This window comes from Trichosurus vulpecula, chromosome 2, assembly GCF_011100635.1.
Source record: "Trichosurus vulpecula isolate mTriVul1 chromosome 2, mTriVul1.pri, whole genome shotgun sequence".
Lineage (NCBI taxonomy): Eukaryota > Metazoa > Chordata > Mammalia > Diprotodontia > Phalangeridae > Trichosurus > Trichosurus vulpecula.
The window spans coordinates 23,564,806-23,847,840 of NC_050574.1; the positions used below are offsets into that span (position 1 = coordinate 23,564,806).

A 283,035-nucleotide genomic window follows, 5' to 3' on the forward strand; every position below is an offset into this window, starting at 1 on the left:
TTCCAGATTTTTCTTCCTTTCTGCCTCTCCTTCCCCCCTCCCCAAGACAACAAGCAATCTGATGTTGGTTATACATGTACAATCATGTCAAACATATTTCCATGTGAGTCATATTGTAAAAGAAGAAACAGAACAAAAGGGGAGAACCATAGAAAAAAGTGAAAAGAGTATGCTTTGATATGCATTCAGACTTCATATTTTCAATGTTCTGCATATTTTCAATCATAAGTCTTTTGGAATTGTCTTGAATCATTGTATTACAAAACATACTTTTAAAAAACTTTATTTTTCTTGTTTTATGTTTTTGTCTGTTTTCTTTTGCAACATGGCTAATATGGAAACATATTTTGCATGACTTTGCATAAATTTGTATAAATGATATCAAATTGCTGGCCTTCTTAAGGAGGGGAGAGGGGCAGGATGGAGGGAAAAAATTTGGAACTCAAAATTTTAAAAAATGATTATTAAAATTTTTTACATATAATTGGGAAATATGTAATGAAATAAACTATATTTTAAAATACTTGCTCACTGTTGCGTGGCACCCAACCTGTTCTTGAAGTTATCTCAAGGAGTCCATATACCCATATGTTCCACAAACATTGTCCTTTTGACTTTTATTTAACTCCATCAAAGTATGTATCCTTACTGAGATAATAATCAAACATATCTTTGGTAAATGGAATAAATGTCTTGAATACATATTTATTGCTATTTCAAAAGTACATAGACACTATGATTAATAAAATGCAAATTAATCAATTAAGTGGCCCTGAATTAATAATACTTTTTTGTCAGTATATATTTTGCCAATTAATGGCTAATAGCACAACTATTGTCATGGGGCATGTCCATAACAGTTTTATGTCCCCATATATAAATAAGGGGAACTGTGGCTATTATTTACCTAGATTTTAGCAAAGTTTTTGATAAATAGCTTTCATTGAATTAAACTTCATAGTATTCTTATGGAGAGTAATTGATAAGATGATAATATAATCAGATACATTCAGAAGAGGTCAGATGGTGCATTGGTAACTAAGGTGGGACTATTTTACTGTTTTAGAATGATAGATTAAGTGTCTTAGAGCCTTACTAGGTGCAAAGCCCCAGGCCCAAACCTCTATCTACTAGATGCTAAGCCTATGTGGGCATGAAGCCCTCAGGGTCCTAAGGGGAGTTGCTAAGACCAGAGCCAATAGTAGGAGCCTGAGTTTTGGTCACTCAGATGACGTTTGATGAAGGCTAGCTCCAGCTGGCCTCTCCTGGTTTCTGCCCGAATGTTGATGTCGATGTAGGTGATTCTCCACCTTTTTGCTCACCTCACCAAAGTCAGCTCCGAGGCAGCTTTCCAAAGTTTCCATGCAAGCAGTCCTCCTCTCTGTCTGGGTTAATATGTTGGCAGCCACGGTCAGCTTTTTCTCTGTCAGCTGTGGGTTCCTAGAATTTCCATACAATAGCCCAGAGGTGGGAAACCTGTGGCCTCAAGACCATGTGTTGCCTTCTAAGTCCTTTGGGTGCAGCCTTTTGACTGAGTCCAAGTTTTACAGAATAAATCCTTTTATTAAAGGAATTTGTTCTGTGAGATTTGAATTCAGTCGAAAGTCTGCACTTGAGGACCTAGAGGGCCACATGTGGCCTCAAGGCAGCAGGTTCCCCACCCCTGCATAGTCTTTCTCTTCCTATGCTGACATCCTACGCAGAGCTTCACCTCTTTGGGGCAAAGGTTATCCTGATTTCTTGCCAGAAGAACTAAAGTTCTGACTTGTGTTGGGAAGTTATTGAATGTAGTCCCAGCAACGGATTGTTGTTGGGGACCCAGCTACACTAGGTTTGGGGAGGCTTATTGTCACAAAGGTGGATATCAGGTGGCAAATCGCTTTTTGCTTGTTATCCACAGCAACTCACGACACAAATCTACTAGGGATTTGAGGGATTGTCATCTGCATTCATGGAGGCAATACCTTTGCTAGGGATGAGGAACCCGTGGCCTTGAGGCCACAGCCCCTGACCTTTCCCAATCCCAGATCTTTGAAATATTCATGGAAGTCCTTCTCTTAGCAAACTATTTGAACTCTCAATCTTGTGGAGCTTCCCATTACAAACTCAAGCTTACACCAGAATGGAACTTTTAAATTTTATTTTAAATGATTTTTTTTGTATTTATAACATTAATTTCTGAATATATCTCCTACCAATCCTTCCCCAGCAAGTCATCTTTCATAACAAGAATTTTAAAAGGAGACCAAAGTAGTTTAGCAAAACTAACATGTTAGTTGGTTCTTCCCCCCCCCCCCAAATATGCAATGTTCTGCATACTTAGTACTCCTCTGCAATGAAGGGAGAGAAGTGTCTTTTATCAACTCTTCTCCATGGGCAAGCTTAGCAATTACAATTATACAATGTTTCATTTTGATTTTTTTTTCTTCTTATCTTCTTGGAGTCATTGTGAAACGTCGTTTTCCTTGTTCTGCTTTACTTCATTTTGCATCAGTTCATATAAATCTCCCTGTGTTTCTCTCTGAATTCTTCATATTTCCTGTTTCTTAGGGGACAATAATATTACATTAATTTGTTTAGCTATTTTACTATTGGTGGGCACTTACTTTATTTCCAGTTCTTTGCTGCCACTACAAAAAAAAGATGCTATTAATATTTTGATGTATATAAGACCTTTCGTTTTATCATTGAATTTTTGGGGCTAAATGCCTATCAGTAGGATCTCTTGTTTAAAAGACATAGACATTTTATTCACTTTTTTAAAAAAAGTATAATTCCAAATAGTTTTCCAGAATATTTGGACCAATTCATAGTGTCAATAAGCCTGTTTTTCCTCAACCCCTCCAACATTGATGATTCCTATTTTTGTTGTTTTTGACAACTGTCTAAGCATAAGGTGAAACCTGAGTAGATCCAAGTTGCCTTTGCTTTATTTATTACTGGTTTGGAGCAAGATTTCATATGGTTACTAATGGTTTGCATCTTTTTTTGTTTTATTTTATTTTTTTAAAACATTTTTTGAGTTCCAAATTCTCTCCCTCCCTCCACCCCTACCTGTTGAAAAGGCAAGCAATATGGTACCATTATACATATGAAGTCATACAAAACATGGTTCCATATTAGTCACGTAAGCAGTTTGTTCATATGCTGACCACTTACCCATTGCAGAATGGGCAGCGGTATGCTGGGAAATGTTTTAGCAACCCTCCTACAGGAAAAGAAGTAAGCTTGAAACACTTTAAAATTTAATCTGCATGGTTAACATTTCCTCTACCACTTTCTTAAGTCTAGACAATCAACGATGGAATAAATTAAGCCCTGATTTACAGCATTTCCCAATTTCTAATGTGTCAATGCTTATTTCACAATTGTCTCCCACTAGTCAGTAGAAGCTGGCTCTAACACACCATTGGAAATGGATCTTGGTCTTATAAATTTGTCAGTCAACAAGCATTTTTGCTTGTTGATTCATAAATTAAAGTAAGGTGGATATAGTCAAACAGGAGATAACATCTTGGGTATCAGTGAACCTAAATGGATGGGAATGAGTGAATTTAATTCAGGTGATCATTATACATACTACGATGGGCAAGAATCCTTTAGAAAAAATGGAGTAGTCCTCATGCTCAATAAAAGGGTGAGAAAAGCAATACCGAGATATAATCTCAAAAATGACAGTGGAAGGAGAAAAGTCAAGGTGACTGTTGATGGCTCAGAATGCAGTGGATGACCTTGGCATCTTCAGTGCCTAACCAGTCTCTCTAATTGCTCCACAGTGCCTCCTTCAGCCACCTTCATGGCCATTGGAACAAATTGTTCTCATTCGTCCATTCCACTAGAGGAAGTCTTCACCTGCTTGGGGTAGACATCCCACCCCAATTCACCAGTGGGTTTGAGACCTGTTGGTTACCCTTAACCTGGTTTAGCTGGTCTGCCAAGATGGTTTCACTGGGGTGTGGCTGCTGCACATGGTACAGCTTCTTGGAGTCACAGGTGAGAGCTGGGGGAAAGGTGAACTCACCAAAGGTGTATGAGTAGCTCTGAAAAAGGCTTGGCAAGCCCTTACTCCCAGTTAGTCCTCCTTGAACACTCCATACACCCCAAGTTTACGCTTCCCTGAATACCCCATACACCTGAGTAAAGGGTAGAGGTAATTACAAGATAAAAACTTGGCCATTAGGCAAGTCTCTCCAGAATATAGGTGAAAGGTGAAGTTACAAGGGTAAGGAGTTTAGACTCATGGGGTGTGGGGGAGTATTAAACCTATTCTAGCTTGACTATGTCTTAAAAGTAGAAGCAAAATCATGCCCAAAGGGTAATCAAACTGTGCACACCCTTTGCTCTAGCAATACCACTACCAGGTCTGTATCCCAAAAAGATTATAAAAATTGGGAAGAGGACCTACATGTACAAAAATATTTATAGCAGCTCTTTTTGTGGCAGCAAAGATTTGGAAATTGAGAGAATGCCCATCAATTGGCTGAACAAGTTGTGGTATGGAGATGTAATGGAGTACTATGAGAAATGATGAGCAGGCATATTTCAGAAAAAACTTGGAAAGACTTACATGAACTGATGCTGAGTGAACTGAGAAGAATCAGGAGAACAGCATACATAGTAATAGCAACATTGTACAATGATCAACTATGATAGACTTATTAGCTCTTCTCAGCAATACAATGATCCAAAACAACTCCAAAAGACTCATGATGGAAAATGCTATCCACATCCAGAGAAAGAACGAATCATACAGTCTTCACTTTTTTCTTTCTCATGGCTTTTTTCTCTTTTGTTCTGATTCTTCTTTCACAACATGACTAATGTGGAAATGTTTAACATGATTGCACATGTATAACTTAAATTGGATTGCTTGCTATCTTGGGGAGGGGGAAGGGAGGGAGGGAGAAAAACTTGGAACTCAAAATCTTATAAAAATGAATGTCAAAAACTATTTTGCTATGTAATCGGAAAAATAAAATATTATTTACAAAAAATGGAAGTAAAATCAACTTTCAGTTTTACAGATTGTTGGTAACTGGACAGATCCGTTTTACTTTGATGATGAGTTGGAAGTCAGACTGTAGAGAGTTAAGAAGAGAGTGAAAGGAAAGGAGGTGGAAACATTTGTTGTAGACAGCCTTCTCAAGGAGTTTCACCACAAAAGGGAAGAGAGATGTGGGATGATAGCTAGCGATGATGAATGGATCAAGGGAGGTTTTTTTTTGAGGATGGGTAAGATGTATGCATGTTTGTAGGCAGTAGAGAAGCAGCCAGTAGGTAAGGAGATATTGAAGACAAGTGAGAGAGTGGGAATGATAGAATGGTTAATGCTTTTTTTTGTGCAGAGAGGTTGGCCTTGGCAAGGAGAAGGGCCACTTATGTGAAACAGGTAAAGGAGAACTTAGTGGCAGAAGGCATCTGGATTATGTGAGATGAGGACAAGGGGTGAATGACCTCAATTTTTTCAGTCAAATATGAAGCATGGTTCTCATCAAATAGGTTGGGGGAAGGAGAGCCTTGGGAGGATTGAGGAGGAATAAAAAGGTTTACAAGAGCTTCTGTGGTGAGGGGGGATAGTGAGTTAATCGAGGAGGTGCAAAAGGATTGTCTTATAGCAGTGAGTGCCCAGTTGAGGTTATGTTAACAAATTTATAGTGGACGTGGTCAGCATAGTTTCACAATTTTCTTCTGTCTCACTCAGCAACATGTTGGTAGGAAAGAAGGCAGCACAGGGTGAGAAATATCCAAGGCTGAGGCTTTGCAGGGTAGGATCCTTGATATGATGAGGGGGTAAGAGACTCACGAGAAGAAGCTAGTATAGGGTTGAACTGAATCACCAAGGGGTCAAGATGGGAAAGGGAGGAAAATATAGCTAGTGCAGGGGTGATGGCCTGGGAGAGAACTAAGAGGTCAAGGGATTAGAAATCACTGTGTGGTGGAAGAATAGGGTTTGGTAAGGGAAAGCAGAGGCAGAGGTGGAATGATAACAGGTGTTGATCATATAAAGGAATTTCGGAGTTCATGTATGTGGAAATTTGTTAGTGATTAAAAGACGAAGCATACGACAACCTTTGTGGGTACCTGAGGGGGCGTGGAGAAGTAGATTATGTGAACTCATCAAATTGAGGAACTGGGAGGTCAGGATGTTTGAGAGGGTATCAGTATGTATGTTGAAGTCCTCTAGTATGACAGCAAGAGTTGAGGGGCAAAGAAGGACTGTGAGTCAGGAACTTAACTCACTGGGGAAAAAGGGGAGTGGTCTGGGGGTCAGTGGAAATAGCTACTAGGGTTGGATTGTATGGTAGATATGGACTGAGTGAACTTCAAAGAAGAAGAGCTTACTAAGTGATGGTGATAGGGAGAGAATTTGGACATGGAGAAGGGGAACAAGAGTATTCTAATTCCTCTACCTCAACTAATGAGGGCTGTGGGGCTGGGATGGGTGGAATAAGTGAAAGTACAGTTGGTGTTGGAAAGGGAGGCCGGCGAGACTGTCATCATGAGGGAGCCAGGTCTCAGTAAGAGACAAATGATGGAAGGAGTGGGACAGAAAGAGATTTAAGATGAAATGAAGTTTGCTGCCTATGGCGCAGGCATTCCAGAGAGCATGGTGGAGTGGTGGTTAACTTTAGATTGGGGTGTTGAGGGGAATGGGAATAAGGCATCAGTAGGAGATGAACAAGGTTAGAATGATGACATTCAGAGTTTCAAAGTCACTGGCATGGGAAGAGCATGATGGAGGAGTTTGTTAATCACTGGGAAGTGAGTTCAGGTAGGTTGTCATCATCCATAGGGATTTGGCCTCAGGGTAGAATCCTTTCAGGGCCCTAGGCCATTCAGGTGAGGGGACAAGTGCTGGGAGCTGAAGGAATTACTCCTCTTTCCCCAAGACAGGAGACCATGCTGGAGACTTGACAGGAATAGCTTTTCTTCTCTTCCTTGGAAGGGAAGAGTTTGGTATTTGGTGGAATGGTGTTTCTCCTCTTCTCAAGGCAGGAGACTTGACACAATGGAATATATTCCTCCCCACCCTCACCCCTCTTATCTCAACCTACTTTTTGTCAAACTATTTCCCCGGTTTCCTAGAGTTCTTGTTCAAGGTAGACTTCTTCCCCAAATGTCATTCAGTTATTTCAGTTGTGTCTGACTCTTTGTGGTGCTATTTGGGGTTTTCTTGGCAAAGATACTAGATGGTTTGCCATTTTCTTCTCCAGCTCATTTTTAGAGATGAGGAAACTGAGGCAAACAGGATGAAGTGTCTTGTCCAGGGTCACACAGCTGGTAAGTGTCTGAGGCCGGATTTGAACTCATGAAGATGAGTCTTCCTGACTCCAGGCTTGGCACTCTATCCACTGTGCCACCTAGCTGCCCCTCATCTCCAAGTAATTGAATTGTTTTTGGTTGATTGAGCCTTCTACTTCCTGGAACTATTGTAGCTTCCCTTAAAAGTCTCCCTTTGTTTCAAACTACTTTGGTATATAATCACATGATGACTTGTACCTTTATCTGCTTCATGCATATATGTTTTGTGTCCCAATAAGATGGAGTACTTTAAGGGTAGAGATCCTATCTTCTTCTGTTTCTATATTTCACCGCAGTGGTCTCCAAAGTCAGGTGGTTGCAGTCCAGGGGGTGCACAAGGTGATACAGGAAAAAATGAGAACTTCTATTTACTTTATCTTAACAAATGTAGTTCTACTAATGTATAGTATACACATTGACATGCATCATATTTGGTTCATGTCAGAGGGTCATATGTCATATGTATCTCTAGGTATCCTGAGAGAAGAGTGGGAGTTCATGATGCAGAAGGCTTGACAGTGGCTCCCTCACTTGTTCATTCAGTTTCAGCATATTGTGATGTATTGCAATATGTGTGCCTGGTTAAGTGGATTTTTGGATTATATTAGTTTTAACTAAACTAAAATGGACAAGCGGTTTAAAGAGATTCCTGCAAAGAAACTTCAGATCGTAGTGTAAGGATGTGTGCCCTGTTTAGATTTCAGCAAAGTTGAAGGGAATGAGAGGCCAAGACAGAGACCAGAAAATGTAAGGGTGATCCCTTTAGATACATGTGGAGCTTTCTATACCTTATATGGGACTTTCAGAAATGAGTAACTCAGTTGCAAATGAGGCTGCCTCTTTTCCTTTTCTGCCTCCTACCCATTTACATAGACTAACAGGAATTGGGGAAATATGCTAAGCAAGGATGCTAGGATGAGGTCCCTCACAAAGAAATCTGGCTCCAAACTTGGAAGAATATCAAATAGGAGAAGCAACCTCTTCCCCATTTTTCTGGCAGTGAAAAGCATCAGAACTGAGCACTTTTGTTGCTGTTTAGTCATTTCAGTTGTGTCCACCTTTTCATGAACCCATTGAGATTTCCTTGGCCAAGACACAGAAGTGGATTGCCATTTCTTTCTCCAGCTCATTCTACCGATGAGGAAACTAAAGCAAATAGAATTAATTGACTTGCCCAGGGGCACATAGCTAGTAAGTGTCTGAGGCCAGATTTGAACTCAGAAAGGTGAGTCGACCTGACTCCAGTCCTGGCGTTCTATGTGCTGTACCCCCCAGCTGCTCCCTGAGCTCCTAAGAAAGCGTATCTAGAGAAACCTCTGCCAACACTGGCTAAGGATCTCTGCTTTTTCAGGTAGGAGCTAAAGGAAAATGCTAGCACTTTGGTTAAAAGAGCACAGTAGTAACTAGCTGAGTCTGAAGCTGGAGGTAGTGGAGACTCAGCTGTAAATCAAACAGCATACTCAGAGAATCTGGAAGATTGTCTCAATCAGTAAAGAACCCTGTGAGGAGTCAGCCCCAACTCAGCCACTCCTCCAAGTAAAACACTGTATGCTCTGTGGGGAGCTGTTTCAGCCTTCAAGTGGGGCGACCTACACCTGTCACTGATACCACACCTGACAGTGAACTCTAGGAGGACTTTCTGAAGAAAGAAAAGACAAGGAAGCCCTGAAGTTCTTGAGCTGTCAATTGCCTTGGCCACATGTGTCCTCTACACGTGTCTCACTGCCATTGAATTTTACATTTGTGCACACTTCCCCCTCACCCCATATGCTCTATGTGTATTTGTGGGAGAGTACACCTCAGGTTCTGGGGAATGTTGCTTTGTAACCATCGCTTTTTCTATGCCATTTGACTAAATATCTATTATGAAGGCTAATTCAGTCTCCCAGACGATTGTTACTGGGAAGTACACTAGTGGGGGCTCACAAGTTATACTATTGGGAGCAATCATGCACAGGTAGCTGAAAACTCTCTGTGGACCCAACCTCTCAATGTGACTTAGAGTTGGAGGAGTAACTTAGAGGATCTCCGTAGAAGATACTAATCATTTGAGTATGAATTGGTGACAAGAAAATCGCTGATGTGATACTTCTACTCTTAGCATGAGTTCTTTATCACTCAGATTATAAGGTAAAAATAATGAAAATTTGATTAGATTTGATAAGAAGTTGGTAAAAAAGTTGGAAATTAACAAGATTGTTTGAAATACAGGAGTGAAGTCAAGGTGGAGGAGTAGCGGGAAGAAGTACAGGGATCTCCTACCATAGAAAGCCTCTAAGCAGATCTAGAAAACACACCAGGTTGAATCCTGATGGGAAAATCTAAGAAGTTACAGAGAGTAATTTTTTCAGTCCAGGTCACAGGGTCTGTGAGACACTGGAGATAGGGTCTGCCAAGGAGTGTACCTGGAGTATTCTCATGCTCCAAGACTCACATCATGGCACCATAGCCTTGTGCAGGTTATGAGAACAGGTGCCTAATCACAGCTTTGCCACCCACTGGCACCCAGGTGCCAGTTTTAGGTCACAGACCCAGGGAAGATTGAGAAAGATATTCTGGGATAAGGAACAGTCACAGGCTTTGGGCTGTGTACTGAGAGAGGAGCAAGTTCAGCAGTGTGGCTCAGAACTATTCCCCACCCTCCCACCCCAGCAGAACAGGATCTCAGTTCCAGCTTCTAGACCAGTCTGAAGTCTGCAGAGGAATAACAAGGGCAGGAATTCTAGACCAAAAGGAAGCTCACAGTTCTTTCACTAAACCAGTAGAAACTTTAAAGCAGTAGAACTGATAGCATCATTCTACTATTGCTTAGACCCAAGTCTAGGTTAAGAACTTGCAGAGCTCAGATCAGGGGGACAGTAATCAGACTTTGCCCTGGATCACACCTTTTTTTTGGAGCACTAAAAGCCTTAGGTCCCCAGTCTGAGCTGCCCCAAGATTGTGGAATAACATAACACTCTATACCCCAAGAAAGCAGTAATAGGACCAGCCCAGACCTTTCCTTCAGTAGCAAACAGAGCCCAGACCTAACATTAAGCCTGAAGTCAGAAAGTAGGTTGGATAAATGAGCAAACAAAAAAGAACCCCATCACAAACAGCTATTAGGTGGTTCAAGACATAGATGAAGAAAAGAATGACTCCAAAACATCTACAAGCAAAGCATCAATGAAAAACACAGCTTGGGTACAAAATCAACTAGCATTCTTGGAGGAGATGAAGCAAGAATTAAAAAAAAAAAGAGGAAAAATGTTATAAATGAAATGAGAGTTTTAGATTTAAAAATGGAGAAGAAATCAGAGCTATGGAAGAAAGAATTGGAAAGGGAATCAACACCTCGGCATAAGAGGCACAAAACTTTGCCCAAGCAACAAACTCCTTAAAAATTAGTGTAACCCCTGTTCCAATGTCCATTGGTATGAGATTCTCTCCTCACTGGTAGAAATGGAGGCTGTGCCCTGTGTGACAAAGAGGAGTGGGGCAAGAGAACTCCAGCATCCACCAGTCCCTTTTGGGACTCTCTAAGTTTTAGTCCCCTTTGGGACTCTTCAAGGGGCCAGGGGGCCACTTGGGAATTCCTCAAGCTTCAAGTCTGCTTTGGGCTTGGAGTCATTTTCGCCACTTCTTTCTAGCTTCTAGAAGGAAGATGGAAGAAGCCAATTCCACTTCAGGGTGCTGAAGAAAAAGACTCTGGGAAGATATGAGAGGATCCAGGAGTCTCCATAATGTCCCTGTTCCCAGTTTGCTTCACTGGAGTCAACAGAGAGTTTCCCCTTAGGTGAGATCTAGAACCCTCTTGGTTGAGTTGAGTTGTCTAGCTCCCAATGGAAGTACTCCTTCACTCTGTATTGTTGGGTATATATTCTTCTATGTGTACCTTCTATGACTTCCATTTTGCTATGATTTGGATAAATGGGTCTCTTTGCTATTTGTTATGTGTGTTCATTGTAAAACTGGTATTTGGTGGGAAAAGGGTCAAGCATTGGATATGGGTCCTCCTTGCCCATAAAAATGACAAAACAATCAGAAGTTAGAGTGAACCTGATCCTATCCCCTAGATCAGGGCTGTCCAACCTTAGGTTTTTGTTGAAACAATAGACAATATATTTTGATTTGCCGTTTTAGTGAGAGCTCTGCGATAACTCAGCTTTGTTTACTAAAGCATTTATATAAATTTCTATGCTTGTAGGCTGGCACATAAATTGCACTGCGGGTTGCATGAGGCCTGGCCGGCAGGCCATATTTCGGACAGCCCTGCCCTAGATCTAATTCTAGCCCACTACCCTTCTCTCTGAGGAGAGCAGAATGGCCTCTGGCCCCATCCTCCTGCTTTCCTTCTTGGCAGGCATGAAAGTCTCCCTTGGAGAAGGATTAGGGGAGAAGAGGCTAGAAATAACTATTTTGCAGCCACAAAAGGACAGCCCTTGCATACATGCCTATGTGTGGGACCTTATTTCTCACTACATCAGAGTGGACTAAATAGAAGCCAATGACTTCATGACAGGACAAAAAATAATAAAACAAAATCAGAAGACTGACAAATAGAACAAACTGTAAGGTAACTCAAAGCAAAAGTAACTGATCTAGAAAACAGAATGAAGAGAAAAAAATTAAGAATCTTTGGACTACCTAAGAGCCAGGTCCTAAAAAGAGACTAAACATCCTATTTCAAGAAATCTTAAAAGAAAACTGCCCTGGTCTCTTAGAACTAGAGGTCAAAGTGAAGTAGAAATAACCCACTGGTCACCTCCTGAAACAAACCCCAAAATGAAAACCCCCAGGAACATCATATCCCAAATCAAAAGCTTCCAGGTAAAAAAAAATATTATGAACACCTCGAAAGAAATCTTGATGTGTTCTGTTGCTAAAAATGATGCATATATCATATATAAAAAAACCCCACACTTAAAAAATTGGAAACAGAATTTTCTTACCTATTAAAATTCTTCTGAAAAGAGTGTTACTGGGTTTTGAATCCATGTTTAAAATTTAAAAGTAACTTCTGATTAGTTTGTAAAAATGACAGTTGGCATCAGAGAAGATGGAATTTATCAGTTGAATGTGACCAAAAACCTTTGCATAAATGATGGATAGGATTGATAAAAGAGTCTCACGATTTAGGAAGTATAACCATCAATGCAATTCTTTCATTTGGATGGATATACCTTTCTGAAACATCTTTTCCCACCCTTGCAACTATTCAAACCACTCATCAAAATAAAAATGAACTTAGAACCAGACCTTTGGAGTTCTCTAACGAAATATGTTAAAACAAGATTTTCAAAAATAATGAAACATATTCAGTCACTTAAAAATATTCTCATTTTAGAGAGCAAAGAGGGGTTTTTGCACCATTGATAAATAATACACAATCATTTAAATATAAATTTCATCCATCTCATTCTTTTTAAATTTCTATTTTTTTGTGAATGCTTCACAACGTACATAACATGTTTGACCAAAGAACAGGTACTGAGATCAGGTTAGGGACTGGAACACAGAACTCTCAGATGAGGAAATTTCCTTTACTAATACAGGTTGACATCTTCTTTGTAATTTATGGTCTTAGAGAGTTGTCTAAAGCACTGAGAGTTTAAGTCATTTGCCTATGGTCTCAAAGATTCAGGTAAACATACATTGAGGTCCATTCACAAAAGTTTTTTTTTTTTTTAACGATGGGGTACACAATTTTCAAAAGTTTAGAGCTCCATATTACCTACAGAGTATGCACTCAATAAATGCAGGGTGTCCCAAAAAACTTAGTGTAGTTTTAAGCTAAAGACTTTTGGGCCACCCCATACTTGTTGAATTTTATTTCTTTGAAAAAGCTATTTGCATCTCCTAGGTCACAGGCCCCACTGGTTCTTTGAAGAGAAGTTGAGGGTAATGATTGGGTGTCATATTAAGTGAGATGTGTTGGCTGGCAATAAGTGAAACTGAATATGCTTGCTTGGTGATTGCTTGAAGAGTTGTAGTCTTTTAAAAATTATATCTCTCTAGAAAAAAAAAGCTTTAATGGAAGAATTTTACAACTATGGAGAACCTCAGAGAGTTTGGTGCAGTTGACTTTGTGTTCAGATATTACAGATGACGACGTAATTCTTAAAGTTTGGTAGATATATACTATTCAAAGTCAGAAAGGAATTCAGAGGCCATCTAATTCAATTTGAGCAGAAACCCTTCCAAAAATGCCATGATAAGTAGTCAAGTTCCATTTGAAGAACTCCAATGATAGGAAATCCTGCAATCCAAATCCAACGACCTGATAAATATTTAAGTTACAGCTCAACAGCGAACTATTTTCACGGCCTTGAGTAAATCACCTAATCTCTTTAAGCTCTAGCTTCCTCATATGTGAAATAAGAGACTTGAATTAAGTCATCTCTAAAGTTCTTCCTGGCTATGATATTCTGTGAGTTTATGTTGCTTTATGATGGGGCCTGACAAAGGAGAGCCCAGTCTGACGAAATTCCTACTTGGAATTCAGAGCGTATTCCAGGACTGTTTCCACTTTGCTTACTGCATTGATTGGCTAGTTATTCCCAACCTTTTGAAGTTCATAAGGTCTGTTCCATCTCCAGAACTACTTCACCTAAGACAGCACAGAATAGATACAAGACAGACAAAGCAAAACATGGCCTTGTTGTTCATGGTTCCACGTCACCCTGGGTGGGAAGAGTAGGTAGGTGACCTTCATTCTCTTCCCACGGGGAGGCTTACAGCTATTGCTGCCTCCTCACTCTAAAGCAGTCAGTTAGGAAAGAGACTGAGTTACCCCAAGGGAGCTCTTAGGATGCTTACTCAATTCGGGCTCAGCAGCCAATCAAAAAAGGTCCAGCTAATATGGAAATATGTTTTGCATGATTGCACAAGTATAACCTATATCATATTGCTTGCTGTCTCAGGGAGGGCAGGGAGGGAGAGAATTTGGAATTCAAAATTTTTTTTAAAAGTGAACGTTAAAATAGTTTTTATGTGTAATTGGAAAAAATGTTATTCAAAGTTTTAAAAAAGGTAAGCACACCTGAAACGTTCATAATCTGTGCATAATTTGAAGTCTATGTGGGAACTCTATAAAGCTGAGCATGCTATTCAAGCTCGGAAGGACTAGGCTTTCATTGGCTAGTCACCCTTTGCACTATACCTTCATGACCTATATTACTTTTCTGGGCCTCAGTTTATTAAGCTGTAAAACGAAGAGGTTACAAGAGATTCTTTACCTGGGATCCATGGATCCCTTAGAATTCCCAGGGTCCGGGGAACTCAACTGGGAAAAAAAAAATCACATCTTTATTTTCCCTAACTTTTGGTTTCCTTGATAATCTTACATACTAATATACATGAGTTTTCAAAATTTTAAAAAATGAATGTTAAAAATTGTTTTTATACGAATTGAAAAAATAAAATATTATTCAAAACAACAAGATGCTATGTTTTTGTTCCAGGCAAATAAATAAAGATATGTAATGATTGTGAAAAAAAAAAACCAACCAAGAGTTTTATGAGTTTAAAAACATTATCTTGAGAAGGGGTTCCACCAGACCAGTCAAGAGGTCCAGAACACAAAGTTCTTCGAACCCCCTGGATTAGAGGATCTCTAGGTTGTCTTCCAGGTCTAAACACCAGCTCTCTTTGGCCTTAAGGAGATGTGATTATGGAGTCAGGACACTAATTTCCTCTGCAGCTTATGGTAAACAAACATATGACTGCATTTCATTACTATGCCCCTAGTTTTTCCATTAATAGATATGTTGTTTTGAATTGCTTCCCTTCGATTCTTAATCTGCAAAATGAGGGGCTTTTAGCTTGTTGGGAGTTTATTGGAAAGGGTCTGTGAATCCATATTCAGATCTATACATAGGCCAACTTTCTAAAAGTTGAAATGCATCACATATACATATATGTATGCATATATATGTTTATGGTTATTTTTCAATTCAATTTAAAACATTTATTGAATACCTAAACTGTACTAGGTACTGGCGTATAAAGCCAAAAAGAAAACTATCCCTTCCTTCAAGGAATTTCCCTTTTACTGGAGAGATACAACATCCACCCAGACTTAGAGATATGAAGTAATTTGAGGAGAAATAGAGCCTAAACAACCTAGTATTTGATATATCCAAAGATCCCAATGAGCAAGAATTAATTTTTCAACACAAAACCTGTTGAGAAAACTGGAAAACAGTCTAGCAGAAACTAGATATAGACCAACATTTCACACAGTTTGCCAAGAAAAGCTCCAAATGGGTACACAGTTTACATATAAAGGGAGATATAACCAAATTAGAGAAGCATGGAAGAAATCACACCTCAGATCTATGGATAGGGGAAGAGTTCATGATCAATGAAAATTTAGAGAGATTCATAGAAGGTAAAATGGATATTTTTGATTACATAAAAATGGAAAGTTTTTGCAGAAACATAACCAATGTAGCTAAAATTAGAGGAAAAGCGAGAAGTTGGGAAGAAAATCTTTGCAGCAAGTTTCCCTGATGAAAGTCTCATCTCCCAAATATATAGAGAATTTACAAGAATAAGAGTCATTCTTCAATTGATAAATGCTCAAACAGGTAGTTTTCAGAGGAAGAAATCCAAGCTATTAATAGCCATATGAAAAAGGGTCTAAATCATTAATAAGAAGAGAAATGCAAATTAACACCACTGAGATACCATCTCATACCCGTCCGATTGGCTAAGCTATAAAAAAGGAAAAGGACAAATGCTGGAGAAGCTTTGGAAAAAACAGGTACATAAAGGCGCTGTTGGTGGAGCTGTGAAACAATCTAGCCGTTCTGGAAAGCAATTTGGTAACATGCTCCCAAAAGTATTAATCTTAATATACCTTTAGACAGAGATATCACCACCTGGTCTATACTGCAAAGAGATCAAAGAAGGACCCACATGTACAAAAATATTTCTAATAGCTCTTTTTTGTGGTGGCAAAGAATTGGAAACCAAGGAAATGCCCATCAATGGGGGAATGGCTGAACAAGTTATATGAATGTGACGTAATACAATTGAACTGTGAGAAATAATGAAGGGGACACTTTCAGAAAAACTTGGGAAGGTGTATATGAACTGATGTAAAGTGATCAGAACCATGAGAACAATTTATACAGTAACACCAATATTGTAAAGATAATCGCCTTTAAAAGACTTAATGATTGATTAACCCAATGACCAGCCACAATTCCAAAGGGCTAATGATGAACGTGCTATTCATCTCCAGATAGAGAACTGATAGATTTGGAGTGCAGACTGAAGCATATTCTCTCTCTCTCTTTCTCTCTCTCTCTCTCTCTCTCTTTCTCTCCGTGATTCATGTGGAAATTTGTTTTGCATGACTATACAATGACTATCCATATTTGTGGAGGCAGCTAGAAGGCTGAGGGAATAGAGTACTGGGCCTAGAGTCAGGAAGACCTGAGTTCAAATGTGGCCTCAGACACTTACTAGCTATGTGACCCTGGGCAAGTCACTTAACTTCTGTTTGTCTTCATCCACTGGAGAAGGAAATGGCAAATCACTCCAGAATCTTTGCCAAGAAAATCTCATGGACAGCCTTGACATTCTATGGTTCACAAGGTCACAAAGAGTTGGACATCACTTAAGGACTGAACAACAACAAACACACAAGATAGTAATGGGTTCTCTTTTTCTTGCCTTCTCAATGGTATGGGCAGAGGGATAGGATTTGGAACAGAAACTAAAATAAAATTGAAATTTCTTTTTAAAGAAAAGAGTTCCTGATTAGGAAAACTGGGTTTCAAATCCTGACTTTGTTACTTACTGGCTGTGAGGCAATGGGCGAGTCGGGTAACTTGTCTGAACCTCAGTGACCTCTTCCATAAGATGGGTGAGTTGGACTTTCTGACCTCTGAGTCCCCTTGCAGCTCTAATCAATGGCCCTGTGACGGGACCTATGTTAGTTGGAGTAAACCACTTGCCAGCTTTAGTTTCCTTATCTCTAAAATGTGGGAATTGAACTAGATGGATTTTAAAATCCAAACTAAAATCCCTTCTGGGGCAGCTCGGTGGAGCAGTGAATATAATACTAAGTCTGGACCTGGGTTAAAATGTATGACCCTGGGAAAAAAATCACTTAACCCCATCTGCCTCAGTTTCCTCATCTGAAACCATTTCAGTATCTCTGCCAAGGAAACTTCGAATAGGGTCACAAAGAATTGGGCATGACTGAACGATAACAACAAAATCCCTTCTAGTTCTAAATCTATGTATGAGCCCATAATTCTAATTCTTCTGAAATCTGGCATTTTTTTCTGGGTGGGGCAGGGCTTGCAAATTATATTTATGTAGTTATAAACCTTTCCAACCCCTTTTAAAAATTATTACAATCCCTTCCTGTTCCTGTTGCAGCTCTGGACCCAGTGTCTGCTTTTGAAAAGGGGGAGGACATGTCATTGTTTGAGCAGAAGTGCACCAACATGGGGAAGGGCATTGACAGGTATAGACCTGAGAACTTGGCCACCCCCAAGCACTATGTGGAGACCCAGGCCAAGGAGAACATCTATGACCTGGAAGCCAATTTGGCTTTGCTCAAGCTATACCAGTTCAACCCAGCCTTCTTCCAGACCGCAGTGACAGCCCAGATTCTGCTAAATGCCCTCACCAGTCTCCCCAACTTGGACTTCACCTTGTGCAAATGCATGATTGACCAGGCTTCTCAAGAAGAGCAGACCATTAGACAGATTCTGTACTTGGGATACTTGCTGGAGACCTGTCATTTCCAGGCTTTCTGGAATGCCCTAGATAAGAACATGGATCTCCTTCTCCTTAATGGCATCACAGGCTCTGAAGATTTTTCTGCCATGTTGTGGGCATCACATATCAGCATATTGATCTCTGGCTGCTGGCCGAGATGCTGGGAGATCTGTCAGACAACCAGCTGAAAGCATGGATGAACAAATGTGGCTGGAGCTCCAACGAGGTAGGACAGGTTTTCATTTGCAGCCAAGAAGAGAGTATCAAGCCCAAGAACATACATGGTGGAAAAGATGAACTTTGAGAGTTTCCAGTATCATGGCCTCCTCCCAGTAACTCCTTCCGCAGAATGTTGCGCTTTTTCTCAGTTTTGGTTCCCCTCATGTATAGCCAGCTTCTTAAATAAAAGCACTTTACTTCCTGAAAAAAAAAATCATTGCAATCACTTCTCTATGTGTTTTCTGTCAATGAAATCTCACATCTCATTTCCCTATCCTAATCCCTACTAACAGGAGTTCTTCATCTGGGGTCTGTGCATTTAGTTTTGTATTTAGATAACTGAATTTTGATAGAACTGGGGTTTCGTTGGTCATCTTCAGTATTTTATTTAAGAACATGCTTCTGAGTAAGGGCCCATAGATTTCTCCAGATTGCCAGGGAGGGTCAAGGACCCCCTAAAAAGGAGAAGACTCCCTGCCTTCTACCCACAAGTCCAATGAAAACCACCCCAATTAAGCAAAGTAGGTTCCCTTCGACGCCATCCTGTATATTTTCCTGCAGGGATGGCATTTTCCTTGCTGAGGTTTGGAAACTAGGTGAAGAAAAAACAGAAAGTTCCGGATGCAAATATTTATTGCAATGTCCTGGATCTTATATAAACAATCTCTTTCTTTAAAAAAAAAAATGGGCTGAGGTAAAATAAACAAGAACCTGAGATCTTTGCCAGTGCCAGATGATGTGGATGTTCTGGGGGCATTTCTTTATTTCCTGTTGTTAACCATTACTTGGGTTCATTCTAAGAAAGACAGAATTAGGCTGCATGTGCATGTTTATTTCTAGATATGCATGGGAGCTCACTGTGAACCTTAAAATGAGCCCAAGGACAGATGAACAAAGGGGATTTTATACCTTCAGAGTAATTCCCTCTCACCCCTCTCTCCCTTCCTTGATTGGGAGGCCGGTGTCAGCCAAAATTATAGTCTCCATATATGTTAACCATCATATGACAATGAAGTCCTGTTATTCAGGATGGTGTCTTGGTCGGGGCAGAAGGCTGCTCCTGGTCAGTTTCATCTGACTTTGTAGTTGCTGACCCAGGAAAGGGGCATTTTGGGTTCAAGCAAAGCAATGCTTTTGTCTGTTATGCCAAGCCATGCAAAGCATTGTGGTAGGTGAAGCTCAGAGTGGACCAAAATGTCTCTCCTGATTGGCCAAACCAGCTTTTAGGCTTTTCTCCAGTCTTGGGAGTTCAGAATGGTTTCAGCAACAGTTCCGTGGTTTATCCTGTATACAGCTTGTGTATATGTATTTGCTGGCAGTTGTCTCGCCAGTTAGAATGCAAACTCCTTGAGGGCAGGCATGATCTTTTGCCTTTCTTTGTATGCACAGCCTTGAGCACAAATCCCTGGTACTAAGTAAGTGACTCGTTTGGAGTTTTCTTAATGAGGAAACTGAGCCCAACAGGGTTAGGTGACTTGGCCAAGGTCACACAGCTAGGAAGTGTCCGAGGCCTGATAAATGTTTAAGATTGACCAACATTTCTGGCTCACGCGAGGCTCGGAAAGCCCCGCAGCCCGGGCTGGGAGGGAGCCGCCCAGGCTGCAAAGCTCCATTCCGAGCAGCCCGGGCGGGGCCTAAGTGGGCTCGCTTTCGGGTGTGGGGGGACTTGAAACGGGAGCTAACGGCCGCGGAACGCTCTAGAAGCGGCGGTTTCCGCCCAACTGCCCCAGGGCGCTCGCGAGCAGCCCCCCTCGAGCCCCGTCCTCCCCGCAGGCAGGCGGTGGGGAGCCGTAGGCAGGAGCAAGGGCAGCGAGGACAGCGCCGGCCGCCCGCGCCTCGGCCCCTCCCCTTCCTCCGCCCCCGGAGGGCGGTGCCTGCTCAGTGCCGGGCGGAGGCGCCGCGGCTAGGCAGGGCTCGGCGGAGTGAGGGGCGGCCTAGAGCTGGAGGCGGGGCTTGGCCTCGGAAGCAGCGTTTCATTGGTCTCTCCGCGCGGTCGCCCCGCCCCATCCCTCCCTTCTCCCTCCTTCTTCCCTCCCCTTCCATGGCGCCGCCCGGCCTCATTCATTCCTCCCTGGGCCACTCGGAAACCGGCGAGTCCCCGCAGCGCGTAGGAAGCGGCGACACCATGTCGGGCGAAGAAACCGCGTCCCCGTCCGCCATCCAGATCAGCAGGTAACAGCGGGTCCCGAGGCGGCGCGGGCCCGGGCCGCTCACGGAGCAGGTACCGGCCGCGGCCCGGCTTGGAGCATCCGGATGCTCGGCGCCGCCTGAGTCACCACCCGGAGCCGGGCTGGGCCGGGCTGGGCCGAGCAGGGCCGAGCTGGGCCGAGCGGAGCCGAGACGGGCCGAGCCCTGTCCCATCGGCCCCCCCCCCACCGCCTCCACTCCGGAGGAGGCCCCTCCATCCTCCCTCCCGCTGCTTCTCACCCCCCAACACCGCCCCTCCCCCGCCGAGCCTCCTTGAGCATCCTCTCCGGCCCCCTCCCCCCTCGGTTCGAACCCCCACCGCCCGGTTGCCCTCCTGCTCCCTGGGATTCCGACACCCCAGGATGAGCCTTCTCTCCCTATGAATCCCAGCCCCCCACACCGCCCCTTCCCCGCCGAGCCTCATTCGCCCATCCTCCCGCTCCCCTCCCCTCAGCAGCCCAGGATGAACCCCATCCCCTCATCAGCACCCCCTGATTGTTCCCCAGCCGCCCCCAGACCCTTTCCCTATTCCTCGCTTCACCCCCTCAGCTGGTGGTCCTCCCTCACTGACTCTATTCACTCATCCCCCCAGTGATGCTCACCTCCCAAACACCCCCCAGGACAACCCCAAAGTCTTATCCCCCACAGTGACCCTCACCCTCTGACCTCACTCCTCCGTGCTATCCCCTTCCTCTCCTCTCTCGCTCCTTATTCCCCTCTCTGCCTCCCAAACTGAGCCCCATCCTTTCGCACTTTCTTAACCTCCAACCTCACCAAAATGCCTCCCCCCCAACCTGGTGTAGGCCTAGTCTCCATTCTCACCCTCTTATCTCCTACCCCATAACACCCCCCCACACACGGTTTGAGGCCCATCCTTTTATTTCCTCTACCTTCTTACTTCATCTCCCAAATACCTACCCCAGGCCCTATTCTGATGCTTCCACCGCCCCCCCCCCCACTCCATGCTCAATGATACCCATCTCCCCCCTACCCCAATACCTTCTCTCTGGGGCTCATTCTCATTCTTTTATTTGCCCCCAAATAGCTTTTCCCCTGGGACTCTACCCCAAACCCTTCCTCTTCCTGGGTCCACACCTCATCCTCTTCCTCTTACACTGTCACTTTGGGTAAGACCAACCAAAAAGCCAACCCCCTCTGGAACTGATCTCCACACTCTCATCTCTCACATTCTCTCCCTCTCCTCCCCACCCCCAAAGTGAAAAATTAAAAACAACCAAACAAAACAAGCAGCTTCCATTCCTTAGCCCACATATCTTCCCTTACTCACATGCGACCTGAGTGAGCTTTTATTTATTTATTTATTTTTTGCCTTCACCTTGTCTTAAATCTATTCACCTTGTACAGATCTCCTTAAAACATCCCCTTCTCCGAACACATCAGCTCCTTGTCCCTTTGTCCTCTGTACCATTAGTGGACAATTCCCACTTGAGGATCCCCCATTCTTGTATCCCATCTCTACCTACTTATCCAACCCTAATGATCTGCCATCCTCCTCCCTTCCCACCTTCTAATGGCTTCAGCCTGGTAGAATTTAGACCTGGTATCCTGTTCATTGGTTTGGTCCCCCCCACCCCCACCCCAAACTGGTATAGCCAGAAGGGCCTGGGAGATACATTGTCAGCTGGCAAGAGGGAAGGAAGATCTGTTACCTTTTTTCCTCCTTACACTTAGAGCCCTGGGCTTGCTGCTTTCTAATCGTCTCTGTGATCTTCTCCTGACCTTATTCATATGTAAATTAGGAAGGTTTTAGTTTAGAAATAATCCAGTCCAATTCTCTCATTTTATATCTGAGGAATCTGAGACCCAGAAAGGTAAAGTGATGCTTTGCCTTTGATGCTTGTTACTTGCTCCCTCTGTGACCCTAGGCAAGTCACTTAACTTTCTTGGGCCTCAGTTTCCTCATGGGTAAAATGGATGGTTTGGTTTTGACAGTCTCTGAAGTCCCCTTGAGCTGGAGAACTTTGATGGGACCGCATTGATGCCCAAGGTCACAGAGGCAGGAAGTGGCAAGGCCTGGTTATTGTTCACCTTGGCTGAACTCTCCCCACTTTGCGGTAGGGTCCATTGAGTACATTTTCTTGCCTATTGCAACTACAGTTGTTTACAAATCAAAAGACCAAAAAACACTGTTGACCTAGCTGCATTTATATCATACTTGCCATGTGCCAGGCATTGTACTAATTGTCTCATTCAATCCTCCTTATCGGGAGCCTGTGCTTTTGTGACACTCCCTAAAATGACATCTCTGGGTATTGCAGACCAGCTGCTTTCCCCCAGATCCTTTGTCTCCATTGATTTGCATCTATTTCTGTTGCCTTTGAGAAATATACCTCCTCTCTGTGTGGCCCTGTTTCTCCTTGCCACATCCAGCACTAGGAAGTAGTGGTGCAGGACTTCAGTTTGGAATGGCAGAGAACCAGTTCAATTGGCATTTACTTTCTCTACTTTGTAGTGGAGTGGGGCACTCCATGCTGCCCTATCGTCTGGAGCCATCCTGGTTTCTAATTTTTGTCATGTAACCTGAGCCAGCTCTGGTTGACAGAATTTGGGACCTTTTGCTGGGCTATGTGACTGCCCCAAATCTCCTTCACAGTCTCTTTTCTTTGGTAGCTTCCAAAGTCTTAGTTGGAAATAGAGAAAAGACTTTTTTTTTTTTCAGTAAGTAAAGAGTGAAACTACTACGTTAAGGGGTGCCTTTGTAACCCATCAGGTTATGCTTATGGAGCTTTTGAAGGAGCAGAAATAGGTCCTTCCCTTCAAACAGCTTAGATGTCTAGGAGACAGACAGACTGATGGATGGATGGATGGACATTCTGTTGCTGGGATAAATCAGGAAGATTTTTCTCTCAGGATCACTGAATCTTTGAAGACTTGAAGAGGAGGTGCAACTGGAAACTTGAAAAGGAATGACTTTGGAGTGGGAGGAGAGGGGCTATTGCAGGGAGACTGTGTCATCATTTATGGGAAGGCCAGACACTGTCAACAAGCTAACTTCCACAGATGGGGTCTTAAGCAAGCCCCACTCCTTCCCGAATGCCTGTCTTCTTAAAAACATAGTCAGATTGGGCATTTGATTGGCTTCCTGAAGTGCCTTTAGTAATGATCTTGGATTCTGATTTCCAGGACACGATTATGCAATTATAAATGCTTAGACTCTTTTTTTGGTTCTGGGCCTGTGAATATGAATGCTAGGAAACCACCAGGAGGTGATTTTGATGGTGGTCGTCTAGATAATGCTTTTTTCAACTTTATCTTGGTAGAGTAATTTATGATTTCTTGGGACCCCACTTGTAAAAGGCACAAATCAGTTCCTGGTGCATGGTAGGCACTATATAAATGTTAGCGGTGATGATGAGGAGGAGGAGGAAGAGGAGGAGGAGATTTGGCTCCAAAGAAGAGAAATGGGAATGTACCTTCCCTTCCTTCCCACCCCCACCCCCATTTCTTTGCAAAGGCAGGGAAAAAAGAAAGAACTCAATTCGAATGGAAACATTGCCAAGTAACTGGGGAGGAGTAATTTTAGTTTCTAGTTTTGCTTAGAAAGTCCATTTAGGGTCATAGTCCAATAAGCCATTCTCTTCCCACTCCCCAGGTTGGTTGGTTTTTACTGATGTAGAGAGAATGAAGTAGCTTGAGTGTGTGCACCTGGGCCTTCCATAAGGGAAGTAGCCTTGAATGGCACTGTACACAATAGTGTTAAATAAATAAACTTGAACTTGGAAGCAGCAGTAGAGAGTCATCTCACCTGATAGTGGCTTGGCAGAGATAAGAGTTTACACATTGCCATTGGAGTTGCTAAATAAAGAGCAATCTCACTGAGGTGAAGCTTAATGACTTAAAATGGTTTTTCTTTAAACATTTTTACCAATAAAATATCTTTTGTCAGTTATTCAATAAACCTGCTTGACAGGGCAGCTAGATAGCCCAGTGGATAGAGCGATGGACCTAGAGTCAGGAAGACCTGAGTTCAAATGTGGCCTCAGATATTGACTAGCTGTGTGACCTTGGCCAAATCACTCAACCTCTGTTTGCCTTAATCTACTGGAGAAGAAAATGGCAACTCCCTCCAGTATCTTTGCCAAGAAAACCTCATGGGCAGTATTGGTGTGGTATGGTCCGCAGGGTTATGAGTAGCTGGATATGACTGAGCAACAGCAATGGCTGTCAGACACTTGTGCCAACTTCGTTTCTCATGGCCGCAATCACAAGTCCAGGCCCTCGGTTTTTATTTTCCAAAACACTCCCTTCCCTTTCCATTCCTTGTAAGAAAGAATAAAAAAGAGAGAGAAAAAAAGTGGTTAAGCAAAACAATCAACACATCAACCCAGTTTGACAGTATTTACAGTTTTCCGAGCCTGACCAAGGGTTCCTTTCCTTTTCTGTGCCTTTGCAAAGAAAAGGGGAGGAGATGTACAGCCTCATCTTTTCTTTGGGGCTAAATCTAGTCATCATCATCATCATGCTAACATTCATACAGTGCCTACTGTGGGCCAGGTACTTCACAGTTATTTGCAATTATCTCATTTGATGCTCACTACAACCTTGGGAAGTAGGGACTATTATTATCCCATTTTACAAATGAGGAAACTGAGGCAGGCAGATTAACTGACTTGTCTATGGTCAAATAGCTAGTAAGTGTCTGAGGCTTTTACTTGACTTGACTCCAGAAAGGGGTCAGTCAGCACCCTGTTCACTGTGCCACTGAGCTGCCTCATAATTTTATAGCATTCAGATTTTTGTTGTTGTTGGTCTTCCTGTTTCCACTTCTATCAGGGGAATTGCACATGCTCCGAGCACTTTTGATGCTGCTACACTGTGTGGAAGAGGCTGGGGGGGGGCGGTCCTGCTTCGATGTATAATAGAGACCTTGGAGAGCGCGTTCACGCTTTAGAACACGTTCTGGTCTGCTCATGTGGCAAATACCAAAATCATCAGGGAGTGTTGTTTTCTGGTACTGCTTACTACACTTTGTATCAGTTCATGCTTCTCTGAATTCTTCACATTTGTCATTTCTTATGATGCATCAGTGTGCGTTTATGTACCATAACTGCTTAGCCATTCCCCAATCCACAGGCATCTCCTTTGTTCTTAGTGCTCTGCTATCACAAAAAGGGCTGCTTTGAATATTTTGGTGTATGTGGGACCTCCTTATACTCTCTATCTTGCTGTGGGGTTTCCGGCTGGTCATTTTTCCTTGACCTAATTCCCAGTCACTTTCTGGGGCAGCTGGACCCTTTCGAAGTCCCACCAACAGTGCATTGATATACTCGTCTCTTCAGAAGGCCTTCAGCATTGTCTCTTCCCTGCATTTGTCCTCTTTGCCAGTTAGCTGGGTTCAAGCTTCTAGGTAACCTAGTACAGTGGAGAGAGCCCTGATGCTGCAGGCGGAAGGCTTAGGTTCAGACCCTACTTCTGGCAATTACTACCAGGGGCAAATCATTCCCCTCCCTCAGTCTAAAATGATTGGTTTGGCCTCAGTGGCCTTTGAGATCCCTTTTAGTGCTACATCTCTGATCTTTGGATTTTGGAGTGGTCTTTCCGATGGTCTATAATAGTTTGTTATTCTTCTTTTAAGAATGTTGGTTCATTTCCTTTGACCACTTCTCCAGCGGGAATTGGCTTTTAGACTTAAATAATGATCGATTCCCTATATGTCTTGGCCCTCAGACCCATATCCAGGGATATTAGATGCAAATATTTCCCTGCCCCCAGATCCAGCTTTTCTTCTCCTCCTCCGTATATTGAATAGCTGGTTTAGCTTTGATGTGCTATGGGTTAACCTAAGAAACTCCAGTAGACTTGATACATTTTTGTAATAACTCTTTCAGTGGTATCTGCTTCGTTATACTGAAAGAGAAGCTGGCTAAGGACACAGAATTTATAAAGAATATGAATTACATGGATACACTTTTTTCTTTTTTAATAATTAATTTATTTTTAGTTTTCAACATTCACTTCCATAAGATTTTGAGTTTTAAATGTTCTCCCCCTCTCCCCTCCCCTCTCCCCAAGATGGCATGCAGTCTGATACATGGCTCTACATATACATTCATATTAAACATATTTTCACATCAGTCATGTTGTAAAGAAGAATTAGAATCAATGGGAGAAACCATGAGAAAGAAGAAACAAAATGAAAGAACAAAAAAAAGAGCAAATAGTCAGCTTCGATCTGCATTCAGACTCCAAAGTTCTCTCTCTAGATGTGGATACTATTTTCCATCGTGTGTCTTTTGGAGTTGTTTTGGATCCTTGTATAGCTGAGAAGAGCTAGGTCTATCAAAATCAGTTATTGCACGATGTGGCTGTTGCTGTGTACATACATTGATAAACTTTTTAAAGAGCTGTCATAAAATGCAACTTTAGATAATTCGGCTCAGATAGAAGGGTTTTAAAAGGCAACAATTTAGCTTGGGCAGATTGGCTTGAAAGTGCCAAGCAACACACAGGCCGCTTCATTTCTTCCTAAGGAACTAGACCAGGAGTCTAGGAATTCAGTCAAAGGGCCGAACTTGAGGACCTAGAGGGCCATATGTGGCCTCGAGGCCACAGGTTCCCTACCCCTGAATGAGACTGGTGCATTTTAAGTTTTACTAAGCAATTGGCCTTTAACATATTTTGGACTGTATTGTAACTGTAAAACATTTTAACAATCCTAATGATGATAATTTGTATCTATTTAGCACTTTGCCATCTAAAATCTTACTTGATTTTCTTAACCTTGTCAGAGGCAGGCTGGGTATAGTGGATAGGGAAGAATACCGGGGTTCAAGTCTTGCTTTGACACACACTGGCTGCGAGACTCTGGGCAATGCTTAGCTTCTCAGTGGTCTCTAAGACCATGAGCTGCAAAGAAGGCGTGGGCCTGCATAGGAGGAAGGTGTGTTCTCATGAGGAGTTCTCATAGTTCTGGTACAAAGGAAAATATTACGGTTCAAGAGAAATCAAAGAAAAGGAGAGGGAAACCAGACTTTGTCGTGTCCCCACAGGGACCTTGGAGAGCTAAAGGTTCCCAAATTGTAATTCAGTAAATGCTTATTAAACACCCTCTTTGTCCAGGGGAGAGACTGCCCATAACAGTGGATAGTGGGCCAGACTGAGAGTCCAGGAGATATGCGTTCAAATCCTGTCTCTGACTTGTTTGTCCCAGCTTTGCAACTATGGGCAAATCACTTAACCTCCTAGTGGGGCAGCTAGGTGGCTAAAGTGCTAGGCCTGGAGGCAGAAAGACCGGAGTTCAAATCTGTCCTCAGATACTTACTGGCTGTGTGAGCTTGGGCAAATCAAGTCAAAAGCTCTGTTTGCCTCAGTCTTCTCAACTGTAAAATGGGGACAGTAATAGTACCCACCTTCCTGGGTTGTTGTGAGAATCAGATGAAATAAGAATTGTAAGGCGCTTCACACGGTGCCTGGCACATAGCGAGCCTTATGTCAATGTTAGCCATTGTAGTATCCCAGGCAACTCTCTTAAGACTATTAGTTACAGGTGAGGTGCAGGGGCTAGCGTTGTCTCCTTGTTGCAGAAGAAAACTGAGGCTCAAGTGTTGGCAGATTTGTCCAAAGTTAACACAGCTGGTAAGCTGCAGAATGTATGCTCCGTATTTCCTATATAACCAAGACTTTCCAGACTCTTCCCTTGCCACTACCCAAATAACGTGTCCAGTAGTCATGGCTTTCATGGAGTCATGAATGTTTCCTGGTCTAGACCCTTTCCCTAATTGTTAAGAGCTTGGTGTTTGTGAGATAGGGACCTGAGGTATGATCCCTGCTTAGCAGTGGCCTTAGCTTGTCCCCAGCCACATCCCTGGCTCATCGCCTAAATGCGCACTGCTCCAGTGAGAGTGGCTCCCTCAGTCTTCCCTTGGGTCAGCTTTTTCCTTGGGCTCTTTGGCCTGGCCTGGCCCTTGACCCTGATGCCCTGAGATGGCAGTATTTCCTCCAGCTCATTTGTAAAAATAAGACGGAGTGATGGTTTTACCTCTTCTGGGTTTTTGTACTGCACACCAAGCAGTATTTCTTGGATGCAGTCTCAACGTCCGTCCATTGGGCCCATGACATGGCACAGTGGAAAGAGTGCTGCATAATGAATTAGGAGAGTCCTGGGTTCAGATCAGCCTGTAAAAAAAGGCTGCCTCTATCCCATGGGCGAAGCACAGGAGAAAGCAAAGTGCTTTGTGAACCTTGAAGCCTATAGCTATGCCCCTTATCACCAAGGTGGCACCTGAGGAGCTTCTCATTTATGGATCTTCCTTGAGGTGCCAAGGCCAAGGTGGGATGTAAGAGTGTCTTTATTTGCTTTGGTTCAGGCTGCACTTAGTGATTTCCAATGAGGTTCCAAAGGTCCTCCTGAAGGTGCTGGGAAGCTTTTATTCCCACCTGGAGGGGAGCATGATGGACACCTGCTGGCTGAATTGGTGATTCATTTTCTGGGAGGAAGCAGTGGTGTTAGGGGAGGGGGGATCCAGAGTAAAATCAGGGACTGTTGGGATTGTGGGCAGGCTTATTGAGGAATGGGCGGGCTCTTAGCTGAGCTGGGCCTTGGAAAAGAGCCACTGCATTGGCTGCTATTTGGGGAAGCAGGTCACAGGAGGTGAATGGCGATTAGCTCCTGGCTAACCTACTCTGAGGGAACTGAATTCTTTCCTTGGGCAACGTGCTTCACTGAATTGACCCAATGAACAAAGCGTCAGGCCCAGCCCTGGGCTTTTTGGCTTTGGTGAACCAGAGGCGTTCTCTCAGGCCCCTTGCTGCCTATACTGCAAGAAAAAGGTAAGCCACAGAATCCAAGGCTGGTCTTACCTCTGGCCTAGAATTACATGAAAAATGTGACTGTCAGGTACTTTAAGTTCAGGGCAATTCATGGCCTGGTGAGGTTGGTTTTTTTTTTTTTAAACAAAATCATTAGGCTAAGGCAGGGCTTTCCTAGGCTGATTCTGTACTCTGCTCAGAGGTCTGGATGGGTTTGGTATATTTCATTTTGTGTCACAATGGACTCAACTGATTTTTGCCTTCCATTTTCATTTGGGATTGGATTAGCATTTTCCCAAGGGATCTCCTTTTAGTTCCAGGCTTTTGAAGTGATACTCAGTCATGGCTTGCTTTCTGGGGTAGCCCTGTTCCCAGGCCATTATGAAGTTTTTTTTTTAAATTTATATTTTTAATCATGTTGCCATATCGTTGTGAGAGGAGTAGCTGGGTCTAGTGGCTAGAGAGTCAGTGAGTTAGGTCTTGCCTCTGACACATTGGTGGGCATGTCCCTTACCTCCTTGGCGCCCGGGTTCCACTCATTTGTTGGTGTGCTGAGGGGATAGACTCCCTATACCTAGGACATCACTAGTCTGGAAGAAAACACTCCAAATCCTGTCAAGTGGGCCAAGGGCAGGCCTCACAGCCTCCAATTCTCACTTCTTCTGGCCCAGGATGCCTCTCTTGGTGGGATGGGGCTAAGAGCTGAGGAGGCCTAACTTGTCTTCACTAATTAATTAGCTTCTCAAAGATCTTTCCCCTAGACTTAATTTTTTTAGACTCCACTCTTTACTCCTCCCTCTTTGTAAACAGTCTGTTGCTTCTGCGCAAGGGACAAAAATGAAAACCCCATCTGTCTTGTACAATCTATCTGCCTGTGGAGGTAAAATTGACCCAGTGCTTGTGACAAGTACTGCTGGGATTGTTTTGGTATTGTCTTTGGGACTTCAGCACTTAGCATGGTGTCCTGTCTATAGTAAGCATTTAATGTTTGTAGAGAATTGAACCCAGGTTCCCCCACCCAGCAGAGGGAAACCCTCTCCTCTTTTCCCTCGTTAGTTCCACTGCTATCTGGAGAGCAGGCACAGCTGTCTGTTGGGCCTCCAGCTGGTGGCAGGCACTTACTGTTTGTCTCCAAGCCTGGAAGAGCATCTTTGGGAATCTTCACTCTGCTTCACACCATCCATCACACAGACACCCTCTGCTTTTGCTGCTTCAAGAGCCTCTGGAATGAGAACATGATAGGATTGTTGTAGGAAGGCAGACTTTGTTCTTTTACTCATTTTCCATTCTAAGCACATCAATGATTAACTTCTTTATTGTGTGGTTAGTAAGATGACCATTCTCACCTCATCCCCTCAATCTGAGAAGGCTTGAAGAGGGTGGAGGCACAGGTAATGAATATGGAGCGTACGTCTAGGTATGTATGTGTGCTACGGATGTGTTATATGTGTGTATGCACATGTATGTGTGTATGTGGGGGGTGTGGTAAGTCCTGGACATGATTGGCTTGGCAGCGGAAGGCAGGTCTGCACAGGAAGCCGTTGGAGGTTGGCAGCTTGTTCTGCTGCATTTTGTTTGGGAACCGAGCAGCAGCACTCATGGCTCATAGTCTCCTGGGCCACAGCCTCCTACAAACCTGGAATCATCGGAAGAAGGGTCTTGTGCTGCTGGTGGCAGGTGTTTCATTTTCTGGAAACTCTTATTATTTTCAGGCCCGTCCTTTGGTATCCAAGCAGCTGACCGCTCGGTGAGTAGAGCGCTGGGCTTGGGGTCAGGAAGGTCCGAGTTCAAATTGGCTTCAGGCTCTGACTAGTTGGGTGGCCCTGAGCAAGTCACTCCTCTTCTCACAAATGGGCATAATAAGAGCAGCTAGGTGAGGGTCAAATGAGGCGATATTCGTAAAGCACTTTAGCACAGTGTCTGGCACAGGGGAGGTGCTTAAAAAATACTGTTCCTTTCCCACCCATTCTCTATTTGGACAAGGCTGAATGAAGCAGAAAACTGTCAGCTTTATAAGGCAATAAAGGGAAGACTGCAGCTTTGCCTTGTCTTCTTGCTCCACTCTTTCCTCCACCCTCACCCTTATCACACTCAGGATTATCTGATGGCTGCCAGGAAATGACATCATGTTTTTGATTGCCTGGGGGAAAAGCTAAATGGTGAAGTATTTTTGGTAGCTCAGAACCAGCGCTATTGTGCCTCTGACTGGCAGGGGGTGCTATGCCAATGCTATAAAGAGATTCCCAGTTCTCTGAGGAGGACTCCCACTGCAGGCCTCTCTTGAGCCAGGAGAATAGTCTGGTACCTCGTGGGCAGCCATGGGCCATTCTAAGCTCTGTTGCTCTTGCAACATAACTATATCAAATGGGAACTTTACAAATGAGGGAGGGATGGCCACCATTTTGTGACAATGCCAGAACTGGCTTTTTTTCTATTTTACTAAAATTTTACTAATATCACCTTCATCTCCTCCTAGGACCCTCCTCCCTTTGAGAGGGAAACAAAAGTCCATTCAGCTAAATTAGCTGAGGGATCAACTGCATCTGGCAGTGTGCTTGGTGGTCCACAGTCACAGACCCCTACCTTCGCAGAGACCCATTTATCTCCCCTTGCAGCCCAGATTGTCCACGATCTGTGCTAGTAGTGTTTATTCCTTCTGTTTACACTGTTGTCATCATCTATATAATACATTAATATTTATATGTGTGTATCCATCTGTCTGTCTACACACTGACAGTTCTTGCCTTTGATGCAAATTGGCCCCGCCCACCATCTCCTGCAGGCCACAGGCTGGGCCAGGGCCAACGAAAGCAGCAGCAGCAGCAGTGATGCAGCCCCAAGCCAGGAGGCCTCCGTGTGGGGTCCTGAAGCTGCTCCAGGGGTCTAGGGGCTGAAGCCACTTGGGCTGTGGGGGTATAGAGTCTCAGAGAGGGCAGGCCTCAAAATGCCTGCTCAGATAAGTGAGAACTGCGTGTGTGTGCGTGTATATACACACATATACATACACACACACATATATATATATATATATATATATATACACACACACGTACACACAGACACATATCTGTCAAGAGCAGACTTTGTTCTTTCAGTTTCTGTTCCAAGAAGAACATCAATGATTAGCTTTTCATTTGTTAGGGTGAGTATTCTAACGCCCCCTCCCCCAGACTTGAAGAAGATTGCCGTGCATGGAGTGTGTGTGCGTGTATGTATGCACACATACTTAGACATTTGTACTGGCCTGTTCTGCCAACCCTACTCTGCTTTAGCTTGTCTGTCTTCTCAAGCTTTTCGATATCCTTTGCCTTTACCATTCCACAGTGCACGAGAAATTCCATGACATTCCTGTACCACCATGTGGTTAGCCTGATCCATCGGCATTCAGTTAGATTCCAATTCTTGGCTACCATGGAAGTGGCTGCTTTGAGTATTTGGGTGTATGTGGGCCCTTTCTTTCTTTGCCTCTTGAACATTCTTAGAGTCTATGTCTGGTAGTGATGTCTTGGGTGAGATTGATCGTAGTCACTTCCCAGAATTGCCCTTAGCTCTTGACTGTTCGGCCTGAGGATAGGAATCCTTGGCCTTCCACAGGCTCTCTGCCTGTTTGTTGCTTGGGGACTTCGGGCAAGCCATGGAAGGTCTTTGGGCCTCAGTTTTCTTCTCTGTAAGATGAGGGGGCTGGCCTGGATGGAGCCAGAGTGGCCCCTGAAAGCCGTGGATAGAATGCTGGTGTACCTGGAGCTAGGAAGGCCTGCGCTTGAGGCACTGCCGAGCCTTTGACCCTGGGAAAGTCTCTTCTGTCTACCTCAATTTCTTCCTCTGTAAAATGGGATAATAATAGCCCCTACTTCTCAGGGTTATGAATTTAAAATGTGATATATGTAGGAAATTTTAGAAAACTTAAAGTGCTGTGTTTTAGTAATGATGATCAGCAAATCTACGAACCCATGATGAGCAGAGTTGTTGACAGTGGCTAGCTGCTGCCTGACTCAGTGCTTCCCTCAGCCTGCTTGACCATTCAGAATGTTTAACTTGGAGTCTCTCGGCTGGGAAGGCCTTTAGGAATTGCTTAGTTAGTCAACCCCCTTCCCCCTCCTTTCCCCCCCTTTCTCTCTAAATAGTTTACCGTGAACTTTAAACATCAGTGAGGCCATTTAAACATTTACAGTTGATGTGGAAAAAAATGTCAGCATACAGATAACTAAAGATTTATTCCCTGGCTCTCTTGCCAATTTTGCTTGTCCATTTATCTTTGTGTTTGTATCTACATGTTAGAAAGATCTTGTCAGTTTAAATAGTCTAGTTGTTTCTTGGCTTTGTGTGGTGTTACATCTGTCCTTTCACATTTCTTCATATTCTTTTGTTGTCATTCTTAAGCGCATTAGAATGTTCGGTTATGTTAGCATGCTGAGGTTGGCTCAGTTGTTCTTGCTTCATTGAACAGGGTCTTGGAAGCAACCAAGGTCAACCTGCATTTGAGCATGCCCCCCCCTTTAAAATATTGCAGCACATGGTCTTCTGGTCTCTGCCTTTGAAGACCTCAGGTAAGGCGTGTGTGTGTGTGTGTGTGTGTGTGTGTGTGTGTGTACATATGTATGTATGTGACTGTATATGTGTGTATCTGTGAGTGTATACGTGTTTGTGTGCATGTATGTGCAAGTGTGTATATGTATGAGTATATATGTGTATGCATGTGTGTGAGGATGTGTGTGAGTATATTTATGCATGTGTATTTGTGAGTGTATGTATGTATGCATGTGTATGAGGGTGCATATATGTGCGCATGTGTATATTGTATGCATGTGCATGTGAGTATATTTATACGTGTGTGTGTGTGTGTGTGTGTGTGTGTGTATGTAACTCTTATTTCTAGAGCTGGCCTGTTCCCTTGGGATGGTGCTCATTGTCAGGCACCTTTCCTTATGTGCGCAGAGCCTCGGTCGGCCTCTTTGCTCAGTTCAGCCCTAGGACCAAACAGAGTAACTCAGTACATCTGAACATGCCAGTTAGCTGCCCAAAGAGTTTCTGCCCTTTGCCTTGTGACCTGCACGTGAAAGTGTGCTGAATATCCTCCATTTATCTCTGTAAGCTTTTTTTTTTAGCCAGTTTTGACCTGCTGCCCCTCTTGGTGCCCTCTGTCTCTGCTCAGCCCACCAGGCCTTGCCAGTTCTTCCTCCACATTGCTCGTATCTTTATTGCCACTCATGTGGCCACTATTTTAGTTCAGGCCCTCTTCAGTTGTCACCTTGACTGTTGCCGTGGTCTTCTAATTTGGCCACGAGCCTCAAGGCTTTTCTGCTCAGGCCACCCTCCACACGGCTGCTGTTTCACAGGTCTGACCGTCTTACTCCTGTGCCATAGATTTCGGTGACCCCTTATTGCCTCTAGAACCAAATATACATTCCTCAGTTTGGCTTTTAAAGCCCTTCAGACATGACCTCGGTCCACCTTCTCAGCCTTACTGTCTTCTCTGGCCTTCTTGCTCTCCCTTCTCCAGGGCCTTTCCTTGTGCCTTCCCTCTGGCTGCCCCCGTGCTTGGGATTCTCCCTCCCTACTCTTGCTTCACAAGAGGGAGTCCATACAAGTTTTTTAAGTAGGAGCTCGGCCTAGATCTGTGCCTTAGGAAGATTATTCTACAAGTTGGTATGGGGAATGAATTAGAGAAGAAGAGGAACTGAATTGGAGGGAGACCAGTTAGATTTTGTTATAGTAATCTGGGTGAGACGTTCAATGGCCCCGAAGTGGGCCTCCAGGGCTCATTCAGCTGGCTCGGGCGATCAGAAACATGATGTTGCTCATGGCTGATATGGAAATGTTCTGCATCGCACATGTATAATCTATGTATATCAAGTTGCTTTCCTTCTCAAGGAGGGAGGAGGAGAGGGAGAGAATTTGGAACTCAAAATTTAAAAAAAAAAAGAATGTTAAAAAAGTTTTTGTTTACATGTCATTGAGAAAAAAAGAAAAAAACAATTAAAAAGAGATGGTGTTGTCCTAGAGGTAGTGGTGAGTTGGGTTTTTTTTTGGGGGGAGGGACAACCAGGATAATTAGTTTAATTTGAGATGCTGAGGGGTATCCAGGTAGAACTATGTCTAAGGCCCTTGGTCATGTTGTACTGGAGTTCAGGATGATGGGCTCACAGATTTGGAGTTGGAAGGGGCCTTACAGCTTTTAGAGTCCCACTCCCTTTTTTTACAGATGAGGAAGCTAAAGCCCAGTGAGCTTTCTAGTTATTTGGCCAGGGTCACACACAGTTAAGTATCTGAGGCAGAATTTGACCTCAGGGTTTCCTGACATCCAAGCCAGCTGGCTGTCCACTTACGGATGCTGGGGGAGGAGGGGGACTCACCACCTCTTGCCTTCTCCTTGGCTTCCTGATACCTCAACTGCCCAAACACCCGCAGGTGGCCATGTCCACAGGTTGGGCATTTGAGGGCTATACTGACACCTGACCTCAGAGGATCTCATTCATACTGATTGACCTGTCCCTCGGTCGTTAGCATACACCTACTCCTCTTACTCTCCCCATCCCCAGTGATACTGAACCTCAAGACTGACAAAACTAATCCTTACCTATCTTATCCCCTCATTCCCATCCACCTCAACCCCCTTTGCCCCCTTCTCCTCAGTGTCTCACTCCACATCCATGACCCATAATCCATAATGAACAAACTTCCCTTTATCTTCCATCATTTTCCCTGCTGCTCTTTCCATCTTCCTGGTACTTCCTGGTACCCACTGAGATCTAGTTCCCCATGATGGCAACTCATTGCTGAATCTTCTTTCCAATATTGGCTGTGTTTTCATTTAAACCCCTCACCCCTCAAACCCAATATTGAGTCAGAATACTTCTTGCACTCCATTGCCACGTCCAGACTTTCCCTCAACCTGGGAAGTTCATGCAGTGCAAATTTGCCTTCCAGATTCTGAGAGCCTTCATTTACCCACCCTGCCAGAATCTTCTTCCTCCTTTCTCAGTGAGGCCAGTGCCTGGCACACAGCCTTTCCTCTCCTCCCCAACTCCAGTCCTCTGACTGGTGGACTTCAACAGACACTTTGATGTTCCCTCAAATCCCCTGATTTCCCAGTTCCTAATCTAATTAGCTCCCATATCTTCCTTCTCTATCTACCTTAGCCATGCTCGAGAATTCTGAAGTTCCTTTATCTGATCATACTTTATCTTGCCATCCCTCCTGTGCCTGCCTTACTCCTTCTACATCTACTCTTTGTCCTTACTACTGTGACTCCTTATCCTTACATTTCCCAGTTCTGTCCCAGGCCATCAACCTTATTTTGGTGGTACTTTCTTCCCAGTCTTGACTCTTTGATAAACCAGTTCAACCCCTTGTTATGCTCTACTTTTGAATGTCTTGTCTTCTTGCTGATAATGCCTTGCCAAAACCAGTCCCATGATTACTCCTTCACTCCTGCCCATGTGCTGCTGGATAGAATTGGGGGAAATCATGAAACCATGCTGTCTGGGTTCACTACAAATTTATGCTCTCATTTCAGATGAGGCCCTCACCTCAGCATGGCTGTCTTTTCCTTTTACTCCTCCCTAATGGATTTTCCAATCTGACTCACAGCAGAAGCTGTTCCACATCTTTTTTTCCTTTCCCCAAGCTGCCTATATTTCCCTTCCCCGCTTCAGATAAGGACCTTGATTCACACTTTAGCAAATTAAAACTGAGACTCTTCCCTCTTCCCTCATTTTTGTTATCTCTCATCCATCTGATGTTATCTCCTCCTCTCTTTTCTCCAACTCCAGTTTCTCATGAAGAGGTGGCCCTTCTTCATATCAAGGCCAACCCTTCTACATGTACCCCTCTCCCTCCTATCTCCTGTAGCTGATTGTCCCCGCCATCATCCCCACTCTCTCACTGATCTCTATTCTCTTGTTACTGGCTCCTTCTCTGCTGTCCACCATCCTTTACTTGATCTGACTGTCCTTGGTAGCTTTTGTCCTATATTTCTCCACTAAACCAGCTATACCAGGTGCATCCACTTCACCTCCACTCCTTTGTCTCTACACCCTCTGCAGCCTGGTTTCCAGTCCCATTGGTCAACTACAACCACCCTCTTCAAACTTACCAGTTGCCAAATCTAGTGGCCTTTTTCAGCCATTATCTTTCCTGACCTCTCTTTACCTTTGACCCTGTTGATTACCTTCTGCTCCTAGATCCTCTTCCCTTTCTAGGATTTGGTGTCTGTTTTCTGCTCTTCTGTCTATCCGACTACATCTTTTCAGTCTCTCTTTTGTGCATCTTTATCCATGCCCTTACCATTAACTGTCAGAGTCCTCTTGTCCTGGGCCCTCTTACATTTACTTCCTGCATTCTACTTTCTGATCTCATCTGCTTGCATGGGTTAAGTGATCATCTCTATGCAGATGATTCCCAGGGCTGGTCTCCATCCTGCTTTCTGTTCCTGCATGGCCTAGTAGACATTTTAAAATGCCTGTCCTGTAGGCATAACATGTCCAAAACAAAACTCATCATCTTCCATTCTCACCTCATACCTACCGGCCACTCTCGCATGCCTCCGAACTTCCTTGTTGCTGTAGAGGGCAGCAGCGTCTTTCCAGTCAGCTAGGTTTGCAGTCTCAGTGCCAACCTTGACCCCTTAACTGTTGCTCACCCAACAAAATGGCTACTATTTGCAAAGTGCTTTTCATTTGTTGCCTAATTTGATCCTTACAACACACCTGTGAGGTAGATGCTATTATTATCCCTATTTTACAGGTGAGAAAACTGAGGCAGGCAGAAGTCAGGTGACTTGTCTGTGGTCACACAGCTAGTAAGTGTCTGAAGCAGGATATGAACTCGAGTCCTGCTGACTCCAAGTCCAGCACACTATCCACTGAGCAGCCTAGCTGCCCACATTTCCAATCTACTGCCACATCTTACTTCTGTTGCTATAACATCCCTTCCATAGGCTACTCCACACAGTCCCAGACTAGCTCAGGCCTGTCTCACCTTGTGCTTTGTGCTATTGCAGTAAAAATTGGGTGCTGCAATCAAGTCTCTTCTGACCCTCTTCCAAATAGCTGCCGAAGTCCTTTCCCTAAGCACAGATCCCACCGTAGCACTCCGCTATTTGATAAACTGGCTCCCTGTTACCTCTGGGATCAGATATCAACCTTGGCATTTTATGCTTCACACTCTGGCCCCTTTCATTTTACACATTACCCCCTCTGCAGTCTGGTCCAGGTCCATTTGTGATGTTCTGTTTTCTGTCTGTCTCTCCCTTTCTTCTGGCTGTTTCTCATGTCTGGAATGCTTTCTGGCATCACTCCATCTCTTAGGATTCCTGGCTTCCTTTAAGACTTAGCTCAGGTGTACTTCCTGCAGGATATCTTTCTTTGTCTCCTCCAAGCTGCTCCCTGGATGGTAGCCTTGCATGCATTGATTTATGTGCATATTGTCTCTCCCATTAGAATGTTAGCTTCTTCTGGGCAGGGATTGGGTTTTTGTTTTTTGTATTCCTAGCACTTAGTACAGTGCCTAGGACATGGTAAATGTTTAAAAATACTTGTCAATTGAGTAAAAGTTTTGAGAGTTCTCTGTTTAGAGATCAACAAACCCATGAGAAAAATGGAGTTCACCCAGGGAAACAGCATATCTACAGAGAGTGAATATAGAAGACTGAGCCTTGGCACAGATCTGCACTTAGGGCCAAAAGGTAACAGATGGCTTGGTAGTAGAGACTGAGAAAGAATAGTCAGAAAGGAAGAAAACCAGGAGAGAGCAGTGAGTGTGGCTGAAGCCAAGGGAGGGACAGTTTGTAGGTGGAGGTTTGGGTTGATATCATTAGCAACAGCAGAAAGGTTGAGGAAGATGAGGACTGAGAAGAGACCATTAGAATTAGCATTTAAGAGCTAATTTTGAAGACTAAGTTTCAAAGAGGATCCAGTTGTAACCCAGCAGTGTTAACTTCCTGGCTATTGGTCTTTCTACTACACTGTGCATGCTGTCTTTCATAGGGAATCCGCTGTCATAAAGTAATGACCCCTTCCCAAAGGTCTCCCCTGCTGTCTCATTTTGGCGTGGAGGTGAGCTGGGGTCCTTTGGAGCCCTACCACGACCTACTGGGTCCTACCAAGCCATGAAAGCCTTTGGCCATAGGCCCCTGAAATAGTACAACTGCTCTCTGAGGAACAGCTTGGGTTTGGAGAAGCTTATCAGTCGCCAGTTTGACTGAAGGCCAACAGATTTTTCAGTCACATTATTTCCAATTAACAAATGTGACATTTCAGTCACATTTTCAGATTTTTCAGTCACATTAACTCTGAGAAACCATCTATGAAGCCATGGATGAATTTGCAGATACCTAAAGGAATCCCATGAGCAATGTTCCCCAGGAAACTCAAGAGCCTACCATTCCCTCAAGTTCTCATCTTGTCTCCTTTTCTCAGCCTTAGAAAGGACGCCACCTCCTCTCCCTTCACTTACTAAATCTCAGCCATTTGCAGTCTGACCTCCAATATCACTCAACTCAAACTGCTCTTTCCAAAGCTACCTGTGATTCTCAGCAGAAGGTTATAAGCCATGTCCTCATCAGACTAGTCTGTAGAACTCAAACTCATGCTTTACAGTGTATACTTTAAAAAAAAAATCCGAGTCCCATATTTTGGTTGACCATGTTTTTCTTTATGAGCTCTCTATTTGCCACAGATGCTATGCCTGCCCTCCTCATGTACTGTGATTGGCATTGGGAACCAAATGAAAAATAAACAACAGTGCCTGGGCAATTTGGGAATGCTGGCCTGGCCAGCTGCTGCAGTGTCCATACACATGCTCCCAGAGGCTCTGGTTTGGATTGCAGCTCCTTGAGTTTGTTGTCTACGGGCCTTGGGCCACCATGTCCTGGCCCTGGCAAAGCCTCAAGGGAATAAAGACTCGTAAGAAAGCAATAGAGAACCCTGGCTTAGCACAGGGACAGCTGCTGCTGTGGACTTTGTGACTTTTCTTTGTCTGAATGCTTGCGTGTGTAACCTAGGCTGGCTGGCTTCCTTCCTCTGATTCCCATCTTGGTCACCCTTTTTCTCTTTTCCATCTTTTGCTTTCTAGTCAGTCTTCCTCTCCCACTGAACTTGCTGAGGCCTTAAGACCTCACTTTCTTGGCGGGTATGTTGATAGCATGTTATAGTCCTCCAACAAGTCTTGCTTGTTAATTCAGGTAATAAAAACCTAGTAGGTTTGTCTTGCCCTGTTTATAGTCAGATGAGATGCTTTCTTCCTCTCTGTTTGTGGGCCTGGATGCTAGGTGGGTGTAGACCTCTTTTGAAAAAAAATGCTTTAAAGGGTTTTAAAAATTATTTTTTAGTTTTTAAAAAAGAAATACGTTAACTTGAACAAGGTAGTAACAGTTTTGCTGCAATTGTAACCCCTTTCACACTTTTTCCCTCTGTCTTTAAAAAATGTTTTGTTGATTCTTTCTTCCCCCCTCAGTCATCACAAATGACAGCCCCTACCCGCTCCCTGCAGGAGCCCTCCCTTGTAACAAGCACAGTCACCACATCTGGTTCTGTCTCTCTGGTCCATTGCCTGCCTCTGTGTCAAGGGGTGGAAGCCCTGACTGGTCCCAGCTTTAGTCAGAGTTCTAAAGCATAGCCATCCACGCAAGTCTTTCTCTATTTCTCAGAAGTCAGCCTTTTCGTCCCTTCCTGCGGCAGCCCGTTTCCATCACTTTGGCAAGCTGCAGTTGGTTCAGCCGCTCCCCAATTGCTATTCTGCTTTTGGCAGAACAGTATTCCATTGCATTCATATATCATATTATGTGTGTCCATTCCCAAACAGATGTGGGTATAGTTTCTCACTGCTCACTAATGGCCTTTCACCAAATGCTTTCCTGGAAAGGTCTAGTTAAAAGGGGAAGCTATATGGTGCGATAGATAGGAAGCTGAGCCTAGTGTCAGGAATCCAGCACTTTTTAGCCGTGTGACCCAGGCAAAGAACTCCTTTGGTCTTCTTTTGGTTTTCTTTATCTGGATTAGTGGGCCAGAAGAGCTACAGAAGGAGTCTGAATGCTCCTGAAATACTCCAAGTGAAGATTTGCCAATTTGGGAGCCCTTTCACTCATTGCTTAGAGTCAGAAAGTTTGGGGGTGGTGTGGGATTGAATGGGGGGGTAAAAAAGTTCTTTCCCTCCAGGACCTTATTTTGTACTAGGCATTCAGTCTATACATAAATAAATCTATACAAAGTATTTTCGATTGTTTTTGTTAAATTGTTTTTCAGTCATGTCCTATTCTTTATGATGACCCTTTCTGGGGCTTTTTTGGCAGAGATACTGGAGTGGTTTGTCATTTTCATTCTCCAGCTCATGTTATAGGTGAGGAAACTGAGGCAGATGGGGTTAAGTGACTTGTCCAGGGTCACACAGCCACTACATGTCTGAGGCTTGATTCCAGGCCTGGTACTCTATCCTCTCTGTCCACTGCAGCACATAGCTGAACTCAGGAAGATGAGTTCAAATTTGGCCTCAGACACTTACTAGCTGTGTGACCCTGGGCAAGTCACTTAATCTCAGTTTGCTTTCACCCACTGGAGAAGGGGAAATGGCAAACTGCTCCAGTGTCTTTGCCAAGAAAACCCCATGGACAGTATAATATGGGCTACAGGTCACAAAGAGCTGAACACGACTGAACAACAACGTAGTATATGATCTCGTGATCTATTACTGTGATCTCCTTGTTAGTATTTTATTTAAAATTTTTACGTCAGTATTCATTAGGGAAATTGGTCTATAGTTATCTTTTCCATATTTGTGTCATAGAAAAAATTTGGTAGGACCCGTTTTCTTTTTTCAAACAGTTTATATAGTATTAGAATTAATTGTTCTTTAAATGTTTGATAGAATTGACTTGTAAATCCATCTGGTCCTGGTTTTTTGTTTTTATCCCTTTAGGGAGTTCACTTACAGTTTGTTCAATTTCTTTTAATAAGATAATATTGTTTAAATATCTCATTTGCTTTTCCGTTAATCCAGGCAATTCATATTTTTGTAAGTATTCATCTGTTTCTTTTTTAGAATTTATTTAATTTTAGTTTTCAACATTCACTTCCACAAGATTTTGAGTTCCAAATTTTCTCCCCATCTCTCTCCTCCCCAGGATGGTATGCATTCTGATTACCCCTTCCCCCAGTCTGCCCTCCCTTCTATCTCCCCCACCCCCTTCTAATATTCATCTGTTTCATTTAGATTGACAATTTTATTGGCACATAGTTGAGCAAAATAGCTCCTAATAATTACTTTTGTTTAATCTTCATTATTTATTAATTTACTTTTTTCATTTTTATTACTGGTAATTTGGTTTTCTTCATTTAAAAAAAACCGTTAAATTAGCTAATGGCTTAACTAGTTTATTGTTCCCCTCCCCCCAAAAAAGGCTCCTAGTTTTATTTATTAGTTCAACAAATTTTTTTTTTAATTTTCAATTTTTTCAATCTTTCCTTTGATATTAAGGATTTCTAGTTTGGTGTCTTGGCAGCTAGGTGGCATCTGGATAAAGTGCCCTATCTGCAGTCAGGAAGACCTGAGTTCAAATTTAGCCTCAGACACTTACTAGCTGTGTGACCCTTGACAAGTCACTTAACCCTGTTTGCCTCAGTTTCCTCATTAGTAAAATGAGCTGGAGAAGGAAATGGCAAACCACTCCAGTATCTTTGCCAAAAAAACCCCATATGGTGGCGCAAAGAGTTGGACATGACTGAACAACTCAACAGATTTTGGTGTTTAATTGGGAGTGTTAAATTGATAGGTTTTCTATTTATTTTAGTTGCATGCCCAATTTGTTGATCTGTTCTTTCTCTCTTATATTGATGTAAGTGTGTAGTGATATAAACTTCCCCCTGTTATTTAGTTTCCAATTTATTTTTAATCTCTTCTTCAAGGACCCATTATTGAATGCAATTTTTGTTCTATTATGGCCAGTATGATGTAAATTTAATAGTTCTGCTTTCCCACATTTGTGAAGTTTTTAATGTCAATTTTTGTGACAATGCTATATACAGCTTAGAAATAGTTATATTCCTTTCTATTTCCATTCATTATTCTCCAGAGAGCTATAATATTAAGCTTTTAAAAAATTTCTTAGTTTCTTTCTTGTTTTATATTTGGCACTTTCTAGGCTTTAGAGGAGTAAATTGAGCTTCCCCACTATTATGCTTTTACTGTCTATTTTCTCTTATATCTCATTTAACTTTTTTCTTTAAGAATTTAGGTACTGTGCCATTTAGTGCATATATATTTGGTATTGATTACTTCATTGTCTATTGTATCTTTTTAGCAAAATATAGTTTCCCTGTTTAACCCTATTTAACCGTTATTTTTTTTTTTTTTGCTTTGTGATCATGATTACTATTCCTACCTTTTTAACTTAAGTTGAAACATAATAGATTCTGCTCCAGCCCCTTATTTTAACTTTCTTTGTTACCTTGACTACTCCTGCTCCCCAGCACTTTTTCTCCCAAATAGCGAGTTTCCCCCCCAGTAACTGGGGTCTTTGGGTTTCTCAAATACTATGCTGTTGTGTTTGCTTCTGTATGTTGTATACATCATCTTTCCCACTGGTCAACACCCATACTAAGTCATTTTAATGATACTTCTTTGTAGTGTAGTTTGAGATCTGGCATTGAAAGACCTCCCTTCTTTCCCAATTCAAAAAATTATTACCCTTGAGATTCTTGACCTTTTATTTCTCTGTATGAATTTTATCATTTTTCCTAGAATATAAAGCATCCTTTTGGGAGTCTGATACAGCAAACAAGCAACTTAATTTGGTAGTATCATCATTTTTTATTATATTAGCTTGACCTACCCAAGAGAAATGTTTCACCAATTATATAGGTCTGTCTTTATTTCTGCAAAGAATGTTTTATAGTTGGATTCATAGTCTCTGAGTGAATCTCAGTAGATATATTCCCAAATATTTTATAGTTTCTGTGGTTATTTCAAATAGAATTTCTCCTTCTAGCTTTTCCTATTAGGTTTTATTGGTTATGTAAAGGAATGCTGATGATTAAAATGGATTTGCTTTATATTATTTTATAAATAACTGCTGAAGTTGTTAATTATTTCAATTATTCTTATTTTGTTCTCTTGGGTTCTCTAAGAATACCGTTATATCATCTGGAAAACATGTTAATTTTGTTTCCTCTTTGCTTATGATTATTCCATTAATTTCTTGCTTTATTGCTATAGCTAACATTTCTAGTACTATGTTAAATAGGAGTTGTAATTATAGGCACCCCTACTTTACCCTGATCTTATTAGAAATGCTTCTAATGTTTCTTCTTGATTTTGGACGAATATTTTCTATATTAAAGAAAGTCTGTTTATTGTTATTGATTTTAATAGAAATTACTTTTGCATTTTGTCAAAAGCTTTGTTAGCATCTATTGATATAAATTATTTTATTTGTTCCTAGGTTTATTATATTTATATTCTTCCTTAGGTTGAACCAACTCTGCATTACTGGTATAAACCCACTCTAGTCATTGTGCATAGTCTTTCTAATATGTTGTTTTAGCCTATTTGCTAACATTTTATTTAAATTTTTTACATCAGTGTTTATTAGGGATAGTGGTCTAAAGTTTTCTTTCTCTGTTTGGTCTCTCCCTGGTTTAGGCGTCAAGACCATATTTGTATCATAGAAAAAGAGTAGAAGAGTACTTTCCTTTCTTATTATTATAAACAGTTTTAGATTTGGAATTAATTATTCTTTGAATATTTGTGGTAGGATTCACTTGTGAATCCATCTGTCAATTGAATTTTTTTTTCATTTGGGAATTCATTTATGGCTTGTTCACTTTTTTTTCCCCTCTGAAATTAGGTTGAGTAGTTTCTTTTATTAATGTGGATTTTTCTTTTAGTTTTATAAGTATTCCTCTATTTCTTCTAAGTCATCAGTTTTGTTATCATATGATTAGGCAAAATAGTTTTCTGATCTTTTATTTCCTTTTTAATCGGTATAGGTTTTCATTTTTTGATACTGTCAAGATATTAGGAGACACCTTGTTTTCTAGAGCTAAGGCCCATCAAGCAAGCTGTGCCCTGAACTTGGCATAACAACAGTTCTTTGCACTCACCCTCTGGGTTGATTTCACCCTCTGGCAAAATGACATAATTACTGTATTGCTTTGACTAGCACCAGGTGTTCTCTGAGCCTGGACAAGCACCTTCTGTATCTGTGTTCTGGTCATGAAGTTCTACTGTGAATCAAACTTGTCACATTGTTGCTGTCCCCATTGTAAGGGCTACAGCTCACTATGCAACAATTGGTATAAGTATTGAGATTTGGCCACACTAAAGTGCCCACCAGGGGCGGGACTCTGGCTCGTGTGTCTCTGGATCCCCTTCTTTCCTGCAAGCCATTTCCTTCACTTTGAAATTACACTTCTGTTTGATTCCTGACTCTCCTGTCTCTAGCCTGCTCTGTTTAGCTCTGGCCACCCACAGGTTAGAGGCTGATTCCGTCTGGTTGACAATGCAATTTGGTTTTCTTCTCTTTTTAAAAATCAGGGTAGTTGTTTACCTACTTTATTAATTTTTTAAAAGCTCCTAGTTTTATTTATTAATTCTACCCCTCATTTATCTTTTGACTTAATTTTATTAATCTGTTACGTACTTGAAAAGAAAAATAAATGATAAACAATAGACTTGTATTTTCATGTACGGTTCTTTTTCTGTTCTGCTCTGTGTATGAAAATGCATGTTTATTTGGTATTAAATTTGGAATTAAAAAAGCAAGGAAAAAATTATGCTGTCTTTGTTCTTTCTTCTTTGCCCCTGGTTGGGAATGGGTATGGAGAAACCAAATGATATTTTAGAATTCTGTACCTCTAATGGAGATATAAGTCTTAGGTGTTCATAGTCTTTCAGAGATAGTGTCTTCTTGCTGTGGGTCAAAGTGAAATCGTTTCCTCTTCCTCTTTTCTCTAAGTAAGGGTCATTTCATTGGTTTATTATTGAAGCTCTTCTTTTAAATTAAAATGCACACTGGGAAGGTAAAGCTATTCACATTTTTTGTGTGAATAATATCAATCTGATTGCCAGAAGTGGTTAGATGGCCAGTGGATAGAGCTAGGAAAACCTTAAAGCCTTTGGCACAGTGATAGGCACATGGGAAACTCTACTTAAGTGCTTATTCTCTCCTCCCACTCCCAAATTCTTCTGACAGGGATGGAATGAGTTTGGATGGGTGAAGGGGTAGAGAGGAAGGTAACTTTGGAGCATGGAACATCACCTAGGGAGTGTAGGCCTAGGTAGCGGGGCTTTGGGTAGTAGGAGGGCTATAGGAGTGTACAGGGCCCCTCCATGATAGGGAAAATGCCCCAAAGACAAATGACTTGTTTTACAGTTTTACATAGGGCTCTGGTGCCAGGCAGCTACACAGATTGTTTTGTAGTTGTCTTTGGCCCAAGTCTGAGATGAGGTTGTGGAGGTTGGTTGCTGAGGGCCTGTTATTATCAGTCATTTTCCTTATAGGCTTAAATACTCATTGGCAAGACTTAGTTAATTGGAGCTTTTCTGTAGCTTTATTCCATCATTTCACACGTGGGCCTCTCTGTAACATTGCCCCTATACTTAATGCAGTTTTATTAAAAGTACTGCATTAAGGACCCTAGTAAACCTGTGTGAGAACCTAGATTTGTGCATAGATCACTCTCTGCCTTTTGCCTTTTGGAGCTTAGTGCTATATGGATTCATAAATGCAAGTCTGTAGGTTAGTTGACCTAATCGTAATAGTATAATGTAGTGCATATTTATTAGTTAACAAACACTAAGTAAGTGTTCAGACTGTGACTTCTTAATTTCATGTTGCTTCATGAAGTATTTTAATGTTGTAATTACTTATAAGATGAGGTTTCTATGGTAACTTGCTCTCGGCAAGCTCTTTTGATTGGCTGTAGCCAATTCTCTTTCTAGTCAGATTGGGCAGTACAGGAAGTCAGCATGCTTCCCACCAAACTCAGCAGGGCTAGGAGCCTGATAGGTCTTTCATCAGGAAAGACCTCATGGGTTGAGTAATTGTAAATGATGACCTACTGGCTCATTTGGGCGGAGTTGTCCCTGCTACATGCCTTTGCTCTGCTTCCCATTTGGTCTGATAACTTGCACGATGAGGATGGCCTCTCAGCTTTGCAGGTACGATATACTTCTTGGTCGGGGGAGGGGGTGGGGTGAGGTGGAGTGGGTTCTGTCTGGGGGTGGTAGGCCTGCTGGGCCACTTTCAGGAAGTGATGGGTAAGACAAGTAGAGAATGGAAAGTACAGCCCTATACCCTGCCATCAGCGCTCTGCTGGGAACCATGGCAGTTGTGCTCAGGAGCTGGAGGGCCACAGATGCTGACTTCCTGGAACTGGTCCCTATCGACTAAACGCCTTAGACTTGAAGGAAACTGTGGCAGGAAGTGCAACCACACATTGTCTCCTAAGGGCTTGTGAAAGAGAAGCCTGGCACGTTTTCTTATACTTGGAACACAGCGGGCCTGGCACGCTAGACGTGCAGTTTATCATTTTCCCAGCATTGAGATTTCCATGATGCCAGCATGTCTAGTAACTGGGCTTAACATTTAAATAATTGATTACAAATTCAAATATAAGCATAAGACAAAACCATTGAACATACATTGCAATTGTGTACTTGAAAAAAGTGAATTTTAATATCCCAAATGGGAAAATAATAATAATTTAGCTATTACTCTCTGTTTCCTGCAGCTTCCTTTGCCCATTTAACCTCAACTTGTATATATGTTTTCCTTTTATGTAGTCATCAGTCTTTGTACTATTCTTCGAGTTTTACTTAATTTACTTTGTTGTAGTGGCTTGGCAGCCTTGGAACCAGGAAGACTAGATTTCAAGTTAAGTCTCTCACACACTGGCTTTATGACTCTGGGCAAGTCACTTAATTTTCCAGTGCCTCAGGCTTTTTTTTGAAAATAAAAGTTGCAGAGAAGGGTACAACCTGTACTGTTAGAAGCAGTTTCTTCATCTCAAATCCCTTTTATTGATACAATCACAAAGCATCCATTTAGGCCCTGTTCCCTTCCAGATTTCTCTATGTTCTCATAGTTGCTGTTCCTTTTCTAAAAAAAAATTATTTAGTATTTTATTTTTCCCCAGTTACATGTAAAAACAATTTTTAACATTTGTTTTTAAATCTCTGAGTTCCAGATTCTCTCCCTTCTTCCCCCCCCCCGCCCCATTGAGAAGGCAAGAAATTCAACATAGGTTACATGTATAGTCATGTAAAACATTTCCATATTAGTCATGTTGTAAAAGAAAACATAGACCTTCCCCCCAAAAAACCCAACCCTCAAGAAAAATAAAGTAAAAAAAATGTGCTTTGAGCTATACTTGGATACCATCCATTCTTTCCCTGGGGATGGATAGCATTTTTCGTCATAAGTCCTTCAGAGTTGTCTTGGATCATTGTATTGCTGAGAATAGCTAAGTCATTCACAACTGATCATCTTACAACATTGCTGTTACTTTGTACACAGTACATTTCACTTTGTATCAGTTTATGTAAGTCTTTCCAGGTTTTTCTGAGAGCATTCTGCTCATCATTTCTTATAGCACAATAGTATTCCATTATAATCACTTGCCATAATTTGCTCAGCCATTCCTCAATTGATGGACATCCACTGAATTTCCAATTCTTTGCCACCAGAAAAAAGCTGCCATAAATATTTTTCTGCATATACATCCTTTTTTTTTTGTCTCTTTTGGGATACATACCTAGTATTGCTAGGTCAAAGGGTATACAAGGTTTTATAGCTCTTTGGGCGTAGTTCCAAAGTGCTCTATATAATGGTCGATTAGTTCACAATTCCACCAACAGTGCATTAATGTCTCATTTTTCCCACATCCTTTCCAACATTTGACATTTTTGTTTTCTGTCCTATTAGCCAATCTAACAGATGTGAGGTAGTACCTCAGAATTGTTTTTTCTCCAATTGATAGTGAGAGCATTTTTTTCATATGGCTATAGATAGCTTTGATTATTTCATCTGAAAACTCTTCATATCTATTGATCATTTATCAGTTGGAAAATGGCTCTTTTATAAATTTGACCTTCATCACAGAAACTTGCTTCAAAACTTTTCTCACAGTTGTGATTTTTTCAAATAAATTAAGTTTTAGTTTTCAACATTTACTTCCATAAGATTTTGAATTCTAAATTTTCTCCCCCACCCCTCCCCACTAAGATGGAGTGCAATCTGATATAGGCTATACATATACATTCATGTTAAACATTTTCACATTAGTCATGTTATAAAGAAGAATTAGAACCAATGGGAGAAACCACAAGAAAGAAGAAACAAAAAAAAGAGCAAATAGTATGCTTCAATCTGCATTCAGACTCCATAGTTTTTTTTCTGGATGTGGATAGCATTTTCCATCATGAGTCTTTTAGAGTTGACTTAGATCCTTGCATTGCTAAGAAGAGATAAGTCTATCAAAATCAGTCATTGCACAGTGTTGCCGTTACGGTGTACAATGTTCTCCTGGTTCTGCTCACTTCACTCAGCATCGATTCATGTAAGTCTTTCCAGCTTCTTCTGAAGTCTGCCTTTTTCTTTTGGAACAATAATATTCCATTACATTCATATACCACAACTTGTTCAGCCATTCTCCAATTGATGGGCATCTCTTCATTTTCCAATTCTTGGCCACCACAAAAAGAGCTGCTATAAATATTGATGTACATCTGGGTCCTTTTCCCATTTTTATGATCTCTTTGGGATACAGACCTAGAAGTGGTATTGCTGGGTCAAAGGGTTTGCACAGTTTTATAGTCCCTTGGGCATAGTTCCAAATTGTTCTACAGAAAGGTGGGATCACAACCATTCACAAGTTCACAAGTCCACCAACAATACATTAGTGTGCCAATTTTCCCCCATCTTCTCCAACATTTATAATTTTCCTGTTTTGTCATGTTAGCCAATCTGACAGGTGTGAGGTAGTACCTCAGAGTTGTTTTGATTTACATTTCTCTAATCAGTAGTGATTTAGAGCATTTTTTCATATGACTATAGTTATCTTTAATGTCTCCATTTGAAAACTGCCTGTTCATATCCTTTGACCCACAGTTATGATTGCCAAATGTATTTTCCTCCATCCTATTCCCCCCATTTATTCTATTCTCTCTCCTCTTGCCCTGTCCCTCCTCAAAAGTGTTTTATTTCTTACTACTCCCTTGCCCAGACTGCCCTTCCCTTCTATCAATGCCCCCCCCCCCCACCTTCTCTTATCCCCTTCCCCTTCTGCTTTCCTGCAGGGTAAGATAGATTTTTATACCCAATTGAATAAGTATGTTATTCCCTCTTTGAGCCAATTTTGATGAGAATAAAGTTCGTTTACTCCCCCTCACTGCCCCCTTCTTCCCCTCCACTATAAAAGCTTTTTCTTGCCTCTTACATGTGAGATAATTTAGCCCATTCTACCTCTCCCTTCTCTTTTTCAATACATTACTCTCTCATCCCTTAATTTTATTTTTTTTAAGATAATCCCTTCATATTCAACTCACACCTGTTGCCTTCAGTCTATGTATACTTCTTCTAACTGCCCTAATAATGAGAAAGGTCTTATGAGTTACAAGTATCATCTTCCCATGTAAGAATGTAAACAGTTTGGCCTCATTAAGTCCCTTATGACTTCCCTTTCCTGTTTCCCTTTTTATGCTTCTCTTGAGTCTTGTATTTGAAAGTCAGATTTTCTATTCAGCTTTGTCTTTTCATCAAGAATGCTTGAAGGGGGGTGGAGCCAAGATGGCGGCTGGAAAGCAGGGACTTGCATGAGCTCCCCACCACATCCCTCCAAAAACCTATAAAAAATGGCTCTGAACAAATTCTAGAACTGCAGAACCCACAAAATAGCAGAGGGAAGTAGAGATCCAGCCCAGGACAGCCTGGATGGTCGCTGGATGAGGTCTATCACGCATGGAGTGGAGGGGAGCAGAGCTCAGCGTAGGAGGCAGCAGGACCAGCCAGACCAGGAGCCGGGCAGAACAGGCCCTAGCACCCTGAATCAGTGAACTGCGGCAGTTACCAGACTTCTCAACCCACAGACACCAAAGACAACAGAAGGTTAGTGGGAAAAGCTGCGGGGGACAGAGTTAGCAGTTTGGCCACCGCCCCAGGGGCAGCAGGGGAGGTGCAGCTACAGAACTACAGCTGCAGTTACTTCCGGCCCCAGGCCCACGTGGTGGGAGGAATTAAGTGGCAGATCAGAGCAGGGGTGAAGAGCCTGCTGAAGATTTGCGTCAGGTCCGGGATGGTGGTTCTTGAGGAAGGAGGAGTGCTGGGGTGGCAGAGCCGGCTATATAGAAAAAGCTCTGAAATCAACGGCGCATCCCCTCAAGCTTGGAACAAAGTACTCTTTGCTCTACAAGCAGTCATACCCTGTCGAAAAACTCAAGGGTTAGGTAAGTTGGCTGGGAACATGGCCAGGCAGCGAAAACACACTCAGATTCAGTCTCAGACTTTGGAATCTTTCTTTGGTGACAAAGAAGGCCAAAACACACGGCCTGAAGAAGTCAACAAAGTGCAAGAGCCTACACCAAAAGCCTCCAAGAAAAACGTGAACTGGTCTCAGGCCATGGAAGAGCTCAAAAAGGAGTTGGAAAAGCAATTTAGAGAAGTAGAGGAAAAATTGGGATGAGAAATGAGAATGATGCAAGAAAACCATGAAAAACAAGTCAATGACTTGCTAAAGGAGACCCCAAAAAATACTGAAAAAAATATAGAAGAAAACAACACTTTAAAAAATAGACTAATTCAAATGGCAAAAGAGCTCCAAAAAGCCAATGAGGAGAAGGATGGTCCAATGAGGAGGTCCAAAAGACCACTGAAGAAAATACTACCTTAAAAATGAGATTGGAGCAAGTGGAAGCTAGTGACTTGATGAGAAATCAAGATATTATAAAACAGATCCAAAGGAATGAAAAAATGGAAGACAATGTGAAATATCTCATTGGAAAAACCACTGACCTAGAAAATAGATCCAGGAGAGATAATTTAAAAATTATTGGACTACCTGAAAGCCATGATCAAAAAAAGAGCCTAGATATCATCTTTCAAGAAATTATCAAGGAGAATTGCCCTGATATTCTAGAGCCAGAGGGTAAAATAGAAATTGAAAGAATCCACAGATCGCCTCCTCAAATAGATCCCAAAAAGAAAACTCCTAGGAACATTGTTGCCAAATTCCAGAGCTCCCAGGTCAAGGAGAAAATACTGCAAGCAGCCAGAAAGAAACAATTTGGATATTGTGGAAAAATAATCAGGATAACACAGGATCTGGCAGCTTCCAAGGGACCGAAGGGCTTAGAATACGATATTCCGGAGGTCAATGGAGCTAGAATTAAAACCAAGAATCACCTACCCAGCAAAACTGAGTATCATGCTCCAAGGTAAAATATGGACTTTCAATAAAATAGAGGACTTTCAAGCTTTCTCAGTGAAAAGACCAGAGCTGAATAGAAAATTTGATTTTCAAACACAAGAATCAAGAGAAGCATGAAAAGGTAAACAAGAAAGAGAAATCATAAGGGACTTACTAAAGTTGAACTGCTTTGTTTACACTCCTACATAGAAAGATGATGTGTATGATTCATGAGACCTCAATATCATAGTAGCTGAAAGGAATATGCATATATATATATATGTGTGTGTGTATATACATATATATATATACATATGTGTGTGTCTATGTAGGTATATATATATATACACACACAAAGGGCACAGGGTGAGTTGAATATGAAGGGATGATATCTAATAAAATAAAATCAATTTAAGGGATAAGAGAGGAATATATTGAGAGAGGGAGAAAGGGAGAGATAGAATGGGGTAAATTATCTCACATAAAAGTGGCAAGAAAAAGTGGTTCTGTAGGAAGGGAAGAGGGGGCAGGTGAGGGGGAATGAGTAATCTCATCGAATTTGACCTGAGGAGGGAATACCATACACACTGAACTGGGTATCTTACCCCACAGGAAAGAAGGAGGAAGAAGATAAAAAAGGGGGGATCATAGGGAGGGCAGACGGGGGAGGAGGTAATCAAAAATAAACACTTTTGAAAAGGGACAGGGTCAAGGGAGAAAATTCAATAAAGGGGGATAGGTTAGGAAGGAGCAAAACATAGTTAATCTTTCACAAAATGAGTATTGTGGAAGGGTTTTACATGATGATATGCATGTGGGCTATGTTGAATTGCTTGCCTTCTTAGGGAGGGTGGGTGGGGAGGGAAGAGGGGAGAGAATTTGGAACTCAAAGTTTTAAAAACACGTTCAAAAACAACAACAACAAAAAAAAGTTTTTGCATGCAACTAGAAAATAAGATACACAGGCAGTGGGGCATAGAAATTTATCTTGCCCTACAAGAGAAGAAGGGAAAGGGGGATGGGAGGGGAGTGGGGTGACAGATGAGAGGGCTGACTGGGGAACAGGGCAACCAGAATATACACCATCTTGGAGTGGGGGAGGGTAGAAATGGGGAAAAAATTTGTAATTCAAACTTTTGTGAAAATCAATGCTGAAAACTAAATATATTAAATAAATTTTTTAAAAAAAGAATGCTTGAAAGTCCTCGATTTCATTGAATCTTTATCCCCCCCCCCCCCCCCCCCCGCCAAGGATTGTGTACTTAGTTTTGCTGAGTAGGCGTAATGGTAGTTCCTTTGCCTTCAGAGTATCATATTCCGTCCAAGCCCTCTGATCCTTTAATGTTCTACACCTTGTGTTCTAAATGTTCTAATGTTCTAAATCTTATGTTATCTTGACTGTGGCTCCATGCTCTTTATCAAGTTATCTTTTATTTTCATGTTCCATAGATTATTCAACTATTTTCCCAATTGCTGAACATGTATGTTCTTCTGACTTTAACACCATGCTAGCAGTCATCAAATATTTGAAGGGCTGACATGGGGAAGACAAATTAGTCGTGCTCTCCTTGACTTCCACTAGTGGGTGAAAGTTCAGAGTTAGATTTGAAAGTGATAGAATTAAAAATCTTAAAAATGAGAGCTGCGGAAATGTGGTTTAGGGTACGGCTGGAGGATGGGGATTCCCCCTCGTCAGAAGGCATTTTTGTCTCACTCTGGCTTGGATTGGCGGCTTCTGAGATCCCTTCTCACATGAACATGCTGTAAAATAGTGCTCCTCCAGCATTCCCTCTGAACTTTCTCTCCCAGCCACCTTTTGTATGTACTGTCTGGGTGATAGATAAGATAGGCAGTTGATTACTTTTCCCCCTCAGCCTTCTGTCATCTCAAAGTATGAGGCTGGGCTTCTTTTCACAGTTTCCTTCAAGTTTAATGTGCTCAGTTAGAACCCTGAGGGTTGAGGTTTCTAATACAAACTCCCATCCTGTATGCTTCTCCCCCTCTACCAGTATAAATCAAACAGTGGACATCAGTTAGCTTTTCTGAAGGGATATTTACCCAGGAATCTAGCAAGGACACAATATTAACAAATTTCCTCTAAAATGGAGTGCTAAGACTACCTTTCTTCTCTCCTAGAGTCCCCACTAAATTTGCTTTTTGGTGTAGTGTTAGTGATTGATGCAGAGTTCCCTTGTTCCTAGTCCCTAGTTCCTTGGCTGATGGGTCTGCCTTTGCCAGGCTGAATCATGTGGGCTCATCTTTGGGGCTGACTCCTACCAGACTTGGCTATTGCTGCTACTGGCTCTGGTTTGCTCAGGGGGCTTCTGATGGCCATTCTGGCCTTTTGAAGCTCGCAAGGCCGTAACCTGTTTTATTCTGTCTTTGGATACTTATTTACCCAAGATCAGGAAAGAATAAACACAAAAGCAGGTATCATGTGCTCAGGGCCACATGCTATGATTTCTTAGGGTCCAGGTGCCTTTGATTCTCTTTAACTTGTATCATTCAATAGTGGGCCCATGTTTTCTGCTAGATTTAGATTTGGAACAAAAGGTGCCCCTGCAGTTGTTTAGTTACGAAAGTACCTTCTCCAGCTCTCACAAAGATCAGCAGGTGGTTGAGGTGCAGAGCCAGCAGGTGTTTTGTGGTACACTAGGCCAGAAGGAACAAACACTTCACTTTGCCAGGGGCCCCCAACATTCCCAAGTACAGCCTGAACCACATTAAAATGTAATTGGAAAATATTTAACCAAAAAATACAGTAAAATGTAAGTAGTGTTAATAATGGCCACTGTTTCTATTTGAGTTTAATATGGTCACTCTAGGGAATTGAATTCATTATACTCAGCCAGGGATTTAAGGGATTATGGTTAGGCTTCAGTTTATGTTCTGTGTAGCTATTCCTGCCGGAAAACTGGCATTTAATATTTGCCTTACCTCATTGAATACTTTTGACAGTCATGCTCCCTCCTACTTTTTCCAGCCTGCTCCCCAGATAAATGGGTATTGGAGTCAGAGGACCTAGATTTGAATCCTGGCTCTGCTCTCTGAGCCTCTGTAAAATTACTCTAGATGGTTCCCGAAGTCAGTGATCTATGAACTCTCTTTTCTAGTGAAACTGGCCTTTGTATTACCCTCTGAACACTTCTTGAACATTCCTCTGTCAGAGTCTTGGTTAATAGTATTTCCTTTCCAAGAATGAGATCTCCCTTTCTCTTCAGTCCTGTTCCTAATTTTTCCAGGCCAGCTCATGTCACTTTTTTCAAAACTCTCCCCCGGCCCAGCCCAAGATAGCCCATCCCTCCATCATAAGGCTCTTAGTATAATCTTAGAATTGTAAAATGGCTAGAGATCCCCACCTCTCCCTCCCTCTCCCTCCCTCTCTCCCCCTCTCTCCCCCTCTCTCCCCCTCTCTCCCCCTCTCTCCCTCTCTCTCCTCCTCTCTCCTCCCCCACCCCCTTTCTCCAGCCTCTGGAAAGTACAATGACTTAAGGTGACCCAGGAAGTTAGGAACAGAGTCAGGCTCCAAATCTCTTTGACTCCCAGGCCCATATTCTTAGTCCTGTGCTCTGCAGCTTCTCTTATTGGCTTATCTTATCTGTATGGCACTTCTGGATAGAGTTCTGGACTTCCTTGCATTGTTAGCCATCTTTTCTGTGCATTGTTAGCACCTGGAGGGGAGGAATGGTATTTGAATGAGGAACTGAACATCCAGTTTCTTTCTTGAATTATCTGCCCGCAGTTCATTGAACCCTAATTTGGCTTTCTGGCTGTGATATTCATTGGCTAATGGAATGTAAAGCCTTCCTGGAACTGTTCATTTTCCATATAGCTTTGTGGGTGGGCATTTTTCTGGTTGACTGCTCTGTTGGGGCCATTGCGCAGGCCTAGAGTCCTTATGAGAAGTATAGCAAGACCTTCCTGCCTCTAAGAAATGGGGAGCCCTGAAAAGATTCTCTATAAAAGAGGTAATTTTTAGCTAGCATGTAAGACCTCTCTAAATTTGTACCTATACCTTCCTCTTCTAACAGTTATTTTAGCTGCGGCTGTTGTAAAGAGGAAACAAAACAAAACAAAAAGCCCCAACCTACTCCTGGTTACCATGGATTTCACCCAGCAATGTTTTAATTTTAGTGCTGGCATTTTCATGTCAGAGTCAGAAATATTGGCTGCGATCCTAGTCAGCTCCCTGTTCATGTTCTTGCCTATGGGGGCAGGACTACAGGGTCCCGCCTCTCCTAGCTCTCGTTGCTGGTGGTAAAGTCTCATCTGATGATTTTCAGCTTAAAGCTTCCTCTACATCTTGTAGGCACTAGGCCTAAGTTGAAGTCACCCAGTGCTTTGGACATGGAATGGGTCTTGGACCCATGCTTTCATTGGTATAAGGGGCTTCTGGGAGGGAAACTCCCTTGACCAGTGCAGGTCTGAACTTCCTTCGCAATTCAGCCCCAGAAGAGGCCCTGGAAAGTTGAGTGACCTGCCCAGAGGTGGGAACTGTATCTCCCGGCTTTTCTGACTCCTGAAGCTGGTTTCCAATTCTTTGTCTCTAGCCGCCTAGCATGTAATAAGTGCTCTAAAATGTTTGTTTGTTGAATTGGTGTGGGGAAACTTCACTGGACTTGGAGTTAGGAGATCTGGATTCAAATTACATTTCCTAGCTGCGCCACTTTGGGCAAACTACAGAATCTTTAACTTATCCATAAGAAGGGCTACCGGATAATAATACTTGCTCTTGCGATTATGAAGAAAGTGCTTTGTAAGCCTTAAAACTCTGTAGAAATATTGAGTGAAACAGTTGGAAAAAGTGTTCATTGTATGGTCTAGATGGTAAGAGACATGAAGATTCAGAGAGGAGAAGGATGAGAATGGGTTGGAATCATCAGAGAGTGTTTCATGGGCTCGCTTGCTTTAGGAAAGCTCATTTTAGTTGGAATCCATCCGTTCTTAGTCTAATAAATGTGCCTGGGTTGAGCACTTATTAAACTTTTCGAGAGAAGGGAGAAGAACAAGGGAGTAGCACATATGTAAAGTCAAATGTGGGGTGTGTTTATTGGAGCAAATGCCACATATTGGGAACGAAAAGGAATTTAAATAGTCACCCGGGCTACCTTCTTGATTTAATTTTATTTTAAAAATTAATTTTGTCAATGTCCTTTGTCCTCACCTTAGTCATCTATTTCACACCCCTCCCCTCCCACTCTTCCTTGTATGTCACAAGGAAAAACATTTGAGCCCCGTGACTTGGTGCAGCGGCCCCGTCTGGCAGCAGACGCAGGCTTCTCGCTAGTCTCCCACCTTGGTGCCCAGAGGAGGGAGGCATCTTTTCCTTGTCTGTTCTTGTGGCCTGGTATTGGTTTTTCAGTTATTCAGAGTTCCTTTTAGTGAGCCTCTTTTTACATTGTTGTCGTCATTTTATATGTTGTAAATTTTGGTCCTGCTTGGTTTATACATCAATTCATGTAAGTCTGCAGCTTGCACTATATGCCAATGTGACATGTAATGTTGCTCTGAATTTTTTAAGCATTCCGTTTCATTCTTGTGCCATAGCTACTCCAGCTATGTTTCTAGTTCTTGGCTATCACAAAATGTGCTGCTATTCATATTCTGGTATATACTAGATTTTTGTTTCTTTTTTTTAAACCTTTTTTATTTTGGGGGGCAATTGGGGTTAACTGACTTGCCCAGGGTCCCACAGCTAGTAAATGTCTGAGGCTGGATTTGAACTCAGGTCCTCCTGACTCCAGGGCACGTACTGTATCTACTGTGCCACTCAGCTGACCCAGAGCTTTGTCTCTGACTTTGACCTCCTTGGGGCATATGTCAGTAGTGTACTCAAGATTTTTGGACCCAGTTTTATAAGTAGGGTTATGTTAACTTGTCTAGGGTCAGGTAAATAAGCAGAAGTAGGATTTGAATTCAGCATTTCTTACCTTATTTTTTTTTTGAGGGGGGAAGGCAGGGTAATTGGGGTTAAGTGACTTGCCCAAGGTCACACAGCTAGTAAGTGTGTCAAGTGTCTGAGGCTGGATTTGAACTCAGGTCCTCCTGACTCCGCTCTATTCACTGCTCCACCTAGCTGCCCCAAGCATTCTTTATCACATTCTACGAGCAGGCCCGTATAGCCTAAGCAGCAAAGCTAACCTAGCATCCAAGGCTTACTTGTAGCCCAAAGAATTGGGCCCCCAGAATGTCGGGTGACAGCTGTTGGCTCATATATGGGGGGATTGGGGAGGAGGAGAAGCTGTAAGTTTTGGGGGTGATGGTGGCAGTGCCGAGTAGGATCAGGATGAGGTGGGGGGTCATGCCTGGGTTAGATGTAGTGGAAGTCTGAATTAGAGCAACCCAAGTGACCCTTTGGAGAAGTGGGCAGATATGATTATTCTAGCCTCATTATTGAGAAGGAGGCTAATCAAATGAAACACTTAGCAGGAAATTGCCAGGCATTGATGATTTTGCCCAAGGTATAGTAACCAGTGATTTCCAAATGGGAATTTTGGACTTCTAGGGATTGGATTGGGCTTCCACACTGCTGACCATTTAGTGGTTTTGCCTAGATGGTAGGACCAGAGCGTTGGAGCTGGCAGGGACCTCAGGGATGATCTAGTCTTACTGATGGGGAAACAGGCCTGGGAAGGCAAAGTGACTTGTGCCCAAGGTTACACAGGGAGTAAACATTCAAGTCAGGATTTGAACACAGGTCCTTTGACTCCAGAGCCAGGGCCTCTTTTGTTCTTTTCTCCCCATCTTTGTAGTAGGGGTTAGTGAGGGATCTTCGTTTCCCCAACCTTTGGGGCTTGTCAGCTTTAAAATCTTCCATCAGGAAGTGACTTAGCTCTCCCTTCTTTGAAAGGAAAGCTGCTTCAAGGGGCCTGGGGTTAAGGAAGAGAGCCAAGAACTTTGGTCAGCCATCCCCACTGGCTTTATCCTGTTTGTGGTGAAGTCTGAGAGGGGATGAACTCTCACTGACTTGCTTCCAGTTTGGAAAGTCAGGGCTGCCTGAGCTTGGGATTGCTGATCGCTAAGGGGATGAAGCCATTGCTTTAGGTTATTTCAGGACTAACTGAATTGTACTTTGTCATACTTGAGGTAGAATGTTGGCATGCCCTTGCAGCCTCAGATCTATGACCCCAGACTGCTTCTCTCTGACTTTGAAATATGCCTTTGCCATCAAGGATACATTGCAGTACCCCTGAAAGGCTGAGGATCCAAGGCTGTCCCAGGCTTACAGGAGACTGTCCCTTTTCTGTTGCACTGCTCCCTCCTGCGGGAAGAGAAGGAATAGCAGTGATTGGTCTGAGGCCTGCCAGTCTATCTTTTTTTTTTTTTTTAACCAGCTTTGTTAAGCTGGGGAGGCACTCACCTGTTCTTAATATTTCCTTTTCCTCCTTCTAGGAGTGGAGTTAAGGCTGTTTTTCTTTTTCGCTTGTGGCAGCTGGACATTCTGCGTGCCTGGAGCTTATTTCTAATATCTAAACCCTATCAGAGATTTCACCTCTGCTATGTTCTGCCCACAGGATAATGCGCCCAGATGACGCCAACATTGCAGGCAATGTCCATGGAGGGACGATTTTGAAAATGATTGAAGAGGCTGGGGCTATCATCAGTACACGACACTGTAACAGCCAGAAAGGAGTAAGTATTTGGTGGGTCATCTGTCCCCTGGGCCCTTGCGCATATTACTGTCATCCCCAATCAGGAAACAAATTTCAATGTAGTGTCTCTGACACTGTAATTGAGTGGCTTTTTCCTTCCTTTTTTCCTAGCCTCTTGGGGTCTTCTGCAAGCCCTGTTCACTGTTAAGAGGCCTTTGGCAGCGTCCTCCTCAGCAGGAGGCACTTGGCCTCAGTGGAACTGTGGTGGGGAAGAAGCTCTGTTCTTAGAAGAAAATGGAGGAGAAAGCAAAAGAAGAATGAAGTTTATTATCTATTGTTTTAGAGCAGGGGATTCTTATCCTGGGGTGTCTGAACTTGTCTTTAAAAAAAAAACCCACAGTATTGCAATATAATTGGTTTCCTTTTCATTCTTCTATATTTGATTTTATGTATGTAAAAACAAGTATTCTGAGAAGGGGCCATAAGCTATCAAAGGGGCTCATGACATAGCAACATTGAAAAAGTTCTGAACCCCTCTTTTTGAATACCTGGAGCCATGTTTGCCATTACTATTAGTCAAGAGAACTATGTGACTCTTAGATGCTCTGGGAATTCTAGTCTATATATGTGTGTGTATGTGTATATACACATATTATACATAAAATATATACATATAAAATATATATGTATACAGACAGTTCTCACTTTACTTAAATTCTCATCAACAAATTCACATAAAGAATCCTGAAAGAAATCTGCATTCCAAAAAAAAATTACAAGAATTGCTTATGCAAAGCAGACGCTGTGTGAGAAGATGAGTAAATGATGGGGGGAAGCTGAGAAGCATCTCTAAGTCACTTCCTGTGTGTCTGCAGACAGTAAGTGATCCTGTATCTCTCCCTGTAGTGATCCTCATATTTTCACCATGCCTGGCAGCAAATGTGTTCTTGAGGGGAAAAGTGAACTATGTTATAAGCATAAGTGAATAGACTTGGAAATGGAAATAAAGAGAATTAGAAAATATGGAAGAGGCTAAACTTGTCATTGATAACACATAAACTTAGTCTTCTGACTGTCAACCCCATAGTGAAGGATGCTACCCAGATAAGGGAGCACGGAAAAGGCAGTGCTGGCGTGAAGTTGACTTACCTGTTGAAACAAAGAGAAGGTGCTATTCTACAGATGAGACACTATTAGCTAATAGTGGATAGAAGCCCAAACTTGGAAGAATACTCCTTTAAACTTGATGACAATTCAGGCCAAGGTTCATGGCTTCTTTGAAGATTTCAAGGTGAAGTACCCTGAAGGAATACAGGTATTTATAGCAGGCTGTTTTTGGTTTGCACAATTTCAGAGTCATGCAGGATTTCATAATGTGCAAGTGTTAGGAGAGGCTGCTTAATGCAGATGTTGAAGCAGCAAAGAAATTCCCAGAGTTCCTGCAAAAAATAATAGATGAAGGGCCTACTTGCTGGAACAAATCTTTAATGTGGATGAAATCAGTCTATTTTTATCAAAGAATGCCATCTCAAACCTACATCTTGGTGAAGGAACAAACTATGCCTGAGCTTAAAGTTTCGGAAAAAAGGCTTCTTTTTCTGCATGGAGGGAATGCATCTAGCACTTGCAAATTAAAACCTGTTCTCATGCACGACTCAGAAAATCCCAGAGCACTGAAAGGAATCAGCAAGGCACCGCTACCTGGGCATTATTTCACTAACCCTAAGGCATGGCCAAACCCTTCACATGTTTGAACAATGGTTTAGGTGCTGCTTCGTTCCAAAAGCTGAGAAGTTTAGCAATGATAATGGCATTTCTTTCAAGATTCTACTTATTTTGGAAAGTATCCCAGATCACCCTCCACATATGGAATATTTTAATGAAAATGTAAAAGTGGTCACCCTAAGACTACTTCATTATTACAACCTATAGATCAGGGAGTGATGGCGGATTTCGAGGTATTATTTATGCACTACATTTACCTAGGCAATTTCAGTTTTGGATTCAGATAAGGACTTGACCTTTAGAGATTTCTGGAAGTCCTATAATATTTACCATGCAATCTGAAATATTGTTAAGGCATGGGAAAACATAACAGAAACATGTATGAAGACAGTTTGGAAAAAAGTGTGCTTGTAGATTTAACAAAGATGAAACAGTCGAAGAACTGGGTAACAAGATTGTAAAATTAGCATAGGAATTGGAAGTAGAAGTGGATGAGAATGATGTGTAGTTGATCAGGTCTAATGGAGAAGAACTGTGGAATGAGGATCTGATTGAGCTGCTAGCTGCAAAGATGCCAAAGAAGAAAGGGAAGCTTTACAGCCCGAGTTCAAACCAAAAACGTTCACAATGAAATATTTGGCAGAAGCATTTTATCATTTGAGTAAATTTTTTCTTGTATTGAAAAACTGGATCCAAATACTTGAAGATTTTTAAGTTCAAAGACCAGTTGAAGGTAATCATATATAGGCAGCTAGTTGGCACAGTGGATAGTGCTGGGTCTGGAGTCAGGAAGACTCAGCTTCCTGAGTTCAAGTCTAGCCTCAGAGACTTGCTAGCAAGTCACCTAACCTTGTTTGCCTTAGTTTCCTCATTTGTAAAATGAGCTGGAGAAGGAAATGGCAAACCACTCAAGTGGAGTCATGAAGAGTTGGACACGACTGAAATGTCTGAAAACATCATCACGTATATGAGGCCAAAAAAAAAGAGCCACTCTTGATAGCTTCATAAAAACGTTGTGTAGTCAGCCAATAAAGATGAGGTGCAGTGGGTGGGGAAGGGGCTATGTGCTACACACCTATGTTAACTTTATTGTATGGTACTGTGCATACTTTATCACTAACTTTACTTTTCGTTTCCTAATTCTTTTTATTATCATGGTACAGTGTTTGATATGTCTGCATTTTAGTACATTTTATGACTTGCATAAAGGTATTATTTGTGTATGCCTTTGTTATATAGGCTACGTGAAGTGGATGGCTAAGAGCAAATTTGCATTATGTAAAAATTGTTTTATGTAGAGCTCTGCAGAAGTGTCCCCTTAGGTAAAGCGAGAACTGTCTGTATACAAAAAGCCAGAATTTGAGCTCTTAAGCAGCTACAGACTGCCTGTGAGAGAGCCACCTGAAGGCTGTGGACATCAGCCAGAAAAACTCCTCCTGAGGCTAAATAGGTGTCATGGAGTGAGGTGTGGCCTTTGAGCCGTAGGACTGCAAGGTTTACCGCCACAATCAGAGAGAGTGTAGATTGCCTCCTTTCCTGGTTCACCTGCAGCTGTTCTCTTGGACTTAGTGCATGGGAACCTAGTAGTTATGTGTTGGGAAAACTTCAGCCCTACTGCCTTGGTGTTGAAAGTATTGTCTTCTGGGGAGAGCAGAAAGTGCCACTTAAGGCAGCCATGACCAGAAGTTTGCCAGTCAGTCCATCTCAACAAACATGTATTAAGTGCCTGCTGTGTATGAGGCACTAGGGTTAGTGCTTGGGATACAGAAGTAATTAAAGCAGTCCTCGAGGAATTTGTATTCTCAATACATAGATAAGAATTTCACAGTGTGTTGATAGACAAGAACCTACAAGGTCTATGCCAAGTGATATTAAAGAATTTCAAGAGGCATGGGGGCACTGATGCCCAGCAGGAATCAGGACAGGCCTTGTGGAGGGAGATTTGCCAGAGGTGTGTTTTGAAGGAAGCTTGGGATTCAGAGTCAGAAGCGAGAAGGGCCGCATCCCAGCTGTGGAGGCCCTGTATGGAGACACAGGAGAGCAGCCCTCATGGATGGGGGTCAGCCAGGAGGCTAGTTTGATGGGAACAGAGAGTAGGTGGAGGACTTTAGTAGGAAATAAGACTGGAGAGGTCAGGACAGCCAGATTGTAGGGGGTTTTAAATGCCAGCCTGGAGGATTTGCTGTTTGAGGCTGGAGGTGATAGGGAGCCCCTGAACGTGTTTAAGTAGGGAGCACAGTCAGCTCTGTGTTGTGGGAATGTCCTTTTGGCAGTGCTGTAGAGGATGGATTGGAGAGAGGCCGGGAATGGGAGCAGGAAAAGGGAGCTGGGTCAGAAGACAAAAGAGGGGGCACAAGAAGTTAGGGAAGTGGCATGGCCAAGACTTGGAAGCCAGTCTGCTGGAGTGGATGAGGAAGAGGGAAGAGTCAAGGGTGAGCCCAAAGTTGTGCCGGTGACTTGGGAGGATGGGAGTACCTAATGAGTGGGGGAAATTAGAGAGAAGTGAGGTTGTTTCTGACAGGCCACACACAACAACCCTTTTCATGATGACATGTTTAGAGCTTAAGCTCCTGAAAGCTGTGGCCTGGGCATTGTATGCCTTGTGTAGGCCATGCAGTGGACTAAGCCCAGCCTGTGGCCTGCCGGTGAGTGGCCCCCTTCCTTCTGACAGCCACCAAACCCCACTGCTTGTTAGCTGGGTGTCTTCTGCTTTGGCATGGCTCCTCTTCTAGGAGCTTGAGGAGAGTGTCTGTACAACGCCCCCCTCTCCTGCCCCTGTGGCTCTGCTCTAGAAACAACTTTGTCGAGCCTTTCTTTGGGCTTTAGACATCTCCGTCCAAGTGTCTCATCCTGATTCCATCACTGGCCAGAGCTCTAGTGACCTCATTCTCTGCTTTCTTGAATTAGTGTTGTCTCAGAGCCATGTGATTTCTTCCTCTGAAGTTTAGCTGAGGGGAAATGAGAACTCTTAAACAATTCTTTACTATAATAATTAAATTAGGCGACTTATATGTAAAAAAATCTAATGAGTACTAATCCATCTACTCACTCCAAATTCTGACTTTTGGATCTAGAAGGGACCCTACAGATAGACTCCACCTCTTTCATTTTCAAAAAAGTTTTAATTTATTTTATTTTTTCAACTGAGATGCATTTATTTTCTTTCCCTGTATTCTCCCTCTTCCGCATGGGAAGAAAAGAAAACCTAGACCCTTGTAACAAATATGCATAATCAGGGAAAACAAATTCTCAATTAGACACGTCCAAAAAAGTCCTAGTGTGCACCTTTAGTCCATCACGTTTTTATCAAGAGGTTGATATTATGCTTCCTCATCTGTCCTCTGGATGTATGCTTGCTCTTCATGTGGATCAGAGTTTTTAAGTCTTTCAAAGTTGTTTGTCTTAACAGCTAATTTCTTACCTAACTGCTGTTAGCAGATAGTTAGATGACAAGCATTTATGAAGCACCCACTATTTGCTAGGCATTGTACAAATATCTGACATCAACCCTGAGAGGTAGTGCTATTATGATCTTCATTTTACAGATGGGGAAACTGAGGCAGACAGAGGTTAAACGACTTGCCCAGAGTCACACAGCTAGAAAGTGTCCAAGGCCAGATTTGAACTGAGGCCTTCCTGATTCCAAATCCAGCTCACTTTTCACTGTGCCATATAGTTGACTGCACATATGTATGTAAATGTGTTTTTACGTGACAGTAAATGTTTATTGAATTTTAAAATTTTTCTTTGATTGTTAAACTGTACATTGTTGCATATAATTTATTATTTCCTTGTGTGTAAATAGTCCTTTTCAACTTAAAATTGAGTAGAGCTTCAGTATTGACTCTGTTTTCATATATTTTATTTAGATAGTAAATTTTGAAACCTTTTTTTCTGATTTCCTTTCCAACTATAAATCTATGATCCATTTATGTTTGTTTCATGTTTTCCCAATTCTGCTTCTTTCCATTTCAAATTTTAAAATTACGTATTTGAATCCATATACTTTTGTCTCTGATAATCTGTTTCCTAGAGGGGCTAAAGATACTTTTCCATTTTCTTGTAGTTTCTTATTAGTATTTTAGACTGATCCAACCCTTTGAATGTATCTGGAATCGATTGCACTCTGATGAGTCATGAGTCCAGTTTAACCCTTTCCACAAGAGTATCCATTCTTTCAGAGCCTCTTCATTTAAAAAAATACATACAACATGTAAAGACACAAAATTATAAATGCACTAAATCCAAATAAGTCAATCTCTACAAAAGGTAGTTAGTCTGGGAGGTGTTGAATTTCTTTCTAGTTTCAGGCTTATGTTATGGAAGGCAGTGAGGTGTGTGTGTGTGTACGTATTTTGTTGGGGGTCCTCTTCTCTTCTCCCTCTCTACTACTTCAGTTGGTGATCTCATCAGCTCCTGTGAATTCAATTACCACCTCTATGCTGATGATTCTGAAATCTTAACTATTCTGCCCTGACCTTTCTCCTAGCCTCCAGTTTCGAATCTCCTACCACCTATTGGACATCTTGAACTGGATGTCCCACGGACATCTTAAACTCAACATGTCCAAAACCGACCCCAAACCTTCCTGCCTTCCAAATCTGTATTACCGTTGAAGGCACCACCATCATCCCAGACCCCAAGGCTCTCAGCCTAGGCATCATCCTGGACTCTTCATTCTCTTTCATGCCTCACACCTGTACTCCCCCTTTTCTTCTCTGATGCTGCCACCAGTCTGCTACAGGCCCCCGTCACCTCATTCCTAGACCATTGCAATAGCTGCTGGTAGCTGCCTGCTGCTCTTCAGTCACTAAAGTGATTTTACCAAAGCATAGATCCCACTGTATCACCCTCTGCTCAGTAAGTTCCTGTTGCTCCCTGTCACCTCCAGCAGTAAATAAAATCCTCCATTTGGTGTTCCAAGGACTTTATAACCTAGTTCTCCTCTACATTTCCAGGCTTATACCTTACTCTTTGGTACATACCTTTAGATCCAGTGACACTGACTTCCTGGTTGTTCCACGAATAAGACACTCTATCTCTTAGCTCTAGGCATTTTCTCTGGCCATCTCCCGTACCAGGAACACTCTCCTTCCTCTACTCTGGTTACTGACCTCCCTGGTTTCCTTTAAGCCCCAGCTACAGTCCCATCTTCTTTCTTTCTTAATTGCTTCCTGTTTATCCTGCACACTTGCTCTGTATGTATGTGTTTGCCTGTCGTCTCCTGCAGTAGGTTGTAAGCTCCTTGAGGGAAGGAAGGGTCTTTTGTTTTTCTTTGTATCCTCAGCGCTTAGCCCAGTGCCTGACACTTAGTAGCCATTTAATAAACTCGACTGATTTTGGCTGGCTTGCTGTGCCCTGTTTCCACTGCCAACTGCCAGCAGGTGGTGCTATGGTCTTATCTCTTTGTGGAAGAAAACGGTCTCAGAATCAGAATATGAGTAGGATGAGACATTGATGGCCATCCAGTCCAGCTCATCATTCCTGCACAAGAACCCCTTCTAGACATACATGACAAGCAGTCATCTTGTCTTTGTTTGAGGACCTCCAGGGAGCAGAGTCCACCCTTTGAGGCAATCCATTGCGCCTCTGCAGAGCTGTTATGGTTAGAAAGTTTTCCTTAGATCCAGCTTAAGTCAGCCTCATGGCAACTTCCCCTTGTTCCTCCTTATGCCTTTTGGCCTAGGAGAACAAGTCTAATGCCTTTTCTATGTGACAGTCCTTCAGATACTTGAAAATACTCTCATGTTTCCCATAAATCTTTTCTTCTCAAGGCTTAAAATCCTCTATTCCTTTAAATAATCCTCTATGGCAGGAATTCAAGGCTGTCCCCATCCCAGGGGCCATCTTTTCTTGATACTCTCTAGCTTATCAGTATCTTTCATAAAATGTGGTGCATAGAACTTAATGTAATACTCTAGATATGGTCTAAACATGACAAAGTACAGAGAGAGGGTCACCTTTAGTCCTGGATGTTGGAACTCGGTGGGCCCAAGACTGCATTTCATGTTCACCATAGTATACTCTTTACTTGTATTAAGTTTTTCTTTTCATATTTTTCAGGTGAATGGCTGTCTGGCCATGCCTGCTTCATCTTATATTTTGGGAAGTGAATTTTTTTGGATCTCTGTTAAATTTTGACATATTTGATTTGGTTCAGCATTCTAGTCTGCCAAGATATATGTATCTTTTACAATCTTGTCTCTCTCACTTAGTTTGATAGCTGTCCTTCAGCTTTGAATTCTCTGCAAATTTGATAAGTATGTCTTCTCTGCTTTTGCTAAGCTGTCTTCTATGCCTTGTCCAAGTTATTGATAGGTATTAAACCAGATGAGACCAAGCACAGATCCCTAGATACTCTCCTGAAGATCTTACAAGCTAGGAAAGAATGATGAATGACCTTCCCTTGGGATCTTGTCATTCAACCGGGTCAGAATATACCTCACTGTATCATTGTCTGCTGCAAATATTTGCCACCGGACTAGGCTGAGAGACTTGGAGCAAATGCTTTCCCAAATCTGGATAAATGATATTGGCAGAGTCTCCTGATCTATAAATAAGGTTGTCTGATAAGATATGTTCTTGGGGGAGTCATGCTGATTCTTGGGGACCCAGTGATTGCTTTGCTCGATGCCCACTGAGAGTCAGGGGAATAACAACTGATTCCTGGTCAAATTCGAAAATGTTCTCATTGTCCTCTTCCTGCAGATTCTCTTCTCTTCTCTTCTCTTTTTGAACCCTCCTGCAGGACACTTGCTCATCACAGCTCTTCATGTTCTTTCAGTGCCTGAGGCATCCACTTGAGCCTGGGGACTTAAATTCACCCCAAGTAGCAGGGGCTCTCTTATTTTCTCCTTAATGACCTTGGCTGTCACCCCCCCAAGGAGCCATTTTAGTTCTGTCCTTTCCAGGCCAAAGATCATTCTTCTCAAGGGACAGAACAAGGCAGGGTGACAGCTGGCAGTAGCCCTGCCTTCCTTCTCTCTTTCCCACTTAGCCGCATAAGCAGTCCTGCCTTTCTTTGATTCCTCCTCCCCGAGTGTTGTCTTTGTCTTTCTTGCTACCCTGAGCTTATTCTGAATTTTAACATCCTCCCAGTTTTACAGGCTCTTACCATGCTTTGTATCCTTCATTTGCTTCATTATCTGCTCATAGCTTTTAAAATTAACCACTTGCACTTACTGCTTGCTTCCTGAGTATCCAGAACAGTATCATCAGGTAGCACTCCTTATTCTTCTTCAGCGGCTGGGTGGTGCAGTAGTTAAGAGGCTGAGCCTGGAGTCAGGCAGACATGAGTTCAGATAATGGCCTTAGATACTTACCAGCTGTGCGATCCTAAGCAAGTCATTTAACTTCTGTTTGGCCGAGTTTCCAAAGCTGTAAAATGGGGGTACTAGCACTTGGCTCCCAGGGTTGTTGTGAGGAACAAGTTGAGATAATAGCTGCAAAGTGCCCGGCGCAGCCCCTGGCACATAAGTAGGTGCTCTATAGGTGCTGGCTATCATTATCATTGTTAATGTTTTTGTTAGAATTTTTCTTTTTGTCTTCAGAATTTGATTCCTGAGAGCTTCTCATCCCTGCTGGGCTGACACCCCCCACAGGCTTTTAGACCGAATAAGAACCTAGTTATCCTTTATCGAAATACTTTGAAATTTGCTCTTCCAAAGTTGAGGTTCTATGGCAGAATATTCTTAGATTTCTTCTCTTCTTTCACACATTTTAAGATGAGATGGTACCTTTTCCCCCAAATCCTCATCGTTTACAAGTCTTTTAGTAAGAATCAGACCCAGAATAGAATTTCCTCTTGGCTCCTAGACTTTTCCAAGAAGAATATATTTTTTTTAATTAAACCAAGACAAGAAACCATTAGCCTCTCTTCCTTTGGCAGAGAGCTCTTGCAGATGTCTGGGTAATTGAAGGCCACTGTCACTACTATACCAGGCACATTGTGATCTGTTTTGTGGAATCCTTATGCCTTTCTCTCTCTGTTCATGTGGTTTGTGTGTGATTTATTGCTGAAAATATCATTTTGGAGTCTGCTCCATTGATCTTCATTTGAATGTTTTTCCCTTTTCTCTCAGTGGTCTATCTGCTTCTTTTTAAAAAAAAATTAATTAATTTTTAGTTTTCAATATTCATTTACATAAGTTTTAAATTTTCTCCCCCTCCCTCCTCCTTCCCTCCCCAAGACAGCGTACAATCTGATATGGGCTCTACATATACATTCCTATTAAACACATTTTCACATTAGTCATGTTGCATAGAAGAATTATAACAAATGGGAAAAACCATGAGAAAGAAAACAAAACAAAAAAGAAAATAGTTAGCTTCGCTCTGCATTCTGACCCCATAGTTCTTTCTCTGGATATGGATGGCATTTTCTATCATGAGTCTTTTGGAGTTGTTTTAGGTCCTTGCATTGCTGAGAAGAGCTAAGTCTATCAAAGTCAGTCATCACACAATGTGGCTGTTACTGTGTACAATGTTCTCCTGGTTCTGCTCCCCTCACTCGGCATCAGTTCATGTAAGTCTTTCCAGGTTTTCCTGAAGTCTTCCTGCTCCTCATTTCTTATAGCATGATAGTATTCCATTACATTCAAACACCACAACTTGTCCAGCCATTCCCCAGTTGATGGGCGTCGCCTCAATTTCTAGTTCTTGGCCACCACAAAAAGAGCTGCTACAAATGTTTTTGTACAGGTGGGCAGTGGTCTATCTTCTGTAATAGATCCCGGCTCTCTTCTCCCCTTTCCTTCTTCTGTTCTTTTGAATGCCCCTCCAGGACAATATTCTTGAGACCAGAGCACATAGTCCCATTCTACCAATTCTCAGTGATAACTAGGAAGTCACGTTTCCCTACCTGCCTCAGGATCCCAGAGCCTCTGAGCAGACCTCTAATGCTGTAGCTTTTCTTCATTATCTTTCTTTTTAATGTAACATTTTAATTTTACTCCCCACCCCCCCACATTAACCCTTAAGCATTTATTTTCTCTCTCTCCACCCACCACTACCTCTTACTAAAAAAAGAAAAAGAACATACTTTTTAACACATACGCTTAGCCAAGCAAAACAGATCCTCACATTATTAGATAAAGGATTTTATCACTGCCTCTTTTCTTGAATTTTGTCTCTTGGACTTTTGAGTGTCTCTGCTCTTATAAGTTCTGGATGTGTGTTCCTAGGTATGGGGGGCCTCTAGGTGGCGCCATAGTGCATAGAGTGCTGGGCCTGGAGTTAAGAAGAATCATCTTCCTGAGTTCAAATTTGACTTCAGACAGTAACTGCGTAACTGTGGCCAAGTCACTTCACCCCGTTTGCCTCAGTTTCCTCATCTGTAAAATGAGTTGAGAAAGAAATGGCAAACCACTCCAATATCTTTGCCAAGAAGACTCCAAATGGGGTCACAGAGAGTCGGGTATGACTGAAGAACACCCAAACAACAACAAAACAACAAATAAAAATTCCCAGTCACATAGTAGGTGCTTAAGTGATTGCTGATTGATTCCCACAGTATACTGAAGCTACCTAGCTTGCCTGGGTATCTATATCTAGGCAGTTTTCTCCCTCCTCTTTCTGTTGAAAGCCCTCTTGATTAGATTGTAAGAACTCAGGCAGATAGATTCTTATGAGGCTTTGTTAGGTAGATTTTAGACCTGGCCAGAAGCTTGCCATTCTTCTGTTCCCTTAATCCACAAATCCAAATCCCATTTTGGCATTCCATCTTTTTTTAAATTAAATTTTATTTTTTATTGTGAGCTTAACAAATAAACATTTCGGTATACAAAGAACAGAAAAGGCTTGTGAACTTCTGTTGTGTACACTTTGGTTTTTAAGTATATATTAAATTGCCAACATTCACTGTATTATGGAGAAAAAGCAGAGGGGTTCCAGACAAACATCTACTTCTGCTTTGTTGACTACACTAAAGCCTTTGACTGTGTGGATCATGAGAAAATGTGGCAAGTCCTTAACGAGATGGGAGTATCAGACCGTCCTACTTGCAAGCCAAGAAGTAACAGTTAGAACCAAACATGGAACAACCAATTGGTTTAGGTTTGGAAAAGGAGTAGGACAAGGTCATATATTGTTACCTTGTTTGTTAAACTCATATGCAGAGTACACATCATGGGAAATGAGAAATGGCTGGACAGATCCAAACTCAGAATTCAGGTTGCTAGGAGAAATACTGTCAGTCCCAGATATGCAGGTGATACCGCTCTGATGGCAAAAAGGGAAGAGGAATTAAGAAGCCTCTTGATGAGAGTGAAAGAGGAGAGTGTAAAAGCTGGCTTGAAGCTTAACATCCAAAAAACTAAGATTTTGGCAACTGGTCCTATCACTTCCTCAAAAATAGAGGGAGGAGAGATGGAAGCAGTGTCAGATTTTATGTTCTTGGGTTCAAATATCTCTGCAGATGGCGACTGCAGTCGTGAAATTGAAAGATGCTCCTTGAAAGAAAAACTATGGCAATTATGGACATCATACTAAAAAGCAGAGACATCCCCTTGCTGTCAGGTCTATGTAGTCTGAGAGTTGGACTATAATGGAAGCTGAGTGCCAGAGAATCAACGCTTTTGAATTGTGGTGCTGGAGAAGACTTTGGCCGGTAAGGAGATCAATTCAGTCAGTACTTAAGGAAATTAATTCTGACTGTGCATGGGAGGATCAAATACTGAAACTGAAGCTGAAATATTTTGGGCACATAATGAGAAAGGAAGACTCATTGGAACAGACCCTGATGCTGGGAAAGACTGATGGCAGAAGAAGGAGGGGACAGCAGAGGATGAGATGGATTAATAGTGTCATGGAAACAACGAACATGAACTTGGGCAGACTCTGAGAGATAGTAGAGGCTTGAAGGGCCTGGCACGATCTGGTCCATGGGATCACAGAGAGTTGGACATGACTGAATAACAACAAAGCAAGCCCGCTTCCAACCTTATCATTCCACTGAAACTGCTCTCTCCAAAGTTACTAAAGATCTCGGATCTGCCAAATTCAGTGGCTTTTTCTCAGTCCCCACTCTCTTTGTCCTCTGCTGCCTTTTACTCTGTGGATCACTCTCTCCTCCTTGAGGCTCTGTTCTCTCTGCGTTTTCAGGACACGATTCTCTCAGAATCTTTTACTTTTCTGACTGCTCCTTGTGTCTCCTTTGCTGTATCCTCCTCTGGATCATGCCTTTTAACCACAGGTGTCCCTCAGGCTTCTGTCTTGGGCCCTCTTCTCTTTTCACTCTATTGTTTCACTTGATGATCTCATCAGCTCACAAGTCTTTAATTACTATCTCTGTGCTTATGAGTCTCAAATCTACCTTTCCTGCCCCAACCTCTCTGCTCATCTCCAGTCTTTCATCTCCAACTGCCCTTCAGACATCTCTCACTGAATGTCCAGCAGACACTTAAGTTCAATATGTCCAAAATGGAAGCCATTGTCTTTTCCCCGACTCGTACTGCAGAGGTCACCACTGTCCTCTCAGTTCCTCAAGCTCTCAACCTAGGAATCATTTTGGACTCTTCAGTATCTGTCACTATCCTAGACTTCGTACTTCTTCTAACCTTCCCCCCCCATCCAGTCTGTTGCCAAATCTTATCTCTTTCTTCTTTGTACCATCTTGCCAATATTCCCCCTTCCTCCCCTGACACGGCCACAACCTCAGGCAGATCCTATCACCTCACACCTGGATTATTGCAATAGCTGCTGGGGGGTGGTCTGCCGTCCTCAAGACCGTCCTCACTTTACCCCATCCTCTATTCAGCCACTCAAGTGATTTTCCTAAAGTACAGGGTCAATTAGTTCACCTCCACCCCACTAAATTCCAGTGGCCCCCTAGTGCCCCCAGGAGCAAATGCAAAATGCACTGTTTGGCATTCAAAGCCCTTCTTAACCTAACCACCTCTCACCTTTCCAGTCTTCTTACACTTTACTTCCCAACATATACTCTTCAGTACACTGACACTGACTTCCTGGCTGTTGCAAGACACTCCATCTCTTGACCTTGGGTATTTTCTCTGGCCCCCCCCCCCCCCCCCCCCCCCCCCGCCCTCGACTCCATGCCTGGAATGCTTTCCCTTTTCCCCTATGACTATAGACCTCCTTGGTTTTCTTTAAGTTTCAATGAAAATCCCATTACAAGAAGCTTTTTCCAACCCCTCTTAATTCTGGTCCTTCCCTCTGGTTAGTTCCTATTTATACTGTTTCTAGCTTGCCTTGTCTGTATTTGTTTGTATGTTGTGTCCCTTATTAGATTATAAGTTCCTTGTGGGCAGGGACTGACTTTTGCATCTTTTTGTATCCCCAGAGCTTAGCCCAGTGCCAGGAATATAGTAGGCACTTAATAAATGTTTGCTGATTGAGCGACTGCAAAATCTTTCTAAATCCTATGACTTCTCTATGACCTTTGATTTTTTTTCCCCCAAGACTTGAGTCAAGGCTCCGTTTTTCTTTTTGCTTTGGCCTCTCTGACCCAGTGATCTTATCTGTGTAGTAGCTATAAATATTTTGGTGTCCATAAACCCTTCTTTTTGCTTTGACCTCTTTGGGGAAATGCCTAGCAGCCCCATCCCCAATTTCAGTCAGTATTTATTAAATGCTTACTGTGTGCTTAGCATGATGCTGTATACTATGAAGAGGTAGCTAGGTGGCACAATGGATGCAGTGCCAGTCTGGAGTCAGGAAGGCTTATTTTCCCGAGTTCAAATCTGCCCTCAGACACTTCCTATCTGTGTGACCCTGGGCAAGTCACTTCACCCAGTTTGCCTCAGTTTTCTCATCTGTAAAATGAGCTGAAAGAGGAAATGACAAACCACTTCAGTATCTTTGCCAAGAAAATCCTAAATGGGGGTCACAAGAGATGGACATGACTGAAATGATTGAACAACAATGTTATATATCAGATATTGTTTAAACATTTTAATATATTTTTTATCTTTAACATTAGTTTTAAATTTTGCATTCCAAATTCTGCCCCCCCACCCACTGAGAAGGCAAGCAATATATCAAGTATATATGTAAAATCTATGTCATATATTCTTTTCCCCACATTTTAAAATTTTAGACAAATACAAAAACTTAAATACTTGTTAAAAAAGAAAAAGAAATATAAATTTAAAAAAGAAAAAAATGTCATGTGCACAGCAGAGTACGGGGGAGGATTTAGAATATATAGCAATAACTTATCATTTCAAGAAATCCTCTGTATTAAATACTGTGCATTATGTTGAAGGCTGTCCATCTTTTCTTTGTTTCCTGGTAGGTTTATTACACTTTTTACTTTGTTCTCTTTTCCTCTTCCTCCCCCCTGCCCACCACCCCAAGGCTACAACTGAACATGGGCGTATTTATGTATAGGTATTGATATATACACACATGTATACATATGTACACATACACACATATGTACACACAGTATGTCATATATTCTTAATAAAAGTTGATGCCTTTGAGAAGACTGATTTTTTTGGCATCTTTTTTTGGTAGGGGGCAGTGTAAATTGTATTTCTCTGTATTAGGTTTGGTGAGTATGGGAGGGGCCAGGAGAATGATTGTCACACATGCAGGATGATTATCTGCATTATTATCTGCTTTGCGGCTGAACCTTTCCACATGTCGTCCCCCTCATTGGAGCGGGAGTTCCTTAAGAGCAGAGACAGTCTTATTTTTCCATTTGTGCTCTCGGTGCTTAGCAAAGTACCATGTCCATAGTAAGCACTCAATAAATGCTTTTTCATTCATTCAAGAGAAAAGAAAAATGATTGCTACATTGACAACTATTCTTCAAAATCGATTTATTTTTAGTTTACAACATTCAGTTCCACAAGCTTTTGAGTTCCAAATTTTCTCCTCCTCCCACCTCCCTGAGATGGCATGCAGTCTGATATAGGCTGTACATATACATTCACAGTAAACATATTTTCACATTAGTCATGTTGTAAAGATTAGAATCAATGGGAGAAACCGTGAGAAAGAAGAAACAAAACAAAAAAGAGAAAGAGCAAATAGTCTGCTTCCATCTGCTTTCAGACTCCAAAGTTCTTTCTCTGGATGTGGAGGGTGTTTTCCATCATCCACCTTTTGGAGCTGTCTTTGGGCTTTGCATTGCTGAGAAGAGTTAAGTCAGTCATCGCACAATGAGGCTGTAACTGTGACACCCATTCTTAATCTCAGACTCTGCAAGGTGGCAAGCTATCCATTGTGCCATGAAGATGATAGCTAGCATCTAGTGCTCTAAGATTTGCAGAGCACTTTATGTTATCTCATTTAATCCTCACAACAACCTTGGCGGGGGTAGATGCTATTATCACCCCCATTTTAAAGATGGGAAAACTGAGGTGAGAGATGCTGTGTGTGAGGTTAGATACAGCCCATCATCTCTCCTGTGTCCTTGTTAGCCCAGGGATCAAGACTCTCAAAGCATCCTTTATAAAACAAAATAGCCTTAGTTTCTAAAATCCCCAAAAGCTACTGAGAATGTACTTTGAAAAGCATGTCAGCTTCTCCGAATAATATTTAATATGATACCACTACAGATAGGAGTTCAATATGCTCTAATGGCAGTCTGGTAGATAAACACTTTACTCTCGTGAAAAGATTTTTATTGAATCAACAATGGACACAGACGTGTGAGCCTATCTGCTCTACAGAATTTCTTTAAATTGTTTCCATATCAGACAAGCAGTGTTGTCTGCCTGGATGTGGAAGTATTTTCATTATGTAGAATTGTGTATTATAACGGTATTCATTAAAATGAGCTTCCCCGTTTAATAATATGAATAGCTTTGCGCTTGGCCAATTAGGCCTGCACTGTTATAGGTGTAGGTCAAAGCCATCTTAACTGTAAAGCTGTGAGCCCTTCTATTTTTATAACATCTTATTATTTATTAAGCACTTTTCACCTGCCTTCTCACTTGAGCCTTAGCGCAGACTGTGAGGAAGGTAGATGGGAAGAAACCAACAGAGTTTCACTGCTCCCAAATTAGCTCCTTAGAGAGGCCGTAACCAGCGTAGGGGATCGGGGACCAGAAAGTGATCGAGGTGGGCCTGGAGTTTAAGCCTCCAAATCAGATTCCAGCATCCCTTCCATCATAGCACAATGCTTTCACAATAGTTAGGAAGAGCCTGGCACATCCCAGATGTTTTAGTCAAGACATAAAGGGGATGTGTCACCATGTTGTCTGAAAACATCCTCATAGGTCACTTCTAGGCCCTCTTGTCCTAGGATCTTGGTCTGTGGCAAAGAAATAATAGCTACTTTCCCCATGGAGTTTAGTGAATAAGAAGACTGGCACATAGGATTCACACACACACACACACACGCATTGTTGGAGTTGTTTTTCAGTTGCGTCTGACTCTTCATGACCCTGTTTGAGGTTTACTTGGCAAAGATCCTGGAGTAATTCACCATTTCCTTCTCTAGTTCATTTTACAGATGAGGCAAACAGGATTAAGTGACTTTCCCAGGGTCGTACAGCTAATAAGTATCTGAGGTCAAATTTGAATTCAAGTCTTCCTGACTCCAGGGCAGTGCTCTGTCCACTGTGCCACCTAGTTGTTCCACATGCATGCATGCATACATACATATATACATATGTGTGTGTGTGTATTTTCTCCCCTTCTTCGTTTGGGAGTATGATAGTCATTTTACTTGTATGTCTTCAATCCAGAGCCTTATGGCTTGATCTCACCAATGGTCAGGACTTTGAAGATGGTCTTGGAGCAGGCTTGTATTCAGAGGCAAGATAATATGAGAAGAAAGGAAATGTTCTTGACCTCACCTGCTTTGTGTAAGAGAGCAATCTTTCTCTCCTTGCCTTTTCCTAGATCACTTTATTTTGATCCTTTTCCCCCTTTATCTTGTTTGATTCGTGTTTGGGTATATATCAGTTGCCTCAGTTGGGCTGTAAGCTCCTTAAGGGCAAGGACTGTGGTTTTTCATCTCTGCATCCTTTGCATCCAGCATAGCACCTTACCCAGAGTAGGCCCTTCAGTGTATTGAACTAAATAGTTTAAGAAAAAAACATCCTCTAGAGCAGGGCTGTCCAACCTTAGGTTTTTATTGAAACAATAGACAATATATTTTGATTTGCTGTTTTAGTGAGAGCTCTGCAGTAGCTCAGCTTCCTTTACTAAAGCATTTATGTAAATTTCTGTGCTTGTAGGTGGGTGGCATAAGGGCCCCAGGTTGGCTGCATTTTGGATAGCCCTGCTCTAGAGGGTTGTGGAAAGACAGAAACATTAACTCACTACTGGTGGGACTATGAATTGGACCAACCATTCTGGAAAGCAATGTGGAATTATACAATAGAAGTCAGTAAAATGCCCATATTCTTTGACTCAGAGGTCCCACTGCTACTTAAATACCACAGGGAGGTCAGTGAGGGGGAAAAAAAGGCACTCCACATATATAAAAATATTTATAGCAGCTCTTTTTGTAGGAACCAAGAGTAGGAAATAAAGTCAGTGCCCATCGATTGGGGAATGGCTAAATAGCTAGGTGGCACAGTGTATGGACCTGGAGTCAGGAAGACTCATCTTCCTGAGTTCAAATCTGGTCTTAGATACTACCTGTGTGACCCTGGGTAAATCCCTTCACCCTGTTTGCCTCAGTTTCCTCATCTGTAAAATGAGCTGGAGAAGGAAATGGCAAATGACTCCAGCATCTTTGCCAAGAATGACCCAAATGGGGTCACGGAGTGTTGGGCACAACTGAAATGACTGAATAACAAGAAGAAGTGATGACGATGAATACGGAGAAGCATGGGAAGACTTAGGGACTGATGCAGAGTGAAGTCAGCAGCACCATGAAATAGTAAACAGAGTGACATCAATTGTAAAGAACCCCAAAACATGAAATGGTCTGCTTTGAAGCAATAATAACGTTGCCTGGCTGAAAAAAGAGATATGAAAAGACAACCTCTCTCTCTGCTTTGTAGAGGTGGGTACTGAGTGTGCCAAACCATACACTTAAGGTTAGACTTGGTGGATATTGGCTTTGCTGAACTAGTTCTTTTTTTATTACTATAAATGATAGTTCCTTGGGAAGAGGCTAGAAAGAAGGCTATAGTGAGAAATGTAGGAAATATAATAATGAGACATTGATACTTAAAAAAAAAAGTATCCTCCCTGACCATAATGGCTAGTATGGTTTTTTGGGGTGCTACGCCGGGCTCAAAAGGTCAACTCAAAAGTCAGAGCTGGGAGTGACTGTTGTTAGGAAGCCCCCCACCTGTTGCCAGAGAAGCCTTTACTGCTTTCCATTAGGTCTGCCTATCTAGATGACTCCCCTTTCTCTGTGCTGCAGTATCTTAGAGGGCTTGGAGCTTGGGGCAGGGAGGCTGGGTGAGGAGGCCTGCGGTGCTCTTGCCCTCCTTTATGGGGTCTGCGTTGGCCTGACCAGATGTCTTTGGTGACCCCCAGGAGACCTGTGTGGCTGCCTTGGCCAGGGTGGAACGCACGGATTTCCTGTCCCCCATGTGCATTGGAGAAGTGGCTCACGTCAGTGCTGAGATTACTTACACCTCGAAGCACTCAGTGGAAGTCCAGGTCACCGTGATGTCAGAAAACATCCTCACAGGTAAGTTCCAGGGCCTCTTGTTCCTAGCAGCCACTTTCTCCATGGGATTGGTGGGAAAGGCCTACTTAGGAGTGCTATGGGATGGGGAAAGGGGGAAGTGCTTTTCTCTCTCATCATTGTCAGTTTCTGATCTCAGGTGATATTTCTCTGCACTCTAGGGGTGTTAGGTTTGTGTGAAGAATTGTGAAACCCAGAACTGTTCTCTCCCGTGGAGGTGGCCTATTCTAGGTCCTTCTGGTTACTATTCTGGGTACCAGTAAATCAGACCTGGATTTGAGTTCACTGGGACGAACCTTTGACTCTGGCTTGATCTGAATACTCTCTTCCTTGGCAGTGGTAACCATGGTAACACAGCTTCATCTTCCCACATGGCAGCTGCAGAAGGATGTGCTGATGGTTCTTACACATACAGACATTTCTTTTTATAGCTGGGTTTTCAGTGATAAAAGTCTATCTCCTCCTTTGTCCACTGTCTCTCCCTGCAGGTACTTTTCTTCCTCCTCATCCCTAGACAAAGTAATGATAGAAGTTCTCATCTGGCTTAAAGCACTCACTGATCATCTCGTTATCACCACGATATTTACTAAATGCCTTTACCAAATGTTGCTGGGCTAGTCACTGTATGAACAAGTTTCAGTTTCTCCCCTCCCAAATAAGTGTTAGGAAGAACATTCATGAAGCCAAATGTTGGCTCAGTTGTTCAGTACATTTCTGGGTATCTGGGTGGCAGGAAGCATTTTGTTGGTTTCAGCATAGCAGGCGATCAGAACAGCATCTAGTTAATGGAGCTAGATTACAATGAATAATTTAGATCAGCAAGGGCTGTGGGCAGTCTGTGGGCCTGAGAAGACAGATAAGCTGACTCAGAGGGTGTGTGAGTTCTTGGTCTTCAGCAGAATAAGAACATTTGAACAGAGGAGGAAGGCTTGCAGTTGTGACCAGAGTGGCTCCTTCTGGCCTCTACTCTTGTGAGGTCATTTGGCAAGAGGTCCAGGGAATGACTGACCATGTGGAGTTTGCCCTGTCCTCTCCAGTGGACCGTGGCTCTCTATTATGTGTCTGTTAGGCTATGCTGTCTCTCTAGATCTGAAGTTTTGCGATTTAATTCTTCCTAGCTGAAGTTGCTTCTGTCTGAATAATTCTTTGTTTAGGTAATTGAGGGATATTTGGGGGAAGATAGCAAGGATACTTAGCTCTAGCCAAATAAGTGCCTTTCTCTAAATGCAAATTTATTTTTAGAGTGCATATTAAGAGTACAAAGAGAATGGCTTTAGATATATTTAATTTTCTAAGATGGAAAGAGGTAGAATATACTGAAACCCAACTTTAATGAATGACTAGCTATATTCCTAGATTAGTGTAGTAGCAGCTCGTATTTTAAGGAAGAAAAACAGTCACTATTTGTATAGCCCTTTAGACAACATCTCTTTTGAGCCGTAAGGTGGATGCTTTCATGATCTCCGTTTGATAGATGAGTAGAGGGGTGCTCCGAAAGCTTAAGTGACTCACTGTCCTGTTGCCTTGTCCTCCATGCAGGCTCAGGGCTCCTTCTGCTCTCTACCTTACCAATTAGCATTGTCATGGCAACTCTACATCATTCAAGTTGCTGGGATAGAAGGATGCTGAAGTAACAAGAATGTATGTTTCAGGAGGTGTGGGAGCCATAGGCTTTAAGGGGAGCTCATTATCTTGGATTGGGAAACTACCCTGTCATTTTCAGAGTCACACTTTCGTGTGGTCTCTACTCTGGGAACAGAGCATTTAAGAAGTCATTCAACTCCTTGTGCTGTGTGGATGATTGTTGGGCAGCAGGATGAGCTGGGCTTCACGTTGATCCTCCCTCAACCAACTCAAACCTGCTCTGAGTCAGAGGCATTTGTATCTTGGCTTTCCACGCCTGCCTTCCCCCATTTGTCTTTAGGAACACAATCTGGAGCCCCCTTCCATTGCTTAAGTTGTCTCTGAGTATCTGCTTTGATTTTCTGAAGCTGTATCTCAATCCCTCCAGCAGCTAAGGGAAAGTTTCTCCCTTTTCTGTTATTTGATGGATTAAGACTTAGCAATCAATAGGTCTTCCATTATTCTGTAGATCAGGGGTGAGGAACCTGTGGCTTGACGCCACATGTGACCCTCTGGGTCCTCAAGTGTGGCCCTTTGACATTCAGCCCCACCCCTGCTTTAGATCCTGGGGGGTGGGGATGGCTCCAGTTCCATCACCACTTCCCCAATGCTCTCTTTTTCTTGTGTGACTAAGTTGAACTGAGCTTGGCAGTGGAATGAAGAAAATGGTATTCTACCACCTTAGAAGCTTTTTGTTATTGTTCAGTTGTTTCAGTCATGTCTGACACTTTGTGACCCATTTGTGGTTTTCTTGGCAAAGATACTGGAGTGGGTTGCCATTTCCTTCTTCAGCCCATTTTACAGATAAGGAAAATGAGGCAAACAGGCGTAAGCGACTGATTTCTGAGGCCAGTTGTGAACTCAGGAAGATGAATCTTCCTGACTCCAGGCTTGGGACTTCTGTGCCACTTAGCAGCCTTAGATTTCAAGAACTGTTTTTGTTTTTGAAGGCAGTCAGGGTTATGTGACTTGTCCAGGGTCACACAGCTAGTAAGTGTCAAGTATCTGAGGCCGCATTTGAACTCAGGTCTTCTTGGCTCCAGGGCTAGTGCTCTGTCCACTTCGCCACCTAGCTTCCCAGTTTCACATGTAACCCTCCTCATTTGATTCCTGTTTCCCTGCTCCAGGGCTGCTGAGTGTCACTTGTAAAATATCATCAGGTTAAGCTGATTTCTCCTACCACAAATGTATGGCACAGAATCTCATTTGGGCCCTTTCTACTGCTCTTATCAACTCTCTGTTTCATTCCCCATAAACCTTTTTCTTCTCCCCACACCCAGTGGTATATAGTGAATGGCATCATGGACTTGGAACAGTCAAGCCTTGGTTTCCAGAGTATTTGACGTGATTCACAGGGTGGCCACAGACAGTCCTTTAGCTTCCCTGGGCCTCAGTTTCCTCTTCTGTAAAGTTGGAATGATACTGCCTGAAGTGCCTACTTCACGGAGTTGTTGGGATCAAATGAAATAATGTGTATCCTGAAAGCCTTGGGCAGATGTCAGCTGTTTGTGTTGGGCTTACACTCATAGCACATGCCCTAGCTTCCCACTGTACAGAAGAGGTAGGGGCCTCCAGCATGAGCCTCCTCCTTCCTTGGTTCCTCCGACTTCTCAGGCTCCTCTTCGACTTTCTCCTCCTTTCCTCTGGTCCTGGCAGAAGAGATCTTTCTGTACCTTCCTAAGGCTACTCTCCTAACGTGGGCCCTTGATTCCATGCCCCCCACCTTCTCTAGGTATCCTCTTCTACTAGTCATCCCTCTCTCGAGGACACCTTCAAAATCTCCTCTGCTGTCGTCTGCCAATGTGCTTGGATCACCCCAATTCTAAAAAAGCCTTCTTTCTCCCATCATGCCCCACCCACTTACTGACTTCTCATTTCACTTTCTGTCACTGGTTAACTTCTCAAAAAAGTTTCCCACACCTGCTGCTTCTACTCTTTCTCTTCCCCCTCTTTGCTTAAAGCTCCTGCCTCCCTGCCCTGCCACTTGGGAAAGCCTTTTCTCTCCTTCCCCCTCCCCCTCCCCACCTCTCACTTTCCCCCCTCCCTTTCTCCTTCTCTCCCCATCCTTACAAAATCCAGATTCTCCTTGACCTCTCTGCCACCTTGGCCATTGATGACCCTCGACTGGATACTCTTTCCTACCTTTGCTTTAGTGACACTGCTGTCATTAAACATTTAACTGCACCTTCCTTACTGTCTTCTTACCTCCTTAAAGTGACTGTTCCTCAAGTCTCTACTTGGCCCTTTTCTCTTCCTCCTTTGGCTATCTCACTTATTCCCACGACTGTTTGTTACCCTTATACCTGTATCTTTTATTTCATGCCTCTTTTTCTGAGCTCTCGGCATCTCCAGCTGCCCATAGGACATAGCCAATTGGTTGTCCCATTGCCCCTCCAAATGACCTAGATTGAGCTCATTATCTTTCCCCTAAGTCTGCTCCTATTTCTGACTTCATTATTTCTATCTTTAGCACCACCATTAATTTGGTTTATCATGTTTGTAATCACTGACTCTTCCCTCCTTTTTAAAGGAAATGTTTTATTGATGTTCCTTTTTTTAGTATCACTGTCACTCCCCAGAGAAGCCTCCCTTGTAACAGAGCGCAGTTAAACAAAATAGATCGATACATTGGGCGTTTTGGACATGTGTGCTTCATTCTGCAGCTCTGGCCTGTCCATTGCCTCTCTGCCGAGAGGTGGGCAGCATCACTTCTCCCAGGTCCCTGTTGGCATTTCTTTGATCAGAATTCTGATGTTTTCCAGTAAGGTTTTCCTGTACGTTTTTGTGGTCATTTTGACTCTTGTTTTCCTGGTTCTAACTCTACTCTGAATCACTTCATAGAGTCTTTCATATTCATTGCTTCTAATGGCGTGAGAATATTCTGTTCCTTTTGTATACAATAGTTTGTCCAGCTATTCCCTGAGTAACAGGCACCCTTTGTTTCCAGCCCTTTGCTACCACAACATGTCACCCCACTTAACTAATCCAGTGCCATATCTTGTCATTTCTTTCTCCACAATGTCCCTTCCAAATGATCCCTTCTTTCTCTTCATGTGGCTGACCCCCTCATTGATCCCCTCATCATCTCTCACCTGGACAATTGTCCTGGCCTTTTGGTTGGTCTCCTTACCTCCAGTCTCTGCTCTCTCTAATCCCATCTTCATCCAGCTGGCACAGTGATTTTTCCTAAAGTTTAGGTCTGACCAGATCACCTCTCCACCTCTCTACCCCACCAGCACACTGTCCTAGGATCAGTAGAAACCCCTTGGCTGGGCATTCAAAGCTCTTCCTAGTTTTCGTGCACATTACTCTCCTCCGTGCCCTCCAAATCCCAGTCAACTTTGCCTCTTTGCTGCTTCTCACTCATTAAGCTCCATCTTCTATCTGCTTACCTTGGCAGTGGCTATCTCCCCTGCTCTCCCTCTTCACCTGGGCCTCTTCAAATCCCAGCATCCTTTAGGAATCCGCTCAAGTGCTGCCTTTTCTGGTCCCTCTAGCTACTTTTGCTTTCCTCTCCAAGGTGACCTTCTGTGTACTCTGTATTTATGTTGTGTATACCGATTGGTAGATGTGTTTCCTCTCCCAGTCTAGTGAGAACTTCTTGAGGGGAAGAACTGTTCTTGCTTCTTCCTTGCATCCCCCAAACTTAGCATAGTGAGGGCTTCTTCACTGATCCCTGGGGCAGAGTATATGAATCGCTTATTGCCTTTTCTAATATAATTCTGAATTGCTTTCCAGACTTGTTGGACAAGTTCATAACTCCATCAAGAGGGCATTAGAGGCTCTCTTCTCCCCAGCCTGTCCAACAATTGTAGTTTTCTTTTGTCGTGTTTACTAATATGATGAGTGTGACATAGAACCTCAAAGTTGTATATCTTATTAATATGATTTGAAGTCATCTTTCATATGAGGGTGGAGAGTTTACATTTCTTTTGAAGACTGCCAGTTCATATCTGAAGTACAGGTCTTTTGGGGGCTTTACCTTCTTATATCAAATTAGTTATCAGCCCCTGTGTATTCCACTCGCATATGTTCTTTGTATCTTTTCCAGGGCTGAGCGAGCCAAGGGCTTTGCAGGCCAGCTCCCATCAGGGTACATTTATTAAGTGCCTCCTGTGTGCCAGGCCCTGGGGATGATAAGAAATGTTTGTTGAAACGCTAAGGTACCACCTTACACCTGTCAGATTTGCTAACATGACAGAAAAGGAAAATGGTAAATGTTGGAGGGGATGTGAAACAATTGGGACACTAAAACACTCTTGGAGTTGTGAACTGATCCAACCATTCTGGAGAGCACTTAGGAAGTATGCCCAAAGGGCGATTAAACTGTGCATGCCCTTTGGCCTAGCAATACCACTTCTAGGTCTGTTTCCCAAAGAGATAAAAAAAATGGGGGAGAGGACCTATATGTCCAAAAATATTCAGAACAGCTCTTTTTGTGTTGACAAAGAAATGGAAATAGAGGCGATGCCCATCAATTGGGGAATAGCTCAAAAGTCGTGGTATATGATTATAATGGAATATTTTTTGGTTTGTGGTGTTTTTTTTCTTCCCACAACATGACTAATATGGAAATATGTTTTGTGTGATTGCACATAAATGATCTATATAAAATTGTTTTCTGTCTCAGGAATTGGGGCACCAAGAGAAAGAGGGAGAGAATTTGGAACTCAATTTAAGAGAAAGAATGTTAAAAATTATTTTTATATGCAGAAAACAAAATACTATTTTTAAAAGAAATGTTTATTAAATAAATGAACGACTCTGCAGGCAGAAACTTCCTGATGCCCATATTCAGAATTTTTGTTTGAATTGTGGACAATGGTCTTTTCATTTATGTTAAACACAGCCAAGAGCCCTACTAAATTTTTGATGGAGTCTTTTTCTCTTAAAATTTATTTTATTTTTAATTTATGGAATAAAACAAGCATTTCTATAATATAGTATAACAAAAAAGATGATTACACACGAAACTGGAAATGCGCAGCTTGCTGTTCTTTTAAAATATATAATAAAGTTATCATGTAAATTTCTTTTTTTTTCCTTCCTTTCCCTCCCCTCTCTCCTGCCTAGAGATGGCTACCATTAGACACAAATAATTATAAATATGTAAAATTATTCCACACATACTTCTATTTATCAGTTCTTTTACTGGATACATATAGCATCTTTTAATTTGTGTATTTATAATAGTCAAAATGACTTACTTGCTCAAAGTCATTCTTAAAACAATATTGCTCTTACCATGTAAAATGTTCTCTTGGTCCTGCTCCTTTCATTCACTGTTCATTATTTCATGCAAGGCTTTCCATGTTTTATTTTTTAAGATCGTCGAGTTCATTATTTCTTCTTTTTTCTTTTTTTTTTTTTTTGCAGGGGGCCAGGCAGGGCAATTGGGGTTAAGTGACTTGCCCAGGGTCACACAGCTAGCGAATGTGTCAAATGTCTGAGGCCATATTTGAACTCAGGTCCTCCTGACTTCAGGGCCGGTGCTCCAGTCACTGTGCCACCTAGCTGCCCTGAGCTCATTACTTCTTATAGCATAGTGGTATTAAATCACTTTTGACCAAAGTTATTTTCTAAGAGTATGACTTTATTTGTAGTCATCAACTAATGCAGGAGTTTTTAATCTTAGAAATGTGGAAGACTTGTAGGATGGGTCTTCTCAGGACCCCTAAAGTATTTGCAAGCTATCCCATTGGTTAAATTACCATAGGCTCGGATGTGCTCTAGGTGTCCATTTGCTTGGTCCAAGTTCTGAGTTAATAATTTCACTTAATTTTGTGGGGACTGAAGAGTGTCCTCTTACTTTGAAATTTGATAGAATTTAAATTGAATTGGAGATTTCTGAAAGGCTGACTGTACCATGTCCTGAGGCACAACATGGAGCCTTTTGAATGGCTGGGCCAGGGAATGAATGACTTTTCACCCCTGGACCTCAGGATACATAGAAAGGAAGGTAGGTCTACCTGCTTGCCAGCAGGCAGGAAACCCAAGCCAAGTCCTTTGGGGTAAGAAAAGAGTGTAGAAATATGTTAATCACTCTCCATGGAATTAGGAATCTCCCAGGACTGCTTTAGAAGCCAATCCTTGGGGGAACAAGCTGTCTGTCTGTTTGCAAGAAGCTACTCATCAGGGCATCCACAGAAGAAAGAGCATTTATCCCTAAGGCCTTGTTGCTGTTCTGATTTGTACTGGTCTGCTGGGGTCAGCATAGGACAGCAGAGCTGTGAACAAGAGCTGGACGGTCACTCCTGAGTAGCCAGTCAGTGCTGCTGTGGACCTCAGAAAGGAGCTGTTCCATTCCATGGAAAAGATGAAGCATGTCACTGTTTTTCAGGCATAGTATCACAGAAATTCGAAATTATCATGACCACTAATAGTAACGGCATTTTCAATCGTGTTTGTAATTACTGTTCATAGTCTTGATGGGAGGGGCGAGGAACCAGATGTATAATTTCATTGGCATAATGAATTCCTGATAAGGAAACTGTTCTCTACCAATGTAGAGCATCTCTGCTCTACAACTGAGTGTTGGAGAGACTTGCCCAGGGCCACACAGCCAGGCCAGCTCTCTCTCCCTCACACCGCTTTTCCTTTGCCTCCCTCATGCCTTTACTCTCCCAAGAATCCTCCTTGCCTGCAGCATTGCCGCTCCCCCAGTCCCCTTTCTCATTCCCATTTTTTGTTGTTGTTGTCTTTCTCCACTAGAATGTAAGCACTGGTGATACTGGATCCCCAGTGCTTCATTTGACACATAGTAAACATTTAAAATATCTATGAAAAGTTATTTTTCATTTTCTTGAACTTAACAAACAACAAATATGTTTTTTTCTTTTAAAAAAAAGCACAAGTTCTACACAATAGACATTTGTGATTTCATGTACAATCCTCTCCTGTTCTACCATCTGCACTGTATCCATCCTACCTTCCTCCCCTCCCACCCCCCCAGTGAAAAAGGAAAACAAAACCCCTGTTACAAACATGTATAGTCTAAGAAAATTCCTGCATTGGTCACATTCCAAACAAAAGTCTCAGTCTCCACTCTGAGTCTATCACCTCTCTGCCAGGAGGGAGGTTCTTAACATAATTTGTTCAGCTATTCCCCAAATGATGGTCACCCACTTAGTTACCATAATAAAAAGAACATAAATATAATATATAATATTAATAATAATAATATAATACAAATATTTTTGCATGTATGTACATATGGATATAATGTGTGCATATATGTATGTTATATGTTTTCCTCTATTTAAAAAAATCTCTTTAGGGAATGGATCTAGTCTGGGTGTCAGTAGGTCAAAGATTACTCACAACTGAGTGCTCTGGGAGGGGATACAGTTCCAAATTGCTCCACCAACCATGCATCATGATGTCAGTTTTCCTGCAGACCCTCCAGAAGTTGTCATCTTCCTTTTCCATCTTCTTTGCCAATTGGATGGTTGTGAAATGGAACTTCAGAGTTGCATTACTGTGCATTTAAAAAATATTAATGATTTGGAGAATTTTTTTATGTCTATGGAATTTTTCCTCTATAAACTTCTTGTTTATATTCTTTGGCCATTATTTATTGGGGAATGGCTCTTACACTTAAATATTTGAATCAGTTCACTATATATCTTGGATATAGGACTGCTATCATAAAAACTTATTGCACAGATTTTTCCCCAGTTAAATATTTCCTTTCTAGTTTTAGTTGCATTGATTTTGTTTGTGCAAAAACTTGTCAACTATGTAATTAAACTTGTTCATTTTATTTTCTTTGATATGCAGATCATACCTCATACCTACATTGCATACCCATCACTTAGTGCTGTGATATGTACATAGTCCAAGATGTACTAGACTTGGAGCCTGTCTCAGCTCTTACATTTACCAGCTGAGTGACCATGGACAACCTCTATACATTTCAATATCTTCATCTTTAAAATGGGTAAAAACAACCTACCTCATAGGGATGTTGTAAGGCTCAAACAAGAGGCTTTATAGAAAGCATTTTTTCAGCTGTAGAAAGCGTGGCAGTGGTGGTTGTGATTGTGATCACAGAAGGGCTGTGGCCTTCATCTAGCTTCACTTGCTTCTTTGCAGATGAGGAGGAATGAAGGCCCAGGGAGGAAAAGTCACTTATCTAGGATTTCAGATCTTCTAATTCAAGATCTAGCCCTCTTTCCACTTAAGGATGCTAATGATTGGTAGTAAAAATAGTTAAGAAGGTGATGACCTCTCTTTCTCCTATGTGTCCTTCAAGGCCCAGGGGGCTCAGCTCACCTTGCCCTACAGGGCTTTGTCTGCCATTCCAGCTAACAGTGATTTGTTCCAGGAGGCCTGTTGATCTTTGCTAGCATTTATTGCCTAAGCCATACAGTTTGCCACATGATTATAAATTGTCCTGTATTGTTCTTGTATTGTTTCTCGTGTAGATATTATGATTAAAAATGAATTCTTTGAGGGCAAACATTGCATCTTATTCTTTTAAAAATATTTGAAGCAGTGATTTTTGCAGGGGGGAAGATATAGTATCCTAACATGTACACTGCTATAGGTGGTAGAGCCAAGATGGTGGATGGAAAGCAGGGACTCGCTTAAGCTCTCCCCCAGATCCCTCCAAACACCTGTAAAAAATGGCTCTGAACAAATTCTAGAGGTGTGGAAACCATGAAATAGCAGAGGGAAACAGGTCTCCAGCCCAGGACACCCTGAATGGTCACTGGGAAGGGTCTGTTGCACTGTGCTGGGAGCAGAGTGCAGGACCAACCAGACTGGGAGTAGGGCGGAGCAGGCCTTGGGGCCATGAATGACTGAGCTGTGGCAGTTACCAGACTTCTCAACCCACAAATGCCAAAGGCCATGGAGCAAGTTAGTGGGAAAACTGCTGAATCTGGGTGAGAGCAGTCCGGCTCCAGCCCAGGGGGCAGTGGAGGTGGTGCTGAGGTGGCAGCAGCAGCAGGGAACTCCTGCAGCTTCTTCCAGAGCTCCAGCTGCAGTTGCTTCCGGCCCCAGGCTCACATGGTGGTAGGAATCAAATGGCAGATCAGAGCGGGAGTGCAGGGAGCACTTTGCTGGCACAGAGGCTGGTTCTCTTGCTGTGCCGTGCTTAGATATGTATTGTGGTCCTGGTTGGCAGTTCATGGGGGAGGAGGAGTGCTGCTGTGGCAAAGCTTGCAGTGACTGGAGTAGAAGTAGCTCCGAAAACAGCAGTGCAGCCTGTAAAGTTTGGGACAAAGTACTCTCCACAAGTAGTCATACCCTGACAAAAAGCTCAAGGGTCAAGTAGTTGGCTGGGAACATGAACAGGCAGCGCAAAAGGACTCAGACTCTAGAATTTTTTTTTGGTGACAAAGAAGATCAAAACATACAGCCAGAAGAAGTCAACAAAGTCAAAGAGCCCACATCAAAAGCCTCCATGAAAAATATGAATTGGTCTCAGGCCATGGAAGAGCTCCAAAAGGATTTGGAAAAGCAAGTAAGAGAAGTAGAGGAAAAATTGGGAAGAGAAATGAGAGTGATGCAACAAAAGCATGAAAAACAAGTCAACGACTTACTAAAGGAGACCCCCCAAAATATTGAAGAAAATAACACCTTAAAAAATAGACTAACCCAAATGGCAAAAGAGCTCCAAAAAGCCAATGAGGAGAAGAATGCCTTAAAAGGCAGAATTAGCCAAATGGAAAAGGAAGTCCAAAAGACCACTGAAGAAAACACCACCTTAAAAATGAGATTGGAGCAAGTGGAAGCTAGTGACTTTATGAGAAATCAAGAAATTATTAAACAGAAACAAAGGAATGAAAAAATGGAAGACAATGTGAAATATCTCATTGGAAAAAACACTGACCTGGAGAATAGATCCAGGAGAGATAATTTAAAAATTATTGGACTACCTGAAAGCCATGATCAAAAAAAGAGCCTAGACATCTTTCAAGAAATTATCAAGGAAAACTGCCCTGATACTCTAGAGCCAGATGGTAAAATAGAAATTGAAAGAATCCACTGATCGGCTCCTGAAAAAGATCCCAAAAAGAAAACTCCTAGGAATATTGTCACCAAATTCCAGAGCTCGCAGATCAAGGAGAAAATACTGCAAGCAGCCAGAAAGGAACAATTCAAGTATTGTGGAAACACAATCAGGATAACACAAGGTGTAGCAGCTTCTACATTAAGGGATCAAAGGACTTGGAATATGATATTCCAGAGGACAAAGGAGCTAGGATTAAAACCAAGAATCACCTACCCAGCAAAACTGAGTATAATGCTCCAAGGCAAAATATGGATTTTCAATAAAATAGAGGACTTTCAAGCTTTCTCGATGAAAAGACCAGAGCTGAATAGAAAATCTGACTTTCAAATACAAGAATCAAGAGAAGTATGAAAAGGTAAACAGGAAAGAGAAATCATAAGGGACTTACTAAAGTTGAACTGTTTTGTTTACATTCCTACGTGGAAAGATGGTGTGACATGAGACCTTTCTCAGTATTAGGGTAGTTGAAGGGAATATACATATACATATACATATACATATACATATACATATACATATACATATACATATACATATACATATACATATATATATATGTATATAAACAGAGGGCACAGCGTGAGTTGAATATGAAGGGATGATATTTAAAAAATAAAATAAAATTAAAGGATGAGAGAGGAATACATTGAGAGAGGGAGAAAGGGAGAGATAGAATGGGGTAAATTATCTCACATAAAAGTGGTAAGAAAAAGCAGTTCTGTTGGAAGGGAAGAGGGGGCAGGCGAGGGGGAATGAGTGAATCTTGCTCTCATCAGATTTGACTTGAGGATACTCAATTGAGTATCTTACCCTACAGGAAAGTAGGGGGGAAGGGGATAAGAGAGGGGGGTTGATAGAAGGGAAGGCAGATCAGAGGAAGAGGTAATCAAAAGCAAACACTTTTGAAAAGGGACAGGGTCAAGGGAGAAAACTGAATAAAGGGGGACAGGATAGGATGGAGGGAAAGGGAAATATAGTTAGTCTTTCACAACATGGTTATTGTGGAAGTATTTTGCGAAATGATACATGGGTGACCTATGTTGAATTGCTTGCCTCCTTAGGGAGGGTGGGTAGGAAGGGAAGAAGGGAGAGAATTTGGAACTCAGAGTTTTAAAAGCAGATGCTCAAAAAAAAGTTGTTTTTGCATGCAACTAGGAAATAAGACATACAGGCATTGGGGCATAGAAATCTATCTTGCCCTACAAGAAAATAAGGGGAAAGGGAACGGGGGGGAGCAGGGTGACAGAAGGGAGGGCTAACTGGGCAACAAGGCAATCAGAATATAAGCCATCTTGGAGTGTGGGGGAGGGTAGAAATGGGGAGAAAATTTGTAACTCAAAATCTTATGGAAATCAATGTTGAAAACTAAAAATATTAAATAATAAAATATGGAAATAAAAAAAATGTTTAAAAAATGAAAAAAAAGACCTGATAATAAATCTTGAGGTCTGGTCTTAGCTAAGAGAAATAAATAAACAAAGAAACAAACATGTATACTGCTATAATTTTTACATAAAGCAGTGAAACATTATCCTTTATGTATCTGTATTTTCCATGTGACTCGGGGACCCCCTGGCTACGTCCCAGTTCTGTTCTGAGTCATTGTCTGTTCACATTCACAGCCCTGAGCCCCCACTAATGACTGCATGAACATACCAGGTGGTTCATGAAATCAGAGCAAAAGACATTTAATTAAAACAAAATGAAGGTAAATAACACAGTACTTCCCAAACAATATCTCTGTCAGGAAAGGGGTCACATTACTCTAGGTATGGTGTTAGAAGTTAGTGTCTGTAGCAATGTTTGCTAAGTCACTTCCCTTTCAATCTCTGTGGCATCTTACACTTTTGTATCCCTTCCATAGTACGTATCATAGGGCTGGGTCCAAATGGAAAAAGTACTCACAATATTCTTATTAACTAATTTTCTTTTGACTGGAATGGCTTTTTAAAAAATTAAAGCTCTGGTTTAATTAAAGAAGCTGAAAACATGTTTTTGCATATTTTCTTTGAAATGGTTTCCTTTTTTTTTTTTTCCAATGAAGGAACATGTTCTGTGTATAAAGTTTATGAAAATAATGTAAAAGGAAGACCCTTGTCCAATGTGCCTCTGGTTAGTGGAGTCCTGGCTTCATAAGCCATACCTTCCTCCCAGTTGGAATTCTTTCTGACAAAACCATTGAGCATATTCACCCTGAGGCTGCTAAGGAGATCTTGACTGTTGGGAATGTTCCTTTGTCTATTAAGAGTGTCAGAATATTAAACTAATGTGGAAGTGATCAAGAGACAATAGCTCTGATGCCTGTAAGATTTTTAAAAGAATCTTTTCAGAATTACAGTTCTCTTTTCATGTTTTCATTGAGTGACTGAAGAAGTTTAATTACTGTGCTTTTCATCATTTTGTGCATGTGGCTCACTTTGGCCCAGAAGAGGTCAATTCCCAGTTGCTACGGAAGCTGGTTTGTCAGGAAAGTGTTAGCTGAGTCAAATAGTAAAGCTTTATTCCCCAAAGCAGGTTGTCAGATTCACTCTCAAGTCAAAATGCAGTGAAAATATTTTTCCTTTTTATTCACCTATCCAGTAGTCCTCGAACAGTGAGGGCACTTTCGTAAAGTCACACAGTTGGGTTCAAGGCGAGTGGCCAATGAGCTGGCACGTCCCAGGGGAGCTCTGGTTGCCTGCTTTCCTTGTGGGCCTCTTTTTAATTGTGCAGCTGAGATTACGCTTGATGCCTGGGGCTGTGTTTAGTTCAAGAAATAGATGTGAAAGGGCCTGTGATCAGTTTGGTGGAACAGGCTCAAGGTGGTCATGGAGGCCTTGGCGCAGAGAGCCTGGGATTCTGCTCCATCTTCTTGTTTATTATGGACACCTTTCCTGGTCTGCTGCACTCTGGACCTATTGATTTCCAGTTAGCAGCTATCTAATGCAGCCTTGCAGACATTTCTCCCAGATTGCCAGCCCCCTCAGATTCTGCCATTATGGGCCTTGGCCTAATTGTGACTCTCCCTGGGCTAGCGGGCACATGGCTGCTTGCAACGATATCCTGAAGTCACGCAGAGACATCTGTCCTTCAACACCATCTGTCCCCTCCCCTTTGGCATGTTGTACCCTGTGGGAGTTTTGCGTATTGTGACGCATCACTCGAGGTCACAGTTAACTGCCATCTTCCCATGTCTTCAAGACGTCTGACAATCGAATTGGGACCTGCAGGACCCTGCCTGCAAATCCAGGTTTCCAGCATGGCATTTCCTACTTTGAGGAAGTTCCTGGGGTGGAGGGAATGGAACTTTCATGCTACTTGTACTGCACATCTATAATTTTGTGTGGGATTGGGTTGGTGCACCAATGATTTTTTTGCTTGCTTTGTAAAATGGTAATATTCCTCAGAGTCTGTCCTGGCCAGGGGGAGAAGCTGGTCTGAGCATCCCAAGCCAGCTTTTCCAGCTCTCAGGTAGGACTGTCAGTCTGTGTGTCTTTGTGCAGAGGTGGCTCACACACAGTTGCATTAGTCATTCATCAGAACTTAACCACCTGGCTTATTCCTCTGTTTACAAGTGTTTGGGCTGGGGTCAAAGGTGGGGAGAGGGGGACTGGATCTATGATGTCAGCAGTGTCAGCCCTCCCAGTGAGAAACTTCCTTCCATGATGCAGATAGATATCTTCTTTACAACTTCAAATATTCATTCTCAGTCAAGGTGTGCTTCAGATAGTTTCACATGTGTTGTCTATGATTCCAAAATGGTGAGGACAGATAACACAATTGTATTTGAGTTGAGTGAATACCAGCTGCCAGTTACATTCTCAGTAATCTTAGAGGCTCCCTTGGAGCACAGAGAGGTCATAGAATTGGCCAGGATCATACATGTGGCTGGCCTGTGTCAGAGGTGGAACCTGAACCCATGGCTTCCCAACTCTGAGCCCAGCTGCCCTTCAGCTACTAGGCAGCACTTCCTCTATTCTACATGCATCTGTTTATTTAATAGTATGTCTGCGTAATATGTAAATCGGTCTCTTCTATCTTTGAGTCTGATGGGTGATTGATGGTTTCCCTTTTGGCAGTGTTTAGACTAGGGGAGGCAGGGGTGGGGGAAGAGGGGAGAAGAAATCTGTCAAAAGGCATCCCCTGTTTCAACCTCATTATATAAAGTTCTTCAGCTAGGTATCTTGAGTAAGGAATGAAATGTCAGCTGTACTCTGTTTGTGGAGACATGGGCCTAGTGTGGTGATGCCCCTGGAAGAAGGACTGATCCAGTGACTGCCTCTTTTTTGCCCCCACTCTTCTCCGTAAGGTCTTTCCTGAGGCTTCTTAAACTTTTCCAACTTTTCCTTTTCCTCCCAAGAAATTTCTACTCGACCCTGGGTCGAGTAAAATGGGTATACAAATCAAACATCTACTGATAATAAATCATAAAGAAATTTATTTTAAAACAGTTCTTTGGTATACATATAGTTTTACCATTTATTAAAGATGAAAGCAAATTTGAGATGGATGTGCTTGTTTGTTTTTACATAAAGTATTAAATCTTGGCAGAATATTCGATACTGTTACTTTGGTCATTGTGCATTCAGAAGAAACCTTTTACTGTTGCCACATTTTCCACGACCCCTGCATTCAGTTACTTGACCCCATGTGGGGTCTCGACCCACAGTTTAAGAAGCACTGAGAGAATACGGCTTCCAGAGACCTTTGTTCTGCCGCTTCCCACCAAGCACGAATGCATTGAGCTGCAATGTGTTGGGAAATTCTCAGCAGAGACTTTGGAAATGTTTTAATAATTGAATTGCATTCCTGCAAAAATAGAAGTTGAGAACAATGCCTTCCTCTTCTCCCAAGGGATTGCCCAGAAATGAATGTGTAGTGGGAGAGCATACAAGCCATATGTTTCTCCTATGAGAAAGTGAACAAACTTGAGCTCTGGAGCTACAGGACTTTGGAAACCTGACCCATTTGATCTGAAATGTTTCCAGAAAGTATTTTTTAAAAATTATCTTATTTTTATGGGTGTTTTGTTTTTAACGTTCATTTCTGAACATATGTAATATACACAGATGCATATACGTTCACACGTGCCCCTTTTCTACCCAATGTGCCCATCTTTGGAGGTAGCCAGGTAGAGTAATAAATAGAGCATTGGACTTGGAGTCAGGAAGCCTTAGTAGACGCTTCTTAGCTGTGTGACCCTGGGCAAGTCATTTAACCTCTGTTTGCCTTGATTTTAATCAACTTTAAAAGGGGGGATAATAGTAGTACCTACCTCCCAGGGTCATGGGAATCATGAGATCATATTTGTAAATTGCTTAGTACAGTGCCTGACACATAGTAGGCACTTAATAAATGCTCATTTCCTGAATTAACTGCCTGATCCTCATGTCCCTATCCACAGAGCCTCACTAATTCATCTTCCTTTTCCTAAGGTGCTAGAAGAGTGACCAATAAGGCAGCACTCTGGTATGTGCCCCTCTCACTGAAGAACGTGGATAAAGTGCTCGAGGTTCCTCCTTTGGTGGTAAGATGCCCTTTGATTTCCTTCCCTCTTACAAGACAGGGTAGTTAAGTTCCCTGAGCCCAGACCAATTGGGGGGCATTCACTGAACTGAGCAGCATGTCGAATGGGAGCACTTGTAAGCCCCTGTATCAGGAGCTTTAGCTGGTGGTAAGCAGGACCTCCAACAATTGTAGGGGTATGTGGCCTTTTGATGCAGACGGCCTTCGCTCACAAGCTTCCCCAGACCCTTGCCAGGATCAATGCCTCTGCCTGGCCTGCTTCAATGGGACACTTGGAAGACATTATGGGAATTGGTTGTTCTTTATTTTAGTGATTGTTAATGTCACCAATGTGGGCACCTCCCCTGCCAGATTACAGCCATTCAGTGGCTTGGTGGGTATATGTGGCTAAAAAATTCATCCCTCAGAGGCCAAACTTCTTGGCGTAGGTAGACACTCTGTTTCTTGCACATGGGCACTGGAAGCCCATCTCGCTGTGGGGGGCAATGGGGTTGCTGCTTGCCAGAGCTGCCAGAGGGCTCTGATAACCTAGCCCTCAGAGTCAGGGGCCACCTCCACTCTAGGATGAGACCCAGTGGGCAGTAGAGTAGGCAGCTAGGTGGCACAGTGCACCATCTAACCCTGGATTTGGAGTCAGGAAGACCTGAGTTCCAGTCCTGCTTTAGACCCTGGGCAAGTCACTCCACCTCCATTTGCCTCGATTTCCTTGTCTATTAAATGGGGATAATAGTAGTACCTATCCCTCGGGGTTGTTTAGAGGCACAAACAAGGTAACGTGTGTAAGGTGCTATGTGAAAGCTGGTTATTATAGATGATCATAATTCACATGTAGAAGAAATGTTGTAGATGCTGTTACTATAAATATTATTAGAACTATTTTAAAAACTATTTTACTATTAATACTAAAATGTGATTAAAGTTCAGCGACAGAAGCTCTGGCTTCTGGAATCAGAGGACAAGGGTTCAGATCCTGCCTGTGTGATCTTGGGCATGTACCTTTTCCTCCCTAGGCCTTGGGCTCCTCATCTTAGAGCCCTTTTGGTTCTCAATCTGTCATACTAAACCAGTCTGTGGACTGCTCCCAAGCCCCTGGCTGCTGCTCATTTTTTGAATGTAGATGAGTGTTTTTCTTCTCTCTTGCCTCACATCATTCTGCTAAGATGATGCATGCACTGAGCAGAGCCATGGTTCTGTGCCCTTGAGTCACCTGGCGAGGCATGGGCCAAGTGGCATTCTCCAGGAGACACCAGCCCAGCTGCTGAGGCCCCCTCTGGGCCTCGAGAAGAGCCAGTGGTGCATCCCTCTTTATTAAAAAGCCAGCCTGACTGCCAGTCAGCTCTGTGACCTACCTTTCAGCATTGTCAAATGAGTTGGGAGCAGTGATCCGAGCCTTGTCTCTGTGAGCTGAATTCGGGGTCCTAAATGTGAAGAATGAGACTTGAGAGGGTGGCGGTGCTGTATGCTGGAAACTGCATTGGCCTAGGGTTCGGGAGACCTGCAAGGCTCCTCCAATTCCTTATTGTGTGCCTTTGGGCAGGTCGCTAAGCCCCTCTCCCCGCTCCAGGCATCCATCCCTCTTGCTTAACTCACAGGGATGTGGAAGGCATTGTGGGGAGGAGGAGTTTACTGGCACTCCTGCCTGGGGCCTCTTCTGAGAGTCCTAGCAGGGCTTCACATGCAGATACAGCTCCCTGGGAGCTGTTTCCAGAATGTGAACAGTCGTTCACCACGGATTTTGGTTAAGCTGTTCTTTCTTACTTTTTTTGATTCATTGTTACAGGGGTGAAGGAAGGGTCTATATTTAAAAATGAAGGTGATATTAGAACAAAAGGTGTCAATGAGAGTTTTAAAAAATGAACAATTACGCCATGGAAGTAGGGCAGATGAACAAAGATGATTCTACCTTTTACCTTGAAATAGGCAGCATGAAAGAGTATTTTTCTGTGCTTGGTATAAGGAGAACATTCCGGGTTCAAGTGTTTTCTTCGATAACTATTGGATGACTTAACCTTTTGGTGGTCCAGGAAACTAGTATGAAAAGTTATGAGTAAGTGGTTACTCTGCTTTGGCAGGGAGTTTCTGTACTAGGAGTTCCCTAGCATGATGGACTCCAGGTCTGGATCAAAGACCAATGTGAAACAACTTGAATATCTTTTTCTGGCTTCTTTCCTGTCCCTTATATTAAATCAATCATACAGCCTGTGATTCATGTACTGCCAGTTATTTTTTAAGGCTTAAAAATATAGAAATCCCTTCTATCCTCTACCACAGCCTTCATGATTTCATGTTTAAAGCTGAAGGGGACCTTCACAAGATCTAGTCTAGCCCCTTCATTTTACATTCCAAGGAATCTGAGGCCCAGAGTTGTCGAATACCTTACCCAAGGTCCCATAGTTAGTCACTAGTGGTAGAGGTGGGATTCCAACTCGATGATGGGGCATCTCCCAAAGGAGCTCCTTGGGCAGAATGTGCTCACCTTTTGAGGAGATTCCTCAGAACTCCTTTCACAACATCAGGGAGGATGGGGAAACAGAAGAGGTGGGGATGTGGGTGGGCCCTTGGATTGGGCCCATTTTCTGCTCAGGGTGGCACAGAGCCAGTGCTTTTGGAGGATGTGGCAGGCCACGCTTCCATCCTCCCCCTCCCTCCGTTCTTCCAGTAATTAGCATTCTTCCTCCTACTGTACTGAGGAGCAAAGAGGAGGTTTTTTTACTCGTATTGTTTAGTGGCGCTTGATAAGACATAAATATCAACTTTGCCCTTTTTAGAGGAGTGTATTTTAAACCATCCCTCCGATTGTTAAGTGGAGAAAGCTCCAGATGGAAAAGAAGATTAGATCTGGAAACTTATTCTTTTGTTACTATTTATTGAACTCCCCCACACCTGCGAAGTCTTGGGTAGAACCTACAGGTGCATTTGAAACATGCCATTTTAAAACAGGCAAATACCTGAATAGGCCAGTATCCTGAGGTGGCCATGACAGAAATTGTTCCTTTAGCTCTAGTTATGATCAGTACTCTTCCCGCACATTTGCATACAGGACTGCTGGCATCCTAAATTAAAGCAGCCAGATATGTCTCTTGTTTGTTTAGAAATGTATTTTTCCTCCTGCTTTGGGACTTCTCTCTCCTTGAAGATTGACAAAGGCTTGTCCTGTATGCTGTCATTCATTGTTGTGGATCATAGAATGTCAGTTAGCAATCATCCAAGCCCTCGTTTTATAGTGAGGAGAATAAAACCTGAGGAGAGTGAGTCACCAGCTGAAGCGAGGAAGTGATAGAAATCCAGGCCTTCTGCTCCCAAATCCAATGCTCTTTTCCCACACCAGCACCTCTCCCTTGATGCTTTGAGAATTTTTCTTTCCCCCTTGGCTAAGGAACAGCCCCCACTTAAGGGGATGTTGCTATAGTTGGCTGGGAGGAGGTAATGTAAATCATAGGGAGACTGGTTGGATCAAGCAGTCAATAAACATTTATCAAATACCCACTGTGGGATATATGGGGTGTTTCAGGAAGCTTAGCACCTCTGGTGTAAAGGCTACTCAACCACCTTTGAGGTCCATCTTCACCCCGTCTTACCTGTGGCTCCAAGAAGCTGTGTAGCATGCACAGCAGCCACACCCCAGTAAGCCATCTCAGCAACTGGGCTAAACCAGGTTGAAGGTAACTGACAGGCCTCCAGCCTGTCAGTGAGTTAGGGGGATGGCAACTCCAATCATGTGAAGATTCCCCCAGTGGAATGGGCAGGTAAAAAAAATTGTCCCAACAGCCATAAAGGTGGTATGAAGTGCTTTGACTTTGGTCAGGCATCTAAGATGCCAAGGTCATGTACTGCTTCCAGCACCATCACCGGTTGTCCTGACTCTGGAAGAGACTGAGGCTGACACTTTGGGTGACTGCCTCACTTAAATCCCATTCATGCACAAGTCCAGACATCACCCTGTAATGTCATTTGTCCTCTTTGAAAGTGAAGGACAAACAACAAACATTTATTAAATAACCAGTGTATACCAGGCACTGTGCTAAGTGTTGGGGATACTAAGAAAGGCTCTGCCCTCAGGGAGCTCACAGTCTCATTAGGCGAAGACAACACGTAAACAGCTTGTGTACAACTAAACTATATACAAGACAAAATGGAAATAATCAACAGAGGGCAGGACTAGAATCAAGGGGGATTGGCAATGGCTTCCTGTAGAAGGTGGGATGTGAGCTGAGACTTGAAGGAAGTCGAGGAATCCAGGAGGCAGAGGTGAAGAAGGAGAACATTCCAGGCATGAGGGAGAGCCAGTGAAAAATTCCTGGAGCTGGGAGATGCAGGAATCATAGGGAGGCCAGTTTCACTGGGTCACAGAATATGTGGGTGGGGTATAAGGTATAGGAAAAATGGAAAGGTAGGGGAGTTCTGGTTATGGAGGACTTTGAATGTCAAACAGAGGATTTCATATTTGGTCATTTAGGATAAAAGTATTTTTTAATTAAAAATTTGTTTAAAACATTTATTTATTTAGTATTTTATTTTTCCCCAGTTACATGTATAAACAATTTTTAACATTCGTTTTTAAAACTTTAGAGTTTCAAATTCTCTCCCTTCCTCCTTCCCCCCCCCCCCCCGCCCACCATTGAGAAAGCAAGCAATTTGATAGAGGTTATACATATGCATACTTTGGTTTTTTAAAAAAAATGCCCTGAAAATAAATTCGAGGTGAGGGTTATTGCCATTTCAAATGAACTCACTGAACTGTTTTCTACCCCAAATCCCCTTAGTTTGACCCTAAGTAGAATTAATGGGGCTTGGCAGCTTAATAGTTAAAATATTTGTTCTTTTGATTTGACCTATAATTTTCAAAACACCTTAGAGTACTTTATATGCCCTGGGCATTCTTTGTACTGGGGTATAAAAATCAGTTAAAGGAATGGGGCATGTTTAACCTGGAAAAGACTTAAGAGTCCTGACCTTGGGTCGATGTGGTGTCGGGCACATGCCAGCTCTTGTGGGGAAAAGGAAGTAAACTTGTTCTTGGCCCCAGAGATAGAACCAGGACTGATGAGGTAGAAGTGACAAAGAGATAAATTTAGAATTGATGCTAGGAGTGGAATAGTGTGCATTAGGAGGTGGCTGGCTCCTGTTCTTTGGTCTTTAAATGGAGAGTGGAGACCCATTTGTCAGGGCTGGTGTATAGTAAGGCTTCATTTCTAGTGTGGGCTGGCCTAGATGGCCGCTATGGTTCTTTCCTCAAAGTCTGTGATTTTGTATGATGATTCCAGTGAAACAGCTTTCCAGAAGCAGTGTGGCCTACTGGAGAGAGGATTGGACTCATTTGGAGTCAGGAAGACTTTGCCTCAAATCCTGCTTTTGGTACTTAGCCATCTCTGAGCTTCAGCTTTTGTATCTGTAAAATGGAGATAATTCTGGAGCCTGCCTCAAAGCCTTGTTGGGAAGATCAGTTGATAATGAAGTGTTTTGTGAACCTTAAAGCACTGTGTGCTGTTGTAATTCTTTACTGTGGAAAGGAGAAGTTTCTGAGGATGCTCATAAAACAGATTTTTTTTTTGTCATCCCTTCTTAAGGAATGTTGGCTTTTTTTTCTTCTCCTAAACAAATATTTCTAGGGAATTTTGGTTTAGTCATCAGTTTTCCTAGGTGGACACGGCACAAATTCCGCTCTCACAGCAGTAACCTCTTGACTGTGGAACATTATTGAAACAATTGGTTTATTTGATTGATGGAGGAAAAAGTTTCCTTGTCCATTGTAACTTAAAATCCCCTTGTGGCTTTTTCCCTTTCGAGCCCCTCAGCTTCCCTTACTCTTCTTTAGAGACTATTCTCAAACCCAGGATAATGGATAATTAACCACAAAATTGGTGCTCAGTCACTGTAAAAACAAAAAACAAAACCAGAAACAAAAGGCCTTATAAGAACCCGCCATCAGCAGGAAAATGGAGATTGCAGGCTTTTCAGTTGAAGTCTAAAAAGCCCCCTGGAATGCATTCACCATCGCAGGAAGACTCTGATTGGGGCAGGTTGGGTCTGTAGAACTAAGGCAGGCATCTCAGTCTTCAGAGTAATCCTGGTTTATGGTGGGGTTATGTGGTACAGCTGCAACACTGGCAGAATAATGTGGGAAAGAAAGTGGAAGGTTAAGAGGGACCGAGAGCTGGGTGAGCTTTTGGGAGCGAGTGTGGAAATGAAGGCTAGCAAATTGTTCTTGGACCTGAGAGTCTACAATTGAAATGGGGTCTCCTGCTCCTCTGCTCTGACATAGCATTTGACTAGATGACAGAATGGGCAGCCCATTTAGGGCAATGCTGGAAACGTACTCACAGACTTCAGAGATGGGGTATCTTCCTCTCCTGCATTCCTTTGCTCCCAGCCTTTTTTGTAATGACTTTTGATACAACTATGCCATTTTTCTATAATGCTGATGGTTTCTTCCCCTTGCAAGTGTTTGCCTACATCTCATAAACTGGGAAGAGTAACAGTTCTGGAAGCTTCATTTGTGACAGAAATCAAAACATTTAAAAGGGGAAAAAATAAGCCAAGAAAATGAAGCCTCTTGTGTAGGCCCTGTAAGAAATGGGAGGAGGAGTTTTGTTCCCACAGAACTAAAGGTGTGCTTCCCTGCCCTCCCCCACCCCAGCTTTAGCAGAGGCTGGGCCTCGAGGTCGGTCAGGTGAGAGGTCAGAGGCTTGCACGCATGTGCATACTTTTTGAGAAGGCAGTCTAGGGAAATAGAGAGGCCAAACCCACTTGAACCTGTTCAAGCTTATCTAGGGTCTGGTCTTGGTCAAGAATCCAGGCCTACTGATTTGCATAATTTGCATATGTTAAAGAGGGAAAGTAGGGGAAGTAAAAGAATATAGTTTAATCCTAAACTAAGACTAGGAAAATCTAATTAACTTCACTTTTGCTTCTGTATCCTTATTATCCTATTTATATAAACTGTATAACCTAGGAAAACTATGTAAAAAACAAAGATTGTAAACTAACCATGACTCTAGCAGGAGTGGAGGGAATGGTTACCCCTGCTCCTGCAGCTGTATCAGTGTGAGTGGTCCTGTGAGCATTGCACCTGCTCTCTCAAGGAGCATAATGAAATGCCTTCCTCTGCGCACTCTGGTCTTGAGTTCTTTGGGTGAGAATGGGCAAATCACATGGATTTTCCTAAGGTCAAGTGAAGTAATAGGCAGTGGAAGCTTGCCAGGCTTACTCCTGGATCTTGTCTTGGGGTATCCTGTGATTCCCCACTGTGGTGTTAAGAGGGCTACCACTCTGGATTCCCTTGGGGAACCCTGTGGTCTGCATGGCCTTCTTAAGGGGACATCACTTGGGACCTCCGGCTCTGTCTCGGGATCCTTGTGATCTTACTGCCGTCCTAAGGGGCCATCGCTTGGGTCCTCCTTAGGGTCTGACCCCTAGGAGGCCCTGTGATCCCCACAGGTTAAGGGGTGGCTACCACTTGGTCTTCCTCAGGGAGTCCTGTGGTCTGTACAGCCTTCCCTAGGGATTATCACAGGGTTCTTCTTCAGGACTTTGGCCCTGCCTAGGAAGTCCAATGATCCCCAGAGCCGCATGTTCTCACAATTTGGGGAAGTCCAGTGATCCCCAAAACGTTTCTCACAGCCCCAAGAGAGATTTGGGGTCAAAATGATAAATGTAGTCAGGTGTCTGTGACTCAGGGATGATGGGAGCTTCTTGCAGGGGGTGGAATTGGGATGCCAAGGAGAGAGAAGGGCATGGCTTCTCAGTGTGGTCAACAAAAAGATTAGTAGAGATGTGTTTGGGAGTGCATTGTAAACAAGAGAGGATTGGGTATGTGCTATCTTTCAGGGAAAGGAAGCAAAGCATCAGTAGCTGAACTAAATTACTTTCTGGCCTCAATTTTAATGAGAAAATGTTATTCACTGGAGACTTTAACTTTCTTAGTTCAGAAACTCCTGGGTGACCCATTAGGCTAGCCTTAGAAAGGCCACCTCAGCTGCTGCCTTCCTCTTCCTCCCCATGTGGAAAGTTTACCTGGTGAGTCTGACCAAGGACTCTGAGCAGCTGAGAGGCTTTGTGGCCTTTTCCAGGAATGGGCCCCAAAGGCAGTTGCAGAATGTGACCTGTGCGTCTTGTGGTTTTCCTCAGTACACCCGCAAGGAACAAGAAGAAGAAGGCAGGAAGAGATACGAAGCCCAAAAGCTGGAACGAATGGAAACCAAGTGGAAGAACGGGGAGATGATGCAGCCTTCTATTAATCCAGGTAACAGCCAGCAGCTTGTTGCAGTAATTACTTTAGATGTGGCTAATCTAGTTATTTATAGAAATAGTCATTTATTAAGTTAATTGGCCTGGGTTAGGCCATTTTATCGCTTCACTGCCTTCACAGAAAAGGGCCAAGCTGCCTGCTCCATGGACTGAGAAGGAGCCCTCCATGCCATCTGCACCCTGTTAAACCTCTAACAGTGTTGAATGAAGATCTGGAACCCCCCAAGCACTCCCCTCCCCCAGCATCTCAAGAAAGAGTATAAACTAACCAAGCTGTCACAGGAAGGATTCAATGAGAGACTGCAGGGCTGGGCCATGGACGAGTTGGTCAGCAGCTATCCAGTGCTTACAGGAGCACAACATTGGATTATGGGAGATTATGCTAGATGACCAAGCACAGCTATGGTCCCAGCTTTCTGGGAGTTTACAGTTAAATAAGAGAAATAAACCTAGAAAGAAGAAAGTTTGTAAGGATCTGATTGTAAGAAAATTGTTGCATATTCCCTTTTGTTAAGTCAGAGTTTGGTTTCTTTTACCTTATTGCCCTCCTTCCCAATTTTTGTTTACTTAATATCCATTTTGGCCAGGCCCAAATTTACAAACAAAGAACCGGTAGCAGGACTTTTGCGTTTCCTCTGGAAATCCCTTCTGTTTTGTACACAGTAACTGCTTATGTTCCATAAATGGTTCCATGTCACCTGTTACGCATATTTCTTCCTAGTATTTCATTCTTTGTGTACAGGTGTGACCTTAGAAAGCAAACCGAGTGTACCCTGATCCAGGTGTAAAGAGTAGATTAATTAGGAGGGGTTATTCATATCACGGAAGGCCTCTGCATTTTATGAAAGGATACTTATCTCAGGTTTCTTTCAAATGGGGAGACTTCCTGATAGTGATTGTTCACACAATCATTGGCTTTTGAGGAATAGTCTATTTTTAAAAACAAGATTAGCTAAGTAGAATTGGAGCTCATCTGTGTCTTTGCCCAGATTTTTACTTGCGTGGATTTCCTTGACATGACTATTACTTGTTTTGCATTTTACCTCATTTTGGGGTAAGATAAGCATTCCCCAGATTTCTTGGTCTGAAGCTAACGTTGTTGGTATACAAACCTTTGCTCACGCATCACCAAGCCCTGCTACCATTTTCAAGTTCAGAAAACAGCCTATGGGCCAATGGTAATTGAAAGAGGCTGTTGATGCCAGTGAAGTATGACCTGGGTGGGTTTTTTTCCCCGTTAGATCTGTGTAGATATACCATTCATTAGAGAAAGAGTGATGTAGGCCATAGAGAGGAGTAGGCTCACAGGCCCGGGCTTGGCTCACCTTGTTCTATGTACTGTGTGGACCATGGGCAAGGCACTTGGCCTCTCAAGTGGCCTTTCTCTAAGACTGAGTTTCTGAGGAGGCACAATTTACACTGGAGAAGGGGCTCCTCACAGGGAGTTCTCTGTACCAATTAAGACACAGATCTGGTCCTTAGCATTCCTAAGTGGATTATTAATTTCTATCAGAAACAAAACTGTAGACCTTGTCACATGATGAATGATGTTGTAGGGCATGAGGCTGGCTATGACTGCGTATCAGTTATTCTGGGGAGCCAAATATGCCCATAGTATCAATCTGTTTGCATTCTTTCATATTTTATTATACTTTTCCATACTCTTAAGAAAAATATTTATAGTAATCTAAACTTTACTATTTTCTCAGTGGTGCCTGATTTTAAATGGGATACATGAAATTTTATTCTTTTTAAAAAAATTAGCAAGCACTTTTTTTCTTTTCCTCCCTCCTCCCTCATTTAAAAACAAACAAACCCTTGTAACAAATATGCATAGCTAAGCAAAACAACTTCTCACATCAACTATGAACAAAAATATGTGCATGAGATTTCTTAACAGATTCTCTTGTTGTACTGTACTTTGTCATTCAGAGGTGGCATTTTGTTTGAGATATTTAGATGTATTTCCTGTTATAATTCTTACCTTTCTGCAATCTGGTAGGAATCTATCTATCTTTCACATTTTTACTTTCAGATATTTTTCTTAAAGAAATCACATTTTCCCTTTGTTTTTGTCTTTTTCATTTGCTACCATTTACTATCGGGGTTTCTGATTTTCTTTCCCAAGAAGGATGAGGTTGGAGAGGAACCAACATGTATCCAAGCTGGGTAATATTCACCTGTAATTGGGTCTCTAGAGACATAGCCTTAAGGGCCACCATCTGACTGGCATAAGCCAGAAACCTTTGTTTCTTGGCATAGGTTGGGTGAGTTGAATGTGTCTTTATTGATGTGGAACTGTGGCTTGGCCTGGGTGGGAGAGATTTGGAAAGTAAGGAGAATGTATGTGCTGTGAGTATCTTTAAAAGACTATATTTATATTTAAATATTTAGTGATCTTTAAGGTAAAATTTTTAAAATTTTTGGAGCCAGTGATGATATCTGACAGTCTTAATAAAAATGATTCTATTTTGGAGGGTGGTAAAGATATACAAAGCACTAAATGCCTTTTCAGTGTTATGCAGCACATTTGATTGAGCATATTCATGCAAGGCACCAAAAAGGCTATAATACCACCTTTATTCTCAAAGGTCTGCCAGTCTAGAAGGGATTGATAGGACATTTTTATGCTTAAAGCCACTACAGCTTCATCACCATGTATACTTCCTCCATTGATGCAGATTGCAATCCATTTATAACTTAACATAAAGACTCTGAAAGCCTTCTGAAAAAAGCCGTTGGTAGCAAGCATCTCCCAAGTTAGTTAAGATGGTCCTTGGACCCCTGATCAGTCCATCTCCAGGTCTGTCCTCCAAGCCTTTGTAGCCTGGTGTGGCTAAGACCTATTAGAGCTGACACTGCCCATGGGGCTTAGCTGGAGAGAAACCTTGGATCACCTCTAAGCTACAGAGATACTCTAGAACACGGCAGGTCTTTACTTTTTATCAGACATGTTTAGGAGCATAGCTTCTGCCCCTAGAATATGAAAGTGTATTAAGAGAATGCGCTACTAGTTCAAAATGACAAAATATTTAATATCTTTTTTTTAATTATCTTTCTAATGCACTTTCTTCTCTACCCTGTCCCTAAAACCCTTCCTAAATTTGTAAGTCCCTTCAAATTTGGAGGACAGAGCATAATCTCACATATTTGTAGCACAGTTACCTAGCAGCATATCACAAGGGACAAGCTAGTCTTTGAGGCCTCTTTACAGACAGCCTGAGAGGTCTTTCAGAAATGATTGACCTTATTCCTTCTCCATTCTGCTTTAGTCACAAGGGGAAAAATACAATTACCTTGAGAGTTTGGGGGAATTTCGTACTTCTTGGCTACAAATGTGAGCTCTATTAAACCTATGTGATGGTCTGATTAAATATTTATTTTGAGCATTTTGGAGTTCACAAAGTCTGTTCTCTCTGTGGGCAATAGGATGAAAAATAAATTGGTTTTTATCGTAGTGACTTTTTATGTTAAAATTTATATGATAAAATGTTAGTGCATTGATTGCGCCCTCCAGAGTTCAGACTTGCCCCAGCCGCTACTGTGCTGCTCATGGGAAGTCATTACCAGCTAGTGTGTGCTGGAGAGAAGATTTCAGGGGGTCCTTTAATCCATCAGCACCCCACTGAACCAAGTAGGCTTGTTCTACTAGTACCTGGCCTATTTTCTAACTAGCTTGGAGGAAAAGCTTGGATTAACCTGCCTGCCCCATTGTTAGGGCTTACTCTGGAAGGCTGTAGTTCTTTCTGAAATCCTTCCTAATCTAATTCCAGCGCTTTTCTTTGGCTTTGACTTTTTGTCGGTGTAATTGCCTTTCATGTGCTGGAGAACTGTTCTAAATTAGCCTTTGCATTTCTAGCCTGCCATCCATTGGCTCCTTTACTTGTTCTCCTCCAACGTAATTCTCCTTCTCCTAGATTGGTTTCACATTCTCTGTGCTTCTTTAGGAGTGATGACTCCAAAGATTAGACGCTACTTGGGAAAAGGCAGGGTCATGTAGTCAGGCAGCGGTGGAATGAGGACAGAGGACCTGGGTTCAAATTTGGCCTCTGGTACTTATCACCTGTGTGACAAGTCGGGAACCCCTCTCAGATGGCGGATATCCCTTTCAGCTCTACTTCTATCACCATGAGACTTAGTTTAATTCTCTTGGTTTCCTTCAGAAACAGAAAATACTGAACATGTTTCTTCTCTGCCCCTTTTCCAGTTTTCACATGGTAGGTCAAGTCAATGCCTGGTGGCTATGGAAGGGGGTCAGCTTCGCTCCTCTGGGAGAGCCCATCGTCTGTGGCCCCACATTTCTTTAAAATTTGGGAGTCTCTGAATAGAACACGTGACTAATGATGAGAAGAAACTGAAATGGCCAGGGTTTGACTTAAAACCCTTTTAAAGAGAGGAGTGGTGACACACCTCATTGGCTAAGGAATAGCATTTCAGACTACTTCCCTTTTGATTAAGTGGGTCCTGGTGAAACAAGGTTTTACAGTTTGAAAACCTCAGCCAAGTGGTTTTTAAAAAAATCCTTTTTCAAATGAAACAGGTTCGTAAGATTTTTTTTTTTGTCAAGATGTTGCTCTCTTGGTTGATCAAACACTTGTTAGAATGAGCCAGAGCAGTAGATTTGGAGAACATGGCACTGCAGAGTGAGCGTTCTTTGAGGGTTGTTTGAACAGAGCACTAAGCAGATGGTACAGGTTGTTGGTTTCAATGCCTTTTCTGTTTTCTACCCGCCTGCTTCGCAGACAGGCAGACTAAAGGTAAGCGTCCTCTTGGAGAGGTGTCGATGTTGTGGTGTGCAGGAATGCTGTGTGGATGGTGTCTGTCTGTCTATCTGTCTGTCTGTGTCAGAGAGAGAGCCCCTCAGGCTGCCTTTCTTTGCTCGTGCCTTCCCCAGTGTCCCCAGGCTAGGTGGCTGGCTCTCTTTAGGCTTCAGTGACAGGTGATAGCATGGCACTCTGGCGTACAGACTTTAAGTTGCTGTTAAATGTTCTGGGAAAGTGTTTGGGGGGAAACAAGAATGTTTAAGTTGTCAGATGGTAAAGCTGAGTCATGAAGTTACAGGAAGGAGAGAGGAGAGGAGATTAAAGTCAGCCACACCTACGGACTCCTGGGAGCCTTTGACGGCTGTTGGAGAAGTTTCCTGTAGGCCCTTCTCTTGGTGTCTCTGCGGCAGCGGGCTTTGAGAATCTTTGTTGCTTATTGATGACTCCCACCTAGGAGATCCCGACCCTAAGCTCCTGAGGTTCAGAGCTCAGTAGCCAGCACTCTGAGAGCTCTGAAGGCCACAGGGTGGTCTTGTTTGTTCAGAGGCAATGCTTCTCTCCCCCTGAGCTTTAGCATCATGCTGTAGCAGCAGCAGTACGCTCACCTAAGGGTCCCAATTGGTGCCAAAACATTGTCCTACAAGGCCTTGCTCCCAGAGCATTCTGATCCCTTAAAATTCTGGTCAAAACTCAAATAAGGAAAATGCTAAGTAAATGATGGCTGCAAAGAAGGGATGGAGCTGAGGTTAGGTGGTAGAAACGAAGCCTCAGGCCACTCTCAGGCTTCTGTGACAAAATGGTTCTTTGAAAGCCGTGAGACCCGGTTACCAACTGCAGCATGGACCGGAGCCCCACGAGGGCTGGGAAGGTGTAGTATTGCCTCATGTTTCTCAGGGCGTGTGGAAAGCAGATGCTCTTTCCGGCGGTGCTTTCAACTTCTGCTTAGATTTTACTCCTGAGGTCCTTTAAAGTTCTGAAGTTTGAAAATAAATGTGATTCCCTGAAGTCCTAGAATAAACAGATAAGGTCCCCTTTCCCCCATGGTCCACAAGGTGCATTTATTCTGCTCACAGTTTTGAAATTACCCCGAGGGCCACATAACACAAAGCCTTGCTGGTTATACCAGATTACTTAGATGGTGTCCACCTTATCTACTGGATGAATCAGAACATGACCTTCTTGATGCAGGACCCCGTTTCAACATAATTGCAGCCCTGCTTTCTTGAATCTAACTACTGTCAGACAAGTTTCAGCTTGCATTTTTCAAAAGTTGCATGGTTGGCAGTTGTCACATCCTGCGAGCCATGCAGTTATCTCTGTAGACTGGTGGTGGTGAGCTCCACAGTACTGAGCACATCCCCAACCAGAGGGTACCATTCATTTCCATTTGAGTCAGCTTTCTGATAGCCAAACTGATTTTATCTGAATGGTTTCTGTCCCTTGCAGGCATCTCCTTAGCACCATTTAGAGCCTCAAGACTTTTGCCCTGCTTCTGGAGAGTTAAATATCCTTGAGCAGCTTGTTAGGAACAGAAATGGCCTGGAAGGAGATACTCTGTGGGAACCATGGAGCCCACACCAGCCCAGCCAGGAAGACAAGGCCCAGGAGCATGACCACATCTCTTATCAGTGCGTGCCCATTATCCTAGGGAAGCCAAGGCCCTGGTGCTTGGATTTCAGCAAAGCCCAATGTTGGTCTTACTGTTAATTACCAATGGATTTCCTCCCTCCCTCATTTTCTGTGTTTCACTGCCAGGAGCCTCATCCATTCTTCAAAAACCCCAGAGCCTGTTTTGAGACCATACTTTTCCCTACAGAAATATATGGAGTAACTTCAGCTTGCTCTCTTCAATGACACCCAGAGGTTCAAGCTCAGTATTGTCAGGATGTTGGAGGCTTCTGTTCATTTGGTTTAAGCAGTTCAGTGGAGGGAGCCATGGAAGCAGATATGCCATGAACTAATCTTGATCTTTTTTCATTCCAGAGCCATATACTGTCAGCTACAGCCAGTCCACCTTGATACATTTAGTGGGACCATCGGATTGTACTCTACATGGCTTTGTGCATGGAGGTATGGAAATGGCTGCTGCTGCTGTTTTTCCATTCTGTTGTTTCTTGGTAATATCCCTCAGGAAACTGTGCTGCAGTGTGACCCAATTTAGGCTCTTGTGTTTAATGAAGTATAAATTTAAACTTTAAGAGGTTGCATAATAAATGACTGAAATGCTGTTGGTTCCTGGCTTTACAAATTGGAAATTAAAGTCAGATGGATGAATGCATCACAATGTACCTTTAAATGCCCTTTATTGATTTGCTTGCATATAGTTTCTTGTTTGCTGTTGGTCAGGGCCAAGGTTTCAAAGGCTCATGCTAAGAGTAACATTTAAAAAGCTGAAAAGTGGGACGGCTCATGGAAATAGATTAAGCACTCTCAACTTGCTTGCCAGGACTGAGCAGAAGGCAGAGCAGCCGAGACAGTGAAAATTAACCTCTTAGAAGAAGGGTCTAGAATCGGGTGTGCCCAGCACTGGCCGTGCGGTGCCGTATGATGAACTGCTTGACTTTTGGGGTTTCGCCATCCCATCTCTCCATTGGAATCCTGAAGAACCTTAGCCTTGCACCAGTGCGGTCCTCCTTGATGGTCGTAGGGCCCTGTTCCCCAGCTGCCACTACTGCTGTCTTTGTGTGCTACAGCAAGCAGGGACATTCGTGTTTGATCCTCTACAGGATGAGAGAGAGGGTGCGCAGCCACCTGACGCTGATTTGCCCTGGAAATGGGCTCTTGAGTCTTTTGGAATGCAGGTCCCTGATGAGGCACATCCCTTCACTGTGGCAGTGTTTCTGTATTTAAATGGAAACTTCCATGCTAGAGTAAGTCTGTTATTGCACCTAGCATTTGGAAGTCTTCACCTCAATATAGCCTTTCTTTCATTGTCTTTGATCCAAAGGCCTTTCTGGCAATGGAGACGTGGCCAGGGCATTCAGGGACTAAGAGGATTAAAAGCCTTTTAAAGTTTCCACCAGGTATAGAACTGTTTCAGAGTTTTCTATAGAAATCTACGAGCATGATCTGTGATGCATACACTGAGTTTCAATGGCCACAAGCACATTTTGCTCATGTTTGTTTAGGAAATAGTCACACAGCAGCTTTATAATGCATCATTTGCCTCTATTATCACGGAGGTTTTGTGCCTGCAATTTCTGAAAATGTGCCCAATAATTTTTACCAAACCCACTCATCTACTCTGGTATCTGGGCTCTCACCAGGAGCTAGTGAATGAAATGAATACCATATTGAGAATAATTGAAAGCTGTAATTTTCTTGTATTTTCCTATAAAGAGCTGTCAACAAATACAGGATCTGAAATAATTTGTATCAAGACTTTTACAGAACTGTAATTCACTAGATGCCGTTTCCAGAAAAAAAAATCAAGTGAAATGGATCTCAGTTCAGTCTTTATTCATAAATTCTGTGCTATTTACCTTTGCTTCAGAAACTCCTGCCCATAATCTGTGAATCTGACAGATTTCTTGTTCCTGATCCTGAGAGCCTTGTTTTTGTCTAACCTGGAGCATGGCTGACAAAGCCTGCAGAGATGTAGTGCCCAGGGATGAGTCTGTGGGCTTGGAAATCGGATATTAAGAAGTCCAGTGTCTCCAGTGAGCCTAAACAAGGAGGGCTTTAGGAGCCCTTTCTTGAGGCCCTGAATCCAGTCTAACCCCATTCAGGGTCAGAGGTACAAAAGATAGACTCACATGAGGGCCCACAGAGGACCCCCAGGATAATGATTTCAAAAATGTCTCTAAGGAAGCTTTGGGTGGATGGAGGGGAAACTTGTGTCCCCTTGAGTGCTCTGTGCACTCCTTTCCATACGCCACTATGTGGCTCTGTGAGAGCAGAAGGAAAAGAGAGCTCCAGGGTCTCTCTATTCTGAAGATACCCAGGCCAGACTTCTATGCCCTGACTTTGATTTAGTCTTCAGTGCCTGCTGCCTGTGCTGCCCCATTGTGCTGGTCCCGGAGCTGTCTGAGATTCCTGGCAAAGAAGGCAGCTTTTCCTTCTCTCTTGCATCCCTCTGGGTTGAGTCTGAGGGTTAGCCGTCGGGGAACGTCTCCAAATGATCAGCTCCTTGTGGCAGCCATTCAGACTAGAATGCTTACCTTTGATCTGCACTTGTGCCTCAGTACTCCCAGGATCTGTGACTGTATCAGTGTGGACACTGTAGAGATTGGTGACAGACTGCACCTCTGGGAGCCTCGGTAGCTGCTGGGGCCCCTGACTTAGCTAGGCTGCTTCTTAGATGAGGAAGATGAAATCAGGCTCCAGCCGCATCTTTGTAACCTTTCTGTATGTCACTGGTAAGATGGAGAGAATGCTACCATGTGCTTCCCCCCACTCTCCCATGGGCACTCTGGAAATATGGAAAGCTCTTATTGGTATGGGCTTTGAGATCTCAGGGCCCCCTTCCGTACCAGGAACCATCAGAGGAGGATTCTGATGCCTTTTATTTAAGATTTTTTATATTTGCAAAAAAGATGCCAAGTGTTTCTATAATATTTTTTCACACTATACAGAAGTTAATGGATTTTTCTATGTGTATGATGGAGACATTTCAATCTAAAGTAGTGAATGGGCCTATACTTGATCCACTCCCTGAAGTGTTTCCCCTCCCTCCTCTTGCTGCTAAGAAGCTTTAAGATGCCCTGTCTCTGCTGAGATTAATTTCCATTTGGCAACAAAGAGCTCCTCTGCCCATTTTAGCGAGCACGTGTTCCTTTGTGTGCTGGGTTCATGCTGGTATCCCAGCACAAGGGGTGAGCAGTTCTGGAAAGGCAATCTGAGTCACTCACTATGCTCTGTTGGTGGCAAGAGCACTTGCCAAAACGTTAAATTGGAACCACACGTTTGCTTGCTCACTGAGCCACATAGATACCAACAAGAGTGAGATGTGGGATGGGCACCCAGGGCATCACATGGGCTCTTCCCTTTTAAACCTCTTGGTGCCTATACATCCTGCTCTACTGACGGTGGAAACATCTGGTATAGGAAAAACTTTCAGTGGGAACCAGAAGTGCTAGTGCCCTAGGAGAAAATGTTTTTCCCCCCTTTCTTAAAGTACTGCATGTTTCTCAGTGGTAGTTTCCCTGTTATCTTCCAGGAGGAGAGAGCTTCAGTAAGCAATCTTCTGAGCCCTTTGTGCTGCTAGGGGTCGTGGGTGGGGTTGAGAATTTGGTTGCTATAGTTATCCTTTATTATCTAGCTGCTATCCCCTTTTAATTACACCATAAAAGACCCTCTGGGAAAGGAGTATTAAAAACAAAACAAAAAAAAACCTTTAGGTATGAATTTAAATGACAATAGCAGCTTTGATCTAGAAAAAAAGGAATGGTCTGGGTCCCTGATCTCCATGCCTGTGACCAGTCTAGGGTTACATTATCCTCCCAGCATTCTACTCTGGTCTAGATGCTTTTTTCCAGGTCTCTGGCTCTCTCTATGCCTTTCCTGGCTTCCCTTCTCTTTTTCCTTTACATTTACTGACTTGGAGTATAATTCCATTTAAGCTTAGTGGTCAGGGAGGCCTGTACTGTCCACCCCTGCAAGGAGAATGTTTAGAATTTTCTGATTCTTCCTTCTCCAAGCATGACATACCCACAGCGCCAGGAGATTGAAAATGGGGCTGGGGGCACATATAAGGGGATTAGAAAGGGAACCATGACCCGTATGTACAAAAATATTTATAGCAGCTCTTTTTGTGGTGGCAAAGAATTGAAAATCAAGGGGGTGCCCATCAATTGGGGAACAGCTAAGCAAGTTGTGACATATGAATGTAATGGAATACTATTGTGTTATAAGAAATGAGGAGCAGATGGACTTCATAAGAACCTGGAGAGTTTTATATGATCTGACGATGAGGGAAGCGAGCAGAGCCAGGAGAACTTTGTACATAACCACAGACACATTGCTTCTGTGATGACTAATTTTGATAGACTTGACTCTTCTCAACAATGCAAGGTTCTAAGATAGTTCCAAAAGACTCATGATGGAAGAGGCTATCCACATCCAGAGAAAGAATTACGGAATCTGAATGCAGATTGAAGTAAACTATTTACACTCTCTTTTTTCTTTTCTTTTCTTTTTGGTTTTGTTACATCTTTCTCATGGTTTATTTCATTGGTTAAAATTCTTCTTTACAACTTGATTATTGGGAAAATAAGTTTAATCTGAAGGTATATGTAGAATCTACATCAGACTATGTGCCATCTTTGGGGGGGAGGGGGGAGTGGAGGGGAAGAAAATTTGGAACCCAAAAACCTGTGGAACTGAGTGTTGTAAACTTAAAAAAAATAAATTAAACAAAAAAAAAAGAAATGGGACTATAGGGCACTAGAGAGAACACAAATTTCCCCTCCATCTTCCCAAAGTTTCCTTGGAGAAACTTTCTGAAATCATTATCCTGGGAGTCCTGTGTGGGCTCTCATGTGAATCTATATTTTGTACCTCTGACCCTGATTTGGGCTAGATTGGATTCAGGTCCTCCAGAAAGTACTCCTAAAGCCCTCTTTGTTTAGCTCATGGGACTTAATCTCTGATTTCCAAGCCCACAAACTTATCCTTGAGCACCACATCTCTGTAGGCTTTGTCAGCCACCTTCTAGTTTAGGCATAAATGAATCTCTCAGGATCAGGGACAAGCTACTGTGCCAGGCCTTTAGCAGGAATGGGAATAAGGGACACTTTATTTTGCTTATTGCTTGATAGCCTTCTGGAACTGACTTTCCTGAAAAGTAATTCCATTTCTAAAAAAAAAAAATTCAGCAAGATAACATTTCAGGGATATATCTTGAATATATCCTCTTCCTACTCAGGATAGATGATTGGGAAGAGAAATTGAGGTCCCCAGACCCACTTTAGTGATGATTCTTGTTTATTTTGAATGGGTCTGTAACAACAATGTTACTTGCGGCTCCTGTGGAGGTATAATGCCAGCACACAGGAGGGCTACTTTTCTAAAGGAAAACAACTTTAAGGGGTTAACAATCTTACTTAAATTAAATATGCATATATCATTCACTTAGTTCAGGGGAAAAAGTCAGCACCCTGAACTTCAGAGCAAATACAAATAGAAATTACAGACACAGAAAATAAATCAACAGACAGGCTTCTAACTGTCTGACCATAGCAATACATACATAGTTACCAGAGAAGCACTAACATCTGGGTTTTCAAAGCCAGGGGGCTCCTTAACAGCTACCCAGAGTCTCATCTGGCCAAACCACATGAACACTCTTCCAATGAATGAGCCCCAAAGCAAAATGCAAACCTCAGTGTATATATACTGTTTCCAATCAAGGACTCTTGATTCAATCAGAGACTCTTGATTCAAAAAAGGCAAAACTTAATCAAAGGCACTTGATTGCCTTAGTGCTGAGAAGCACTCCGAAAGAAAAAAAAACAGCAAAAAATCCCACTTTGCTTGCCATTACAGGGTCCTGGAGAATCTCCCAGCAAGTGGGATGTGTGTGACAATGCAGTCTGGGAGATGTTTATGGTGAAGCACTCTGGGATAGGCTTTTGGCAGGCATTTAGCTGGGTGGCTTTGTGCTACTGATAGGTTGGTTATGACCTAAACTGTTGGCAGCTTTTCACAACTTGAATTTTAAGAAATCTGGTAGGTTGTTTGAACAGATGCTTTCCCAGTACTTACAGTGGGATAACGAGATGTGCATAACATCCAGTTACATCTGTAGGGAATGGTGAGTGTGAATTGGGTCTGTTTAACAGAGTAGTCTTTGCTTGGGGCTCTAGAGGAATCCCCATTAGCCTCCTAGAAAGAGGATCTTTCTTGGGTGGGACCAGGACTATGTTTCTTGGGATCTAGAGCTCTGTGTGTGTGTGTGTGTGTGTGTGTGTGAGAGAGAGACAGAGAGAGACACAGAGAAATTGTCTACAACTGAAGAATTGCATCAGCCGTAGGCAGGAGCTCTAGTGAGTCTTCCTCTTAAATGACATGATGAGAGTGATTGTTGACTATCCCTGGAGGCAAGTTTCTATATTTCAGAAAATGAGTTGCCAGGATTCAGTTGTTTTCTACCTTTTGCGATCTTCTGTCTACGAACATGTCTATCAGAGAAGACCTTCCTTCCCTCCCACCTTTCCTGTGAAGCTCCTCTGCCTTAAGAGAGGGTTGGTTGTGTTCTGGGTCAGTGGAATCCCAGAGTGTTGATGATCCAACAGAACCCAATTATGTGGGTTAATTTTCTTCTGGAAAGGAATAATGGGTTAGTGATAGTAATAAAGCCTCTTATAAGTCAGTTTAATGGGCCATTGTTTGTCTCTATTGACATTAGGTTGAAATGGTAGCAGTAGTGTAGAGTATACAAGTCCTGTTGGGAGCAGTGATAAGGAATTTGTTTTTCTTGCACCAGCTAATAAAATTTGGCCACGAGCTGGATAATAAAGTTGGTACCTGTCGGCTTCTATAGCAACTTCCCCACTGATCTGTGATGGAATACAGTAGCCTAGTCATTTACCATTGCAGTTATATTTGGAAACACCAGCATGCTCCCAGCTTCCAGCAGGGAGTGCCCAAGAAGTAGGAAGGGAGCACACCCTATACTGCATGTACTTGGTCCTGTGTAATGTAGGCCGTTTGGCCCCAGAATGCCAGGCATGGCACTGAACTCTCCTGTTTCTGTTGTGCTTTTAGCTGGCTATGGAAAGGGGCTTTTTTTTTTTAATCATCTCCAAAAGAGGGGAAAAAAAGAACTTAAGAAACCACAGTTTGAGACCAGGATTCCTAAGAACACAAAATCTCTTCAAACCCTCATGTCAAATTGTAGGCCTTGCAAGTCTAAGCAAAAAAGCACTAAAAGAGATCGAGAAGGGACAAGACTGCCTGGGTTTATTGTCTAAGCTTGATACCATAGAGAAGAGTAACAGTCAAGGAATGACAGCTATTAATAGAGACAGAAGTTCATGGGAGAAACACTTAGAAAACCCATGGCCTCCACCGTGTACACACAAATAGACAACAAGAAAGAAGAATCAGAGGCTCCAACAGAAAGGAGGCAAATTTGACTTTATAGTTATCCCTGAGACTGACCCAGGTGAAATCTGGGACTGGGCAATGGTTCCACATTGGTCTTCCATATACAAAAGAAATTGGCTAGGGAAAAGGAATGTGGGGTTGGAGCACTGCTCAGTAAGGTATATTCAGAGGCAGAGGAGAGAAGCTTGGCAGTACATTTGGTTGCAGGTCAGTGGGGAGAAAAATCATTTTGACACTGGAGTACTCTACAGTCTACCTGAACAGAAAAAGGAAATGCCTGTGGTGTATGGGAAAAGATCACAACCCTGGCAGAAAGCATCTTACAAATAGTGATGGGGGATTTAAGTTATCTAGACAGCTGCTGGAACTCCAAGCCAAAAGCAGAGGAGCTGAGAACTTCTTTACTTGCCTTACTGATCATTTCATCCTTTCAAAGGGAGAAGGTTCCAATGAGGGGGAATTTATTCTGGGTCTAATTCAAATCTGCTGTTTCAACAAGGGGGTGAAAAACCAACAACAACCAGCTTACAGAATGCTGCAAGCCAGGTTCTTTTGATCTGCTTTACTAAGGAAAGCAACGTTAAGGGGTTAACAATCTTAATTTAATCCAGCATACAAATATCATTCACCTAGTTCAGGGGAAAAAGCCAGCACCCTGAACTTCAGAGCAAATACAAACAAATTACAAACATTGACAGACAGACCAAATACAATTCATAGTTACCAACATCTGAGTTCAGCCGGGAGCTTGACAAGGGCTGGCCCAGAGTCATGCAATACTCCTGCTGTGGGTCAGAGCTCTGAAAAAGAGAAAGCCAACCTCTGGTTTTATGTCTTTTTCAGGGTCAAGGGTGAGTCACACATGTGACTCACCCACATGACCTAAAATCGCCACAAAAATGTGACTTAAATCCACGTGATCTAAAAACCTCTGATGTCACAAACATGTCACTCAAACCCATGTAAACTAGGCTTTCCCTTGAAGCAAGGAGGTCATCAAGGAGTCCTAATTTAATCAAGAAAATAAAGTCCAAACTGTTCATGGGCATGTAGTGGTTAAATTAAGTGCTAAGAGTCTATTTTGATTGCCAATACACCTGCACGACTTAGCAGTAGGCAGGGGCCAAAATTAAATAGGCTAAACTTCTTCAATCTGCAGATGGGTTAGACTAGAGACAGACCGAAGACTGTTTGTGGCCGCAGGTGGTGTGACAAACAGGAGAGTGGGTAGTGGCCTCAGACACTTGACACATGTACTAGCTGTGTGACCTTGGGCAAGTCACTTAACCCCAATTGCCCTGCCCCCCCCCAAAAATTTATACCCAAGATAATTAAGAAGCTAGTAAGAGAGCACTGAGATGAATTTGAGTCACCTGACCCAGGTGGAATGATATCCTTTGATACTACAAGAACCGACAGATGCGACATCTGAGACACTGGCAGTGATATTTGAAAGATGGAAGATGAGAGAGGTGCCATAAGACTGATGAAGGGCAGATGCTATCCCAATATTTAAGAGGAGGAGGAGGAAAGAAGAAGAAGAAGGAGAAGAAGACGACGACAGAGTATAAACTATAGGCCAATGTTTTTCACTTCAATTCCTGAGAAAATCCTAGAATATCTCTTAAAGAGATGCCTGGCAAACCTCTAGAAAGGAAGCAGTGACGGCTTCAGCTCATCTTATTCTGATAGCATTACTAAGCTAGGAGATGAAGGGAGCACCATTGACATCATCTCCCTAGGTTTTGGACAAAGCTTTTGCTCTAATGTCTCATACTTTTCTGTGAAGAAGATGGAGCTATGGACTAGACCATATATAATTAGATGGATTCAGATCTGATTGAGTGCCTGGATTCAAAGAGATTCAATCAATGTGGCAGGAGGTCTCCAGTGGAGTACCCCAGGGATCTGTGCTTTTACCATTTTTATCAATGACTTGGGTAATGTTCGTCGTATCTGCAGCAGATTCAATGCTAGGAGGGGTAGCTAACACACTAGAGAATAGTAAGACTGAAAGAGCTCCTGAAAGGCTAGTAGTTGGGTCCACAAACTATGGCTGAAGTTAGTTGTTTGTTCTGTTCATCAAATCTGCAGGTGACACAGCACTGGGAAATAATAGCAAACACACTGAATTATGGCCAGTAACCAAAGAAGTTGCGATAGGGTAGAGCATTGGGCTGAATGTAAAAATGAAATTTAATAGGGAGAAATGTGAAATCTTATACTTGGGTACCAATAAGCCACGGCTTAACAGCAATTCTGAAAGAGCTCTGTGGGGTTTAGTGGTCTGTGAGGTCAGAATGAACCAGCAGTGGGACGTGTGGACCAAAAAACCTATTATGTGAATTTGGGATGCATTAAGGGAAATCTTGGATCCAGCAGAAGGGAGATGATCGTCCTACTGGTCTTTGCCCTTGTCAGGAGCTATCCTTCCATGGAGCTTGTGTTCAGTTCTGGCTATCACAGTTCATAAGCTGAGAGTGTCTAAAAGTGGGCAGCTAGGATGGTGATGGGCAATGAGTCTGGGTCATATGGGAATTAGTTGGACAGCTGGGAATGTTTAGCAGAAGACTCAGGAGGATAGCCGTGTTCAAGTGCATGAAGGACTGTCACATGGAGGAAAGATGAGACCTCTTCTCTTTGTCCCCAGATGGCTGAACCAGGAGCAGTGGGTAGAAGGACGTTTGTTTAGGCTCGACGTCAGGAGAAACTTCCTAACAATCAGAGCTGTCCAAAAGTGGAATGTACTGCATCAGGAGGCAATGGTTTCCCTTTCTTTAGAGAGCCTCAAGCAGAGGCTTGTTGGGCATGTTATAGTGACGATGTTTCTTGTGTAGGAATTGGACTAGATGGCCTTTCCAGCTCAAATTGTGTGATTCTTACTATTCTTGAGGCCTATTTATAAGGTTGCTTCTAGCTTTGATTTTATTTGTTAGTTTGTTTTGCTTCAGTTTCCTCTATTAGACTCCTAGAGAATTTTTCCTGCCTGTCCTTGAGGAGGAAGATTGACTAACACTATACTTGGGTGATGATTTCTTATGATTATAAAACACCTGGATACCTAGAACGAGCTCTAGCATCCAGCTCACATTGTGATTGTCCACATATGTTTGATTTGGTGTTCATTTGGGCCTAACTACAATGCCTGTTTCTCTTCAGCCACCCTTGGGTGGTCTTCCATGGCTCGCTCTCCTCTCAGCTGATAAGCCAATGTGTTTCCATTGCTGTGGGACAATCTTCCCTTCTTGAGTTCTAGTTCATGCAGTCAGTTTAGAAAGCCTTCCACCGGAGATGCTTAGCCAGACCTTGAAAACTTGTTTCTGGCGTGTGTATCTAGGATCTCTTCTGTATCTTTCATTAGTGTTTCCCTCCCAATTGGCCAAATTCATTAGTGACATGAGCATTAGATACCTTCTAATATTCTCATTTACCATGATGAATGAAGGAATGAATAGAATGTGCGTAATAATATTGATCCCTGTCCCACCCTCCACCTTAGCCATCAAAAGATTGGCTTACCTACTTGGAAAATGTACCATTTGTTATCTTGTTTTAGCTAGAGGCGGCAATCCATGAACAGCACGTTTTTCACAACTTAAAAAATGCTTTTCTTAAACATGGAAAAACAAAATTAGCTGAGTCTTATTTCAGACTACAGGATAATCCAGGCAAGTCTGAAACAAGTGAGGCATTTTAGCCAAAACATCAGTATATGAAATTGTCTTTTGAAAAACTCTTACGTGGCCAAGATCACAGAATACCAGACTTTGTGAAGGGACCTTCTGAATACCCCTAGACGGTGATTGCTTCCCCAACAGCTCTGACCTATGGTTGTGCAGCCTCTGTTCAAAAAGGTCTCCACTGAGTGAGTCCCCCCTGCCTCTCCAGACGGCTCCTTCTACTTGGGGACAGCTCTCATTGTTAGCCAGGTCATCCTCTCTTCCTCACAGCAAGCCCCCCCACCCCTCAGGCAGGATGCTGTTTCCATCCATTGGTCCTCATAGTGCTGCACCCTTGGGCCAGAGAGAACAAGCCTAACCTGTCTTCCTTCTCTAGGGATCAATGTAGGAAAGCAGTCCTGCCCCCTACTCCTAAGTCATCATTGTCTTGGGGCTAACCAACTCCAGTTCTTCCATATTCTCTGTCATGTGCAGTAAGGACTTAGAAATGTGTCTAATTGATGCCTTTTGTATTTACATCATAGTCCTTTCCCATGTCCCCCCTCCATTGAACTTTATGGTGTGATGGAGAAAAATAATATAAGTAAAAACATCTAATTTGATTGGCAACATAGACAACATCCTGTGCTAGCAGCCCCCTTACATCTCTGCTGCCACAAGGGATATGATACAGTTTGTTACTTCTTTTCTAGACTCTTTAACGGTTTTTCCATTATTTAGAATTCAGACATCCTTTTAGTGACTTCTTCCTTTACACCATTGCAGTCGTGTATATTGGTCTCTGGGTTCTGCTTGTTTCTCTGTGCATCAGTTCATACACATCTTTTTACATGTCTCTGAATTCCTCATATCTCATTTTCACCTGCACGGGAATATTTCTACAATTCAATGATAGTTAATGCTTACTGTGTGAAAGAAGACCTCATCCACATGAAGCCTCTCCTGATTCCCTCCTCCCAACTCTAGTGCTCTCATTAACTGCCTCATAATTTAACTACCTTGGATTGGCTGGTGTCTTATTCTCTCTAAGTCCTGTCCCCTGGTGGAATGTAAACTCTTTCAAGCAAGGAGTGTTCCCTTTTTTTGTGCACTGTGTCCCCAGTGCCTAGTACAGTGCCTGGTTCATAGGAGGTATGCCATGGATGCCTGTTGGTTGATTGACCCTCCATAATATGGCCCACATTTGACAGACCCATCACCCCAGTTACTCTGGTTAATATTCATCTATGCTTGGTTCAGATTCAGAGGAACAGAAGCAGGTAAATTCTTAACACACAGGGAAGAAGCCAGTGCCATTTTGGGAGTCTGTTGCTAAATCTGGTTTTATAATAATCCCTTGTTTGTTATACAAAGGGTGGTTTGTTTAAAATAAAATGAAGTGCCTCTGATTTTCTTAATATAGTAATCAGAGACCCTCATTCTGTCAGTTAAGATTAAATATAGAAATGGAACAACTAAAATTTCTACTTTCTGGGCAGTCAGCTCTGGTTCCATAAATGGTGCTTCCATTAACTGCATCTTTGGGGTAGTCAAGAAACATGACCTAGTCCACCAGCCACTGCCTTTGAAAAAATAACATTCAGCATCTATTTTTAAACCAGTCAACATGCTGTCAACACTTCTTAAAGATCTGTTAAGGCAGTTAAATGTTACATTCAAAAATATCTTTGGTACCAGATGTTTATCTACATGTTAGCAGCCAAGCAAGACTACGTTTTCCTTCCCATATTTCCTCAAACGACTGAAATATCCAAGGATGGTGAATCCTACAATTTTGTTGTCATCAGTTCAGTTTCAAATCTCAGATTGTAAGTACAGGACCCGAAAGACTGCAATTTGCAAAATTTATTTTCTCATAGTTGGGATGCCGATTGTTGTCTCTAAGTGAGTTGAAACTTACAAGATGTTCCTCGAAAAGGGGCCCTTTTAAGAACAAACACCCAAGTATTTTCAAAACATTTAAAAATGAAAGTCGTAGGATGGCCACTTGGACAGTTGATGGCATATATTTAAAAAGGGACATATGGTTTTCAAAGGCAATGTTAGGTAGTGGAAGTAGTAGCTGTAGATTTGCAGTAAAGTGCCTTGTGTTTTAAGTCCTGCTTCAAAGCGTATTTATTGGTTGTGTGACCATAGATAATTCCCTTACAGTTCCTTATCTCGAAGATTGCAGGTGATAATGCTTTGTGTACCTCCTTCACAATGTCATTGTGAGTGAAGCACTTTGTAAGACAGAAACTCCTGTCTTATTATGGTTAACTATTTTGGTTTTTGATTTTGGGTTTTTTTTTTTTTTGGTCCTCTTGGAAATATTAAGAAGACCAAACAAAAAGGGAAATTTATTAAGACACACAATTTAGTATCAGGTAGAATCAGTTCCAAAATGAATGAAAAACCCGAGAGACAGTTTCTGGGTAATTAATAATCAATTCATTAACTAAACTAGCCAATAGTCAATACATTGATGGTCAGTAATCTTTCTCAGTAACCAAAGACAAAGCCATGCAGATCACTGAATGTTTAAATTCCTTTGGAAAAGGGGGTGCCCCTGATAGGTGAAAATCAACCCTGATTGGTGAACAGTTAATGAGGGGATAGACTTTCACATGAGAGGTGAGCTAAAAGTCTTCAGCGCCTCCTGCTGAGAATGTGGCTTGATCATGAGACTTGGCTGTTTCCAGCAGTCTGGATGAAGGAATACATCTCTAGCCAGACCACTCTGGTTGGTTTTCTCCGTCATAAACTGGGTAACCCTAAACTCCAATGGAGGGGAGCAATGAGATGGGCTTATTTCCCTAAGGGCAAGAATTAACCTGGATTGTTTATACTTTAAACAAAAATAAGCTCTTCTGGTTGAGTGGGGTCCTGCCCAAGACTGAGGAGCATGTTCCCAGAGGATTTGGGCAGTCTCATCTATCCTGGCTTACAGGAGCTAGTCCCTGAATGAAGAAATAGAGAGAAAAAACTTTAACCCTAATTTAGTAATTGGTTATTGATATAATGAAAAATAATAATTTCTCAGTTCTTTTAATACAAACAACATGTGTAATTATCATGATTAGACTAGGCCTTGGAAAAATAGTTGAGAAAATGCATATCCCTCTTGTCATTGGAGAGGGATGTGTGTTGTGGGGTAGGGGGAAGCATACTTTGCACAATGTTGCATACACTCTCAGATGTGGCTGAGGTTGGTTGGTTTTGCTCAATTCCTTTTTTTCTCTTTTAATTTTGAGTGGATGAATGGGTAAGGGGTGGAGATATTCAGAAACAAATGTGATGTAAAAATAAGACGGCAGTAAAAATAAGGTAAATTTTGAAAAAAATAATCTTGGCAAATTTTAGTTTCATAAATAAGCATTTCTGATAGAGTTGGGTAATATTCTAGGTAGCTATGGGAAAGAAAAAAGTTAGAAGAAGAATCTCTGGGCTTTCTCAATTGCTAGACCTTTAGTAGCCAAGAGATCTATCTATTTAAACTTGAATCAGAATAAATTCTTTGCACTGGAAAATGTATCAATTCTATATAGGCCATTTGACTCCCTCTTCAATGACCCAAACCAAGCAGATACAGATCTTGTAAAGCAAACCCAAGTAGGCCTGAACTTGGTGGGATTGCTGCCACACCAGCATTATGAAGGAGAGATTGTAATAATAACTTATTGTATTTCTGAACCTAGAATATCAGGTTTTTTTCCTTTATAAATGAGTTTTCTTAGCCTGTGGTTCATGGACTTTTTTTTTGATCACTGTATTTCAGCATTACTGGTTTCCTTTGTAATCCTGTGAATTTTATTTATGCATTTAAAGACATAATTCTGAGCATAAACTTCACTGCTAGAGGGGCCATGACACATAAAGGTTCAGAACCCAGGCTCTGGATAGCCATAGAACAGACTTGTGCAAGTTCCCATCTGAAGGTTGCCTTTGGGGATGCATCCATCCCACCTTGCGCTTTGTCCTCCTGATTTATTGGGCATGCATCCCTTTGTTTCTCCCAAGCCTTTCTAGCCTTCGCTTCTCTTTTTCCTTCACAATTTCCCTCCTCTCCTGTAGCAGCAGACTCTTAATGTTGAGACATCCTTCCTCTCTCAGCCCCGTAGAGACTTGTACTTCATAAAGTGTCCTCGGCGATATGCATTAGGTTGTTAGGTGTTTTTTCTATCTCTCCTTTTCTGTTTCTTTGATCAGGAGCCCCTGGAGTGGGAATTGTTTCTCGGCTCACCGTGTGCTTAAGCACAGTGTAAGGGTGACTAGATTGCGCCCTTCCTTGCTGTGTTATGTCACTGGAAGAACTTCTTATGTCTATAGTCCGAACACCCCTGATCCGTGCTAACAAAAGAAACGGAAAGGAGGTCTTAGGGATGGTTATTATTGTATTCTGAACTTAGTAACTCAACAAAAAGCAAACTAGCACTCAAATGCACAAATGAGAATCATGAGCATCTGTGAAACTGTAAACTCGTGTTATTTGCAGTTGAAAATGTTAGCTTTAATTAGGAAGCAAATTTAAAAGTAGAAAAAAATAAATTTGTTTTCTTCTTATGTTTATGATTTTTTCTGCAGTGCTTAGCGGAGCACCTAGCACATGGTAGATGCTTAGTAAATGTTTACTGATTGATGGTTATTTTTTTAGGTGACCGTGATTGGTTTCTCCTCATTGTATTACCTTTGCTTTGTGTCACTTCATAAAGCATTCCCTATATTTCTTTGTGGTCTTTATAATTATCATTTCTTATGGTGCAATTACACTCCATTCAGCCATCAACAAACATTTTTATAGTGCCTACTCCATGCTGGTATTTACCCTGAGGGACTTCCCCTCCCGTTTGAATTTTTTTTTTTTTTGAGTTTTGATCAAAGGGGCCATCCCTTGATTAACTTCTTAAAGAGGCCTATTCACTGAATGGGCATTACCTCACTCTAAGTGAGAACCTGAAAAGACCTTAGACTGAAAGGGCCAGGGTCTGCCAGTGCATCCTGGGCCATCTCCAGTAGTCCTGGTGAATATCAGGCCACTGGACCCAGATGGCTCTGGAGGAGAAACTGAGGCTGGTGACCTTACACATCCCTCCCTCACTCAAATCAAAGTCAACTGCAAGTTGTGCCCTGATGTCATGGTCCTCTTCAAGAACGAAGGACAAACACAACAACAACAACAACTCCATGCTGGATACTGGACATACAAAGACAAAACTGAAACTGGTCTTTTTTTGGAAGAACTTAGATTCTATTGCAATACACCAGATATACATCCATTAAATACATCCAGAATGTCCACATGTCCCTGCAGTTTCCTCAATTCAGAAGAGGTTTCCAGTGATGCAGACAGAACTCTAATCAGTGTCCTCCCAGAAGTCTTCCCCATCAGGACTTCCCCCAGATTTGCCTGTCTCTGGACATGTCCAGGGCACCTCCTGTCCTGTCTCCTTACTTGGGGACCATCCCATCATTCCCGGGCTTCATATCTGCCTCTCTAGATACCTGTTGTTCCCCCTCTAGAAAGGAAACTCCTTGAGGGCAGGCTTTCTTGGTATAGTGTGGTGTCCAAGTGATGGATTCTTCTTTGGAATTCCTCCGTTGTTAAATGTTGCAGCCTGTTCACGGCCACTAATTGCTCTCTGTGTGGAATTAAATTTTAATTCTTCAAAGACCATTGTATTCCATGCTCTGCTGCCACATAGCAGTAGAATGTTGGCATTAGAAAGATAGGCATTTGCTTTGGTGTCACCTTTGAGATCTTCAGAAGAGCTTTGCATCCATCCTGTTCTTCTGTTCAAGTATGGGCCCAACTCCCACAGAATCTAAGGGAGATTTAGGGGAGGCACACCAAGAAGGGTTTTAACTGACAGGTAGCCCCTGAACAGAATTCTGAGGGAAAGTAGGGGTTCTGAGGAGCAGGAGTGAGGAGACAGGGCCTTCCAGGTATGGGGAACAGCCTGAACTAAGTATGCCACCAGTAGATGGAGGGTATGAAGAACAGGAAGAAAGCCAGTTTGTTACCAGAGTACAGGAAGAAGAATAGTGCAGGGCAAGGCTAGAAAGGAAAGGTAAGAGAAGGCCAGGTTGGGAAGGGCAGGCTTTAAATGCCAAACAGAGGAGTGGCCATTTGTATACCTTGAAGGTAACAGGTAGGTGAGTGACATGGTTGGACTTGTCCTTAGAAAGATATGCTTTAGGCAGCAGGTTAGAGAATGGATTGGAAACTAATTTGGATGGTTTTGCGATAGTCCAGGTGAGAAGTGATGAGAGCCTGAGAGAAAGGGTCAGATGGGGGAGATTTTGTGCAGGTAGACCTGGCAAATGATTGGCTAGATGAAGTGAGAGTGAGGAGTTGAGAATGACTCTAAGGTTGAGAACCTAGGTGACTGCGATGCCCTCATCACAGGAGTGAGTTTGGGGGAAATGAATTCTGTCTTGGACATGATGAGTTGAGGAAGCCTGTGGAACATCCAGATGGAAATATCCAGTAAACAGTTGGTGATGTGGCACTGGAAGTCAGGAGAGAAATTAAGGCTGGAACAATGTAGATTTGAGAGTTGTCTGCAGAGAGATGACACTTAAGTCCTTGGGAGTTGATGAGGTCACAAAGAGTGTAAAGAGAGGAGAAAGGGGGGCCGCGAACAGAACCTTGGGCTGCATCATCCACAGAGACTATAATATCGGTGATCTGTTACATTAAACACAATGTGTTCAGAAATTCCCCAGTCACCAGAACCCATGAGTTGTCACTTTTCTTGCTATTACAAATAATGCTTCTAGGAATATTATTGGATTTAGACAAAGAAATGTCTAGTACTCTAAGTTAATGGATTTAAATTACTTTCCAGAGGAGGAATTCCTATAAAGTGACACTCTAACAGTGATATACCCGAGACTTTCATGAAAGAAAGCTGCTCATTGTCTCAAGGCAGCCCTCCTAGATATCTGCCCTACCCAGCCAGCTTTTTGTCTCAGAGAATTGGAGGATTAAAATCTGTTTGTTGTGATTATTTTCCAGCACTAAGCGTGTTCTGTCCTTGTTACCTTTGTGGTGATTTCTGGGAGTTTAGGGTCTTTGTACAACATGGAGGGAGTGCTTTGGGACTGGTTTGGAAGCTTCTCCTTATGGTGCACCATTTGGATCAGAAAGGGTTGTCTTCTGCTCAGCCCTCTTCCTCTCTTGTGACACATCCTTTGATCAGTTTGTAAGTTCATAGAAATGAAATAGCAGGACCTTCTAGGCTCTTCTGTGAGGGGAGAATTCACTTCTTTCTCTGTGGAGTTCCTGCCACCTGCCTGTGTATTAATTTAACATAGGTACTGTTTTACTAGAATATTCTTCTTGTGGATTATTAAAGAGCATTTGTACCACAGCTGTAATTTGTAGAAGAATTTATAACCACTTTTTAAAAAATTCATTCTCCATTCCCTAAAGCTTATGGCACATCAGCCTGTCTAGCTCATTTATATAAATGAGGAAACAAAGGCACCGAATGGAGAAATGGAGCATCTATTTTCCTAAAGTAGGCCGTAAGTGCTTTAAAACCACTAGGGCTAGTTCCTGCTCTCCCTCCACCCTTTCAGGTGCACTTGGCCTCTTCTTCCTTTTGCAGCCAAATTCCTTGAAAATGCTGTCTACACTTGCTGCTTCTACTTCCTTTCCTTTTCTTCCTTAACCCCTTGCGACCTGGCTTTTGACCTCAGTACTCAACTAAGCTGCTCTCTCCAAGCTTGTCATTGGTATCTTAATTGCCAAATCTGATTATCTTTTCTCAGTCATCATCCTTTTTGACTCAGTCGCTACATTTGACTCTATCTATTCGCTCTATCTTCCTGGATACTTGGGGTTTGTTGTCATTATATGTGTGTGACCTTATTCTCTCCAGGGTCTCCTACTTCCTGCTGAGTGCTCCTTCTCAGTCTCCTTTGCTGGCTCACCATCTATATCATACTCCCTAACTGGGAGTGTTCCTAGGCCTTTTTCTCTTCTCCTTCTGTACCCTTTCTCCTTTAATCTCCCAAGCTTCAATGGATTGAAGTATTATCTCTATGCAGATGACTTCCAGACCAACATATCCAGCTCCACTCTCCCCCCTGAACTTTCTTCCCACATCACCAATCGCCAATTAGACATTCCAGATTAGATTTCCCATAGACGTCTCAGACTCAACATACATAAAATAACTCACTGTCTTCTCCCAAAACCCTCACCTCTTCCAGATTCCTCTCTCTCAGGGGCAGGATTATCCTTCCAATGAGCCTGGTTCATAACCTCGGCTTTACCCTCGATTCTTCATTCTCCCTCACCCCACATATCCAGTCAGTTGCCAAATGTTGCTTTTTCTGCCTTCACAACATCTCTGACATCTGACCCCTCTCTCTGCTCACACAGCTACATTGTTAGTTCAGGCCTTCACTGCCTCTTGTCTCAGTTATTGCAGCTGGCTCCTTGCTGGTCTTCCTGCTTCAGCTCTCTCCCTGATCCAAGGCATCTTACACACTACTACAAAAGTCGTTTCCTTTAAACAGTGATCTGCCCATGACTTCCTACTCAATCCATGCTGGTGCTTTCCTCTTGCCTCCAGGACAAAATCTGAACACCTTTATTTAGCTTTGAGAGCCCTTCATCGCCTAGGCCCGAGCTCTCTTTCCAGCCTCCCTGGATGTCCTTCCTCCTCCTACACTTCAAGATTCAGCCAAACTAGCCCTTTCTCTGTTCGTCACATCTGGCCCTCCGTTCCCTTGCCTTTCCTCACATCTGGAATCCTCTCCCTCATCACTTCTGACTCGCTGGTCCCTCTCTTGCTCTAAAACACAGCTCAGGCGCCACTTTCTGCATGATCTCTCCCCTCCCCGCTGCCAACTACCTTGTATTTAACTATTTTGTAATTATTCACTTTACATTTATGCCGTACATATTTTTGCAAGTCCTTGTTTCCCTCATTCCAATGTAAGCTCATTGCAAGTAGGAATTTTTTTACCCTTTGTAGTCAAGTCAAGGCAACCAGCATTTATTAAGTTATTCCTCCTACATGTCAGGTGCTATGCTAAGCATACCCCCTTTTATCTGCTACCATACCTGGCACATGCAGTAGGTGCTCGATAAATGCTGTGTGATCACTCACCCATGTTGCAGCTGCGTATGGATAGGTGGCTCCTTTGCTGGCTGAAGTTTCCTTTGACATCCAACTGCAGTGTCATATGTTGGCTGAAGACAAGCTCTGGATGCCAGGTTGAAAAGACTCCCAGGATGGTCCTGGGGCATGTTGTTTGTGCATGCTGAGCACCAGCCTAACTAAAGAGAGGCTCATCCCGTGTGCCATGTGAATGAGTCATCAGAAGACCACACTGATAGGTGCTCTCAGTCATCATCAAGACCATGACCCATTCTCCTTTCTATCTGGCCCCCTTCTCTATGATTTTACGGGCTTTGTCCCTTCACAAAAGGGATGCCTTCTAATTTCTAGGTGTTGCTCTAAGTAATATTTCACATTTTTGCATCTCTTCCTCTGAGATTTTGGGAAATAACCCACATCCTTGTAGAAGAAAAGAGATCTCTCCAAACTTAATGCTGATAAAGTAGAATCAGAGGATTGAAAGTGGGAAGGAACCTTAGGAATCATATATCCAACCCTCGAGCTTTGTAGATGATAAACTGGGGCCAGGGAGGCCCCCAAAACGAGGGAAGTGAACTGTCTTGCCCACAGTTGCACCCCAGAATCTGAACCAGCTCTTCTCACTCCAAATTTTTTCCACTACATCAGAAGACATGGTTTGGTTTTGTAAATACTAGGGACGGATAGAAGGATACAAGTGAAGTAAATCTTATTTCTGATCTGAGAGAGAGCCAAGGTGTCACAAGGAGAGAGCAATGGGCTGAGCCAATCATCATTGAGTTCAGATCCAGCCACAGGTACTTACTAATGGTGTGACCATGGCAAGCCACTTCACCTCTGTTTGCCTCGATTTCCTCATCTGTAAAATAGGGATAATAATAGTTTTCTCCCTCTCAGGGTTGTTGTGAGGATCAAATGAGCTGGTATTTGTAAAGCACTTAGCACGGGGCCTGGCATGTGGCAGGTACTCCATAAATGCTCATTCCCTTCCCTTGCCTTTCCTGTTGAATGCTGAGGAGAGAAGGCAAGGGAAGGGAAGAGAAGGGAAGGATTCAGAAGCAAACTTGCTCCTGATGTTGCCAGATTGAGGCAGAGTAAAGCTTCGCCATGTCCTCTTTAAGATTTAAAGACTCGGAGTCCTTTGGTGTTCTTCAGCAGAGCCTGATTCTATGACTGAACCTCCTTAGCGTGGTTAGAGATTTGTGGAGGAGATGTCCATATCCTCTACAGAGCCATCGTGGAATGAGCACTGAGGAATGCAGTGCTTGGCTTTGATAGCTTAAGGAACTACAGTTTAATTCATACACTACAAGATGCCAAATTGAAACATTTTCCCTACAATCTCACCTGGTCCTTTCATATTCTCCTGCTACAGACCTCGCTGTTAAATTAGTGGGAGGTAATTGGGGTTTTATGAATTGCTTCCAGGGTATACATTATACAGGTACATATACTTACATGCATTCTCTTTGGCTGTTGTATGACTTACTATGGGAATCTTTTCCTCTGTGCAGGTGTTACCATGAAGCTAATGGATGAAGTAGCTGGGATTGTGGCTGCCCGCCATTGCAAGACCAACATTGTCACGGCTTCGGTAGATGCCATTAACTTTCATGACAAGATCCGGAAAGGTAATGGGACCGTATAGGCAGGAAAGAAGGGGGCAGGGTGGGGCCAGCCTTTCCCCTTCAGCTCTGCCTTCTTTTGATTTGATTTCCAAGCAATGGGGTGCCATTCTCCCATTTACCGTAACAAGCAAGAGACCCAAGGCCAGACACTGGGAGTGTCCTCTGAGTCAGGAACCCATCTGTGAGATTGGCTGCTGTCAATTTTATTTTGAACCCCATTGGTCTTTAGCTCACTGGTGGCAATGTCCTTTATCCTGCTGAAGACCCAGAACCAGCGTAAACTGATTTGCTTCAATGCTCTCTGTATTGCCCTGGTAAGATATGTCATGGTTAGAGAGAGCGCTGGCTTTGGAGTCAGGGAGGCCCTGAGGTCAGATCCTTCCTCTGACATGATCTGTATGATCTGGGTGAGTTTGTTACCCTCTTGGTGGCTACAGACTCTCTGGGACCTTCAATTATAGACACTGCTCTTCAGTGGGCCTCATTTCACCTGCCTGGGCCTATGATTTCATTGGTATAGAAAAGTGCTAGATGAAGAGGTTCCCTCTGCCAGTACAGTTTGGCACCATCTGGGCAGCTTAGGGTCTTAGGGAGTTGCCTTCAGCACTGATGTGTTAAGTGACTTTCCCAGGGTCACACAGCCAGGGCTTCCTTGCCCGGAGGTCACCTTTTTATCCACTGTCTCTAAGAGTTCTGTGCACTGATCAAATCACGGGTCTAAACGACAACCAAAACAATTACCTTGCCACAGATACTGCTCCCTACTCCTTACCTTCTTTTTGCTGTCACTGTACTCGGACCATTTCCAATGACAAACTAATAGGGATATTCATCCAGCTAAAGAAAAGATAATCTGTAATTTAAGTGATGATTGAATTCAGTACACATGACCCAAGGCAAGCCATGCTCTTTAGGTGCCCTGGAGATAATGCTGGGCCAGCTTCTCTGCCTTTGGTTGTTTTCCCCCTGATGAAAATGCAAACTGAGCATTGACAAGTCGACCATGCACTGAGAAATCATGCTTGGATACAGATGCCGGAATCTCGAGTTTGGCCCTCTGCAGTTTATTTCATGCATAATTCACCTCCAGCTTGTCATCCATTATTGCTGAGCTGACGATCTCAGGCAATTTTCTCCTCTTGACATGTGGTGATTTATCCTTGTGCTGCCTATGCTGAGCTCAGTCCCTCCTTCCCTAAAAGGAGCACTTCATTGCCACTGCAGGACAGAAGTATTGAGTGAGTTTGATATGGATACTGGAGATGGCGAGATTAAAGTCTAGACCATCCTGAGGTGCTTTCATATTGGACAAGTCCTTGCTGTGGGAAGTGATAAATGGAAAGAAGTGGGAGCCTGTCTTACACTGCTCCACTTTCCTGCCAGGGCCCAGATAAATGGAGTGCTACACTGAGCTTCAGAAAGCATCGGTGAGATCAATATGGGGCTGCAACCTGCAGAGCCATTATCTGGACTTTCCAGGTCATGGGTCTGCCCTGGACACACTCTTTTTTTCTGGCCATTTAGGATTCAGATAGAAGCATTGACACAGCCCTCCTGCCCACTGATCCATTGTTCTCATTGGCAGTAATTGAGTCCCCCAGTGAGTGCCCGTTTTTCATCCCCTATACAAGACATCATGAATTCCAAAATGTAGGATTGTGTTTCTCCCCGCACCCCAAACACACAGGGTGGTTTGTTGTGTATGTTGTCTCCTTGAAAACAGGATGGTGTCCAGTCTCTTTGTTGCCAGCTTTTAGTCACTTCCTGGTACATAGCAAGTTTTTACAAATGCTTATCCATTAAGTGATTGCTAGGAATGGTTCTGGAGACGTCTGGACTTACCTTTGAAACTCTGAAGGAATCCTACTCTAGATGAGGGTGTTCCTTTCATGATGGAAGTTACAGCCCCTTTTGAGTTGCTTACAGGCAAAATCGTTCACCTTTGCTTGCCAAACTTTTCAAAAAGGACTCCCCACCTAGGCCAGGCTGGTTCTTAGGTGGCGAATACATTCATAGTATGGCGCTCTGCTCCGTTCTGGAAGGCTCTCCGGCTTGTTGGCCTTGGCTGACCCAGGGGGGCCTTCTTGCCACCAGAAGGTATCAGGGGAGGATGGTGATTGCATTTCAATGGGTATTTTGGACTGTGGAGTTAAAGAGTAGTTTGAGGCCTTTGTCTGCTGCATTCCCCATTTAATCACTGACTCTCCAGATAGTGCCTCAGAATAGCAGCCTTGTCATACTGCATCTTATTAAGGCAGCTGGTTTTTAACTAGCTGACACTCAGTCAAGTCCCATGTCTCTTTCACTGCCCTATTTGGAATCATCCTCAAGATTATTCATCCTCCAGCTGCTGTGGTCTAGTGGAGAGAGCCCTGCCTTGGTAGGCCCAAGACCCTACATGCATGATCTTGTGAAGATCTTCCCCCATTAGAAGAAGGAAGGTGGCACAGAAAGTAGTGACACTACTAACACTTCTAATAGATGGATGTGTCTGGGCCTACCGGGCATGATTGCCCAATTAGGCAAAGTAGGTTCTCATCCACAGACACAGAGTCCCATTCCTGTCCCCAGCCTCCAGCGTCTGTGGAAGCAGCTCCTTCTACTTCAAATTTGTTATCTAATCTCAACTGGGCTTTCACTGCTGCGAGGCAATTCCTTTATACTCCCCAATCAGTTTGCTGTCTCAAATCCAATCTTTTTCGTCTCTCCTCAAATTTCCCACTGTACTCCACTGCACCCCTTCCCACCATCTCAACTATACACTTCTGTCCCATGCTTCACTGACAAAAAATGAGGCCAGTTGCTGAGAATTTCTTCTTTTCCCTTCCTCATATTGTATCACTCATCTATTTCCCTGAGCTCTCCTCTAGTCCTGTGTCTGATGAAAAGGAAAGTTAGCCCTTCTTGACAAGACAGACTCCTCTACATGTACCCTTGATCCTGTTCTCTCGTGTCTCCAGCAGATTGCTTCTGCTGTGATCTTCACTCTGTGATCTTCAGTCTCTTCCTCTCTACTGGCTCCTTCCCTGCTGCCTAAAAATACAGCCTATCTCTTAAAAAAAACCCAAAAAACTTCATTTGATTTGACCATCCCTGCTGGCTGTCTCCCGTATTTCCCTTCCCTTGGCTAAAAGTTTTGAGGAAGCCAAATACAGCAGGTCCTTCCACTTTCTTTCCTCTTACTCAATTGTAAACCCCCTGTAATTATTCTTTTTATTTATTTTTAGCCCCTCTGTAATCGTTCAATTGAAACTGCCTGCTACAAAATTACCAGTGATTGGCCTTCCTGCTTCTTCCACTTAGATGCCAAAGTGATTTTTCTAAAGGATAGCTCTGACCATGTCCCCTCCCCATCTCCCGCTGCCCCACCACCACCACCACTACATACACACAGACTCTCAAAAACTCCAGTGACTCCATTTACCTCCAAAATACAAAGTTCTCTGTTAGTCATTGAAAGCCGTTTGCATTCTGGCCCTTTCCTGCCTTTTTAATCTTGTTATGTTCTACTTTGCTCCCTTCCGCATTCTCTTATGATCCAGACACTCCGTCTCCTGACTCCTTGTCTTCCGTGCTTGGGATGTTTTTCATCCTCACCTCTGCCTCTTGGCTTCCCTGTGTTTCCCCGCCAGACTCAACTCAAATCTCACCTTCTGCAGGAGGCCTTGTCCAGTCCTCCCAGCTTCAAGGTCTTTCCTTCCCAAAGCCACTCCGTTTATAGTGTGGGTGTATCTGGTTTTTACTTCTGGTCTCCTCTGTTAGAATGTATACGCCTTGAGGGCAGAGCCTGTTTTTGCCTTCCTTGTGTTCCCAGTTCTTAGCGCAGCCTTAATAATCACTTAATCTGTGCTTGTTGAGGGACTGACAAGTTGTTGCATTAGAAGCCAATTCTGAAACCAATCTTGTACTTTTACAGAGAAACTTAAAGGAAGGGTGACCAGATGTGGGGATTCTTTCAGTGTTCTTTTTTCTTTTTCTTTTGTAAGGAACTTTCTAGTGCAATTTGGTTAAGCTCCCACAACATCACAAACAGCACATTTAGTCCACAAGGAGAAAAAGTGTGAATTGCGCTTGTCTCCTTAGCTTATTTCTCTTGTGATCATTCAGAAGTGCCTTGGAGTCCTGGGGAGCAGGGCAGTGTATTCATGTATTATCCTCATCTGCTTGTTGGAGCGAATCTGGAGCATGTTCACATTCAAGCATTTACCTCCCCTCAAGGGAAGCAAAAGAGTTGAAGTCTCAGAAAATGGTGAAAGAACATTAGATCCAAAGTCAGAGGGCCAGAGTTCGAATCCTAGCCCTGTCTGTTAATGCCTGGGGAGCACTTAACCTCTCTGGATCTCAGTTTCCTCACTGTAGAATGAGAGGTCTGGACTCTGAAGTCTCTTCCAGATATAGATCTAGGATTTTGTGCAGTAAGAGAACTTTATCCCCCAAAGTTTGGATGTTACTGACTCGAGCTCATTTTACCTAAGGCTGGGCCTTCAGAAAATGGCACAATGGTCACATTTGTCTGTTGGGGGCCCCCAGGGCCTTTTTCTCCTTTCTTTCTCCTTTCTTCTCATGGGTCTGTCTCCATTCCTTTCAACCCTTTCTTACAAAAGGATTTTGCAAATTCATTCGTATACAACATATAATAAAAATCCATTCACATACATAACATACAAATATGGAATATAAATTAATTCACATATAATAAAAATTGAAGAAACATTGGCTCATCACAAGGCATTGTGCCAGACGCTTGGCATATAAAGACAAAAATGACTGAGGTCCTGCCTTCCAGGAACTTGTATCCTGCTGCAGGAGAATGTATTCCTTAGAGAAGTGGAATGCAGGGTCAGCCAGCCAGTCAGCAGGCATTTATTGAGTACTTACTATGTGCCAGGCACTGTGTTAGGTGCTGGGTATGCAAAGAGAGGCAAAAACAGTCCCTTGAGTTCACATTCTAATAGGAGAGACAATGTGCCAATGACTCTGCACCAACATGATCTGTAGAGGGTGAATTGGAAAGGATCTCAGAGTTGAGGCTCTAGCCTTAAGGGGAATTGGGAAGGGCTTCCTATGGGTGGGGGTGGGGGGACATTTTTCAAAGACTCCAAGGAAGCCAGGAGGCAGTGGTGAGGAGGGAGAGCATTCTAGGTTCTTAGGTCAGGTGGAGAGAACACAGGTTAGGGAATGGAGTGTCCTAATGCAAAGAACAGCTAGGAGGTCAGTGCCACTGAATTGTAGAGATGTGGAAGACAGCTGGAAAGGTTGGAGTAGGGGGTAGAGCTTTAAAAGCCAAACAGAGGATTTTGTATTTGATCCTGGTAGCAGTACTTACTGGAGCTTGTTAAATGGGTGCGTGTGTGTGTCTGTGTGTGTGTGTGTGTAATGGTCAGGCTTGTGCTTTAGGAAGATCACTTTGTCAACTAAATGAAAATGACCTGGAATGGAGAGACCAACCAGCAGACTCTTGCAATAGTCCAAGCATGAGATGATGAGGGCTGGAACCAGGGTGGTGGCAGTGCCACAGGAAAGAAGGGAGTGTATGTGAGATCTAGTATGAAGGTAGAATGAATTGCTAGGACTTGGCAACAGATTCCATGTGGAGGAGAAAAGTAACGGTCAAGGATGACAAGCCTGGGTGACTGGGGGTAGGGGAGGCTGGATAATGGCACCCTCAGTAATAGAGAAGTTGGAGGGGGGAGAGGAAAGATGATGAGTTTGGTTTTTGACATGTTGAATTTAAAATATTTTTGGGAATCTAGTTGTTCACTAGGCAGTTGGAGATTTGATACTGGCGGTCAGAGAAGTTCGTTAAATAGTTCTGAGAATTGTCTACATAGACATGATAGTTGAATCCATGGGAACTGACGAGATCACCAAGCAAGGTAGAATAGAAGAGAAAAAGCCTGGGCAGAGCCTTGGGGCATACCCGTGGTTATCAGGTATGACTGGGATGAAGATCCATTAAATGAGACTGAGGAGCGGTCAGATAGGTAGGATATCAAGAAGAAGAGGGTGATTAACAGTATTAAAGGCTTCTGAGAAGTCAAGAAGGATTAGGATTGAGAAAAGACCATTAAATTTGGCAAGTAAGAGATCATTGGCATGTTGCATGATGAGATCAGAAGCCAGACTGCAGAGTTAAGAGAGTGAGGAGATGGGAGGGGGAGGCATCTATTGTATAGATGGCCTTGTCAAGGAGTTTGACTACCAATGAGAGGAGAAATAAAGGGCAATAGCTACTAAGGATGGGAGAGGCATGAGCATGTCTGTATACAGAATGGAAGCCACCTAGTAAATTGGGGGAGATTGAAATCGAGTGTGAATAGGGATGATAGAGGGGGCAAGTCTGCTGGAGAAGACGGGATGGAATGAGATCAAAGGTACGTGTGGAGAGATTAGCCTTGGCAAGAAGGGACACCTCTTCATATGAGTTGGGTGAAGGAGGAGGAAATAGGTAAGACATCTGAGTGATGTGAGAAGAGGAGGGAAGGAAATGAGAGTCTTGGCAGAATGGCCTCCATTTTTCCAGTGAAATATTAAGCAAGATTTTCAGCAGGGAGGATAGAAGTGAGAGAGGAGAGAAAAGGGTTGTCTGGGCCAAGGGGGCCTTCTTGATCCCTCTCAAATCCCACTGGGGATGTGCCCAACTATGCCATCTGCACTACAAGGTGAATTCTATGCTGCTTACACTGCAGTGGAGACAGTTTATATATGACTTATTGGCTGAGGAAGGGTTAGAGGAGAAGGTACTAATTCCTTATGTTAAGAAATACCACCACCACCCCAGATCCATCAGAATTCCAGTAGACAATGTATTGGGCCCAGAGTTGAACAGAAAAAGGAGAGAGAGATGGCTGGTCAGTTTTTTGGAAACTGTAAAGCTCCTTCACTGACCCCAAACTTCCGAGCAGAACAGAAGTCTATCTTTTCTAATACTGGCCTCCTGCCAGGGATACTCTCTGGAATATAGCTGCCTCTGAATAAGTAAAAATAAGGATCTCGTAGTGGACAATGGAGAGTCGCATTTCTGAGCATGAGCAGGCTGCAGTCTAGAACCAAGGAAGAACCCTGAAGGAGAGCAGGAGGACAAGATACCATCGAGGGACCATAGAATCAGCAGGGCCCAGCAGACACAGGGACCTAGGAAAGGCTAGCGGACTGACTGGTTAATGTGCAGCGTGGAAGCCCCAGACCATGAGGATCTTTGAGAATCAGGCAGTTCTGTGTGAGTCCTGAGTGGCTGCTAGTATAGCACAGACTGAGTTTAGGTTGTGGGGTTCATTGTTTGCTTAGGTAAAGTTCCCCCCAATGGCTCATGGTCAGGGATGGTCACTTTTTTTTATTCTGTTTTGATTTTTATCATTCCCTTGACATTTTGCTAAAATCCCAGCCACTGTTCCCACAGGAGACATATCCCTTTGCTTGGTGGAGTGAATCTGGACCAGGTGGAGATTTAAGCCCTTCCCATCTTTCATCTGTTGCCACCCTGTGCTCCCAAGTGATTTTTAAAAACCCACTGCAATTCACAGCTTCATTCGGTGGGAAACTGTATCTGGCTCTTGCAGAGCAAGGCCCTTACCATTTGTGTTAGGCCTGTGTACGGCTCTAATCCAATGTAGGGCATTCTGCTTTTTGGACTTTGTACATCACCCCTATTTATCAAATACACCCTGTGGTTCAGGCGCCATGCAGGGTGCAGCGTTGAAAGAAGGTATGTCCCCTGCCCTCATTGTGATGACTCTAAAGGACTCTAAATTGAAGTCTTTGCTCACAACGCCCCGTGGAGTAGAGAGTGGCCTACTATTCCAATTTTACAGATGAGGAAACTGAGACTCAGAGAGGTAAAGTCATGCTGAGGACCCTGCCCTCATACCAGGCTGTCTTCATGGAGCTTACAGTCCAGCCTAGTCAGTCAGGTAGCATTTATTAAGTGCCTCCTGTGTTCCAGGCATTGTGCTAGGCACTTGAAATACAGAGAAAAGCAAAAAGCAGTTCCTGCGTTCTAGGAGGTTGAAGTCTAATGGGGAAGACAACATGCAAACATGTATACAAACTAGTTAGAGACAGGATTCATTGGGAGTACTCTCAGAGGGAAGGCCCTAAGATTGATTAGGGTTGGGAAAGGCTTCTTGTAAGGGGGGACTTTAGCTGAGATGTGAAGGAAGCTAAGAGGTAGCATTGAGGAAGGAGAGAGTTGTAGCCATGGAGAATAAAGATAGAGTGTCATGTGAGGGTCAGGGTGTTAGGTGTAGGAATCCTGGAAAAGCAGGAGGATCCATGTCATGAAGGGCTTTGAAAGCCAGAGGATTTTATATTTGATCCTGGAGGTAATGGGGAGCCACTGGAGTTTATTGAGTAGGGGGATGGTATGATCAGACCTATGTAAGAAGGTCAGATTGACAGCTTAGGGGAAGAGGGACTAGAGACTTGAGTCAGGCCAGTCCACAGACAGTTGCAGTAGCCCAGGAATCAGTTGATGAGGGCCTGCTCCAGGACCGGGGCTGTGTCAAAGGAAAGAACAGGGGGCATAGAGGAGAGTTGTTGTAAAAGTAGAAACCCTGGGTGACTCAGAGGGTGGTGATATCTTCCCTCTACAGCTGATGGGAAGTTAGGAAGAGGAGAGGACTTTGGAGGAAAGATAATGAGTTTAGTTTGCCTGTGGGACATCAAATCAGAGATGATCGAAGGGCAGTTAGAGAGGCGAGACTGGAAGTGAAGAGAGGTTAGGGCTGGACAAGATCTGAGAGAGCTGTGATGCACAGCATTTCATAGCACATGCATTAGAGAATTTTGAAACAAAACGTAATGAGAGAAAAGGGCATTGTCAAGCAGACAAATCATGGAAGGCTTTGTGAAGAAGCTAGAGTTCAAGGTGGGCCTGGAATGATGGGCAAGAGTCTGCTGCTATCACCTGAGATTCCTGTGGTTATGATAGCTTTCTTGGAAATCATTGATGATTAAAAATATTGCAGAGCACTCAGTGATACTGTATACAAGCCCTAAATAATAGCTTCTATTTATGGAGCTCCTTAAGATTTGCAAAGTGATACATATTCACACACACACACCCATACACACATTCTACTGTTTTTTTTATCTTTTTTTTTTGTATCACAATAGTTCCCCCAATATCTTTCTGTCTCTCCCAGAAAGCCATCCTATATAACAAATAGTACTTTAAAAAAAGAAAAAGATGAGAAAAAAATCAACATATCAAAAAAGTCTGAAAATATTTGCTTTGTATAATACTTATGGACCTTCTACTTCTGCAGATGGTTGGGGTGGAAGTGTCTTTTCACATCTTTTCTTTTCAACTATGCTTGCTCTTTATAATTGTACAATATTCATTTAAAAAAATTTTTAGTGTTTCTTTTCATTTATGTTGCTCTAATCATTTTATATATTGTTTTCTGGACTTTCTGCTTACCATGTCAAACTTTCCGTGCTTCTCTGTAGTCATCATATTCTTAATTTCTTACAGTACAATCATATTCCATTGCATCCATGTACCACAATTTTGTTTAGCCATTCCCCAACCGATGGACATGAACTTTGCTTCCAATTTTTTGCTATCACAAAAAGTGCTACTATGAATATTTTGGTGTCTTTAGGGACTTTCTTCTTATCAATGGGCTACTTGATATATCAGCCTAGTAATGGAATCTGGTTCAAAAAGTATGGACATTTTAGTTACTTTATTTGCATAATTGCAAATTGCTTTCCAAAATGGCTGTACTGACAGCTCCACCAACATTACTCTAGCATGCCTATCTTCCCACAACCCCTCCAACATTGACTTTTACTTTCTTTGGTCATCTTCACTAATTTTCAGGGTATGAGGTGAAACCTCAATATTGTTTTGATTTGTGGTTCTCTTGTTATTAGTGATTTGGAGTATTCTTTCATATGAGTATTAGTAGTTTGCTGTTCTTCTGAGAACTATTCATATCCTTTGATCATTTATCTTTTGAGGAATGGCTTTTGGTTTTTCCTATATATGTATATGTGTGTGTGTGTGTGTGTGTGTGTGTGTGTGTGTGTGCGTGTGTATATATGTATATATGTATATGATATATGTAATGATATATCTTAGATACCAAACCCTTAGAGAAATTTGATAATTTTTTTTCCCATTCAACTACTTCCCTTCTTATGCTAGGTGCTTTAATTTTGTTTGTGCAAAAGCTTTTCAGTTTCATGCAATCAATCATTTGTCTGTTTTAGCTTTTGTAATTACCTCTGTCCCATGTTTGGTTAAGAACACATCTCCTACACATGATAAGTATATGATCTATTTCTCTTGTAATTTTTTATAGTATAATCTTTAATATTACAGTTATGTTTCCATTACAATATATTTTGTAATATGATAAAAGGGGGTTGATCTGAACCTAATTTCTGCCATATTCCTTTCCATTATTCCCAGAAGTTTTCATCAAATAGGGAATTCTTTCCTAAGTAATTTATGTTTTGTAGTTTACCTAACGTTGAGTTCTTAAATTCCATTATTTCTGATTCTCAGTTGTCTAGTGTGTTCCAGTGATTTGCTTGCTTTATTACCTACCTGTCCCCTTCTTTGATCCTCACAGCTGCCCCATGAGGAGGAGGAAACTGAGACTGACAGAGGTTAATCAGGTTTGTCCAGCCCTTAGGTATCTAAGGCAGGTTTTGAACTCGGGTCTTCATGACTCCAAGTTCGGTGCTGTCTCCATTGTGCCACTTAGCCCCTTATAATGAAACGGCAATCATGGATCTTCTGCTGAGTTCCTAGCACAACTTTTATCAAGTTTTCACTTTTAAAACTGAGTGTTAGGTAATTTTGCCTTGTCAGTGTGGCACAGTCTCCTCAGCCCCTGGACCAGGTACATTGGAGCCTTCTTGATCTAGGCTCAGGTTCCTTGAGGTCAGGGACTATTTTCACATTTGCCTTTGCATCCCCAGCCTGGGCCTGGCATATAGTAGGTGCTTAATAATTGAATTGTCCTGGTGTATCCAGGAAATTGATGTATGTTAGGACTAAATGTTAGAAAGTGGCCTATGAGACAATTTACTATATGCCTCTGTGTGTTTGGGTCCCCTTGTAGTTATGGAATCTTAATTTGAGCATTGGAATAGTCCTCACTGTCCCTTAAATCCAACTGGTACACAAAAAGAGACCTTACTATAACATACATGACACTTGCTCATCTAGCTTCATGTTGGAAGCCCCTAAGGAGGGTGAATCCCTTTCTTCCAGAGACAGCCCCTTTGCTTTTTGGCAGCTCTGATTCCTCAGGTGTCCTCTTTATGATTTCCCCCTCTTGCTGCTGGTTCTGACCTCTGGTGCCAGACAGAACACAGCTAGTCTTTCCTCAGCCTGACAGCCCTTCTTCAAATCCTTGGAGACAAACATTGTGTTTTCTTCTCCAGGCCAAGCCTGTCCAGGTCCTTCATCTAGTGGTCCCCTTGACTTTCCAGCCAGCTCACTTCCCACCATCATGGTTGGGATACCATGGGCTAGAATGATCCAGATTTGGCCAGACAGCTTATTCTGTCCTCAAGAGGTGGAGCTTTCCCAACCAAGACAGCCAAATGTGGTTGAAACCCTAGCCATCCTGGTTGAATGCTAGACATTCCACTCTCTCATTGTTCTTAGGCAGAGGGCACACTCTGGGTAAGTGTTGGCTACCGGCCTATGCCTTTGGCATTGTTCACAACGAGGCAGATTGCTGAGTAGACTATTCTGGACAAGAGGTGCTTGTGGGTCCAGCTTATGCGCCCCGAGTGCTTTTCTAGAATCAGTGAGGATAGCTTTTGCTCTATGCAGATTGCCCAACTATAGCGTTTTACAGCTTGATCTGCCTCATGATGGCTGACCAGAATCCAGTCTGGAAGAAAGATGCCCCTGCTTTGGGGTCAGATGTTTGGGTTTTTATTTTTATTTATTTTTTTTGCATCCACAGAGAAAGTCACAGCAGCTCTTGACATTCCAGCACTATGGTAGATCAAAGGAAATGGTTTACACATACTATCTCTTTATTGTCTTTCCCTTCAGGAAATCCACCTGGTCCTTCTCTATTATGTATTAGGGGCACCAGGCCCTTGGCAAGGGTTACCATCCCCATTTGTTCATTTATGAAAAAGGTTTGTAACTAGAATAGTCGAACAGCTTCCAGGCCTTTCTCATTTGAAGAGTATTCTTGCACTAAATATACACATTTGAGTCAGGTAGGGAGTAGTGGGGGAAGAAGCTTTAAAAATTTTTTCTGAAATATGCTTTGAAAGTTTTCCTGTGCCTCAGTCTTAAAGGGCAGTATTCATAAAGCTATTTCCTGCTAGACTTTTGTGATCATTGAGATTTATTCATCTCCCTTTGAGTCTTAGGGAGAGCTCAAGTCAACTCAACATTTATGAAGAACCTTTTATGGGCTTGGCACTGGGGACACCAAACCAAAAACAAGTCCCTGGCCTCCAGGACTGTCTATGCACACGAATATGTGTGGTACAATGAAAATTGAACAGAGGGAGAGTCTTGACGACTGTCAGAGCTGGGACCCTTTAACCCAACACCCTTCCAATGGGCCGTTTTCACCCAAGTCAGTCAGTTCATATTAAAAGCAGAGGCTGCTGAACCTCCTGGCACATTAACCAGCTCTTCCTCCCACACACATTCTGCTCTGTCTGCTTTCCAGATCTTGTTAAAGGATGCTGGCAAAGAACCTTATGAGAGCAAGAGTGGTGACCTTTCAGAATTCAGTGAAATGAAAGTAAAATGCCTCTTGGGCCTTGGCCCTCATCCCGCTCCTGCTGATATTTGGCCCTGTGGCGTGGGTAGCCAGCAGCAGTAAGGAGTGTGATATGGTGCAGCTTTAGGGCTTTTAATACCAGTGATGGAGCTCTTTGATCAGAAAATGAGCATCGTAGGTTGGTGCCCTTTGGGTCGTTTCTCTTGAGCACAATTCTTCCCGTGTTCTTAGGTCCTTGTGGTCTTTCATTGTTCTGGAAAGCAGAGGGCAGAGCTTTAGACCTTCATCTAGAGGTTCAAACCACATGATGTAGATCTCTATCTTTGGGTCTGATCTAGAAGAGCAGCTATCTCCAGAGCCCCAGGGAGAAGGAGAAGGTTGGTGGAAGGCTTGTTATCTTGTATTCTTTACAAGCTCTCTTGCCAACCCACGAGTCCGTTGTATTCATTCAGACAGTCTTGAGTGCATTTCTTGTCCATGATATAAATGCATATACTGGAGGAAAAGGAAAATAATGTCTGGCCAGGCTGGTGTAGGCTTTCATGTGCACGTGTACACACACACACACACACACACACACACACACACACACACACATTCACAAAAGGTGTCACTATTTATAGATTCTTCCCCACGCACACACATTTCCAGACAGCCTCCTCACATACCTCCTCTGATAAAACAGTCTGTTAAGGAATATTTTCATACTTGTAGTCTTTGGAGGAGATACCTTCAGTCTTTTCCTTCCTTCCATAATAAACAGAGGTACCTGAAGCTGCCTTTGCAACGCATCCAACCGCCATCATCTCGGACCTTTGGCCTCAGTCAGTGGAAAAGACTGTTAGGAAATGTTACTAAGAGCTCAGGCTGGAGTTGTTCACAAGGAAGAAGAGTGAGGAGGAAATATCTGAGGAATGTAGCCATGCCTGCAGAGTTCTTAAAGAAAACCTAGAGAAGCAACATGGGGCAGGGGAAAAGCCATGAACTCAATGAACTCGGCTTCCCATTCTAGCCGTGCCACCAGCTGACTGTGGACTTGGGGACCACCCACTTCTCCTGTCTAGCCCCCAGTTTTCTCCTGTGTAGAATGAAGGGTTGGACCAGAAGAGTCCAGAGGTCTCTTCCCAGCTTCAGTATATGATCCCAACTCTAGAGCCCTATGACATCTCAAAGCTGACTATATTCCATCTTGTCAGACAGAAAGCATTTATTAAGCTCTTCCTCTGTGACCAACATGATGGTAAACTCTGAGAATGCAAAGGGAAAAGAGCAGCCTGCTCTCAAGGCATTCTCAAGGGGAGAGCACCATGTAAATAGCTAAGTACACACAGAGTAGAGGGAAATCTGGGAGGGGAAGACCCTAGTAGCTGGGGCTAGCAACTAGAGAAAGGAAAGGCCTCTTGCAGAAGGTGGAATTTGAGCTGAGTCTTGAAGAAAGCCAGGAGGTAGAGGTGAGGAAGGAGGGCCCTCCAGGCATGGGAGACAACCATTGCGAAGGCCCAGAGTTGGGAGATAGAGCGTCAGGTGTGAGCAGGAGCCTGGAGACATAGTTAGATCATAGAGTATATGGAGAGTCCAGTGTGAGGAAGTTAGAGAGACCGGAGAGAGCCACATTACGGAGAGCTTGAAATGCCCAACCGAGCTTCTTTTGATCTGGGAGGAGATCACAGGCATACCCTGGAGACCACAGGTGGGATGGTGGTGAGGGGGCGATGCATGTGATACAGCCAGGCCTATGCTTTAGAAAAACCGCTCTGGCAGCTTGTTGGAGGATAGACCGGAGGCCAGGAGACAACTTAGAAGGCTCTTGTGCATGATGAAGTGACTCTGTGAGTGGAGAGCAATGGCTGGCCAGGAGAGATGCTGTGAAGGAAGGCAACAGTAAGCTTTGGCTGAGTGCGAGAGAGAAGTGAAGGATGACCCCAAGGGGGCTGTCTGGGGTGCGGGGGCTGCAGAAATTTGGGAAGAGTAGGTGGTGTTTGGGGAGAAATTCAGTCCGTCAGTCAGTCAGCAAGTATGGATTAAGCACCTCATATTGGCCAGGCCCTGTGCCAAGTTCTGGGGATACAAAGAAAGGCACGAGCCCCACTCTTGGGGGGTGCACAGTGTGTAGAATGGAGGAGATGATAGCACAAGCAAGCCAGATACAAAATAAGCGGGAAATAATTTACAAAGGGACAGTGCTGAAGTGAAGAGAGCTTGGAAAAGGAGAGGAGAGAGAAGGGGAGAGGAGGAGAGGAGGAAAGGAGGAGATAGAGGAGAGGAGAAGAGAAGGGGAGGGGAGGAAAGGAGGAGATAAAGGAGGGAGAAGAAGAGAGTGACAGAACAGGGTAGAGAGGAGGACGAACCAGCAAAGGAGCCTGAGGAGCTGTCTGCCCCTTTCATGGACCCTTCAGGATGGTCCCCAGGCAGCAGCCACCAGGTCTGGCTGCAGCTGCTCCCTTTTTAACAAAGGGTAACCTCAGGATGTGTACTGTAGTGTCTAGTCCTCATCATCCTCTTGCTCACCCTCTTGGTGACATATCATGGGGCTGAAATTCTTTGTGAGGTCTTTGCTGTTCAAGGAAGAGTTTTCTTTTACTGGAGATTCTATTAATGAATTTGGTTCAATGGGTCTCAGGAAAAGCTGGGGGCTGCCCTTGAGGTTGTGTCCTCACGGGCGGGCGTTGTGTTGACTCCCCTGCATCCAGGTGCGTGTTCTGAGCATCCTGCCTTTTTCTGAGCCCATTCTCCCACCCCCAAGTCAATAAGTCAGCTCTTCTGAGCGGATTGGGATGTGACCTTATGGAAAAGTCCCAATGGCCTCTGTCCTGTTCTTTGAACCAATCAGGGAGGTGCGTTGTTCTCCTGTAATTGCTTGATGCCACTTGGACCATCTGAAACTTGGCAGTTCCTGGCATCTTTGGGGATTTGGATTTTTTAGGCAAAGAAACTGACAAGCAAGACAGGCAGATGGACCCTTGCCTCCCTTCCTGAATGTCTCCTTTGGCTGGTTCTGATCTCATGGCCAGGAAGTGGACTGCATTCATCTTGTGACCAGTAGGTGTTGCATCATCATCAAGCCAAGTCCAGCTCTACCGGTGCTGGAGAACTTGTTGCTTATGCTGTTGTAGTGGGTTTCCTTTGAACCTCAGGAACATTTATTTAGACAAATCCTTGTTGGGAGTCTCGCCATCCAAGAAAAGTGCAAGATGTTTGGATCATTGCACTGCCCGGCCCAGACACTGGCCTTGGCCTTTGGCCTGTGACTACCTTCATTCCTTACCAACCACTTGTACATGTTTGTCCTTTGTCTCTTGATTCTCAGCCAGTCATCTCCCAGACTTTCTGACCACACCTCATTTTTCATCATTTTCTTCTCTGGGGCCCTGGATCTCAGAAGCTGAGCCTGGTAGCGAGTGGCTGAGATACTGAGGGAAAACTCAGAAAGTGGTTTAAGCATCACGGGATATTGCGAGACACTGTTGAAATGACGGAACAGCAGGCACTTCTGAAAAATGTTTTGGTTGGTCCACAGGCTTCTCTAGCCTGGTATGGTCATTTGTGATTTCGGGGCTCTCTTAGAAGAGAGCAGGCTAATTTTTGACCTTTTTCTACCTACAGTCCCATGGTTTTGGCACTTCCTAGCTTGTATGAGTTTGGGCAGCTGTTGATAAGCCACAGAATTCCATCCCAAATGTGTTCACAAATGAAAGTCTCTCCCTGTAAGATTGGTGTGGCAGCTGAGGAAGAATTTTAGAATCCTTTTGGTTAAATTGCTGTAAAAAAAAACCCCAACTATTTAATCTGTTATCCACATTTATATATTCTTTGGTATTGGATATCAGTGCTTTGCAAGGTAAAAGGTTACCAAGTTAAGCCTTGTCAAATGTGGTGAAGAGAAAACTTGACCATAATGAAGAGGGCAGTTGGTTAATAAACCCTTAAATGAATGAATTTATGCTGTGAGGCAGGTTAGTTGCAGGTCTGATCCTTTACAAGTGAACCTGATTGATTCCTTTGCTGCAGAGGTATCAGACATGTGGGCCTTGGGCCCCATTCCTGGCCTGCAACACTCCCAAACCAGATCAAAAAGTAATTGGGAAATATTTAACAAAATTTTTATTTTTTATACAATTATTATGTAATTATTTTTTAACATTTTAAATAAAATTATTTTTTGTATAATTTTATGCAGTGGAACAGAGGTCATATTAACACGTGGTTTTCTAAGAAGGAACCTTCTCTATGGTTTAGTAGCCCCATTTCTATCTGAGTTTGATATTCATCCTTTACTGTATTCCTATGTCTCTTAGCTACCAAATAGGCCTTGCCCTCTCCTCCATTGTCTCTGGTGGTTACTGAATGGAGGGGCACCCTGGTGCCAGTTCAGCTCACAAGAGAGCAGTTGCTCAGCTCTCTGGGAGTACAACTTATTCACCCTGCATTCACTTTTCTGCATTTTTAGTGTCAGCATGGACTATGCAGGAATGCAAAAGCCATGTTTGATGCAAGGCAGCTAAGCAGCCAGATGGAACGTGAAGGTGAATGCAGAAATTTCTTTCATTAGGACGCCAACTCAGAAAGGTTGGTGGATGGGAGGGAAAGGGGCTGTTTTCAAGAGGTGCTTATATTTGGGATAGATCTCTAGCACCCTTCAGCCACATACAAGTTTCATTGAAGTTGCTGGAGATCCTTCTCTCGAAATAATGAGACATAAATTCTCTGGTTTTTGCAGTGGTGATGTTCTTATAGCCTGGTTATAGAAAAGCACGTTAGTCTGCAAAGTGACATTTTAAATGGTATTGAAAACCCCTTAAAATGTCAACTTGCTTTTGAAAGAAACATATTATCATTGCAAACTTAAAGCTGCCTATGTCTGTGACAAACTCAGCTAAACTAGGAAACCTTGTGGAAGGTCTCCATGAGGCACAGTAGAAGTAGTTCTGGGCTTGTAGGCAGGAGACCTGGGTTTGCTTCCTGGGACAGTTAAATACTTGTATGACCTTTGGCTTTGACCTCATTATGGTTCAGTTACCTTATCAAATGAGATAATATTTGTAAAGTGCTTTGTACAGTGCCTGATACATAGTAGGTGCTATATAAGCCATCATCAGTAAAGAGACAAATACCTGTCCTATCTTCCTCACAAAACTCTTTTTATTTAATATTTTATTCGCCCCATTACATGTAAAAACAATTTTTAACATTGTTTTTTTAAATATTTTTGAGTTCCAATTCTCTCCCTCTCTAACTCCTCTTGTCCCCTCATTGAGAAGGCAAGCAATTTGATAGAGATTACACATGTGCAGTCATGCAAAACATATTTCCATGTTAGTCATGTTGTGAAGGAAAATGCAGATCAAAAAAAAAAAGAAAGTAAATGAAAGAAGGTAAAGAAAAAGTATGCTTTGATCTACATTCAGACTCCATCAGTTCTTTGTCTGGATGTGGATAGCATTTTTCATCAGGAGTCCTTCAGAATTGTCGTGGATCATTGTGTTGCTGAGAATAGCTAAGTCATTCACAGTTGATCATCATACAGTATTGCCGTTACTGTAGACAATGGTCTCCTGGTTCTGCACACTTCACTTCGCATCAATTTATGTATGTCCAGGTTTTTCTGAGAGTATCCTGTTTATCATTTCTTATCACAGTCACGTTCAACAGCTTGTTCAGCCATTCCCCAATTGATGGACATCCCTTCCATTTCCAATTCTTTGCCACCACTAAAAGAGCTGCTATATTTTTGTACATACAGGTCCTTTTCCTTTTTGTTTTTCACCTCTTTGGGATACAGATCTAGTAATGGTATTGCCTTGGACCAAGATGTGTGGCTGCCCTGGGTGGGGCCTTAAACAAAGGCCTTGTCTTGGCATGTGGCTGCCTAGCTGTGTACAAGGGCCTTACAGATCAGCTAGTCCAACCCCTTCATTTTACAAATGAGAAAACTGGATCCTAGGCAGATGGAGTGATCTGTCCAACATCACAAGAGTAGTAAGGGGCCGCACTTCAAATTGAGGTCCAAGCTCTCTGGGGCCCTAGACTTTGGCCTTGAGCTCTGTGCTGCCACCTTGTCTTCCCACTTCCTACCTCCCTGATGTTGGGAGTAGGAACACTGCCCTAGCTCCAGCTTCTGTCACAAGATCCTTCAGAGTAGTGGCCCCAGCCAGGTGGTACTGAGCGCTCACAGATTTGTGCCTTCTGCTGCCCTAATCCTTTTTTTGAACGGAATTGTCAAAGTTGTAAATCAGGAAATATAGCTGGCATTAAATCTACATTTTAGCAAAACATTCTTGTAGGAAAAAAGAGAAAGATAAGAGTTGGGTAATAGTACATTGAGATGGATTTTGAATTGGTTAAATAGCTGGCCCCCAGAAAGGAGCCATTAATATTTCAAGAATACCTTGGAAAGAAGTCTGTGGTGGAATACACCTGGGATCTGTGTTTGGCCCTGTGTTCTGTGACTCAGAGAAAGGCACAGAAGGCTTCCTTTTTCCGGATGATGCAAGGCTGGGAGGAATCACTGACCCACCAGATGACAGGTTCCAAAAAGCCCCTGTCAGGATAGAACATTGGGCCTAATTGAATCAAGTCAGCTTTACTAGAAGTAAATGCAAAGTGTTGGTGTTCAGAAAGCAGCTTCCCAAGCACCACCCATGAAAGGGACCTAGGAGTTTAAGAGGTCTGTAGACTCTGGCTGCCAAGAATGTTCCTGTTCCCTTAGGTGGTAGTGAGAAGTAGAACTTCCAGAAAGAGGGAGGTAAGGATCAGGATATATGTACTGTCCCCTGGTCCAACCACATTTAAGGTATTACATTCTGAGCACACATTTGAGGGAGGACATAATTAAGCTGTCTGTGAAAAAAATGCATGCAGAATGGAGAAGGGCTATTTGGGGCCTGAAAAGGTGAAGACTTAGGGGGACATGCTAGCTGTCTTAGTATTTAACTTTATTTTTTAAAGTTTATTTTTAGTTTCCAACATTCATTTCCACAAGATTGTAAGATTTTGAGTTACAAATTTTCTCTCCATCTCTCCCCTCCCCCCATCCCAAGATGGCATGTATTCTGATTGCCCCTTTCCCCAGTCTGCCCTCCCTTCTATCACCCCACTCCCCCCGCTTACCCCCTTTCCCCTGCTGTCTTAGCATTTAAAGGTCTGTGCTGGGCTAGGATCCTTGTACAATTGGTTGGAAGTTACAGGGGGCAGATTTTAGGCTCATTATCAAGAAAGACTTCCTATAACAATTCGAGCTTCCCCAAAGTAGAAGTAATGGCTTCCTCTCTCACTGGAAGTCTTAAAAGGTTGTTAAAGCTATTGTTGAGAGGATTGTTTTTCAGATTATTGGTTAAATTATATGGCTACTATGAACCTTTCCAGCTGGAAGTTTTGTGATTCCTTTCACCTTCGATCTCTTCCTCTCTTCCCACCCCCTCCATCTTCACTCTTTCCATCTTGTGTCTCTTGTGTCCACTCTTTGGCCAACTCTTTGTTCCCTCTGTCACTTCCAGACTCTCCCTCCCAGTCAATAAGCATTTATTAAGCATTCACTGTTCCAGGCACTGTGCCGAAGTGTTGGAAATACGGAAAGAGATCAAAGACAGCCTCAGCTCTCAAGGAGCTCACTGTCTAATGGAGAGAACAACATGTAACCAACCAAGATTATGGGCTGGGCCAGTCTTCTTAGAGAAGGTGTGGTTTTAGTGGAGATTTTCAGGCATGTAGGAGGCAGTGAGGAGGAAGAACGCTCTAGGCATGGGTGACATCAAGTGAGAAGGCTCAGAGTCAGGAGATGGAGGAACAGCTAGAAGAGGCCAGTGTCTCCGGATGCAGGTGCATGGATGGCAGAGAAGGCTGATGGGACATGGGTCATATAAGAACTCCAACAAAGTGTCTCTTTCTATTTCTCTTCCTAATCAGTAGGTAGCTGGGGTAGAAACACCCTCACCCCCCCACCCCCCATCCAGCAAGAACCCTTCCACCTGGGCCTGTGAGATCACTGGGTCTGGAGTCAGACAGGAGCTCAGGGATCTTTTCATTAGATCACCTCTGTAAGAAGTTCCCCCTAACCAGTGACATGAGGGGATGGTAAAGATAAGATAATTTTGTCTGACCATGGGATTCCAAGCTGGAAGGGCCTTGAGAGATCTTCCAAGCCAGCTACCTCATTTTACTGATGATGGTCTTATTGTGGAGGGGTAGATAGAGGGGTAGCTGTGGAGTAAGGAAGGCCTAGGTTTAAGGCCTGCCTCTGACTCATTAGCTGAGTGACCATGAGCAAATCAAGTATCCTTTCATTTGACTCAAACAAACATCTAATAGTCAACAAGCATTTATTAAGCATCTGCTGTGTGCCGGACACTGTGCTGAGCCCTGGGGATACAAATATAAAAGTATAAGACAGCACCTGCTCTCAAAGAGCTTCTTTTAAAAAAAAAATCAAACTTATAAGCATTCATTGTCTCTCTCCCCTAAACCCCACCCCCCATTGAACAACAAAAACAAAAAATAAAACCCATGTAACAAATATTACAGACCAGCAAAACCGATTCCCACAGTCATCATGTCCAGAGTTGTACATTTTAGATCCATCCACACTGGCAGAAGGTGAGCAGTGTTCTCTGTCTTCAGTCCTCTGGATTCATGGATTATCACTGCAGTGATAAAAGTTCTTGCATCTTTCAAAGTTATTTTCCTTTCTCCTATTTCTTCTCCCTCTGACTCTGCCTCAGTTCATAGAACTTTCCCCACTTTCCTCGAGAGCTGTCCATCTCATCATTTCTTAGGAAGCGATAATAGCGCATTCCACTCACGTATCGTAACTTCTTTAGTGATTCCCCAGTGGATGGGCTCCCCAGTTTTTGATTACTATGAAAAGAGTGAATCCCTGTCTTTTTTTCCCAAGAAGCTCCAGATGTGGCTCAGACTGTCTCTAACCACTGCTGATGGTCATGCTCAGAGATGTCAGGATGCTCACTGGTGTCCCTGAAATATCCAGTTGATCAGTTTTTTTGATTCTTGTGTTTTACAGAGTATTCTCATCTCAGTCCCCCCAAAAGGTGGGTGTATCTTACATCATTCCCATACTATGTCACCTTTGTGATTCTGAATTCAGAAATTCCTTCTCTGCTCCTAGTCCCCAATCCTGTCTCTCCCTCCGCCTTACTCCAAAATCTATTTTTAATTTAACCTGTTTGTTTTAAAATAATTAAAAATTTGCTACAGACTTGATACGGAACATGAACACTAGTTAAAACTTAGCATCTTCCTTGAAATTTCAACGCACAGAATATAAATGTGTTGGGAAACGATATATAAACCTAATTAATCCTAATTAGAATTTGAGGTTGAACAGAGAAATGAAAGACTGGTAAGCGATCAGGGAAGAGTTCATGAAGGTGGTAGCTCCTGAGGCTTTGAAGGAAAGGGGGAAGGGAATAAGCATTCATGTAGAAATGCTTTGTACCACGCACAGGGTTAAAATTATCTCATTCTATCCTCACAACAACCCTGGGAGGCAGGTGCATATTATTATCTTTATTTTTACAGGTGAGGAAAGTAAGGCCAACAGAGGTGAAGTGAAGGGTCACATAGCTAGTCAGTGTCTGAGACACATTTGAACTCAGGTCTATCTGACTCCATGCCTTGAGTTCTATGTCACTATGGCACAATGGTGCCACCAGTTGCCTTAAAAAGCAGGATTTCAACTAGCAGGGCAGTGGCAAACATCCATTGTAGGCATGGGATATTACAGTTTTTGCAGGTGCCCATAGCTGAGACAGTCAGGAGAGAACTGAGCAGTGGCTCAAAATCCAGTTTGGCTGAAATATGGAGTGCACAAAGAGGAACAGGGTCCTAGGAGGTTAAAAAGGGAGGGTGGAGCCAAGCCAGGATGGGCCATCCATTCCCGGCTAGGCATCGGATCTGGGGGAGGTGCCTCACACAGTGTCTGAAAGCAGATAGTGTTTATTAAATGCTTGCTGGGCAGTGGGTTAAGAAGAATGCTCCTTAGATTGTGAGCTCCTGAAGGGCAGAGATTTATCTTTGTCTCTTTTTGTATCCCCAGCCCTTAGCATAGTACCTGGCACATAGTAGGTGCTTAATAAATGTTTATTGCCTGATAGTGTTTATTTATATGAAGGGAAGATGGAAGAATAGAGTGATTTAAGGCATGAAGCTTTTCCCAAAATCTAACCTAATTAAGATAGCAGGAATAGGAAAGAGGAAATATCTAAGGGCTGGTGTGGAGGTAGAATCATAGAATTTCAGGAATGGAAAAACCTCGGAGGCCCTTTAATCATGAGCAGGAATCTCCATAATAACATCTCCAACAGGTGTTGATTCGGCCTCTGCTTGAAGGCTTCCAGCGATAGGGAGCTCACAATTTCTTGAAGGAACCCATTCTATTTTTGGATAACTTCGATTAAGTTGTTCTTAAAATTGTTCTCTCTGCAGTTCCTCCCAACTAATCCCAGTCCGATCAATTAGGAGGCAAAGCCAGGCTAATCCATTTTTCAGGTGACAAAGCTTCAGGTATTCAAGGGTAGCTGTTATGTCCCTGCCTAAGTTTTCTTTTTTCTAGGTTACACCGCCAGGGCCTTCAGTTGAGTCTCCTAAAACATGGTTTCTAGTTCCTTTACTATATGGATCATCTTCCTCTAGATGTGTGGAGCTTGTTGGTATCATTCCAAAATACTGGCATCCTGAACTGAACTGATACTTCCAGGAGGTGTGATTGTGGAGGAGTATTGTAGGTCTGTAACCTTCCTATTCTGGCCACCTTCAGTGAAATCAGGAAAGGGTGGCTTTAACTTTGGAAACTGCTGTCTCATACTGTTGACCCTTTGAGCTTACAGTTCTAAGGACTAACTATTTATCCTTCTAAGTTCTAGCTAATTAGGTTTGGCACAACATTCTGCCCTCTCGAGGTCTTTTTAGATACCATTTCTGTCCTCCGGCTTAGTAGAGTCATAGACGCCTATAAATTTTCAAGCTTGAAAGGAAGATCATTCAGTCCAGTATTTCATTTTATAGGGACCTGGGATGAGGATACCAGGGACCTAGAGGGGAAAGGACTTTCTCAAGGTCACTTAGCTAGCTAGTCTCAGACACATGGTAACCATCCTTGCCAGTCTCAAGACATTCACAAATTCAAAAATCATGCCATCTACGCCTTTATCCAAGTCATTGATAAAAATGTTAAGCCGAAGTGACTGAGGAATGAATCTGCAGTAGTGGGTCACACCTTACTTAGCGTGAATCGGTTCAGTGGCTCAGGAGTCCTTCCATCCATTCTTCACCTCAGTGCACTCAGAGGAGATAAAGATGCCAATTTGAATTGTCGGTGTCCTTGATGAGGCAACAGCAATGACTGATTTTATTAGATCTTAGTCCTTGAGAACATGTCTTTCAAACATTTGAAGTGGCAAAAAGGGAAGTAGGCATCAAGGACTTTTGCAGTATCCCAAATGTTATAGTTCTCTATTGTGTACGGGGCATATGGTATATGGGATGTTGAGGAAGGACTAGTACCTCTGGTGTGAGGGCTTGCCGAGCCCTTTTCAAGGCTGCTCTTTCACTCTCTCCTGTGCCTTCAAGAAGCTGTAGTATGCACAGCAGCCACACCCTGGTAAAACCATATTGGCAGAGAAACTAAACCAGGTTGAGGGTACCTGACAGGCCTGAAAATCATTGGTAACTTAGAGGAGTGTCTACTCCAAGCCTGTGAAGACTTCCCCCGGAAGAATGGGTGGATGAGAACAATTTGTTCCAACAGGCCATGAAGGCGGCTGAAGCAGGCTCTGTGGAGTACTTAGAGATTGGTCAGACATCAGAAATACCAAGGTGATCCAGTGCATCCTGGGCTGTCACCAGTTGTCTTGGCATTTGTCCTGAGTCGGGAATAGAGAGTGAGGCTGAGGATCCAATTGGTGCACAAGTCAAGGCATCACTCCACGATGTCATTGGTCCTCCTTGAAATGAAGGATGAAAAATGACCATAATCTCAGGGAAAAGCACTGGGGCCGTTTTCTGAGTACAAGCTGAACTCACCACTTTTCTCATAGAACACTAGGGATTTGACAGATATTTTACCAAAAATTAAGTAACTGAGCCCATCGCTTTGAGGAAAACAACTGATGGTATTTATCACCAACGATAAAATAGGAACTTTCAGACAATAATTAGAATTTGGGAAAACAGGCATCCACCCCCATAAGCTTTCCAGTACTTAAACATTTTTCTGATGAGGTCAGTGGTGATATAAATAAATTTGATTTTTTGGATATTAGTAAAATAAATATACAATTGTATGTTATATTTATATATACACTATATTAATATATAATTACTACATAATAATATATTAAATCATATATTATATTTCATATAATAAATATAATCAAATGTGTTAACATTTGGAAGATCTGCATAACTCAGTGAATCAGCATTTTCCAGATGGCTAATTTACAATGTTACAAAATGATGAGTGGGTAAAAGATCCCATCCAAGTCTGGTACAAGAGAGACCAGTGGATTTTAAATGTAGCAGAAGAGTGAAAGTTTCTTGGCATGGATTCTACATTGGAACTAACCTTTAAGAAACTAGCAGTGACTGAGTTATCAGGGGAAAGTCTCCACAGTTAGCTGAAAAGACCATTAAAACATTCCTCCTTGTTCCAACTACACATCTGTGTGAGGCTGAATTTTCCTCATATTCTTCCACCAAACAACATATCATGACGGGCTGAATGCTGAAACAGATCCAAGAACCAGCTATCTTCTATTAAGCCAGACCTTAAAGAGACTGGCAAAAACGTCAAATAATGGCACTCTTTCTACTCATGTTTTTTTTTTGTTTTGTAAAATAGTTATTTTTCATAAAAATGTTATTTATGTTAATATGTAGTGACTTTATTATTCTTTTAATTGAATCAATATTTGTAAATGATTCTGTTTGATTTCTAAGCCACATAAATAAGAGCTCTTTGGAGGGGTCCTCAATAATATTTAATCAGTGTATTAATAATATGTAATAATATTAATAATAATATGTAATATTGTAATGTAATATGTAATAATAATATGTAATCAGTGTAAAGAGGTCCTAATTCAGCTCCCAAAGTTTGAGACCTGCTGATCTCAACAACAACTGCTATAGTGTAAATGACAGAACACCAACAGCCCAACTCTGACTTGGTGGGTCATTATAATGACCAAGTTTGATCCCCCAGAGAGGTGAGAAAATAGGATCCCTCCCCCCTCCCATTACTGCCAGGTGTACACAACAGTGATTTGGGAATGTATTGTGCATGGCATCAGACACTGTTAATGTTGATTGGTTTTGGTGAACTGCTTGTTTCTTTTTCTTAAAATGGGTGGCTTGGTGGGTATAGGAGGGGGAGAGGGAGATGCTTGGAGATGATTATGATGTAAAAACAAAAAAATCAATCAAAATAAGATAATTTTTAAAAGGTTAGTCAATTAGTCACATCTGCCATCCAGAGAATTGTAGTGACATGGGTTTGTGCCTGAAAGTCAGGTCAGGAGACTTGGGTTCAAATCCTGTCTGAGATTCTCAGTAGCCTTGTGATCCTAGGTAAGTCACTACAGCTGAGACTCATTTTCCTTATCTGTAAAATAGGTTTGGTAATACTTGCATTTCTTTTCTCACAAGATTATTGTGAAGGAAGCAGTCTGCTAACCTTAGAGAACAGCTCTTCTTACCCTGGGGGCTGGGAACTTGACTTTTTGTTTTCTTTTTTTTTTTCTTTTTTTAAGAATTTTGCAAACCATATTTCAGTGTAATCTGTTTCCCTTGTAATCCTCTGTATTTCATTTTATGCATTTAAAACCATCATTCTGAGAAGGAATGGGTCCATAGGCTTCCCCAGTCTTAGGATCCCCCATAGAGCACTGTATGAATGTAAAAGTACTGTTACTGTTACTCTCAGCCATCAGTTGTGTGCCAAGTTACCTGAACTCATTGAAGGTATCCTTACTGTCATTTCACTTCCTTTGGGATTCAGATCTCTTTAGCCATTTTCGGTTTCTGTTTCTTAGACTGAGAATTGGTCAGGAATCCTATTGTCAGGACTTGGAAACTAACCGGGTGCCATTGACAGAGTTATGAAAGTTAGGAGGAGGAAGAGGCAGGGTTGGGGGAAAGATGATGAGTTTTAGAAATGTTCAGTTTTGTGGGTTGGATCATAAAATCCAAAGTATTTTCAGCTGTTAATTTGTGTGTAGGTGGTAAGGATTTGGGGGGCCAATGACAATTTTTCTCAAAAAGTAATTTTGTTACTCCAAACCAAATAAACTCCAGTTTTATTTTCTGATGCTAGGAGTACTTCTGAAAACTATGCCAAAAGGAAACTTTTCTATGGAGGGGTTTTTTATGTTGCTGTACTAAAGGGGGGTGCATATATATGCGGCAAAATTGATTCTCATTACTGGCTCATATTTGGTTTTATCTTGAAATGGAGGAAATGGAGAACATTTCCAACAAATTAATAGAAAATGTACCTTGAGATGTATGGTGACCTTAGGAAGAAAGATTGGTGAACAGGGATGGTGTTAGTGATAAAGGTGGTGGTCATGCAAGGTATGTTCTTTCTTATGCCTCCACTTAGGGCAGTAAATAGGGTGCTCTTAGCCAGTGACTTTATTGATGTGACTTGATTTGGGCCCATACAGTCTCTCAAACCAGTATTGCCTCCATAAGTTCTTGAGAGCAGTTTCCTTGTATTGCTGAACAGGAATTGTCCTCTCAGCAACCACTCCTGTCTCTGTCATGGAAGGCTAATTATAGATGCAATATGCATATATAAATAGGTTGGATAAGTTATGATGTAACAGTTTAATAAAGAAAATTAAAATCTTTTTTAAGAAAAGAAATGTTAAGTTTGAGGTTCCAGGGAAAATTCCTCACACTGTTGGAAATATGATATTAACAGAGCAGATATGTAGAGTTGGGGGCATGTAATAATTGATGCCCATAAGTGGATGAGTTTGCTGAGGGAGACTTTAAAGAAAACAGATGAAGACTGAGAATAGAAACATAGGAGACAGGAAGAGACAAAAGAACCAATGAAGAAAGTTTAAAATGAGCTTTCAGAAAGGACAGTCATGACAGATCAGTGTCATGTATCTGATTTCTTTGATCTGTATAGATTCAACCCAAGAGATGTCACCCTAAAACCTAGAAAACTGGAGCTCATTCCTGGTGACCTTAAACATCTCTTCCAAGGAACTATGAATTGACTGAAGTCCCCTGTGAGACCTGTGGAAGCGAATGATCCATCATAACTGGGAAGGAGGTATAGAGAAGGCAGATAACAAGCAATGTGGGTGTCAATACCATCCTCATCTTAAGTAGATGGACCGACTTGGATATGTTTACATAGCATTGAGAGAAGGCACTGGACAGAACGGTGAGCAGCCATTGAGGGAGGCCCCTCCTGGGAGATAGACTTTTAAGTTGGTTTAAAGAACCTTGATGTCTCCTCAAGGGGAGGCATCCAACAAACCTGTGTCAAGTTTGGGGCAAGAGTTGCAGCCTGGAAGGAGTCCATGTTATGTGATCATACTTAGTTATATCAAAATTGGCAAACCAACCATTTCAAACATCAGCAGTCTCTTGGGCATTGTCATCCAACAATGAGCTCTAAGCATTTATTCTGTGCCAGGAATTGTTGGATACATTGGGGATACAAAGCCAAACATGAAACAATTCCTCCTTTGAAGGAGATGTAGATCATTTTGGGGAGAAATATAGTTGTCTTGGAGGAAGGGGAATCAGGTTAGACCTGATGTAGGAGGAAAGTTCTGATGGTCACTGTGGGGAAGAGGAAGGCTCACATTCCCGACTGGTCCAAGTCACTGAGACAACGAGAAAGTGCTTCGTGTAAGGAACAGCAAGAAGACCAGCTTAGCTGAAACATAGATGGTAGGAAGGGGACTCATGTGAGGCGAGCCTGGAAAAGAAAGGTAGAAGGTAGAGGCAGAAGCAAGGAGTTGGAAGTGCCACCAGACAGAGTGGTCTGTGTTCTATTGTAAAGGGATCTGAGAGCCCTCAAGCAGGGCTGGGCTGGGCAGAATGATCGGGGGTGGGGGGGTGGGGGAGAGGGAGAGTGGTCTGAGAGGCTGACAAGGGCCTGAATTAGACTAGTGACCACGGGGGTGAAAATTAGGGTGCAGAGGGAAGAGCTCTCTTAAAGACGGAGCTGACGAGACTCGGTAAGTGGCTAGACAGGAAGGTAGCAGGAGAAGGAGGACTCCAGGGTGACTTTGAGGTAGCCTCACTGGGGTACTCCTCGGGAACAGAGAAGTTGGAAAAAGGGAGGGTTTGAGAGGGAGATAATGAACTCCTTTTAAGTCATGTTGAGTTTGAGATGCCTTGGGACATCCAGGCCCAGAGGTCCAGGAGGCATTTTGTGATGGGAGACCAGAGCTCAGGAAGAAAGATGAGGGCTGGACTAAGGCAGTTTTAAACTGCCGGGCACTGTGATACTCGTGCATTGTTTGTGGAGCTGTGAATCAGCACAGCCACTCTGGACAGCAATGTGAAGTCACGCAGAGAGCAGTGACCAGCTCTGACACCAACTACCAGGGACAATCATTGAACTTTATGGCCTCAGTTTATTCATCTGTTTAAATGGCAGCATGATAATGAACAGGGTGCTGGACTGGCATCAAAGGGACCCGCCTCAGGCACTTGCTGTGTGGCCTTGAACAGGTCACTTATGAGGGGGGTTGGACTCAATGGCCTCTAGGTTCTCTTCCACCCTTCATTCTATGATCCTGTGACTCTGTGACCTCTGAAGTCTCTTATAGCTCTGGGTCTCTGATCTTGGTGGGTGTCCTTCTTCTGGGTACTACTGTTGTCATCCTGCTTGTATTTTGTAGCCCAGCATCAGCAGCAAAGCCGCTGCAGAAGTCCCGTGACAGGGAGGGAGGCAGAAGGCGCTGAGCCTGGAGCAGCCAGGACTGTGCCACTGGGATTCTTAAGTGGTCATCGTGTTCTGTCTGACAAGTGGTACTCTAAGGCCATTTCCCAGCTCTTGGTTTTTCTAATGCTGCAGTGGGGAAATGAGGACCCTGGCTTGGTTCAGATTTGGTGTGGGAGCTTTTTCAGAGTAATGTAAGAAATCTATTTCAGTCAGATTGTGTAGATGCCTGTAGGTTTTATTGTAGTGTTGATAGAAAGGAGTTAGATGGGTGATGGAGAGTCTCTGGGCAGTCTGAATGTCATACTGATGTCCATGAAATACTAAAAGAATGAGAGGCAGACCTCCGGCAGACGGGCCCCTCTAAGGAGGCTTGGTACAATGACATGAAAGAAAATTGCAGGCCGTGGGCTTGGGGCAGGCTGAATTCTCTCCTCTCTTCCTAGAAGCATACTGCCTGTACTAAGATCACCAATTCATTGGACCTTGGAAGTGTTAAATTACTGAAGTAGCTGGGTAAATGGATGGTGATGTCAAGAAGTCTTTATTTCTCTGGAGAAAATGCACTTGCAGCAGACACCAACTGGTTTTCCTCACTCCAGCCCCTCCCCTTTTCAGTCTAGCTGATATTCAGTTTGAGTCAACACGCGTTTGTCAAGCACTTCCTATATGCAAGACCCTGAACTAGGCGCTGGGGACATGGGGCTTAAAAAAGGCCCAGCTCCTGCCCTTGGGGAGCACATGGTAACCATGAATAGACAGCAACAGAATCCTAGATGTGCTGGTGTGCTGGGTGCCGAGAAGAGATCCAGCCCCAAGAAGAGGGTAAAACCACCTTTGAGCTAGTCAAGTCAACAAGCATTTCTTCAGTGTTGACCTACTATGTGCCAGGCACAAATACAAGCAAAAAGAAAGAGCATTTGTTCTAGCTAGGAAGGTCAGGGAGCTGGAACAGACACTGGCACTCTTCTGTGCTCTGAGGTCAAGGGGCTCATGGCACAGGGGAAAGAGCTCAGCTCAAAGACCTTGTGTCTTCTCCATGAGACACATCTTCTTGCCGTGAGCACCTGGGCAAGAAGCTTTGTCTCCTTAGGCCTCTGTTTCTCCGAATGTTGAAAATAGCAATGTCAGCCCTCACTTTGTGCACATTAAAAGAGATGGCAAACAGGACAGCCCTCTAGCAGTACAAGGGCAGGAGGGCTGGTCTTTTCTCTGCTTCAAGCCCTCGGATTTGCAGTTTGGCTTGTGGAATATTTAGCCTCTAGATATGTCCTTAATCCGTGCCTGCAAGGGTGGAAGTTCTTGGCCTGTTTCTTGACTCAAAACTCTTCCCTTATATTTGGGGCTTCTAAAGAGGTGACTAAATTGGACCTTGAAGGTGAAAAGCCTGAGCTGTGATCCAAACTTGTAGTGACTATTAGAGGTAATTTGCTCCCCTTTCTGCCTTAGAAATGGGAATATTGTTAGCTGCCTTCCTCCCACCGATTAGTAGATACTTGGACATGAGTACGTTAACCCTTACTGCTCTCACAATGGTTTTTGTCGCTGACCACGGGGCTCCTTCCTTCTCCCCCAGAAATGACTGCTCCATTTCGGCATGAAGCGATTGATGTAAGTATAGCTCTGACTTTGGGACAGAAAAGCCTGGCATATCATTTAGAATAACTCCTCGTCTTTAGATTGCCTGCACATTCCTCCCTAACAACAGTCTTCCCCTCACATGCTTCTCTCTGTGGCCCTACTAAACATGACTTGTTTATTAACCTACCCATCTTGAGCTTGAATCCGTAGTGTTGTCTTGGAGGGTTTAGAGCAGAATCTTTTAGAAAGGTTCTCCGGGTGATTGTAGGTCCGTCTGGTAGCACAATCCTCTGCTTTTCCCATCGCTCTTTTCACAGTGACTAGATCTTTGCACACCTGGCTTCTGGCCTGGCCCAACACAGGGACAGAGTGTGCTTCTGCCAATGCCCTCTGAGAAGTGGCCGGCTCCCTCAGCCACATAGTCCCCTGGGTCATCCTCCCTGCCTTCAGTGACCAGCATTGCTTTAGTGAGAGCACGGACGTGATGTTTGGTGACTGACAGGTGTGGCAAAGAGCTGAATGATGACCACTGTGGAGAAGAGGCATTTAAGAGTTTGTCGTTTTCTCTTCCTTGTAGTTCTCATGTTTTTCTTTTTCCTAACCACCGTGTCTCTTATATTGTCCTTAACCTCCTCACCACTGTTGGGCCCTAACTGAAGCCCATGCCAGTCAGTGCCAGCAGGCTTCCTCAGTCACAGGCAGGCCTGTTGTATCTAGTTCTCACAAGCATGTTGGTGCCTTTCAGGTTGCGTCATCACTATCTCTGGACGCATGACCTTCACGAGCAATAAGTCCATGGAGATCGAAGTCTTGGTGGATGCTGATCCTGTTGCATTGCATTCCCAAGAGAGATACCGCGCTGCCAGTGCCTTCGTCACCTACGTGTCCCTGAGCAAAGAGGGGAAGACACTCCCTGTACCTCAGCTGCTGGTGAGTAGGCCTCATCTCCACATACTCCAGACCATTCTGGGCTCTGGTGAGAGCTCCTTATCAAGGGAATCTCCTGTTCCTGGGCAGAAGCCATCTTCTGCATGCTTTTCTTGGCTTCCTTCTTCACACTGGTCACTATAGCTTGGCCATCCCTGGGCTCAAGCTTTTGAGGGTCCCTAGGAAGTCTAACGGTGACCTCTGGTTTGTGCCTTGGCCATGTTTGTAGTCAGTCCCAGGATCCCCAGGATGTTGATGGCCATGATGGTGTCAGTGGAGCAAAGCACCCTGCCCTGCTCTCTGTGGGTCTTGTTTCTTCAGTGTTATTTAACTGAACCAGAGCCTAACAGAGAAAGCCAGCTTCAGAGTCAGGAAGATCTGGGTTCAAGTTTTGCTTCTGACATATACTGACCAGATGACCCTGACTTTCAGCTCTCAGTACCCCTGGCCACCTTCTGAGATTCTGAGCTGTAGAGTGGGTGCCTATCTACACTGGCAGAGGAAGTTTTCTATCAGCAGGTCCTTATGCCATTGAAATTACAGGTGCAGCCAAAAACCAGACTAACAACTGGCTCTCTCTGGAGCATGTCAAGGCAGCTCCCTCAGCTGGCTCAGCGTCCCAGGAGATCCACATTAATGGCCTTTTTTAGGAATATGCTGCAAGCAAACCAAAGAATTCAGTTAACATGTGGGCAGTGGGGCTCCCCAAGAGCTGGTCAGTAAGCCAGCCTCCTGGAGTTTTAGGAATCACTGGCCTGGGAAGTGGGCATTGTGGTTCTATGACCTTGGGCAAGTCATTTAACCAAGTGTTTTGGCTTTGTACACAGGTAAACAGGGTAATAGATACTAGATGCCGAGTCAGAACAATGTAGCAGTTTAGGGAGTGTGTGTGTGTGTGTGTGTGTGTGTGTGTGTGTGTGTGTGCATGGACATGCATGTGCTCATGTGCTTGCAGAGATGATGTTTTTAACACTTGGAATTCTTGGTATGTTGTAAAATGCTTTTAAATCAGTTGCCAAGAGTTGCCTGACTTCATAGGAGGCATGTGCAGAGTGATGCAGAAGAGAAGGAAGGTCTCTGTGCTTTTGGTTGGGGCCTCCTTTGCTAAGATGGACTCATCCTATTCCAGACAAGTCTAGTCTTAGCTTGGCCACTGCCTCCCTGGCTGATCTTTCTCAGTCAAGGTTCATCTCTTCAGGTGGACAATCAGATGTTGGTGATCTCCAAGGTCCTGTCCAGTGCTGCCGTTCCAGTCCAATTAAGGCTTACTATCTCTGGCTCAGGTGCCTATGTCCTGCCTGCTGTGGCTCACAGCGAGGGTCTTTCCAACTTGCATTATAAACTGCTGCCATTTTGATGAATGCCTGTGGTATTCAGTCTCTCACCCTAGGAATGTTGGGAGGCTGTCAGACGGAGCATTTCTCATTCTCTCCCATGCCTATACTTAAAGGTTGTGGCTTTGCAGGTTCAGGAGCTCCTCAGCATCTACTGTGAAATACTTCAGAGCAGAGAAAGGAGATAGTGTGTAAGGGTCAGGTCTCCTCTTCCCAGGTTTACAAGCCATTGTTTCTCTTAGAACTACGTCCTTCTGTTTTCACCCAAGATATCACCTATTTCATGGACTAATAAAATCAAGACTATTGGAACAAACTGAGGTGCTCTGGTTGTTAACGGTTGATAAGAGAGGAGGATTTGTGTAGGGAAGGAAGTTTGGATGAGAGGTGGGAATGGAAACATCAGAGGCGGCACTCTGGCCTAGAGCTGACTGATGAATCCCAAACTGCATTAGGTCTGCCATATGACTGGCACTTTTGTGGAAGAGTTCAGGCAGAATCACTTGGGCATTCTACCAACTCGGAGAAACTTCTAAATAGACACTTCCCTCTCCCCCAAGCCCCCATCTGCTTTCTCATGTCGAGTCCATGCCATGCTCATTACTGTTTTCTGTCAGATGTCACACATTTAAGAATCAGCTATGAGCTTATTTTAAAAAACAAAACCACACACACCAACAATAAACAGATTTCCTGTCGTTTCAAATTCCATGGTTTTCTTCTTCCTGTTGCTATGATTCTGCTGTTATTCCCTTCTAGATTATAAGCCCCTAGAGGACATGAAGCATGTCTTAGTGATTTCTGTAGCTCCTCAGTCTCGATCGCAGGGCTTTGCACGCAGTAGACTAAATGTTTCTTGAATGAATGGGTGCTGAGACATGCCACCTGGCTGCTTGGCCTGTGTTCGATGTGTGAATCTCAGTTGACATACTCTGATTTGGAAAGGACTTCAGAGGCCAGTTAGCCCAGGGATGTTCTGGTAAATGTTTAACAAGCGGCTCTTTGGGGTGGGAGGGGGAGGGGGGATGTATGCTGAACACACTTTTAAATGCAATCTTCATCATTAACAGTTCCTCCATCACTTTCCTAAATGTAGGCAATCAGCAGAACAATAAATCCAGCCCTTATTTTAGTGTTTGCCAATTTCCAAGGTGTGGATGCTCATACTGAAAATTTAACCATCAGCTCTTAAAGACACCAGCATACCACCAATCCCGATCCAACCCATACCTCAGCAGGTATCACTTCCAACATCATTCTCCCTTAAAAGCCCCCTTTCCACCCCAGTGAAGATGAATCCCCTGCTTCTTGTAATCCGCATTCCACTCCTGGACCCCTCTCAGAGTTACAGCAAACCTAAAGCCACCACTTTAGGCTTTCCCCCTATTGCTCCTTCTGTGTTCTGGCGCCAAGTAGGAAAAGCACATCGTCCATATGAGAGTCCTTCAGACACTTGAGCGCAGCTACCATGTCCTTTGAGAGTCTTTTCTTCTCTAGGCTCACCCCAGCCGAGCTCCTTGGAATGATTCCCAGATGGCATGCCTTCTCCCATCCCCTGTGCCACCTCTGGAGGGGCTGAGCTTATCTCAGCACACTATAAAATGTGGCACCCAAGAACCGACTGTGAGCCTCCCAGAGGTGGCCTGAGCATGACTGAGCAAAGAGCTCTGTCACCTTTCCTCTTTGGATGCTGCCGGCAGCCCTCTTGCCAGTCAACAATGGTTTATTCACGACTTGCTGTGTGTTGGGCTAAGTGCTAAGGATACAAAGAAAGGCAAAAGACAGTTCCTGCCCTCAAGGAGCTTCTGCTCTAATGAGAGATGCAGCATGCAAAAGACCGGCAGGGTAAACTGTGGGTAATCTCAGAGGGAGGACACTTGTACTGGGTGGGACCAGCAAAGGCCTCTGTGGAAGGTGGGATTGGAGCAAGCCAGGGGGAGCTCTCCAGGCCAAGGGGCCAGCCAGCAAAAGGGCACAGAGTGAAGAGTCAGAAGGATGTCAAAGAGGCCAGTGTCACTAGGCCAGAGAATGGGCAAGTGTAAGGAGATGCAGGGCTAGGAAGGGGCTGCTAGGGCCAGCCTGCGAGCAAAGCCAACCAACAGAGACCCAGACAGACACCTATTATGCTGCCTTGTTGGCTTGGGTCTCTTTCACAGGAACCGTTGTCCAGCCATGCCTTCCCTAACTTGTACTCTTACAGCTGGTTTTGACTTTCCAGCTATGGAACTTTAGACTTCACACTTTTCCCTCCTGAATTTAATTTGATTGGATTCAGCTGATTGTTCTGGTCTGTTGAAATCGACGTACTATCCTTTAAGCAATAGCTACCCTTCACTTCCATACCCCCGTATATACCACTTTTCCATGAAGCCTTCTGGTTTCTCCTCCTACCCCCAAGTTGGGAATGACCTTTCTCTCCTTGGACTTCACTAAAGATTCTGTTTGATCTATTTTGAATGCACTGTGCACAGTAGTATCTGTTTATACATTACGTAGCCTGTATTCCTGCTGGAATTCATGAGGTCAGAACAGTTCAAAACTCCCCCAGAGGTGAGCCCTGCTCTTGGCACATAACACATGTGCCAGACTGAACTAAATTGGCAGCTCCACCTTCACTGAGTCACAGAACTTTACAGTTGGGAGAGAAGACCTTGGCCACCGCAAAAGGTGTTGGAGTCCAGGTTTCTTGTGGGCAGCTCTTATTACGGGAGAAGTCTTCACTGATGCCCAGTCAGAACTGGCTGCTTGGCCACTTCCACCCGTGACTCCTATTTCTGGAACCAAACAGAACATGTGTACTGCAGCAGACCTTTAAATACCTAAACCAAGTTGTGTGTCCTCCATTTTCTCTCTCTTCTAAGCTAAACATGCCCTGTTTCTTTAGTCTATCCTCAGATAACATGAGTTCAAGACCCCTCAGCAGCCTGGTGGCCCATCTCTGGATATCTTCCAGCTAGACACCCAGAATTTAACTCAGTACTTCCTGCAGAGGAGCCTGACAGTATGGAGGGCCTGGAACCTTCTTCTTCCTGGAAGCTCTGCCCAACAGGGTGCTAGGTTTTTGGCTGTACCCTCACAGTCTTTGTGGACTCACTGAGCTTGTGATCTATTGAACCTTCCAGATCTTTCTCAGAACAGCTGCTATCTAACCATGCTTCTATTTTGTGAAGCTCGATTTTTTTTTTAATACAAATGTAAGATTTTACATTCATTCCTGTTGAATTTCATTTGATTCAGTTCAATGCTCTAGCCCAGGCATCTGGGCCAAATCTGCTTGGCTGCCTGCTCCTGTGCAGCCTGCAAACTGATAATGGGTTTTTCGGTTTTTAAATACAGTTTTATTGTATTTAAATATGTAAAAACTGTGTTCTAGCTTCAGCCATCACTTGTGAACCCTTACTAGCCTCTCCGGATCTTTTTGGCTTTGACTGTTCTCCGGTGTGTTAGCTATCGCTCCCAGCGTTGAATCCTCTGCAGATACAGTGAACATTACCCGTCATTGATAAAAATGGTAAAAGCACAGATCCCTGGGGTACTTCACTGGTGACTTCCTGCCACATCGATTGAATCTCTTTGAATCCAGACACCCAATCAGGTCTGAATCCATCTAATTGTATATGGTCTAGTCCATATCTCCATTGTCTCCACAGAACAGTATGAACTAGAGCAAAAGCTTTGCACAAAACCTAGGGAGATGATGTTGATGGCGCTGCCCTCATCTCCTAGCTGAGAAATGCTATCAAAGCAAGATGAGCTGAGCCTGGCACAGCCTGTCCTTGAGGAAGCCGTCACTGCCTCCTTTCTAGAGGTTTGCCTGGCATCTCTTTGAGAGCCATTCTAGGATTTTCCCAGAAATTGAAGTCCAGTTCTCTGGCCTGTAGTTTGCAGGCTCTGATCTCTTCCCTTTTGTATAAACCCGACATTTCCTCATCTGCAGTCTGGGTACCTCTCCCATTTCCCATGCTCTCATGGCTCAGCAGTAACGTCTGCTAGCTCTTCCAGCACCCAAGCATGTAGTCGTCTGGGCCCGGTGACTTGAATTCATTAAGGACAACTGGGCACCCTCTTCCTGGGTGCCAGCTCCCTGTGATTCATGGTTGTGTTCTCATTTCTGATACAAGGGGAGAGGAAATATTCATCCAGTTCCACCCAAGTTGTCTTCTATTCATTTTCCTCATCTGTAAAATGGGGGTAGCAACAGGGCCTCGCTCCCAGGGCAGTTGTCAGAATCCAGTGAGATGATAATGGGAAAGTGCTTAGCGCTGTGCCTGGCACACAGTAGGCATCATGTAAATGTTAGCTCCCATCATCATTATGGTTACCTGGCCGACCCCTCTGTCTGGAGCCTTGTATTTGGGTGAATCTTTCACGGTTAAAAAAAAGACAACATAGCTGACAGAAAGCAGTTTAATTCATTGAGCATTTATTGGGTACCTGCTATGTGCTAACACTGTACTAGGTGTTAACAATACAGACAAAAACAAAACCATCTGCCCTCCGAGAGCTTGCCTTCTATTGGACAGTGTACGATACAAACTGTGCATAAAATAAAGCCAGACAGTTTGCAGTGGGCAGGGCTAACCTGATCTCGTTTGTCCCATCTACATTGGGGAGCTGCCTGGCATCCACAGTCCCCCAACCAGTAAATGTTTGGCGCCTTTCGGATCCAGGCTTCTCCTGACTCTCTTCCTACTGTAATACATTATTTCACAACGGGTAAAGCATTCCAGCTTGATGGACAGTTGTTTGTTTGAGTTGGATAAGTCATTCATGTGTTTGACTGAATTGTTTAGGGATTTGAAGGCATCATCTAAATCACACAGCTGTTTTAGCTGATGTAGACTTGGGTACTATTTCTTGCTAATTCATAATGGAGCTGTAATACTGTAAGAGGTGCCCTGGTGGTCTGTCATTCATTAACTACCTTTGCTAATTTGAAAGAAGTGTAGGGGGGACCTGGGAATGCAGGGAGCCATAGCTCGGTGTTTTCAGAACCAACTCAGATTCAGTGCATTCACTTGGAAAATTGTGACAAGCTTGTGTCCCGAGAGAGAGAGAGATCCTGACTAATATAACCACATGGTTATCTCCATACATGGTGGTGGATTTTATGTGTCTGAGTATATAGCTTTGTCTTTTTATTTCTCTCTAAACTGGTGCCTTTCGTTGGAATTCAAATGAACTTGGGAAGAGAGGGATCTGTCCCCAAGGAATAGCACAGAGTGTGAAGAGAATCACACACCTGTACATCTCTGCAGAAAACCTGCTTCTCCCTTCCCCCTATTCCCTATTGTCGGTTCTTCAGCCGACTCTCTATTTTTAGCTCGCCTCCCCCCCACCCTCCAGCCACAGGGCTTGCTGTCGATAGACACCGAATGCAGTGTAGCATTTGGGGCTGTATCTTGATGAGTATCGAATGCTGGGTAGGTGCCCTGCTGGAAGTACTACATCCTTTAGCGTCTCTAGCACTTTCCAGACTAATTAGAAATTAGTCAAAAGCCTGTGGAGATGTGTCACAGGAACACTGCTTCCTGGATAACCCCCTCTTCCCACTTTGCTCCTCAACCCCAAGGCATGAATTCTGCCTTTCTATACATTTGCACATTTGTGGCAATGACCTGTGATCTTTGCACTGCTGGTCTTGGAGGAGCCTGGCTTGGGGTGCCTCTGTTTGGGGAAGCCCTCTGGCCTCACCCCTCACTGAAGTCTTTTGGAAGAAGTGGCTTTTGCTTCTTGGGCCTGGGCTCCCTCAAGGACCGGCACCAGGAGGCTCCTTCATGCTCTGGCTGGTTATTTGTTCAGCCAAAACTGCAGGAAGCTTTGCCTGGGTTGAAACAGAGACCGCAGAGTCTCACTTCTGATGATAAGCAGCCTTTGTAGTTCTAGGAACCTGTGCATCCTTCTGTGCTAGCCACACCCCCAATAGGTTCGTGCTCAGAGCTAGACCTCATTTCCCTTGGCTCCAAGGGCAGCTGCACCAGTCTGTCATTGAAAACTGTTGGCCTCAGAAGGTAGAGACAAGTTAGGGCAGGAAGCCTGGAGGGGACTGGGAGGTCATGGCTGTGACCTGAGAGCCCCAGTGCAGGTAAAGATCTTTATTATTCACTCAACAGCATGCCAGTAAATGAGTTTTTAAATCGTGTTTCCAATAAAGCTGCTTCATGAGTTCATTTGATAAATGAATATATCCCAGGTGAGCCACACTTCACTGTCAGGCCCACCGCCTCAGGACACATTTGCTGATGGGATGCCAGCACTGGCTTTCAGAAAACCCGGGAGGGGAATATCACACCATACACACTCAAAGGATGAGCTTGAGGTCACATTACAGTGAACCAATGCAGAGCAGCAGTGTTTAAATTCCTGAGCTCCCATAATGCATTTAAGCTTAATTGTCAGAAAGAAAAGCTCAGCGAATAGCATGTCAGTCAGAGAAAGACAAGTGATTAGGAAGCCCTGGCAATGGATGACCAGTCACAGCTGACATTCGATCAGAAACAAAGAACACTTTCTCAGCTGTTATAATGGGGGTTGGGGAGGAGGATTTGGATTTACGATGAGGAAAATGATTTACGCAGAAGCCTAACCAGAGTGTAACGTCAGAGGTGCCCATAGCCAGCAATGGTTGTCGACCAATGGCGGGCATTCACTGAGCAAGACCTTTTGCCAAGGTATTGTGGAGGATGCAGAGATTAAAGGAACATCATCCCTGCCTTCAAAGAGCCTGGAGTGTCATCGTGTGCGGTACAAGGAATCACATATATTCCAATGGAATAACAAAGGCAAGAATTGCCCTAAGAGTTGGGAAGAGATTACTATGACTGGTGGCCATAGAGGGTATGCAGCATGGCGAAAAGCACTTAGGACTTAAAATAAGGACCCCTGCTACTTACCTGAGGGGTCTTTAGCAAGATCCCTCCCTCCTCGGGGCCTTGTTTGCCTTCTTTATAAAACTGGGGGAGTGGACTAGATAATCTGGGAGGTTTCTTTCTACCGAGATGCTTTTGGGAATGGAAGTCCTGGCCAGTCCAGCACCAAAGATGCCCCTGACCTCACCTGTCCTAAGTAGAGCAGTGGATAGAGCTGGGCCTGGAGTCAGGAAGGCGAGTTCAAATGTGGCCTCAGACCCTCACTTGCTCTGTAACCCTGGGCAGGTTCCTCCCCCTTTGTTTGCCTCGGTTTCCTCAGTGGTAAAATGCCTCCCAGGACTGCTGTGAGGATCCAATGAGACATTTGTAGAGAAGCACCTTTAGTGCAGTACATGGAGCATAGTAGGTGCTGTATAAATGCTTATTCCCTTCCCATGCTGGGGAGATAATCTATCTCCCATCCAAGCGAGTCTCATGGCAAAGGTGACCTTGCTGAATTTGAGTACAAGTAGGTCAAACATACCCCACCCCCTTTATAACCATCCTCGCCCCTTCAATCTTCCAGCTCCTGCCTTGACTGTTAGGACCAGGGACTAGACATCTGCCTTCCCCCTCCTTTCTAATCATATTCAAAATGAATGTTACCTTTGCCACCATGAAGGTTCTGATGATCTACTGCCCCGTGCTCCACTCAGAACTCGGCTGATTCATGAGTTGATTCAGAACTACAGTTGTCCAAGTTCATGTGGCAGGCCCAGAAGCCAGATCTTCCGAGTCTCCCATGACCCCCTTACCACCAGAGTGCACAGTAGCCAGTCAGATCTAGCAGCTGAACTGTGAGTTGGAAGCTACCTGGGCCGAAGATCTTTTCCATAACGGCCTCTGCCTGCTCCCTCGTCCCCATCCATGTCTGTCCCTCCCCCTTCCCAACCCTTCCAGTAGGCCCTTTGGAACAAATTCTCCTTCCCATTGGTAACAAACATGTTCTTCCCCCTTCCTCTGCGTTTGTACCTATTTTGTATTTATTTGTGTGTGTGCCTGTCATTTTCCTACACTAGATTGTAAACTCCTTCAGGGCAAGGACCGTCTCATTTTGTCTTTGTGTCTCCATCACCTAGCACAATGCCTGGCACGTAGTAGGTATTTAATAAATGCTTAATGGTCAAATAATTGAATTTAAGGGATTAGATGTACAGGGTCAGAGGTCAAAGCATAATTAGCCATTGCATATCATTCAGGTGCTTTAGATCTCTGATCCCTGTGATAAAATCCAGCTGTAATTATTCTGAAACCTGTCTTAGGGAGAGCAGTTTCTCATGGCATTAATTTTTTTCTTCATTGAATCTCAAATATCAGCTTTAATCAGTTTGCTCTAATTGGGGGAAGAGAGTCACATAAAAGAATTCAGCTGCTGAGTGGATGGAAAGGCCCAGAGATCTTCCAAGTGTGATAGAAGGGTGGAGGCAAGGCGCAGGGTTTCTTCAGGTCCTTAGTAGATCAGATGGACAGAGGGCTTGGAGGTCTGGAAGGCCTAGAGGCAGGACACATGGGTCCCAGAGAACCTTAAATGCAGTGACAAGGAAGGTGCTGTGTCCTGGTGGTCTCCCATCTCTCTGGAAGGAATAGAGTTGTTGATTCCCATCACTTCCTGACTGACAGCCCCAATGGGATCTCCTGCCCATGAGGCAAAGAAGGGGTGAAGGGAAAACAAAGAGTAGAATTCCCCCTCTCCCCCATTGGAAGACCATAAAGATGAGATGAATTCCTCCGTAAGGCCCTCTGAGCAGGAAGCCTCCCCCAGGGCTCTGGACCAAACTCAGTGTTCTCTCCACCAGGACACCGGAGTCATTGGTTTGGCTTGCCCCCCTAAAGCACTCTCTGCATCCATTTCCTTGGTTTGGCGTAGCCAAGATTACACTCTGGGAGTAACTTCAATTGCTGACTAATTTAAGAGCTGTCAGTGTTACCAGAGTCCATTGGGCTTGTTCAAGGCCTCTGTTCCTTGGAAAGTGGAGTGAGCTGCCCTGTGTCATTTGGCTTTATCCTTTGCTCACCAGCCCACAGATAGGATTCATCTTCTCCAATATTTATTGTGTTTGTGAGCCCATTGCAGCATGGCCATTCTTTTTCATTTTTGATATGTTTAGAAGCAAGTCTGTCTCATGATGAGGAGTGACTGGATTGCTTGCTCCCATTTGCCAGCCCAGAAGCTTGCTGTGTGATTGATTTAGCGCTCAGTCAATTCCTAAAGGCCTATGATTCCCACATCCACTTGAAAATCAAATACGGGGGTGGGGTGAGATGGGGGTAGATAACAGGACACAGGCACTGACTGAGTCATAAACTATAGGAGGTGAATAAGCAGAAACAGATAAATCAGTCCTCCCTCTACCCATAATAAAACCGGAGTGAATTTCTGCTGCCCTAGATAAGGCTTGGGGAAGGCACTGGCTGTGGACCCACAGAGGCACCATGACTGCTGCTCAGGAGGCAGGAGGGCCAGGCCCTCTCCTTGGTGATCATGGGGGTTGAGGGTAGGTGCTGAGGAAGGAGAGAAATGAACTGACTCTGATCCCATCCCCACTGTTTGCACACCCAGGGCAATTTCCCTCGAACACTCTCATAGACAAGCATTGTGGCAGTTGTCAGTGTCCATAGCGAAGGTTTACTAAGCACCTGCTCTGTGCCGGACACTGGGGGCGGGGGTCCATGATGATGATAAAAACACCATAGACACAGTCCCATCCCCAAGAATTTCACCTTCTACTGGGGAATGGACTACAATGTGGAAACAGACAAGCAAATACAAAGCATGTGCTAGATTAAATCAGAGTGATGGGAATGTAGGACAAGGAGCCAAGAACTCATGGGCAGAAATTGTCTCCAGAGGCCTGGTCCAAGATGTGGTCCCTGGGCTGAGGCTTCAAAGAGGGTGAAGGACGGTCCCTGCTTTCAGGGAGCTCACAGCCCAGTGGAGACAACATGCCAGTGATGACATGAAATAGACAAGCTGGATATGGGATTAACTGGAAATAATCATTAGAGGAAAGATACTCAAATTAAGAGGGATCAGGAAAGCTCCCTGGAGAAGCCTCCTCATTGGTCCCCTTTCCCCCCTCTCCTATCTGTCCTTCCCACAACTTCCAAAGCACAGGTCTGAGGGTCACTTGGAATCTCCAAGAGCTTCAATGGTTCTGTCCTGTCTCTAGGAAGAAAGAGCAGCTCCTGGATTAGGCTAGAGCAAGACTGGGATTCTCCACCCTTCGCCCTCCCCTTGCATCCATGGTGTTCCACCTGCTGTGGCATGGCCATGCCTCATGGCAGGAAGGCTCGCCCCCCTTCTTTGTGTCCCCACTGCTTAGCACAGTGCCTGGCATTTAGTAGGTGCTTAGTAAGTCTTTATTGATGAACTGGTGGCAACAAAAACATTTCTCACATCAGTCCCATCTCCTAAGTGTACAAAACAGTTTGTAGAGAGGGTCATTGAATTTGGGCTGTGAGCCTCCCAGGGAACTGTGCTGGCAGAGAATCATTCAGTGATTGAAAGGGGCAGAAAAGTGCTTATTGCTGTACCCAGGACATTACAGTGAATCGTGCTTATGCGGAGCTCTCCCCCAAGGCTCTGATTTGTGAGGCTGTGGACTGTCTTAATTGGGCCTCAAAAATCTTCACGCATGAGATCTTCCCACCACTGCCCACCCCCTGAGAAAGCAGAGGGAGATGTGGAGCATGGTCATGGGCTAGTCTGTCACATCTTCTCCATTAATGATTCCCTGAATCTTCTCCGAGGGCACTTAATTAACGTTTGTGGCATCCCAGACCCCTTGCCAGCCTAACAATACCTATAAACCCCTGTTCAGAATCACGTGTGTAAATGCATAAGATCGATGACAGGATTGCAAAGAAACTAACACCAATCCTTTGGAAATTCGATCATCAAAATGTTAAACACAGCTCACGGACCCCAGGTTAAGAAGCCCCAGCCTAGACCCTTTTACAGACAGGAAGCCATTGGCTCCACAAGGTTGTTTCACTGCAAAAATAGACCTTGACAATGCTTTGGTGCATTTGTCAGTAAGGCCTGAGCTTTGTGGTCAGCTCTTCTCCGGTTGCACATTGATGAAACCCTTTCACCTCCCCCTTCTCACTTACCCTCCAAGAGAGGTCAGAGCTTTAAACAGTTGCTGTGCCTGGGTACAAAAAGCAGATGGCTGCTGGTGACTTAGAGTGCGCCCTGTTGTGGTGAAAGCCCACGGGCCTGCCACCTTCTGAGCAGGAAGGGCACCCTGGATGATGGAGTGACTTGGGGAGCCGAGGCACAGGCTGTGCAGGGGTGCCCGGGATGCCGGTGATAAGGATGGCACTGGAGGATTGCACAGCACTTTGTGCGTGTTATTTCATTTGCTCCTCTCACCAACCCTGAGAGGAAGGTGCTGTTATCTCTGTTTTATACTTGAAGACACTCAGGCAGACAGAGGTTAAGTGACTTGCCTGGGGTCACTCTAGCATCTAAGCATCTGAGCAGATTTGAACTCAGGTCTTCCTGATTCCAAGTCAAGCACTCTGTCCTCTGCCTCTTAGCTGCCTGGAAGTCTTTAAGCATGGGTTGGATGATCCCTTGTTATGGCATTCGAGACCCTCCTCAACTTGGCTCAATTCCAACTTGACTCTGTATTGCTCTCCTTCCCATGTTCAGAGTTTGAGCCAAACTGGCCTGCTCACTGTTTGCCAAGCTTGACATGCCACCTCCTGCCTCCCTTTTGTGATCCTTCTCCCATGCCAGGAATGCCCTCACTTGTCTTGGTCTCCCATGGCCCTTAGAGTCTTTGCGGCCTTGGCTTCAGTCACTTCAGGTGCTATACATCCCTTTACCCTCCCTGCATTATTGCCGCCTGTTTACTTCCTGGTGCGCCTGTCACATCCCTGGTAAAAACATGACTGAAGAATGCTTAGTTTGTATCTTGGTAGCTCTAGCGCCTTGCGCACAGTAGGTACTGTGTGCCTGGACACTTGAATGCTGCAGAAGAGTCCGGCTTCCAGTGGTTCTCAGTGGCCTCAGATGCTCCCTCCAACCTTGAACTTCTGTGACCATCCTTGGCCCCAGACAAAAGGACTCTGTGATGGCCGGTGCCCAGCTGATGGGTGTAGGCTGGGCATGCTGCTGGCAGGCGCCACATTCAGCAGCATCTTTATTAGAGCTTTCCTTCTAAATGCACTTAATTCTTAGTTTTATTTTGGTGTCTTTGAAGTCGGATTAGCGGAGCTGAATCTTCTGTTTTAATGCCCTGAAATATCCGTTTTTGTGGCTTGAAGAGAGGGATGTCAGTTGAAAATGAAGCCTTCATCCTTGTTCCATTCAGTACTTTGGACTTTGCAGGAAGTACCTGGTATGCCTGTTTGAACCAGGGAGTAAAGACGGTGGCTTCTCATTGGGATCCGTTTCTCCTGTGGAACTGTTGGCTGGCCTTGACTCTTTGCATGGGCTTCTGTTGGCTTTTGCAAGGAGGCTGTGTGAGTCCTCATCATGGCTTGTGGGGGAGGTATGATTTTAGGGACCATTTTTTCAGTGAGAGGGTGAAGACCCCTTGGGGGGAGTGTTTATGACTCCCAGCTATGATCTCACTCTGAGGTTTCCGGCTGCTCCCCATGAGAGGTTGCCACTTTCAGACCATGTTTCCATAGGAACTGCAGTAGATGCACAGTACCCAGGCCATTTTAGCAGGCCGCAATACTGTGCCATGGCAAGTGGACTCCAGTCATTATGGGATAGAGCTGTGGTAACAGAAGGGCTTCGTTGGCCAAACTGTGCAGAGATGTCCCTGGCAGGTGTCTGTGAAAGTCAGAGTTTTCATGGACAGTGATGACAAGGCAGCCAAGAGGTGCTGGGAAGTTCTGATGGTCACATAGTGATGGGGAACCGCCTGCATTGGGACATTTAGCACGCTACCTAGCATACATGCAACAGACACACTGGCTGCATTCAGTAGCCTGGAGAACCTGGACATGTCTGCGTTGCACTTATTATTGTCCAGAGGCCCCTTAGGTGAGGTTACTCTGCCTGGTTTCACTAATTAAGAAAGCCTGGTCCCTTGGGCTTACAGGAAATTGTTGTACCACCGCTGGAAACCCTCACTGCGCTAGACATTCATTAATTACAAAAAGGACAAGCTATTGATTTTACTAAGAGTGAAATTTAGTCACTTGCTGTATCGGCCAAGTTCTAAATGTGTGTTCTCAAAGCACAGAAAATGGAAAATCTAAAACATTTGGTTTGTAATGTTAAGATTGGAGAAGCACAGATTTTCCCTCCAGTGGAAGAGTGCCCAGAAGACAGACAGAAGCTTGGGGGTGGAGGAGAGAGAGGGAGAAAAGAAGGAAGGGAGGGAGGAAGGAAGGAGGGGAGGAAGGAAGGAAGGAAGAAAGGAAGGAAGGAAGGAGGGAGGGAAGTAGGAGGGAGGGAAGGAAGGAAGGAAGGAAGGAGGGAAGGAGGAGGGAGGGAAGGGAGGGAGGGAAGGAAGGAAGGAAGGAAGGAAGGAAGGAAAGAAAGAAGGAGGGAGGGAGGAAAACATCCAGGGAATCACAGTGGTGTTGTGAAGGGAAAAGGAAGCAGACCTGAGAGGAAGATGGCAGCCCCCGGGGGCAGAAGAGAGTAGGCTAATTTTAATGGAATGTGTTTCCAGGTCTCCTTTTTAGGGAATTTAGAACTCGGGAAAGTCCCTGTACCTAAAAGTATGCGACATTCCGATTTCTCACTCCCAAGGAGCAAAGCGAACTAGGCAGATTCCCATGCTACCAGGCCAGCAGATGAGCCCTGACATTTATTTGTCAAGCTCCTTACAGTTTCCCAAATGCTTTCAACTATGTATGATCTCATTTGGTTCTTCACAACAGCCCTGTGAAGGCAGTAGGGGAAGATATTATTTCTACTTTGAAGATGATGACACTTGAGGCTCCAGCCAAGTTACCTGACTTACCTGAGGTCAGCAGTGAGTCCAATGGCAAAGCTGGGACTGAGCCCAGTCTAATGACCCCTAGCCATGCCCTTTGCACGCTCTTGTGCGGCTCAGGTGAGGTCCGTGGAGCACTCACACAATGACTATGCCGCACTTCTGGGTTTTGTTATTAGGCCACAAGGCACTTGTCTAACACCAGATTCTGTACATTGCCTTTAGCGCTTCGAGATCATTGGCTTTATTTCCTAAGGATTTCTGTGTCGTGAGTTCTACTGTAACCTAGATCAGAAGCTTCTCTAAGGCCAAGCTCCAAAGGACTTGCACCCTAAGCCATTATGTTAGTTTTTGCCACAACAAGGAAGGCAGATCCGTAGCTGTGGTTTTATTGTCAGCACCAGCCTCTGGCACTTGAACAAGTCTAACTCCCCCAAAAGGATGCTTTACTCTCTTCACTGCTCCCCCCCACCCCATCCTACTTATTTATTTATTCATGTGTTTGTTTAGCAGGGAGGAGGAAATGGAAATGTAGGGGGACAGCTGGGGTGTGGGTGTGTGTAGCATGCCAGTTAGCCATCTGTTTCATTATGTCGTCTCCATAGCAAGCTGTAAAACGGGGGTTCCACTTAGTCCTTCTGATAATGGGAAAAATATATTGGAGCTAATAGCCCCAGGGCACTTAATGAATGCTGACTTCCTGCGCGCTCTGGCTAGAGTTGTGGTGAAGGCTTGAGGGGGAGGAGCAGAGGTTCTCTGCGGAGATCTCCCTGGATAGGAAGTGACCAAGACATTTTTGTCCCTCTTGCTGCCACTTGGACTGTTGAGGAGCCTTGAGACGAGCCTTTTGCAGAGAAATCCCCCAGTTGTGTTTCTGATGGAATACCAGAAAACCTTTTGTTTTCTAAGGGCCAGTGTGGATCAGTGGCAAGAAGGCTGCCTTTGGAATCGAATCCCGGCCATGCCATCAGTGAATCAGTGTGACCTGGGACAAATCACCAACTCTCTCGGGGCCTGAATTTACTCATCTACAAAATGAGGGAGATTGGCCCCCTTGACTTCTAAGATCCCCTCTGTGTTAGCTCCATAATTCTATGACTTTCAGCCTTTCCCTGCCAGCCCTGAATTCTAAGTTGTTGGAAGGCGGGTACTACGGCCCACAGCTTAACAGCTTCCATTGCAGAGGGAGTTTTGATAACTTCTCTCCCATAGTGATTGCTAGATTCTGTCGTCATATGTTTGACACATGACAAATAAGTATTGGAGACAGATATATTTTACATAAAAGGCCCACCAGGCTCATTCAAAATATGCCTTCAGCTAGGCCCTCTCATGCCCACCTTCTAGCTTGGTAAGTCACTTATCTCTCTTTGCCTATAGGCTCAGATGTTAATCCTTTCAAGCCTGTGGCTGGATCACACCCTTGCCTCATTGGTAGCAGACTCAGGGGGTGGTATTCCAATTTCCTGGTCTTCTGTGATGAGATTCTTGACCTTCCTCTAATCACTTTTGGTACCCCTGTGCTCTCCCTTATTTTGCCTGCCTTCATCCACTGCTATCTCAGTGATGTGCTAGACTGCATTCTTATGGCTTGGGTTTGATAATCATCTGATAACCCCTATTTACTCACCACCCAGCAACCCAGGACCTTAAAATGGGTTGCTGTCCCCCAGTGGAATTAGAGCCATGAAAAATTATACTATGTCTAAATACCATGGCATTTCTACTGTATTGTTTAAGGCTTAATGTATATGCACTAGCGCCTAGTATGGAGACGTGCATAGAGTAGGCGCTCAATACATTTTTGTTGACAATAATGAGGCAAAATATTGTTCATATTCCTATCTGGGCTCCTTCTCAAAATTCGAGCTTTAAGAAAATGCCGCAAGTTTTCAGAGATGCCACCATGCTTGGAAATGAAAAGATGAAAAGATGCAAACTCCATTTGGCTCCTTTTCTACCAGGTTTAGGCTCATTCCTTGGCCAGAGTTCTTCTGGACTGCTTCCTGCATATTCATGATTAAGAATTATTAGTTGTGTCTCAGGGTAGCTCCTGGCTGGTGGCTCGGTTCCAGAATGTCAAAGAGAAGCGTAAGAAACCTCCCTGAGAACTCTATAGTTAGCGTCTCTTTTGTTCTGACTAATGCCGGACTCTGGCATCTACTGCAGAAGTCTGGCTAACTGTTGGAATTCATGGTCCTTTTGCCAGAAGCGTGGGAAAGAAGAACTTCTGTCTCAATCTGTGCATTCTTCTTCACTGGGCTCTTCATTCCTCAAATGCTGTGATGTTGGCAACACAAAGCAGTGTCTTCTGTCGTGACTCTCACCTTATTTTTAACAAACAAGTTAAAAATGGAGGCAGAACCTGAGTTTTGAGTTTCCTTACTTCGATCAGTTTGATTTCCTGAACTTCAGAGCTGAGATGATTGCAGAGACCATCTAGGCTCAACTCGTACCTGAACAGCATTCCTTTGTACAAAGTCACTCGATCATCAGGCCATTTATCAGGCTCCTCTTGTGGTTGGCGTTTGAAGCTCTTTGTTATCTGACCCCATCCTCTCCAGCCTTCTTAGGCATTATTCTCCTCCATGTGTTTTACAGTCCGGCCATACTGACCAGTTTAGGATTCCTAACGTATCATGCTCCTCCTCCCAGGCCTGTGCCTGTGTGCTGCCTCCCTCTTCATCTTCACCCCTTACGATCCCTGGCCTCCTTCAGGACTCAGCTGCAAGAACCATTTCCCAGTCCCCCCAGCTGCTAGTATGAGCCCTTCTAAGATTACCTAGGATCTGGTATGGACCTTATTTAGTTATGTGTTATCTCCATCATTAGACTATAAGCTTCTTGAGGGCAGGGACTATTTTTGCTTTTTCTTTGGAGTCCTGGTGCCCCACTCGGTGCCTGGACAGTACTAAGTGCTCACTAAATGCTGCAGTAGGCATCAGGGTTACATAGACAAAAATAGAACAGCCTCTGTCCTCAAGGAGCTTACATTCCATTTCTTAGATAAATATAGGATGCATTCAAGATACAGAATGTTCAAAAAAGGTCTCTTGAAGGAAGTAACATTTGATCTAAGACTTGAAAGGAGCAGAGGTCAGGAGAGAGAACACCCCATGAGCAAAGGGGGGAGTAGGTGAGGGATGGTGTGTGGACATGGGGTGTAGTGTGGTAGGAGCACAGCGAGCGAGCGCTAGCAGGAAGTCATGTGGAACCAGTCTGAAGAGATCAGCTAGAGCTAGTTTGTGAAGAGCTCCAAATGCCAAGCCAAGGGATCCACAAACCTTCTGCTGGCCTTATTGGCCAGGGCGAAAAGGCCGTTCCACATCAGTCAGCACAGTCGAGATGGTTGGGAGAGTACTCTTTGTCCAGCCAAAATCCACCACTCTTCAGTGTCTCCTCTCTGCTTCTGGTCTGTCCTCCGGGGCCAAAGAGCACACATCTGATTCTTCTCCATGGCAGCCCTTCTTATGTCTGAGGGGGGCCGGGTATGTCTCCACCCTGCCAGCCTCCAGGCCAAGTGTTCCATGGCATGGTTTGGAGCCACCAGACCATCCCATACAGACAATGCCTCATACATGGCTGCAGTCCGTTACTTTCCACTCTTAGGGCTGCTTGTTATCTGCTGTCTTCTAAATCTCCCCTGTGGACTGTTGAGGACCCATGTTCCTCACCTCCTGGCAGAGAGGGAGGGATGGACTAAAGAGACAGAGTGAGACCCTTGTCTTCAGATGTGGCCAACATGGGGATTGGTTTTGTTGGGTGTTGTTTGTCTTTCTTTTTTGTTTTGGTGGAGGCTCATGGAGAGGAAGAGGAGCTGGGGTGGAGTAAACAAAAAAAAGAAAAAGGAAAGAGGGTCGTTGGCACATTTTTTACATGCACAGAAGGAAGCTAGAATGAATTAGAGATGAGCAGAACAACTTTGAATTTGCTCTCTGTCCAGAAAGAAAAGCAAGTTCTACCTAAGAGAGATGTGTAGTTTCATGTAAAATCCCCCTTTTCTTCTCTGAGGCAGCCAGTGGATAGAGCTCAGACTCAGGAAGGCCTGAATTTGAATCCAGCCTCAGACGCTTCCAAGCTGTATGATCCTCAGCAAGACCCTTCACCTCTCTTCACCTGTTTCCTCAACTGTAAAATGGGGGTGATCATAATAGCACCTCCCTCCCAAGGTTGTGAGGACCAAATGAAATAATTGTGAAGTGCTTCTTAAGGTGCTACAGAAATGAAAAAGAAAATTTAAAGTGTTGCTTGAATGTTAGCTGTTATATGGAAATGCCCTTTTTATTTGGCATTTGTTAACATTCAAATTGAAAAAAATAAATTTAGTTTTAAAATAGAAGAAAAAAATCCCTGGTCCTCCTTGCCATACACTGAAACAATGGCCTGTTGGGTCCTGGGCCAGGTTTAAGAAAATTTTCAACGCCATTTTTTTTGTTACTCAGTGAACACAGAGGGAAAGGATTCTGGAAAACAGGTTTGGGACATTGCAGTTACAGACCATTCATGAGCCTCTACTGTGATCTTTGCTCTGCTACGTTGTTATGGACTGTTATAGAGGCCAGGGTGGTCCAAGCCCTGCTGTTGGGGCCGTGGCTGGGCTAGGGTGGAGAGGCCATCAATCAGAAACTGGCTGCTCTTGGTCTCTGTTCTTGTCTTCTCTCTAACTGGAGGCAGAGCCTAGATTCCACCACCGAATGAAACCATTCCACAAGTTACGGGCTGTGAGACCCAGGAATGACCCTTGAGAACAGAAACTCAGCCTCTAATTTCCTGTTGGTCGCTATGAAATTCTTTTCAATATTCACAAAACTTTTTCATAAAAATAATAATTTTGACTAAAATGGCATGAAATTCCTACAAGGTAAACATAGAGATGTGTCCTATCCTAGCCCTATCCCAGCCCCCAGTGGGTTAAATGCTGTTAAACCCCAGTTGTGTATGGTATAGGGAACTAGACTTAGAGATTGATTATAAGAAGACTATCTGTAGCCCATGTGCCTCTGGAAGAAGGAGCTTCCATTGGCAGCTTCAAGGGATGAGCTTGGCCTGCTTTTTCACCAGTGGTCCTCCCTTCAGGGCAGCTCTGAGCTCTGTTTTCCTGGGGCCGAAAACAGTAAGGGATAGAGATTATGCCCTAGCATGTTCCCCACTCAGGTATAGCATCAGGTTATTAGGAGATGTGTAGGCAGATGAGCCGTAACACCCATCAAATCCGTGGGTGGTGCTGTATTAGTAGCAAATGCTCGATGACAGTTCTCTGATGCTGGACCATACTGCCGATGGAATTAAAAGCTGCTCGAGGTTATTCGGGGTGGCTCTTTACAACTCTGGGGAATGCAACCTCAAGTGTGTGTTTGCTCTGTGGAGTTTTGCTCACATTTGTGAATATGCCTGGAATATTTTAAGTGCAGATCTTTTTTTTTTTCCTGGCAGCAATTTAGTTATTAACATATTTGGAGGAGGAGGAGGATTAAAAAACATTTGTCGAGCCCCAGCCAGCATTTGGAGCCATAGAGAATATGGAGCTTCCTGACACTGGCCCTGACTGGCAGGCAGACAGTCTGTGCTGCATCTTTTTTCCTTCTGATTCTCATCATTTAATTTCCATTGTACTTTTTGCATCAGAATCTTTGCCAGGATGAGATCTGAGGGTCTTGTTTGAAAACTTTCAGGAGCTAGAGTATGTGATGGGGTGAGTCAGAGACAGTAGGCCCTAGCGGGCACTAGGGGAGAGAATCCTGAGAGTTGGGCCCCAGTCAGAGATGCACAGATGCCCTTTCCCCAGAGGGCTTGTCCATCACACTTTGGTAATGTGTGCCTGCTTTAAATCCATGATTTAAAGCAGGCACACATTACCAAAGGGAAAGCCTTGGTTTTTCTGGCCTTCCAAGTGTTTCATTTGGAAATTCTTAATGGATGATGGGTGTGATGAAACACACCCAAGATGGCTCCCAGCAGAAGGGCACACCCCCCCCCCCCCCCCCACCATTTTTAGCCATAGAGATTAGATAGAGTGATAAGAGTCCTTCATTGTCATCACTCCTCCTAGGGGAATCTCTTAACTTTGCAAAGATCTTATTGCAGGGAAGAAAGGGTCGATTTTGATTAAATGAGCATTTCATCTCCTCGGGAGCTAATCTAGGGCCAACGTTTTATGACATTCTGAGAAAGATGGCAGTACTCACATCTAGCCAGGGTTAGAGCCTGCAGATGTTGCCTGGAGAGAAGCGTCTGCTTTGTTCCTTTGCGGGGCTCAATGCATTTCAGATGCTAGAAACACAACCTCATTAATGCCGACCTGGCCAGCAGGGGAGTCTAGAAGTGTGGGGCTGAGAAAGGGCTCTGTTCACTCATTTGAACATTGAGGGACAAGAAGAGATGTGATCTCTCCTCTCTGAGATCCCCCCTGCCCCCTGCACAGAATCAAAGCTGCTCTTAGAACCAGGGCTTCTTTCCAGGATGCATTAATGCAGCTTCTTCCTGTTAGCACTAGTAAATGATTTTTGTCTTCCATAATTCAGACTTTCACCCGCACCCCACAAGGTCCCCCATTTAATGTGCGTGTCAGAGAAGCGAAGATGCGGCGTCTTTCATCCCTTCCTTCGCTCTCTCTTCTTCCCCACGCTTGCATCTGTGCCAGGATTTGGTCAGGGGACGGTGCCTCCCTCAAGCCCTGGATTTTTGGTTGCCATCACTGCTAGCGTTTATATTGCCCCCCCCTTTGGTCTGGACGATTCGCTTCACACACGTCACCTCATGTGACCTTCCCGAAAACAATGGGAGGTAGGTGCTGGTATTATTACCGTTTTACAAACGAGGAAGCCGGAGCAGAGGTCACGTGACTCACCCAGGGTAACAGAGCTGGTGAGCATCCGAGGCCGAATGTGAACTCGGGTTTGAATTCCTGACTCCAGGCCCAGAGCTCTCTCTGCTGTGCCCCCTGGCTGCCCTGTTTGTGAAGAAACCTTCTTCCAATCTGTTTTAAAGGTGGGTGAGCGACATGATGAAACAGGAACCAGTTTGAGCCAGGACCGCTCACTTGCAAGATGTCCAGCCTGACCTCGGAGCCAAAAGAAGCTACTTTGGTTTTAACAGAAAGCGGGAGAAGGGAGGCGTGGTGCCTGTTGCCTGTTTCGGACCAGCTGGGCTTTTTCCATACTGTTTTTAATAGCAGCCAGTAGCTCTTTGTAAAATTACCTGTGAGATGATCCGGTGTCGAGCACAGAGCTTTCTTGTTGGTGTCAGCCATAATAGCCTGACCCCTTTCTGGCAGGGACCTTCCATAGGCCATCATCGTCCCTGCTCTTCCTACCACCGGCGGGTATCGCCGTTGAGTCAGTAGATCCTAAAGAGGAATGCACTGGTTGGTGACCTGGGGTTGCCGCTTCCACACCAGAAGCACGTGGCTGGAGGTGAGGGATGCACACGAAATGAATGGCTCCTCTTAGATACTCTGTGTTCATATGTTGGTTGAAGTCCTGCGCTTGAGAATTAAATTGAAGAACTTTCTCCTCCAGGGCAAGGACAGCACCTGATTCTAGTTCTGCCATGCCTTAGAGAGAGAGAGGGTGTAGCCTTCTTTTAGCCTGGGCTGACCTTCCCAAGCTAGAGGAAGAAAGAGAGAAGACTGAGGATCTCATTCCAACAAGTATGGAGAGCAATAAGAATATTGCCTTGACTTACAGTGCGTGATGTTTGTTTTTCTGGGAAGGCCAGGAAGCTGTTAGCTGTGCTCGCAGAGCAGGCTCCTTCCTAGAAGAGAAGGAAATGGGGCTCAGAGAACACCTTTGCACTCTCTTGGTTATCTTGTAGAATTTTATGTAAAAAAGGAAAGAAGGGCCTTGGTGTAAAAATGAAGAAAAAGAATCTGGAAGAGACAGAAGGTGATCTTGATCTGTGACAGGAGGCTGAAGGGCGGAAGACTGTGGTACAGAGAAAAGAAAAAAAATGAATCACTGAACATTTGGAGTTCAATGAAATGAAAAGAAAACTGAGTATGAAATAGCGAGGGCTTTTATAGCAAAGATGTTTTTAAGAGGAAGAAGAAGGGAAAAAACTCCTCAACAAAATTAACCAACACATTAAGAAAAATGAACATCACATGCAGTGTTCCGCAACTGTGAGTTTATCTACCTTGGCAAAGGATTTCTCTCTGAATGCGTGGGAGAGATACAGGGAAAAATATAGGCAATGTGAAAACTAAAGATTTCATTTAAAATCTATTATCTAAAAGAAAGATCTCAAAAAAAAGAATTTTGCTAGCTATTAAAGTTGAATTTAGCAAACTACAGTTTGCAGACTTCACTTTCTTCCCTTTTTCTGGAACTGAGGACCTTCAGAGAAACAGACAGCTGCTTGCTCTCCAAAAAGTGCCCTTCACAAGAGGGTTAGAGGAAAAAGACATGAGTGGTAGTATTTGGTGTGTCTCTGCTGAAGAGTTTTGAGATTGTTGGCATTAACAACAATGAGGATCCTTCTCATAACTGCCTCTTACTCTTTGTCATATCCATAGTATTCACAGCCATGAAAGTCAAGCTGTGCAACTTTAATGGGTAGGAGTTTTACCTGAGTAATGAGAGCATCTGCGCCCAGAATAATGGGAAAATTTTCCAATTCTTGAATGCAAAATAAGAGTCTGCATTCCTTTGGAAGGGGAACCTAGAGCAGAGCAGTTGAATTGTCTTTCATAGAAGAAAGCACAAGAAGTTATCTTGGGAAGAAAACCAAAAGAAAAGGACTCACTGAGCTGTTGAATCCCAGAGGGCCATCATGGATGGCCTCTCATTGCTATAGAATGGCCAAGAAAGCCAGAAACCTGAAGGTCAAAAAGTTCAGCATGAACAAGCTACCAACCAGGGTTGTCAAAGAAGTAAAAAAGGTCAGGTAGGCAACTCAAAAGCCAACTGCATCTGTTGGTGAGGCTTCCCAAACCAGCAGCCAAAGAAAAGATTATGGTGCCTGTGAAGGAAAGTTCTGCACCTTGAGTTAATGGAAAATATGTAATTGTGCATTGGCTTGATGGTTAGAGTTTTAAATAGCCACTAAAAACAAATGAAGAGGTCAGCTATCTTTCTGGGGATCTGCATGTAGGGCTTGTCAGAACTGATGACCCTTGCCCATTTCTGGTGAGGCCATGGGCATCATGAAGGGCTCCAGTGATCTGAACATAAACGCGCCCTCTGCTAACAGAGCAAGCAATACTTTCCTGGCCTTTCTTAATGATAATTAGATTCTTGAAGAACTGGAAGAAGCAACAAGAAGATGTGTTCAGGACCTGAGCGTTATCCAACATGTGCAGGAGACTTTGGGAGGACGGATTTCAAAGGGTTAAGATGGAAGGCAGGTAGGATCCCATAGTCTAAAAGTCTACAAGGGAAGTCAGTCCAGGAAGAATGAGAAGATGTTAGGAATGGTATTCCGAGGACACAAAAAGTAACTGTTCCAATGAGGAGAAAGGGGAGAATTGGTTAAAAGGCCCTGCAAATTCACAAGGACCAACTTAGATTTAAGAAGACTGGTAGAAACAGTGCAAGTGAGGGCATGTAACTGAGGATACATTCAGAAGTGTGATGCAGGTTTGGAAGAATAGAGATGGCAGTACTTAAGCTCTAAGAGAACTGTGCCTGTGAAGAAATGCTGAGAACCATGGAAGAGTTTTAGCTCTGTTGGGTAAAAGAAAAGAGGACCAAAGAAAGACTTGGACCTTTGCCTTGGGGCACATAGATCATTGGCAACAAACTGAGAGGAAAATGAAGCTATTTTGCTTTTTTCTTCTCTGCCAAGGAGAAAGATCTTTGGATCAGAAGGAACCACACAAAAAAAAATGGCTTCTAGAAAGCTGAAATCCAGGATAAATAGAGAGAAGAGAGCACCCACCTGCCCTTGGTGACTTCAAATCCTGGTGAGCCCCAGATGCACTACATTCCAAGGCACCAGAAGCTGATCAACATGATTGCCTCCTTGGGGTCAAGGATCTTTGAAAGATGGCGGAACTCCAAGAACAAAGGAGGGTGAATGCTCCCATCATTTTCAAAAAAGGAAGAAAATGTAGTCTTCAAACTATAAGCTACTGAGCTTGACTTTTATCTCTGTTAAAACCCAAAAGCTGATTTATGGGTATCTAGAAAAAGAAATGCAGATCTCAGAGAGTAGAGAGGACTTCAGCAGGAGCAGGCCACATCAGACTAACCTGATTTTCCTTTTTCTGACAGGGTAGATATTACTAGACTGGTAGGTTAAGGGAATAGTGTAGATCTAGCATACCTAGATTTTAGCAAAGCACTTGACAAGCTTACTAATGCTGTTCTTGTGGATAAGATGGAGAAATGTGCACTAGTACAGTTAGGTAAAGGCAAAATGGATTGAATGGCTCTGCCCAGAGGGTGGCTAGTGGAGCATCATATTGGGGTGAGGTCTCTAATAAAGTGCTCCAGGGATCTGTCCTTAGACCAGGCATTGTTTAATATGTTTAGCAGTGACTTGGATAAAAGCAGAGATGACATGAAGTTGCAGATGTTACAAAACAAGGAAGAATAGCTTAACTTGTGGGATGCTAGAACGGGTACCCAGAAGGATCTTTCCAGGCTAGAATTAGAGGCTAACTAGGCCAAGTTAGAATCTTAAGATGAGATTTAATAGATATAAATACAAAATCTTACACTTGAGTTCAAAAAATCAGGTTTGCTGATAGAAGATGGGAGAGCCATGATGAGTCACTAGCCATTGCTAGTTAACAGTTTGAAAAAGAGCTGGGGATTTTAGTGGACCGAAAATAGGAGTCGATAGTATATTATGGTAGCTCCCCTGCCCCCAAAAAACTTCTATAATCTTAGCCCATATTAAGGGGAGCAGGCAAAGTATCTAGCAACATTGGGGGGTTATAGTCACACTATATCCTGGTAAGATCATCTTTGAGTATTGGGTTGAATTGTGGGCACCACATTTTAGGAAAGACATCGCTAAGCCAGAGAGTATCCATAGGCAAGTGACAAGCATGAGCAAGGACCTTGTGGTCAAGACATATGAGGGCTGGTTGGAGGAACTAGGAATGTTTAGCTTGGAGAAGAGAAGACTTAGTGACATGATGGTTGTCATGTGGAAGAATTCATTTTTGAGTGGAACCAGCAGCAAAAAGTGACAGTTGCAAAGAGATCAATTTAGACTGGTTGTAAGAGAAAAACTTACAGTCAAGTAGAGCTATCCAGATGTAGAATAGGTCACCTCTGACGGTCTTCCCTCTCCCAAACTGATTTTTTTTCTTGACTAGGTAGAAGAGGCCATTCTTTGCCTCATTTCTTACCTAGTCTTAAATGCTGAATAGATGTTTCCTTAGTCAAAATGAGACCTGAGAAAGACCTAGGCTTAAAAAGTCCAAGGTCTCCCACTGCATTGGGGTCATCTGCAGTTGTCCTGACCCATATCTTGCCACTGGGCCCAGATGGCTGGAGGAGAGAGTAAAACTGGTGACTGCACAGTCCTCCCTCACATCCAATTCACCTGCAAGTCATGGCACCACCTCCTTAATGCCAAGGTCCTCTGTGAGGGCAAACAACAACAAAAGTTAGTTCATATGTTTAGTATTTCAGATAAAATTGCTTTTAACTTAAATGACCAGTTGAAAATAAAATTTGGATAGTGAGGAAGGATTTTCAGTAAAGCAGCTTGGAAAAAATCCAGCCAACTTTCCTTATGTGTATCTAAGAGTTTCAAAGGGGAGAATGAGAACTACTATCAGCAATAAAATTCATTTTCTTCAAATATCCTTAAGTTTCATAGGCTCTAAGCATTCAAGGTTTTGACAATTTTTATCTGGTAACATTTAGAGAACAATTTCAGAGATGTCTGAGGGGGAGGAAATATTTGGTATAACTTGACATTACATTCTAAAACTGATTGTACTCATCTTTGCAAATACACTGTTAATCTGTAAAACACTCAAAACTAAAAATAGCTGCTGGAGTTGAGTGTCATTGAAAGTGAAGGGCGTCTGCCCGATTAACTGATTTCTCTGGCTTCTGGACACCTTGAAAGGTGTAGTACCTCAGAGTAAATTGTATAAGGTGTTTCAACTTGACCTACTGGTTAAGGAGATGGTAGGGAAACTTAAGGTCTGTTGGTTAGGAGTTGAATTGACTAAGATATAGGAATTGATAAATCTACTGAATCTTGAATACAATACAACTTTTAACCTTGTGAACTCTCTGAAAGGGTCTTACCAGACCACACATAGAGAATCACTAGACTAGCTGATCTCTGACCTGATGAAATTTCTATATATGTCTCTGAATTCTGTGCACCAACTTATCCATAGTTTTTATTGCACTTTTATAATGAATTTTTTTCATTGTAAAAACTCATTACTGGAGAGACTCTCAGCCTGATAAACAGAACTGTGGTTGAAAATGATGTAAATTGTACGTGGGGCATTCCAAATTCTCTAATTAACTGAATTTATGGCCATGAAGATGTTAACCCATCAGGGCCTAGGCAGAGCTGATTTGGCATAGATCTTAAGAGCTGGTCTCCACTGTTCTCCCTCTCATGGGTTCCTGTAATCTGCATGTCCCTTGGCAGCACTAGGAAGAAACCCCAGGGACATTTACCAAATACTGACTTGCCCCCTCACTCTCATCCCCAGAGCAGTGAACCAAAAAGGCTTCCTGATGTTCTGTTGTTTTTCTCTTGAGCATAAGTTGTGGGTTTTCAGAGACCTTTTTGGTAGGGGAGACATGGGAACCTGGAAGGTTTAGGGCGGGTTTGGAGATACACAGGTGGCTACTTGTGGTAGAAGGAAACCATTCCTTTCCTCTGGCCTTCCTTCCCACTCCCTGGCAAGGCCCTTCACTTCCTCTAACTTAATGTCATGGGCTTTTAAAGCACATTGAACAATGGAAGTTGGTTTGAAAAAATTAAGTTCTCAGAAAAACTCAGGAAGGATTATGTGAACCAATGTAGAGTGAAATGAACAGAACCAGGAGGACTATTTATACCGTAAAAACAAACAACTTTGAAAGATTTAGTCAGTAAGCTTTTAACAAGTGCCTGCTCTGTGCCAGGCACTGTGCTAAGCACTGGAGATACAAAGAGAGGCAAAAGACAGTCCCTTCCCTCAAGGAGCTTACAGTCTAATGGGGAGACAAACCAGTATGTACAAACAAGCTACATACAGGATAAGGAAGAAGTAATGAACAGAGGGAAGGCACTAGAATTAAGAGGGTCTGAGGAAGAAGGGATTTTAGTTGGGACTTGAAGGAAGCCAGTAAGTGGAGTTGAAGAGGGACAGCATTCCAGGCATGAGGGATAGCAAGAGAAAATTCCCAGGGCCAAGAAACAGAGTGTCTTGTTTGGAGAATAGCCAGGTCAGTGTCACTGAGGGGCTAGGTCATGAAGGGCTTTGATCCCGAGCATGACAGGGAACCACTGAAGTTTATTGAGTAGAGGAGTGACATCGTCATGCCTGCTCTTTAGGAAGATCACTTTAGTGGCTGAGTGGGGGATGGACTGGAGTAGGAAGAGATTCGAGGCAGGTAGATAAGCAGCTATTGTAGTAGTCCAGGCATGAGGGATTGGGGGCCTGCACCAGGGTGGGGGCATATTCTAGAGATGCTGCAAAGGTGAAATCAACAGGCCATAGCAACAGATTGGACATAGGGTGGGAGAAATTGGGAGGAGTCCAGGATGACTCCTAGACTGGGAGCCTAGGGACTGGGAGGACAGTGTTATCCTCAGAAATAACAGAGAAATCTGGGAGGTGTAGGTTTTAGGGAGAAGGATAATGAGTTCAGTTTTGGACATGTTGAGTTTAAGATGTCTACGGGACACCCAATTCAAGATGGCGAAAGGCAGGTACAGATGGAGATTGGAGGTCAAGCAAAGAGGTTAGGGCTAGATACATAGATTTGAGCATCAGCATAGGGATGATAGTTAAATCCAAGGGCCCTGATGAGATCACCAAATGAAGTAGTCTGGAGGGAGAAGAGAAGAGGGCCAGGACAGAATCCATTGAGGCAACCACAACTAGAGGACATGATCTGGATGAGGATCCAGCAAAGGAAACAGACGAGTAGTCAGGTAGAAGAACCAGGAGAGAGAGAAAATCTAGAGAGAAGAGAGTGGTCCACAGTGTCAAAGTCTGCAAAGAGGTTGATGAGAAGGAGGATTGAGAAAAGACCATTAGGTTTGGCAATTAGGAGGTGATTGGTAACTTTGGAAAGAGCAGTTTTGGTGAAATAATGAGGCCAGAGACTAGATTGGGGGAGGAGTGGTTAGGAGGAGAGTGAGAAAGGGAGTGGAGGCTCCAGTTAGTTTGAAGAGTTTAGCTACAAAGGGCAGAAGAGATAGAGGATGATGGCAGGGATCAAGTGAGGAATTTTGAGGAAGGGGAAGACATGGGCAAGTTTGTAGGCAGTAGGGGAGCCTCCAGGAGAGAGGGAGAGATGAAAGAGAAGCGAGAGGTTGGATGAAAGAAGATCCAGTCTGTTAGAAGATATGGGGTGGAATGAGATAATGTGTACAGGTAGAGGACTTGGCCTTGCTGAGGAGGAAGGCCACTTCATCATGTGAGGCAGGGATGGAGGAGAGAAGGGCAGAGGGCAGAGTGGAAGGAGACAAGAGAGGAGAAGAAGGAGTTCTCAGGCATGTGGCCTCAATTTTTTTCTTTAAAATGCGAGGCAGGGTTCTCAGATGAGAGGAGGGGGAGCCATGGGAGGTTTGAGGGTTTGGAAGAGGTTCTGTGGAGGGTGGGATAGTGAGGTGATAATATAGTAGGATTGCCTAGCAGCAGTGAGGGCCCAGGTGAGTAACAAATTTGTAGTGAACCCACTCAGAACAGTTGCATGATTTTCTCCGCCTTCATTCAGCAGCACATGTATAGGAATGTAAGATAGTGGATGGTGGGAGTGATCCGAGCCTGAGGCTTGGCAGGGTGTAGTCAGCAGTATAAAGCACCTTGGGGCTCAAGAGAAGAAGACAGTGTAGAGATGAATTGGTTCACCAGGGGATCAAGATGGAGAAAAGATTAGGGAGTGGCTCCTGCAGGGGCAATGGCCTGGAGAAGAGCTTAGGGGTCCAGGGGGAGAGGTAGAAAGCCAATAGATCATGGTCAGATGAGGGGATTTCAGATTTAAGGACTCTGATCTTACAGTGACCAACCACAGATGCAGAGGACTCAAGAGGAATCACGCTACCCACGTCCTGACAAAAAAGTGACAGGTTCAGGGGATGGAATGAGATGTATATTTTTGGATGTGGTCAGTGGGGAAATGGGAATTTTGTTTTGCTTGACTACACATATTAATTATGAAGGTTTTTGTTTTCTTTTTTCGTGGAGAGGTAAGAAAGAGAGAAAATAAATGCTTGCTAATTGGGAAGAAAAAAGGGTTTTTTAAAAAAGTTCTGACCCTTCCCCATTTTCATGGTCAACAGGTAGAGACTGAAGAGGAGAAAAAACGTTTTGAAGAGGGCAAAGGCAGATACCTGCAGATGAAAGCCAAGCGGCAGGCCCAAATCGATGCTGCCCCTCAGAAGTGACCTTCTGCCTGAGCTACAGCAACCCAGGAAGATGCAGTTGGGAAGGAATTCGTTTGTTCACTTAGAAGTAACTCACTTGGCCAAAAACTCCTATTCCCGTTAAAAACTGGTGTTCTGTGAAGTATTTGTAATGCAGTGTTAGCCTACAGTATATTCTGAAAATGTATACACCAAAGCTTATTTATATTACTCCAGTATAAATGCTATACAGTATTATTCCAAACTGTCTCAAGTCATTCCATGGAAAAACTTAGAAAATCCTACTGTTGCCCATTGTAAGTTATATCAAGAATACAGTAACATTAATAAAGCTGTTGTGGCTGGAGCGAATCATTCCGACTGGTGGTCTTTGCTTCATGAGGGAACGTTCAGGTGCTGGACAGAAGACGAGTGGGTGGCGGGTGATTCTGGCCCTCTCTGGGCTGAGCCTTTCCTACAGCTCCGGGTGCCCAGCCCTCCCCACCCCCAGGCCATGCCATGCAGGGGGACCATAGGGAGTGATGCACAGAGTCCAGTGATCAACATTGATCCCACGACTCCACTCCAGGGGTTTCTGTTGCGATGGAAACAGCTTCACAACTTAGACTTATCACTCTCAGGCAGTACTGATGCCCTGAGCAATGCTTGAGAACTTCCTGGTAGGCGGATGGCAGACGTGCTTTCCCTCTCTATGCACCTGCATTTGAATGGAGTATTTCAAGAGACCCTAGATGGGTGCCTGAATACTCCTACTCAGCCTAGACGCTGACGGGTCCTCCCTAGCACTGGAAAGCCACTCTAGCCCCGGGGGATATTGCCTTTTTCCACCCACCCCATCTCCACTTGGACTCCCAGCAAAGCTCAAGACAGTTTGGCTATTTGTAAATATGAGAGGCAAGGCTTCTGTCAGAAACTAGCCAGATTGCTTCCTGGAGCCTGAAACCCCGTTCATCCTAACTCTCCATGCCCACAGCTATTATCCACCCAACACTGCTTTAAGAGGAGAGAAAAGAGTCTAGAAAAAGTCAATTAGCCATTGTGGGATGGAACCCTCCAGTAGCACTCTGAACAAGCTGCTTTAGAGGAAGTGTGGGGGAAAAGGCTCAGTGCAGAGAGGAGGATCAGACTCTAGAGGCAAAGGTAATAAAAGCAACTGCTGTCAGAATTCACCTTCTGAAAGAAGAAGGCTTACAGCTCAGCCAGCCTGGAAAAGGAGGAGGTGGCTGGCTATTTCTCCAAGGGAAGCGTCTGCCTGACCTGCTGTAAACAGCTACAGACACTTCCTTCCCTCTGAGCTCTTGGTTCTCTTGGGTGCCTAGGAAGAAGAGGTTCCAGAGGCAGAAAATAGGCACTGAAAGATGCCAGCCCCTAGCACACAGTAGATACTTTATCACTAGTTGAATTGTATGTCAGAATCTCAAGAATTAGAAGTCTAACCCTTATCTCGAGGTCTGGGATCTGGGCCCTGAAGGAGTGCTTAAAGATGGTCATAATGGGGATTGTATACTGTACCCACACACGGGGTACAGTAAGGGTAAGCCACAGTGGGTAAGCCACCCACAGAAGTAGCCCCTCCACCTTCTCTGAGCTGTCTCCTGTCTTGCCCATGTTTCTGGGCATCAGAATGGCCCTCAAACTGAGCTCCCCACCCCACCTCCTGGGCTATACTGTACCAACAAGCATGCATGGAGTGCCAAGAGGCCCTGCCCTTGGGGAGCTCCCTGGGGAGACAATAGACAGAAGCAGGAGATAGCTCAAGAGAGGGAAGGCACTAGTAGTGAAGGGGATCAGGAAAGGTTTTCTGAAGGTGGGTTTTTAGCTGGGACTTAAAGCCAGGGGAGATAAGAGGCAGAGAATTGCATGCAAGAGGGGACAGCCAGTGAAAATCCCCTGATAGGTAATTGTCTTGTTTGAGGAACAACAAGGAGGCCAGGGGGGGCAGCTAGGTGGCTCAGTGGATAGAGCACTGGGCCTGGAGTCAGGAAGACCTGAGTTCAAACCTGGCCTCAGACACATAGCTGTGTGGCCCTGAACAAGTCGCTTCACCCTGTTTGCCTCAGTTTCCTCATCTGTAAAATGAGCTGGAGAAGAAAATGGCAAATCACTCTAGTATCTTTGCCAAGAAAAGCCCAAATGGGATCATGGACAGTCAGACACGACTGGAATGACTGAACAACAAGGCCAGCGTTACTGGATATGGTGGAGAGTGGGGTGTGAGAAGACTGGAAAGGTGGGAGAGGGCGGGACTTCTGTGAAGGGCTTTGAATTGCCAAACAAAAGAGCTCACATCCTAGGGGAAGGGAAAGAACATGCTCCCATAGAGGCTTCCCCACTGGATCCTTCCTCTAGGTCCTCAGCCCTTCGTCAATGCCCCTGAAGCACTCAGCCATCCATCTCTCACTACATGACCAGCCCCAAATCTCTTCTAGTCAAATGTTGGACTTTTTTCCTTTTCCTCGTTAACTCTCAAACCACTTCTGGAATTCTTGCTACGTCTATTCCTTTCTAGGTGACTGCCATAGAGTTCCCAGTGGTACAGAGGAGGATCTGGCTTGGCCCAGCCCCCAGGACCCCAGCTTGCTTCTCAGTCATACCTTTCTTGTTACCTGCCACAATATGTTAGCCATCCCAACCCCTATACCCAACCTCCTAACACTGAGACTTCACAAGTATAAAGCAGCTGCTCTGCCAAGGTCACTGAGGGGCCAGGCTGAACCATCTGAGCCCAAGGTCTACGAAGCCAAGACCACAGCCAGATGGTATGTGGGGTGGGAAATGACACCTGGAAATGTCCGCTCTGGAAGCATCTGGGAGACAAATGCAAGCCAGATCTGCTCTTGGCTCCCATCAGAAGGACTGGCATTACCAAAGCCCCCTGGAAAAACCAGTCTTTCAGGGGGAAGAGAGGACCTCAGCTCTTTCCACCTAAATTTAGCCCCGATCCTTCATGAAGGAGGCTTCAGAAGAGGTCAGTATAACCTGAATGTCAGTAAAAGAAAAGGTGGTGGCAGGTAGCTGGATCAGCCTCCTGGGGGCTGCAGGGTCAGGGAGTCTCTTGCTGGGAACTAGAGTATACTACGGTGATCCTGGCTATCTCATGCCCTGAGGCACAATGTAATGGGGCCAATGTCTCCATGTGACTGAATCACCTGTGACTCATGAAAGAGGGGGAGAAATGTCTGACTTATAAATGTCACATTTGATTACGTGAAGCGTTGTGTACGGTTGCTTCCCACTGTTAGCTGTTCTATTTATACCCGGGGCTCCGAGTTGAAATTTGGCCTGTCTGTGCAATGTTCACATGCTCCCCATGAAAGCCCCTTACCTGTCTTCCAAGCCACCCTAGAGCCTGGGGTCTAGTCCCTTCCCTTAACAACTTATTGGCAGATCTATTTTTAACCACCAGAACCTTTTGGTTTCTCTCTGAAGACAGTCCTTTGGGATCCAGCCTTGTGGTGTAGAATCCACTTAAAAGGTGTCTCCTCTCCCCTCCTTGAACTGGATGCTTTAGCGTTTTGAGGGGATTGTGGAGACTTAAGCTGCCCCATTAGAAGCGGGACTCTGATTAGACAAAGGATGGTCCTTCCCGGGGTCTCCAGAGGAGAACCAAGTTACTCCTTTTGGCCGGGCACGATGGAATGCACAACTGAAACGCACGATGTGCGCCAAGATGCATTTCGATGATGAACAACCCAGAGCTGGAGCAGCTCCAGCTGATCCTCATTGATCTGGGATGAGTGCCCTGCTCTCTGGGCACCGATCCTGAAGCTTCCCAGGAATGGGCAGAGACACGGCCCCTACATGAAACTTGAGTAAGGGCCTGATGTTTCAAAGACCAGTAAACTCCAGCAATTTCTGGGCTCAGTAATATGCTTCAAATGCCTGTGTGGGGATGGGGACTCAAAAGGGTTTGGGTATATTCACCATCAGATTGGTTGAATTCTGCTAGACCCTGTCTGAGGATGAGACTATTTCCAGTTATAGATTGTAGGAGCAGAGGTTTAGATCAGGAAGGGACCTTAGCTGCCATGGAGTCCAAACCTGACTTTTTACGAGGAGGGAAGTGCTTGCCCAAGGTCACACACAGCTAGAATGTCTGGGAGCAGGATCCAAACTCACATTTTCCCAACTCTGAGTGCCATACTACATGCTTCCTTCCCCTCATAGAGATGGGTGCTACCAGATATAGGTATGGATGGAGCACCTGAGTTCAAATCGGGCCTCAGACACGTACTAGCTGTGTGACCCTGGGCAAGTCACTTAACCCTGTTTGCCCCAGTTTCCTCATCTGGTAAAATGAAGTTGGACTAGATACCTCCTAGGATCTAACTCTGAGGTTTGTCTCTCTGAGGCTGGACCACGTCCATCCACTCACAAAGCACCAGGTTACTCAAAAGAGGTCGTGGGACCGAGAAAGGTGAAGAGCCCCAACTCTTCCTCTCACATCTCTTCCAGGGCAGTCCTTTTAAGCAACTGAACCAGGACCTTGGTCTTCCATGGGCCCCCACCGGGGCGGCACAGCGGAAGCTCAGGACCCGAGCTGGTAAAGGATGGGGTGGAGGGGGGGCAAAACCAAGCACAGAGGGAGAGGAGAAGCCAATCCTTCTCTCTTCAGTGGGGGTCCTGGGTCCAGGTACTCCTAGGGAGGGGACCGCATGGCCTGGCTTGCCCGTGACTGGGGGAGGGAGCAGGGAAGGGGGACGCCGTTGCCAGTTAGAGTGGGGCACCGGAGGCATCCGCGGCCGCCGCGCTCTAATGGACTGGCCGGCTCGCTTCACCGCGCGGGGACGGGAGCCTAAGCCACGGCAGGGGTCTCGGTACCCCACATCTCCCCATCCTGGCTGCTCCCGCTGCCCCGCGACCCCGGAGGGGCGGGCGTCGGGGGGTGGCGAGAAGGTTCCAAGATCTCAGCCCCCCTCACGCCGACCCCGCCTCTCCGGCTGGGTCCCTCCACCCCCGCCGGGGGCGGGGCAGGACGGGGGCGGAGCTGGGGGCGGGGGCTGGGTCTCGGCTGAGGCATGCGCCCTGCTCCCCCCGCCCCCCCATCCCGGCTGCCCTCCCGCCGGGAGTGGGGAGGCGGGCTGAGCCTGGGCGAGCCAGCTGGAGAGCGCGGCACCGCTGCAGAGGGGGCTGCCGCCCGAAGCCCTGCCAGCAGGGGTGCTGCCAGGAGGGGCACGGCACAGCACGGCGGGGGCAGCGGCGCGGAGGGAGGATGCCCCGGGCTGGGGGGCGACCCCCGCGGCTGCGCTTGGGCGGGGGGAGCCTCCGCCGCAGCGGGGGCCAGAGCGACGAGGCTTCGGGAGCAGACTCGGAGCCCCGGGCACGGAGCCACAGGGTAAGCGCCCCAGGCCCGAGGGGGCGTGTGGGGGGCACGAGCCCTGGGCCAGGAGGAGACGGGGCGGCCCCCGGGAAGGGCAGGGCAGGAGCGAAGCGGGGCTCCGGGCAGAGTGGGCGGGGAGCCCCGCTTCTCCTCCCCCGCCTCTTCCTCCCCCCTTCATCCTCCTCTCGCTCTTCTTCCTCTTCCTCCTCCCTTTCCTCTCCCTCCTCCTACCTTTCATCCTCCTCTTCCTTCTCCTCTTCTTCCTCCTCTCCCTCTTCCTCCTCTCCCTCTTCCTCCTCCTCTTCTTCCTCCTCCACCCCTTCTCATCCTTATCCTTCCCTGCCCCTCGTCCGCCCCCTTGAGCCCCGGTCCCCTCCAAGACAGCCCACAGGCAGCCTCCTTGTTCATCTTCGGGGGCTGGACGCGGAGGGAGATGGGGAGCTGACCCTAATCTTCCTCCCACTCTCGGGCTCGGGGAGCGGTGCTGGCTCTCCTCCATCCCCGGCCCGAAATCGCCGTCTGCCAGCCAGAAGGCTTTGCCCCTGGAGCTTGAGATCCCCCAAATTGATCCCTGTGGGAATTTTACCCGGGGGCTCCGTTGAAGCTGGGGAGCCCCCAGAACGGACAGGGGTCCCCGGACTCCCCCCAAGGAGCCGTGCCCTGGGTAAAGGAGGCCGCGGGGATCTTGTTCGGCAGCAGCTCTTAGGGAAGAGAGCCCAGGGCCTCTTGCCCTAGTCAAACCCCCTTCGGGAGCCACCGCCCCCTCGGGGCACCCTCGCTGCCGCCACCAGAGCCCGGGCTCGGGAGCAGCGCCCTTGATGCAAACCTGTCCGAGGGCGGCGCTAACCCACGCCCTCTTGGGCTCCCCAGCGTTCACATTGGAGGGAGGCGTCCCCAGAGGAGGTCTGGAAAAAGAGGGAGAGGGCGACAGCTGCCACTAGCTTGGGGCTGGGGTGGGGCGGAAAAGACTGCAGGGACCCTGCACCAGCTGGACTGGACAGCTGTGTTTGGCCACAGCGGGGTGGAAAGGTAAATGAATTGTATTCCTGGGGTTGGAGACGCTAGAAATCAGATCGGGATGGAGTTGAGGGCGTAGGGGTGGGAATAGAAAATAGGGCTGCCTTCTTTGGTCTGAAGGGTGGGAGAGCCCCAGAGGATCCCTCCATCCTGGTTAGACATCGATCTTCTCTAGAAGGAGACCGATTCCCGTGGGAAACGCTCCACCACCTCTACCACTGTCTTCCCCTCCCGCCCACCAACTTCTCCCCCTCCCACCCCTCGACATTCTATAGCAGAAGAGATAGAAGACACACCTCTGTGTGTCTTCTGGATCCACTGGAGGGAGGGGCGGGGACCCGGAACGCCACAGACCCCTTTTAAGTTCGAGCCCCCTCCCCTCGCCTCCCCCTGCGGGTCCCCTTTGTTGCAATCAGACCTCTGGCCTGCCGACTCATTGGCCTTCAGGAATGTGACCTAAGAGATGTTGGCCCCACCACCGAGTTGAGAGTTGTATTCCTAAAGCTTGAGGCCCGAGGTGTCTCTCCCTTTCTCTGCCCTCAGGGAACCTGTATAAGGATCCCCTCGAGACCTGAGCAAAGCTGGAGTTCCCCGGGATTCCCTTTGGGGTGGCAGGAGAGAAAGAGGTCATGAGGCTAGGGTAGCGGGTAGGGAGAAGGAGCCATAGCCACAGTGCCTGTGGAAGACCCCTCCCAAGCCGTTCCAGGAGAGTTTAGGCTGGGCATAACGGAAAAACAAAACAAAACACAACAAAACCTTGCCCATCAGTAAAGTGAAATAACCGACCCCGGAGACCTTAGATTTAGAGCTGGAAAGGGGACCTTAGAAACCCTCCCAATGAACCCTCTAGATTATACACATCAATGCCAGGGAGGCCCAGAAAGGTCAAGAGTCTAGGCACACAGTTGGTGAAATCAGAATCTGAGCTGAAACTCCAAGGCTAAGTGTCTCCTTCTTGTGGGTTGTTTGGTTGGCTTCCTTGTTTTTGTTTTTGTTTTTCCTGGAGGACTTGAGCAAGAAGAGGGCTGGGTTGGGAAGAATAGTTTTGAGATGGCCACTCTGCCGGAATGCAGAGCCCTCTACACTCTACCATGATTGGATGATTTGTATCGAGCACTCTTTGCTTCAGGTCTGTAGAACCTGGCTGGCCTGGGGACCTAGAACGGTTCTATCCCCCAAACCTCACACTGGAATTCCATATGCATTTAATGTTTTCCAAATTCGAGACTCCCAGTTTCCTGCCAGGATTATTGTCTATCATCTCCACCTGGATAAACGAGAGCCGGGTTTAATTTGCTAATACTTGGAATGCAAATTTTCATTGCCTTTTTTCTGGCTTGATTTGGGGCACATCATCAAACTTGTCGAGTCCCTCATCTGTTTAATGAAGAGAGATTAGGTAGGACGCCTTCATTCTGAAGTTTCTGTCCTCTTAAAATGTCTGGTCCATTAAGCCCCACCTGCTGTCTTGGTTTCAGGCTTGGGGTTATCCCCTTCTGATCTGGCATCATTTTATGACCCACTAAAAAAAATGGTTTCTCGAGGGCCACAGATCCCTCAAGGAGGCTGTGGATAGATTGCAAGGGGTCCCTGAACTTGGAGAAGGAAAAAACCCTCTCTCCTGGCTTCACTACTGATTCTCTGGACTTTCTCTGCTATGTTCCCGCTTGGGTACCTCCCTGTTTTCAGCTTTCTTTTATGTGTTGTATCCTCCCAACAGAATATAAGTTCTTTGAGAGCGGGGACTGTCTTTCCTCTATTACCAGAGCTTAGCACATTTCTTGTTGTTCAGTCATGCCTGACTCTTCGTGACCCCATTTGAGATTTTCTTGCCAGGGATACTGGCGTGGTTTACCATTTCCTTCTCCAGCTCATTTTACAGATAAAGGAAACTGAGGTAAACAAGGTTAGGTGACTTGCCCAGGGTCACACAGCTATTTCCTTCTCCAGCTCATTTTACAGATAAAGGAAATTGAGGTAAACAAGGTTAAGTGACTTTCCCAGGGTCACACATCTATTTCCTTCTCCAGCTCATTTTACAGATGAGGAAACTGAGGTAAACAAGGTTAAGTGACTTGCCCACACTCACACAGCTAGTAAGTGTCTGAAGCCAGTTTTGAACTTAGGTAGCGGAGTCTTCCTGATTCCCAAGCCCAGTGTGCTATTATCCCCTGCAGCTCCACCTAGCTGCCTCTAGCAGCTAGTGCTTAATAAATGCTGGCTGATTTGACTAACCTTTAACTGAAATTTCCATTATAAATGTAGGTCACAAAATACTGTTCCGAGAAGGGGCTTCATAGGCTTCAGCAGCCTGCCAGGTGGTCCCCAACACCAAAAAGTTTAGGAACTCCCCTACTCTAAGGCTAAGGGAACGTGATCTCTGGAGGAAAGCTTGGTATAGGCACACATATAAGCTCTTAACGAGTGTTCACTGAAGCTAGGTCATGCGGTGGCTAATGACTTGGACCGAGTTCAGAATCCTACTTCAGACTGTGCAAGCCTGGGCACTTAATCTTTTTCCACGAACTCATCTGCAAAACAGGGATGATAATAGCCCCCACCTCACAGGGCTGTTCTGAGGATCAGAGAAGTTGCACAGGCAAAGTACATCACAAACCTTGAAAGGGGTAGAGAAGTGAGGCTATTGCTATTGAATGAATGAGTCTCTGGGTCCTGCCCCAGGTTCTTGGGAAGAGGAATCTGGAACGTATTGAATCTGAAAGTGCTTTGTAAACTGGCAGTCATCGTATGCATGTGAAGGATTGGCATCATTGGTCTTTTCTGACTTGGAAGGGGCAGGAAGGAGGACCGCGCTTAGGGTAGGTGGTGGCCAGTGGGTCATTGGTCTTCTCTGACTTGGAGCGGGCAGGAAGGAGGACTGTGCTTAGGGTAGGTGGTGGCCAGTGGGTCATTGGTCTTCTCTGACTTGGAGGGGGCAGGAAGGAGGACCGCGCTTAGGGTAGGTGGTGGCCAGTGGGTCATTGGTCTTCTCTGACCGCGGTTAGGGTAGGTGGTGGCCAGTGGGTCATTGGTCTTCTCTGACCGCGCTTAGGGTAGGTGGTGGCCAGTGGGTCATTGGTCTTCTCTGACCGCGCTTAGGGTAGGTGGTGGCCAGTGGGTCATTGGTCTTCTCTGACTTGGAGGGGGCAGGAAGGAGGACCGCACTTAGGGTAGGTGGTGGCCAGTGGGTCATTGGTCTTCTCTGACTTGGAGGGGTCAGGAAGGAGGACCGCGCTTAGGGTAGGTGGTGGCCAGTGGGTCATTGGTCTTCTCTGACCGCAGTTAGGGTAGGTGGTGGCCAGTGGGTCATTGGTCTTCTCTGACTTGGAGGGGGCAGGAAGGAGGACCGCGCTTAGGGTAGGTGGTGGCCAGTGGGTCATTGGTCTTCTCTGACTTGGAGGGGGCAGGAAGGAGGACAGTGCTGGTGGTGGCCAGTGGGCAAGATGGTCCTGGAGCTGCCAACTCCCATGGGACGGTTGCTGCTGATTTCTCCTTAGTGATTGGCCCGACCAGGGGGCAGCCTCCCCAACCCCAGCAATTCAGAGACCTCCGACTTTCCTGCCTCTTAGTCTGAATTAGCGAAAAAGCCCTCTGTTTTGCTGTCACCATGGGTGTCAGGAACTCCCTGGCTGCTGGCACTTTGGGCAAAAAAGGAAGTTTGTCCTCCTGGCCTCCTATCCCTCTATCTTCCCCCTGGGGCCTTCATCTTCTTTCTCTTCCTCCCTGCTTATCAAAACTACTCACCATATCAGTCTTCTTTCCAGCACACTCATTGCCCAGCATATAAACACTGAACTGGCCCTTGTAACGAAGATTTTAAAAGAAATGATGCGTGTCAGTTCAGAAAAACCAATGAAACTTGTCAATCCAGTCTAACCATATAGATAGTATTCTACATCCATAGGCCCCCACCCTCCTGTGAAAGGAGAGAGGCATATTTTCTCACTTTTTTTTTTTTGGTCAAAACTTGGTTATTTGACTTGGTTTTAGTATCCTTTCTATTTGCATTGTTATAATCAACTTGTATATTGTTTTCCTCGTTCTTCCTTCTTCACTCTGTCAATTCATATCCATATCTCCCTAGTGCCCTAATTCCCTCATCTTCCTCATTTCTCATAGCGCAGAAATAACATTCTATTCCATTCTTGTACCACTCCAGTCTTATTTTCTGTAACGGACCCTTCGCATGTCATCTCTTCTCTTTAAATCGACCTCCTACCTCTTTGTCTTTGCCCTGGCTGTGCCCCATGCCTGGGATGGCATCGTAGAACAGCGATTCCCTTCAAAGCAAAGCTCATCTGCCATCTCCTTCGCAGAGGCTTTCCTGAATCTGCACTCCCCTGACCCCTCTCTTTCGTGTTCTTTCTGTCCCTCTTAAAATTACTTCGTATACATTTACTTATGTTCAAACTACAGCCTTCTGGGAGAAGGCACCTGCTGGAAGGTCCCAGCCCCGGGCATGGTGCCATATGCAGGATAAGTGTTTAAGGAAGAAGAGTGGGGTTACATTGAAAGTACTTGATAAACTCCTTCACACTGAGGTACAAAGGACTGATGAGGGCAAAGCTCCCCCAGTGGTATTTGCATCTTGACCCAGACTAGACCCAGAGCCTTAAGCCCTGTTGTGGATTTACATAGTCTAGGGGGATGTTTCTGTATAAGTCAGCCATTCGTCTTCCTGTTCTCTGGCTCTTCCTCCCCCTTCTGCCCCCCTTCTGTCTTTTCTTCCACCCTTGACCGCACACTGACGCCCGTGGCTTTACTGACAGGAAGAATTCTAGACTCTGGGCTCTTGCCTTCCATTCTGCGGGCCATCATGGTTTTCAGTCTGACCTCATGGGAGAGCTCCAGTAGACCAGATGCTCCTCGAGGGCCTTTCTCTGTATCCCCAGTGCTTAGCACAGCGCCTGGCCCACAGGAAGAGCTTAATAGAAGTCGATTGACCGAGGAGTTGTGAGGAAGGTGAGGAAGGTACTTGGCCTGGGACTGGTCCATCTGGCCAGGAGTGTTCATTGGGAGGGAGGGAACTTGGGTTAAAGCTGAGATGGACCCTGGAGAAGAAAGGAGGCAGGGGACTGTCCCATTTGGCCTAGCCAGTACTGCAATCCTAGAAAATATGGAAGTGTGTGTGTGTGTGTGTGTGTGTGTGTGTGTGTGTGTGTGTGTGACAGAAGCAGAGACACAGAGAGAGACAGGGAGTGTGTGTGTGTGTATGTGTGTGTGAGAGAGAGAGAGAGAGAAAATGAGAGAGAGAGAGAGAGAGAGAGAGAGAGAATGTGCGTGTGCTGGTTTGTAGCAGAGGTGTCTGGATCTATCCATATCCGTGAAGCAGTGTGCTGTCTGTGTGTGAGCCCCTCATCAGAGAGGGGGGCACTTCCTACTCCTAAAACCCTCCCCTCCTCATCCCAGCATCACTATTTGGGTTCTTGCCTCTCCTGAGCCTACGTCTGCTAGATAGGAAGAACGGACATGGTCTTAGTCCATTGTAGTCCCCCTGTTCATGGCTGACCATCTCTAAGTCCTTCACCTCAGGAGACAGCAGGATCCTTCAGACAAGTGACCCTCTTCCAGGTAGACAGCATGTTCCTGGGATGTGATGGGATTTGGAAAATCTGAGCACATACCACTTGGAGGCAGAGCCTGAGAGAGCCTCCATAGGACCTGGTGATTCGAGATGGGATGGACAGCAGAGTGGTCTAGATTTGCCTCAGAGGGCAGCAGGGCGGGGATGAGAGATTGTTGACACTTATCACTCTACCCTTTTCCCCACTTTGCTCTGTGGACACCTTTGAGAGGTGGGTCCACTCAGTTGGCCAAGGAAAGTATTTTAAGTACTTAGGGGAAAGGTTCTGGATGAAAGCAGAGAGAATGGGCTAAGAGCAGCAGAGAGGAGGAGAGCCACAGGCTAGGAGAGTCCTGTACGCTGTCAGGCTCTGGGGCTAGAGGGAGTGGAGGGGCACTGGGAGTGTCCGGCTGAGGAGGAAGGGTCCTAGGGTCAGGGGTTTCAAGCTGGCTACAGAGAGGGGCTGCCTTGAAGGTGTCACACTTGAATCAGAGGTGACAAGCTTAGTACAGGGTAGCCAGGTGCTGTACCTTGGGCTAGGTGGGGAGGGCACATTCGGGAGATTTAAGCTGGATGGAGAGGGTCTATCAAGAATGTCAGACTAGATGGGAAAGGGATGGGGGCTAAGGCTGAGATCTTAGGATCAATAGTAAGGGGCAGATTTAGGGGCTCTGTGCTCACCGTGATGGCCTAGGTTAGCAAGATTGAGGCCTGTGACCTCAAAAGTGGGCCCAGCTTTGGGATCTCAAACTGGATGCAGAGGGGATACCTGAGAGTATCCGATTGCACATGAAAGGCAGGATCGGGGGCTCTGAACTTGCTATGGAGGGAGAAGGGGCTTCAGGATGAGCATGAGAGAAAGGTTTAGAAGTTCTGAGGTTGGTGCAAACGGGAAGAAATCAGAGGTTTCAGACAGGCATAATGCGCAGGGTTAGGGACCTCTGGACTTGGTATGAGAGGGTTAGGTCAGAGTTTTATACGGGGCATAGGAGACATTGGGAGTTTTGAACTGGGTCAGGGGAATAGGTGGGGGGTTTCATGCCAAACGTGAGGGGCAAGTTTGGGGATTCTGAGTTTGGTGCAAGGGAGATGGGTCAGAATTTTGGGTTGGGCATAAGAGACAGGGTTTGGGGCTTTGAGTTAGGTCAAGGAGTGCAGATTGGAAGTTTCAGGCTGGTCATGAGGGGCAGAATTGGGAGTTCTGAGATTTGTGCAAGGGGAAACAGGTCAGAGTCTGGGGGCTGAGCACGAGGGGGCAGAATCGGGGGTTCTGAGATTTGTGCAAAGGGGAATGGATCAGAGTTTGGGGTCTGGGCATAGAAGACCTTGGGGGCTTTGAGCTGGGTCAGGGGGACAGGTTGGAGTTTTCATGCTGAGCATGAAGAGCAGGCTTGGGGGTTCCGAACTTGGTGCAAAGGGGGAACAGGTCAGAGTTTAGGAGCTGGGCATGGAAGACCTTGGGGCTTTGAACTGGGTAAATGGGGCTAGGTTGGAGGTTTCAAGCTGGGCACCTCAAGCTGGTTTAGGGGAGACAGGTCAGAAGATTCAGGATGAGCCCAAAGGAGAATAGCCCAGGGGACAAGAGGCTGGCTTGAGGATGGTCTTATGGGGCTGGATCCAGGGTTCCTAGACAGGACAGAGCTCTCACCCTCTCTCCATCTCCACAGGTCCCTTAGCCTGTGGTCCGTGATGCCTGGGACCAGCCCTCTGTAAGGGGCTGTGCTCTTTCCCTGGGGCCTTAGGGCTCCACCAGAGGATGTCTGTGCTGCCCCCAATCCTCCGTCCATCCATCCCCATCCGGCTCCACTGGGCCTGTGGCCTGGCCCCAGCCCTGCACCATGAAGGATGAGGAGAGGCTGCACAATAATGCTGTGGCCTGGCTGGCATGTGCCGGGGTCTCGCTGCTGGCCAACGCGTGGGGCATCCTGAGTGTCAGTGCCAAGCAGAAAAAATGGAAGCCACTAGAGTTCCTCCTGTGCACTCTGGCTGGCACCCACATGCTCAACATCGCTGTCCCCATCACCATGTACTCAGTGGTCCAACTCCGGCGTCAGCATTCAGACTACGAATGGAATGAAGGGCTGTGCAAAGTCTTTGTGTCCACCTTCTATACCCTCACCCTGGTCACCTGCTTCTCGGTCACTTCTCTGTCCTACCATCGCATGTGGATGGTCCGGTGGCCAGTCAACTACCGGTGAGTCCGGGCGCAAGGTGTGGCACCTCGGGAAGGGGAAGTGGGGTCATAGAGTTAGGGTGGGACAAGACCTCAGAGGCTGTCAGTCTGGAAACAAGACAGACTTGTCCTAGGTCGGAGGTGGGCTGGGAACCCAGGCCTTCCCGATGCCCTAGTTCAGCTCTGTTCCATGTCACCTCTGCATAGAGAATCACAGAATGTTAGAACTAGAAGGGGGCCTTTTCCCCTTACAGAGGGCTCGTCCCAGGCATCACAGACCACAGGTTGAGGGACCTGCAGACCTTCCGGCATCTTATAGAAGGAGACGTCAGGCAGCTCATTACTGGCAGATTCAGGGCAGTGACCCAGGAAGGGCTCCTGACTGGCAGCATGGGCCTCCTTTCTGTCATACATATAGGTGTATGCATATGTATAGTGGTGAGGGGCGTACTAAATAAAGCTCAGCGATTGGCCCTGGAGAATTGAAGGATCGCAGCAGCCCAGATCTGGGGCTGGGAGGGACCTCAGAGGCTGTCTGGTACCACCCACTCATTTTACAGGTGACGGAACTGAAGCTCAGGAGGCTGAGTGTTTTACCCAAGGTCACAGAGGTAGTAAGCATCAAAGGTGGGATTTGAACTCAGGGCCCCCAACTCCAGAGCCATTGATTTGTCCATCATATGGCTCTCTCTCAGTTGCATAGATGGAGACTGTGGGTGTGGATTACTACACAGACCTTCCGACATAGTTGCTATTTTTTCTCCTTTTTTTCAATTTTTGTCCAAGAGCAGGCTTACTAGAAGGTGGGGAAGGGTGGTCATTGGTCCGAAAGGTAAATTCCCATATATATATTTCCTTTCGGACCAATGACCACCCTTCCCCACCTTCTAGTAAGCCCATTAATGTTTAGTAAACAAAAGACATCGGTTACCAGTGGCATTCAAATCTCCCCACAATGTATGTGTATCTCTGAACAAATCCCTTCGTCCGAATCTGTGTCCTCACCTACAAAATGATAATGGTGTTTGAACTACCTGTCACACATGAGTGTTGGAAAGAAAGTGATTTGTAAACCAAAAAACAACCTATCCTTATGACATAGTTGTAGTAGATAATGTTAGACTTGGAGTCAGGAAGACCTGAGTTCAAATCCAGCCTCAGATGCTTAGGAGCTGGGTGACCCTGGGCGAGCCACTTTAATGGCTGTCTGCCTCAGTTTCCTCATCTGTAAAATAGGGATTATAAGACCTCCTGAGGTGGTTGTGAGGATAAAATGAGAATGTGTGTAAATTTAAAATGGTATATATCCTTATTATTTATTTTTCTTATCTTCCCCTTAAAATGAGACGGAGCTGGAAGACACTTTGGATGCTCCCTCTGCCCCCGTGGCCGGTCTGGATGCTTCCTTCTACAAGGAGGGCCTCACAGAATGAGTGACTCAGGGCTGGGTGGAGGACTGAAGCTTTCCTAATGAGGCCCCACAGCATTAACTTCAGGCCTGGGAAGAAATCAGAGGATCTGTTAGGGCAGGGGGTGGTAAAGAGGACGTTGCACCCGTCCCCCCTCTATTCACCAGGCTGACCTCATGCTGGTCATGAGGCCAGCTGGAGAGAGGTACAGTTTCAGACTATTGGAAACAGACAAGGATAAATTAGAATCTAGGCTGGGTTGGCACCAAGCTCTATGTGGAACACCAGACTCCAAAAAGCTTAAAACTAACCAGAAAACCACAATAGTAGACAGAGCTCCGGATGTGGAGTCAGGAGGACCTGGATTCAAATTCTGCCTTACTAGCTTTATGACCCTAGACAAGTCACTCAACCGTGCCTCATTTCCCCAGTTGTAAAATATGGGATTGCAGGAGGGAGGCGGGGAGGCTTAGACTCACTGGCTTCTAAAGTCCCTTCAAGACCTAAATTGATGACCCAATGAACTGTTGCAAAAGCCAGGAAGCAAGATAATAGTTTGTCTCAACCTGTCTGTCCCAAACCTCAGTCTTTTATTACAACTTAAATTCTCCACCCAATCCATTTAAATCCAACACACTGGAGATAGAGACAAAACCAGACACTGCTGTCCTGTGCTGATTTCTTGGTTTCTGGAGCCAGCCCACCATGCCCACTCCTGACATAGCCCCACCATTAAGGCCCTGGCCTTAAGGAGAGTCTTCCCAGGCTCTGGGCATCTGACCTTTCCCCCACACACACCCCCGAGCCAGGGCTGTGGGGAGGAACCCCAGCTTTATCACAAATCACAGGAGATCCTGATGGCTATACCTGAAGAGGCCCAAGGGGTCCTGAAGAACCTACACAAAACAGGGAAGTGGATAGCCATCCCAGCTGGGTGCCACCCTCTAGACTGCCAGGCTATGGTCCCCAGACGGCCAGAGAGCAGCTGGGGCTGCTGCATTATCTGTCTTCCTGAATAAAAATAAAGAGGGCTTGTGCTGAGGGGCAGAGAAGCATGTTCTTTGGTTCCGAGAGGGCAGTGAGGGAGAGAGTTCATGACTGTGCCCCACTCTCCTCCTTAACTTCACACCCTCTTTACTGGGCCATCCACACAGCTTAGGATGCATTAGCAGTAGAGCTTCATGTGGACGGTTTCTGCTCTTAACCTGATGGCTTCTGCCCCTTCACTGATGGCCACTGTCTTCATTAGGTACCGTTGGCACATCCAAAAAAAAAAAAGAAGTTTAAATAGAATCTAGTGATAAGTTGTTCTTGTGTTTACTCTTACCCCCAGAACTAATTTGAGAGGCTCTTAACCCTTTTATTCTGTGCTAAGTATCCCTAATGAAGAGAGTTAAGTTAACAAACCAGGCCCAGCTGACTAATTTACTGATGGATGGTGAACATTAGCTGTATACAGTGAGAGCTCTGACCTACATAGGGAAATATCTGCACTGTCTGGAGCCCGTAACTGGTATGTGTGTGCCTGCCCTTTGCTAGCTCCATTGAGAACCCCAGGAGGCAGAGAGGGGCCCAGCCTCCGCCCCGGCCAGCCTTTGGCAGGAGGTAGGGAGGGTGAGAGGGGCCGCTCCTTCCCTCCTCTGGTTTTGAGGGGAGTTGGAGCCAACCTGTTGTCCCATACTTTGATGAGACTGAATAAAATCCATTTGAAACAGAGCCAGTCACTGTCAGAAGGCTGAAGTTGCTTGGGAGGATCTTTCGGAGCAAGAGCTATGACGAGACCCTTCCTGTCAGGCCTAGAGCAGGGTCAGGGGGAAGGGAAGGAGGGTGGCGCCTTCTTCTCGGGGGTCCTGGGCCTTTGTCTCGCCAGGTGAGGAGACAGGTGCCCCTGAGGTTCTTTCAAACACAGGAGAGCACAGACATTTTATCCCAGAGGTTGGGTAGAAGGGCGACCTACCACGTTTAATGCCAGGATTACCGTTCATGGTGAATGATGGGACATGCGGCTGGGAATGGACCATTTCAGAGAAGGCAGTGGTGCGGTGGACCAGGAGACCTCCTTCTAAGACTGCCATTGTATAAGCCTTGGGGGCAAGTCCATCCTCTCAGATGCTTCCTAGCTGTATGACCATCACTTACCTCTGGGATCCTCCGTTTCCTCATCTCTAAAACGGGCATAATGGTACTCCTTCCTCCTATTTCACATGGCTGTGGAGCCAGTTTTATAAACATTAACCCCCATATAAACATGATCTTGTTCTTGCACTAATATTCTTTTTTATTTTTATTCTTTAGTATTTTGGTATAGGAGTCTAGTATAGTATTTTATTTAGTAAGGTATTTTATTGGGGCAGCTAGGTGGCACAGTGAATAGAGCACCAACCCTGGAGTCAGGAGGACCTGTGTTCAAATTCGACCTCAGACACTTGACACACTTACTAGCTGTGTGACCTTTGGCAAGTCACTTAACCCCAATTGCCCTGCCCTCCCCTCACAAAATAAATAAATAAATAGATTTTTTTAAAAAGCTATTTTATTTCCCCCCCAATTATATGTAAAGACAGTTTTTTAGCATTTGTTTTTACAAGATTTTGAGTTCCAAATTTTTCTCCCGCCCCTCCCCCTTCCTTTTAAAATGGTAAACAGTTTAACATGGGTTATATATGCTGCACTAATATTCTCGAATCTCGCCAGGGAGGGGCTGGTGTGGAGTGGCTATGAATAAATTACAGAAGCCTGAGCGTCATTGACAGGGCTCACTCAACTCCTCTCATATTACATGGGAGGAAACTGAGGCACCGGATAATCATGTGATCCATAGCTCTAGTCCTGGGAGGCCTCCAAAGACATCTATCTAGTCTGACTTCTTTGTTTTACAGAAAGGGAAACCAAAATCAGAGAGCTCCTAGTGTTGTTGCTTTAGATCTGGAAGGGACCACAGAGGCCATTTCACAGAGGAGAAAAATGAGACCTAGAGAGATTGTGACTTGCCCCAGGTCACACAGATAGTAAATGACAGAGGCAAAATTTGAACCCAGGACCTCTAACTCCAGACCTCTTCCCACAGCACTTACCACTTCTCAAGGACCAGGAAAGAATTGTGGATTTTTAAAGTTGTCATAGATGTCCCCTGAAGTAAAAGATTAAGGGGAAGACATTTTTCAACTCCACCCACTCTTGGGGCCTGGGTGAAGGTAGGGAAGAGTCAGGGCTTGGGTCTGTTTTGAGTCAGGGTGCTCACTAGGGGCTGGGCACGTTTGTCCCCTCTCCCCCGGGCTCACCAGAGGCCCTGTGAGTGAGTGGCTCGGTGTTCTCCCTGGCAGGCTGAGCAACACCAAGAAGCAGGCGGTCCACACGGTGATGGGCATATGGATGGTGTCCTTCATCTTGTCCACCCTCCCTGCCGTGGGCTGGCACGACACCACCGAACGCTTCTATGCCCACGACTGCCGCTTCATCGTCACTGAGATCGGGCTGGGCTTTGGGGTGTGTTTCCTGCTGCTCATCGGGGGCAGTGTGGCCATGGGGGTGGTCTGCACCGCCATTACCCTTTTCCAGACTCTCTCCCTCCACGCTGGCCACAACCTGGACCGTAACAAGTTCAACGTACCGACCATCGTGGTGGAGGACGCTCAAGGCAAGCGCCGCTCTTCCATCGATGGTTCGGAGCCCATCAAGACCTCGCTGCAGATCACATGCCTGGTGGCCGGCATCGTCTTCATCTATGACTGCCTCATGGGCTTCCCTGTGCTGGTGAGCTGGGGTCTGGAGGAGGGAGGGTGGGGCTGCCATCTTTGTCCCCTCGAGATGTGGAAGCCACTGGGGTGGAAAGGAATCTCTTGGTCCTTGCAACTATAGCTCTGAATCTTTACCCTCTAGGCCAGGGGTTCTTGGCCATTTCTGAGTCATGGACCCCTTGGGCAGATTGGTAAGGCCCGAATCATGCATACAACAAAATCCAGGGTGCCTCAAAAGTCTGCCCTAAGACTTTTGGGACACCCTGCAGATAGGTTTGCAAAAGAAACCAATTACATTGAAATGCAATTGTCAAAATATTTTTAAAAGAAAACAGACTCATGGACAGTTTGTGACTTCATTGCTCTCTGCAAAATTAATAACTCACATTTATGAACCATGTTAAAGATCATAGAATTTTCAAGTTAGAAAGGACCTTCGAAATCATCTGGTCCAACCCTTCATTTTTAGATGAGTCCTAGAGAGCGACTTGGCCAAGGTGGCAGATTTGGGGGCAGGGGAAGGAGGTTGGGGTTGGCACCAAATGACCTTTAAGATCCCTCCTGAGTCTGGAATGCTCTTATCCTCCTTGGTGGTCAGAGGAAAGACTAGGGGCCTAGCAGGGAGCCAGAGCTAGGGACACGAAAGATTCCCAGAGAAAAAAAGGAAGAGAGACTGAATCTGGGGTTTTGTTTTAAAGGTGTTGAGGAGAGCAGATTCCTAGAGAAGATAATGAGTTTAAAAAGACACGACTCATCAGCAATGGTCCCAGTTAGAGACTGATCTCCAGTAAAGAGATGAGAAGCTCTCAGCCATCAAGGGGAAGGGACAAGCCAACAGACTGCTTCGGAAGGAGACAGTGTCCCTTCCTCCCTTCCACTCCCTGGGCGAGGTCCAGAAATGAGCTGGCTCACGGCCTTGGGCTAAAAGGACCTGGGTTGGGGCATTGTGGGGTGAAAAGCATAGGACTGCAGAAGCTGGCCTCTGTCCGTCGGGCCTCTGCCTCACTCAGTCTCTCCATCAGCCTGGCAGCCCAGTCCCGGCCTCTGACCCCCTGCACTGACCGAGCAGCAGGGAAGCGTTGGAGTAGGTCTGGATGAGCTGATTTTAGCTCCTGTCCTCTTGAATTAATCAGTGGTAAGAGCTCCAGGAAAAGTAAATTACACACGCACAAAAGTGCAGAACTTAGGTCTGGAGTTAGAAAGGGCATCAGAAGCCATCTAGTCCAACACTTTCATTTTACAGAAGGGGAAACTGAGACCTGGAGAGGTTAAGTGACTTAAGTGGGACATGCAAAGCTAAGAGACCTGAGAGGCCATTTAGTTGAACCCCCTCATTTTTGTGTTATAGCCCTCATCATGAAGCCTATACCCTGCCTTCCCAGAATCATGTTTCTAAAATGCCCAAAATAAAAGACAGAGGATTACAAAGGAAATCAATGACATTGAAATACAGGTCTCAAAAATAGTGAAAAACTAAATTCAGTGGTCCACTGAAATCTATCAACAGGCCTATTGGGGATCCATAGACCAGGTTAAGAACTCTTGGTTTAGATTGGCTCTCCTAGCAGATCCCCCCTTGAGAAACTAGAAAGGGCAAGCGGACTGTGTCCCTCACATTTCCACGTCATGTTTAGGATGAGGGGATGAGTATAAGGGTCTGCTGCAGGGGGCTGGAGGCCACTTGGAGGCTCTCCAAAGTATCTCATTTGGGATAGAGCTCTCTCAATGATGGTGTTTCAGAATCCCTAGCCCTCTCTATATGCTCCCTCAATCCCCTCTCCGCATATGGTGCTAGACTGGCTGATGTACAGAGACAAACCCAGTCCCTACCCTCTCCTTGAGAATAGGGATTTTTTCATTTTTTGTACTTGCCTCCTCAGTGCTTAGCACGGTGCCTGGCGCATGTTCTTGTTCAGTCGCTCAGTTGCTTCCAATTCTTCGTGGCCCCCTCGCATGCCATGTGCTTCTTCTGTCCTGTACTATCTCCCAAAGTCTATCCAAGCTCATAACCTGGCGCATAGTAGGTGCCAAATCAATGCTTGTTGACTTTTCAAGTCATATCTGTTATGACCTCAGATGTGACCTCCAGCGCTAAATCCCATGAGCTTCACAGTCTTCACCATGTAAGGTCAGAGAGCTAAGGCAGTTCCCAGCCCCAGTGGGTTCTGATAGAAACAAATATGTTTATTTAGAAATGGGACTAAATGTCTGTCACAGAGCTGTGCTAATGGGCTGGAATGAGGCGAAGATGGGGAGCCAGGGAAGGAAAAGGAACCTGGGAGGAGAACATATAAGGGGGCAGAGAAAAAGTCAGGGTTTTTTTAAAAAAATTTAAGTTTATAGGTTTTAAGAAGTAAGACTCATCTTCTGTTATAAGGGGTGGCTCTCTGGGAGGAAAGAAGGAAGGAAAGAAGCACTTATTAAGCACCTACTACATGCCAGGCACTGTGCTAAACATTTTACAAATATTATCTCATTTAATCCTCACGATAATCCTGGGAGGTAGATACTGTTGTTATCCCCATTTTATGGTCGAGGAGACTGAGGCAAACAGAGGTGAAGGGACTTGTGCGGGGTCATATAGCTAGTAGACGTCTGAGGCTGGATTTGAACTCAGATCTTCCTGACTCTAGGTCCAGTGGAGTACAGATCCATTGGGCAACCTAGCTGCCTCTAAAGGAAGGAAATGGAAGAGGGATAAGGAAAGGAAAAGGGGGAAATCTAGATAATGTAAAATTTTTATTTTAACAAATTTTATTTAATATATTTAATAAAATAATAAAATAAATTTTTATTTTAAAAAAGGCAAAGACCTTTCTTTGACAGTCAAAATCTGGCCACCGGATGGCTGTGGGTCAGTCAGTGACTGGAAGATAATGTGTTTAGGAGAAAGCATAGAACTGGGAATTCTAGTCCTCCTAGCCCTGCCATGAACCCACCTATGTGATCCTGAGCAAAGGTGACCTGTCTGGGCCTTGATTTCCCCATCACTGAAATGGGACTAATGTTGCCTGCTTGCTCAGAGTTGTTGTAAAATAATGGATATAGTTTGAGAAAGGTCAGGCACTGACCCCAGAAACCGCACAGGATCTGTTCCTCTACGTGGGTATTCCCTCTGCCACTGCAGATCACTGCCCATCCCAACCTTTCCCATCCTGTTCCATGTCCTCCCATAAGTTTACTGTGGGACCCTTCCCCACCCAAACATACTAGGACCTTCTTTGCCTTCTCTTGATGTCACAAGGGTACCGTGGGCATCCATCAGTCCTAATGTCACTTTCCCTATGTGATCAGGCCATCTTCTTTTCCATCGTATGTTTTTTTGATGCTGGTTTCCCTTCATGAGTCCTTGTTCATCTGTTGTAGCCTGCTCACATTCATTAATCAAACAGTCTGTTTAGAAGCATTTATTAAGCACCTCCCATGTTCCAGCGACTGTGCTAGGCGTAGGGGATCTAAAGAAAAATCAAAGATAGTTCCTGCCCTTGAGGAGTTTACATTCTAATGAGGAGACAACAGGTAAATACACAGGTCCATACAAGTTACCTACAGCCTAGTCAACCATTCCACAAGTGTTTATGAGGTACGTACTTTGTACCAAGCACTGGGGATATAAACACAAAGGATGAAATATCCTACTCTGAAGGAGCTTCCATGTTCTTGGGGGAGAGAGTACTCATTAAGAACAAATATAATCAAAGGCAATACAAGGAGGTTGGGGCAGCTGGGTGATGCAGTGGATAGAATGCTGGGTCTGGAGTCAGGAAGATTGAAATCCAGCTTCAGACACTTACTAGCTGTGTGTCCCTGGACAAGTCACTTAACCCCATTTTAGTAATCTTAGTAATGCCATCATCAAAAGGAAATGAGGTAGGTCTGGTATGGCTCATTTTTTAAAAAATGGAATATTTTATTAAAAACAACATGGGACATCAATACAACCAAACATGTTTTGTTCACTCTATTTAAATCAACAATTTTCCAACCACTCCTTCTAAGTCCTCCTAGGGCTGCTTTGTTTGGCCAGGCCGATTCTGGATGAACCCATGCTGGCTTTTTTTGATAATCCCTCCTTTGTTTCCTTGTCTTAAAATGAGCTGGAGAAGGAAATGACCAGCCACTCCAGTATCTTCACCAAGAAAACCCCAAACAGGGTCACAAAGACTCAGGCATGACTGAAATGACTGAACAACAACACAAGAAAGTTAAATAGAAGGTAGTTAAGAAGGGAGGCCCTGTCATTTGAAGTCCATTCCAGGCATAGAGAGTGCCCTACGTTCCATTGCAAAGGAATGGAGGTGGAAGATGGAGAGCCATGTTGGTAAAAGGTTGGTTGTTGTCCTTTGTTCTAGAAGAGGACCAAAATGACATCACAAGGCATAGTGTGACCGACTGGCTGATCAGACCAATGTGAGCCCAGAAGGCTTCACCCCTGGGGGCCACAAATAGTCCACATGAACTTTTGGAGTGGAGATGGCTCTAAATTTGGGCATCTTGCCTTTCTTTTGAGTGGTAGAAGGTAGTTATAGAAAGTATCTGGCGAAGAGGACCAGGAAAGGCCTCCTGCAGAAGGTAGATCTTGAGCTGAATCTTGAAGAAAGCCAGAATTTCTAAGAGGTGGAGGTAAAAAGGGGAGAACATTCCAGGCACAAGGGGACAGCCCATGCCAAGGCATGGAGAAGGGGGAGAGAGTCTTCAAGCATCCACCATGGGCCTCACCATTGCCCTCTGGGCAATAATCATTTTTGATTCTTGGGAAATCAGGATGCTTTATGAGTCAGAAACATAAAGCCAGATGGGTAGAAGAATATTAGTTAGATAGATGGACCGTTGCTTCATACCGTGAAGTTTTGGGTCAGGAAAAGAACTTTGCAGATGCCCAAAGGCAATCCATCTGGATATTGTTAGCAGTTAGGAGCAGCCTGGGGGAGTCAACTTGAGTGCCTGGCAGACTGTTGGGAAAAGGAAGCAAGCTTTCTGGCCAGTCTTAGATCCAAGGATTGATGTGGCCTCCCCTGCTTTTCACCCTGTCCCCTCCCAATGGGGAATCCTCTTTTGAGTAATCAGGCCCTGCATCAAGTCAACTAGTGAGAATCATTCTTTGTTCTAGTCAGCAGAAAAGCAACCCAGGCTCCCCTTGTCTGTAGGCAGAGCTCACCCTGTGCACAGCCAAGATACCCAAGAAATGGGGAGGAGCCAGCTGCTGGGATCCACCAGCCTCTGGGACCCTGGGCCAGCTTTCTTCCTAGGGGCTCCCCAGAGCAAATGTGTGCATGCCTATGGATGGCCAGTAAATCAATGGCCAGATGTTCATTCATGCCCAGTTTATTCATGTGCCTAGCCCAGTTCTCTTGACTATACATTAAGTGATACGTGTGAATAATTAGGAAAAATTAAATAACAACAGAATCTTAAGGAAAGATTTGGGTGGTGTTGTTCAGTTGTGTCCAACTCTTTGTGACCCCATTTGGGGTTTTCTTGGCAAAGATGGTTTGCCACTTCCTTCTCCAGCTCATTTTACAGAGGAGGAAACTGAGGCAAACAGGGTGAACTGACTTGCTCAGGGTCACACAGCAAGTAAGTGTCTGAGGCTGGATCTGAACTCAAGATGAGTCTTCCTGACTTCATGCCTGCCACTCTATACACTATGGTGCCACCTAACTTCCTGTCATGAGAGAGAGGCATGTAGATTTAGAGCTGGAAGAGACCTTAGAATTCATTTAGTCCAAGTCCCTCATTTTACAGAGGAGGAAGCTGGAGCCCAGAGAATGGCAGTAACTTGACCAAAGTCATATAGGTAGGGAGTAGAAAAGCTGAGATTTAAACCCAGGTCCTTGGACTAAAAAGCCAGTACTCTTTCTGCTGAAGTATGATGCCTCTGACCTATGGGCCCTTGTGATTAGCCACTAAGTGAATCTTACACATAAGTGGAGTGGGAAGGAAGCCTTAGGTAGAGAAAATGGCGCCAGATTTGGAGTCACAAGGTTTGAGGTCAAATTTCGGCTCTGTGCAGGGTCTTAGTTTCCATCTTGTCTCCCTCATTAGACTGGGAGCTCCTTGAGGGCAGAAACTGTCTTTTTGCCTTCCTTTATATCCCTAGTGTTTAGCACAATGCCTAGGGCACACAGTCGGTGCTTAATAAATGCTTGTTGACTGACTCCTCTCTAAAATGAGGGATTGAAGCAGATCCCTCTAGCTAAGACCCCTTCATTCAGTCATTTTGCTCATGAAGCTTGCCCCATATCATTCTTTGGCACTATGCTTTTAGCTGCGGGGAATCCCATGCCCAGGTTCTTTGCTGGAGGAGAGGAAAGCTGGACCATAGAGTCCATAATGGCCCCCTTGCGTAATATCCCAGGGGTATCATGCAGAGAGGAGCTTGGTTCTACCACTTACAACTCCTTTGCAACCTTGGGTAGATCATTGAACCTCTCTATCATGGACATGACAATATCAATATCGTCAATCATCTAGGTGTCAGTGTCTTCATCTCTCAAATGGAAGGGATGGGACCAGATGATCTCCAAGGACTCCCAGAGCCCTAAGTCCCATAATTCTAGAAGGAATACAGAAGTTTGTTTGGGGAGAGTTCACTGCGGGCTTGGGTGGTTGGGATTGTACCACATATGTTATTTTTTCCCCAAAGATCTCAAAGCACAGTCACTTTTGTGATCTCGTCTTGGACAGGGAGGATGAGGAAGTGGACAAGATTTTTTAAGTACCTACTGTGTACCAGGCACTATAGGAAGTGTTTTATGAATATTATCTCATTTGATAGGGAAGGACAGGAATTGTCATCCCCCCCCCCTTTTTTTAAGATGAGGGGAAGCTAGGTTGTTCAGTGGATGGAGTGCTGGGCCAGGAGTCAGGAAGACCAGGAGTTCAAAACTGGCTTCAGACACTTGTGACTCTGGCTAGTCACTTAACCCTATTTGCCTCAGTTTCTTCATCTGTAAAACGAGCTGGAGAAGGAAATGGCAAACTACTCCAGTATCTTTGCCAAGAAAACCCCAAATGGAACAGAGTTGGACATGACTGAAAAACAACTCAACTCAAGTTTTTTGGTTGGGAAAATGGGCCCTGGACATTCAAAAGATAACTGGGATCATGCAGTGAGATGGGTCTCCGATGGGTCGAAGACTCAAATCCCACTTTCTGGACTGAGCTCCTTTGTGGAGCTCTGGGGATGGTGGAAGAGATCAACCAACAGCCAACATTACAGCCAACCAACATTAAACAACTACTGTGTTATCAACCACTGTGTTGGGCACTGGTCAATAAACATTAATTAAACACCTCCTTTGTGCCAGCCACACAGGAATACAAAGAAAAGTAGAAGACAGTTCCTGCCCTTGAGGAGATTACAATCTAACGTAGGAGGCAACATGCAAACATCTGTGGACAAATAAGCTCTAGAGAGAATATTTTGTATAGGCTTGGAAATCTAAAGACAGTTAACAAAACACTCCCTGCTCTCCAAGAGCTTCCATTCGATTGTGGATTTATACACATACAAGTAAATACAAAATAAATTTAGGAGGCCTGGGGATCTTCAGAGGGGAAATATAACAAAATCATGTGTGTATGCATGTGAAATGTACAAAAAATTCTGTCTATTTTTTGCAATGCACAAAAAATATTTTGGCTATTTTTTGAAATATATGAAAAATATTGTGCTTATTTTTTGAAATGTGCAAAATATTTTGTACATGTATTTAAACATGCAACAATATTTTTACTATTTTTGAAATATGAAAAACATGTCTGTTTTTGGAACATGAAAATATTTTGTTTATTTTTTGAAAGTATGAAAATATACATATATTTTTTTTTTGAAATGTACAAAAATATTTTGTGTATATTTGTTAATATACAAAAATATTTTGTCTGTTTTTGAAATGTTTGAAAAATATGTTGTCTGTTTTTGGAACACATGAAAATATTTTGTCTGCTTTTTGGAAGTATGAAAATATATATTTTTTGAAATGTACAAAATAATTTTGGTATATTTTTTAAATATGAAAAATATTCTATTTTTCAAATACATAAAAAAAATCTGCTTTGGGAACATGAAAAATATTTCATCTGTTTTAAAAGTATGAAAAATATATATTTTTTGAAATGTACAAAATATTTTGTGTATATTTTTAAATATATGAAAAATATTTTGTGTATTTTTGAAATATATGAAAAATATTTTGAATATTTTTAAAATATATGAAAACCATTTTGTCTATTTTTTTAAATCCAAAAAAAAAAGTCCCCACCCCACTATTTTCTCATTTACTCTGAGTGCCTCAGCCTCAGGGATCAGTAAAGTCCTAATAGAGAAGGTGGAACCAGATTGCATTTTGAAGGGAGCTGGAGTTTTATGGGGCAGAAGAGAGGAGGGAGGAGGGGCTTCTGGCCTGTGTAGACATGGAGGCAAGAGATGGGACTTTGTGTGTAAGAAATAGTCCACGGGCCATTTTGGCACAATTGAAGATTATGTACAATAAAGCCTAGAAAGGTGGGCTGGAACTAGAGTGTAAAGGGCTTTAGATGATGAACAAAGGAGTTTGTATCTTTTTTTCTTAGAGGCAGCGGGAGCCATTGGGGTTTCTTGAGCAGAATAGTGACCACCGCAGAACTGTGCCTTGGTGGTTCTGTGGGCCCGGCCACTGAAGGTTTCTCCCATGTCATCACACAGGTGGTAAGCTTCACCAGCCTCAAGTCGGACACTTCCTACACCTGGATGGCCCTGTGCATGCTCTGGTGCTCAGTGGTACAGTCCCTGCTGCTGCCCCTCTTCCTGTGGGCCTGTGACCGCTATCGGGCTGACATCAAGGCTGTCTGGGAAAAGTGCGTGGCCCTCATGTCCAATGACGAGACAGACGAGGGTGAGCGCTGGGGCTCCAGGGAGCCTGGGAGATCAGGGTCAGCAGGGGGCCCTGGGAGTCACGCAGGGGGACCAGAGGTCTCAGAGCCAGAAGGGACCACAGAGGCCATCTCAGTCGTTTTACAGATGGGGAAACTGAGACCCAGGGAGGGGAAGTGACTTAGATTCCTACATCCAGGGCTAGGAGGAACTGGGGCTGTTTTGGCCAACCTCTCCATTTTGCAGATGGGGAAACTGAGGCCCAAGGAGAGGGAAAGATCCTAGATGTAGAGGCAGAAGGGACCTCAAAAGCCATTTAGGCCAACCCTTACATATTACAGATGGGGAAACTGAGGCCCAGGGAGGAGAAGGGACTTGGAATCCTGTATCCAGGGCTAGAAAAGACCTCAGAGGCATCTTGCAGATAGGGAAACTTGGAGAGATTAGGTGACTTATCCAAGGTCACACAGATAGTAGGTGTTAGGTGGGATTTGAACCCAGGTCCTCTGAGTCCAGCACCATCGCCCGTGCCATCGGATCTCCCCACTTCTGATACGTCACCTCCCGACAGTACCAGAATCCCTCCAGCCCAAGGCCACTGAACAGAAATGTCTCTCCCTCCACAATTTCACCCCCACCTTGAAGTCCGCAAGGTACGGGATGACCGCTGGCTGGGGAGGAGACTCTTGGGGGGATGAAATAGCCACAGGTTCTCTGTGATGATCACCCTCCAGGCCTCTCTTGGATGACCAGAGGAAGCCTTTCATTGGGCAGGTTTTCTAGGTCTTCAGCCAATTTGATGCAAACATTCATTGGTGCATCCCTCCGCCCCACCCCCACCCCGCTAGCTCCCTGTTAGCTAGCTCAGCCAGGGAATGGGATTCTGCTTAATGAAATCTTCTGGTCAATGGAGGGTTACCATAGCGACCAGACGCAGCTCACCACTTCTAACCTAGATTCTCAGATCTATGCAGCGCTGGAAGAACGCCATCATAATCTAGCCCTTATTGGAGCATTCTGCTGGTTGGTGGAAAAAAGACATTCATTCAGGAAACACTCCCTCAGCCAGGATTTAACAAAAACTAATATTCCTTGCCCTCAAGGGGCTTACGTTCTATTGAGAAGGAGTAACAACACAAATAAATACAAATTGTGAGCCAAATAAATACAGGGTAATGGGGGAGGGAGGTGGGTGTGGGGAATCAGGAAAGGCTTTGTGTAGAAGCCCCCCTCTCAGAATCATGTTTTTAAATGCACAAAATAAAATACTGAGGATGACAAAAGGTGTCAAGATCAGACCTCAAGATAGTGAAAAACCAAATTCAATGGTCCGCTGAAATGTCAGTGTCAGGTCAATGTCAATGTCAAATGTCAATGTCAGGTCACCTGACCTGAGCCTTATTAAGCACCTACTATGTGCCAATTGTCCCAGGGATACAAAGACAGAAAGTAGTGACAATAACTAGGATTTTTGTAGGTCTTTAAGGTTTGCAAGGTGCTCTGCCTGTGACCCCATCTGACCCCCATAAAACCCCTGGGAGGTAGGTGATATTATCATCCCCATTTTTCAAATGAGGCAGACATAGGTTAAGTGACTTGTACAGGGTCACACAGCTAGTAGGTGTCTGAGGCAGGATTTGAACTCAGGTCTTCCTGACTCTAGTTCCCCACTTTACCTGCAATATCACCTAGCTGCCTAAATGATGAGATACCTGCCCCCGTGCAACTTGCTTTCTACCGGGCTCAGCCAGGGAGCTGCCTTACTTTGCCTTTAATTCTCCTTATACTAATTCCTTTAAGCTCCCAGGGGTCACCCGTGCTAGTCCTGGTAGTGATCCCTGCAGTTCCTTTCTGGCTCTAGAATGTCTGATTCCATTATGGGATCCCAGCTTCCCACTCTCCATTCACTCATCAATCCAGGACTTGTATCCTGTTCCTCTACAGACTGAGGAGGGCTCTTCAGTTGAGTCAAACCTCTGCTCCTGTGTTAAAAGGCCCTTTCTAGTTTGGGGAAGGGGGAGCAGCCAAGTATGAACTTCCAGAGCCCCAGGGTCCCCTCCCTCTGTAAGGCCTCTGGCTCAGCTCTTAGCCTCTGCCCCTCCTAGAGACCAGCCTGGATGGGGGCCTCCACACGGACCTGGTGTACGAGCGGCCCTTTGACTACAGCTACAGGGGCGACTTCCTCGCCCTGGACCACATTGCCAAGTATGACTTCTCTGCCTTGGAAAGGGGGATCCCTCAGCTCTATCCCCTGCAGCCCATCCAGGAGGACAAGATGCAGTACCTGCAGGTAACAGGAGTGGGAGAGGGGAGGAAGGAAGGAAGGGAGGGAGGAGAGAGGAAGGAAAGAAGGGGGGAAGAGGGGAGGGAAGAAAGGAGAAACGAAGGGAGGGAGGGGGAAGGAAGGGAAGAAGGGAGGAAGGAGAGAGGAAGGAAAGAAGAGGAAGGGAGGGAGGAAAGAAGGAAGAAAGGGAGGGAGAGAGGAGCCCACACTGCCCATTGATGCCTGGACCACCGGGACCACTGTCCCCCAGGGGTCATCTCTCCTCTCTGAAAACCACACTCCTTCTCCAAAGTTATTTCCATACTCATTTCGTTTTCCAAGAAGACAGGTGCCCTCCTTCCCTAGAACTGGAAGCAGACCCTGTATTTTCTCTCAGGTCACACAGCATAGAATCCTGGTCTCCCTCTCTGAGGCTTAGCTAATTCTACTTCACCATAGATCAGATAACTTAACCTAGAGTCCATGAATTTGGTTGTTTTTAAAAATATCTATTTTGAGAACTATTTCAATGTAGGGTTTCCTTTGTAATCCTACGTATTTTATTTTACGCATTTAAAAACATGATTCCAAGGAGTCATCCAAAGGCCACAGCAGAATGCCAAAGGGGCTCCTGGTACAAGGGGATAATCATTTTATAGCACCTACTATGTGCCAAGCACTTTGCTGAGTCCTTTTTCTTTTATGTTATCTCACTTGATGGCCATAGCTACCCTGTGAAGTAGAGACTGTTATTATCCCCGTATTACAGTTGAGAAACTGAGGCTCACAGCTTAAGTGACCCTCCCACGGTCGCATAATTATTAAGTGCCTGAGGCTGAATTTGAACTCAGGTCTTCCTGACTCCAGGCCCAATGCTCTATCCATTACACCACTGGCTGCCTGTTTATAAAAAAAAAAAAGGTTAAGAACTTCTATGAGGGGAGGAGGGGGGAAGAGAGAGAGAGAGGGAGAGAGACAGAGATATCACTAGATACGGATAGTTTGATTAGATATGTGGGTAGATGGATTAAATATATTGAGAGATGGGTTAGAAAGATATTGGTAGACATGGTTGGATAGGTAGATAGGTGGATGGCTGGATAAATGAGATACGTGTATAGATGGATAGATGGACTGCAGAGGGATGGATACACACAGATGGATAGGTTGGATAGATAGAGAAAGAGAGATAGTAGACAGTTAGATGGGAGAGAGAGGTGTCCATGGTGCTAGATCACCTCCCTTACTGTGCCCTGTCCCTAGGTTCCTCCTACTAGGCGGTACTCCCATGATGAGACAGACATGTGGCCCACAGTCCCCTTGCCTGCTTATCTGCACCGCCCTTGGGGCTCAAGTGAAGACATGACCACTCTGGCGCACCTGGTGTTGCCCTCCCCGTCCGATCGTCGTCGGGGCAGCTTGTTGGCCTTCTCAGAAGTCACCCCCTACCGCAAGCGTCGGAGGTCGGCAGAGAGTCTCCTGTCCCTGCGCCATTTCCCCCGAGATGAGGTCTGTGGCCAGGACCTGGCTTGTTTTAGCCGCGAGGAGGTGGTAAGCTTCATCGATGAGTCCCCTCTGGCCAGCCCTCTCCGGAGCCCAGCTCGCTCCGCATCGGCCTCTGTGCTTCCTGACACCTTTGGCTGCCCCTCTGCCCACTTCACCCTGACAGACTTTGGGAAAGAGCCACAGGCCTTGCGCCGGTTCTCCGGCCAAGGTCGTGGCTGCCTCTTGGCACTGCCAGGACCCTTCCAGGTTAGGGACCTCCAGTCCCCAGGCTTCTTCCCTGTGGACAACAGACATCACCAGGGCTCCATCCACATTGAGCTTTGTGAGGCCCCTGCGTGTGAAGAACCCCCACCTCCCCCAGGGGCCCACCAGACTGGCTTGGATGCAGACTCCAAAAGGTTTCGGACGAGCCTGAGTGCTTCCTGGGGGGACTCTGAGAGCTTGAGGCCAGTGGGGGGCAAAGGCAGCAACAGCAGCTTCCTGAGCTCTCCCTCTGAATCCTCGGGGTATATCACCTTACATTCTGACTCCCTGGGCTCAGCCTCCTAGTGGTTGGGGGGGAGGGGCAGTGTTCCCCATCACAGAGTGTCTGGCCCCTTACCCCCAGGCTCCCTTCCCATGGGCCAAGGGGGAGAAAGGGTAACCGGCTCTTGATTTCTCCTCTTCTGCTATTACACAGGCCTTGGCCTTGGGGTAGTCGGAGTGGAGTAAAAACACCAAAGAATCGCTCTCTCTTCTCCTTCCCCTTCCCCTTCCAAGAAGCCCAGCTGAGCTAAAGTTGGAGCTGGTGGTTCCAGCTGGAGATGGAGGAACCACAGACCCCTGGAGGCTGGGAACCAAGGGCAGAAGGCAGGGCCTCTGCTTTGTGCAGACTGAGCTCAAATCTACAAGAGAGAAGAGGGAAGGGTGAGCTGGCATGGAGGAGCCTGGCATTGCAGCTGAGAATCCCACATGGGGTAGAAACAAGAACACAAGGTCGTCTCTTCCTTCCTCCTTCCTCTTCCTTTCCCTGTCTCTCTCCCCCGACTCTCCATTCCCTTTTCCTTCTTCTCCCCCTCCCTTCCTTGACTACTCTATCCATTTTCCACTGTGACCCATAACTAACTGTAGCTCCATCCTTCTCCCCCAATCCTTTCTACTCACCCCTTGGGGCTGTGGAAGGAGAGGAAAGATCCTCTCTGGGATCTCCAAAAGCACAGGGGCATTGAAAAGCCCAAATCTGTTTCCCTCCTCACATGCCTCAGACCTGTTCTGCCTCAGTTTCTCCTCCTGTGAAGGATAGGAGATACTAATTACTTAACTCTCAGGGCTGTGATGAGGACTCATGTCCTTTCTGTGTGCAGAATGGGGCAGTGGGGTAATAGTTGGGATGACCAAACTAGGGAGGACTGAAAATCTCCAGGCTTCATTCATCTGAGAGGGGCATGGGGAGGTACGATGTTCCGATGTCCAATATCTACGTTCTCCACTGTATCTCATATCGCCAGCTGGGAGTGTGAAAGACAGTGGGTGTTCTGGGCATTGAGCAATACATAGGCCAGGACCTTGCATTCCAGGGAGCCTTTCCCAGCAGCCCACAGCTCAGTCTTCCTCTCCCATGTTGGCTTGGCTTGAAGGTCAGGGGACAGGCCTTCCTGCTCCAGACAGTGCAGAACTCCCTAGGTCTCAGCCCCAAATCAGAGTGGAAATGCCCAAGCCTGGCAGCATCTCCAAGGGCAGGGGGCAGGAGGTGGGGAGGGGTATATGGAAGCTGGACCTGTACATAGGCTGCCCTGAATCTTTCCTTCTCAAGCAATTAAAAAGACTCCTGAGCAGGGAGGGAGGGGTTTAGGGATTTCGGTTGCTGGGAGGGACCACACATCTCAGGTCACTCTTTGCAGCCACAATACGGGGGTGGGGAGGTCACACACACATACACACACATACACACACACACAAGTGTAAATAGCAATCCGACTGTGGCTGATTTTCTTAGAGCTGGAGGAACCTCTCCAGAAAATGCTGCTGTGCCTTTAAGGACTGAACAAATGTTGGTCAGTCAGTGACCTCCTTTGGGGTAAGTGACTGCTTCCTGCTTCCCTTCGGCCCAGAGTGAGGGGAAAGATACGGCTTTAAGCAATTGTTTAAAATTTGTAATACTGTCTATTTTTCCACACACATTTATAGCATCAAAACAGTCACGTGGCAATACTTGGAGGCTAATGCGGTTGGAGCACAAAATCCCAACTCTTTGAACCCAGTTTTTACATGATTTTAGAAAAAAACAAATCTCATCCAATGAGAATTTATTTATTAAGCTCCTGCTATGAGCTGGGTACTGTGTTGGGCCCCTGGGGATACAAAGGCAGGAAAAGAAACCTTCCCTCCCTTCCAGGATCTTAGACATTCAACCGGAGCCGTTTACATCTTATTGAAATCAGACATTAAAACTCCAGCAGAAATACCCATTCCCGGGGGGGAGAGGCCAGGGCCCTGGCCAGCTAGGGGCTTCTGCTGCATTTGGGGCTCCAGGTTCGGGACCCCCCTCCTTTGCACAATGACCATGATGTTCACACTAGTGTTTATGGGGCTCATACCACTCCTTCAAAGTATGCTGTGTGTATGTATTTTGCAGTTGTAAAGAGTCTGTTGCATCCACGTTGTCTGATGCACTCCAAATGTCTTTATACTGGTTTGTCTATCCAAAGTGATTTATTTGTCTTTGCTCACCCTAAAGTGGGGAGCACTGGGGACCTGTTTATAATTTTCTTTCCTCTCTTTTTGGGGACAACTTGCCAATTCTCTTCTGTACAGGACTGAATAAAATTCCCTCCGAATGGTTTGCACTTGGCTCTATAGGCCCGGCTTCATGCTCCCCTAATTTACCCCAGTTGCCCTCAAGTGGAAAAATAACCTTGCTTGCACCATATTGAGAAAAGCCCATTGAAATAGTAATATTAGACCATTTAAGGTTTGCAGAGCACATTGTTTTGTAGCAGTCTTATGACCTGGGTCTTGTACGTATTCTCCCCATTTTACAGATAAAGAAACTGAGGCTTAGAATGGTTAAGTAATTTGCCCAAGATCATATCAGTAGTAAGTGTCAGATGTGTTCTTCAACTATACCACAGTATCCCCAAAACATATTCAAGGGCCAGAAAATATACGGTTTTCTGGGAACCAGTTGACTTATCCCCAGTTATCTGGGGACCAATTGTTTGATGCCATCTGACTGGTCCTCCCTGTAACTAGAGCCAGTTCCTTCATTGGAACTCGAGGTAGTCACTACCAGCATTAGGTCTGAACTCTCAGGGTCTCTCTACCCTCTTCCCTTCCTCCCACCGCTCCAATCTATTTCCTCTAACATTTAGCAAAATACCCTTTACCTCTGGCTAGGTCAATTCAGCAAACATTTATTCAAAGCACCTACTGTGTGTTAGTGTATACCTACTGTCTGTTAGGGAAATATGAAAGCAAAAATGAAAACCCTCAAAGAATTTACATTCTATAAAGGGCGTTGAATTTGAAAATCATTTCTTCAACCCCTACCATGTGCCAAGCCCTGGAGATACAGGTACAAAAGGGAGATTGTCCATGTCTTGAAGGAACTTAAATCCAATGGGGGAAACCACCCCTATGGGAAAGAGAGGAACAAGGAAGGAAGTTTTGGTCTAGGAAATGGTGAGTGGAGCCACAGAGCGGTGGATTGTTATGGCCCTTCCAGAAGCAATGATACTGTTTATTTGGCTATTGTCATTAGAGGCAGGGTTCATGCCAAGGTGCCTGGGGTGGATGGCAGCATGGGATATGAAGTACGGTTTCATCTGGGGTACAGTTTTGCATCTGACTAGGAATAGTAGGTTAGATAAGGCTGTGCTTGCTCACTCTGAAAACAATGCAAATGTAGAGTATGGGTACAAGTGAGTAGATATAAAGTATGAAAGGAGTGTCTAGAGAGAGGGTAATGGGGAAGGAAAGAGTCAATAAAAGCTTCATGGAGGAGAGAGCCTCTAAGGTCTCTTGAAGGAAGCTAGGGATGGTAGGAAACATGGCAGCAGAGGGCATTCCAGAGTTAGGGGAACCACTTTACAAAGTGTCCCAGGCAGAAGATGGGATGTTACATGTAGGGAATAGTTGGCAGGCCAGTTTAACCAGACATAGAGAGTGTGCAAAAGATAATATTATGAATTAAAGCTGGAAGGGTGTGTGGAAGTTAGATTGTGAAGAACTTTAAATACCAGACTGAATTTTGTATTTTAACCTAAAAAGTAAGGGTCAGATCTGTGTTTTAGGAGTAGTCATTTGGTTGCTGCACAAAGAATGGACTGTTGAAGAAACATAGAGAAGACCGAGAAAGCAGCTCTTGTAATAGGTTCAGGCAAGAAGTGATGACGGCCCAAATAATAATAATTATTGGCATTTATAAATTGATTTATAGTGATCTCATTTGATTATCACCAAAAGCCTGTGTGATAGACACTATTTTATAGATCAGAGAAGTGACCAAGAAAGACAAAATTACTTGCCAGAGGGTCAGATGGCTAGTTAGTGTCTGAAGTAGAATTTGAACCCAGGTCTATCTTGACTCCAAGTCTAGTGCTCGATCCCCTAAACCAAATCAGGGGAAAAGTGTGAGCTGAGAGTTGGGGACCAATTCCAGAAATGCTGTAGGATTAGAGTCAACATGACTTGGCAGTTGATTGAATGTAACAATCAGCTACCCTATGGCTCCACTTGTGTTGTCTTGGACAAAATTTCCTTCCCTACTGACCACTTTCCTCTTCTATCTTGTCTCCACTATGATGTAAACTCCTTGAGTGCAAGCACTGGAAAAATGATGGTGCTCTAAACTAAAATGGAGAGGCGTAGAAGAGGGATGATTGTGTGGGGGACAGTGACAGAGCAGACGCAAATTCAGATGGTTGTAAGAGTAGATGTCCTGCAGGTGTTTAGTGACTCAGGACTGGAGGGAGAGAGAGAGAAAGGAAGGGAGACTAAGGCTGGAAAAGTAGATTTGGAAGTCACCTGTAGATAAGTGACCCCATGGGAGCTCAGAAGCTCACAGAGGGACACTGGAGAGAGGAGAACCAAGACAAATCTAGACAATTTCAAGAAGCTAAAACTAGGGTGGAAAATAAGAAAATAAAAAAAACGAAAATAAGAAAAAAGCAAACAAACGTAAGCATCGATGTTTAGACAGAACTAAGGATTCTTGTCCTAAGGGAAACTCCCAAAGTCTTGACTTTCCTAGATCAGTGTTCACCCAGTCCCATTCTTATTCTTCTAACCTGCCCAAGGAACTTTGGTTAAGGAGGCTCTTTTCAGTCTCTGCCCAAAGACTTCTCCCCTGGGCTTTATAACCTTCATTGCTGACATCTCTACCACCTTTCCTAGAGGTCTCAATGGCTCCAGTCCCAAGGTGCCTTGCCCTTTTCAGCCCATTTGGGCTTCCCTGAAAGCATATTCAGTAACCCATGCTAATGCTGGTTCTATCCTTAGGTCATCTTGGGATTTCAGTGATAGAGAGCTTAAGGATCACCTAGTCCAGTCTCTTTTTACAGAGGATAGAAAGACATGGTGACTTGCACAGAGACAGCTCATTCATGGCAGAATTGGGATGAAACTAGGTTTGTTGGCTTCACTTTTAATGTGCTTTTCATTACCTCCTAAAGTTTAACCCAGTTGTTTTTAATGCTAGAGTTATATCCAGGCCTGTTTGTAGCTGACATGGAGCAGATTGTATCAAGTCCTAGTACAGGAGAGTGGTTTGGTTCAACAAAAAAGACATTTTGAATCAAACCACCCAGATTCAAAATTTAGTTTTTCCACTTACTACCCGTGTGACCTTAAGCAAGTCATTGCCTATGGCCTTAGTTCCTTCATTTGTAAAAGGAGAGTTGGAACTAGAATGCCTCTAAAGGCCTTCCATGGTCTAAAAATCTATCATCTTATGAGCCAATGTATCTTAATTGAAATATATAATTATGCAAAAGAGAGTTGGCCTAACTATTCATACAAGAAAAACCAAGTGGATGAAGGATGCCTCTTGTCAGAATTATGATATGCAATTGGCTAGACAACCCATAGAGCTGGTCCACCAGTACACATATGTTAGCCAGGGGTGGGGAACCTGCATCCTCAAGGCTACAATTGGCCCTCTAGGTCCCTGAGCACGGCCCTTTGACTGAATCCAAACTTAACAGAACAAATCCCCTTAATAAACGGATTTGTTCTATAAAATTTGGACTCAGTCAGAAGGCTGCACCCAAGGACCTAGAAGACCACAGTATGGCCTCAAGGCTGCAGGTTCCCCACCCCTGTCTTAGATACTGAAGAGGAACAGCAAATTGATCCATAACTGAATATGAGGAATAGAGCAGGAATCCATTTGAGAAGTCTTTCAGCCTTTTCGATGACCCAGTCTGAAACAAAACCTCATGTTTCTGACACCAAATATTCTTCCTGTGATTCTATGTATCTGCAAAGCACAGACTACTATGATTTCCAGAGACTCTAAACTCCAGGACACCTAAAAGCAATAGAGAGACCTGTGGTGTGTCTAGATAGACTAAAGCATACTACCAACATGAGTTGCACACAAGAAGTATCATCTAAGAGATAAAAACCAGAAAAGGGGGGCCAATCATGTAATAATAATGATAACCACATTTATATAGTGTTTAAGTACCTGAAAAGCACTTTGTAAATATTATCTCATTGGATCCATACAACAACCCTGGGAGGTAGGGGCTATTATCCCCATTTTATGATTAGGGAAACTGAGTCAGGTAAAGTGACTTGTCTAGGGGCACACAAATAGCAAGTGTCCAAGGTCAAATTTGAACTTGGGTCTGTCTTAACTCCAGGCCCAGGGCTCTGTCCTCTATACCACCAAACTCATATAACAACTAGTGATGAAAAGGACTTAGACTGCATTAAGAATGTTAAGAGGGCAGCTAGGTGGAGCAGTGAATAGAGCACCGGCCTTGGAGTCAGGAGACCAGAGTTCAAATCTGGCCTCAGACACTTGACACTTACTCACTGTGTGACCTTGGGCAAGTCACTTAATCCCAATTGCCCTGCCTTCCCCCCTCCAAAAATAAAAAAAGAGTGTTAAGAGACCTAGAATGAGGCTGTCAGTTTGTTGAGTGGCCACCCTATGGAGGATTTATGGCACAACTTTGTGTAAGAGCTACATAGGATAAGAGCTTGGTGAGTTGTGACCTGTGCCATTTTAGCATTAAATTATAATATGTGGGCCTAGTTTAATAGGAGGGCTATCAGACAAGGATCAAGTCAACTCTTTCCAACTTCTGGCTCTTCTGATCTCAAAGCTATCCTGTGCTGTTCCCACCCCACCCCCATCCTTCAGCTTCCTGTTTCCTGCAATAAGAAGGCCTAGCCACGATGCTCCCTCTACCAGATTATTCTCCAGCCTGCTCCTCCACAACAGCCAACTGGCCCTCTGCCAATGATAATCTGCCTGAACTCATTCACTTAATCTGTATTTATCTCCCAATGAAAATTTTGTTCCCTGTTGTCTATCCACCCCCAAGACACAACCTTTACTTCCTCAAAGAGTTCGCTGCTTGGCTCTCAGTCTTTCTCTCCTCCTCCCCAACTCCTGCCTTCATACTAGGAACTTCAACATACATATTGATACTCCCTCAAACACCCTAGGTTCCCAGTTAACCCAACTAACTCATTTCCCTGACCTGCCTCCCTACCCCGCCTGAGCTACACTCAGAGATGGCCATACCCTTGATCTTGTCATCCCTCATAAGGGTTCCACTTTCATGTTCATGAACTCTGAAATTCCTTTATCTGATCATAGTATTTCATCATTCCATCTTTCAACCCCTCCTGCTACCTCATCATTGTGACCTTCATGGCTCTGTTCTTTCCCAGGCCACCATCTGGGGCACTGTAATAGCTATGATGAGTGAATTCAACTCTATGCTAGCCTCTATACCCAAGTTCCTTGTCCCCTTGTCCTTCCATTCATCATGCTTTGCCAAGTCTCAGTCTTGGATTACCCCATGATCAAATGCCTTTGTTCTTGTTCTGCTATGATCTTTCCAGTCACCCAGGCATCTTTCTCAACTGTATTACCACTTGTTATCCAAAGTGTTGCTATATCCTGTCATTAACATGTCCTTCATAATATCTTTCATACACACCCCCTTCTCTCCTCTGACAGTGCCACCACCATTGGGCTGGCCCTCATCACTTAATGCCTAGACTATCACAATGGCCTTCTGGTGGGTCTACCTGCCTGCTATCTCTTTCCATTCCAGCTCATGCTTCACTCAGCTGTCAAACTGACCACATCTCCCCCTGATTCCCATTCAGTTAACTCCAGTGGTACCCTATCTTATCCAGGATCAAATATTAAATCCTATGGCATTCAAAACACTAAATAACCTGAGCTCTTCCTAACCTTTCTAATTTTTATTCACTTTATTCCTCCCGACATACACTAAGATCCATTGTCATTGGCTTCCTTGTTCTTTCTCCCACAAGACTCATCATTTCCTGACTTATTTTATTTTCACTGGCTATGCCCCCGATTAGAATTCTCTCATACCCATCTAGTTTCCCTGGCTTTCTTCAAGTCCCAAAGACTTCCCCAATCCCCCTTGGTGCATCCCTCTGTTGAGTAGCTCCAATGTATTCTATACATGGCTTATTTGCACATAGTTGTTTGCATGCTGTCTTCCATTAGAACATAAGCTCCTTGAGAGAAGGGACTGTTTTGTATCCCTAATGCTTAGCATGGTACCTGGCACATAGTGAGCATTTGATAAATGCATGTTGACTGACTAACTGAAGGATACTTTCACTTGCAGAGCCCAGGTAACTGACAAACCTTTACCAGAGGGATCAGAACTTTGGTTCAGCTCCTCCTGCTCTTCCCCAATTTCTTTTTGATGGTAGATTTTTAAAGCTAGAAGGGACCTAAGATGCCATCTAGTACGATTCCCTCATCTTACAGATGAGGAAACTGAAGCCCAGAGATAAAGTGACTTGTCAGAGCTCACACAGGTTGTAAGTGACAAAGTTGGAATTTGAATCCATATTCTTTGACTCCAAATTCACTGCCAATCCTTGAGTTATGTCCCTCCCTAACAAAACCCTAGCACAAGTTTACAATAGAAGCACTTCATATCAAAGAAGAAATTAATAACATTGAAAGTAAGAAAACCATTGAACTAATAAGTACAACTAGGAGTTGGTTTTATGAAAAACTCAATAAAATAAGCCACTGGTTAATTTGATTTTTAAAAGGGAAAAAAGAAAGCCAAATTACCAGTATCTAAAATGAAAGAGGTGAATTGGCCACCAATGAGGAGAAAATTAAAATAATTATTAAGAGCTATTTTGTCCAATTAGATGCCAAATCTGAAAACCTAAGTGAAATGGATGAATATTTACAAAATTATAAATTGCTCAGGTCAACAAAAGATGAAATAGAATACTTAAATAACCCCATCTTAGAAAAAGAAATTGAATAAGCCATCAATGAACTCCCTAAGAAAAAATCCCCAGGGCCAGATAGATTCACAAGTGAAGTCTACCACATATTTAAAGAACAGTTAGTCCCCAAACTATATAAACTATTTTGGGAAAATAGGTGAAGGAGTGCTACCAAATTCCTTATGTGACATAAATATGGTGCTGATACCTAAAATAGGAAGGCCAAAAATAAAGAAAACCATAGACAAATTTCCCTAGTGAATATTAATACAAAAATTTTATATAAAATACTAGCAAGGAGATTACAGCAATATGTCACAAGGATCACACACTATGACCAGATGGAATTTATACCAGGAATGCAGGGCTGGTTCAATGTTAGAGAAACTTTCTGCATAATTGACCATATCAATTACAAAACCAACAGAAATCATATGATTATCTCAATAGACACAGAAAAAGCCTTTGACAAAATATACCCTTTCTATTAAAAACACGAGAGCATATAAATAAATTGAACTTTCTTTAAAATGATAAGTACTACCTTTCTAAAACCATTAGCAAACGTTATCTGTAATGCGGATGAGCTAGAAGGCTTTCCAATAAAATCAGGAATAAAGCAAGGGTGCCCATTTTCACCACTTTTATTTAATACTGTACTAGAAATACTAGTTATAGCAACAAGAGAAGAAAAATTGAAGGAATTAGAATAGGCATTGAGGAAACAAAGCTATTGCTTTTTCCAGATGATATGGTGGTTTCCTTAGAGAATCCTAGAAAATCAACTAAAAACTAGTTGAGATGACTAATAACTTTAGCAAAGTTGCAGGATATAAAATAAACCCATATAGATCAATAGCATTTCTATATATTACCAACAAAATCCAGCAGCAAGAGATAGAGGAATTCCATTCAAAGTAACTGTAGACAATATAAAATACTTGGGAGTCTACCTGCAAAGACAAACCCAGGAACTATACGAACACAATTACAGAACACTTCACAAGTTACATCTAAACAATTGGGGAAAAAATTAATTGCTCATGGGTAGGCCAAGCCAATATAATAAAAATGACAAGTCTACCTAAATTAATCTACTTATTCAGTGCTGTTCCAGTAAAACAACCAAAAAATTATTTTACAGAGCTAGGAAAAATTCATCTGGAAGAACAAAAGGTCAAGAATATCAAGAGAATCAATGAAAAAAAAATTGAAGGAAGGTGGCCTAGCTGTTTCAGATCTCAAACTGTATTATAAAGCAGTAATCATTAAAATAATCTGGCACTGGCTAAGAAATAGAGTGGTGGATCAGTGGGATAGATTAGGTACAAAATACATAGTAGTAAGTGACCATAGTAATTTAGTGTTTGATAAACACAAAGATCCACCTTATGGGACAACTAATTATTTGACAAAAGCTGAACCGTGTACTAAGGTGAGGTCAAAATGGATACATGATTTAGGTATGAAGGGTGATATCATGAACAAATTAGGGGATCATGAAATAATTTACCTGTCAAATCTACGGATAAGAAAAGAATTTAGGTCCAAATGAGATAGCATTATGAGATTTAAAATGGATAATTTTGATTATGTTAAAATAAAAAGATTTTGCACAAATGAAACCAATGCAACCAAGAATGGAAGGAAAGCAGAAAGCTAGGGAAAATAATTTTTTACAGCAAGTATCTCTGATAAAGGCCTCATTTCTCAAATATATAGAGAACTAAGTTGAGCTTATAAGAATACAAGTCATTCCCCAATTGATAAATGGTCAAGAGATCATTTTCAGACAAAGGCAGTTTTCAGACAAAGATATCAAAGCTATCTGTAGTCATATGAAAAAAATGCTCCAAATTACTATTGATTAGAGAAATACAAATTAAAAGAACTCTGAGGTACCACCTCATACCTATCATATTGGCTAATATGACAGAAAAGGAAAATGATAAATGTAGGAGGAGATGTAGGAAAATTGGGACACTGGTGCACTGTTGGTGAACTTGTGAACTGATCCAATCACTCTGGAGAGCAATTTGGAACTATGCCCAAAGAACTATAAAATTGTGCACACCCTTTGATCTGGCAATACCACTACCAGATCTGTATCCCAAAGAAATTTTAAAAAATAAAAGGAAAAGACCTATTTCCACAAAAACATGTATAGCAGCTTTTTTTTGTCGTGGCAGATAACTGGAGATTGAGAGGATGCCCATCAATTGGGGAATGGCTGAACAAGTTGTGGTTTGTGATTGTAATGGTATATTATTGTGCAATAAAAATGATGAATAGAATGCTTTCAGAAAAACGTGTAAAGATTTAGGTGAAGTGATGCAGAGTGAAGTGAGCAGAACCAAGAGAACATTGTACACAGTAACAGCAATATTGTATGATGAAAAACTGTGAATGACTTAGCTATCCTCAGCAATACAATGATCCAAGACAATCCCAAAGGACTCATGATGAAAAATGGTATCCACCTCCAGAGAAAGAATACAGACTGAAGAATACTATTTTTCACTTTCTTTTCTTTGGTTCAAATTTTCTTCCCATAATGAGTAATATGGAAATGTGTTTTACATGATTGCACATGTATAATTCCTGTCAGATTGCTTACTAACTCAGGGAGTGGGGAGGGCAAGGAGGGAGGGAGAGAATTTGGAACTCAAAATTTTAAAAAACGAATGTTAAAAATTCTTTTTACATGTAATTGGGGGAAGTATTATTTAAAAAATAAAACATATCATACCTATAAATAATAATAGACCATCAATTCTCAAACTTTTTAGTCTAAGGACTCCTTTACACTCTTAAAAATTGCTAAAGACCCCAAAGAACTTTCATTTATGTGGGTTATTTTTATCAACATTTTCCACATTAGAAACTAAAGCTGATAAAATTTTAAAATACAAATTTAAAATAATAGAAAACCTATTACATATCAACATAAATAACATTTTAATGTTAATAATTTTCCTAAAAAATGAGAGGACTGGCATTGTTTTGCTCATTTTTTCTTATCTCCTTAACGTTTGAGTTAATGGAAGACAGATGGATTCTCATGTCTTCTGCATTCAATCTATTTTGATACATTGTTTCAGTTGAAGTATATGAAGAAAGTCTGGCATAACAAGGAAGGAAGGAATTTTTTGGGGGGGTGGGCAGAGTAAGGCATTTTATTACGCTCCTTGAGAGAGCAGGTGTAGTGCTCACGGGAACACTCACATTGATACAACTGCAGGAGCAGGGGTAACCATTCCCTCCACTCCTGCTAGAGTCATGGTTAGTTTACAATCTTTGTTTTTTACATAGTTTTCCTAGGTTATACAGTTTATATAAATAGGATAATAAGGATACAGAAGCAAAAGTGAAATTAATTAGATTTTCCTAGTCTTAGTTTAGGATTAAACTATATTCTTTTACTTCCCCTACTTTCCCTCTTTAACATATGCAAATTATGCAAATCAGTAGGCCTGGATTCTCGACCAAGACCAGACCCTAGATAAGCTTGAACAGGTTCAAGTGGGTTTGCCCTCTCTAATTCCCTAGACTGCCTTCTCAAAAAGTATGCACATGCATGCAAGCCTCTGACCTCTCACCTGACCGACCTTGAGGCCTGGTCTCTGCTAAAGCTGGGGTGGGGGAGGGCAGGGAAGCACACCTTTAGTTCTGTGGAAACAAAACTCCTCCTCCCATTTCTTACAATTTCCCCCTCTTCTTTTATTCAAATTTTTGTTTCCACATTTTTAATATTCCCTTACTCTCTTTCTCATCTGAATTTTTCTCCTTAATCATCACCCCCTTAAATATGGGAAGGATTGATCTACCATTGACAAATCAAAGGGGGCAGTCACCTTTGTAAATACAGATACAGAGACCCAAAAGAAAACGATAATGCAACTGTCCCTTTAAGATTCAAAAGTCTCTTCCCATAAGCTGTCTGGCAGGGAACATCAGTGAAGTCTTCTCGTCCTTGGTATTTGTTCCAGCCATCTCCAGCATCTTCTTCTTGCCTTCTTGTAGGAACCAGCTTTCTTTCCATTCTCCTACAAAAGTTACCGTGGCACAATTTTCTAATCCTTATACCCTGATCATTTTTACAAATTCAAAATTGGAACTTTGGCCAATTGCCATGTTTAAGAAATTTTACATCAGAACCCAGTTCCTCATACTTTACTTAACATACTTTACATTAACATTTCCTCACCAGGAGGATGATGTTTCACTAAGGAATTAACAGCAGACTCCAGCACATACATAAATCCATTAGATAACCAATTCTTAACATAATACATATAACATCATAAACTTTTAGTCATGCCATGTTTCTTTGATGGCATTTACAAAATAAACCACAAGCCATTCTTCATTTAACATTACTAATTGTAACAAAGCTTTAGACAAGCATGATATTAACCAAATAACAAAATATTCTCACAAGCCCTTGACCTAATTGTCTCTATACCATTTCCAAGAAAAAAACCTAACTTAACACTAGCCCAGTCCTAGAGTATTCTAAGATGTTCCATAATCAATTATTTTAATAGATTTACAGGAAGGAATATTTTAATAAGCAAATAACATCTTAGTTTTATTATGAAAATAGTTTTGACCTTGAAGATCTCCTGAAAGGATCTCAGGGACCTCCAAGGATCTAAGGACCACACTTTGAGAATTTTCTATCAATAGCCTCCAGAAGGGTTGTTTCCTCACACCCATTAGTGCCTAAAATTCCAACATACTTGATGCATTTGTTTGGTTTTAAGCACTGCTGTCTATAGTCTCACCTTCAGTAATAATAGTAATATAAGATAGTGCCCCTTTCCATACCAGTCTTTGTAGTTCACAGTTTACTCAAGGTACAACTCAAAGGGTCTTCCATCTTTTTGCTGGATAGAATACTTAGTGATATTAGCATTTGCTTATGAAGCTGTCCCACCAACACTAAAATGCCTTTCAAGTCTTTGTGAGCTTTCTTGCCAGATGATCTCAGGAGTTATAATTTTTATGTTTTGCATTATTCCAAACTCTATGACTAAGACTTTCTGAGACTCTTTTCTCAACTTGGTTAGCTACTGCTGGTGTAAGACTCCCATGATATTTCCAACTCAACATCCTATATATCTTCCTTAGGGACATGGCTCCTTCCCTAAGAAAAGTCCTAACTTAAGTCTGTAGTTGAAATGTGATGTACTGTTGTACTCAATAGCACGAGGAAGCCTCTTAATATCTGTAGCTATTTCTTGCATTTCTAATTTTTCCCCCAAGTGAATCTTAAAATTTATCTCCATATATTCTCTTCCTAATTAATAAGTGAAGGGTTCTCTCCTCCAGTAAGAGGTTTGGTAATCAGGCTCCAAGTATTCTCCGAAGCCTTAAACTACTTGGAATTGTAGAATGGTATACATCCTCATATAATTTATAGAAAATGGTTAGGAGGTCTTTTTCTCTTCAAATCTCTTAATAATTCAAATTTTGGCAAAATTTCCAGAGTATCTAGTAAAACACCCTCAATATCTTTGTTCCTCAGGTAAATGGCATGTCTTTAATTAAGGATTTTCTGTGTGCCTCTATTTTTGTTACTAAGCCCCCATGCTCTACATATTACATTTAGATCACTCTTATTAGATTCCATACTTAATAATAGGTAGAGTACATCAACAGATATTAATACCTAAATATTCAAATAATTAAAAATTATATCCCAGGAATGGTTTAGTGTATAAAAGGAAAAACACATTGGAAAACTTTTTTAAAAATTCAAAATATTTTTCTCTAGTGGATCCTTATTCCACTAGATTATTCAATAAATCCCAGATGTATTTCTCTAGTGTGTGCCTGCTGGTGCAAAGGGCACCCCCAATAAATCCCAAATAATTTCTCTACCAAGTAATCGGTATATTCTGTGCCTGATATGTGGGCCCAACAGTGTAGCCCCCTCAAACCCAACATGGGCCACCCATTAATTCTCTAGGCTGGCTTGCTCACCTCAATCTGCCCACACACTGGCAGATCTTACTTCCCAGGGAAGAAGCACCACCATGCAGCTCTATCTCAAACTCTCTCAGGGTCCTAGGGTTAACCCTTTTGTGTGGAAGACACACTACCCCATACTAATCACTGTAGCTCCTGAGCCCCCACTGGTGTGATTCCTAGTTATACAAAATCAATCACAATAATGACATATTAATTTTTAAACTTGAAACAATTGCTAAACAATTAGGTAAAATCAATAGTAATTAATTCTTCACAGTTACCCAACATAAGGCAATTCAGGAATAATTAATACATTATTACAGTTAAGACATAAATCTGGGTCACAGTTTTCTGTCAATGTATATCATATCTTTAGCAAAGAGGCACAGGAGTGAGGACAACTTATATGCTCAAGGATTATCACAGCTCTGGAATTCGGGTTTTTATGTCTTGGTCCTCCCATGAATAATTGGTTTTTCTGTTTTTCCTAACCACTTGCTTTCTGGTCCTCTCTACTAGATCTATCTGCTCCTCATTTGCTCTCCAAGTGGTGAAGCAGCAAAAGCTCTTTTAACTAATAACCACCCTTAAAAGGATACTAATGTTGTACATTTATAGTGACAGTTTCCTTGTGCCAGAGAATATCCAAGCTCCGCAGGTTAGCTACCTAAGCAGCAAACGTCTCCATTCAACTGGTTGCTACAGTGTCCAATCAGTTTTTTTCTAGCAGTATAGCAAAGATCACAGTAAAACTGCTAGATGTAAAGAAGACAGAACCTGTCTTTTTCCCATTTAAACCAAAGGGAGGGGGGAGCAGAGCACACAGGCAGACACCTCTAAGAAGTTTCACTCTCTAAAAATTTATATCTAACAATCAATCAGCAAACATTCATTTGGTACTTACTATGTGCCAGGCACTGTGCTAAGTGCTGGGGGTACAAAAAGGGAAAGGACAGTCTCTGCCCTTAAAGAGCTCAGATTCTAATGGAACAGACAACAAGCAAACAAATATGTGCAAAGCAAGCTGAATACAGGATAGATAGGAAATAATGAAAAAATTAATGAAAAAAGGCACTGGAATTACAAGGGGTTGGGAAGACTTCCTGTAGAAGGTGGGGTTTTAGGTGAGACTTAAAGGAAGCCAGGGAGGTCCATAAGTAGAGATGAGGAAAGCATTCTGGGCATGGGGGACAGCCAGAGATGCTGCCCATGGTTGAGAGATGGAGGGTCTTGTTCATGGAACAGCCAGGAGGCCAGCATCACTGGATCGAACAGGATGTGTCAGGGAGTAAAATATAAGAAGACTGGAAAGGTGAGAGGGGGCTAGGTTAGGGAGGGCTTTGAATGCCAAACAGAGCATTTTGTATTTGCTTCTGGAGGTGATAGGGAGCCAGTGAAGTTTATTGAGTAAAGGAATGACATGATTGGACCCCCATTTTAGGAGAATCATTTTGGTGGCTGAATGTAGGATGGATCAGAGTGGGGAGAGACTTGAAGCAAGCAGATCTACCGACAGGCTAGTGCCACAGTCCAGGAGTAGTGATGAAGTTCAGCTCTAGAGTGGTGGCAGTGTCAGAGGAGAGAAAGCTTATTTGAGAGATGTTGCAAAGATAAAGTCAACAGGCCTTGGCAACAGCTTGAATCTGGTGGTAAGAGATAATGAAGAATACAGGATGATTCCTAGTTCATGAGTCTAAGGACTTGGAAGGATGGTGTTTTGCTCTAGTAGTAGTAGAGATGGTGTGGGGCAGGGAGAGGGCTTGGGGTAGGGGGAAGATCTGAGTTCTGTTTTGGACATATTGAGTTTAAGATGTCTACTAGACATCCAAATTCAAAATGTCTGAAAGTCAATTGGAGATGCAAGACTGGAGGTTGGCAGAGAAATTGGAGCAGGAAAGGTACATTTAAGAATCATTAGCATAAAGATGGTAATTAAATCCACAGGAGCTGATGAAGTCACCAAGTAAAGTAGTATAAAGGGAGAAGAGAAGAGAAGAGGGCCCAGGACAGAGCCCTGAAGAACATTTAAGTTAGAGGGCATGACATGGAGGAGGATCCAGCGAAAGAGTGCGAGAGGAGCAGTCAGGCAGGTGGAGGTCTAGGAGAAGGTATATCCCAACAACCTAGAAAGAAGAAAGTATCAAGGAGGAGAGAGTGATCTCCAGTATCAAAGACTGCAGAGAGGTCAAGGAGAATGAAGATTGAGAAAAGGTCCTTCGATTTGGCAACTAAAAGATCATTAGTAACTTTAGAGAGAGCAGTTTTGGTGGAATGATAAGGTCAGAAGCCAGATTGAAAGGGTTAAGAAGTGAGTGAGAGAGAAAGAGTGGAGGCATCTATTGTGAGGACTTTGGCTACAAAAGGTAGAAGAGATATAGGATGATGGCAGGGGATGGAAGGATTAAATGAGGGTTTTTTTCCAGGATAGGGGAGACATGGACATGTTTACAGAGAGTTAGGAAAGAGCCGAGACAGAGAGACAGAGAGAGAGGAGAGAGACAGAAGAGACAGAGACAGAGACAGAGGGCAACAGAGAGAGCAGGAGAGAGAGAGAGAGAGAGAGAGAGAGACAGAGAGAGACAGAGACAGACAGAAAGAGACAGAGAGACAGAGAGAGACAGAGAGAGCAGGAGAGAGAAAGGAAGAAGAGAGAGAGATAGAGAGAGAGATAGACAGAGAGAGAGAGAGACAGAGAAAGGAGGGAGAGAATAAGTGAAATAGTGGTGATAAAGAGTGAGGCCACTTGATCATATGAGAAAAGTGTGAAGGAGGGGGAAAAAGGCAGAAGACACGAGGAATGATAGGAGATGAGAGAGAGGGGAGAAGTGATGTCATTGTGTCTATAAAATATGAGACAATGTTCTCAGCTGAAAGAGTGGGTGGAAGGGGAATCAAGGGAGGTTTGAGGAGGTTTGGCAAAGTTTGGAAGAGCTATTATGGCCAGTGGGAGAGTGAACTGATAAGGGAGTTATGGTAGGATTGCCCAGTAGCAGCAAGGGCCAAATTGAGATTGTGTAAGATAAATGTGTAGTGGACCCAGTCAGAGCGGTTGCATGATTTTCTCCATCTTCATTCAATAGCATGTGTGAAGACACAAAAGTGAGGAATGGTGGGAGTGATCGAAGTCTGAGGCTTGGCTGGGTATAACTGGCAGTATGATAAGGGGATGAAGGATTCAAGAGAGGAGGACAGTTTAGAGTTGATAGCAGAATTCAGGTATCTTCCAATAAGTCTTTCTCTAGCCAATCAGTAGCCTCTCCCATACAGCTGAAGCCTTCCTCTCAGCTTACTGCTCTTGCTAGGTTTTCCTCTCATTTCTCCTGTTGATTTGCCTCTTTAAACTGCTCCTGTCGTCACTGTCTCCTCTCCTGCTGGGTTCTTCACTCAATAACTCAAATCAAAGCCTCTTGATGCTCAATGATTCATCTTTCCCTTATGAGGTAAAACTCTCAAAATCCACCTTTCTGGGTTTTAAAAATATTTATTTGTTTTAATCAGACAAGATCCTTCTTCTCACCCTCCCACCCCAACCCTTCCCCATCCCTGATTGAGAATACAAGAAAAACAAAGCCCAATACACACGTGTATAGTCAATCAAAGCAAATTTCCATATTGACCATGTCCAAAAAAATTGTCTTATTTTGCATTCTGAGTCTTTCACCTTTCTCTCAAGAGGTGGGTAACATGTGTCATCATTAGTCCTTTGGAATCCTGATTGATCCTTATGCTGATAAATGTTCAGCACAATAGGATTCTGTCAAATTTATATACCATAACTTGTTCATCTATTTGCCAATTTTGGGGCACCCCACCTCAGAGTCCCATTTTTTGGCCATCTCAAAAAAGAGCTACAAATATTTTTGTACATCCTTATAGTTTGTTTTGCTTAGGACTAATCCCTCCCTTAAACTCTAATTCCCCACCCCTTCTCTCTTTCCTTCTCATTCCATGTTGAGTGAAATGTACTTCCATACCCAACTCTGCATATGCATACTGTTCCTTCTTTTGAATAGTTCACATGAGAGAGGTTCATGTTTCAGCTTATCCCCCCCAACCCCTCATCTTTATTTGTACAGATGTCTACTTGTGTGCCCTAGTTATATGAGAGAATTTTCCTTAACCTTCCTTTCCATTTCCCTCCCTGCCCAGGGTGTTCTCCTCTCTTACTCTTTCTACTCTTAAGATCATCAAGACATAACTGAACCACTCCTAGACCTTTTCTAATTGGACTCACTTTATGATCCTTGGGGATGATGTCCCTCAGAGGGGACACATGTACCATCTCCTCATACATTTTTTAGTGATTTAAAAAAAAAATCAACTCAACTTTATGTCCAAATTCTCTCTCCTCCTCACCCCATCCATTGAGAAGTCAAAAAAAAACCCCATTACTAATATGCATAGTCATGCAAAATAAATTTCTCTATTAGCCATGTCCATAAAAAGAAAAGAAAGAAAAAAGAAAATTGTGGGGGTCTGCTGCCCCCCCAACACCCAGGCCTTTGTCCAGCAAAGAACCTGATCTCGGGGACAATGAATGAGGCAGGAGCCGAGGTGGTTAGTAACTCCGATTTATTCAGGTTAGCAGCAAACTTTTATATCTTTGGTTACGTAGGTACTATCTTTGGCTATGCCTACTCTCCTCTCCTTCTTTTCCCCGAGCTCTCCTGAAGCTCCCTGCAGTCAGGCAAATCCAGATAAAGAACCAGAAGTGCCATGTGCTCAGGCAGGTCCAGACAAAGGAACCGGAAGTGCCATGTGGTCAGGCAAGTCCGGACAAAGACCTGGAATTGCCACATAGGTAACAAAGGCGAGACCCTTCCTCCTGGCCCCATCCTGTTCCTCCCATACCCCCATACCGCAGAGCCCTGAGTTTACCTTAGCAGGCCCTGGGCGCGGAAGTCCGAGGAGGGCAGGGGTCGGCTCTAACTCGCCCGTTACAGAAAATATGCTTCAATCTGCACTCTCAGTCCCTCAGTTCTCTATCTGGAAGTGAATAGCATGTTTCATCATGAGTTCTTTGGAACTGTTGTTGGTCATTATGTTAATCTGTTACTAAATTTTTCCCAGTTAATTATTTTTACAATATTGCTATTGCTGTGTAGTTGCTCTCCTGGTTCTGCTCATTTCATTTTGCATTAGTTCATACAAATCTTCCCAGGTTTCTCTGAAACCACACCCTCCATCATTTCTTACAACACAATAGTATCCCATTGTATTCATATAGCACAATTTGTTCAGCCATCCCCCTACTGATGAGTATCTCCTCAGTTTCCAATTCTTTGCCACCACAAAAAGAGCTGTTATAAATATTTTTTGCACATATGAATCTTTTTCCTCGTTCTTTGACTGCTTTGGAGTGGAGACCTAGTAATGGTATTACTGAGCCACAGGTTATGCTGGAATCTGCTTTGGAATCATAGTTCCAAATTGCTCTCTGAATGGTCGAACTAGTTTGCAGCTCCACCAACAGTGTACCTGTTATCCAACTGTTCCTCCAGAATTTGTCATTTTCCTTTTTTGTCATCTTAGGCAATCTGATAATTGCTTTTATTCTTCATTGGTTGGGAATTTGCATTTTTTATTACTATTACTGGTAATTTGGTTTTCTTTTTTTAAAATCAAATTATCCAGTGGCTTATCTAGTTTATTGTTATCTTCCCCACCCCCCACCCCCCAAAAAAAACCAGCTCCTAATTTTATTTATTAGTTAATGGTGATTTTTCCCTTTGATTTCAATTGTGTTTATTTCTTTTTTGAGTTTCAGGATTTCTATTTTTTTTTGTTTAATTTGTTAGCTTTCTAGTTTTTTTTTTACTTGCATGCCCATTGATCTATTCTTTCTCTCCTTTGTTAATGTAAGCATTTAAAGATATAAACTTTCCCCAAAGTACTGTTTTGGTTGTATCCCACAAATTTTAGCATATTGTCTCATTGCTTTTGTTATCTTAAATGAAATTGTTGATCATGTCTATGATTTGTTCTTCGACTTACCCATTCTTTAGGTTTAAGTTATTTGGTTTCCAATTAATTTTCAATCTATGTTTCAAAGGCCCATTATTAAACATAATTTTTATTGTTTTATGGTCAAAAAATGAAGCATTGGTGTTTTTGCTCTTCTGCATTTGTTTATGAGGTTTTTGTGCCCTGATATATAGTCAATTTTTGTGAAGGTGTCATGCATAGCTGAAGAATAGATATACATTTTTCTATTCACATTCACCTTTCTCTAGAGATCTATCACATCTAACTTCTTAGATACTCTATTCTCCTTCTTAACTTCCTTCTTGTTCATTTTATGATTACAATTGTTTAAGTCTCAGTGGGGGAAAATTGGGTTTCCCCACTATTATAGTTTTACTGAGTATTTTCTCTTGTAACTCATTTAACTTTTTCTTTAATAATTTAAATGTTATGGCATTTAGTGTATAAATATTCAATATTGGTGTTAATTCATTATCTGTAGTACCTTTTAGCAAAATGTACTGTCCCAGGTTATCTCTTTTGATCTCTTTTTGCTTTTTCTCTGAGATTATGATTTCTATTGCTTCCTTTTTTACTTCAACTGGAGCATTTTTAACTCTATGTGTATCTTTATATTTTGAATACCTTTCTTGTAAATAATGTATCATTGGATTCTGGTTTCTAATCCATTCTGCTATCTTCTTCTGTTTTATGGGTGAGTTTATCCCATTTACATTTACAGTTATGATTGCTAACTATGTTTTTCTCTTTATCCTATTCTCTTGTACTTCTTTTTTGACCTTGTCTCTTCTTTAAGAGTCTGTTTTGCTTCTGACCCCTGCTTTCCTCAATCTACCATCCTTCTTATCCCCACTCTATCCCCTTTCTCTTAACCTCTTTCCTTCCTACTTCTCAGTTAGGTAAAATGAGTCTCTGTGTGTATGTGTATTCTTCCCTTCCTGAACCAGTTCAGATGAGAGTACGGTTCAAGTGTTGCTTGCTCCCCACCAACTGCTTCCTCTAGTGTATAAATTCTTCCTTGAATGCCCTATTTACATAAGACAATTCTCCCCATTCTTCCTCTTTGTTCTCCCTCCCCCCATGCATACCTCTTCTTCACCTGTCCTTTTTTCTTTTGAGATCAGCCAAATGTATTAAAACCACACCCAGGCTGTCTAAGTAGACTCCTCTGAATCATCTGATGATGATAAAGTTCTGAGGGGTTACATATAGCATCTCTCCATTTAAGAATGTAAACAGTTTGACCTTGTTTAGTCCCTTATGATTTGTCACTCATGTTTACCTTTTTCTCTTGAGTCTTATGTTTGAATGTCACATGTTTCTATTTAGTTCTGGTCTTTTCATCGGCAATGTTTGAAAGTCCTCTATTTTGTTAAATATCCAATTTTCCCTCTGTGGAATGATACTCAGTTTTCCTGGAAAGGTTGATCTTGGTTGGAATCCTAGATTCTCTGCCTTCTGGAACATCATATTGTAGGCCCTTGTTTCTTTATAGTGATGGCTAATAATAATCTTGTGTGATACTACTGACTGTGACTCCTTGGTACTTGAATTCTTTCTGGATGCTTGCAGTATTTTCTCCATGAACTGCAAGCTATGCATTTTGGCTATAATATTACTGGGAGTTTTCATTTGGGGATTTCCTTCATGAGGTAGTCAATGGATTATTTCAATTTCTACTTTTTCCTCTGGTTCTAAGAGATCTGGGCAATTTTCCTTTATGTTTTCTTAAACTATGATGTCTAGGCTTTTTTTTTTGGTACATGGGCTTCAGGTAGTCCAGTTATTCTTAAATTATCTCTCTTCGGTATATTTTCCAGGTCAGTTATTTTTTCCTATTAGATAATTAACATTTTCTTGTATTTAAATTTTTTTCTGAATACATTTTATTATTTCTTGATGTCTCATGGAGCCATTGGCTTCCATTTGATCAATTCTAAATCTTAAGGAGTTATTTTCTTCATTAAGGTTTTATATCTCTTTTACCAAGCTGTTAATTCTCTTTTCATAATTTTCTTGCATAGCTGCAATATATAAATAATAAAATATATTTATTTATGCAATATATAAGTAATATAAATATAAATTTATTCATGCAATAGATACAAATAATATAGATGTTTATGTAGTATATGAATTATATAAATATATGTTTATACAATGTCTGTAAATAACAAATATATTTATTTATGCAATATATATGTAAATAATATAAAATTCTGCAAGCTTTTCCTTTCCTATTTTTTCCCTCTACCACCTTTATTTGGTTTTTAACATCATCCTTTGCTCTTTTTTATCTCTTTCTTTAATGCTTCTAGAAATTTTTGTTGGGCTTGTGTCCAATCTGCAGTTTTCTTTGAGTCTCTGTTTGCAGATGATTTCAAATCACAGTCTTCTGTCTTGAGCTTCCCTTTCTCACAGGAGCTTTTTATTGTCAGGTTATTTTTTTTTTGTCTGTTTGTTCATTCTTCTGGCCTACTTCTTGACTTTGGACGTTATGTTGATGTTGGGCTCTGCTTATTGTGGAGGAGGGGGGATGTCTGGCCTGAATTTCTGTCCTATTGTGACTTCCTGATACTTTCACAGCTCTGTCTGGGGGCTTACAAGTTTTCAATGTTTCCAAAGTGGTATAATCTAGAGAGAGATCTGCTCACTGCTGTCCTGCTCTGAACTGTGTAAGTTACTGTCACAGGTTTGAATCTGTTGGCTGGTATGTAGTTGAGTTTTGGTAGATTGCTGCTGGACACAATCACCGTTAGTCTGCTGGAACTTTCTGTAGGCTCAGAGTGACAGAATGGCTTGAATTGGGCTTGGTCTCCTGCCTTGGTTATTTCACTACAGGCTTACATTGGGGGAGCTAAAGGCTAAAACTGAGTCATCTCTCTGTTTCTGGGGACAGAGGTACACAGCTAAGTTTCTGGAATCTGTTCTATGCTCATTACTTGGCTTTAGCCACCCTGTTGGGTTGAGATTTCTCTGCACTTGATTTGTAACCTGGAACCAGGTGATAGGCCACAGAGCTACTAGATGGCACTTATTCCTGCTTCCTGTGCTAATTCAGGGGTCCTCTGGGATCTCTTTCTGCCCTAGTCCTTCTTCCCCTAGTGCTCTGTCTTGGCTCCTTTTCCATTCCTGGGCACTGAAATGCCCTCTGTCTCTGTGACTGCTGTGCTGCCCTCCTGGCCCCAGTCCCTCATCTGATAACCTCTTTGTCTTCCTAAGCTAACTTGGGCTGAAAAATTGACTCACTGTGACCTTTTCCTGGCTTTCCTCATCAGAGTTAGGTGTAGAAAATTTTCTAAGTTGTTATGGAGGATATTTGCTGAATACATTAGGCAGAAATACTTCTTCTCACTTCACCATCTCAATTCTGCCTCTCCTCCCCATATTTGAATATAAGCAGTTTATCTTTGTTTAGTCCTTTGTTATTATTCATTCATATTTACCTTTTTATGTATTTGAATTTAAAGGTTCTCCACAGCTCTGGTCTTTTCATCAAAAATGTTTGGAAATCCTCTGCTTCATTAAAGATCCATTTCCCTGCCCTGTAGTATTATATTCAATTTTGCTAGATAAGTTATTCTTGGCTGTAAAACACCTATCTTTTGCCTTTTGGAATATCATATTCTAAGTTCTTTGCTTCATTATAGCAGTGGTGCTAAATCATGTATGATCCTGACTATGGCTCCTTGGTATTCAAATTCTTTTTTTTCTGGTTACTTGCAGTATTTTTACTTTGATGTGGAAGCTTTTGATTTTGGCTATGATGTTCTTGAGAGTTTTCATTTTGGGATTTCTTTTAAGAGGTAACTGGTGAGTTCTTTGTATTTCCACTTTGCCCTCTGGTTCTCAGAAATTTAAGTACTTTTCTCTTAAGGTTTCTAGAAATAGGATGTTAAGGCTCTTTTTTTTAGTCATTGCATTTAGATAGTCCAGTGATTCTAATTTTTTCCCCCTCAATCTTTTTTTCAGGTCATTTGTTTCTGTCATGAGATACCTTATTTTTCTCCTATTTTTTTCAGCCCTTTGACTTTGCTTTAATATTTCTTGTTGCCTCATGGAATCATTGGTTTCTATTTGGTCTATTCTAATTTTCAGGGAGTTTGTTGCTTGGGCAAAGTTTTGTTCCCGTTTTGCCAAGCTGTTAATTCCCTTTCCAAATCTCTCTTGCATAGATGTCATTTCTTTTCCAATTTTTTTCCTGAAGTTCTCTCACTACTTTAAAAAAAAAAACATTTTAATTCCTCCTTTTAAAAAATTCTTGCTTCATTTCTTCCAGGAATTCTAGTTGAATTTGCGCCCAAGCTGTGTTTTGGTTTGACGCTTAGCTTGTAGATGTTTTGGAGTCACTCTCTTCTTCTATGTTTGTATCTTGAGCCTCCCTGACACAATGATAGATCATTATGATGGATTTCTTTTATTGTTTGTTCATTTTACCAGCCTACTTAATTACCTCACAGTTTCAAATGGTTATATAATTTACTGTTTTTAAAATTTTAACCTTTCAAACTCTGAAAACAGTAACATGGAAATGAGCTGAAGAACCACAATACCTTGTAGGCTTAATCATTTCCCTGTTTTCAAACAAATCCTCTCAGTCCTCTGCTGTCTTTTGACTAGTTTGTGTCACACATTTATTTCATATAGTTTTTTAATTTATTATTTTATTTTCCCCCAGTTACATGTAAAAACAATTTTTAACATTCCTTTTTTAAAACTTTGCATTCCAAATTTCCTCCCTTCCTCTCTCCCCACTCTCCCTCATTGAGAAGACAAGCAATTCAACATAGGTTATACATGTGTAGTTATGCAAAACATTTCCATACTAGTCATGTTGTGAAAGAAAACATACACCAAAAAAAAAAAACCCAACCCACCTCAAGAAAAATAGAGAAAGTAAAAAGAAGTATGCTTCAATCTGTATTCAGATGCTATCAGTTCTTTGTCCGGGGATAGATAGCATTTTCCATCATAAGTCCTTCATAGTTGTCTTGGATCATTGTGATATAGAATAGCTAAGTCATTCACAGCTGATCATCATACAATATTAATATTACTTTGTACACAATTATGTCACATATTTATTGAAAAAACTCTTTACACTCAGTTTTTTTTAAAAAACAAACAAACAAGTTTTCCTGCATAAACATTGTTTTTCTCCCCCTTTTTGGAAACCAAACTACTCACATACAAAAGAGGCAATAAATGCAGTACCTTTTTTGCCTTTTATGGGTTGATTTAGTTCTTGGGTCAACAATACATTTTCTACCTTTAAGGTAACTAGGTGACACAGTGGATAGAGTTCTGACCCTAAAGTCAGGATGACCTGAGTTCAAATCTGGCCTCAGACTACTAGTTATGTGACCCAGAGTAAATCACTTAAGCCTCGTTTGTCTCCATTTTCTCAGCTGTAAAACAATAGCGCCCCCCTTGCAGTGAGGATCAAATAAGATAATACTTGTAAAAAGCACTTAGCACAGTGCCTGGCACATAGTAGGCACTTTATAAATGCTTATTCCCTTCCCTTTCAGTGGACAAACAGCTAAAAACTAAAGGGACATTACCTTATGCTATCCTCTTACATTTATTAGTTATGAAGGGAATGGGGAAATTCTGTGATTTCACTAAAATTGTGAAAGTCCAATAATGAAAGCTCATCTACTAGGGTAGGTCAATACCAACTTGAGGTTTTGGACAGCTGCAGCGGGCCCCGAGAAGGTAAGTGGCTTGTCCAAATGTCATACACAGCCGGTATTTATCAGGAGGGAGACTCAATCTCAGGTCTTCCTGACTCCAAAGCCACTACCCCATGTGATATTTTAACACTTGAAAAGATTTTAATCCTTTTTCTCTTTGGATCTAACACTTATATGAAGTGAAATAGCCAGGGAAGGTATTATCCCTATCTTACAGATGAAGAAACTGAGGCCCAGAAGAGGGGAAATACTTGGGTACAGGTCACCCAGTGAATCCTGATCTCCTGTCTACCAGGCCACCTATTCCCATTATAAGGTTGCCCTATTTTAAAATGCAAAACTCCCTTCAAGAAGGAACTTGTCAAATCCCCAATACCCAAGTGTGAATGAGTTGATCCCAGTAGGATAGTTTGTTAGATCTGAAAAGAAGATTGGGCATCATCTGGACCAGTCCCCTCATCTGACAGAGGAAGAAAGTAAGATTGGCAAAAAACAGTCCAATTCAACTAGCACTACCACCTCTACTAGTACTACTACAAACATCTACTATGCAAGCATTATACTAGTTACTAAGGATACAAAGAAAAATATAACAAAAAAAGTCAAAGAAAAAGATAAAAAAAAGGTTCCTGACTTCAAAGGGCTTACATTCTACTTGTGAGGGGAGAGGGAGGCAATCTTTGAACAGATATAGGCATTATTGTGGTTCAGTCATGGCCAACTCTTAGTTATCCCATTTGGGTTCTTTTTTGGGTGGGGGCAAAAACACTGGAGTGGTTTGCTATTTCCTTCTCCAATCCATTTTACAGATGAGGAAACTGAGGCAAGCAGGATTAAGCGACTTGCCTGGGGTCACACAGCTAGTAAAATGTCTGAGACCAGATCTGAACTCTGGAAGATGAATCTTCCTGATTCCAAGCCCAGTGCTCTATACACTATGGTGCCACCTAGCTCCCTTGCACTATTAATGCAATTAGTAAAGGCATTAAGGAAATGGCTCCTGAGTTGAACCTTGAAAGAAACTACCATTCCAAGAGAAGGAGGTAGGTGGTGGAGTGCATTCCAAGCATGTGAGACAATCTTCGTTTGAGGCACAGAGGCCAGAAATAGAAGAGTGAAAGTACTGGCTGGAAGGAAGAATGAAGGACGGGAAGTAATAAGTCTGTAAAGTTAGAATGAAGCCAGATTTTGAAAGACTCTAAATTCCAAGCTGAGGAACTTGTATTTTATCCATGAAATTTTTGAGCGAGTGAGTGATTTGATCAGGCATGTGCTTTAGGAAAATTGTTCTGACAGTTCTGAGGGAGACAGATTGGAGAAGGGAGAAAATGGAAACAGAAGCAGAGAATGCAAACGGGAAGCTGTTGCAATATTATAGGTGGGATAAGGAATGCCAAAGCTAAAGTGGTGGCTTCTGAACGGAGAGATGAACACGGGTGTGAGATATGAATATTCCTCAATTCCCCGAGCTGCCAGTGCCTCCACCCCCAAAAAATCACCATGTATGTGTTTTGTATATACCTATGTATCAAGGTCATCAAGGTCAGCTACCGAGCTAACAATAAATTATTTAATTTGAAAAACCTACAAGCCAAGACTAAAGCAAAGGGAAGGTTGGAGCATGACACTTTGTTCACAAAAGATTGTGCACTCAATGCAGCCTGTGAGGCTGAGATGAAACAGAGTATGCATGGATTCTCTTCCTCTTGTGCTAATTAGGACCTGACGATTAACACCAGGAAAACAGAGGTTCCCCACCAGCCAACACCACAACATCCATACATGGAACCATCAGTTACAGCAAATGGAAAGATTTTGAATGCTGTGGATAAGTTCACTTACTTTGGCAGTATACCTTCCAGGGATATACTTATTGATAGTGAGGTTGATATATCACCAGAGCTAGCTCAGTGTTTGGGAAGCTCTGAAGGAACCTGTGGGAGTGAAGATGTATTAGACTTACTACCAAACTGAAGTCTACAGAGCTGTTGTGCTGACCTCGTTGTTGTATGCCTGTGAAACCTGAACATTATACCAGCACTATGCCAGGAAACTGAATCCCTTCCATATGAATTGTCTTAGGAAGATTCTGAAGATCACCTGGCAGGATAAAGTACCACACCCTGAGATCCTTTCTCTAGCTGAATGGCCAAGCACTCAAACTCTACTGCAGAGAGTGTAACTCCAATGGACTAACTACGTTGTTAGAATGCCAAACATATATTTGCCTAAAAGACTATTTTATGGAGAACTCACAAATAGCAAGCACTCATACAGAGGTCAGAAAGAGTAATACAAGAACGCTCTCAAGATCTCTCTGAAGAAGTTTGGAATAGATTGTGCAACATGGGAGACACTGTAATAGGACCATCCAGTGTGGCGTACCCATATCAGAGAAGGCTCTGTGCTCTCTGAGTGAAACAGAATTGTGGTAGCCCAAAAGAAACACAAGCTGCATAAATTTAGAGACATTTTCAACCCAAATGTTCACATGGACTATTTGTGTCTGACCTGTGGTAGAGCCTTCTGAGCTTGTATTGGTATGATCAGCCACAGGTGGACACACCGGACCTTGACCTGGACATAGTGATGTCATTTTGATCCTCTTTGAGAATGAAGGACAACAACCAACCATGTGTATTCAAGCGCTCTTCCCCAGGTACACCACTGTAAGGTGTAGGGCAGGGATGTATCCTCAGTGCTTGACACATAGTAGGTGCTTAATAAATGCTTGTTGATTGGTATTTTGAGCAATGGGAAACATGGTTGTGTTGGTTGTGAACTGAGTAACTGAAAAGGAAATGGAGCCCTCTACAGAGACAGAGAAGTGAGGAAGAAGGAAGAGAATCTATTCCATTATGGGTTCTTTGAGTTTAATATGTCAGTGAGTCAAGGAGGTGGACGTATTCAACTGGCCACTGATGATGGAAAACGAGCTCTAGAGAGAGGTTTCGGTGGCTGTATATATTGGGGAAGGCGGGGGCACTTCGAAGGCACTGGGAGCTAAGTAGGTGTGGAAAGGAGTGGACAAATCTAAGAAAGAGTAAAAAGGGAGGTCAGGGGTCAATGATAAGTGACTTATGCCTGCTGGCCCTCATAGAGACAAGGCTCCTGCCCCCAATCTAACTTTCAAGTCCCCAATGTACTTCAGGAAGTCCTCTCTAGGGATGAATCCAGAGTAGAGAGGGTTAGAGCCGGGATGGTTAGGGTTAGGGTTAGGGGAGGGCTTAGAAAAAAACAGAACCCAGTAAAGCTTTCCTTGCATTTCCTTCTGCCTGGAGCCATCAGGATAACTCTCTTCCTCCTACCCACGACCCCGCCCCCATCTCATTATTCTCTTAGGCCTCAAGTTTGAAGGTACGTATGCATATATATATGTGTGTGTGTGTGTGTGTGTGTGTGTGTGTGTATGTATATATGTACGTATGTATGTATGTGTGTATATGCATATATACATACTCATAGTCATGTACATATATACGGATATATAGATATGTGTACATGATTGTTGAGTGTGTTCAAGCGAGACTGTGTTTGTGTGTATCCCAATCAATGTCGCCATCCAGTGATCTGAATGTGAATTACAGCTGCCTTCCCTAAGTGGGCCTTCTCCCCAATGAGATTCTCTTCTAGGCAATCACCCTTGAAAAAGGAAGACTGGAGTTTGCATTTCAAAAAGACTTTTCATGCCTGTTCTAGTATTTGAGTCTCTCAACAGCCCGGCGAAGAAGGCAAGCAAAGGATTAGCTAGAGGACTGTAGAATTTCCCTACTGGACTGTTCCATCTAGCCTGGGTTTTCCCCGTGAGGATTTAGATAGAATCAGAAAGCTCGGATTCAAGTCACTGCTCTGTCGCTCGCTACTTCTCTTGTGACCAGCCTTGGATGAGTCCTTCCTCCTCTCGGCATCTCAGTTTCCTCATCTGTAAAATGTGTGAATTAGACTAAATCCAACAAACACGTGTTAAGTGCCTGCTATTTGAAAGGCATTGTGCCAGAGACTGGGGAAATAAGGGGGAAATATGCCATGATGCCTTCCCTCAAAGAACTTCTATTTTGTTGTACAGAGGCATTGAGTTGGCAAGTGAAGACAGTGCGGGGCTTGGAGTCAGGAAGACCTGAGTTCAAATTCAAAGTCAGATTCTTACAGTGTTACTTAGCCTCCATCTGCCTGAGCTTCCTCAGCTGTGAAACGGGGATAATAGCAACACTTACCCCCCAGGATTGTGCTGAGGATCAAGATAATATTAGTAAAGTGCCTGGCGCGGTGTCTGGCACAATGCCCACAGTCAATGAATGTGTGTCTCCTTCTTTCCTACTGAGGCATTCCTACAAGCATGGCAATACTCAAGTAACAAATGCGAAGTAATATAAACAAAGTGATGTAAACAACACTTAAGAGGGAGGGAGGGAGAAAGAGACAGAGAGAAGGAAAGAGGAGAGAGACAGAGAGAGACACGGAGAGAGAGAAAGACAGAGAAAGAGAGAGAGAGAGAGAGAGAGAGAGAGAGAGAGAGAGAGAGAGAGAGAGAGAGAAAGGATAGAGGGAAGAAAGGGAGAGGGACTGAGAAAGACAGAGAGAAAGATAGAGGAGAGAAAGAGACAGACAGACAGAGAGAAGAATAGAGGGAAGAAAGGGAGAGGCAGAGAGAGAGAAAGAGGAGAGAGACAGAGAGAGGCATACACAGAGAGACAGAGAGAGACAGAGAGAGAGAGAGAGAGAGAGAGAGAGAGAGAGGGAGAGAGAGAGGGAAAACGGGAGAGGCACAGAGAGAGACAAAGAGAAGAGACAGAGAGAAGGATAGAGGGAAGAAAGGGAGAGACAGAGAGAAGGAAAGAGGAGAGAGACAGAGAGAGGCACGGAGAGAGAGAAAGACAGAGAGAGAGAGAGAGAGAGAGAGAGAGAGAGAGAGAGAGAAGGATAGAGGGAAGAAAGGGAGAGGGACTGAGAGAGACAGAGAGAAGGACAGAGGGAAGAAAAGGAGAGGCAGAGAGAGAGAAAGAGGAGAGAGACAGAGAGAGGCACACACAGAGAGACAGAGAGAGACAAAGAGAGAGAGAGAGAGGGATAGAGGGAAAATGGGAGAGGCACAGAGAGAGACAAAGAGAAGAGACAGAGAGAAGGATAGGGAGAGAGACAGAGAGAGACACATACAGAGACAGAGACAGACAGAGAGAGAGACACACACAGAGACAGAGACAGAGAAAGATACACAGAGAGACAGAGATAGAGTGCTAGTAACTGAAGGGATCAGAAGGTAGCACCTGAGGTGTGCTTTGAAGGGTGCTAGGGATGGTAAGAGGCAGAGGTGAGGAGAGACAATATTCCTTGCATAGGGGAACAATATTTAAAGGGAGAAAAGTTGGAAACCGTAGAATAGTAGTACAAGGAGTGGGTCAGTTCTACTGGAACAAAGAGCAATATAAAATAGTTCTGAATCCTATGCTTCTGTGAGGACGTGCCCAAGATCAGACGCATTAGTAGCAGAGATGGGACTATAACCCGAGTCTCCTGGTTCCAGAGTGGAGCTCATTCATGAGCCTGTGTAGCTGCTCCTAGACAAATCTATGTCTTTTGGGTTCTTTTGTCCAGCTTCCTCACTCTTTGTCATCCTGCCCTTACATCTGGGAACCCCTCCACTCCCTCTGAGTCCAGGGAGGGAACAAAGGTCCATTGTGTCTCACGTCGATGACTGGGGTAGACTGGGGGTCCCCATAGGGATGACATATTCTCTGGCAGGTTAATGTTTAACGTCTCCAAAGCTGTTGTTCTCTCTGGAAGAAGTCTAAGTGTTCTAAATCTCATTTCCCTCCAAAGGGCTAGCTTCAGCTGTCAGCCTTCCAGACACGGTATGTGTCTGAAGTCTCACAAAAGAACGGGCGAAACCGAGGTAGTCAGAGATCCAGCCTCCAGCCACAGCTCCCTAGCTTTTGGAATGAGGGCTGGGCCATAGACCAATGGAAAGTTTGGGCAGGGTTATTATGGTTCCCCCTGTTGTCAAAGCCAAAGGGAGACTGCTTAAAGACCAAACTGCTCCATAGGAAGGAAATTAAACTAGACATATTATTCAATTAAAAATGTCATAATCTAACTGAATTCAATAGCACTTATTAGCATGTGACATCTGTCACATGCTACACACTGTGCAGGATTCTGGGGAAATATAGATAAAACCAAAACAGTTTCTGCCCTTAAGGAGCTTACATTATACTTGGGGGGGGGGAGGCATGTGTATGAAGTAACTCTATATAAAATAAATACAAGATTATTTTGGGAGCAAATTAACAGAATCAGATCCCAAAAGGCCTCATATAAGAGGTATCACTATCTCAGGGCTAGCTAGGAATCCCATGAGGTGGAGGAGAGTTGGGGCAACACTCCAGGTCCAGGGGACAGACTGTACAAAGACAGAGGGGCAAGATATGGGATGTTATGAGTGAGGAAAAAAAAGCAGGTGAGTCTGGCTGAAACGAGCTATTTGGGAGAGGAAAGGAAATGGAGAATAATGAGCATGGGGAATAGTATGAAATCAGTCCAGAAAGATAGGTTGGAGCCAGATTGTGAAGGACCAAACAAGGGAGTTTATATTTATCCTAGAGGCAATAGGAAGCTGCTAAAACTTCTTGATCAAGGAAGAATCTGTGCTTTAGGGTTAACAACTTAATGACTACATGGAGAATGGGTTGGAGAAGGGAGAAGCTAGAAGACTCAAAGTCAGTTAGGAAGCTATTGTAACAATGCAGGTGAAAGGTGAGAAAGACCTGAACTACAGTAGTAGCCTCCTAAGTGGAGTGTGAGACATATTGTACAAATAAAGTTGATTAGACTAGGGAACTGACTGATGGGGGGTGTCATGGATGGTGGTGGTGATGAAGGAGAATCAAGAATGATTCCAGATTATAAACCTGTGTGACTAAAACAAAAGAGACAGGAAAGTTAGGAAGACAAGTGAGCATTTTTCTCATAGTGGGGAGGCCATGGAGTTCCATATTAGACATATTAAATTTGAGATGCCAATAGCATGTAACAACAATATTACTTGCAGCTACTGTGGCTGTGTAAGGCCAATAACACCAGCTCACAGGAGGGCTGCTAGCACAAATTCTTTGATCTACTTTTTTAAGGAAAGCAACTTTAAGGGGTTTATAATCTCACTTTAATTAAACACACATATATCATTCACTTAATTCAGGGGGAAAAGCCAGCACCCTGAACTTCAGAGAAAACACAAACAGAAATTACAAGCAGAAATTATATAAACAGAGCCAATAAACACAAATCAACAGACAGGCTTCTAACTATCTGACCATAGCAATATATACATAGTTTCCAGAGAGAGAAGCACCAACATCAGGGTTTTCAAAGCTGGGGGGCTCCTTAATGGCTACCCAGAGTCTCATGTGGCCAAATCACAGGAACTCTCTTCCAATGAATAAGCCCCAAGCAAAATGCTAACCTCAGAGTATATATATACTTCTTGGTCAGAGGGTGTCACAACCATGCAACTCAAACCCATGTGACCTAGGCCTTCCCGTGACTTAAGCTCTTGATTGAAACAAAGGCAGGACTCAATCAAAGGCACTCAATCGCCTTAGTGCAGAGAAGCACTCCAAAACAAAAAACAGCAAAAAGTCCCACCCTGCTTGCCATTACATAGAGCATCAGAGTGGTGAGAACTAGCAGTCAAAATACTAGGTACTCCAGATAGGAAGGAAGGAAGGAAGGAAAGAAGGAAGGAAGGAAGGAAGGAAGAAAGGAAGGAAGGAAGGAATGAAGGAAGGAAGGAAGGAAGGAAGGAGGGAGAGAAGGAAGGAAGCAAGCAAGGAAGGAAGGAAGGAAAGTTTTATTAAGCACCTACAATGTTCTGAATACCTTATAAGTATTATCTCATTGGATCCTTACAGCAACCCTGGGAAATAGATGCTATTATCCCCATTTTACAGGTGAGAAAACTGAGGCAGAGAGAGTTGGGGTTCTTTTTTTAAGAGACTTGCCCAAGATCACACAATGAGTGCCTGAAGCTAGATTTGAACTAGATCTTCCTGACTCTAAGCCAAGTGCTCTATCCACGGAGACACTAGCTGCCTACAAAATAAACGACACAGAAAATCATTAAAGAACTTGTATTCTAATCAAAAGGTACTGAAGAGAGATGGGATACAAATGTATGCAGACAAGTCTAATACAAAGTGGGGTATAAGGGAGACAAAAGAGAGATTCCTGACAAAGTGCAAAATTTGAAAAGCACAAGAAAACCTCCAATTGGTGATCAAGGAAGACTCCATGGAGAAGGCACTTACTCTGTGCCAGGGATACAATGAAAGGCAAAAAACAGTCCCTTCTCTCTAGAAGCTCATGGTCTAATATGAGGAGCCAACTTGCAAACCCTAATGTACAAATAAAAGATATACAGGATAAATTGGGCATGGACTCAGAGGGAAGGCCCTAAGTTCTCAGGTTAAAGAGGACTGGGAAAGGCTTATTGTAGAAAATGAAACTCAAGTTGAGACTTGAAGGAAGATGCCGGGTAAGGCAATAGGTGGAGATGATGCAGGAGAGGGTTCCAGGTGTGGGATCATCCAGTGAAGGGTTTGAGGGGGAAATTGTATGTGTGTGTATTACAATTAGTGTCTCAGCATCACCATCCAGATCTGAATGTGAACCTTGAAGGACAATCGGGCTTCCAAAAGGCAGGCGTGAAGAGGGAGTACACTCCAGAATGTGCAGAGGGCAGGTGGAGTTTAGGGGGTGGGGGAATGCTTGTAATCTAGTCTGTCTGGAATGTAAAGTTCAGCAAGTTAAGTCATGAGGTTGTGCAAATAGATAGGAGTCAGATTGTGGGGGACCTGAATAGGTTAACAACACCTAGTGATTATTTCCAATGTAACTTGTATGTAGCTTCTTTGTACATAATTGTTTGCATGTTGTCTCCCCCATTCAGTTGTAAACTCACTGAGAGCAGGGACTATCTTTTGCTTTGTGTGTCCCCAGCACTTAGCACACTACCTTGCATATTATAGGTCCTTAATAAATGCTATTTGACTGACTAATTGACTAGAGGCAGTTGGGTCACCCACTGGACGTTTCAAATCAGAGGAGTCAGACCTGAGTCTTAAGAAAATGACTGAGGCAGCTGTGTGACTAGTTGCAAGGGATGAGGCTAGACAGAGGTGAGAGAGACCAGTCAAGAGACTGTCCTAATAGTCAGGCCAAAATGTAATAAGGGCTAAAGATGAGGAGGGAACCTCCTAGGTGAAGAGAAGGGGACTGATGTGAAAGTTGTTGCGGTGGTCTAATGACAAGGACTTGGAAGCTGATGCAGGAATGAGGAAGAGTCAGCAAGGAGGATTTGAGCCTGGATGACTATGTACATTCATTCATTCAATAAGCATTTATTAATCACCTGCTATATACCAGGCCTAGATACTTTGTATACATAGACAAAAGTGAAGCAGTCCCAGTCTTCAAGAAGTTTACATTCTAATGATGGAAAGCACACCTATCCAAAAAAAGTAGATAGAATATCATGATGGGTGGACCACATTAGCAACTGGGGGAGTCAGGATAGGTTTCCTGTAAGGAAGTACCATTTGAGCTGAGCGTTGAAGGCAGGTAACAGGCAAAAGGTAGGCAGCAAGCATTTATGAACCACTTACTATATGCCAGACTCTGTGCTAAGCACTGGGGGAAGAAATCAAAGCAAAAGCTCCCCTCCAGGAGCTTACTTCTTTTTGTTTGTTGCTTTGGTTTTTTGGCAGGACAGTTGGGGTTAAGCGACTTGCCCAAAGTCACACAGCTAGTATATGTGTCAAGTGTCTGAGGCTGGATTTGAACTCAGGTCCTCCTGACTCACTGTGTCACCTAGCTGCCCCTTCAGGAGCTTACTTCTAATGAGGAAATACTACATTTGAAAGGGAGCTGAAAATGGGATGGAAGGGGAAGGCATTCAGGCAGGAGCATTGTGTTGAAGTCCATATAGCTGGAAGGGGAGTGCAAGATGGGTCTCTCAGTCCCTCCCAAGAATGGAGGTTTTGAGTGAAGAGATATTCCAGGGTTAGAAGATGGCAGGTACTGAGAGAAGTTCCAGGGTGATAAGTCAGCTGAAGACGTCCAAAGAGGGTAGGAGGGAGTGTATTGGGGGTGCATCTAGACATTGGGGGTAGGTAGGATAGTCACTAGTCAGTCAATAATCATTTAAGTGCCTACTATGTGCCAGGCACTGTGCTAAGGACTAGAAAGACAAAGAAAAGGAAAAAAAGGACTCTGCCTTCAGGGAGCTCACAGTCTAAATGAAATGGCCAATGTAAAGGCAAGGGATATAGGCCAGTTTGGCTGGAACATGGAGGACTTGAAAGGAGAGTAATATGCATTGAATTTAGAAAGGGAGGTAAGAGCCTTTAAAAACCTATTCGACTAATATCACCTGAGCACCTGCTTTGTCCCAGGTGCTGTTATTCATCCTTCATTCTTGAAGAGGACCAGTGACATCAAGAGGATGATGTCTTGACTTGTTCATTGTCAGTTCTGTGGGTAACTACAGAATAGGTAAATAGGAAAAGACCCAGCTTTGCTCTCATCAAACTTACTGTCTAGTCAGAAAGGTAAAGACAAGAAATCCAGGAGGCAGAATTTGTTGAGGTATCAAGGTCAAAGAGGTACAGAAAAGTGAGAAATCCCACCCAACCAAGGGAATCCACTTTTAAAAAAGATGATGGGATCTTTCTGTTGTTATTATTTTTTTCTAGCTCTATAATTTTTGATAGTTTGGCATGGCATTGGATAAGTAAATTAGATAGAACTGTCATTTTTGTTATATTGGCTTAGCCTACCCATGAGCAATTAATATTTTCCCAATTGTTTAGATCTGACTTCATTTGTGTGAAAAGTGTTTTGTAATTGTGTTCATATAGTTTGTGGGATCTTTTAAATCTTTTATAGATTAGAAGTAGAAAGGCTCTTGAAAGTCATCCAATCTACCTCCTTCATCTTACAGAAGAGAAAGTCGAGGTCCAAGGAGGTTAAACCATTTGGTCAATGTCACAGAAAACATGTACTTGAATAATTAGTAGATTCAATATCCAAGTCTACGTTCTCTAACTCCAAATCCACCTCTTTTTCTACTGAATCGAGATATACTAACAAGCAGCTTGCAGGTAACATGAGACCTGAGCCTTGAAGGATATATAAAATTCTGACAGGCAGAGTTGAGTGGATAGAGATTCAGGGGGCAGAAGGACATGACAAAAAGCCTGGTAACAGGAAAATGCAAATCTGGTTTGAGGCTGGCTATGTGTAGGAAAATGGTAGAAGATCAATACAATTCAACAAGATTTATTGAATGCCTGCTGTGTGCCAGGCACTATGTTAGGAGCTGATATTATTTTTAAGTTAATTTTTTTCAATGATCAAGCATTTTTTTCACTCCCACTACCCATCCCCAACTGGAGAAAAAAGTCTTGCAACAAATCTGCACAGTCAAGAAGTTCACATTTTAGGAGGAGCTATAGAAAAGTGTGTTTGGGCTGCTCTGTAAGGGCTGGAGGGAAAGCAGCCATCAAAGAGTGAATAATTGATGGGATAAAGTCCCAGAGAAGGCTGGAAGGAAGGAGAGGGGAGGGGACCCAGGACACATGTTGGGGTTCAGCCTTGGCAAAGAGAAGAGTCTATATTTTATAACCTCTGTTGCCTTCCTCCTCTTCTCCAACAGTACCTAACACAGGTCACTGTGTGGGACCCCCAATCATGGACATAGAAAGAAGCAGAGAGAAAAGTAAGGCAGCCCAAGATCCATTAAGCAAGTTGATAAATATGTTAAGGAGAATTGGAGTGCTAGGGACTAGATCCCATCCCCACTTCCAAAATCCTTTTCCTTGGCTATTCCTCCTCTCCATTGGGGTCAAAACAAATTTGGGAAATCATTCTCAGTCAAGCTTCCGGGCAGGGTTCTGGGAGCTGGGGGTTGAAGAGACAGTGGGGTTTAAGGGGAGGGGCCCTCAGTTTGATCAGGTATTGGGGTAGGGGGCTGGGGCTAGAGTTCGCTTTGTGCTGGTGGGAACCAAAAGTCTGGGGCAGCTGAATGGATGGAGGGGCGGAGCAGCGATTCTCCTCGCTGTGAGGGGTCTGCTCTGGGCTACTGCCAGAAAGCCAGCTTCCCATAGCCACCCTCCCCACTCAGGGGAGGGGGGAAGGAGCACTGACTATCACAGGACCAAAAGGCTGAGGTGCTTCTCAGTCCCAGAACTCCCTCCCCCCTTCCACACACTCCCACATGATGCCAGGAACAACTGGAATTTATAAGGAGAGTGGGCTTGTCCATAACCACTTTAGGAGAAGAGACCAGAGAGACACATTAGCTAGGATTTGGGGATCTATGATTGGGATGAAGGATCGGGAGCCTCCTCTTCATGTGTGTATGTGTGCAAGGATGATGAGTCCTGTGATAGGACCTATGTTTCACCCTTACAAGTCAGTCAGCCCAACCATCACAGACAAGGTAAAATGAATCGCAATCTCCACCTCTTTGGGGAGCCCAGATATGAAGAGAAATCCACAGGGACTTGGTCTCCATTCTTGAAACCCAGATGAGTGGAGTGCCCAGCCATAGAGATACAGACCAATAGACAAATCTGTAGTTCTATTTATTTCACATGCAGGAAATGTACAAACTCTGAAAAGGGGAAGATGACTACCCTGCTACTAGGGATTAGAATTGGGCTTGCTGAAGGTCTCCTAGGAGTGACTAGGACACCATTTTCCTGGAAACACTCCTAGCTTATTTTCCACCCTTCAAAATCTTTATCATCTTTGTCTCCCAGTTCTCCACCCTCCCCAAAATGAGAGGACCCTCACTCCAGCAGAATGAACTCTGAGTCAGTTGTTGTTCTTCTGTTTAAATAGCATCCAGCAATAGCCTATACCCACGAGTGTAGGCTTTCTCCAGCCCTGAAGTCAGAATGATCTCTTATAGCAGCTTTCCCGGGGCGGAGAGAAGAAGCCGGGGCCTTGTAGTTACCCCAGAGCAAAGGATGGACAGCCCCCAGAGGTGCCAATACTCTGGGGCTGCTGCCCTCCAATTGCTGACCTGGTCAGCTCTAGGCATACTGTCCTCTTCTCCAGCCGGATGTGGGTATAGGGTTACCAGGGACGCCACACGTTCGGCCCTCTTCCACCCTCACCAGAAGCGCTGTTCCGCTGGAGTTCCGGCCGGGGACTCTCTGGAGGAACTGGGGTGGCTGTGGTGGGGGCGGTAGGAAGGAGAAGCCTCTGTCTGGTTGGGCGCAGGGCGGTGGCAGCGGGTGAGGAGCCCCAAGGCTCCATAGTCCCGGGGCCTCTGGAGAAGCCTGCAGACTGCGCTTCAGGATTAGAAGTTGGAGTGGCGCTGTCCGTGGTACTGAAGCCCGGGGAGCCCGCCTGGAGGCCGACACGAGAGAGGTCCTGCAGCAGGTGGCAGGGCAGGCTGTAGCTTGTCTCGGAGCGCCGCAAAAATTGGCTCACCCCGTGGAGGCAGCTTCGAAAGCCCGCCTGGTACTCGGCGCTGGTGAACACTGGGGGAACACCTGAGGGAAGAATCTAGGAATGAGGAGATTCTAGAGTCTGAGAGTCCCGGGTCTCGAAGGTAGAGGGGGTGCGGGAGGGAGGGAAGAGGAGGAGAAGCAAAGAAAGAGGAGAGGGAGGAGTCTGAAGGGCGCAGGGAGATGCCTACTGAATTCCCTCCCGGGTGCTCATGGCCCTGTGCTGCCCCTTTAACCCTTTACAATCCGTCCCTGGGCTCTGGCACCCACCTTGAACAGAATTCTGCAAGCTTTTCATGTATTTGACGCTCAATTCCAGAATATCTGCCTTCTCCAGTTTGCGCTTTCGGATCTGCATAACAAACCAGAGTCAGGGTCAGAGGCTTAGCTGGGGAACGCCCTGGCACCTCCCAGACCATGCTCTGTCTCCGGGCGGTGCGACTTCAGGACTCGGCCCAGCTTAGCTCAACACCGAGCTTACCTGGTGAGAATAGTGTTTCTCCAGCAGAGTTTTCAGCTGCTCTAGGGATACGTTGATCCTCGCTCGTCTCTTTTTTTCCATTAGTGGCTTGGATATCTGAAGAGACCCGGGAAGCCCTCGTTATAGCGTTGTTGGAAAGCTGGGCCCCTTCCCCACCTCCCTTGGGGACTCACGTCTCCACACCCCCCCAGATCCCAAAGACCTTTCGGAAGCTGCAAACTGCCAGATTCCCCCGAGGTTCTGAATCGGTTACCATCCTCTTCCTGGATTCTGTGCGGCTGCAATGCGGGCCTCGCAGCTAGCACAGGAATGCCTAGCCTTTATAGGGGGCCCTTATTTTACATGTCAATACCCTCGCTCCGGTCCTGGCCCCCCGCCCCCTGGGGGGGGGGGTACAACAGAAGGAGGAAGGGAAAGAGGGAGGGAAGGACGGTAAGCCAGTCCGGGACACCTCGCTGATTGGCGGTTGGCTGACCACTGGCCGATTTGAAATAAGACTTTCTCCAGTGGAAAGGACTTAGTCTCCTTGGCCTTCCCCACGCCTCACCGTGACCTATTTGATCATCTTTGCTAGGGAAGTCACGCTGGGAAGCCATTCCAAGAGGCTAAAGGCTGATTGGGGAGAGGGTAGCCTGAAGGCCGCGGGGCTCATGGAAATACTTTGGCTCGCTACCGCTCGCGGCCCCTTCCCCAACTCAGATCACCCTGCAGAACTTTGGCGGCGCAGGAATGGCAGTGGATAATGACTGTGACCGACGCGCGCAGCCCCCGTGGAGCCGCGATGAAGATGCCAATAGAGGCCGCGAATCAGCCCTTTCTCCCCGGGCTTCACGGTCCGGCCGCGCCCGCAACGCTGCATTAGTAACCCTAATGTCCTGACAATAAAGCAATTTTCTGCCTCTGGTAATTCAAAGCCCGGGAAAGGCCCGATTTCCCCGCTCCTAACTGAGACATAAAATAACATATGTCTCATTAAACCGTGCAAGGCCCGGACCTGCCGCCTGCAGGTGTCCTCGCTCGGGAAGCTGGGGCCTGACACCGCCCACCCCCACCCCCGAGAATGCGGCCTCCCTGAGCAAAATATTCATAGGCTTCAGTTCCTGTCGCGGGCGAGAGAAAGATGTTTGTTGCCGCAGGAGGGAAGTGGTCGGGCCTGCTGCCCAAGGCCGTGGAAATTCGCGGAAATAGGCCCAACTCGCCTGCGGCGCTGCTAAGGATTGTCTTCATCCTCCTCATCTCTATCTCTGGACTTTCTTAAAGTGTAAGATAAAATACCGCCTTCTAAAAGAAACTTTCCCCAGTACGCCTTAATCTTCAGGCCTTCCCTCGTAGACTACCCACATTTTATCTTGGATGTCTGCGTGTATTCTTGGTACTTGGTTGTTTGCGTACTCTCTCCTCCATTAGACTTTCTGAAAAGGAACTCTATATTTTTGTTCTCTCTCTCTCTCTCTCTCTCTCTCTCTCTCTCTCTCTCTCTCTCTCTCTCTCTCTCTGTGTGTGTGTGTGTGTGTGTGTGTGTGTGTGTGTGTGCAGAGCTTATTGCCTGGCATTTAGTAGATGCTGGTTGACTGACTGACACAGCCCCACTGAAGGCGTCCGCGCTCTATATGTAGGTAGGTTAGCCGTTGCTGGTATGCACACGCAGAAAGCCTTCCCCTCCCACCCCTATCCCCATGTGTACGTGTGGGTGGTTGAATACCCACCCACATGTGGTAGGTCAGGGCTTTTTCTAGGGCTATCTTCTTTTAAATTCCCATTCACCTTCTCATGGGGCTGAGTTCCATTGTTCCCTGAGCTCGTGGCAGCGGGCCCCAAGAGATCCCCTCTGGACCTGGATTAGTCCCTGAGGATAAGGGGCCGAAGTACGAGGCTCCAGAAGCTAGCAATATTGGCTACTTTTCGCCCAGCTTGTTCTTTATCAGTCCGCAAAAAAATAAGCGTAGGGCCGGAGATGAAAAGAGAGGGTCGTCAGATTCTAACCCGAAAATTGACCAGTAGCCCTGAGATTTCTCCACCTCTCTTACTTTCAAGGGGTCTAATGGTGGCGGTGATAGGAAATGACAGTCATGACTCCCACTTTCCTGTGCCTCCACTGTGCTTCCCTCGTCAGAATCTCAGGGTCTGCTGATTGCGCAACCGGTACTGGTGCAAGGACTCTGGGCTGCACCCTGTGAGGAACGAATGGGGGACACAATGACCCATCTGTCTTCCTGGCCCCCAGTAGGTCCCGTCTAAGGGCGGCAGGCCCACAAGAGCCCCTCTCTCTTTCTCAGTAATTTGTCCTCTCGTGATTGCTTTATTGTGCCTTTAGCGCTCCTTGTAACGAGGCCTTTCACGGGGCTCAATGGAACCCGTTTTGCGATTAAAAGACACCCCGGACCGAAGGGACAAAAGGATCAAATGCCCCAGCACAGGCCCACTTTCCTGAAAGCTCGAAACTCGGACTCGGGAGGTAGGAGTTTGTACTCAAAACAAGCTTCCCTCCACCCCCACCCCGCTCCTCTCCACACCTCTGTGCTCAACCCTCCTCCCTCTGCCTGAGCCCCCACCCCCGCTGCTGGACACCTGCTTGGCTTGTGACTAACTCTATCACCTCCTGTTTGCTTAGCTGAGACACCCGGACGCTTGTCAATCTTCATCTCCCCTACCTGAATTCTAGAGCCGCTGCCCCTCACTCCCGCTTCCAAAGTCATTCATTGCGCTCAGGACTCTACGTTGACTGTGGACACACTGGTGTATTTGCTGCACCCAGTACACAATATTCCATCTCCCATCTGGTTGTCTTTGCACCGACTGTTCCTCGTGGCTGAGATGCTCTCTCTTCCTCCCCTCCTTTTAGAAACTCTAGGTCCCTTCGAGGCTCAGCTTCCAGACCATGGCCTTCAAGAGGCCCTTCCCTTACTCCTTCAGTTGCCAGGACCCTGGTTTCTCGATATTTCTGGCGTTTACTTATGTGAACATATTGTCTCCCTCAAACGGTAGACAGTAAGTTCCTTGAGGCCGGCACGGTTTTTTGGACCAGATTTCACTGGAATAGGATTCATCACAGATGAGGAAATTCCCTTTATCAATGCAGTCTGGCATCTTCTCTACAGCTTGGAGTCTTAGAGAATCGCCCAGGGCACTGAGAACAAATTGCCCCAGAATCGGCCCGCCAATATGTAGCCGAAACAGAACTTGAACCCAGATCCTCCTGATTGAGAACTGCTCTCTATATCCTTTATCCACCGCTGCTTCTGCCTGGAGCAAAGTGTGTGTATGCTTGTTGGTATATTGAAGAGGGAGGAAGCCGTGGGTAACCAGAGCTGAGGGTTCAATATAGCCCCTCACAAATAATCAAAGCCTCCGGTGAACTTGAGTCTTTTCTCCTGGAAAAGAGCGCTAAATAAGAGAGCAGGACATTTACTGGGCCCGTGGAAGCAGGGTTCGAGGAAAGCAGGAAGCCTGAGTAGGGACATGGTGTGTGCACATGCCTGGGTGAGGAGCAATCTCCCAGACCCTCCCCCCCCACCCCCCGCCAAAAAAAAAAAACAAACCAAATACCTAGGAAAGTTTGGACCTGTTCCAAACTTCAAAAGAGCCATAATTTCATCTTCGCTCTAACTCGTTCCTCCTGTGATATCGAAACCCTTCTGCCCCTTAGTGGTCTGGCCTTTATAAACTCCAGTGACCCAAAAGTAATATTGACAATAATAATTAATCTCTCAGGTAAAGAGCTTCTCTCAATTTAGCTTGGCTAATCCATGAAGGAGAACTAGTGGCATGTTGGATAGAACTATGGGCTTAGAGCCAAGAAGCCCTGAGTTCAAAACCCACTTCAGACACTAACCCTGGATAAATCCTTTAACTTCTCAGTGCTTCAGTTTCCTTATCAGTAAAATTAAGACAAGAATAGTACCCATTTCACAAGGTTGTGAGAAGCAATTGAAATAAAATATGTATTCTAAATATGTGAACGGCTGTTTCAGCTTGCTGCTGCTTTCAGTGGCTGAGACTCCAGGGTCAGAGACTCCAGAGCTACCTATTCAATCTGGCTAATAAGGAAGAATTTAGTAAGACTTAGAGTTGGAAGGGACCTTTAAGATCATTCGGTTCAAAGTTTTTCAAACATTTTGGTCTCAGGACCCCTCAATAAAAATTACTGAGAAACCTCTCAAGAATTTTTTTTTAAATATGGGTTATATTTATGGTATTAATTAGAAATGAAAGCATCTTACTATGATTAGGAGGATAGTTTTGACCTTGAAGACCCTCTAGGGAACCACACGTTGAGAGCCACTGATCTGGTCCAATACCTGGGGCCCAGAGAGGTGAATCCAACTCCCCACAGCCCCACAGGCTGATTGCACGTTCCTCTCCCCCCCCCCAATTCTTCCCCAGCATGCCCACTATCATCCAGGTGCACTTGCTGTCCCCCATACCTGTCATTTTATCTCCCCTCTCCTTTGCCTTTGTATTGCTTCTCAGGGTCAGAATTTGAATGCAGGTCCTCAGGCTCCAAATCCAGGAATCTTTCCCCTGTGCCAAGAAGACGATCAACAAGCACTTGTTAGTTGCTTACTACGTCGAAGACATTGTGCTCAGCGCAAAAGACAGTCTCATTCTAATGGGAGATAGAACCGGTACCTAAAATTATATGTACATTGTGTCCCCAAAATCCTGGTGCAGTTTAAAGCTACATATAAACTTTAAAAACATTCTGTCTATATTATGTTGTTTATATATGATACATAGCTAGTAGATGGAAGGTAACCTTAGAAGGAAAAGGCCACAGCTGGGAGGGCGGGGTTGCCGGGAAAAGGCCTAGTGCTACAAAGTGGCCTTAAGGCTGAGCCTTGAAGGAAGCAAGCCGGGCAAATGAGAAAGCGGAAATGAGGAGGAAGTGCATTCCTGGCATGGGGTGGGGGAGAGGAAGAGAGAAGGAAATTGGCAAATGTGCCTCTTACGTGCAGGGCCAGCCGAGTTAGAGTATTACCTGCACCTAAGCACAAAATCATTAGATTAGGATCCAGGTATTAAAAAATGCAAGATCCGAAAGAAGGGGAACCAACCCATACATAGTTTCTCCAGCCTGCCGCCATGGTCTCAACTCCTCACCCATCTCGGGGCAGATCAGATAAGGGGAGAGCTTTGACCTGGGACAAGCGCAGAGGAGTCAGTGGCCCAGCAGCTGTGGAGAACTTTTTTTAAAGCGAGGAGCTGAACCTTCCGATTTCGGACGGGGAGAGTGTGGGACCAGATACTTGAAGGAGAAATCCGAGGACTCTCGGCGCACCTGGGACTTCGCGGGGATCCCCGACTCTCTCCCCCGCCCCTTCCCTCCCAGTTCGGCTCCCGCAGGATATTGATGGGGCCTGTCTACCCAAGGGGCCCCTTCTCCCCACAAGCCTTCTCAGGCAGGACTGCACCTCACAGCGTGGAAAATCGCGGCACCGCCCTCCGGCCTTTCAGCCCTGCTGGCTGCTCCCCGCGCCTCCCTCCCATTCTACCCGTGGGGGCCCCCTGAGCCCGGGCCAAGGGGCCCGGCCGGGTTGGACCGGGCCAGGGAAATAAGCCTGGGCGGCGAGAGATGAACCCGGCCAGGTAGCAGGCGAGGAGGAGGCCCTAGGCACGTGTCCAGCCGCTTTGATGAGCCGGGTCGCACTCGGGGCCCCGGAGAATTTCTATGGACTAGGCGCAAAGTTGTTCAAGCCTTTGTGGCCTAGGCTTGAGACAAAGGAGTCTGCGGGCGGGCTGGGCTCGAGGGCCCGCGGCACAAAGGACGGCCCGGATTAACAGTACACTAGGGGTAGCCGAGTGTTAAGAAGCCCGCCCTAAAAGGAGCGGGGGCAGGGGGAGCAGGGGGTTGGGAATAGGGGTGGGAAAGGCGCTTTTGTGTGGTGTCCACAAAGGCAGCCTCAGCCTGCGGCCTTTGTGGTCAAACACGAGGCGCCTGACACAGGCCAGGGGTTTGAATTGCTAAACATCTGGACCGCCGGGAGGCCCGCATGCCCGCACCCCCTCCCCGCCCTCCCGCTGCTGGGGAAGAGGCTGCTGCTGGCTGCTAGGAGCCCCTAGCCCTGCGCCCCTCCTCTTCGAACCTGGGGGGTCGTGGGACTGTTTCCTTGGCTGCCCCTCTCCCCCAATTCTAAGTGTTAAGAGGAAAGGCTGCTCCTCCCTTCCCCTTCTCTCTAGGGCCAGAAGGAGGATAGCGCGGGTGTAATTTGTTCTCTAATTACAGCTCGCCCCCCATAAACCTCTCGGGGGTCCAACTGAGCTTTCAGCACAGGGCCCATTAGCAACCGAATGGTCCTTGTTAAGAGCCTCTCTCAGCACCGCAGGGGCTCGAGGGCCCAGGGGCAATTGAGTCACGAGGCCCTTGGGGGCGGGGATGGAGCAAAAGAAGACACTCCCCCAACCCCTATGCCAGAATTAGTGCTCCTATAAAGTGGCCCTTATCTACTGTATTTCGCCGCTCCTCCTCTGGCCTCAGTTGGCACCTCTGGGGAGCCTAGCTTTTCCCTGCGCCCCGCCTCCAACCACCCCCCTTCACTCCCAACAAGAGAAAAGCAAAAGGTGAGTGAGGGCCCCAGCTGAGCTCTTTCAGATCCAATTCAGTAACTATGTGCGAGGCTCTGGAGAGACCGTGTGGTGCGAAGAATTCGGAGACGGAAGCCCTGCCACGTGCTATCTGGGTTCAAATCACCTAACCTCTTTGTACCTCGGTTTCCTCATCTTTAAAGAGAGTTGGGCCAGATGGTCCCTGGGTCTTCTTCCAACTCTTGGTGTGTGACTTTACGATCAGGGGAAAAAACCGAAATTTGTATGGTACTGGAGCTCTTTCAAGGACGGAGACCTCTCCAACACCAGCAGCATCCGTCGTCTGCTTTCAAGCACTCTTGCCCGGAACCCCCACAAGCTTTCCCTAATACCTCTGAGCCAGGGAGCGACATGAAAGAAAAGGCTTCCACTACACTCGGTCTCTTTCTTCCCCTGGGCCTCACTGGGGCAGGGTTGGTTCATGTGGGTGGCGCACTCCATTTTAAACGGTGGAAAATTGACCGAAAAATGTCACTAATGCGCAATGTTCTGCTCTGGCTGCGGGAGGCGAGGCTATTCTCTGCCGCGTCACGCTCCAAGCCCTGGCCTACTTAAAGCGCCTGCCTTGTCCTCCCCGCCTTTCCCGCCCCCTCCCTTTCCTTCCCCTTCGGGCCTGCAGCCTAGACCCTCCGGGACTTCCTGCGCAGAATGACCCACACAATCTTAACAGAACCCGGGCCCTTCTCTGGGCAAGCAGCCTGAGGGTTCAACTCCTCAACCCCAGCCACACCAATCTACAACTTTCCCCTCAATGCTGTGGTTTAGGAAGAAGGCCTAACTGTGGGTCCCAGATGTAACTTTTCCTTTTCTACTAAAGCTACTACTTCTCCCTTCCCATATTCCTCTTGTCTTTGCTTTCCACCACCCTATCCATGCACAGTACCTTCATTAATACCATGCCTCGTGTCTTTCTTTCCCTGTGTTCTTTAGTGAGCTCTGAGCACACTTCTCTTGAAATAAATCAGGCTACAGATATTGAAGAAAAGAGGCAGCATATGGAAATATGAATTAAGCCATAAACTGACCTGGGCCCCAAATGATGTATTTTTTAACTTTTGGTGAGAGGCCCTGGTGCTGAGACTTTGGGAAGCCGGTGGGTAGACAGATGGATTTTTTTTTTTTTAATCTACTTGTAAAACTGAAATGAAAGGCTCCTGGTGCTTCTCTATGTAGTTCCAAAGGTCTTTCCCATTCCTCTTCACTCTGTGACTTGGATGGAACTTTAGAAACTGGCCACTAGTAATTTTGGTCCCTTTTCTAGGTCAACAGCTTTCAGAAATGCTAAGCATGGATACCTGAATTGTTTGAAATACTCATTTGTGGGCAAAATTATTTTAAAAGGACTCAGGGTTGGACAAAATCTCTAATTAAGGACCTTCCCTTTGCTGAGGAGAAGTCTGCCTTTCCTTCCCTAACTCTAGGCCATAGGATACTTACGGCTGATGCTGGGAACTAGTCAGGTTCCTCTTTTCCCAGTTTCAGGAAACTGTGAGATTCCTGCCTAGGGGGTCAACGTAAGTGTGAAGACGCTGGGGGAATTATTTTAGGAGTCAGGTGTGAAAGTTGTAACTGGCCGCATCCTCCTTCCCCTCCTCAACCTCCTCCCCCTCTTCCCCCCCTCCCAATCTTCTACAAGTTGAGTATGAGAATGAGATAAGGGCAGAGACCGTGACCTCCTGGAAGGGGAGTGATAAACTTAGACATGGCTGCTTATGCAATCTCTAATGTAGGTTGCTTGATGTTTTCCATATTTAATACTGTGATCCCACAGTGGGAGAGGAAATAGAACACATTTGACGCAGAGAACCTTTGGGGAAACCTGACCTTTTCTTCAGGAAAAAAAAATCTTTATATTACCCATATTGTTTTTAAGGTGGAAAGCAGTGATGTGTCCACTGTAGCTTTTTATTTATCTTATTACATCTTGAGTTCTGAGTTATCTCCCGCCCTCTCTCCTAACCCCACGTTAGAGAAGGCCAGCATCTGATATATGTATGTGTATGTATATGTGGTACCATACGATACATACTTCCATATCTTAGTTCTTTCTATGGAGGAGGATAGCATTTTCCTTCACAAGTCCTTTATAGTTGATTTAAATGTTTATATTACTCAGAGTAGCTTAGTCGTCCTCAGTTACTCTTCCAACAACACAACATTCTCTTGGTTCTGCATGTTTCACTCTGGGCTATTTCATCCAAGTCTCCCCGTGTTTTTCTAAAACCAACCTGCTTGTCATTTCTTACAGCACAGTCTATTCCGTTACAGTCACATACCATCTTTTTTTTAATGCTCTGAAAGATGGGGGACTGTGGGTGTGGACCACTACATATAATGGCAGAGTGGATGGATGTTTTATTTAGTTTTGACACACTGTGTCTTCCCCCCTTCTTTTTAAATGCTTCATTATATCCCTGGGCTCTCTATAAGAGAGAAAGGAAGAAGAGGAAGCAGAAGATTGAAGGAAATGAAGGAGATATGAAAAATGCTAAAGAATACCTACAATTTAGTGAGCATAATTAGACAGACTGAAAGATGAGGGGGTTGGACCAGATACCTTCCAAGGTCCCTTCCAGCATTAAATCTGTGATCCTATGTTTTTATGACCTGGAGTCAGAAAGACTGGGTTTGAATGCTAGTTGTATAACTTCTTTGAGCTTCAGCTTCTTTATCTGTAAAATGGGTATGATAGGGACTGTACCTGACAGGAGGATCCTTCTGAGGATCTGGCGAGGTAAGGAGAGGATTATCAGTCCTCTCTCTACTCTAATTACTTTGAATTTACTATGTATATATGTTGTATTTACTGTGGTGTCTCACCCTCACCCCTTTCCCCTATGGTTTCTAAGCTCCAAGAGGTTGAGGAACTTCACTTTTTGTGCCTGGCACTTGGTAGCCACTTAATAAATGTTTGTTCAATTGAATGTAAAGTAATTCATAAACCTTAAAGCGCAATATAAATGTCGGCTATTATAATGCATCTTAGTGACTATTTTGTCCCTCTGTTGTACTCTTGTCCTTTGTAAGTAAACAGAAATTTCAGAGAAAGTTGAATCAAGAAGACAAAGGGGAATCAAAGTCTGTAGGCCCCCACAATATTCTGAGTTATGCCATCCCTGTAATCCCAAAGGGCATGGGGGGTGTCATCCGGTCAAGAGTGGTTAAATGAGGTTAACTGATGAGCTCTCTGCTGTCTGTCAGTGATTTTATGCCTCCAGTGCTCAAGAATGCATCCTCTGCAGATATATTTCAAAGAGGAATTAAGTGATTCTTGGGAGTAATTAACTTTGGGGATACAGCAAAATGCGCTTAAATAACTCAGTCAATTGTCTCCAGATGGGTCTGGAGAGGCCACAGTTGTTTAAATCTCTTTAGTTTGGTTTGGACTACAAACGGGTTTGACAGCCAAAGACCCTTGAGGAAACACAATGGGTTTGGGTCCTCCAGTAAGTAAGTGCATGAATACTGCCTGGGCTTTCCTAGAGTTGGGAAGAGTGCATTGAGAAAGAGGCTATTGTCCCAGGCTTTTGTATCTATCCCCAGCTGGCTCTAATCTCTAAATATTTACCCGGGACCCCTTTGTTCAGCTAGAACTTATGCACTTTGGGCTGAAGCACTTATACATTCCGCATCATTTACACAGTTTTCAAGATGAGGGACTCGCATTCACTGAGGGCAGAATGGGAGAATGGAGAAAAAGAGCGACATTTTAGAGAAAACAGGATTCACGGGAAATCCTGCAATCACACCCAACAGGCCCCGCCCCAGAGAGGTTATACAATGCAAACAAGAATCCTGGCTTTCAGATGGAAACAATATCTGGGCAGGAGAGACTGAATGACTCTGAGCTGAAGGAAGAAATCTTCCTAAAAAGAAGGGGCCTCTTTAAGAGTCAAGGAACTTTGGAATAGTTTACAAGACTATGGTTTTCCCCTTTGTTAACTATGACCCAATTTAAGGGTTTGATAAGTATCCACATATTTCTTAGCCTTAGAAGCTGGTGAAGGAAGTAGTGTCCTTGACTTAGTTATCTTGAATGTTGTATAATTCTATTATTATCAATCTTGGCCCCAGAGAAAGAGATGAGAAAAATAGACCTTACTTCTTTGCTGGAAAGGTGGGGGACCACAGCTGTGAAATGCCACATATGCTATTAGACAAAATCAAAGTGTTTTTGTTGAACTTAAAAAAATTGTTACAATCTAAAGACTTAGGGGGTTAGGGAGAAAAGGGGTATATTCAGAAATTAACATGATGGAAAAAAAGCCATCAAAAACATATTAGAAAAATAATTTAGTTATCTGTTTGGATAAACAAAAGTTTAATTTTGTTTTAATTCAACAGTTAATTCAATAACTTTGCATTTACATGCTGGGGGATAAATCTAATCTAACTCTTGTGTTAACTCTTTATAATTCAATAGTTTGATAACTTTGAACTTATATCTGGGGCTGCGGGGTAGGGGGGATAAATCTAAGCTAACTCTCTCGAGTGGTTAGTGGAAAGAATGGGACGCTAGGAGTCAGGGGATGTGGGTTTGAATCCTTGCTTTGCTCTTCCCTACCTGTGTGTCCTGCTTATCTTCATGTGCTTTCTTTTCTGTTTCTTGCTTTGTACCATGGAGAGACTGGATCAGAAATCCTCTTAGGTGTGTCGTTCCAGGTCTAAATCTCTGAATGTCTGCCTCATCACACACAAACAAGATAAAAAGTGAATCCATTTTATTCAGCTCAGTTTGCAACAGGAGGGGGCCTTTTTTTTTTTTGCTGTCGTTTTTTTTTAAATTGGGTTGTATAAAAGTAGTTGTGCTGAATCTGTTTCAAGTCCAAACAAACTCCCTACAAAGCCCTAAGGAGCAGATTCTACCAAAGGAAAGCTGACTGCATCTGGACTGGGGAGGTCGGTGTTGAAGGTTTATTCCTGCATGAGAATGGAGTTTCTTCAGTGTGCCTTTTTGCTCCCAGGCAGCAGTTCCCAGAACAAAACATATTCAAATTCGTATTTAAAAGAAAAGGAAAGTAAGATTGGTCCAACCCCACCCCCATCTCCCCACACCACTGTACAATCTCTTCTCCAACATTTTTCTGCCTTTCCCTATCGTCCCAACAAGATTGTATAAACTCCTTGAGAACCTGTATCTTACTAGCCAAGCATCTCTTCTTGCGCATCAGTTTCTCCAAAAAAAAGTTTGTTCAGACTATCAGTTAACAAACATTGATTAAAGCACATAGGACAGAAGGACAAAAGTGAGATCGTTTCTACCCTGGAGGAACCCATAACCTAGCTGGAGGAGACACACACACACACACGTACACACACACTATTTGGGGGGGATACTAGAAGCTGGTGGGGGGGGAATCAGGATAGACTTTACGTAGAAAGATAGACTTGTGACCTCGTTGATCTAAGGAACTTCATTTAGGAGGCAGGTGGGCACTTTATAATTTATAGCCTTAGAGAGTTGACCAGAGCGCTAAAAAGTTAAGTGAGTTCCCCAGGGTCACACAAGCACTATGGGCTGGGACTCAGATGCAGGTCTTCCTTGCTGTGAGGCTAGTTTGTATCTCCTAGGTCTCTTTGCTTCTCTAGCTGTTAAAACAGGCTTCTTACATTTAAGACCATAAAGTGTGTTTACATATAAAATGGTCACACCATTAAAAAAAATTCCTTTGTATAATCCATCGATAGTGAATGAATAAAAAAAAGCATTTATTAAGTTCTTTCTATGGGCAAGGCACTGAATAGTTTTGTTTTTAGTCAGCACAGGAATGAATACTGGGTATCTTCCTTTCTCAATACTTCAACTTAAAAAAAGCCAACTTTGATTTTCTCAGACTGTATCCCTCTTCAAGATATTTTTCTCTTCCTTATTTCCTTCTTTAGAGGGAATTATTAGGCTGTTGTGCCTGATGGAATTTGAGAGGGACAGCAATTTCTGCCCAGAATCCAATTGTCTCATCTGAATAAGTTTTTATTCCACTGCCTCACAGACTAGCACAATTCCTGGGGAGAGCACCACAGAGAAAAAGAAAGCCTTCAGTGGAGATGCAAATGAGCAAATTCAAATGATGGATTTGCTGGGCCTCCCAATCTAGGAGTGGGCCTTTCCAGGAACCCCAAATTGGTCCCGGTCAGTGCTGATGGAGTAGCTAGTGAGCTCCCTCTAGTGTGCACCACTACTTCATGATTTAAAGGGGAAAGTTACCAGGTCAAGTCCTAGGAAGGGTCCCTATATCATAGAGATATCATAGTCACTCTATGATAAAGTGTATTTAATCCCTACAACACAGGGTTGGATGAAAATTTTAGATGTGAGTTTGGACAGACTGGTTACAAGTGTGCTGAAAATAGGTGAATTTTATTTAAAAAAATTCCTGGGAAAGATGTTACAACTTTTTAAGAAAGTCAGTTTATGGAAGTCGATATTCAGAATCTGTTTAATGCTGAATGAAAATGCCCTAAGACCACAAAGCCTAGATTATACAAGAGGAATTTAGGCTGTTCTCTTGGCTGTCACTTAGAAATATTACAAGGCCTTTGTTAAGGGCTTATTTTTCATAGCCTGCAAGGGATGGTGTAGAACACTAGGTGGCGCAGTGGGCAGCATGCTGCCCTTCAAGTCAGTAATATGAGTTCAAATCCACCTCCCTTAATCTCTTCATATGTCTGCTTCATCTTCTGTATAGTGACTTCTAAATTCCTTTCTAGCTCCAAAAGCTGTAAGAGTTCAACCCAATGCTCTCTGCCTCTTTCCAGCATGAGAAAGGACCAGAAAAGGTCTTGGAGCTAGAACTGGAAGAGACATTAAGAGGTGCATCTAGACCAACTCTCTCATTTTACAGAAGGGAAAACGGGCTGAGAGGTGAATGGACTCACAACAGGTAGCAAGCAGAAAAGGTAGAATTCAAATTTAAGTCTTCTGTCTTTCATCGTCATCATGCAGCCTCACAAATCAAAGTCCCTTTAGATGGAGCCAGGCAACCATCACATCAATGATGGTTATCCCAACTCCAATTCCAAATTAACATAATTTACATGGCAACAAGGTATGGTTACTTTTGGAAATCAGAAGATCTGGGTTCAAATCCCTCATCTGCCATCTGTGTGGCCTCTCAAAAGTCACTTAAACTCTCTGGGTCCCAGTTTCTTCATCTGTAATATTAAAAGGTGGAAGCCTGGCTCCAAAGAAGAAATCAGAAAATTCACCTCCCACTTTTCATTAGAGAAGGCGGTGAACTATGGGCGTGGAACACTGCATCTACTGTTGGCTAATTGGCTAGAATTACTCTTTCCACTTTTGTTCTTTTATTAGGAGAATAGCTGATTGGGGTGGGGGGGATGTATTTGGAGATGAAGGGGATCTAAAAAGCAGAAGCTATCAAGCAAAAATGGTTTTTTTTTTAAATAAGGAGGTTCAACTAGATGACCCATTAAGTCTCACATGTTGCTTAATAGTCCTGGTTTGAAAAGTGGATATAGATGAAGAGCTAGGTGGCTGCTGGATAGATCATTGGGCCTGGAATCTGGAAGGCCTGGGTTCAAATCCCTCAGACACTTGATAGCTGTGTGACTCTGGGCAAGTCACTTAACCTCTGTTTGCCTTA

The 283,035-nt window shown here is 44.0% G+C and overlaps 3 protein-coding genes and 1 pseudogene across 7 annotated transcripts; 3 read left to right on the forward strand and 1 right to left on the reverse strand.

The window, feature by feature from the left end:
- Nucleotides 1-17,717: 17,717 nt before the first annotated feature.
- Nucleotides 17,718-18,360, forward strand: LOC118837468 (annotated as a pseudogene).
- Nucleotides 18,361-19,948: 1,588 nt separating this feature from the next.
- ACOT7 (acyl-CoA thioesterase 7) lies at nucleotides 19,949-196,253 on the forward strand. Of its 5 annotated transcripts, XM_036744360.1 has the most exons (10): nucleotides 20,271-20,415; nucleotides 60,110-60,227; nucleotides 79,325-79,481; nucleotides 96,537-96,628; nucleotides 104,755-104,869; nucleotides 109,617-109,631; nucleotides 111,621-111,707; nucleotides 132,975-133,091; nucleotides 165,061-165,245; nucleotides 195,816-196,253. In XM_036744360.1, the coding sequence occupies exons 1-10, from the start codon at nucleotides 20,285-20,287 to the stop codon at nucleotides 195,918-195,920; spliced, it is 1,122 nt and encodes a 373-aa protein (XP_036600255.1). In that variant the 5' UTR covers nucleotides 20,271-20,284; the 3' UTR covers nucleotides 195,921-196,253. The 5 variants fall into 5 exon arrangements, with proteins under 5 accessions (XP_036600256.1, XP_036600255.1, XP_036600258.1 ...); XM_036744361.1 differs by lacking the exon at nucleotides 109,617-109,631 and having other exon boundaries at nucleotides 19,949-20,415; XM_036744363.1 differs by lacking the exons at nucleotides 20,271-20,415; nucleotides 109,617-109,631 and adding an exon at nucleotides 30,543-30,590.
- A 13,234-nt stretch (nucleotides 196,254-209,487) lies between these two features.
- GPR153 (G protein-coupled receptor 153) lies at nucleotides 209,488-230,551 on the forward strand. Its single transcript, XM_036744347.1, has 5 exons — nucleotides 209,488-209,993; nucleotides 214,705-215,134; nucleotides 223,808-223,997; nucleotides 226,081-226,265; nucleotides 227,502-230,551. The coding sequence occupies exons 1-5, from the start codon at nucleotides 209,638-209,640 to the stop codon at nucleotides 228,291-228,293; spliced, it is 1,953 nt and encodes a 650-aa protein (XP_036600242.1). The 5' UTR covers nucleotides 209,488-209,637; the 3' UTR covers nucleotides 228,294-230,551.
- Nucleotides 230,552-267,991: 37,440 nt separating this feature from the next.
- On the reverse strand, nucleotides 267,992-268,930 carry HES3 (hes family bHLH transcription factor 3). Its single transcript, XM_036743634.1, has 3 exons — nucleotides 268,850-268,930; nucleotides 268,639-268,720; nucleotides 267,992-268,413 (listed from the first exon to the last, which is right to left on the reverse strand). The coding sequence occupies exons 1-3, from the start codon at nucleotides 268,928-268,930 to the stop codon at nucleotides 267,992-267,994; spliced, it is 585 nt and encodes a 194-aa protein (XP_036599529.1).
- Between the last annotated feature and the right edge of the window lie 14,105 nt (nucleotides 268,931-283,035).

Coding starts and splice junctions, on each gene's coding strand:
- GPR153 (XM_036744347.1), top strand. CDS start 209,638: ATGAAGGATGAGGAGAGGCTGCACAATAATGCTGTGGCCTGGCTGGCA. Junction 215,135..223,807: donor TCATGGGCTTCCCTGTGCTG/GTGAGCTGGGGT, acceptor GTCATCACACAG/GTGGTAAGCTTCACCAGCCT. Junction 223,998..226,080: donor CAATGACGAGACAGACGAGG/GTGAGCGCTGGG, acceptor TGCCCCTCCTAG/AGACCAGCCTGGATGGGGGC.
- HES3 (XM_036743634.1), bottom strand. CDS start 268,930: ATGGAAAAAAAGAGACGAGCGAGGATCAACGTATCCCTAGAGCAGCTG. Junction 268,721..268,849: donor AGAAACACTATTCTCACCAG/GTAAGCTCGGTG, acceptor TTTGTTATGCAG/ATCCGAAAGCGCAAACTGGA. Junction 268,414..268,638: donor CTTGCAGAATTCTGTTCAAG/GTGGGTGCCAGA, acceptor TTCTTCCCTCAG/GTGTTCCCCCAGTGTTCACC.
- ACOT7 (XM_036744359.1), top strand. CDS start 30,798: ATGGCTCATAGTCTCCTGGGCCACAGCCTCCTACAAACCTGGAATCAT. Junction 60,228..79,324: donor ACTGTAACAGCCAGAAAGGA/GTAAGTATTTGG, acceptor GGTGACCCCCAG/GAGACCTGTGTGGCTGCCTT. Junction 79,482..96,536: donor GTCAGAAAACATCCTCACAG/GTAAGTTCCAGG, acceptor CCTTTTCCTAAG/GTGCTAGAAGAGTGACCAAT.